At 38.3% G+C, this 230,969-nt stretch overlaps 23 protein-coding genes across 46 annotated transcripts; 9 read left to right on the top strand and 14 right to left on the bottom strand.

Annotated features, from left to right (window-relative positions):
• The first annotated feature begins 22,853 nt into the window (after positions 1-22,853).
• On the top strand, positions 22,854-26,532 carry LOC120771733 (26S proteasome non-ATPase regulatory subunit 1). Its single transcript, XM_040099897.1, has 4 exons — positions 22,854-22,991; positions 23,217-24,183; positions 24,241-25,548; positions 25,609-26,532. The coding sequence occupies exons 2-4, from the start codon at positions 23,232-23,234 to the stop codon at positions 26,400-26,402; spliced, it is 3,054 nt and encodes a 1,017-aa protein (XP_039955831.1). The 5' UTR covers positions 22,854-22,991; positions 23,217-23,231; the 3' UTR covers positions 26,403-26,532.
• LOC120771737 (UDP-N-acetylglucosamine transferase subunit ALG13 homolog) lies at positions 26,410-27,143 on the bottom strand. The gene has a single exon (XM_040099911.1). The coding sequence runs from the start codon at positions 27,067-27,069 to the stop codon at positions 26,557-26,559; it is 513 nt and encodes a 170-aa protein (XP_039955845.1). The 5' UTR covers positions 27,070-27,143; the 3' UTR covers positions 26,410-26,556.
• A 266-nt stretch (positions 27,144-27,409) lies between these two features.
• On the top strand, positions 27,410-30,217 carry LOC120766286 (GPALPP motifs-containing protein 1). Its single transcript, XM_040091688.1, has 4 exons — positions 27,410-27,508; positions 28,884-29,599; positions 29,665-29,890; positions 29,973-30,217. Exons 2-4 carry the CDS (start codon positions 28,923-28,925, stop codon positions 30,135-30,137), a joined length of 1,068 nt encoding a protein of 355 aa, XP_039947622.1. The 5' UTR covers positions 27,410-27,508; positions 28,884-28,922; the 3' UTR covers positions 30,138-30,217.
• On the top strand, positions 27,444-28,581 carry LOC120766287 (phosphatidate cytidylyltransferase, mitochondrial). The gene has a single exon (XM_040091689.1). The coding sequence runs from the start codon at positions 27,542-27,544 to the stop codon at positions 28,544-28,546; it is 1,005 nt and encodes a 334-aa protein (XP_039947623.1). The 5' UTR covers positions 27,444-27,541; the 3' UTR covers positions 28,547-28,581.
• Positions 30,139-31,365, bottom strand: LOC120766288 (cyclin-C). The gene is made up of 2 exons (XM_040091690.1): positions 30,556-31,365; positions 30,139-30,499 (listed from the first exon to the last, which is right to left on the bottom strand). The coding sequence occupies exons 1-2, from the start codon at positions 31,141-31,143 to the stop codon at positions 30,284-30,286; spliced, it is 804 nt and encodes a 267-aa protein (XP_039947624.1). The 5' UTR covers positions 31,144-31,365; the 3' UTR covers positions 30,139-30,283.
• A 98-nt stretch (positions 31,366-31,463) lies between these two features.
• On the top strand, positions 31,464-33,583 carry LOC120766284 (mitochondrial-processing peptidase subunit beta). Its single transcript, XM_040091686.1, has 6 exons — positions 31,464-31,639; positions 31,887-32,093; positions 32,164-32,492; positions 32,551-32,927; positions 32,986-33,077; positions 33,141-33,583. Exons 1-6 carry the CDS (start codon positions 31,571-31,573, stop codon positions 33,483-33,485), a joined length of 1,419 nt encoding a protein of 472 aa, XP_039947620.1. The 5' UTR covers positions 31,464-31,570; the 3' UTR covers positions 33,486-33,583.
• Positions 33,584-33,602: 19 nt separating this feature from the next.
• On the bottom strand, positions 33,603-35,589 carry LOC120766283 (2-(3-amino-3-carboxypropyl)histidine synthase subunit 2). The gene is made up of 5 exons (XM_040091685.1): positions 35,310-35,589; positions 35,105-35,254; positions 34,801-35,047; positions 34,592-34,747; positions 33,603-34,526 (listed from the first exon to the last, which is right to left on the bottom strand). The coding sequence occupies exons 1-5, from the start codon at positions 35,463-35,465 to the stop codon at positions 33,799-33,801; spliced, it is 1,437 nt and encodes a 478-aa protein (XP_039947619.1). The 5' UTR covers positions 35,466-35,589; the 3' UTR covers positions 33,603-33,798.
• A 483-nt stretch (positions 35,590-36,072) lies between these two features.
• LOC120766289 (dynein light chain Tctex-type) lies at positions 36,073-37,003 on the top strand. Its single transcript, XM_040091691.1, has one exon. The coding sequence runs from the start codon at positions 36,233-36,235 to the stop codon at positions 36,566-36,568; it is 336 nt and encodes a 111-aa protein (XP_039947625.1). The 5' UTR covers positions 36,073-36,232; the 3' UTR covers positions 36,569-37,003.
• An 817-nt stretch (positions 37,004-37,820) lies between these two features.
• LOC120766285 lies at positions 37,821-39,395 on the bottom strand. The gene is made up of 5 exons (XM_040091687.1): positions 39,247-39,395; positions 38,974-39,179; positions 38,502-38,911; positions 38,219-38,440; positions 37,821-38,153 (listed from the first exon to the last, which is right to left on the bottom strand). The coding sequence occupies exons 1-5, from the start codon at positions 39,311-39,313 to the stop codon at positions 37,904-37,906; spliced, it is 1,155 nt and encodes a 384-aa protein (XP_039947621.1). The 5' UTR covers positions 39,314-39,395; the 3' UTR covers positions 37,821-37,903.
• Positions 39,396-39,746: 351 nt separating this feature from the next.
• LOC120766202 lies at positions 39,747-40,924 on the bottom strand. Its single transcript, XM_040091566.1, has 3 exons — positions 40,327-40,924; positions 39,899-40,050; positions 39,747-39,833 (listed from the first exon to the last, which is right to left on the bottom strand). The coding sequence occupies exons 1-3, from the start codon at positions 40,922-40,924 to the stop codon at positions 39,747-39,749; spliced, it is 837 nt and encodes a 278-aa protein (XP_039947500.1).
• Positions 40,925-42,250: 1,326 nt separating this feature from the next.
• On the bottom strand, positions 42,251-69,884 carry LOC120766603 (serine/threonine-protein kinase D3). Of its 11 annotated transcripts, none has more exons than XM_040092211.1 (11): positions 69,443-69,884; positions 59,430-60,028; positions 50,518-51,174; positions 47,056-47,200; positions 46,829-46,966; positions 46,584-46,765; positions 44,946-46,029; positions 44,670-44,878; positions 43,986-44,331; positions 43,741-43,923; positions 42,251-43,673 (listed from the first exon to the last, which is right to left on the bottom strand). In XM_040092211.1, the coding sequence occupies exons 3-11, from the start codon at positions 50,641-50,643 to the stop codon at positions 43,480-43,482; spliced, it is 2,607 nt and encodes an 868-aa protein (XP_039948145.1). In that variant the 5' UTR covers positions 50,644-51,174; positions 59,430-60,028; positions 69,443-69,884; the 3' UTR covers positions 42,251-43,479. The 11 variants fall into 11 exon arrangements, with proteins under 11 accessions (XP_039948145.1, XP_039948153.1, XP_039948177.1 ...); XM_040092219.1 differs by having other exon boundaries at positions 59,430-60,003; XM_040092243.1 differs by having other exon boundaries at positions 59,430-59,994.
• Positions 53,966-54,775, bottom strand: LOC120766665. The gene has a single exon (XM_040092302.1). It carries the CDS (start codon positions 54,704-54,706, stop codon positions 54,098-54,100), a length of 609 nt encoding a protein of 202 aa, XP_039948236.1. The 5' UTR covers positions 54,707-54,775; the 3' UTR covers positions 53,966-54,097.
• A 4,918-nt stretch (positions 69,885-74,802) lies between the features above and the next one.
• LOC120768949 (retinol dehydrogenase 13) lies at positions 74,803-93,473 on the bottom strand. 4 transcript variants are annotated; one of them, XM_040095761.1, is made up of 5 exons: positions 93,334-93,473; positions 87,763-88,400; positions 87,163-87,226; positions 75,682-75,828; positions 74,803-75,192 (listed from the first exon to the last, which is right to left on the bottom strand). In XM_040095761.1, exons 2-5 carry the CDS (start codon positions 88,391-88,393, stop codon positions 74,952-74,954), a joined length of 1,083 nt encoding a protein of 360 aa, XP_039951695.1. In that variant the 5' UTR covers positions 88,394-88,400; positions 93,334-93,473; the 3' UTR covers positions 74,803-74,951. The 4 variants fall into 4 exon arrangements, with proteins under 4 accessions (XP_039951695.1, XP_039951689.1, XP_039951674.1 ...); XM_040095755.1 differs by lacking the exon at positions 93,334-93,473 and adding an exon at positions 93,130-93,320; XM_040095740.1 differs by lacking the exon at positions 93,334-93,473 and adding an exon at positions 92,215-92,865.
• Positions 93,474-101,123: 7,650 nt separating this feature from the next.
• LOC120768917 (patj homolog) lies at positions 101,124-139,448 on the bottom strand. Of its 5 annotated transcripts, none has more exons than XM_040095712.1 (3): positions 139,133-139,448; positions 130,677-134,603; positions 101,124-102,162 (listed from the first exon to the last, which is right to left on the bottom strand). In XM_040095712.1, the coding sequence occupies exon 2, from the start codon at positions 133,273-133,275 to the stop codon at positions 130,696-130,698; it is 2,580 nt and encodes an 859-aa protein (XP_039951646.1). In that variant the 5' UTR covers positions 133,276-134,603; positions 139,133-139,448; the 3' UTR covers positions 101,124-102,162; positions 130,677-130,695. The 5 variants fall into 5 exon arrangements, with proteins under 5 accessions (XP_039951646.1, XP_039951638.1, XP_039951629.1 ...); XM_040095704.1 differs by having other exon boundaries at positions 130,677-134,567; XM_040095695.1 differs by having other exon boundaries at positions 130,677-134,564.
• A 3,208-nt stretch (positions 139,449-142,656) lies between these two features.
• LOC120766393 (protein hemingway) lies at positions 142,657-144,502 on the top strand. 4 transcript variants are annotated; one of them, XM_040091837.1, is made up of 5 exons: positions 142,657-142,846; positions 143,118-143,260; positions 143,317-144,065; positions 144,121-144,259; positions 144,327-144,502. In XM_040091837.1, the coding sequence occupies exons 2-5, from the start codon at positions 143,123-143,125 to the stop codon at positions 144,474-144,476; spliced, it is 1,176 nt and encodes a 391-aa protein (XP_039947771.1). In that variant the 5' UTR covers positions 142,657-142,846; positions 143,118-143,122; the 3' UTR covers positions 144,477-144,502. The 4 variants fall into 4 exon arrangements, with proteins under 4 accessions (XP_039947771.1, XP_039947769.1, XP_039947770.1 ...); XM_040091835.1 differs by having other exon boundaries at positions 142,657-142,897; XM_040091836.1 differs by having other exon boundaries at positions 142,657-142,901.
• Positions 144,490-146,094, bottom strand: LOC120766394 (Werner Syndrome-like exonuclease). 2 transcript variants are annotated; one of them, XM_040091839.1, is made up of 6 exons: positions 145,983-146,091; positions 145,695-145,921; positions 145,402-145,629; positions 145,192-145,333; positions 145,011-145,112; positions 144,490-144,952 (listed from the first exon to the last, which is right to left on the bottom strand). In XM_040091839.1, the coding sequence occupies exons 1-6, from the start codon at positions 146,016-146,018 to the stop codon at positions 144,761-144,763; spliced, it is 927 nt and encodes a 308-aa protein (XP_039947773.1). In that variant the 5' UTR covers positions 146,019-146,091; the 3' UTR covers positions 144,490-144,760. The 2 variants fall into 2 exon arrangements, with proteins under 2 accessions (XP_039947773.1, XP_039947774.1); XM_040091840.1 differs by having other exon boundaries at positions 144,807-144,948; positions 145,983-146,094.
• Positions 146,095-146,451: 357 nt separating this feature from the next.
• LOC120766689 (nucleoporin Nup43) lies at positions 146,452-147,735 on the top strand. Its single transcript, XM_040092335.1, has 2 exons — positions 146,452-146,821; positions 146,878-147,735. Exons 1-2 carry the CDS (start codon positions 146,551-146,553, stop codon positions 147,684-147,686), a joined length of 1,080 nt encoding a protein of 359 aa, XP_039948269.1. The 5' UTR covers positions 146,452-146,550; the 3' UTR covers positions 147,687-147,735.
• Positions 147,736-148,704: 969 nt separating this feature from the next.
• On the bottom strand, positions 148,705-156,508 carry LOC120782322 (prolyl 4-hydroxylase subunit alpha-2). Its single transcript, XM_040114544.1, has 9 exons — positions 155,553-156,508; positions 150,617-150,771; positions 150,385-150,541; positions 150,097-150,278; positions 149,871-150,016; positions 149,344-149,793; positions 149,204-149,260; positions 148,978-149,143; positions 148,705-148,921 (listed from the first exon to the last, which is right to left on the bottom strand). Exons 1-9 carry the CDS (start codon positions 155,744-155,746, stop codon positions 148,821-148,823), a joined length of 1,608 nt encoding a protein of 535 aa, XP_039970478.1. The 5' UTR covers positions 155,747-156,508; the 3' UTR covers positions 148,705-148,820.
• A 9,666-nt stretch (positions 156,509-166,174) lies between these two features.
• On the bottom strand, positions 166,175-168,994 carry LOC120782325 (prolyl 4-hydroxylase subunit alpha-2). Its single transcript, XM_040114546.1, is given in 9 exon segments — positions 166,175-166,200; positions 166,275-166,440; positions 166,512-166,605; positions 166,607-166,935; positions 167,320-167,477; positions 167,639-167,880; positions 168,028-168,184; positions 168,397-168,551; positions 168,903-168,994. Coding segments are annotated over 9 exon segments (1,419 nt in total).
• Positions 168,995-172,921: 3,927 nt separating this feature from the next.
• Positions 172,922-177,629, bottom strand: LOC120779535 (prolyl 4-hydroxylase subunit alpha-2-like). The gene is made up of 9 exons (XM_040111896.1): positions 177,619-177,629; positions 175,168-175,419; positions 174,942-175,096; positions 174,512-174,880; positions 174,286-174,440; positions 173,777-174,223; positions 173,655-173,714; positions 173,409-173,574; positions 172,922-173,046 (listed from the first exon to the last, which is right to left on the bottom strand). The coding sequence occupies exons 1-9, from the start codon at positions 177,627-177,629 to the stop codon at positions 172,922-172,924; spliced, it is 1,740 nt and encodes a 579-aa protein (XP_039967830.1).
• Positions 177,630-177,830: 201 nt separating this feature from the next.
• Positions 177,831-181,296, top strand: LOC120782323 (prolyl 4-hydroxylase subunit alpha-2-like). The gene is made up of 9 exons (XM_040114545.1): positions 177,831-178,055; positions 179,223-179,374; positions 179,446-179,596; positions 179,816-180,003; positions 180,116-180,249; positions 180,310-180,765; positions 180,838-180,891; positions 180,962-181,127; positions 181,189-181,296. The coding sequence occupies exons 1-9, from the start codon at positions 177,865-177,867 to the stop codon at positions 181,248-181,250; spliced, it is 1,554 nt and encodes a 517-aa protein (XP_039970479.1). The 5' UTR covers positions 177,831-177,864; the 3' UTR covers positions 181,251-181,296.
• A 1,824-nt stretch (positions 181,297-183,120) lies between these two features.
• On the top strand, positions 183,121-186,749 carry LOC120779480 (prolyl 4-hydroxylase subunit alpha-2). The gene is made up of 8 exons (XM_040111798.1): positions 183,121-183,360; positions 184,882-185,033; positions 185,122-185,278; positions 185,338-185,689; positions 185,769-186,245; positions 186,323-186,379; positions 186,451-186,616; positions 186,676-186,749. The coding sequence occupies exons 1-8, from the start codon at positions 183,173-183,175 to the stop codon at positions 186,747-186,749; spliced, it is 1,623 nt and encodes a 540-aa protein (XP_039967732.1). The 5' UTR covers positions 183,121-183,172.
• Positions 186,750-188,272: 1,523 nt separating this feature from the next.
• LOC120773881 (J domain-containing protein) lies at positions 188,273-226,379 on the bottom strand. Of its 3 annotated transcripts, none has more exons than XM_040103054.1 (5): positions 226,199-226,379; positions 225,273-225,425; positions 201,546-201,647; positions 192,064-192,219; positions 188,273-189,180 (listed from the first exon to the last, which is right to left on the bottom strand). In XM_040103054.1, exons 2-5 carry the CDS (start codon positions 225,357-225,359, stop codon positions 188,953-188,955), a joined length of 573 nt encoding a protein of 190 aa, XP_039958988.1. In that variant the 5' UTR covers positions 225,360-225,425; positions 226,199-226,379; the 3' UTR covers positions 188,273-188,952. The 3 variants fall into 3 exon arrangements, with proteins under 3 accessions (XP_039958988.1, XP_039959002.1, XP_039958994.1); XM_040103068.1 differs by having other exon boundaries at positions 192,103-192,219; XM_040103060.1 differs by lacking the exon at positions 226,199-226,379 and adding an exon at positions 225,884-226,192.
• Between the last annotated feature and the right edge of the window lie 4,590 nt (positions 226,380-230,969).

The raw sequence follows: 230,969 nt of genomic DNA, 5'->3' as shown, positions 1-230,969 counted from the left end.
CATATGTGTGTGTATGACCCCATTGCATTACTAACACACACTCAGCCACTCATATATGCAAATAAAACACTAAATAACTGTATACTCTGCCTTTTCGCTGATAACAAATGCATCAACAGAAACACACATAACGGAGCATAAATATGAAGGAATGGCAAGAGAGAATGTGCACAAAAGAGAGAGGGAGAACGCAATGTAGTCGATACAAGTCAGTAAGGAAGCAGCAAAGTTTAGCGGAAACCGTGTTTGGTAAATAAAAAATAAACGGTGTGTCAGGTCTGAAAAGTACTTAGTTCGTCGGTCTAATTAAAAGTGAAAATAATAGTGAAGATACATAACTTTAAAACAATCTAAAATTGAGTGAATATATTAAAAACTTGATTAAGAATAATATACTAAAACTTACCTCATCGTTCGTAAGTATATGGAAAAAAATTCGATATATCGAAAAATAAATAAAAAATTTTCCTAGAAGCTACCATTTCGGAGTTATTTGAAATCTCATAAACATAAATACCCAACAAGAATCTCAAGTCTAATCGACTATAAGTCTCGTTATACTTTTTATAAAGTTCGAAATTCCTTGTACTCAAGTGCGCAGGTATTAAAAAGCCAGTAGATGAGCACCCACACAACCAAACATCACACATGTGAAGGAGCAGCGCTGCAACGAATGTGGGAAATGAGCGAATGTTTCGGTCAACAATCAAATGTAAATAAAATTAAAACATCAGCTTGGCGCAGCGGTGCACTGCCGCAGAGGCACAGAAGCCATTAGGATGCACAACAATTCAACACGTCTTGTGCTTTTGCGGCACACGAGAGCCGAAGGATCCAACAACCGTATGTGAGACACTTTTTTTCAAAAGCACAACGCCAAACATGCAGTCGAATGTGTGCAGTGAAGAGCTAGCTGAAGCTGTTGTTCTACATGTCGTTCGCACTCGAGGGAATTCACGAACTTTATTTATCCATTAAAATGTTGAAAATCACTGTAATCTAATTAGATCTCTGCGAACTTTGACACTTCAGTCGCATGTGCTACATACATATATATATATGTATATTATGTCTGTACATAAGGGTGATCCGCTATAGGTGTTACAAGAATATATATTCAAATCTATGTAAATAACTATTTTTTTATATAAGGAAAGTTTTAACTCAGCAAGTTTCGGATATATGACCGCATTTGTAATTTTTAATTTAGTGTAATCGGCTGTCATTATTTTAGACGCGTTTTTCTCGAAATTCTAATTGCAGAGTCAGTAGGAGAAATACCTCCGAAACGGTGAGACCTATCAACTTGAGGATTGCACATCCAAAGGAAAATATTTTGTTAGTTCTTTTTAGAGAGGTTGTTTGCTAAAAACATTACGGTTATTTAATAAAGAAAATGGATCTTTTAGACGTTTATAGTTATTTAAAATTGTAAGAAGATTTATTATTAACATAAACTTAATGGAATAAAATGAGGAAGTTTCCCACGCAAGCATTTAATTTCAATTATTCAGTTTGTATGGAAGCTATATGCTATAGTAATCCGATCTGAACAATTTTTTCGGAGATTTCGTTATTACCTTAAGCAGTAATCCATTCAAATTTCGTGAAGATACCACGTCAAATGCGAAAGTTTTCCATACAAGCCCTTGATTCCGACCGTTCGGTTTATATGGCAGCTGTACGCTATAGGGAGCCGATCTGAGCAATTTCTTCTGATATTACATTATTTCTATGAACAATAACTCATACCAAATTTCATGAAGATATATTGTCAAATGAGGAAGTTTCCCATGAAAGCATTTAATTCCGATCATTCAGTTTGTATGGCAGCTATATGATGTGGTTAACCAATCTGAATAATTTGTTCGGAGATTACATTGTTGCCTTAGAAAATAATCTATACCAAATTTCGTGAATATATCTTGTCAAATGCAAAAGTTTTCCTTACCAACACTAGATTCCGATCGTTCAGTTTGTAAGCCGATCTGAACAATTTCTTCATATATTTCGTTATTATCTTAGAAAATAACCTGTGCCAACTTTTGTGAAGAAACATTGTCAAGTGAGTTTCCATACAAGAACTTGATTCCGATCGTTCAGTTTCTATGGCAGATATATGTTATAGTGGTCCGATATCGGCAGTTCCGACAAATGAGCAGCTTCTTGAAGAGAAAATGACGTTTGCAAAATTTCAAAACGTTGTCTTAAAAACTGAGGGACTATGTAGTTCGTATATATACAGACAGACGGACAGATGGACATGTCTAAATCGACTCAGCTCAACATACCGACGCTTCTTCTGGGTGTTACAAACTTCATGGCGAACTTAATATACCCTGTTCAGGGTATGAAAAGTGTCTCAATGTCACATACATTTTTTGTGGAGATCCTCCTGGAGATCAGCTACGGGATCGAGGGAATCAAAAACTTTTTCAAAATTAATAACCGATTATTGAAATGCATTAAAATTGGTAAGTGCATTATTTTTATTTATTTCCTAAACGAAAGTTTTCTTCAAAAAAACTCGAGAAACTTTTTTTACTTGCAGGTGGATATAACCGCTTAAGAGCTACAATCGCATAATGAAAACTGGGATTGTTCGGAAAATAATAGGACTGATTTTCTTCTGCCACGACTTTACTTCGGAGCATGCGCACCGACTGGATTCGGTAGAGGGCGTTCCTAGCTAACGAACGAGTGGCTGGTCAGTTGTCTCCGAGCACCTGGAGAGTCAGGACAAACATTTTCGCGCAACGTTTTTCGGTGAATGGTACAAGCCGAAAATGCTGCGTTCGTTAGAGCAGAGGTACGCGATTAAATTCTATGTGAAACCCGGTATATCTGCGACGTTTGGTACGATCTAACATCAGGCCTTTCGGTCGATGATAAGCAAGCATTTTGAGACGGCAGAAGGGATTCAAGCAGCATGCATCTAGGTTCTCAAGGCTATTCCGGAGAATGCCTTCCATGACGATCCAATTCTTGGAAATCGCGCTTGCAGCGCTGCAAATCGACTCAGTCCTGTTACTTTCCGGACAAACCCTGTATATTTCGTTTGAAAATTGTCTTCCGCCTTATTGTAAGCTACGTAATTACTTTCTTATATACAAATATACATATATGTATGTATTTGTAATTGAGATTATAATATGAAAGCTTATATGTGTTTACATACTCAGGTTCATGAGGAGATCTCGTATATTAGCGATGTCAAAGGTGCGCGGTTGATGACTTTTGTAGTATACCATTAGAAAACTAATTGAAGTACACATTCACATTTACACATACTAGTATGCATCTCGGACTAACAAACCTACTTTAATTAATTTAATATTTAATAATCACTCGGCGATCCCAAGCATTATGCGCTGAAGATAATACATATGTAAGCACAGATACATATAAAGATATATACTCGTGCGGAACATCTTTCTTAAAAAAATAATAGTTTCCATATACATATAATACATACATACACGGAAATTGCTGGACAGGACAGGTCGTTAAGAGCAAAAAATCATTTTCTATGTTTTTATTCTGAGCTCTTAATTCCAAAACACTACTAAAATGCTTCAAAAGGAAGGAGCTTCAGAAATTTCAATTAGATGAGCACAACTTTCATAACAATAATTTGTGAAAGCTTCTTTCGGATCTTCCCCTATTTGTATTTGAATTTTGATTATAATTTAGCCAAATGCGATTGTCATGCTTTGTTTCTACATCGCTCCCTCTAAAGAGAAGTGTAAGGTATCAAAATCTGAACTTCATGATTGATATATGTTGTTCTAAGAGACTACTTGGTTGGGACAGTGGAGATATCTGGAGCGTTAAGCGTGCGTGTTAGAATCGTTCAAAGCTTACTTCATCTACTTCTTTGCTGATGGCATCTCTAAACGTATGCGCGCTTTCTGCTATTACATTTTCTGCGATGTGGTGTCTAAGTAGGTCTAGTTTAGTACTTCCTTAGTATCGTCTATGGCAGGAAGACAAGTGTGCGCAAAAGTATGTATGGAAATGTTTTTTCACAACAGGAACCAGACATTTCCTATCAAAACCTGCGACTGAAACCAATGTCACACTGGCTGCTTTAGCTCGTTGTTGCACTTAGTGCATGTGACAACAAACTCCACCATAAATGTAACATCTAACACGAGCGAAATGTTATCATAAATTAGCAAACAAATCCACAAAGTTGGCGACTGACAATGTTGATAAACTTAAATCAAGAGGCGACAACTCAAAAGTCATTGCCATAAACGCTGTATATAATGAGACTTCTCACTACAACGAAATAATTAAACAATTTTAAAACTCTACAGAAAACATACTGGAAATTTCAGCAGAAAAATAAGATAATTATAAGCGCACAACCTGTTCCCTTTCCACCTAAAACCCGTTCGCCAGACCCATGTACCTTATTGACACAGACAATTCGTGCCAAGTTAAAAGGTTTTCCCGCCTGTTTAGCTGCAACGAGTTGAGTGATGCGGCTTTTTACTCAACATTTAATTGAAACTATGTAACCACGATTTTCTTCGATACTCATACATACACATGCACTTACATATAGTACATTTGGTACATACTTTTTTATGTGTTTGGCGTATGCATTTATAGATTGTATTAAGCTGATTTCACTTACAAGGAAAAGTAATTAAGCATCACTTGAGATGCAAACTAGTTGGTTCACTCAATCATTGCAGCTGTCAGCATTTACATTTCCCCCATACAGACATCTATTAGCATTTTTATAATTATAATACTAGGTACTCCATACTCAGGAATTCTTTGAAATCAATATGCTTGCCTCAACTGTAGCTCGAGAGCGTCCAAATACAGTCAATTAACGTGATTGTTAAAATCTTTGTAAAATGCTTTCAAATTTATTTATAACCGCCATTCATAAAAAAAAGTATTATTTCAACCGCGAAAAGTATTTCCCCTCCAAATCGTCTGATTTTCCTACAGGCTCATATGAGCAAATGTCAAAATGTTGCGCTGAAGTAATAATTTACGTAAAGTCAAATGTTTATGACAGCTGAGATTAAAAAAATATTAACGGCTAATTGGTACAACCTCTAAAAATTGCAAGCAAACTCGTCTGCAACAATTAAAAAGACCACCGAAAGCGTTCAAAAGCGTTTACAAATAGCATTGTGGCGTAAAATAATTATGAAATTATGTTTTTATTAGACTGTAAAGTGTGGAATTATAGAGAAGCCAATAGCCTTGCAGACCTGCTCTACGTGGATAAGAAGTGTGTTCGTTGCAGAACGGCCAGTAACGAGTGGCAGCTGGGAAATTTCGAAAAAAATGTCAAAAATGCAAGAGAAATAAAGAGAGAGAGAACAAGAAAATCAACGGAAAGCTATTTAGTAAAAAACATCTGACGATATTTCCAATACCCTGCGATGAGCCAAACCTATTACAAAATCGAAGGATGGCGAAAAAATTACTCGAACTCAAATTCGATTTGTGGCACAAGATAATCCAACGAAGTGCCAATATTTCAAATTCCTACAATAACAATGTTCGGTTTCACACAAATTCAGCGCGTTCCCACTTACTTTCTTACAATCCCGCCATTGGCGACAAGCCGGGCCTTAATTTAAAAAGTCATGTCCTCTAAATTTTCTTCAAATCCAAATATTTGCAACAAATGCGGTAATTTTAAATGATGTTGTTATTATTATTTCTCTTATGACGGCATCCGCAGCCATAACCCGATTGTTAAGTGTAAATACGACTAGGATTAGATAAATTTGCAGACATGCAAGCACATACATACTTATATGCATGCTTATGATTGCCACTGGAGTGGTCACGTGCGTGCCCAATCGTTAATCGAGCAGTGCAGCACTTGTGGCACGCCGCATGCCATGCCCAAATCTGGAGAACTTGTATTTATTTGCCGATAATTGTGTGCAGCTGTGTGTGTGCGTTCATTTCGTACACAAACACAAGGTTGCCTGCGCGTATTTTTAGAGGATCGGCTGAGCCCAGCCGCCGTATATGCACATTTGTATGTCCGCATCTTCCGCAAGGAAAGTAGTTTAGTAACCAGTGGCAATAACCGTCAACATGCCAACAAAAACAACAACAACTAACAATTTAATGAGTCATGTTTGGAAGCAAGTGCGCATACCGCCACACATACTCCGTTGTGCACGTTCATGCGGCGGCGGCCAAGCAGTTTGCGCGACCACATTTTTGCAGCTAACACGACCGGATAAGCGGCATAAATCCATAATAGCCCAGTAGACAAGTGCTTAAGAGTCACTGGCGTACACAAATAAACAAATGCTTAGCTTAGTACATGTATGTATGTATGTGTGCGTGTGCGTGTGCGTTTGCGCCTTTTAATTGTACACAGCCATAAGGTCCGAGCCGTTAGGCGTCATGACGGCAGCAACAGCCACGAACACTTTGCTCTATGGGAACTGAAAGGTCTCTCACACACGCTGCTTTTCATTCACTATGCTCTTGATGAGATAAAACGGTAATAGTTTATTAACTGCTTTGTGTGACGGCGTCATATGGGAGAAATTAATCCACAAAGCGTTTTATCGCTGTTATCAGTTCTGTGTAGGCACACACTTATGTACATACATATGTACATGCATACGTGCGCAAGCTTGCCTGGCAGGAAAAGCGATTAAAGTGTTTTGGAATGAATTGTTGACTTGTGCTTAAGCCACAGTAGGTTAATATGGTTAATATTTTGAGGTTCCTACTTATTGAAAGAAAATACAAGAAACATCAAATTTTTATGAGCAATGTTTATTATCCTTCGAAAGAACATTCTTTGACATTTATTTTTTGGAGATTATCCCTATCAAATGTTGGCCGCGGCTACGTCTCAAATGGTCCTCCTTTTGAGTCCAATTTTCGATGACACGTTCGAGGATTAGTAACTGACGAATGACCTGAATCGAAGCGGAATTACCGCATGGATTTTAAACTTTACATATCCCACAGGAAAAGGTCTAACGGTGTGATATCACACCATCTGGTTTCCAATCGACCGACCCAAAATGTGAAATTGTCTGTTCAATAAATCCAATGATTGACGCGATGTATGGGAAGTGGACCCGTCTGGTTGAAACCAAATTTCGCAGAGAGCACGAGCTTCAATTTCAGTCATCAAATAAGCAGTTACCATCTTGCAATAAATATGGACCGATGATTCCACCGGTCCACAAACTACACCAAACCGTTGCTCTTTCTGGATGAAATAGCAACACTTGAAGTTTTTCATGATGCTTTTTACATTACCATTAAGCCAGAAATTGACCTCATCGCTGAACGAAATTTGGCAAAACGTCGGATCTTCTTGGAACTTTTTAAGAGCCCATAGAGCGAAGCGAGAAGTTTCAGTTCTTACACAAGCTGTATTTTATACGCTTTCAATTTATCGACTCTCCACGGTCTTCGTGTACACTCTCAGCTACGGCTGATATATTTTTACACATTTCCCAGTCTATTCGGCCCAATATTATCAGTATTCATTTTTGAGGCTCAAGATGGGTGATTCTCTTGCGAATAGTACGCTCAGTTGCCGATTATGTTGAACATAAGTTGAGAAAAGTGCGCGAAACACATTCTTTACAGAAAGTTAAATGATTTGTAAACTTTGTTCAGGAGTAACTCTTTCCACGATAAATTTCCAAACAATAGTGAACAAAAATAACATGACAGCTTGAACATTTATAGTTCAAATACTAAGAGTTGTGGTCTGAATACGTATACCAAGTTTCATTAGAGGGACGAGAACGCGTTGACGACACCCACGTCTAGGACGGCCATCAACATCAACTGATGATCAACACGTCAACAAAATAAAGGAATTGCTGCTTGAGAATCGACGATTAACGGTCAGAGAACTCATGGGCATCGTTGGAATATCGGCAGGATCAGTAAAACCCATTTTGAAAGATCATTTGGACTTAAGAAAAATAAAATCACGATTAGTCCCAAAATCACTCAATTTTATCAAAAAACAGTGTCGCGTTAACGTCATATTACTGGCTGTGAGTCTTGGATCTATGCTTACGGCCCGAAAAACAGAAATCAATCGACCGAATATCGTGGCAAAAGTGAGTCGAAGATTGTGTTGACAGTTTTCTTCAATTATCAAGTTGTGTGCACTCCGAATTCCTTCCGACCGGCCAAACTATCAACAAGGAATATTGTTTTAATGTTAAACGTCGTTTACGCGACCTATTCATAAAAAGAGGTGTATTTTATTATATACTATACATATTTTGAGGTTAACTTAGTTAAGAAATAAATGCTTAGCAGTTAATATAAAGCTATTCAATTATAATTTTTATTAAGTATTTTCACCAAAATTCGTTTAAGTGACAAAACCTGAATAATGGCTTCACACAGTGTCAAAATATGTCACCAGTTGTGCTCAACACCCAATTCGTTACCATTATTATAAATTGGGTGTGCTGTATTAGCAAGCATGCCTGCTCACAGGTACGTGTAACACTTATCGCTTTAACCCAATTTGACCCATTTCCGACAGTCATTTGTCAATGCGCCTCATTGCAGTTGGTTGTTGTTGGCGCGATAATTGAATGTGAAAATGGACGTTAATTCTCTTTACCGCTATCAGTGCGCCCACAGCAATGATTGAGTGTATCACATTTCGTTTAGATTGGCCGATAGAAAACTCTTTAAACTTAATGAGTAAATGGTGTGTGAAATTTCACCTATTTTCCCATTTAATAACAGCTTTTATTTCTGAAACCCACACACACACACACACTTACCAAGTGGCATGATACACCGTTAATTGAATTATGTGGCCGAAGCTGCCCTGTCACAGTGTCACGGATTCGTGTGCCATATTCCAGCTGCTGGCATCACAGATGAATTTCAGTTTTTTCTTCTCATACACACATACATACTCACGTACATATGTGTGTGTAGCAATGTGTGATGCATTTAACCGCGTTTTTGTGCCTTCTGCTTTTGTGCTTTCTACTTTGTCACTTAATGTGTACTTTACCCACTTTTTCAAATCATAATTATGTGCAACTAAAATACAATCTTCAAGCGAAATTATTTGCTATTTTTGTAATGTTAATGCAGGCCACAGATCGGTATGCGCAGACTTAAGTACGTAAGTGTGTGACATTTCAAGAAATTTTCTTCTGCTGTCAGCAAAACAGACTGGTCAATTGACAGAACTGATTTGCGAATTTAATAAAATCAACTGTTTTTTCTCCAAAACATGCATGTTCAAAGATGTTTTGCTTTCTAAAAGTCTTAGTCGAAAACTTAACATGTGTCGTTTTGAGTATCACGGACAACACCATCAATAAAAAACGACAAAAAAATACGTTGACTCAAAACTATATTTCGAGTGAACTAACAATCCTTCTCGGTTCCCTTATGAAGCTTATCTCTAAAAAAAACTATAGAAACTTAAGCACTTCTGCGCTGTTTAATAATTATGTATTACCGGAAATACGTTAAAGCTAATTATTATAATTTAAGAAAAATCCTTCAAAATTCGCTAAAGCTTTCTGGTCACCTTACTGGCGCACTTGTTGCATAATGGCCATCACCAACCAACACCTGGCAAAATACCAGTGTTCCTAATTCAAGCATTATTGTGCTTAATAACCAGAACACCTTATACCGTAATAGCGTTAATAATGCAAGCAAGAAGCTGGTCAAGTACATTTTTGAAGCACCAGCAACGTGTTGTGCATACATACATACATTCATACGTAATGGTTGTGATATATAATATTTATGTAGTCTACTGGGTAGCCGTTTGCAAAATTAAATTAAGTGTTAAATTGCTTGAGAAAATGTACTTAACCATAATTTCATTAGCAAAACTATTGAAGCGAAGCTTACACATACATACATATGGGCACAAATACACATGAATATATCATTTAGGCTTGGCTGGATGTTTGGAGCTCTTCTTCCTAAATTATCGGCAAATGGAAAGTGCTGCAAGACTCGTTTTCACGACCAGCAGAGTATTGTGGATCCCAGAGAGATAATAGAGAAATTTTTTCTATCATTTTGGATTAAAGTAAGATTTTAAATATTTATGCTCTTCTTTAAAAGTACATAACTGTAGAAACTTGATAATGACAACGTGTCCCTATGGAAAATAAAGCATTAGGGTCAAGGAGAAATTAAATGGATACGAATTGGTTAGAATGGTGACGACACAATTAAAATCTCTTTATAAAAAGCAATTGTATTAATGTACTATATTAAAGTCTGATCCTGTATAAAATTTTCACGAAGATATATTAAAAAAAAACCGGAAATGGCAAGAGCTATTCGAAAAAAATATAATTGGAATTTTTACAGTAGATAAAAATATCGAACAAAGAATTTGTCTAAAATTTTCGTATGCGAAATTGTTCCGAATGGTGAAAAAGGCTTATTGTGATTTAGTTTTATCTAAAGCACAAGTCTACGAGCGTTACAAAGCCTTCAAAGACGAGAGATCGTTGAAGACATGCCTCGTTTTGGACGACCTCTGCAATTGATGAAAATATTAAAAAAGTGAAGGATATGGTGCTTGAAAATCGTCACGCAAATGTAAGAGAAATGGAAAGAGAGCCCGCCATCTCTCGCGAGTCCGTTCGAATGATTTCAGTGGATATTTTGGATATCAAATCCTTGGACTTGCTTGATCGTTCAAAAATCAAGGTCATGACTATTTTTTTTTTTTCTTCTTTGATATTCGTAAGTTGGTGCATCAGGAATTTATTCCGGAGGGACGTACGATCAATAAGAAGTTGTATTAGGCCGTATTGAGGCATTTACGTGAGAACATGATTTTTTTTTGTTCCACTAACTGAAATTGCCGCTTTTCAGTCAATCAAAGAGATAAATTAAAATTCGCTGAAGCAGCTGAAAGTCATCTCAAAAAGTGCTTATGAAAATTGTTTCGAGGTCTGGAAAAATCGTTGCCACAAGTTTACATATTACATTTGGTGGTGATGATTTTGAAGGCGGCAAAATAAATATTGATGAGCAATTAAATATTTCGCGTTTTATTTACAATTTCCGGGTACTCTTTTGACACAACGGATATCTTAACATGTGTTCCATAATTTTTTCAAGCAGTTTACCAAAATAAAGGTTCCACATCGCGTATTTACCAAATAGGCTAATTAATTTTTATGGCGCTTGGAGTTCGCTGCAGCGCATTACTTCCGCTACGCTCTTACACTTCACACTTTTCACTTTCAAAGACAAAAGTAGGAAAGTGTAAGCTTGTGAAAATGCATACATGAAACAAAAGAATTGTAGCAGCAAAAGTGGCAACAACATTCAAAGCCACATTAACACCAACAACATTTTCCCAATTGCGCACCGCTGGGGAATTCTGACGCGGCAGTTGCATTAGTTGTTGCAACAAGTGTGGTAATTTCCTGCATTCAATTTGTACATTTTAAAGCGCTGCGCCAACTTGACTCTGCCTTATCGACTCAGCCAGTTCTGGGCACGGCACCGGAGGCCAAACGAATTTGCTTGTCTTTAAATAGACGCCTCGCCCCACATACATACTAATCACTTGCCTGCATTTATATGCGGATGTAACAAGCACACACACACAAACATGCATTGGTGTGTAGGTGAATAAGCAATCAATATGTGTCTGCCTGTGCACACACCACAAGTGGGTCTAGGTCGGTCGGCGCGCCGTTCAGCACCATCGGCAACGGAACACCCACGAGCAACATCGCCGCAATGGCACTGCTGCCAACAATTCACACATTCACGAACAGCAAATTTAATGCGATTTGTTGTAGTTGCTCGCACACTGCTGCCTGATTTGTTTTTAGTCATGTTAACCACTTTTGATTGCTCCACCACAAAACAACAAGCAACCGAATGTCTTGAATTGTTCGAAATGCGCATCCAGCGTGAAACTGTCGCGGCTGTGTGTCGATTACAGCGTTGACTATGGTCTGGGCGATGGCTCCGTCGCCCTGCCGCCGCCCGGCAAAGACACCCGAGCGGCCGACCGCAGCAGCAAATGCTGAGTGGCACACCACCACCACTCCCATTCGGTTGCACCAAATTGAGTCTTTAGGCTATGCGACGCCTCCTCTGTTGCACTGTGACGTCTGCGCGTTCATGCAGCGGTTGAAATTGAGGCATTAACCCGCAGTGGCCATTCGAGTGTGAGTAAATGTGCAGCCAACGAAGGCAAGAAACGAATATTGCAACAGAATTTTCGATAATTCGATTTTGCGGTTAGCTCTAGAAAGATGATTTCCATTAATACAAGTGAATTTGAATTTTTGTATTGTTAGCAATGGCATTAGCTGTGCGTCATTTTCATTCTAATTTTTTTGTACATTTCATTCGTCCAACTTAATTCAATTAAATTTTTTCCCATATTGAAAATACCAGTGGTGACCCGGAAACTTATAAAATGAATGTTATTCATTCATATCGTTCTTTTCGCGAATATTTGACTGAAATCTGAAGCAACTAAATATTGACTAGAAAATCTTTGTTAAAACTTTTGATTTATATCAATTAAGACAGAATTTCAATCGGAAATTAATGTTTTATGAAATGAAGAAAAGGCATATGTAGGCAACCGAGATAAAAATCAAATTTAAGCAGATATAAAATTTAAATATTTTTGAAGGAATATAAATGTTTCAAAATTCTAGACTTTATGGCTATAAAATGTATTTTTTTACATAAAAAATAGTTCTTTTGGCCCACTGTGCCAATTTCGAAAAGAAGAATCACAATAAAATAAGTTCAGTGAAAATGAAAATTGTTGCAAGCAATGTTGTAGTGTTGGTAGCGGGAAGGTGTCTGCCACTTGTAGGTAACTTAAGCACTTCAAAACATGTGGGCAAAAACTAAAGCAAATTGCCAGTCTTATACAACAAACAAATCTCACTTGCAACGGTATGCAATGAGGACGAACTTAATTTCAAGCTTCCATGGCATGAATTAACATAACGGGTGATCCAAGTAGAGGTACTTATCTCTACATCTTGAGACCCATCATTAATTATTGGAAAAAATTCGGCCGAATAGACCACGTGCAGCACGCAGTGAAAAAAATATAGCAGCCGCCTTGAAAACTTCCTAGAAGATCCGACGTTTTCGAGCCCCATTTCTGGCTCAATGAGTTTTAAACTAGCAAAATTGTCGCATTTGAGACGAAGAGCTACCTGAAGAAATTCAAGAGCTGCCATTTCATCCGGAAAAAACAAGGGTTTGATATGGTTTGTGGGCCGGTGGAATCATCGGTTCATATTTCTTGAAAAATGATCCCGGTGAGAGCCTAGCCGTCAATGGCGACCGTTATCGCGCCATGATAATCGGCTTTTTGATGCCTGAAATTGAAGCTCGTGATCTCGGCCACATTTTGTTTCAACCACTTGCTGGTCGATTGGCCAAGAAAATCGTGTAATATCACGCCCTTAAACTTTTTTCCTGTAGGGATATGTAAAATCTAAAGTCTATGAGGGTAATTCCGCTTCGGTTCTGGCCTTAGAGCAAAACATCACGCGTGACATTCGCCAGTTATCAGTTAAAATGCTCGAACGAGTTATAGAAAATTCGATTCCACGGATGAACCATCTGAGACGTTGCCGACATCAACATTTGAAAGAAATAATCTTCAGAAAAGAAATGCCAAAGGATGTCCTTTCGAATTAAAATAAACATTCCCAACTAAATTATATATTATATGCATGTATATTCCGAACAATAAACTTGAAAATTTGTGTTCCCTATGAGTCTTACTTGATATGTGCTTATTTATACATTTTTATTAAAACAAAAAAGTGTTAGCTTTGGCTGCACCGAAGCTTCATACCCTCCACAGACACACTTTTTATAGCATAAAACCGAGTTTTCTCGGCCTGTTTGTAAGGCAAAAGTTGGTTCGGGGATTCGATCGGGCAGATTGAATGGTAGTTGTACACTATAGTGGCCGTCATCGGCAGTTCCGACAGAGGAACATTTTCATGAAAAGCTCAAAAACTAATAGACTAGTTTAATAACAGTACTATCCCATATATACAGACAGACGAACATGATTAAATCGGCTAATCCCGTCAGGCGGATAATTTTTATATGTACTTTAAAGGGTTTCAGAAGAACCTTTCTGGAACAAACTTCGTTGCCAAATGTTCAGGGTATAACAAGTACTAGCGCCGCGAAGTGTCTTCAAGTAATATAGTGAGCCGAGAGAGCTCGGGCTGTAAATACTCATTAGAGATGTCACTTCAGCAAGTACATACAAAGAGCAAAATAGTAAATTTTCAAGATTTACTGCCGGCACTTAAATCTATGAATGCAAATAAGCGTGTGGGTGATGTAGACAAGTGTTTGTTTATAAGACTGTCTACTATAAATAGTGTGGTGAAAGCACAAAGATAATAATGAATGATAAGTGCGTCTGAAGAAAAGGTGGCACAATAAAAAAAACTCAGTAGCGGTTGAGGATTTATACATTTTCACTCATACATACACAAATGCAGTTATATGTGATTGCAGCGCTTAATATTGTACCCTACTGGAATGTTTGAGGACGGCGTTTTTCCGATCATTATGTGAGGCGGAAATAGTCGGAGACGATTTGGAAATGAAGAAACGATGGATATAATAGTTTCGAGACGGGGTTTAGTTGAGTTGAAAGTGCGTTGTAGTCTCGTGATTTTGTTTTTCTTCTCTTCTTTGTTGTTAATTCCAAGTTTAGCCTCCTTTCCACCGGAGTGAAGGTCTTGCTTTCCCTCGGCTTCCGCTTCGGGTACTGCGTCGAAGACTTTCAGAGCTGGAGTGTTTTCATCCATTCGGATGACACGACCTAGCCAACGTAGCCGCTGAACTATGTCAATGTAGTCGTATATCTCGTACAGCTCATCGTTATCCGAGGCTGTTTTCTTATTTTGGTAGTATTTTTACGTGGCGCGTCCCAAACCCAACACACAGCCTTCTGGAGGAATGTTTCGCCTTCTCACTTTAGCTCGCCTTCAAACGGATGTTTTTTGGCTACACAGAGGACACTTGGTCTAAGACCGGAAGTCATGAGCTGTTTGAGCCATATATAAAATAATCGTTTCTGGCCAATCCCAAGTGAATAGAGCTCAGAGAACTTTCTTCACTAGCGTGCACTTCCTCTTCTTCTTTGGCAGGCTTTCTGGCAAGATTATTGTGACATTATTATATTTGAAAGTTCGCCGTTGTAGGGGGAAAAAAGTCTCCTTAAACGTAAACTCGAAACTTGTGAGATATGTGTAAATAAATAATAGAACAATAATAATGGATTTCTCTCTAGCCGTAATTAAACTGAAAATGACAGTAAAATGTTGGAGAAGATTCAATTAAAAGAACATACTTATATCATATACATACATATATACATATGTACATACCAACACGTTAAGTTATAATAATGGGTTGAAGGTGAAATCCTGGTTAAAAGTAAAATCAACTCACCCAAATGCAATTTCCCCTTTGCCATTTTGCTTGGCATTCTTAGTGATCTGCAGCATTTTCCATTTCAATTACAGCATTTCTCGCTTCTTGCCGATTATAGAAGGTAATTTTAGCCGCTGATTCCAAAATGGATTCATCCGCATACAAAGCTGCCCATACATGTCGCTGCGATCAGTGGCAACATTTGTACACGAACACAGTTCTTCAACAATGTAGTCACCGTCAAGAAATCAGCAGAGATTTGTGACCGGCCGGCGCGCATGCGCCATACTTGCAGAGCGGTCATTGTCTGCTGCGCGCTCAGAATGCAATTACAGTAGTGCTTACATTTAAGCGAATAGGCAACAATAAAGTTGCCAGCAGGTCCGTCTGAAAGTCATTAGCTCATCCGACTAGATATTTTCTTGTGAACTTCAAAGATCTGCGCAGGTAATGCTCACTGCTGCACTGCAGCTGCAGCAATTACAACAATAATAGCAACAAAATTAAGTGCACCGCCGCTGCATGGCAGAGTCATAGAGATACTTGTAGTTTTCCGCTGTAACGCGCAATTGTAGCTGGTTTTTCGCATTTCGATTTCAACGCCTCGGGGAACCAGTTTCGTTTTTCTTCAGCACTGTAACGTGCCGAGATGCGGTCGGCGGCGCAAACAACGAAGAGTAATTTATGCCGGCGCTTCAGCGTCGCTGTTGCGATCGATGTCGCGTGAGAACTTTATGGTATTCCGGCGATTCTCGTGCAGATGCACATACTTAGTACGTATACATATGTATGTATGTACTCGCATATCGTTTGTGCATTATTGGGTAAACGTTTTCATAAATCAATAGGTTGACTATTGACCATTTTCTATTTTCTTAGCTTATTCAAATAAAATCATCACAAAGTGGTCGAAAGATTATTTCATTGAAAATGTTTAGCATAATTAAAAACTACATTTACCAGCTGATCAAATTTGAACCGGACTAGTCAGCTGTTTATTTACGATAGAAAAGGTTTGTCTGTGTTTGAGGGAGTCTACACAAGTCACAAGTATATGCGTGGTACTAATGTCGTGAAGTAATCGAAAACTTGGATCATGCGAGCCGTCCATCCACTTGATCTAATGATGATAAATATAAAAGAGTTAAAGAAACTTGCAAATCGTCGTGTTAGCACCCGAATCTCAACATCTCTTATAGATAGACTCAACTATTTTGTGTAATATGTTGGGTAAGTAGTGTGTCAACTCTTCAAAAGACTTGAATCTTAAAAAAAACGACGTCGAGTTGAGGTTGTAACAAAGATGCTGGACAACGTAGGTGAGGACCCTACATTCAACAAACTCGTCATTACTATTGACGAGACGTGGCTTTATGAATATGATATCGAAAATGTTTAACAATGGTGAATGAGTCGAAACCAAAAAAAACAAAATTTGCCAAAGGCCATCCCAACCGACTATTTGATACCTGAAATTGGAGCTCGTGATCTCGTCGACATTTGGTTTCAACGTGGCGGCGCCACTTCTAACAAATCGCATCGGTCAAAAGAGTTATTGAGAGAACACTTCGGTAAGCAGATAATTTCACATTTTGGGCCGGTCGATTGACCACTAAGATCGTGTGATAACACATCGTTAATCTTTTTACTGTGGGGACGTGTTATGTAAAGTCTGAAGTATATGCGGTCAATCTCGTTTCGACCAAAACGTCTTAACGGATGAACCATCTGAGACGTAGCCGCGGCCAACATTTGAAAGAGGTAATCTTCAAAAAATAAATGCCAAAGAATGTTCTTTGGAATAATAATAAACATACCCTACTAAACTTGAATTTTCAGTCTTTTTTCTTTAAAAAGTAGAGAACCTCCAAATGGATCATCATTTACTTGCTTTGTGGGACTATCCAGTTCTGTGATTCAAAAGACCATTACATTTTTGAACCCCACGAGGATATCATTTTTCTTCCTAATATCTCTGGTCTTCCAGATAACATCGCTCTCAACTTTAAGCAGACTTCAGATGATCATTAAATTATTAAAACATTAGTTATATGCACTTATAAATTAATGGTTGAGTAGACATATCTTTATTATTTTATTTACATATTTTTCACTCTGCGATCTGAGACGATGCATCGCAAGCAACGTTAATATGACATGTAAATGCCTACTATATTATTCATTGCATAGGAATTATAATATGTAAAAACAGTATGAATTACAAGCTTTTTTAACTAATCGTGTCTATTGTTTAAGTGCATGTAGCTATTTTCATATTTTTGTTATTGTTATTTTAGGTGTAATAATGAACGGTTGCTGCTCTGCTTGAGACTTGGCTGCGCTTCTCTTTCCCCTAACCTGTGGAAATACAAGTTTTAAGCCGACTCTGAATGCCTGCCGAGAGGGAGGGTGCTACTAGAATTTTTTTATACACACTGTGGACAAAATATAGTAAGGCTTTTTAATTTAAGTTTTGCGCGAAAAGCCATTCGTCGAAATATTTGTTTTTCTAGGTTAGTATGTTTGTCAGTGACATCTGTGCCAAATGTTACATCAATATAATCATTCGTTATTTGTATACGCTAGTCTTTCTGAAGTACATAAAGTGCAATCGGCAATTTTTACGATGAGTGAAATTATACAAAAAGCAAGTTCAATTAAATTTTGTGTGCGGAATCAACGTAGAGAATTTTAGAAAGACCTTCAACGACGGCCATCAACATCAACTGATGAACAACACTAAATAAAATAAAGGAATTGGTGCTTGAGAGGCGACGATTTACAGTCAGAGATCTTACTGGCATCGAGGATATATCGAAAGGATCAGTGGAAACGATTTTGAAAGATCACTTGGGCCTAAGGAAAGTGAAAGCACGATTGGTTCCAAAATCACTCAATTTGTTCGTGACAAAAGGTGAGCCGAAGCCGTAAATACCACATCAAAAATCAAGATTGTGTTGAAAGGTGCATTCCGACCGGCCAAACTGTCAACAAGGAATACTATTTGAGCGTTATGCGCCATTATGCGCGTAAAAAGAAGCCGGAATTATGGGTCGACTTTTCTTGGTTTTTGCATCAATCAGGCACATTAACATACCACATTGACTCTTTGTAAGTCTTTCTCCATATTTTCAACCAATATCGTAGCGCAACCATCGTATCCGCCTGATTTAGCTCCGTGTGACTTCTGGCTAATCAGCAAACTCAAACCACCGCTTCGGGGAAACCGTTTTGAGTAATTTGAAGACTTTAAACATCAATCGCTAGGCGCGTTGAAGACCAATACACTTTAATAACTTTTCCGCGGATTCGAAAAAACGTTGGCACAAGTGTATTGCGGCCAAGGGGGATTACTTTGAGGACGGCCGCATAGCTTTTGAAGAATAAATTAAAAAGTTTAAAATTATGAAGAAAGTCTTACTATTTCTTGCTCATAGTAGTACGTAGTTAGAATAATAAACAGAACAAAAATTTGTTTTCAACCCGCATCGAGAGCCGTTGTTCAAGCCACTAGTGAATGCTACTTGTAAAGATATCGTATTTAAATTATCAATTTATAATTAGGTCAACACCATTGACTGTTGCTTGAGCCAGGGTTAATTATTATTCTATCAGGTAATTGTGTTAGTAAGTATATATATAATTTTGTATGGCAATTTGTATGTAAGAGTAGCTTAAGTCGAGTTAAGAGAAAAACAAATTATTACACAAAATGTTTGTTTAAAAGCAATTTATTTCAAAATGTTATATTTAGCTCGTGTTTATTTATTTAAACAATATTATTATGTTTATGTCTTATGTTTATTCTTTCTTTTCATATTCACAAAAAACTGTCTAACTGTTAACATCTACCGCTAAGTCCTTACTCTAACTCGAACTCTAAAGCCACAGGTCTGCATTGCCGTATAGTGACTCGTTAGATCTTTTTTCGTCGTTCAGGAAGATTCCCAAATACTAGAGCAATATGGCTGACATAGGAATTTCACGAGAGCCATTTGGCAAAGGTGTCAGTGAACTCCCGAAAAAGAAACTACATTTGTACATACATATATGTATCCTGACCCGGCTAATTGTAAACGCAGAGCCCCATCGACGAAGCGACGAGTGACTCACTGAGTAATTTAAGTTAACGATAATTCAAAAGCGAAACTGTTGAAACCATATCAGTTGCCAAAGAATAATTAATTATAATAATCAAACGATTAATTTCAGTGCAAATTATACAAGTGCACATGTATGTTTGTATGCATGCTTGTGTGTGTTTGTAGAGGCGAATTTAACAAAAACAAAAACTACGCATAATAAATATTGCAACGGCTGACGCTTAGAGTTAGCGCTAAGCAAAGTCAATTAGTCACTACATTTTAGCATACATATGTATATACTTGTAAGCTCGTATCTGTATGTATTCATATATGTATGTATGTATGTGTTTCGTAAAATAATATGTGCGCAAGTGTGTCAAAGCATAAATCAAACGGAGTAGCTCTGACAAGTCTACGTGCGAACCCGTGCACTTATACAGGGTGATTTTTCAAGAGTATACACGTGTGTATACTTTATTTTATGTCAAGTAAATGGCCAACACTTGGGCGTTTTGGAATACTATGTTAGGCCTAGCCGCCGTTACTGTGTCGTATTAAGTCATCCTTACGGTTCTATTGAGCACCAATTTTCCATTCAAACCTTAACTTGCCAAAAATATTCACACTCTTACAATTCGATAATTAAATTTGCCGAATAGTTGTGAAATCAACTTTTTTCAATATTTCAACGACAATTTTCCAATGTCTAAAAAATTATCTACGTCTAAAAAACACCCTTTATAAATTCATGTGTTTATTAAACACTAAATTGCATATGTCTGTAAGCATGTGTGTGTTTACTTTGAGTAGGTAAATTTGTTTTCATTTTCGTATGTGAACAAGTAGTAGATTTGTGAAAATTGCCTATATGCATAAGTCAGGCACTATTGTGTTGACAGCAATAACAACGCGTGATATAAGCTCACCGCAGTTTCGAACGTCACGGCGGAAGTACTTAATTTTAAAGTGTTTAGATTTATACAAAGCTCTACAGTATGCGTTGGGTGAGTGAATGAATGAATTGATGGTTGAACGTAGAAGTTATGTTATGATGTTGCCCCATGCCACACCAGAACAGCTAGCTAATCATATAAACTCTATTGTGTAGCAACTTTTGAAGTGTTGTTTGGAAATACACCTACATATATGTATGTATATTTTTTGGTGTATATGTTATACATAACATATGTACATTCATGTGAATCTATATAGCTGACATGGTCCGAGTTTTGACAGACATTTTAGAAGCTGATTATAATTCACATCACAACGTTGCAAAATAAAAGTACATGTATAAGGGCACACACGTATGGAAATCAGTTATTTTAAAAGGTAAACATAAATATATAATTATGCCGTTAACATATCATGGAAGAAATCTGTAGGCCTCCCACAATGAATTAAACTGTGCAGGAGAACACTTGAACCTTAAGCTGGCATTCACTTACGTTGTGGAGGACTTCTCGGATATTAATATCCTCAACTTCAGGAATTTCTTTTGCAGTTCAGTTTTACTAAATCAAGCCGCAATAACTCGTCCTGGAGCAGTTAGCTTCAGCAACTGGTGTTGTGATGATATAAAAAAATAAATTTGTTCGCGGTATTAGTGGACTTATAACTTTAATTAAGTTGTTTTCATGAATAAATATGAATGTCGTAGTGAATAACTCACAAGAGTTTGTCTCTTCGATGTTCAATGACTTCACTGTGCTGCATTGCCGGATTTCTTTTGCACAAATATTGTAACAAAACATTTTTAATTGCAAATCAATACTCTGAACAACTTCAAAATTGCTTCATGCTATAACAACTCTCATCAAACACTTCCAGCGTGAGGCCACCCGAGCTCCTTTCTTTGAAGAAACATGGAACGGCAATAAATTTTCCCGCGTTGGCATCAACATTTCCATCTAAGTTAATTTCTATTCCGTGGATGTCGCTATCAACTGATTGCAGTAGGCATTGAACGTGACGCACTCACCTTGACAATGGACGCAATCAAGAGGTTTGACGTAATTAAAACCGTCTTGTAAAGTCTGCTCAAGTGAGCTATGACAAAAAGTTGATACAAACACGCACAAGTCGTTTATGTGTATGTATGTATGTATGTATATGTTCGCAAGCAGTGTTAGCAATTGGCAAACTATTACCTCGGCGGCACGCTGCCGGCCAGCCTTTCCGCGTGCACTCCGTAGCAGGCGACGGCCAATTTGGAGTTAAAATACGGAATGAGCACAGTTTTTTGACTAAACTGAAATATACACAAATACAAAAACATAAATATGTGCCCAAAGTATGTATGTATATGCGTCAAAACATGGAAAAAGTGGTGCAAACGGTGGCTGCTGAGACGGCGTGTCCGCAGAGCCGGTTTGGCTCGGCGACAGCATGACAAAATATTTAAGGCCCACAACTTACAGCTTTACGTTTCAGTTAGCTTACCTGAACAGGCAATATGCTGTGCATTGATAGCGGTGCCGCTGACGTTGATGACGCTGTTGGACAAGCCTCGCGCCGTTAATTGTAGCCGGTGTCAGTGCAATGAACTTGATTTTGATTTCTTGCTTTACATCGGCAGCTCTCGTGCAGCCAACGATGGAATATGTAAATGGCGTGTGCGTTGTTGCACCGAAAGTAGGTTAACTTGTTGCGACTTTTATCTTCCTTTTGAGCTTTGCTGCAAAAAGAATTCGCACGCCATCTTTTTTTCATTTTGGAAAGTGCGTGGCGAGTAAAACGCAATCTCAAGTAATTGTCTTTTTTTACCCGCTACCTAAGACTATAAGTAACTATGCATAAGTACTTCAATTAATTTCCGCTTCCTTCAGTGTTCCGTTATATATAGCGTTGCCATAAATACATACATACATAAATATATTTTTATATTTATTTAACAGTAATTGATTGAGAATTGATAATAATCGAATCTTCAGTGAAATTTTCTCAAAATTTAGAAGATATTTTCGAAATTAATATAGCTCGAGATATCGCTAAACAGATTTATACAACAGAGTCACTAGTAATACTAGAACGACTCACACTCACTATATCAGATTTCTAGCTTTACGTAGTTAGTTTATATAAGCTTCGAAGGTATAAACTTGACCTATGCATTTATGCGATGCCCAATTTTATTATATTCAAAAAAATTATAGTAACGAAGCAAAAATTTAAAGCAATTCTGTTTTTTGAAACAAAGGTAAGGAGCATCTCTAACTAAGGTATGGCAGCATCGAATACATAATGAAATGATTCACTGAACATACCCAAGCCTTAGATGACATGCAAGCAAACCAGTTTGACAGTAGTGATTTGCAATTTTGTCATTTGGTGTTAAATATTTTCAAACGAGTTGGAAAATATTAATTTGTGTGCGGAAGATATATAAATTTTAAGAAGTTTATTGGAAAATAACGTCTACGCAATATACTTATTGGAGGAACTGAAAAGGTGCGTAAATAAATCTATTTAAGGAAAAGAAAGTATTTCAAAAGTCTTAATTCTCTCAATGGATACACATTTTTCTGGTTAACTCAAAAATATTTGTGAAATTTCCACCCGTATAAAGAGTCTTTCATTAAAGTTTTGCATACAGAAATACAAAATATTTTATTGTTTCAATGAAATTACACTCTATAAACATAACCTTAATTATGTGTCGCTTGCCATTTTCAGTAACCAACAACTACAATGACGCTAACATCCGCCGCTGGTATCATCTCGCTATTGGATGAGCCAATGCCTGATTTGAAGGTATTTGCCCTGAAGAAGCTTGATAACATTGTAGACGAATTTTGGCCAGAGATTTCGGAATCAATAGAAAAAATTGAAATGCTCCATGAAGATCGTTCGTTTCCTGAAAACAAATTAGCAGGCATGGTAGCTTCTAAGGTATTCTATCATTTGGGATCATTCGAAGACGCATTAACCTACGCCTTAGGCGCTGGAGACTTGTTCGACGTAAATGCTCGCAATGAATATACCGAAACTATAATTGCCAAATGTATCGATTTTTACATTGCGCAAAGAATAGCATTCATTGAAAATCCTAAAGAAGCCAAGGCCGTTGATACACGCCTAGAAGCCATTGTCAACCGTATGATCCAACGATGCTTAGATGACGGTCAATATCGTCAAGCTTTGGGTATTGCATTGGAAACGCGTCGTATGGATATTTTTGAACAATCTATTATGAAGTCGGATGATGTTGCTGGCATGTTAGCTTATGCATACAATGTCACTATGTCTTTGATTCAGAATCGTGGATTCCGCAATGAAGTACTGCGTTGTTTAGTAGGCTTGTATCGTGATTTGGGTGTACCAGACTACGTAAATATGTGTCAGTGCTTGATATTTTTGGAAGATCCTCTGGCTGTCGCTGAAGTACTAGACAAACTAACTCGCTCCTCAGTGGAAGGAAATAATTTAATGGCATATCAAATTGCCTTCGATTTATACGAATCTGCAACACAAGAATTTTTAGGAAAAGTTCTGCAAGCACTAAAAGAAACAGCACCAATCCCAACGGCTTTGCCGTCCACATTTAAGCCACAGGGCACAAATTCTACAAACACTGAAGATTCAACTAAAACCGCCAGTGATGATAAACCAAAATCGGAAGATACCGCAGGTGATGCAGAAGGTAAAGTTATATTTTTCATAATTGTAATTAAAATTGATAAGGTTATTTCATTAACAGGTGATGCGAAAATCGAGAGGACAATTGAGTCTTTAAATGACTCTGAAAAGGCTCATCAGAAAAATATCGAGAAACTTATCTCCATTTTATCCGGAGAAGTCACTATTGATCTGCAATTACAATTTTTGATTCGCAGCAATCACGCCGATTTGCAAATCCTACGTGGCACAAAGGAAGCTGTCCGTGTCTCTATTTGTCACACTGCTACCGTTATCGCCAATGCATTCATGCATGCTGGTACAACATCGGACCAATTTTTGCGAGACAACTTAGATTGGTTGGCAAGAGCAACTAATTGGGCAAAGTTGACAGCCACAGCCTCTCTAGGTGTCATCCATCGCGGTCACGAAAAGGATTCTTTAGGCCTTATGCAGAGTTACTTGCCAAAAGAGACTGGTCCAAGCTCTGGATATTCCGAGGGCGGTGGTCTCTATGCCTTAGGCCTGATCCATGCCAATCATGGTGCAAACATCATCGACTACCTTTTGCAACAATTAAAAGATGCTCAAAATGAGAATGTACGTCATGGTGGCTGCTTGGGATTGGGTCTTGCAGCTATGGGCACCCATCGCCAAGATTTGTACGAGCAACTGAAATTTAATTTGTATCAAGACGATGCCGTTACTGGTGAGGCCGCAGGTATTGCCATGGGTATGGTAATGTTGGGCTCTAAGAACGCCCAAGCTATTGAGGATATGGTTTCATATGCTCAAGAAACTCAACACGAGAAGATTCTGCGTGGGTTGGCAGTTGGTATCTCATTGACTATGTTTGCTCGCTTAGAGGAGGCAGATCCCTTGGTAACCAGTTTATCCACTGATAAGGATCCTGTATTGCGTCGTTCCGGCATGTACACCATTGCGATGGCATATAATGGTACCGGCAGCAATAAAGCTATCCGACGACTATTGCATGTCGCAGTTTCTGATGTAAACGATGATGTCCGTCGTGCTGCGGTAACTGCAATCGGTTTTATTCTTTTCCGCACGCCAGAGCAATGTCCATCCGTTGTAAGTTTGCTCGCTGAATCATATAACCCACATGTCCGTTACGGTGCTGCTATGGCTTTGGGTATTGCTTGTGCAGGCACAGGATTACGTGAGGCAATCGGTCTTCTGGAACCTATGGTTAAATTCGATCCCGTTAACTTCGTTCGCCAAGGCGCCCTTATTGCATCAGCTATGATTCTAATACAGCATACCGACCAGACTTGCCCCAAGAATAGTTTCTTCCGTCAACTGTATGCCGAGGTGATCAGCAATAAGCACGAAGATGTTATGGCCAAGTTCGGTGCTATTTTAGCACAAGGTTTGTTATATTAAAAATTTCAATTTTATTTACGTATACAATAATAACCTCTATTTTTAGGCATTATTGATGGAGGTGGCCGCAATGCAACGCTGTCTTTGCAATCTCGCACTGGACATACCAATTTGCAAGCTGTTGTGGGAATGCTTGTTTTCACTCAATACTGGTACTGGTTCCCGTTGGCCCATTCTTTGTCTTTAGCCTTTACTCCTACATGCGTTATTGGCTTGAATTCGGACCTGAAAATGCCTAAAATGGAGTTCAAATCCGCTGCAAAACCATCTCTTTATGCCTATCCAGCACCATTGGAAGAGAAAAAATCGGAGGAGCGAGAAAAAGTGGCCACTGCTGTGCTCTCGATAGCTGCCCGTCAAAGACGTCGTGAAATTGCTGACAAAAAGGAGGAAGATAGCAAGATGGAGATCGACGAGGACAGCAAGGACTCAAAGAAGGACGATAAGAAAATGGATGTTGATGAGAAGGTAGAGAAAAAAGATGATAAGAAGAAAAAAGAAGAAAAGGAAAAGAAAAAGGAGGAAGAAAAGGATAAGGATGTTGGTGATAAAAAGAAAGACGAAAAAGAGAAGAAGGAAAAGAAAGAACCTGAACCGAACTTTGAGATACTACAGAATCCAGCTCGTGTTGTTCGTCAGCAGCTAAAAGTTATCAGCGTTGCCGAGTCACAATCCTATATACCCCTCAAAGATGTTACCATTGGCGGCATTATTGTACTGCAACACACCGGCAAATCAGCGGAGCAAGAACTGGTTGAACCAGTGGCTGCCTACGGACCGAAGAATGACGATGCCAAGGAACCAGAGCCACCAGAGCCATTCGAATATATAGAGGACTAAATGGGAATGCTCTTTATCATTTTGTAATTTTACTATAACGTTTAAAAATCATGCATACATGTATAAACAAATACTTATGTTCTGCGTTTCCCATTCAAAGTATAATAAAATCTATATATAATTTAACAAATCTACCCATGTACCACCATTACAACTATGCTGCCAGCATCTCGTTCAAATATCTTACAAAGCTTTTCATATTATTGCTCTTTTCGTATGCTTTTAGGTCTGCTAAATTAGCAAATTCCATTGTTTTAGCAAGTCCTTCTATGTTGGAATAATATAGGTATCCTTCATCACTCAATTGTTGCGCGAGTTCACTTTGATGATTGTCCATTAACTTTTCGTTAATAACAATAATCCCCGCCCGACCGTGATTTAGTATGTCCATGCAAGTTCCTGCTCCAGCGTGACCAATTATGAGGTCTGCATTCAAAATATCAGTCCTGGGCACTTCAAGCTTGAAATCATATTGTTCTATAGTTATACCATAATCATGAAGAATGTTTCTTGTATTCTTTACTGGGCTACCGTGACCATATTGGATGACCAACTTTTGACATCCTCGTCGCTGTAGAACGTTCAAAACGTTAGCAGATGTCACTGCCTCTATTAGTTCATCGAATCTAGTAGTGCCCACTGTGACATAAATTATTTTCCATTGCATTTTAATAACTCTACTAGTAATGGCTAATTGGAATAAACTTACAAGTGAATGAAATCAAACAAGAGAAGTTAAAATTGTCGATGTCATTACTTAAATATATTAAAACTTGGCCACTCTAAATGTGATGCCACTCTATATAAAATCTGGATTAGAATAAAGATATTTTAAAGATTAATTGTATTTAAAAAAATCAATCTAATAAATAATACTCTTGAAATTTTCCAACAATATTAATATTTTTCACATTTGATTCCTTATTTTTATTGGCTAAATTGATTAAAATGCATCTCTCACCGTACAGCTGTTGTCATGCTTCTTCTTAAATTAATAATTTTTTTTATCACACAACACCAGCACGTAAAGGACATAGTTCGTCGATCTGAAAGGAACCGAGTTTATAAACATATGGAGAGAATTCGTTTTTTAGCATTTTGCATTGGTAAAGAGTAAATCTTTTTATTAATATACTCAAATGGGGGTGTTCAAGGAAATTTTGGCGCGATTTCCTCGTGGCGGACTTTCGTATGTTTTCGCATATGGCAGCGGTGTCAAGCAGCAAGTTGGCTATGAAAAAATTTCCAAGCAAACAAATAACGTTATTGACCTGATATTCTGTGTACGTGATCCTCTTGGTTGGCATGCAGAAAATATTAATCGTCAGGAAAGTCACTACTCAATGCTGCACCTATTGGGTCCCCGTTTCATCATGAACTACCAGGAGCATTTAGGAGCTCGTGTATACTTCAACACGTTAGTGCCTTTGCCCGACATTGACGTAACTATTAAATATGGCGTTGTCTCAAGAGAGCACCTACTGGATGATTTATTGAATTGGCGATATTTGTACCTTGCCGGACGTCTTCAAAAGCCTGTAAGGGAATTGGTACCAACGAATGGTGACGACGAAATGAACGAAGCTTTGGCAAAAAACTTAATCAGCGCATTTCAAGTAGCATTACTATTACTACCAGAACAGTTTACTGCCTATCAACTATTCCACACAATTTCTAGTCTTAGTTATAAAGGTGATTTTCGAATGTTATTCGGTGAGAATAAGCAAAAGGTGCGGAATATTGTTCTGGCCCAAGAGAAAGATTTCTTGGATTTGTACTTTCCAGTAATGCAAAATTTAACGGACTATGTTGCAGTTGATTTCAATGCTAAAGAAATAGGCTCTGATAAAACCATTGTGCTGTTTGAACAGGACAAATCGCTATTAGCTAGAATACATCATCTACGCAATGCACCCAGTGAATTACAAAGGCGTATTGTGCAAAATTCAGCCTTTAGAGGGGATTATATGAAAATTGTGCCACACTTGGCAGAGTCTCACAATCTCCTCGAGCTGGTCCAAACTTCAGTAAATGACATAGTGTGGCGCAGCAGCATCACTCAGTCAATAAAGAACATCCCCAGTGCAGGTCTCTTTAAATCCCTTATTTATAGCTATCGTAAGGCGCTTAAAACTTTTTCCTAGTCGCTCAACGTACACAAATGAAACTATGCCAAAGTTATTAAAATGAAATTTAACTGCATTAATTTGCTTTAAATGCTCAAGTCTTTTATGCGAGGAGTTTGTTCTAATTTATAACAGAGACAATTCATGAATATGTTAAAGCATTTAATTATTTAAGAAAAAATTAGGATTTCAGCAATGTAAATCTATAAAATAGAAACTGGCTATGAGGTATATTTGTATATACAAGTATTTGTTAACTATTTTTTAGCTTTCTTAACATCTAGTGCAATAAAGTGCAAATAATTTACAACTTACAACATTAACGCAGTTTTAATTCTTTAATTTCATTTATTAGCTTGATACTGATAATATTCACGAAAATAACTTAAGTATAATGCCCAGCGACTCAGATTCTTCCGTATCATCAGAGGAACATTATAAGCAGATGAAAAATAAGAAACTCAAAAGGAAGTCGGAGAAAAAGAAGCATAAGAAAAAGGAAAGGAAGGAGAAGAGACACAAGGACAAGAAGCATTACCACAAGGAAAAACTCCGAGTTGAACCCAATTTACCGATTTCCGGTTTGGAGAAAAAAAATGAGACACTTGGTGGAAGTGAAGATGCCTTCGGCCCGGCCTTACCACCCCATTTACTTAAAGGAGATACAAAAACTGACAAAGCATTAATAGGCCCCACATTGCCAAATGAATTTTCAAATTTCATTGAGAGCGTACAAAGCAAGACTTCCGAAATGTCTGAGCACGATAACGCGGCTGCTTCAGTTAGTGAGGACGAAGTGGATGACATGAATTTCTCATATGGTCCTGTGCCTGTAAACAATGACTCTGATGGGTTAGCAAAAATGAGTTCAACACAAATGGAATTGGAGCAACGGGCATTGGAACTCAAATTGGCTGCCATTGAAGGAACTGGTAATACGACGGACGCAAAAGTACGTGAGGAATGGATGTTGGAATTGCCAGAAGTTGGGCTAAAGGGCGGCTTAGCAGCGCTTTCGAACATGAAGCGAACGTTTCATCAGGGGAAAGAAAGACCGGACTTTAGCGATCGGTGCGTATACACTTGTTTTATAAATAGTTAAAATATAAATCAGCATTTTTTTCATTTCTTAACAGTTCCTCTTGGACAAAAACTCCTCATGATGAAACCACGCCTTCAACGAGCACATCAAAGTCCAAAACGACGGCTGAGGCATTGAAACGAAGTGCGGAAGCCGCTTATGAAAAGCAACGTGATGAAGAGCAGGCACGTCTTGCAAAGAAGCACAAAAAGCAACACAAGCGAGATGAGTCTTTAGTGGAAATACACCAAAAGAAGTTACGAAAGGAGCAAAAGAAGAGAGTAAGTTCTTTACTCTTTACAAATATTATATTTACATATTAACAAATATAAGTTTGGCTAACTTTATGGCATATATTAATAGGAAAAGGAACTGGCCAGTGCAGGAGCTAAGCCCGAACGACGACCATTTAGTCGGGATGTAGATTTGAAATTAAACAAAATCGACAAAAACCAAACAAAACAGATCGTCGATAAAGCAAAAATACTTAATACCAAGTTCGCTAGTGGGAAAACAAAGTATCTTTGAGTATCTTCGTTTGAGTTCTTACCCAATATTAATGTTTAATATAAATAATTATAAAAATACATTTTTCACTTACAGAAATACGAATGATTTAAATGTATTATATTTAAAAAGTTAGGAGTGTAATTCATTACTTTTAAACTTAATACTTATCGTTGAGGCGCTGGTTTTGGCTTTGGAATTTTACTCAATAGCATTTGTATTTCATCTTTTTCTTTCCAATCCTTCCAAAGTTCGTAAAGATTTACAATTGCTCGTACTATTTCTTGAACTTTTTCCAAATCTACGTTGAGTTCGGCAAACCATGTTTTCATGGAATCTTTTTGCAGGATAACGCAGGCAATTTGCAAGCACGCGATTGCAATCTTGAATGGAAAAAGTTAATATTTATATATAAGCAAATTTAATTTGCAGTGCTTACCTGGTAAGGAGGATATAGCAAGCATACATCTGTCCGCAAAGAATCGTTAACTATACGCCAGCTTAGAGTTAGCAACTGTTCCTCTTGTCCCATATCCTGTACCAATTGAAGTAGAGGGCGATAAGGTTGGTAAACAATTAAACAGCAATCCAAGTTTTCAAGCAAATAGAATTCGCACTCTAAAACATGATTTGTGCGATAGGGAAACTCTTGTGTATAGGCGTAGCTGAATTTAGATTTAATCACCGACTGACAAATGGTGATTAATCTTGAATTTGAAATAACGCCAAATTCTTCCACCTTTGAAGCCAGCAATATGCAGGTAGGAGCAAGTAATAATGGATCTATGTTTTTTAGAGAGTTTCGAGCGTAGAATCGTTTGAAGTAAACAGTCGCAGTAGCAATGACCTGTTGCCGAAGTTTCAGTTGTTCACCCAGTACTTGTATGACATTCGCAAAGAAAATAAAAATCTTCTGATACTCGTCCTCACTGAGCACTTGTAGATCATATTGTCTTTCGCGTATCAAGTCCTGCCGATCAAGTATCCACTGTTGCGAGTGAGAACTTTGCCAGAAATTTCCAGCCATTTCAAGCAATCGTATTTGGTATAAAAGTTGAAACAAATTCCTTTTGTTAGAAACGTTTGCCTTTTTGAACTTTGTATTGAAATTTAAAATTTTTTGTTAAGCAAAATCTTTCAAAAGCTTCACCAATTACAAATTCTGTAAAATCGTTCAGCAAATTTTATTCGAGTCAACAACTGTCAGATTTGTTTTGTTGTCGTCGAAGAAAGTGACCAAAAAAAGTGGAAAACAATAATAACAAGGTATGACATTTGAACTGTTCTGACCAGCTCTGGCATTGATTTAACATACTCAATTTTGACAACTAAATTTTTGTACTAGAAGAGCAGCCAACTTTAAGCCCAATTGCCTGTCTGGTTCATGTAAGATCGTCGAGGGCGAATTGTTTAATAAAATTTAAGCAAATTCCTTTAAATAATTTATAGAAACGATGGCGTTGCGAGTGCTCTCTGTTTCACAAAATTTACGCCAGCTCTCTAAAGGAGCTGAGCTTTTAAAAGTAAGTGATTATTAAAAAATTGTGTGTAAAATAGGTTCTGTAGCATTACGTAATGTGAAAAAGTGATAAAACATTTGTAAGAATTGCGAAAAACTCTTCAATAACATTAAATACCATTGCAAATGTATTTGTGAGATAATACTTTCAATTTAAACGTTATTTAGCAATTTAGTGCAAATTAATATTTTGGTTTGAGGTTATGTGTCGTATATTGATTTTCATCGTTTATTGTCTAATTTCATGATAGCGCTACAAGGCAACAGCAAGCCTAAAGAAAACCCTCGTGAATATTCCAGCCACCCAGGTGACACGTTTGGATAACGGTCTACGTGTTGCTAGCGAAGATTCCGGAGCGGCGACTGCTACTGTTGGTCTGTGGATTGATGCAGGTTCTCGTTCTGAAACAGAAAAGAATAATGGAGTTGCCCACTTCTTGGAACATATGGCTTTTAAAGTAAAATCATATATAAATACTTAAAAAATTGCCTAATTAAAAGAATAATATATATTTTTTTTTATAATAGGGTACTGCTAAACGTTCCCAAACCGATTTGGAATTGGAAGTTGAGAATTTAGGAGCTCATTTGAATGCCTATACATCACGCGAGCAAACTGTGTTTTACGCTAAGTGTTTGTCGAAGGATGTGCCAAAAGCTGTCGAAATTTTGGCTGACATCATTCAAAACTCAAAATTAGGCGAAGCCGAAATCGAACGCGAACGATCTGTTATTCTACGTGAAATGCAAGAAGTCGAAAGTAACTTACAAGAAGTGGTGTTCGATCATTTGCATGCTACCGCATATCAAGGAACCCCATTAGGACAGACCATTCTTGGACCCACTAAGAATATTAAGTATGTAATTAATAAATTCAAATATGTTATCAGTTTTAACATGTTATTTATTGGTCAGGTGTATTGGAAAACAAGACCTTTGCGACTACATTTCAACTCATTACAAAGCTTCTCGTATTGTGCTCGCTGGTGCCGGCGGTGTTAAGCATGATGATTTAGTAAAATTGGCTCAGGAAAATCTGCGCGGTTTGGAAAATACTTATGATGGCAAACCACCAGTTGTCACACCATGCCGCTTCACCGGCTCTGAAGTCCGTGTTCGTGATGATTCATTGCCCCTCGCACATGTTGCCATTGCTGTGGAAGGTTGTGGCTGGACAGATCAAGATAACATCCCCTTGATGGTAGCTAACACTTTGATTGGAGCTTGGGACCGTTCTCAAGGTGGTGGCGTCAATAATGCTTCGAACTTGGCACGTGCTAGTGCTGAGGACAGTAAGTTTTAGAAGATCAATTCATAAACCTAAATGAAAATGTACGAACTTTTTTTCAGATTTATGTCACAGTTTCCAATCATTTAACACCTGTTACAAGGACACCGGATTGTGGGGTATCTATTTCGTTTGCGACCCATTGCAGTGCGAGGTAATAAAAGAAAAATAATGTATATATGTTTAAGACTTTTTGTTAACTATATGTGGTGTACAGGATATGCTATTTAATGTCCAAACTGAATGGATGCGTCTCTGCACCATGGTTACTGAGGCCGAAGTCGAACGCGCCAAGAATTTGTTGAAAACCAATATGCTGCTCCAACTTGATGGCACCACTCCTATCTGTGAAGATATTGGTCGTCAAATGCTCTGCTACAACCGCCGCATTCCTTTGCACGAATTAGAGCAACGCATTGACGCTGTAAATGTCAGCAATGTACGTGATGTCGCCATGAAATATATTTATGACAGATGCCCCGCAGTAGCTGCCGTCGGCCCCGTCGAGAACCTGCCTGAATATAACAGAATTCGCTCATCGATGTATTGGTTGAGAGTCTAATTAATTCATCATTTGAATAAACGAAAAAATGCTTCGAGCAAAGTAGTGTAATTGAAAGAAAATTTATTGAGAAATAAAACAATCTGAATGAAAATATACAGTAGTGAAAAACAAATGTAGTTTAAATCGATTTATATATTTTTCTTGTGAGCAATAAATCTTTGAATGTGCAGTTACACAACCCTTAATATATATTATACAGAAAAAATCTAATATTATTGAGAAGCCCTTTAACTTAATACAAATACCCGGAGCAAAAGTTTTTTAGAACACTAATAATAATTGTAAATATATATAAGTAAAAATAATGGAACTAGTCATGCGTATAATTGGTCGGAATACCACTAAGACCTTTTTCTATCTTGGCTGGCTCTGTGTTTCCTAATGCTGGATCAAGACCTTTCCAAGTACGGTCTTCAAAGGTGAGACCAGTATTGGTGGTCATGACTTCCATTTTTCCTATCCCAGTAAGCGACTGCTGCTGCTCACTTAGTGCAGCTGCTCCCTCCTCTGCAGTATCTTCGGTAATGCCTCGAACACGACCACTAATTAGGCTGACGTCTTGTTCCTGCTGGACTGCAGGATCAAAGGCCAAAAACTTTTCTCCTTCCGGTAGCAACTTTTTAAAATCGGTTACGTATGCCTCGGGATATTTCATATGCCATGCTGGATTGAGTGCCATTTCAGCTTCGAATACTGAAACAATGGGTTTGTAGTACTCTTTGGAATTATACAAGTTATTGAAGGGACATCCAATTAGCACGAAACAATCTATCTCTAAAAAGTTCGCTAATTTAGCGGGGTTAATCCGCCCCACTGAAATAATCTGAGTCTTTATTCCACGAGATTTAGCCATTTCCTGTAGTCTAGAAACAATTTTTAAATAACCTTCGGCTGTAAGGGTGGCCACAATTAGTCCTAGAGTTTGAGCATCTTTACATTTCTCTATATAGTGGTATCGTCGGCGGATGTATTGGGCAGTTAACGGATTTTTTTCGAACAAACCATTTTTATTTGGTTCGTAGATAAACCATTGTGAAGCTGCAAACAAAAAGGAAAATTAGAAAAGACCAATAAAAAATGTTTACACAGATTAACTAGAATACCTTGGGTTGTGATGGATAAGTTAGAAAATCTTGCGTTTTCGGAACCGACGAAAAGGCAGATGGGATCACTTGGATGCTTTTGCTCTACTGCGTCCTCTGCAGGGGGGTATGCCTCAATGAATAATTCCTTACATGGCAGTATTTCCTTTAATTTATCTACAACATATTTTATACAAACTCAATTAACAAAAGCGATATTTATTACATACAGCTTAACGAGTCTTCATCCGCTTCGTTAACACGTTTGTCTAGCAAATGATGATAACCTATATCAAGGTACATAAATAAGACTTTTCCATTGACAGTCTCATCTATTGAAGACAACTTTAGCGTAAAATCTTTTAAATCAAAAGGATATTGTGGATACATATACAGCACCGGAAGACGAGACACTCTACTACGACAAGCGTTGCCAAAATGAATCAAGCTATCTGCCTCAACATGGCCCGCAGCGATCTGTAATTTACTTTTTTAATGGGATTCAGGTTTAAGTTATTTCAAAGGACAATTTACCTCATCTACGCAACAGCTGCCATAAGAGGTATCGGCCAAGATAAAAAGTTTTATATCTGTCGACCCACTGTTGGGAGTGAACAAAGCCTTAAGGCTATCACTTATCTCGTCGCTATGCGGCAGGTAATGGTCAGGGAATTGAAGGCAGACCTAATAAAATATATTAATTTATGTTTTTTCATTTATGACTGACCAATAGTTTTACCCGTTTGTATCCATTTTGTCGAATCCATCCCCAACAAATTTTTAGTAGGGTGCCATTCCAAACCTGCTCAAGCGGAGGTGTGACTTCGTCTTTTTCCAGGTCAACTTCCCTTACAATTACTTCCTCCGCAGAGTTATAAAAGGCTGATGTGCTCATTGTAAATAATAAATGATATTTTGATATCTATAAAATTATTTAGAAGTAAAAGAATGTATAATACAATTTCTAACAATTGCAAGAGCCGTGTTTAGGGTTGCTGTGTTGTTTAAGACCAGTATTTAATTTTATGATACTTAAACTCAGATTTGTTCTATTAATGTTTTTGAATACAGAAATACTCTAAATAATAATTATGTTCAATATATTTATGTATTTTTTGCATTAAGTTTGTTATATTTTATTATTCGTTGTCGATTCGTAACAACGGGTATTTTTTCGATGCGGCATCACCAAAGGGAGAGTAGAAACTTTTGTCGATTATTAAAATGTGGCAAGATCGCTGAAGAACTGTCAAAATCTTTTGAGGTTGCCACAAGGTACCACTTTCTGTCATTTTGTTTATTATTTTTCCATGTGACATAGCATTTAATGATTATTGTAAATACTTAATATCATTGATACAAATTATATACTGATGTTTATTTTATAATGGTTCTTAATATTATAATAAAAAATGCTCAGGTAAAAAATATAAAAAGTTTTCGTTTAGTCAAAGAGCTGGCATCTCTGGAAACTTGAAGAAAAAAGAAAACGTCAATTTAGAGAAAGCAAAAGTAAAGAAACGCTATAATTTTTTCAAGCTACTAATTCCGGAATTTTCTAAAAATTGCAATAATTTACGCAATTTGCTTGAAAGTATATAGAAGTGAATTATTAAAACTAAATAATTTTAAGTTAGTTACAAAAAGAGAATACTCTACAACATGGATGAAGCGCGTGATGAAAGCCAGTTTATTGTGGACGACGTAAGCAAAATAATTAAGGATGCTATTGAGAACACGATCGGCGGCAACGCCTACCAACATGACAAAGTAAACAACTGGACGGGACAAGTTGTGGAGAACTGTCTTAGTGTGCTCACCAAGGAGCAGAAACCATACAAATACATTGTCACATCGATGATAATGCAAAAGAATGGCGCCGGTCTGCATACAGCCAGTTCATGCTATTGGAATAATGACACCGATGGCAGCTGCACTGTGCGTTGGGAAAATAAAACTATGTATTGTATTGTATCGGTGTTTGGCCTGGCTGTTTAAGAATTGATGAAAAAACTAAAGTAAGGGGACGCCAAAAGCGGCTGCAGCCAGGGGAGGGTATAGACTTTTTAGTTGTTTTCGGTGGACACAACAACAAAGTAAAACAGTAAATACTATAGAAACATACATATAACATTCTCAACCCAGATAAACGCTTATTACAGCCATTTGAATTCAATTATAAAATCGATTTATTACTCTAACCATAGAGCTTGTAACAAAAAAATGTGTTAAATCTTTTATAGCTGCATAAGTTGTTAAAACTACAAAATAAAATAAATTTTTTAGGGCCTTAAAATTTAATAAAAAATATAGTTGAGGTGGAGTGCGTATTGATTTTAAGAATGTTTAATATGTGCAGCAATTGACTATAAATTCGAATTAAAATCGCAGAAAATGTATTTTTATAGGGTACCGAAAAATGTATATGTATATGTAAGCGCGTGCTTTACTTGAAAATCTAATATATTTACTACTAGGAATTCCAATATTTTTAGTTTTCGATAAAACATTAAAATCTTAGTGGTTGATTTTGCCATTTATTTCCGAATAACCACGTACATATATGTATACATAAATATTTAAGGCTTTGCATCTAAAATTGATAATAAAATACTAATATTCTAATTAATATACTTCTTATTGGGCTGGGTGTAATTTTCTTATACGGACATCGCACACACATGCGTAAATATGTGTAATTATTTCTTTTATTGACACTTCAGGTTTGTGCTCATGAATCATGCAAAGGTATTTAAAATTCATAATTGTTGACCTTGGATTTTTTTCATTTATGTACGTATAGATATATCTGTAGGTCGACTAAATTCTGTTGCTTTACAAATAATTTTTCATTCTTCTTCTATGGTATGCCAAATATGCTTTCTGTGGACTCTCTTATGTTATCAATTGAGATTTTAAATAAGAAATATGATCCCCTTTTATTATGTCATTCTCGCGCACAACTTACTCTTTGTCCATTGGCTTTTCAATAATAGCACAAAAGAGAAATGAGAAAACCGCCAAAAAACTATCTGTGCTTAGATATTTTCTTTCCTCTAATTTTTAATTATGGGCGTAATGAAAAGGGAGAATAAGAAGTACTAATAAAAGTGATATTTTGTCACAATTAATGAAATTACAGACGGATAATTTTCACTATTTAAAAATAAACCTTTATCCGAATGTCCCATTTCATTTAATTTTATGCCTAAATATTCAAATATACAAGTGGCAAAAAGAAATGCACAAATTGGTATTTTTTAATATCTAATCGTCTATATTTAACAAATGACTAAGGCTCCAACTTTTGAAAAAACTAGGGAATGGGAGTGATTAATTTTTTGACTTCCTACTAAATCCCATTGGCAAAGCAGTCATTTTGCTTGGCAAACGTAAAGTCAGCAAATCGGTCTTCGAAGGTCGGACTGCATTCGCAATATGGGCAAACTTCACCAATTTAACTTTTGAAACACACAACTCCTGAGCCAACACATTCAAATCCACGGTAAAATTTTCGCTGATTATCAATGCAAGAACTATAAAATAGCACAAGGCCTTTTCCGATGTGTGCGAAGTTCGAGAACTAGAAAAGGTAAAGTGTTAGTTTTTAATATATTCTGTTCATTGGTTTAATATTAGTTAACTTACAAAGGTTTTGAATGAGGATCAGAGAAACGTGAACGAACATCGTTTTCCGCTTTTTCCGTAATGCCGGAAAGTTCAATTGTTTTGATTGAACGTGCACGACTTTTGATCAAATTTAGTAAACAGTCCATGTATATAATTAATTTCAAATGCAAAAATCCTTCTGGTGTTGGCGAATTATCCTGTATACTTTTTATACATTTGCATAAGTATTCCGACTGTATTCTGTAAAGCCATTAACATTACATAAAAAATTGGCTAAAATTAATATACCAACACTACTTACGGTAGCTTAGCAACTGGTGTTGAGTAGACCACTTTCGATTCCTCATCTAAACGGTCGAGCAGATCTGCAGGCACAATATCATGTACATCATACATTTCTTCCACCTTTTTAGCGTCTTTATTGAATTTAGGCCGCAAAATATCAAAGTTATGTTGCGTGTCGGGTTGTTCCTCGCCTTCTTTGCTGAACTCCGCTTCACGCACAGTGTTGTCCAAATCATTCTTTAATACTTCGACATTCACCTTATTATTTTCTTGATTAGCTGCAAAACGTGCAGCTTTTCGCCCACCAAATTGTTTCATTAGCACAGCTCTGGTGTGTTCGGCTGTCAAAGTTGGTAAAGGTTTTTGCTCAAGAGTATTGAAAATATGATTGCTGAGTGTAGCTTGTTCAATGGGAATAATACGAAGCTATTGGGATAAAGAAAGATTTTATAAAAATATCATTTAGAACTAAATTTTTCAACCAATACCTTATTTGTTATTTTATTGCGGACACAGATATAAGTGTCCGTAAGCGCTGCAGCCTCACCAACATCCATGATACCATGATAAATTTGGTCATTGGCAGTCACCATTGCAATATTGGCATTTGTCTCTTTACCACGCTTTTGCTGCAGACGAGTAAATTGTGTAGCATCCTTACTTACGGCTCCTAGCTGACCATTTTGGAATTTCACTGAAAACATTTTTATTCAAAACGTTGAATTGTTGATATTTGTTTTTGTGATCTATGAGAAACTTACACAGCGTAGGCATTGCGGCGTTGCGTTTACGAGGATACACCTTCACGATAGTTGCTTTTTCCTTCATTATTGTAATTTAATGAATTACAATTTATTTTTATTAAACTTAAATAATGAGAGTAGGAAAGTTTCCAAAACAACAATGAGACTACACGTGCAGAAAATGACATTAGTGATGTACGAACTGGTTGATATTTTGATGGATATTCATGTGAATACCAAGTAGTCGTGTTAATCAATGATCGAATTCTGTTCACATATTGCGTTTATAGAACAAAAATAAGAAATATACCTAATTTAATTGAGAAAGCATATTTTATAATTTGATTACTTTTAATATTTTAATTTTTTAATGTAAATTTATATGCACTAAAAAATATAAAGCAATTATCTCAAAATATTCTAAACTGACAGTTTATGCTAAAAAATTGTAAAATAATTAATATTAAAATCCATAGTATTTTGTTAAGTTAGACTGAAATATACTTCAAGTATTGTTCTCATGTAGTTTTAGTCATTGTATCGGCGGACGTAAAACCAAATCCGCTAAGTGTATAATGTTTACTTTTAATGATATGCACCACTTGCTGCATTGGGAAGACGAATGAACCGTTTAGTGAAAGTTTGTATGAAAATATTTTGAAATACTAACCATAATCAGTTTAATTAGAAAAACAGCAAAAGTCAAAAAGTTTATGCTAATTAAAGCCGTCTCTGGAGGGAAGTTAAGATTTGATTCTCCTAATATGCCGCGTCTGCGGCGCATGTGAACCTTGGGTGTCCAAATCATACTGAATTGATCTTCTGTTAGGATTAAAGAGAAAACATTACATGAAGATGATGATACTAAATTAAGTTAAAATCTCGAATTAGGTACTATATCGCTTGCTTACTGGTAGAGTGCCATAACTGAAAAATTCATGTGAAGAATGCAGAAACATTTCTATCAAAATCACATATACATACATAGGCTCTTGTCACTAGATCATTTAGTTAACTTTACAATTTGAATCTTTAAGGATCTTTTGTATTTTTGAATCAACGTCACTCTTCCATTAAGCAAACGACGTTTATTTTCACCTATCAAATGCATCATTTTATTTTTCAAACGCTTCAATTTATTAAGTTTCTGTTCGAATGTTAGTTTTGATTGTTTGACCCATCTGTTCCGCACAGTTTTTAGAAAGTTTATAAATCCTCGAAGCGTTGGATATTGTACACCTTTTATGACGTGGGATAACAAATTGGTATTTTCCACATTCGAACTTCTTTCATCGCTTTCGTCTGTATTGTCCTCTGCGAGCATTTCCTCGCTACGCTCACTTTCATTTGGTACTTGTTCAACCGTTGCTCCATATGTACTTTCTTCTTCTAGCTTTGCTGCTACTCGCTGTTTTGAGTTTTGAATACTTGGTATTCCTGTTGGGCCATCACGCAGGCCTTTAGTTTGTAACAATTTCGAAGCTGGATCAAGCATTTTTCTCAATGTTTCCACGTCTTTCGCATTACTGAAGCGTTCGCGTTGATATTCCAACCATTCTGGGCTGGGCGTCGTTGCAGGCTCAGCATGATGCGGTTCAAGATCCTTAGAGGATCCGTCCTTCGCGATTGCACTATGAAAGTAGTGATTTATTATGCAAAATAGAATCAAAAAACCACTCAAATGTAGATTTAGCATGTTGATTTCACCAAAGCTTTCGTACTTATGAGTGATGGGCTATGATTAGAATCTGAATCTGAAACTATTTGATGTTTGTGGCCGCCTTGAGCTCTTTTCACGCATTTTGAGTTTTATTATGTTACATGTTATTTTTAAGAATGTCAACCGTTGCATGCGAATGCACCACTAACGGTTCAGTTATTTAATTAAGAGACGCATATCTATGTACAGTATTGGCCATATATTAAGCAACTCATTTCTTATGTTTAAATTTTTACAACCTTCTAGCAGTTTCCGATCAAGATCTTCTAACAGGTACCTAACAGAAATTACTACTACTACTATTTAAAGGGTTATATGGGTTTCCTCGGGTAAAAAATAGCCTTTTTTCAAAAATTTTTTTCTCATATAAAAAATTAAATATTTTATTAGAATTAATTATGTTTGTAACATACACTATTAACATAAAAATGCTGAAATTTTTGTAAAAAAATATTTTAAACTCGGCCATTGCGACGCCATTTCCGGTGACCCCTCGGAAAAAGGATGCGCGCGCGTTGGCAAGATAACCCATTACAGGATCATCTAAAGTAAAAAAATGCATCTTTTAGTCAAAGCTTTAACTTAAACTTGGACGAAGGAAAAAAACTGAAAATTGGATTTGTTGCAGACATGTTTACAAAAAAATGAAAATTTCAGATTAAATTTCGGGAAAATTTTCTTTTTCATATAGTTGTCTTTAATAACACTGTGGAACATGTTTGGGATGAGCTTATTTGTAACATTTTGGCAAAAACGTAGTTTTTTTTTTGTTGCCAAAATGTTACAACTAAGCGAAAAAACATCAAGATAAGGAAAAAATTTAAAAGGTCATAAAAAAACCGACACATACGAACGCCAAACCCTTTGAGGGTTTTACTATACTGACCTAGTACCTTCACCTTGACTTGGAATTTCTCACTCCCCAGATTAGCTGTTGTACTTTGTAATTATATCTCAAAGACCTGTGCACAATTTCATGAAGATTGGTTGAGTAGATCTCGAGAAATCTTGGCAACCGACAGAACACTGTTTCGAGAAAACGAGTTTGAAGACGGTTAGCTTTGCCTAGCTAGCCTCGAACGCACAACTTCTCAAGGCTGTATCTCCGAAACTATTACTCGGATCAACTTGAAATTTTAGAACAATTTTTAGAGGTGTTGTAGATTTTTATAAGATAAAAAAAATACCGAAATTTTTTGAAACCTGTAAACTCGTGTAACAACTTAAGGCAAGTCTGCAAAGTAATATCTAAGCATTATACTTATTGAATCTCAGTAATTTTACTGCAAAAACGACAAACGATTACATTTTGCTTAATTGCAAATATCCAATATTTATTTCGAAAAATAAAGATGCGCATCATACTAATAACACATTATATCATAAGACCGATCTTAGCGATCGTAATAATTGTACATAGAGTATATAGCATAGAGTCTATGTTTTTTATGTTAATCTATTATGTTGGTATTATCTAACCCTTTATGGGATTGGTGTATAGAATTGTGGAGAAAAAATTTAGCACTATGGTTCAGTTGTTGTAAGCATTTGTAATTTATTTGCCGTTATTTGGCGTCACCATTAATATTTAAATGTATTTATTTATTTATAAGTGTAATTTAATTATTTTCCTTTTTTATTCTATATTAAGTAAAAGTCAATTACAATTCCATACGAAAATCGAGAAAGGTACGGTTTAGAGGAAAATTCTATATATATAATGTACATTTACAGTTACAGTGCATATGCTCCATTGCCGAAAATGTGTCTTAATCTAAGAAAGTAAAAACCAAGTGAGACAAATATTTTTAGAATCAAAGTTTACCGCTAACTAACGGTATTATGTATAATCAAGCTACGTAGAGTCCAGTTCTTGAGGTAAAAATAATAATATAATTGGCTTAGCACACTTAGTAATTCAGAATTAGAGCAATATGTCCTGTAAATACTCGCATAATTCGTTCATTCGACATTTTGTTCATTTGTTAGTTATAGATAAATTTGTAAAGAAACAAATTCGCCTATTGGGCACTTTAGAGAATTTTGTATATGCGTATTATGTATGTACGTGTACATATATGGAGAAGTAGTTAGTTTAGTAATTTCTATAAATATTCACTAAAAATTCTTTTGTTTTCATGGCTTTTTCTAAGGATTTTCAAATTGGATTTCATATTCATACACTTTTAATTTGTGTAACTACTTTGTTTGTTTGTGTATGTATGTGTGTTTGTATATAAATCTCATTTCACATTCCGACACAGATGACCGCGCATCCATTTGATGGCCTTATCGCCGATAGCTTCCACCTTTGGCGTGTTGGGTAAACTGCGGCAGCCACAAGCATCAGCGTCGATGTGCTGGTGTTGTTGTGGTTGTTGTTCTATGGATGACTTTTGACGTTGGCGTGGCCGTTGTTGCTCACCGACTGATAATTGTGAAAATTGCGGTTGGTGTTTCTCTTCTGGTTGCACTTTGTCTTCGTGGTTTGCTTCCTGCGTATCAGCATCATCGGTCGCTGCATCAACAGGTCACATGTCACCGCTGCTGGCCCACCGTATGTCGTCCGCCTCATGCGTTAGATAACGTGTGCCCACCTGACCCTCCAAATTGCGCAAGTCGCGATAGGTTTGCTTGTCTTGCAGCCAATAGTGCTGTAGACTTTTGTCGACCGTGTAGCGCTTCCGCTGCTTAACCTGCAGCAGGTTGTTGATGAGATCGATGGCTGAGAGATGAAGAAGGTATTAATATACATATATACATGATATTTGGAGAGAGCACTGTCTGCATACCATTAGAGGAGATCTCCTTCCATGGGTTTGGTGGATACATGAATGCGGCATTTTGGATCTGATCATTTATATCCTCCTCCTCGTTGAAGGGGAACGTGCCGCTCAAGCTGACATAAATTATAACACCAACACTCCACATATCCAGTGAGCGGTTGTATCCCTTGTTGCGCAACACCTCAGGCGCTGTTAAAATAACGAAAAACTCACATAAAACGACCGGCGATAATAACTCATATGTTACTCACCCAAGTAGGCTGGTGTTCCCACAACTGAGCGCCTAAATGATTTCTCCCCAATAATTCGGGCATAACCGAAATCACATAGTTTGACTTGTGGAAATTCGGCGTCGGAGGAGAGCAAGACATTTTCCGGCTTCAAGTCACAATGCACAATATTTTTGCTATGCAAGTGCTTTAGCGCTATGAGTATCTGTGTAATGAGGAATTTCGTCACTCGTTCACTGAGCCGTCCGCGCTCGTGCGAAAGAATCATCTCCAACATATCACCCTTAAGCTTTTCCATCACGACAAATATGCGTTCAGGCGTCTCGAACATGCGCTCCAAATTCACAACACCACAATGTGAGATGTTCTGCAAAAACAAATTCCTTATTATTCACAAATATTTAATAGAAAGGACTAAATTTACGTAAAAGACGTAAATACGTTCAGAAAAGAGAGGCCGGTTTTTTTAAAATATCGACTTTCGAATTAACGAAAATGAATGATAAGGTGTTGAAACTCCAAGTCCAAGGAACGGACCCGGATTCTTATAGCGACCAGGATTATCATTTAACACCATTAAGCACTCAGAATTTAATAAAGTGAACAGTTATGCACAACCTTGGCCTTTTTCGCACTCTTCTTTCGATGGAGACAAACTCTATGCTTACTTAAAACTTAATAGAAGTATTAATCTTCGTAACTAACCTGCAATATGGCAACTTCATTTTTGAGTTGTGCTTCCTGCTTGGTAGGGAACCGCAGCTTATCAATCACTTTAATGGCCACTTCGCGTTTGGTTTTTTTGTGAACACCACCGTAAACGACACCGAATTGACCCGAACCAAGCACTTCATCCGGGAATATTTGATACAGCTGTCCCATATCCTGCACGTTTTCTTCAGACTCGCAGCATTCTGTGGACAACCAAACTAAACCTTGTAGTAAATGCATAAAAGTTCTTGTCTGAGCGGTTGGACTTACGTGTATTTGTTACATGCATGTAGGCCTGTCTGATGATTGTCTCCCAGCTCTTGGCAATGTCGGAGCCGATTCCGCTGTCTGACGGTGGCAGTCTTACCGCTTGCTCTTCACGTATGCCCACCAATGGATCTTGGCCCACATAATAGCTGATCGTAGCGGTCTTAAGTTCGAAGCAATAGTTGTTGTCTACGCGCAAATCACGATTTGTGTCTATACCTTGGATTTCCGAGAGCGGTATGTCCTTGTGATATTTGCTACCCTGTTCCGAGAGGAATAGCGTCAGCGTTAGCGTCTTCGAATCCAAGCGCCAATAGTGTCGTTTCACTGTTTTATCTAAGCTAGTATAGTGAACTAGCCAACCCTCTTTGATGGCTTGGCCGCCACGTTTCTTTGTATGCTTCACAGATTGTACAATACGCATCAAAGGTATATTGGCACTGGGCGATGACGAGGAGCTCGATTGCTCCGATTGGCCATCAATTGACTGTCCTTCGCCGGCGCTACGTCCATCCGTGCTCCCAACCAGCCCATTAACCAGTTCCGGTGGCGAATTGTGTGCATTCGTTGTGGTCTTTGGCACCCCTGAACGCGCGGATTTTGCTCCAGCAGTCGCTGTGCCATACCTTTGAGCCGCGCTACCCATATAGCCACCGCTAGCACTTGGCGACGGATTGTCTTCGAAATCACTATCATCGAACTCTTCGCGAAAGAAGTTGTCACCCGCTTTCGCTGCATGCCCATGTGTGGGCGTGTTGTCCGCATAATCGTTGGCTTGTAACTGTCGCTCTCCGGTACAGTCGTGTGGCACTTTGTCTAAACACTTCTTGTGCGCATTGTATTGACAATCCTTACATTGCAGACCTTGCTTAAACAGACCCTTCAGCAGTTTCTTGCAGTATTGACAGACGGTCGGTATGCCATAAGTGTGCACCATGAAGGTGTGCGGTATGCGTATTTTTTCGGCGTAAGCAAACGTGGGTGTGTACATGGAAATGTTGGCGCCGAGGCAATGATTGCTGCCGTGGGTGCCATTTCGGCTACTTGAGGACGGAGAGCGACTGTGACTGCGATAATGCGGAACACTCTAAAGGTATCACAAAAGTGGTGGGAAATAAAGAATTGAAAGTAGATTAGAACAAGATCTTGCGTTTTTAAGCTTCACTAAGTGATCTGGCGTAGAGTATTTACGTTTGCAAAAATGAAACGATAAATCAAAAGGCAACAAATAAATTGAATGTTCATAACTTTATTGAGATTTTTTGCAAAGTTCGTATAAAATGTCTTTGTTTATATTATATAATATTGAATAATAAAAAGTATAAAATAATTATTTGTATAAATCTTTTGTAAATGCTCTAAACCAGATCGCAGTAGCGTAATCTTCATCTTTCTCGTGATATGTCATAGCTATGAGAGAGAGTATTCGATCGTATTATAAACTAACCCACACCAACTAGAAACTAAGTGTATAGTATATATTAAATTACAAATGAAACCATTTTACAATGTTAAAATAGTTTAGTCTTTAAGTGTTATTCTACTAAGCTTTCGACTGCTTTCTGTAGTTCTCTACTAGTGCTCTCAGCTAACAGTCTAATTCTTAATTATATCGCTCATCAGATCTGACATTCGCTTTACCAGTGAGCTGCCGCCATCGCTTCGCGCCTGGTCTTCGTTGGAGATTAGTGATTGTGTTGAGCCACCAGAAGGACTGCGTGGCGGCTGTAAGGCCGACGATCGTCTCGAGGTTGAATCGTTCGGGCGACTGCAATTGTTGGGTATTTTCACCACACAGCGTTTATGGTAGTTTTGGCCGCAACCTGTTGAGCAGCAGAAATAAATTGAAAGTTATTCTGTATTTTCTGTAAAAACAATAAGCTCACCATCACATTTGAGTCCTTGGCGCACCAAGCCAAACAACATTTCTCCGCAGAAATCACAAAATGTTGGCGCCTTGTACGAATGTACATTGAGCGTGTGTGGCTTTAGCGTTGGCATTTCCGATGTGGGATACAAAATGGCTATGTGAGTTGGGAAAAGGACACATGACAATCAATCGTTCGTTTCGCAAAAGCTGAAACTTCTAATCTATTCAAATAACTGTACTTACGGCTGGCTGTCAGTACAATTTCTACCAAAGTCTCGTCGACCACTTCCGAAGCCGAGTTGATAATGTGCAGGACATTTGGACTTTTGTAGTCATGACGGAAGAGTAGTACACGCTCTGGTAAATGTGTCAAACCACTGTCGGGTATCTGAAAAACAACAATTATGATAATAATCATGAATGAGAAATGTAAAATGAAGTTGTGTAGATTTAAGTTCGGCCCAGCCAAATATACGATATTTTGGGAAGAAATGCAACGATAAAACTAAATTTTTGGACCGAATCATGTTACGTGTAGCGTAAGTAATTTATTGCATTGAGATATTCCGCACTTTACCGATAAGTTCGGTAAAAACTTCATTTCATTCATTGGGACCACATATTTAGTTTACAGTCCACCGGAAATATGGAGAAAAACACTTTCTCAACTAGTTTTAAGGCTGATGCCATGCTGACAAAGCTTGGGTTCGTCCTGTTCCGTATATATGCTGTTGTTATAACGGTTATCTAGTCCTCATTCTTGTGGTAAGGTTCAGATAAGTTGTCATCGGGGTCATCCAACGGAAAGCCTAGGAAACGTGCAGTTTTGACAGGGTCGGACCATAGGGAGATGGATGTCAGATGTGTAGGGTTAGCTGGGCATGCAAAAACGTGGTTAGAATCATGCGTGGAATCGTTGCATGCTAGACACATATTTGGTATGTCGGGGTATATTCTGGATAAGTAGGAGTTTAACTTGTTACAGTATTCAGAAGGAGCTGCGGTAGGGTCACTCTCGATTCTCAAAATCGTCGTCTGCAATGGGTGGTGGTTTGACACCAAGTACGCCATTAACTGTGAGGGAGTCGGTGAATGTGTTTATGGTTAAGTCTGGTCGGCATATTGTCTTATGTCGTCTACGTAGTTACGGAAGGACCTCTTGAAGTTGCTAGGAGGCGGTTCCGCTTCAAGCAGGCAACTGCAAAGGTGGTTTCTACGAAATCACCCCAGTAGAAACTGCTTCCCCTTATAGTCCGGATTGCAGTGTTCTGGCATATCTGCATCCAAGCGAGTATATTGGAACGTGAAGGTTAAAGACTGGCCGGTCGATTGTCTTGTATGTTGCCAACAGCGTTTCTTTTCTTTTCCCCATGCGCTGCCGGCTAGCGACTTGAGGATTTTGTTGCGGCTCTGTACTTTGGCAATAACTGCGGTCATATGAGAAGTGAAGGAGCACAGGCTGTATAATTCTAATAATATTCACAGTCATAATTCTAATATATTGACAGAGTCGGACTAATTTTATATGAGAATCCAACCAAATGGTTTATTTTACTGAACACTAATGTATTTTCATCGCGTAAAGGCCGACAAACCGGAGCCATATTCCTATTACTTAATCAGTTAAAAAAAGAAATCATACAGGTAATTCGTCCGTTGTCACTTCTAAGAACATATGTATGTAGGTAAAATTAAGGGTGTTTTATAATTTGCAATGCGATGCACTTACTAAATAATTAATACAGCATATAAGTAAGTATGAATACCGTTAACAAATTGAGAGTATTACGGAGCCCAGTGACTACATTATCAGCCTTTAATTATCATAACGCATTATTAATAAGGGTCCTACGCAATGCTACCTAACAAAATGGGTGCATTTAACCCCTGTCCATTTATCGTTTATAATAATTTTCCACTGGAACTCACGCGTAAATAAATAAGCCTGCCCATTTGGATAAGTGCAACAATATTGCGAGTCCATCAGCATGTGACATTGCCACAAAAATCCCATGTCAGTTCTAATTATGATATTACTTTGATGATATGCAATATTCAGACCACATTCCACTTTTATCCGAATCGAAATTAATATTAAAAGCGAATGCTACTCCTACAAACACGTCCCAACATGCAGCGCTATTTTTGATAGCAGACTTCTATATACGTACATATGTATATACCATAAATTATGTATATGTATGTCAGACTCAAGTATTTATGTTTGTACGCATGTGTTGAATAAAAACCGAGCACCATATCCCATTATAAATAATTGAATGTGTAGCAAATCGAATTAAATAAGTACATTGTGGAAAGGTCAGCTGCGTATTGCGAAAGTCAGTGGTGGCGAAATGTTCGTTGACGTCCGGCAAATATGCTGTAATAAAATTAGTGCGTAGCAATTAATGTGCGGAGGGCACGTGACACTCGCGGTAAGACGGTCAAACTAGAGGGCGACGTCCAAAAGGGCTGGTCGGCCTGCTTGGAGTGTGACGAAGGAAAGACGGTCGTGCATGGGACAGCTATTTTCCTATTGAGATTTTACTGTGATCTATAGTAGGTATATAATATAAGATAGTATTCTCCTTAAATAGAAGTATATTTCAAAATCCGGGTTTATTATCTAAATATCAATAAGTTGTTTGTTTAACTGGAGACCTTATGTCACATTGTATCATTCATGTTACTCAAAGAGAGTTTGTCTAGAGATCGATTTTATTTTAGACGTGACTAATTTTCGTGGCGCATCTTTCTCATTGATTTATCCTTTTATACGAGTTCTGTGGAAAATCAACGATATAAAAGGATTATCAATCGTGTCTTAGAAGAGGAGATATTTACGAAAAAGTGCTTAATATTTTTTTTAATTCTCTTTTGCAGGCAAATTTAAGAGCGTAACATTTTTCCTTTCATACGAAGTCCGAGATATGTAAAAGCTGAGCTGAGGGATCTAAGTAATTTTCGAATCCAAAATTACTTGTGAAAATATTGCATTTAAGGTCTTAGGGCTTGTGATTTATAGGTCACAGGGAATATACGAGTACATACACACAGTACGCACAAAATATTTCTGTAAATATTTTATGTTCCTACGTGTTCGATTTATGGCAGTACATAAATGTAGCGCCAGCATGGGGAGATGAACACTCGTGTTGCGAAATTTATTTGCCACCCATAAACTTTATATACGAAGCTATGAAATATTTATGCTGCAACTGAGCTCGTCGAAAATTAAATGCTTTGTCAAACGCTGTTTCATCATCTTTTCAAGCGCAAATGATGACTTTGAGACATGTAAGGAGGTAAAATGGCAAATAATGGAGTATGAGAAGTGTGAAAATTAAAAATGTATACATGCACACGTGTACATTAAGAAGATAAGATAGGGCTTATCCTCATCTGCGCTCATAGCATTCAGCAATAACCTAATGAGTTTAATTAGAACATTACCACAGATATTAATAATCTATCAACAAAACTATAAGGACCTCAGTTGGCCGCCACGCACATCTCCTCAACATTCTCACACAAACACACAAACATATGTGTGTGGAAGGGGAAGTGGAAGTAGCAATTTAACCCGAAGGTGTGGTTTTTGAGACAAGTCAGATCGTAAACTTTATGCAAATTTTAACTCGACACAAATTACATGCTACGTATAGCCCACGGCCGCTTGGGCTAACGCCAGCGAAACGAACTCACCTTTGTATTGATAAATTCACATGCTAAGTCCTTAAGCGACTTCAGCGTCAAACTGCTGGCGGCCACAGAGACAGCATCGCGCAAACTGCCAAATTGAAAGAGGAAAGTCACCTCGGGGCCTTCCATAATAACGGGCACTCCAGCGCCCGCCCCAGCACCGACACCAAAACCACTACCGCCGGCAACGAAATTGGGGGCGTTGTTGTGGTTGTTGGTGCTATTGAAGTGTTGTCTGTAGTGCGCCAGTGCAACTGTGAACACTTTTCCTGTGGCACAACAATAATGTAGAAACTGAGATTAGCCTGATGCTTTGGCTCGACTGGTAAATGTACTTTCCCTGTTCTGCGTTCCTTTGTACTTGTGTCGGTGTGTATGTAAATGATTTTTCTTCTGGGGGTGGGCCTGTTGCGTAGCAAGTCTTTTTGGGTGTATAACCGTTCAGTATGACCGCTTTAAGTGGTTAAGTGGACGGCTTGTTTCAATGAATGACCCAAATATATAACTGTACTGGTCTGGACTGGTCGTTGTCTGTTGACAGATAATGCTTTGGCGGCGGCTCCACTTCTCTGAAGTTAGGTTGCGTAGTGCTGCTTATATATTTTGCTGTTGTTTACTGTTGCTTTCCAAATATTTACTTCGCTTGATTTATGAATTTCCCTAAAAGAAAAGAAATAAACGTATTTTCATATTAGTTACGCAGTTAAATGGTGTAGGGAGGTGGGATGTTGCTGTATACATACATATGTATGTATATGAGTATTTATGGTTATGAATATAATGAGTTATGGAATTATTTTTCTTGCTCAGTATCCTGATACACATTATGAAGCTATTATTCTCTGTATACATGTACTATATGTCTTATATTTGTAGGATGTTATCTTTAGGCACTTGAGAAGTAAACTCCTCTCCCGACCAACCAAACTCTACAAGGCACTTATCTGCTATTTGGTTCAGAGGAATGGACGATGATAACATCTGATGAGTCGGCGTTACGAGTTTTCGAGAGAAAATTTCAGCGAAAGATTAATGATCCTTTGCACATTGGTAACGGCGAATACCGCATTCGATGTTACGTTGAACTGTTCGAGATATGCGATGACGTTGACATAGTCCAGGAAATTAAGAGACAGCGGCTACCCTGGCTAGGTCATGACGTCCGAATGGATGAAAAAACTCCAGCTCTGCTTCCAAGTAGTACCCGCCGGGGGAGGCAGTGGAAGACCCCCACTCCATCGGAAAGACCAGGTGGTGAAGGACTTAAATACACTTGGAATCTTCAATTGATATTAAACAGCGAAAAGGAAAAACGACTGGCGCGCTGAAGCAAACTCGGCTAAAACCGCGTAAGCTGTGTCAACGTCAACAAAGAAGAAGAATGAAACTTTCTACATGTGTTCCTTGGCAAAAAACTAAGGATGAGTTCATGGGTGGGCGAAATCAGATTGAAATTCCATCTGATCCTTCATCAAGAAACATTCAATGTATCCGAATAAAGCTTTGCACAAATAGAACCCTCAAGATGTTTCATCTTACGGCCAAAAATTGTCGAAATCGAACTATAACTTTTCAAGAACCCAGATACCAAATATGTGGATCCCAGTCCATATCTGTAAGTATTTCAGCGGTGTAGTTTAGTGTATCTTTTAGTAAAATAAAAATATTTTTACATGATCTCTATATGTAATTAAAATCCCTCTGCTTTGTCCAACGAAATATCTTTAATTTAATTCTATCAAGTAGTATAATTTAATTTAATTTATTTTCAATTTAATCCATTTTGCCTATTGAATAACCGAAGCTAATAAACAATTTATAAAAATTTTCAATTTAGCTCGTTATAACGCTTTTGATGCGGGCAAGTTGATTTGGCAAATTTCATCATATACATGGATATGTGTATGAACATACATATGTATGTATTTAAGTAGCTTTAAGCTAGCGTTTATTGATCACATTCTCTTGCCATACTCTCGTTGCTATTTAAAAATTCCGTCAAACGAATAAAACAGGTAAATTCCAATCTCCGGCTTGATGACTAAGTCACTTGTAGCCGGTATACAAATTGAATACCAATGTGCTACTCATACACATACATATGTACATACATACGCAAACAATGAATGTACATTTATTTTTATTGATGCTCGACTTATGTATATAAGTATGTATGTACATATGTATAAAGTATCTACGTATAACACATTAATTTTCATATATGTAGATACATACATATGTATGTAATTACTTTTTAGAAAATTGTCAGTATCTCTTTCAACGGCTGGGAATATTTCAATTTTTGATCTATAAACCTCAGACGGCTCCCAGGCGAGCATGGCTTCTTTAACCACAGAACTAGTTATAAATATATAAACATACATACATATGCTGCAAAACCACAAGTATACATACTTATGTATGTATACAAGTTAGTTGTGTGCTTCGCAGACATCTTCTAAGGAATGATAAAAATTTACTAGAAACAAACTGAGTGACGGTATAAGAAACACAAAAGTGCGTATGAATAAAAATAAACATTTTTTAATCCGATTGTTTGCATGTATGTACATAGTACATATGTAAACTAGTCCCGATGGCACGAGTTCGAAAGTAAACGACTTTCTCTCCGATCTTTCTCGCTTCATCTCTGCAAGGAGCTTGACATTCTCCCCCACTAAATCCACAGCAACCATATTCACGAAATGAACGAAATAGTACAGATTGTATCTTAATAATATGGTCGGTGACGTTAAAATTCCGACTGCGAGTGACCCTTAAATTTTAGGTGTTTCATTCCGACTCCCTCTCAGTGAATGGCGTACTTGGAGTCAAACCAGCAGCCGTAGAGCTTGAGTTGGCACGAGAATCTAGAGTGACCTTTACGCAACTTCATTCTGGATACTGTAGGCGGTTAAATCTTTACTTATCTAGAACCTCTCCTCCTCTTTGCATGCCCGGCAAACCCCACTCCTCAAACACTCCTCTCTCAATGGTGCGATCGCGTTAAAAGAGCATGTTTCCTGGGCCCACTGTTAGATGGCTTCGATGACAACCAACCCGAACCTTACACCCGAACAGGGATTAGTTAACCATTACAACAGCAAGAACAGGGACGATCAAAATCAAGTCCTTGTGTGGAAAGCTTTTCATTTGATATCTTCACTTTGGTCTCTTTTATATTTATGAAGGGTATTATAGCTTCGGTGCAACCGAACTTAACGTTCTTTCTTGTTTTATGTAATTTTGTATTTCAGTATTTATAAATGGCAAAATGTTCTAAACCAAGGTTTGGTTTTAGAATAATTAACGAATTATTTCACAATTATGTGAAATTTAGAAAAAGTAAGGCACAACAAGAAGAATGCAATCTGCAATCATGTTTACCCTTACGTCGACATTTAAAATTAAAAATATGTAGTATTTAAATAATAAATCTATTGTATTTATTTATTTTTACAAATGATATTGGAGTTACATTTATTTTAATTAGCGGTATAACTTACTATCTTTAATTTAGGAAGCATTTTATTAAAACATTAAAATAATTCGGACATTACTTTACATTAGCGTCGGGAATATATTATTTGGGCTGGTAGTTGTTCCTGGATGAACTATTTGAATCAATGACATTTGGTATTTGGTTTTCTTTGTCAGTGTTCATTCTACTAATAAAATTCTTTTCGATAATATTACTCCGCATTGAATTAGTTCTGCGTATATTGCTTGCGTTCTTAGGAGGGGTATTTAGGAATACACCTTCAAATATTGTCTCGAGGCTATTACAACGGCTTAGGCTTTCTCTTCTTTCTTCATTATCAGCTGGTGGACTTATCAATGCGTTGATTTCGTGGAGAGCAACAAAATCCGTATTTTGGCAGGCATTAGGTGTAGAATCATCATCTACCTGCGGAAGACGCGTTGGTGTTTGTAAATCTTCTGCGTTGGTGTCTATCGGTGAAGGGGTACGGCCAAGCGGTGATATAAGCCTGATTTCAAATGCTGGAAGTTCGTCATCGATTAGAAGTGCATCTAAATCTCGCTCAATTGATAATGAGAATGACAGATCACTTTCACTTGACACTGAGGATTGAGAACACTGAAGGCGGGAAGTATTTATTTCGGATGCAGACAACTCCATGCTTCTGTCATTTGGCCTTGCATCATTTTCCGTGAGAGATTTTCTTATCATTTCAACTTTTACTTCTGTAAATATTTATAAAGTTATGTATCAACAGCTCTCCACAGGACTTAAACAAAAAACAAATACTTTGAAATTGAAATGTAGAACTGTCAAACATAATACTTTCGTTGTCACTGTATGATTACAGTGTTGCCATATCCACTGAATGCAAGTCTCTTTGAGTTAAGTACTCGTTCATATGTAAATACTTTGGTTGCGGCAATTCTCACTTTGATAGCGAACTGCCGACTAGCAAAGAAAAAAACTGCTCATGGCCGCTGTGTATTCTCTTCGTTACAGTCCTTTTATTATTTTGAAAATATTTGAATTGAATTTTTGGAATGTAATAAGCAAGCATGACGAATAAGGATACAAAATTAGCATTCTTCACTCGAATATATGAAGTTTTTAGAATTTTGAGAAAAGTGTGTGAAGAGGAATGGCAAAAACTTGCCCGTCCTGATATCAATTGTTCCATTTAAGTCGTATAGCGAGTTGACGATGAAGTTAAAACAGCTGATCACATAAGTAGTTTCAAAGAGGACATGCATTTGTGGAGAATTTTAATATTTCTTTGTATTCATGCATTGATATCCAAATGTAAATATATCATTCTATTACATTATTAATTTCGTGCAAAATTTTCCAAATTTTAACTGCTTCCATGACGACGATATCATGAAACTATTATTGGTTAAGGCTGTCAATTTAAATCAATTTTGACTAGTAGTTTGTGTTGAAAGCAAGTTCTAGATCGTGTAACTGCAGTGTTAAGGTAACAATTTCCTTCTAGCATGGCGCTACGGGAAATTCCCATATTTCTTAAGCATTCACACAATACATACTAAACATTGTAAAATTTTAAAGTTTATAGAAAATATAGTGTTTAGCACTAATAATGAAAATAATAATATTGAAAAAGGAGAGAAAAACTTACATTTTCCAAATATCTTTTGAAATCTGACGGGAAAATGCTTCGTTCTGTATTTGAAGTAGATGCCATATAGTGGTATTAAAGGTCATACCAAGTGTGAAATTAAAAATATAACTGTTTTTTCATATTTTCTTTAAATAAAATATACTAAGGGCGGATTTTTCAATGTCTGGTTACTATTACCCTTAACCGCTGGTAGCTTTACATGACATAACCCTTTTGACAAAGTTGTGGTTAGCTTACCTACAGATAGTTTGATTATTGTGAACGCTTAAGGTAAATAGTTGACAAAATTAGCATTGTGAACTCGCAAAATTGTTGATCCGTCATGAGCATTGTATGTGCATGTTCAGACGAGGACTATTTTTGCTGCTCAAACCGATTTTCTTAGCCGAGAGGGTGATGAGGACATAGAGACCGTGTCGATTTGTGTTATTTGCCGTAACAGCTTCCTGCTACGTAGTTTTTGAATATTTATTTTATGTTCGGAAATTTAAATGTTATTATCCCTTTTTGAGATGTAATTTGTTTATATTCAAATAAGTATAATAAATGTGCGAGAAAGTAATCCTCATCTGAGATCCATCTATGCTTACTTTATAACTGACAGCTGTCATTTCATGTTCTGGTTAGACGCTAACCCTTTTTTCGGTAAAATTTTCCAGACTTAACTGACAAATGGTTGCTAACCAGATATTGAGAAAACCATTTCTAATTCTTAAATCGCTATCTCAAATAGTTCTTGAGATTCATGCCTTCGTAACAAACCTATTGTTTGAATATTCTTATTATAGTTCTCCACAAAATGATCTAACAGTCGAAATAAAAACGACCAAAGATTTTGTAAAGTAAACTTGTTCTAAAACGCCGACAGTTTGTCAACTTTTGATTTGTTTTTCGACCGTTGGTCATCTTTTCATTGGGTGGTGGAAGGTGATCTGAACCTCTTCGTTCCTCTTTTCAGAATTGTTTTTGGCTTTTAAAAAGAGAACTTCAGCAAAGCTCTTCAAGTCTATCCGAATTTCTTTAATTATTTTTCTGAAAAGCCTTATATACATACATCTCCATTGTAAAGTGTTATTTGTATCCGCGAAACTACTCTTCATTAAGCTCCTCTCCATAAAAGTGTATGGTATCACCAGCAAGTGCCATTTAACCACTAAATCGACCTTGGCTTCAGAGCACTTGTGACCCGCGTTCAAACTTTGAAACTCTCAAACCAAAATGAAAAGGCAATGTCGTTCACGGCACCAAAGTCAACGCACAAAAGAATGCCCTAAATAAGGCAGTTAACAGCATACCACACAAAAGTAATTTAACTGGAAAAGTACAAAGAAAAAAAACATAAAATTGCTAAGCGGACAGTGCGCTAGACCATGAAACGGGCGGTTGAAGAGTCGAGCAGCCGCACTGAGAAGAACCTACAAAGAGCAAACCAAATGTAAGTAAACCAAAAAAATTATCACAAACAGCTTTCTAAATTTTTAAGTAGGTGTATCGATGGATAATGCGAGATTGTTGCTGTTGCTGTTTCTCTTGCGGCTGCTGGCGGTGACTGCTCTTGAAAGGTGAAACCAGAGCAACGAGACGCGCTGTGCTTGTAATTACACAGACAGTGCTTGAGTGTAAGTGCGGGGCTCAGTTTTCAATTGAATCACAGCTTTCCAGCCGCAAAGCAGAGCTGTGGTTTTCCGTTTGCGGATATAAAGCGCACGAGCTGATCGGCTGCTACTCGTAAGGGCAAGAGTTATACGACATGCGAAAGGTTTCAGACCACTCACACATACTTATACTTATGTATGGAACAAGTTGCTAGCGCTGCAAAAGGACGCAATGTTGACAGAAGCAGCAATTAAAATACCTTCTAGTGTTGCGTACAATGTTTCTCCGTGTCTGCGACGCTTCTCATTCGCATTCTGGTGTCCACTTTTGGCGTCTGGTGACTTAATGTGGAACGCAAAAAATGTCAGCCAACTCATGAACTGTGAAAAATTCGCACATAAATAGCGAAAAGTTGAGCGAAAAGAAGAGAAGTTGAAGCCAAAATTTATAAAAAAGTAGTATATAATACAAATACAATAAAGTTGGAGTAAAGAATTTTACATATACTATAAGTTGGATGATGTTATAGATGGCGAGTTTTGCGCCATAAAATTGAGCAGGACAAAAGAAAAAAAATAAATTATATACTCTCATAAAAATATATATTATATTCACTTATATCCCAATAGGACGAGATGAAGTCGATTTTTACTAAGCAAAATTATATAATACCATATATCAATAATCATTCTATGCCTAGACACAGAATAAAGGGGAAAAGGATGCGTAAGAACAAGTAGAACCAAACTCTACGGCCAACAAATATTTTCCTTCTTCTTAGGTTCTTTCTGAATATTCTTCTTAGGTAGTGCTTCGAGCCAATGTCAACACTATGTATATTTTATTTATAAGGAAGCAAGACAGTAAGCGACAAGGCGACTCTCTATGGTGCGACTTCTTCAATCTGCTGCTGTAGATAATAATTGGAGCAACATAACAGCTGCTGGCGTATGCCGATGATATTGATAACAATGGCCTCAACATCCGCGCCGTTAGTTCTGTTTTCCCCAAACTGGAGATGGAAGCGAAGCAAATGGGTCTGATAGTGAACGAGGGAAAGACGAAATATCTCCTGTCATCAAACAAACAGTCGTCCCACTCGTGACTTGTCTCCCACGTCATAACTTCGAAGTCATATGTAGATAATTGTGTCTATTAACACCAAAACAACGCCAGTCTCGAAATCCAACGTAGAATAAGTCTTGCCAACAGGTGCTATATCGGTCTGAGTAGGCAAATGAGAAGTACAGTCCACTCTCGACGAACAAATATCAAACTCTACAAGTCACTCATCATCGCCAACCTGCTATGTGGTGCAGAGGCATAGACGATGACTACATCTGATGATCCGGCGTTACGGGTTTTCGAGAGAAAGGTTGTGCGGAAGATTTATTGTCCTTTGCGCATTGGCAATGGCGAATATCGCAGTCGATGGAACAATGAGCAGTTCGAGACATGCGACGAAATTGACATAGTTCAGCGAATTAAAAGACAGCGGCTATAGTGGTTAGGTCGTGTCGGCCGAATGGATGAAAGTTCTTCAGGACCTCTACTCCGTTGGAAAGACCTGCTGGAGAAGGACCTGGCTACACATGGAATATACAATTGGCGCCAAACAGCGAGAAAGAAGAACGACTGGCGCGCTGTTGTTGACTCGGCTATTACCGCGTGGGCGTTGTCTATGGCAGTAAAGAAAAACAAGTTTTTTGTAAGTAAAGGTGAAAAATATGCCTGCAATTTGAGCACGTAGATATGTATACGACCGTCTTAACCTCACAATTGCCTAGAGCGAGTGACAAAGGCATCTGATTGTATTGTTCGAATACACCAATGTATTAAAAAATAAATATAAAAAGTTTTATTTGTCGAATTAGGAGATTTAATTTACAACAAAACTATAGACGTTGGCACTTCAAAAGACTGCTTGTATTTTATCTAACCCTGTCCTGCCGGGTATGTTTTAAGATTCATATCTAACCTCACAACACTTTTCAGCACTTACAATTTTAACGACAGATTCTGAGCGCCAATAAAACGCTTAGCATGAGACAATAACAATTGCTGTTACCCGAATCGATTTAAATATATTGGCAATGGCAACCAGCACAAGTTTTTACGAGTACAGGGGATTGGAGGAGTAGAGGTTTGGTCAGCAGACAAGCTAGCTGATTCTACTGGTAATTGCTCATTACTTACGTGCAATTGTTTTTGTGTTGCAGTCATTAAACGATGGATGGTCTTTCAGATGGATGAGTGTTGTTGTTTTTGTGGTCGCTGTTGTTGTTATTTTGGCCACAGTAAGCTGGTTCTATAGCGATAATGCGCTTGTTACCACCATTACTGATGCTGTTATCGCCGATTCTAACTGTTGTTTGGAATTGTTGGTGTTTTTGTTGTTATTGCTCTCATTTACTTATGCTTAGCATCACTTAGTTGCACTCAGTTTTTGTTTTACGGCCAATGGCTATATAGAACGATCTGCACGTGGCAGAATGGCTATAACTAACGGTACTTTTTTAATAATTCTGTTGCTCTTGGCCTTTTAGTGGTTTTTATTTTTTTTTTTAATTTTTGTTTCACTTTTTCTTTGCTATTTTAAGCTTTGTTTCTCTTTTTTGTTGTACTGTTCACTTGGCTCATTAAAACTACCGTTAAAGCACTTTTTATTAGCCCGATGTAAATATTTACATTATATTCCTGGCGTTGGCTGCGGTAAGTGCCGTTGGTAGCTGGCCGTGGCGTCTACAAGTGCATTCAAACACTGCAATGGCTGAGAATGCTCACACAAACACTTTCTACAGGCGACACAAAAATCTATATACATACATACATACATATGTATATATGAATATGTACGTGTGTATTTGATGGCTTGTGCAAGTATGTGTGCAAACGCTTTAATGCACAGTTATTTTCACAACTTTCTCGCTCTTCGAGGTTTTCACTTTATTTTTCACTCCGAATTTTCAGCAGAACTTTTATGTTTCTAGCAAAAGCAGCGCTTTAATGAAAGAAATTTAATAACTGCCAGGCATGTGCTATGAAATATTAAATGCCTCAACTCCCAAGCGCAGAATAAGCAACGACGGGCAATAGAAGCAGTGTTAAGCCAAGTTAAGTACAAAAGCGACCGCTCAGCTCAGTTCACGACGTACGAATGTATGACGAGCGCCTGGCTGCTTGGCCAGAAGTTTGCGCCAGCAGTCAACACCAATACGCGCTTAGATTGGTAAGCCGATGTGGCTGATGTATGCACATGAGAGAACCGGCCAAGGCGAGTTAAGAAAGCAAAACAAATAGCGAGACGCAAACTCACAGCTTGAAAACTCGTTTTACCGCAAAATAAAAAAATAAAAGAAAATAATAATATAAAGTATCGAAGACAACTAGTTAGTGTGGAAGCAAAATGTGAGCGCAAAGCAGCAGAAGCTGAAAGCGAGACACTGAAATCATACAATATATTGTATTTATTGTAGTGTCCGCATGTGATCTTGCCTACTGTTATGTATAAGATTTTGAAATTTTAAGATCAGATTGGTCTAACATTCAGGAAAACTTTAGCTAAATAGTTGGTGAAGGGAAGGAAAATGAAATAAGAATAGGATAAATTTAGTCATTGAGTTATCGGAGTCCGAGATTGGATTTTGAGCACTGCGGCTATTCTTATATTTAAAATGAAAGGAAATTTGTATTCAATTATATATTTCTAGAATTCTGCTTGAAGCTTAAATCATTGGACAAAATATGCTAGGCAAGTTTCAGCGCAACTAAAACTAGCGCTTCACTCACCAGATTAAAGCGCTTAATTTAGCGAGTTTAAATATATATACATATAAGATAGAACTTAGCAATAAAAACTTTGTGTTGCCACCTTTCGCGACGGAGTCTCTTACATCCGTTAATTGTTAGTAAATAAAAAGAGGGGGTGTGTGTATGTACACTTGCCATATTCTCATGTAAAACCAACGAAAGTTCATACATATGTATTCAATACGGCAGAGGCGCCCATCTACACTTACGCTGCACATACATACATATATGCAAATAAATATGTATGCATTTGAGTATATTCTTTGTACCAGTTTGGTAGGGAAGCGAAACGGGTGAGTTGCAATGACGCCAACAAAAATTCCTTCAAGCATTTGCTACTTGTGGCTTTCGTTTGGCATTGCATTCATTACCGCCGTTAACTCGCTTTCATGCTCAGCTTGCGTACGCTCGTAGGCAAGCGAGTGTGCAGCAGAACTTAAGCATTTGCTAAGTCGTTGTTAGATGTAAATTAAACCGCAATTCTGTCGGTTTCACATAACTTTGTTGCCTGGTCTACCGGTCGGCTGGCGCGCCGTACGCACACTCACACACTATGAACATATACATATTTACTTATGAATGTATGTATGTGTGTGTGTTGTTGGGGTTTTCAACTCTCTTCCGCTCTTGGCTACTGCCACAGTGCTCTTCTGCTAACTCAGTTAGTTGCGCCATAGTTGCAAGCTATAAACGGCGGCATGAGCAGTGTTGCCAACGTCGCAAATTGAAAACTTGGCGCTAAGTTTGAAAATGTTGTCTTCGCATGCTGTTGTTTGTGATTGAATGAGACAACAAATGCATTTTACTAAAATATAAAGACCCAAGCCATTTGCCTCCTGCTGGGCTACAAAACCGACAACAAATTGTTTACTTGCTTGTGAAGTCTTCTGCCGTTGGCTTCGACGAGGCAAGTGGTGAATGCAATTGTTCGCTGAAAACCATTGAAGGCATGATTGGAACAAATAACGGCATAAATTGTCCGATATAAAAATAAATTTCAATCACGTTCTGAATACAAAAGAGTTTGCAGTTTTGCATGCAAATATTGAGAATTAATTTTATCGATAAACTACTGATTTAATAGCTTTGCAGTATTCATTAAGCTATTACAAATACAATGTTGTCTCGCACTAAAAGTATCATTAAGGAACAATTGTAATATTTCTTCATTGTGGACATAACACAAATCGAAAGGGTAAGAGAAGGAGGAGAGCTCATTATCGCAATCAACAGAGAAATTGCGATTTAAAATAAGCTGCGGATTATGTCTTGAGCTTGAAGGAGGTAGGGTGTTGGAGCGATATGTAATATTAGGGTTAAGCTACAGTAAATTTCATTTTGTTAAGAATAACACTTCTTTCCTTCATTGGAAAAATTTGAAAAGAATACAACTAGAAAGATCTGGCCCAAATATGGTGAATTTGCCAAATAGGCTTAAAAAAAGCTAATGAAACTCAAAGCAAAAAAAGTAAATGAAGAAAAAATTAATTTGGTGCTTTTGGCGCCAATTGACGATACCAAGTGCAGCCAGGTCCAAGACCTTCAATACCTTCGGGTACTCTCGAATATTTTTAAAGCTAGAGTATTCTCAATTATCAGGACAACACGACCTAACTAGCGTACTCATAATCTCTTGATATGCTGAACTATGACAATGTCACCTCATATCTCGTACAACTCATCGTTCCAATGACTGCGGTAGTCGTCGTTTCATATGCACGAATCACCATAAATAATTCTCTCGAAAAACTTCTAACCCTGACTAATCAGATGTCATTGTGATAACTACGTATCATACATCAGGGAAGGAAATGATGAGGGACCTGTAAAATATACCCGTGGTAAGGCATGCCTGTCGTAAGAGGCGACTTAAGTCCACATGCACTGTGTCTGTTATTGTGGGCTTGTCTTGAAATGTCAGCATAGTCCATGTCATATATAGTGCAATAATACTCATCGTAAAAAATGTTTATTGTGCACTGTATTTTTTATTCCTGGTATGCAATGACATTGACATTTTGTTCCGAGAGAAATGTCACCAGTCATTTGAGTTCTCAGGGGCTCAACTGGCAGTAGCGAAAGCTACAAAGTCTCACCAGGGACTATAACCTGGTACCACGGGGAGCAGTTAAGCCCTATGAGTTTACTCCAATTTGCTCATTGGGCTTGGCCCTTTGTGGAGATTCGTGGTGGCTGTGGTTTAAACCTAAATGCAGGCAGGGCATTTTGTCCTATGTGGAGTCGCATTGCGGCGGTTTGCGGACCCAGAGTACGGAAGAGGGTTTAGGTCGGCCTCGTACCCGATCAAAGCGGCTAGGGTGTCTCTATCCACCCGAACCAATTGGAACCAAAGTATAAGAGCAGAATGCATTCATACTTTGGTTCTCCATTGTATTGATCTATGCGCTTCTAGAAAGAACCGTGAGGTTAGGCCTTCGCAGGCAGGTACTCACGTAAATCACAAGGGACTCTGTCAACAGTGACATTGGAGCGAAGTCGCGAATGCGATGATTTCGTTGGCTCTATATTCTGTTCTGATTGAAGAAGTCGTGCGATAAGACGTCAACTTGTCTGAAACCGCGTCGGTATCGAATGGCTAGGAGAGATCCTTTCTAATCCTGACAGAGCTCTTAGTGCTTATAGCGGTACATAACATTTCATTAGATGGATTCATGAAAAATGAGGAATATTAGCAGAAATTATAACTCTGATGCAAATTGCATTTCTTGGAATCAAGTTCGCCATTGGCGTGAGAGGACAGAGTCATGGAAATAATAGATTTATTTCTTCTAAGAGCTAATATATGTGCGTTCATGTCAATAAATAAAATGTTTATATATAAATAAATTTTAGTTAAGGCTATAGTGGGAGCAGCTATTTATAGGTGACCCTGTTCTGATGCGACGAGAATAGTTGAATTGAAAACTTACTGTATGTACGTGATGTAGGAAAAAAGTTCAGGGAGCCTGCGTTGGAAATAGTTTGTAAGAGTGTACACATGCGAGTAGCTGTAAATAGTTTTATGTGGAGAGTGCTGCGATTGGCAAAGGTCAATAGTAAGCTAAGGATTTGCTGCAGATTAAACGACAGTAGGCGTCGGTGTGATATTATATAGCGTATGAAAGTGCTGTTAGATTTAGGTATCAGGTAGACAGTAGATATTTCTACTTTATTTTATTTGCACAGTGAGGCAGTTAAGCGGAGAAGTATTTAGAAACGTAATGGAACGGGCGTTTAACACGAATATATCAGTTTGTTTAGTCATATTCGTCAGAGCACTATGAAATATAGCTGCCTTAGAAACTGCTGTATCAAAATAAAGTAATTGTATGGATTTTTTTCATTTGACTAAATATCTTTATAAGATATATCATAGATTATTGTTCAAGACAACGCAACAATTAGGGAACATATTGTTCAGAATATACCACTATGGGAGACAGCTGTCACGACAGTCGGGTCTACGTAACCGGAATGGACCCGGATTTTTATTGGACCGAGGACTGTCAACTCGGCAGATTTCTGCCGCTACAACAACAACAACAACAATTGCCAAACAATTTGTCTAATCGAACCAGATGAAGATCATAATAAAAGATCTTAGATTAAGTAACCTTACTTCGGCTAGGAAGAACTGGCAACACCTGCTGTAATGTGTCTCAATTCATTAAATTTTAGTGTAAGTTCATTTAGTGCCCTCGGCCTCGGAGATCGAACTCCATATTTCCCACCATTCTCAAAACGCTTGACATCTTTGGAATAGAATTACTTCTCGCTAAAATGCTGAAAGCAGAATACACGGCACGTACGTTCCCACTGGCAACATAACTCAATTGAACCGTATTCTTCTTATCCTTGTTGTGAAACTTAATTCTAAAATATTTGAGCCATTTGCAGCGTTATTTCACACGATTGCTCCTTGCATATTAAATGCGCAGCACAACAAAAGCGACAATAGCGACGGTGACATCGAACGAGGTCATTAGTTGAACCTACGTAAAAAAGCAGAAGCGTCTTAGTAGAAAGCTGCCCCACTACCCCACGCTAAGCGCACTGCGGCGAGACCTTCGAACAGAGCGAGTGCTGAAAGGAATGTCAGCCGTTGGCATTGCGCGTGGTTAGACACACATACGGACACACATACACATACATATGTATATTTGGTTTGTAGGTGCCTTGTTTCGCTTCACTTATGCTCTTATTTCCACTTTACTGTCTTTACGTTTGGATCATTACTTTGCGCCGTAACGCTATGTGTCACACGCTGCTTCTGTTTGCATGCACTTCTCTTATAGTAATTTGTTTTGTTTGCACTCACGCTCGCATTTTTATTGACGCACTCACATTCGCAGGCGCTGCTGCGTGCCACCGTTCGATCAGGAAGCTTTACATTAAGTATACGCCATGCCGGTCCGTGAAGTGACAAAATTTGCACACACACACACACACACGCAAATACATACATACATGTGGCCGTTTGTTTGCACTTATCTATTTGCTTTGGTTTTTAGCAGCGTTATCGATTGTTATTGTTGCTGTTGTTGCTGCAGTTCTTTCTATTGTCATATCTGCTTACTTGTTGTTATCGCCAGCGATTCGCTTTTTTATTCGAATCTATTCACTTTAGTCGTCTTCATACACAAACACTCACATATACATATGTATGTATGTATGTATGGATCGCTTTTATTGCTTTTGGCTGTGTTTGTGTGTTTGTTATTTTTGCGATTAGTTTAATGCTTTCACATTTGCTGTTAAGCTGCTTTTTGTTGTTATAGTTGCCATTAGTGCCATTCGGTGCTTTGTACACTCTCATAAAAATTTTCAGTAAATAAATGAAATAGATATATGTATATGTATGTATGTATGTTCATATATGTAAATAATATAGATATGTTGACTCATCTGTATGTGTAAGTCCAAGTATTGCGTATAAATGAGCAGAAGTCGCTTGAAGTAATAAAGGAATGACGTGCTTTTAATGACAATTGTGGGCAGGGTTGCTGTTTAGAATTTATTCGCTTTCAAAATTTGCGCTAACTTTCAATTCCAATATCTTTAGCGGATTCTCTCAGTTCGCGCACTTCAAAGTACTCCTTATTCTCTGTGAAATACTCAATATTAAAATAATTCATAAAAGATTCTGTCGGATGTGGCTGAGCTGAGTTTCACCAAAAGTCCATCAAACAATTAGAACGGGTCGAGCCCACTGTGCCGCACACAGTTGTACGCTCGCTTAGTTAGACAGTCCGCTCACACGCTGATAATCTGAAAATCATTTACAAATAAGCAGATAGATTAATGGATGATGCGCATTCCCTGCATACATATCTACACTGTGTGCGAGTGTGTTTGTGCACTTAGCGGAGCGGTTCACGGCTTAGCAAAGTCCCCACAAACATGTACATTCCAATCGTCGTGCAAAACACACGCGCAAACACTTCCATACACAATCAGCACATTTGCATACATACGTTTATATGTACATGCACACACTTAAACATGTACACATAACTACATCTGATAATATTCCAAAATCCATCGTATTTGGTGCGCGTATATTCGCCGCGTACAATTTTGCGTAATTTACATATGGAAGACTGCGTGTGGCGCGGCGCAGCTCATATCAGCGTGGCGCTAGTGGGGCTTTCAAATTAGACGCAGCAAACGCAGTTTATTGACTATATTATTTATTAATATTAAATTAGTTTGCGCTATTTTATTATTCACTGCTATCAGGGGTCAGACCTCTTGAAGCGGCTGAAGGCATGGTAATCCATCAATTGTGGGTTGGAGCGCGTCCAGTAGAGCTATTCGCTTACTTTTGAATATATCCCTGTATAGAATATCCATTTATCAAAAAAGGTGCAATATTTTTCATAGCGTTCACGCTTTTGACGCATTAGCATAAAGTATTTCATTAGTTTTACATTGGAGCCTTAACATTACCATGGAAATTTATCCCAGAAAGCCGAAAAATAATAAAAACCCCTTGCTGTTATCCACAGTTCTAGGAAGCGTGGTTCCCAAAAGACCATATGTAGCGCCGCCCAATTGCTGTCTAAGCTTTTTCTATCTTCCCAAAGGCAAATGTGGCGTTTTAACTCACTAATCCGTTACAACGACTTATGGTTATATGTTTTCATTCGCAAGCATATGCATATTCACATGAACTTATTTGCATACAAAATAAAGTTTATATGTAATTAAGCAGAATACTGGCTGCCAGACTTTATTCACTTGTAGAGCGTGTAGAGACACAAGTGTGCGTTCTAGTCACGCAATTGTATTTGTCTAGCTCTGCAAATACATACATATGTGTAGGTATAGAATATATGGACCTTGCAGGAAATTTTTGTGGTCACTGTGGCTTAAGCCTGCGGTACAAACTGACCAAAGTTAAAAAAAATGTAGTCTCTCCCTTTACAAATAAAAAAAGTGTAACGAAAAATAAGCAACTTGGAGAGAAAAGGTTTGCTCAAACCCTGAGAGACTAGTTTGCTTATAAGCAGACATACAGACGGGCATGGCTAAATCCACTTAGCTTCTCATGTTGATCATTTATAATGGGTGATCTAAGTAGAGGAAATTTTTTGAATGGCCTATTTTTGACAGATCAAGCAAAAGTCGTGTGAAGCTGTTATGTTATTTTTTGTTCAGCATGGAAAGATTTACGCCTGAACAAAGTTTACAAATCGTTCAACTTTATGACGATTCATGTCTGTAAAGAACGCTTTGCGAGGCTCCGCTCAACTTATGGTCAACATAATCGACCCACTGAGCATACTATTCGCAACACCATCACCCATCTTGAGACCCAGCATTCATTATTGGATATTATTCGACCGAATATACCACATCCAGCACGCGCTGTTGAAAATAGAACAGCCGTAGCTGAGAGTGTACACGAAGACCGTGGAGGGTCGGCGCCGTTCGCAGCAACTCGAACTGACGTATGGAACGACTTGGCGCATTTTACGTCGAGATCTTAAATTGAAAGCCTACAAAATACAGCTTGCGCAAGAAGTTTTCGTGTCAAATTTTGCTTAGTGAATAGGCCCATTTCTGGCTCAATGGGTACGTATACAAGCAAAATTGTCCCATTTAGGACGCAGAGCAACCTGAAGAGATTCAAGAGCTGCCATTTCATTCAGAAAAAGAACGGTTTTGTGTGGTTTGTGGGACGGTGAAATCAACGGACCATTTTTCTTCAAAAATTATGCCGGTGAGACTGTAACCGTCTATGTCGACCGTTATCTCGCCATGATAACCGACTATTTAATGACTGAAATTGAAGGTCACGATCTCGGCGACACTTGGTTGCAACAAGGTAGCGCCATTTCCCAACTGGATTTATTGAGAGAACACTTCTGTTAGCAGATAACATCACGTTTTGGGCCGGTGGATTGGCTGCCAAGATTGAGTGATATCACACCGTTAGACTTTTTCCTGAGGGTATATGTAAAGTCTTAAGTGTATGCGGATGATCCCGCTTCGATACAGGCCATGGAGCAAAACATTAACGAGTCTTTGGAAATTGGCTTCAACTGGTGGACCATCTGAGTAGTAGCCGCGGCCAACATCTGATAATAAATGCCAAAGAATGTATAATAATAATCAATTCCTGTTAAATTTGAAGTTTCCTCGAAACGGATCACCCTTTATATATTGTTTATAGAATCTCCAATGTTTCCTGCTGGGTGTTCGTGACAAATTTAATATACCCTGTTCAGGGAATAAAACACAATTCACCAGAAAAAAGTTAAAAGTTTTGGTAGGTTTTCAATTAAAATCTATTTGAAAATGAAATAAATATGTATTAAAAGTTTTCAAAAAATATAAACATATTTATGCATATGTTTTAAAGGCTGATTAAGAGTCTTAAAAAAATAATATTTCGATTTTTGGCGCTTTCGCAACTTTTTCGCTAGATGAAGATTGGGCAATTAGGCCACTTACTGCAGGGTCGTGGTCTTTCCACAACGGACCATTTAGCTGCTTCTGTTTATTTGTTTAGATTTATGTCTGCACTTCAGTTAAATTTTATTAGTTTGATTTGCTTTGTTTTGGTCTAGGCTTTTTACTATTTTCTCCCACAAACAGAATATTTATTCCATTATTTGTAGGAAGTGTTGGTAATTAAATAGTAAATAAACGGCACATCGCGTTTAAATATTTACTGCAAAGTTTTAGAAATGTAAGCATTTAAGTGAGTGTGTGTGTTTGTGTATACATCTGTATGTGTATATGTATGTGTCTCAGAACGTGCACACAAAAGGTGAAAATGAATTCACTTCATTGCGCCAAGTCGTTAGGTAATTGTCCAGCGCAAACATCTCTAAGATGCCTCTGCCAAGACACTTGGCTTCGTCAGCTGCGCGTTGTTGTAAATAACTCACTAATTTGTTGTACATTAACACGCTGCTTAATAATATTTTTTTGTTGGCACAATACTATTTCGCTTCGACGAGCATTAATTAATATAATTTACTTGTCTAATTGAAGTTTACTTTAATTACAGCGACCGCATAATGTCCGATAGTGGGGCTTATCAGATATCGGAAAATAAAATAAATTATAATAAATAGCACACGTCTTAGAAGTCACTACTTCAAGTTCACTTTGCGATTTTCGCCAAATTCGTCGCGGCGTACACGTTCGCACGTTTATTCGTTCGCCGGAATACTGAATTCACGAATTCGATTCAATCTCAAGTCCAAATTCAATTCGACTTCGCTATAGTAGACACACACGTACACACATAAGAACGATAGAAGCGTTTGTATGTATTTTCCGTGTGTTCGTAGAACGCGCTAGCCGCCAACCCAGCTGGCTGGCTCAACAGCACTTCGCCGTCTCAAAAATGCTAAGCGCAGAGAGACCGCAGAAAGTGGCAGCAACGGCACTCGACGAACGTACGCGCACTGCCCCAACACTCTCTTCGCTACCCCGTGGGTCCGATGCGTGAGCAGCAACAATTTATTTGGTCTGGCAGGAATACTGGCAACAAAAGGCTGCCAACAAAAGCAATTGCAGACCACAATTGTTGGTGCTTGGCACTTGAATGGCAGGCTCATACGCTCCATCAGCTCTCATTTGCTCATTTACGCAAAGCATGCAGACATACCCCGCCGCCATTCAACGCGGAACAATGTTGGGGATGCAGGCCGCTCAGTAAAGCTCATTTCAAACACACCTACAAATTCGTTTTTTCTCGTTCAACCCTGCTCACAACCCCGTCCGTTCTTCATATAAACCCACTCGTTTCCTGCCCGCTTGCGAACTTTACCTTCACTTCAATTATGTGTGCCACCGGCGGCGCTACTGACGTCGTCGCCACCACTTGCTGATTCTAATCATATGCACCAGTCTGCCAGCTTAATTGGCGGGTGGTTTCCTGTTTGTTTATGGTACTTGTTCTCTCTGCTTTCTCATTTATGGTGTGTGCGGAGCTTTTGCCCATTTCGCTGTTTATTTTGAATGCTGTGAGAGCATTTCAATATTTTCCCTGCCATTTGTGCTGCTCAAGTAAATGCAGTGGTTTTCATGACAATAAAAACAACAAACATTTTTCGTTTCGCTCACTTTAAATGAAATATTTCCTGTAAGCTCATGCCCGTCTGTGAAAACTTTAATATTTCTTTATAAACGACTTTTCAGTTCTCGGAGGTATTTTGGATTTTTTTTTGGAAGCATTATTCAGTTTTATCAAGTCCCCATCTGGCGTTCCTAATAATTTGGTCAAATCTGTCAAAAGTGCAAGAGTAGAGCTTTCAGCAGTACCATTGCCGGATTAGGGGTAGCTGTCTTGAATAACTCTCTGAAGAGATACCGTTCTAGTTTGTGAATGAATTATTAAGGGTATGCGTTGCCTAATACGTGGGTCCATTTAAAGTTAGACAAACTACAATTTTTTTAATAATGATAACTGTTTACTGACGCTTTATTAATATATATGGGAAAATTTGCTCAAATCGAACTTCTGTGCTTTGATCTACCGCGGACTGCAAGCTTACAGGAGGAAAGCGTTTAATTTGAAGACAATTTAATACCGTAACTGCCGATACGCAAAGAGTTTCTTCAGTCTCAAAATCCCAGCAGTACTAGAAGAAATAAGATAAATCTTATTGGGTATACCTTCTCTGAGATTCCCTAATATTCGATATATTTGACTTTACTAACATCGAGCAATTGCTTTTTTCCTTATAAAGGCCAAAAGTAAAATATTTTGCTTATGCACCAAACTTTGGTATTTATTTTGGAAGGTATTTCATATCTTATTGTACATATATTTTTAAGTAAGTACCCTCGATAAGGGTTAAATATTTTAGATGAACGAAAGCTCAAAAAGCTTTTGAAGCACGTGCGAATGTGCAAATAACATTCTCGTAGTTACTTTAAAAAGTTCTTGGCAAAAGCTTTCGAAATCAAGTTCCTACCAAACATACAGTGGAATATTTAGGGGAACTTGTGGGTTAAAATTAGTGTTCGATGAGTTAAATTACAGGTTTTTTATTTACAATAAATTGTACATTATTATCACCTTAATATTGTACTTTACTTTTGTTAGTGGCTTGATAGTAAAAGATGTTTTCCTTGGTGTAATGAGAATCTAAACTTTACTTTGTTGAAAAAGGGCGGCAAAAGCTCGTCATAACCCATTGAACTTGCACATATATACATACATATAAGTATGTTTATAGAAGGGAAAAAGCGCTTTAGCGTACCTCCTTCAGAGCTTTCGGTTATCCACGGGTTTCCGGGCGCATGATATGCTGCTTATTGACATAAACTGACCATTAAGGAAAGGATAGTGGTGGTGGCTGATGCCCTTACATTAAATGCAAGGAAACTTTTAAAAGGAACATGACATAATTTTATGATACCATGAAGGGAAATTGGAGCAACGGTTCTGCTTCACTGGGCAGACGGCCAAAAATCATAAAGCAAAACATATGTAACTCGTTTCATGGAAATGCGACGCGACCATTAAAACTTGGAAACAGATTTAAATTCAGAAATGTGGATGCAAAACATTCTAAGTGCCCACACACATATGAAGCCACACACACACACATACTTATAACTCACATTAGATTACTCGTTTATCCAGTTGTGTGTAAGTATGTACTTACTGTATGCCTAAGTGTGTTCGGAATAAGTGTATTACGCCTCCTTTGGCGTGACTTAAATAACTGTCACAGTTGCAAGAAGCAGCAAAGTGCCAAAGACAGCAACAGATTGGTGTTTTCACGTCGATTTTGACACACGAATTGCGAATTAATGGGCGACCGTGTAATTGGTTACTTAAATTCGTGGGTCCGGAAAATGGGTAACAAAAGGAAAATGAGAAACAAAATATATAAAAGCGGGTTATTTTCGGCAGGTAAAGTGATGAATCGAATTTTTCTTTGCAGAAGCAACTTGGGATGTGGTGAATAATCTTGTAGAGGTTTGAAATTAAGACAACTCAGTTCTTAGAAAGTAATAACATTACGATGTACTTAAGTATGCCATTCAGCTCATGCGGCTACTTTTATACGATTTTTTTTAGCAGTAGCGAACAGCTACCACGTTTCCCTGTGCATGAGTACTGGAAGAGAAAATTTTTTAGAACATCTTAATTTAAATTATCATAAAAGTTTTATCAACTGCTTATTTCATTTCGTTGCAATGGTTAATTTACAAAAAAAAACTTTAATTCATTTGGCTCGATTAAGTATTCATATAATATGTGGTGGAGTTTGAAAGGGATTGGTCTTAAAAGTGATGCTAAAACCTCTTAGAACATTTCGTTTCATTTACTTGTGGATTAGGAATCATAGCATGACAGCAATATAACTGCACATTCTCTTGTTAATATATACATATGTATCTCGGAGAGCCTTATACACAATTGAACAAATTGCCATAAACAGATGAAAATCTATAACCAAATGCAAGATACAACAAAATAATACTTACTAAATAAGTCCAGGAAAAGCGGTTACAGGGCATTAGCCATTTGAAATGTACGTAGCAAAAATGAGTCTGCTTTATAACAATATTTACCGCGCTTGCAACTAGAATAGAAATGGGAAACAGTTTTCTTCTTTATTTGCCAATGCCCAGCTCTATCACAAATCCGACATATATACTTGAAATCCATCAGGTTTTGTTTTTTGTTTGTTTCGAAGGGGGATTCTTTCATAGAAATCGTCAGTCCTATACCATGCCCAATATACATGATCATACCATGCTGAACTTGTGTAACAGTACTCCGACTTACTAAACCCTAACTCCGACTGTAGTTCACTGATCCTTCGGGACCACCGTTAAGTATTTCTTCCCAGGACCAAGGTCAGTAAAGATTGGCTCTTCATGGGCACCTTTCTGGACTACACTTCTCTAATTTTTCTTTTTTCGCAACTTCGTTGACTTTCATTTCATCTTGGTTCCTGGACAGGAGCCAATTCTTCACTTTATTCCACACGAGTTTGCATTGTGTATTGTATCTGGAATCACACGTTCTCTTTGCTGGCTTTGCTTCGAATTTCTGGCAGTAAAAGAAAATATACTGCGCCTTTTCGCTGCCATTACCGCAGAATGAACATTCTGTTCCATTATTGAGACCGTATTTAAGGAGATATTGTCGGAAGCATCCGTGACCGGTCAGGAATTGCGTCAGGTATTAATCAGTCTGCCCGTGCTTTCTCTCCACTTATGCTTGTACCTTTCCGATTAGTTTGTACAATGTCTTAGCGCCTCTGACACTTAGATATATGTACTTTTCTGCCTTCCTTCGTTTTGCGCTGCTATTGTAAGACTTCTTCCAATGCCTCTGGATTTTTCCTAAGCTCTTTTCAGCTCAAATGCCATTATATCCGGCGGCATGATACCCGCTATGACTCCAGATGAATCCTTATATAATTTAGTCGCGTCAGAGAGCTTGCATTCTTGACGTATGTCTTATCTGGAGCCAATTCCAAATGCTGAATGGCTGCTTACAAAAAGCATAACAGATATAGTAAGTTTTGAGAGAAAGATAAAACGAGATTTCAAAAATATAAAGGTGATGCGATAGTACATCAAAATGGCGCGTTAATTCAGCTCAGGAAAGCTGTAATCGTACCTACCTTCCTTTACATCGTATATGATTTAAATAGTTTAACTCTGGCTCTCTTTTTTTTAACCTTTTAAGTTCGATTTTGTGTAATCAGAGTCTATACAATAGTAATACCCTCCATAGGTGCATTATTTATAGCCAAAAAGGATATAAAAAGGTTTTTATTCTGATTTTGATCGGTCAGTTTTTAATGGCACCTATAGTAGTCTCATCCGAATAATTACGCTTAGCATTTATATTTTATAGGGTCTCCGACGTTTCCGTTTGGGTTTTACAAACGTCGTGACCAACTTAATGTACCCTGTTCAGGATGTAATAAATTTTAGGAGTTTGTCTTTGTAGGTATTTTTATATTCCAGATATAGATAATATGCTCATTTTTAAATAGATATACTCGTATTAGATGGAGATATCCAAAATCAATGTTGATACCTATTTTATAAATTTTTGTAAAGAAATCTAGTCATAGTTATTTTTTCCGGTAGATATAGATATTTAACGACCTTATTTTAACGAAATTGTTTGTAAGTTAAAAAGTTAAACTGAAAGCCTAAAACTCTACTCCAATTCCATGATCTACAGACGAACCGGTTACGTGAAATTAATAGCTTTTTGAAGTTCAGGAAATAAATAAATGAACACATCCATAAAGTATACATAAAGCACGTTAAATAATTATTTTATTTTTATTTTTATTTTTATTTTTATATTTTAGAAATATTATTCATAATCTCTAGTCTTTTAATGAATGCTTGTGGCATCCAGCGCGTTTCACGACACAAAATCGAAAATTCATCAGCAGGTTAATTTTTTTGCTTTTGTTTTCCTTGATGTTTCATTTTTGGCGCCTCCAGTGCTGGTTTACTGTGGTGACTCTCGTCTGCTGGATCGGCAGTTATTGCCAGAGGTAAAGTTTCGCCCTCAATATCCTTATCAATAGTTAATTTGGTGACCTTTTCCAATTCCTTGATTGTCTGCATGTATAATTTCTTTGCCAAAGCTATATCCCGGCCATGCAGTGACGATTGTGCTATCTCGCAATCGCTAAAACAACAAAAACAGTATTAAATTAAAGATTAAAGAAATGTACTTGATTGCGAGTTAAGACGAAACTGAGTATGTGAGGGCTTCTTGTAGCCTACGTTGGGGTAATAAAATATACATACATTGCACCTGCAGCGAGTATTTGTATGTAAAATTAGGAATATGGAGGGAACTACCGGCTTTCAAATGCAGTAGTTGGTCGAGCCTCAGCCGAAAAGCTTAAAGTTTAGAAAGATTCTATGCCAGCTGGAGTTGTTAAAATGACCGTCGGCTACTGTAATTATTTTAATATTTAACCAAACAGTGTGTCCGCAGCACTCCTAAAAGTTTTGCTGGTAAAGGCAGTGAATAGCATAAAAATAAAACTGAAAATTTGGTGATTTTAAAGCCTTCTGCTGCAGGTGCACGTATGCTGAACTCAAAGTATCGCACTGTGCAGAGCCGAGCTGGCGAGGGTGGTGTGCGCATTGGTGGGCCACAAATACTTACTTGAAATACTCGCCGCTTACGGTTTTGAGCTTCGGATCGGTGGCTAGACGTATGGCGCATTGTGCCCCCTCAAATGGGTTCTTCATGAACAGCCACATCCACGGGAAGGTCATCAATTTTACACTAATGGCGGACATTAGTGGCGAACTGAAACGAAACCAGAAGAAACGAAATGAATGAACCAAAAAGAAGCAAAAGCACAAACGAATGAAAATGGCGAGATTATACGTATGCTTTTTGTAGTTGCCTCGTGAACTTTGCTGAAATGTACATTTAAGCACGTCGATATACCTAAGCAGGCGCTTGGCACGTGTGAAATTTACTGCCATACGAAAACGGCAATACACTCTCTCAAACCGCCTTAAAGTTCTTTATGCTTGTGCATGAGAGTGTGTGTGAATGAGTGAGTACTTGCTGCATTAGACTTTGCACCGAACTTGGCCTAATTAAATTCTAGTTTTAGAAGAAAATCAAGTAGAGGTAATAACTTAAGTGTTTATCTTTGAAATTTCCTTGGCGCTTTTCACAATCACGTCTCATAAATATTCAGCCAACTTTGTAGACGGTGTGTAAATAAATCTTTGCACCCAAGCTGCCAGTAATAAATCAGTTCAAATAATCTACGAGCAATGTTAAAAGATAGGGTCAAGACAACCGATTGAAAAATTATGTCTCGGGGAAAAGACAAATGTTAGAATTATAAGAATTTGCGCAGACAAATTATTTTCTAATGTTAATTGGAGGTAAGATTTCAAATTATGTCCACGATCGTTATATTATCGGCTAGCTGACGAAATAACGCTAAAAATCTTCCTGTTCGATTCCGTTACTGCATTACGTTCATATGTAAATTTAGTAATGATAATATCTAACCGATTTATCACGCACCCTTAGGTAATCAGCCCTATATTTGTCACACTCTCTTCCTCTCTAATTGAACTCGAGAGTTCTTTTCTATATATCTAGATATTAATTACAACATTTAGCCAAACAAATTGCAGCAAAAGTGTCGCAACAACTAACTTAGAAACGTAAACAATGCAACGTAATGTCGAACATACATATATATTACAAGTTTGTACTTTTCGAAATGCACGAACAATGTGGTAAAAAATACTGCGATTGCAAAGCCTACTTTTGGAATTTTATGCGTGTGCCAGTAAGGAGCTGAAAGCAAAAAGGAGAAACCAAACAAACTAGGGCGACGAAAGGGAAACAGCCAAAAGTTGCAACACAAAGGCTATGAATAAATTAACTTGAGAAACATGCGGTCGAGGCTGAGGTGTGGCACAAGCAGACGGATCTGACCGGGGCAAAAGACGACAGGCCTAAGCAGCTACGGTGCAGCAACTCGGACAATGGGAAAAACAGTAAGCGTTAAGCAAAACTACTTTAAAATGCAGGAAAAGCAACGGAAATGCTGCAGAGAATCGAAATTAAATTTTAAAATGTGCAAAGTGACCTTTCGCCTACCGAACTTACAAATTCGGGTCTAAAATGGCAACGAAATTATAAATATATACGAGTACGCCCGAAATTCTAAAAAACTTTTATATTCAACATCCTAAAGTAAGTTGTGGTGAACTCTTGAAATTGGAAGAAGCAATATTGTATGTTTCAAAACACAAAATGTCATTCAAAGGCACTAATCTTAAAATGGGCAAAAATTGAATTTTTGACGACTTCAAGGACTCATGAACTTTTTTTCTGAGATTTCAGAAGGGATGAATATAGGAAGGGTATAGGTTAGACATTTTTTAAGGTTAGTTTTTGTCGAAGGAATGTACTTTTTTTGCACATGTTGTGTTGATCCTTGTAAGAGGCTTCTTTACTGATAAGTCTAAGACAAGTAAGAGGAATATTATTAAAAGGAGAAAGTCCGTCATTGAAATTAAGCTTATTTAAGAGGTTACATGAGTTTCATCGGGTAAAAAACAGCTCTTCTTTCAAAATTAGTTTTGTCATATAAAAATTAAATATTTTATTAGAATTTTTTTTTGTTAAAAAAAAATCCGGAAATTTTTGGAAAAACATATTTCAAACACGGCCATTGCGACGGCATTTCCATTGACCCCGTTTGACAAAAGATGAGCCTGCGTTGCAGTATAACTACTTATAATATCATCTAACGTGAGAAAATACGTGTTTTAGCTAAATTATTAACTTGGACGAAGGAAAAAAACTGAAAATTGGATTTTTGGCAGACATTTAAAAAATAAAATAAAATTTCAGGGAAAATTTCGCGATCTTTCTTTTCAAATACTTGTAATCGAAAAAAAGCCTTCGTTCAAGTCTTTAAGAACTATATTTCAAAGATCTGTGTAAAATTTCATGAAGATCGGTTGAGTAGTTCTCGAGAAATCTTGTTAACCGACTTCAAAAACACAGTTTCGAGAAAAACGCGTTTAAAGTCGACGCATTTAGGACAGCTAAACTCGAACGCACAAGTTCTCAAGGCTGTATCTCCGAATCTATTACTCGGAACAACTTCAAAGTTTAGGACAATATTCTAGAGGTGTTGTAAAATTTAATAATACAATAAAAATTCTATTTGCTTAAAACCGGTAAACCCACCTGAAAAGTACTGCGATCAGCAAAACTGAGATCTATTTATTTAAGCGAATAAAACTCAAAAAATAATACAAACATTTTCTTGTTATTTTTTTTTTTAGTTTTGAAAGTTTACATTTAATGGAACTGTCTTACAAATTTTTGTAAAAATTTCTTTTATATTCTGCGGAGCTGATTACATTTCCAAATATAATTTCCTGTAGCAAAACTAACTCGAACACAGAGAGAAAATGTGCTTTGCCAACATATTGCATATAAATATTTATAACAATGTAGCAAAAAGTTCTGTAACTCCATGACCTCCGGTTAAACACATTTAAATTTACTTCATAGAACAGAAGTGAGTGACAATAAGTAAAGCAAGCTCGGCTCTACACAAACCCACAAACCCACAACCGACATAGCAGACAGCAGACAACGCCGTCGCATAAATGTAATGCCACAGAATGCCTCAACATACCGCATACCACACGCCGCACGCCACATGCCCGACATCCCATTACTTGCAACAGCTGCTGTTGTCACTGCTGTTATTGTTGTCATTAGGACATGCGAGCATTGGCTTCAAAACACACACATAAAGACAGCCACAGATGCTTAGGCACGGCTAGAGGCAAATCTAAGGAGCTGCACTCATCCCCCCAAACGCATTAAAAGCATTCACTTCGGCACACAGCTGCGCACGAACCGGGCGAGGGTTCACCGACATTTCCACCATCCGCAAAATGTATAAATAAATAATACGTTTATCTCTTTTTCATTTGCGCTTTTCCGTGACAGTCATTTCAGCCGCTTTGTCTTGCATAAATACCCGCCCGGCAAACATGCGGCCACACACGAGCGGCCGAAACCCTTCGAGCAGCCGAGAGACCTGCTGCTTCCGCTCTTTTGTGACACGCGTTATGTGCTTGCTGTTATTACTGTTGTTTTTGTTTTTGTTCTTGTTTTCATTTTTCTACTAATAATAATCACCATAAAAAGCGCTAAGCTTTACAAATGTCGCCACTTTCCTTTCAATCTTAACCGCCTACCCCAGCCGCGCCCTCATAGCCCCCACTTGCCCGGTTTATATCACTCGCCTATTCATTACACGAGTGTTGCAGCTGTTGGCTTTTTATAATTTCGTGTTTGTTGTTGTTGTCGTTGTAGTTTTTGTGTTTGGTGTTGGGGCTAAGTAAAGTTCACGTAACTCAAGCGTGATGGCAGCTGCTGTCGCTTTATGCGCCAATGCGGTTGTGTATGTGGCTGCCTGCCTCCGCATTACACCCGCTAATAAAAACTCTAAGCTACAATATAGACGCATTCTGCAACAAGGAGGAAGGCATGCTTTCTAAGTTTGCGAAAACAAAGAGGATAATGAATGGATATATATGTAGTATATATTCTGTGTTTGCAGGCACCCAATAAGATCAGAGAAGAAGTAAGTCAACAAGACTGGGACAAAAGTGATGCGAAAGTATGGATTTGAGACTTGAGACACACATCTGCATATACAGTTATGTAAAAACAGCAGAATAAAGCTCGATGTGCTAATGCTCTTCGTTTACTGCATACATAAGTAGTTCCGGTTATAAATAAAGTAGAAGAGCCTCTGTTTAATACGAGAAACCACTTAAGATCTGTGGGATTGTGAGATGTCGAAGAGAAGTTCATGCGCAAATAGCTTTTAGAAAATATGCTGGCTGTCTGTTTTCAATATTTAAATGCATTTAATAAATTAGTTAGCTACTTTTTGTTCCATTTACCAGAGGACTGACACATCAGTGTAGTCAAATTTTCCACCGAAAAACCGCCACCAAGTAAGGTTTTCAACTTTTCCCTTACATTTTAAAAACGAGGTCATTGAAAAAATACGTGCTCAGGGTCGTCTATGGACTCAGTACACGTCGGACAGTACGGAATAAGGTCGTGATGGAATCGGAATAGATAGCTTCTAAAGCATCCATGGCAACTCAGTATTTGGGTTAGGTGGAAGGTCCCCATGTTGTCTTTTTTTTATAGTAGGGGGAAGCATCGAAAGCCGGAGTGCGGAACTTTCATCCGCTAAACCTAACCTACTCCCAACTCAAGAATCTCCCACGGAACCACCGGTTAAGTATTACTTCGTGGGAAGGACAAGACACTTAAGTCTTCTCTATTGCGCGGACTGACGGGCGCCTAGTCTCTTGAAAAGATCTCAGTTTGCTTCTAAATCATCCATGCCCACTAAGTATTTGGGTCAGATGGAAATTTAGGTCCCCATGTCGTCTGTCTATCCACGAGTGGATGTCCTGTATAAGTCGATTAGTCCAGCGCCCTTTGGATGAGGAATTGCACCGCTCCTGCCACATTTTAGTGTTCTTGTTTCTCTCCTCTGTCCTTGCCGATACTTTTTTAGGCGTTGATAACTGATATAAACGCTCGAGTTCGTCTCCCTGGATGTCAATGGGCGTCATACTAGCTACAACTTCACCAGCGTTGTTTGACGTTTTGTCTGAAAAGCTTGTATCGAATTAGTTGAAAATACCGCAAATAATTTCGATTTTTTAATGTCTGCCATGTGAAAAAGGATTTAATAATGAGCGAAGAATTTATGATAATTTCTAGCGAAAGATGTGTTGGACATTTTTTATTTATTTATTTTTTATCTATTTATTTCACTTTTATTTGAGTTTCTGGATATCACTGGGATGATACTGGGTGAGATCTTCAATTATTTCACATATAAACCATATTTAGATAGGAAACCTATTGTTCAAGACACGATATGCAATGAAGATTTGAGTACAATCTTTATCAATTAGAATGCCAAAAGATAATTGAAATCCCAGCTCTGTTACTAACTTTAACAAAGACATAATGAGCTGAAGGTATTCAAAACTTTCAGTTCTCGCTTAACAATCTCAATAAATGCCAGAGATTGATTTTATACTGAAAATTTTACTGCGAATCGGTTCATTCGCACTTCCAAATTGATGAAATAAAAGTTTAGTAAATCTTTTACAATACTCACAGGTGCTTAAAGGTTCTTTTCACTTGCTTATTCATTTCTCCTCATCCTAAATATCGGTAGCCGCTGTCATGATATATTCACAACAGATTCGTTCCTTCAATAGTTGGTGGCGACGAAAGGCAGATGTTGTATCTTAATGCAAATGTACTCATAAACACACACACAAATATATACATGTATAATATATATATATATATATATATGTAAATGTAATCGTACTGAAGGTTGGCAAACCAAACGGAAGCGAAGACGGCCTTCCATTTTACTTGTGTGTTTATGCGCGTGTGTGCGTGCGTTGTTAGGCTTGTCATGCGTTGCAAATTGTAATGACGCATGTTAACACTTTTCGTATTTTTTCCATGCAACATGATAAATTGCTGCTTGTGACGAACGACACGCTCGGATTGCAAATTTTAACTATCACTTAATCTTTTAGCGAGAATTTTTCGCCCAATTCTATAGAAATTTCTTCCTTTTTGCTACATATAAGAGATACAATTTCCGAAAACATTTATGGTAATAGCGATATGCATTTAAATGTAATGCAATTAAAATGAATATCTTGGAACTATGGGGCACACAGCAGCCTTGTGTTCTCCACAGCGTCGGAAGGTGTATGGCTGCGAAATTTGCAATCAGACTCAGAGAATCTGGGAAAAGAACACGTATCTGAACACACGGATACGCCGCACTTTGACTTCATACCGGATAACTTGGATCATGGAGTCATCAAACCGAACTCTGGTGGCTCCTTCTCTGTTCATATACCAAGGAGGAAGAAGCCGTTGGAGGAGAGGAGCAGCGAGTTGCATTATGGATGGATCAAAGCTTGGGGGAAAAGGTTGGTGGAGGGGCTTACTGTCAAGAACTCTCTATCAACTCCAGCTTCAGACTTCCTGAGTATTACGGTGTCTTTCAAGCCGAGATTGCAGCCATTAAGGTAGCAGTAGATCTATTGCTCCGGAGTGCTGCCTCCTTTAGAGGAGTGACCATTCACTCAGGTAACAGTGCGGCGATACTAGCCTTGAACTAACAGTACTAACAGCGCAATCTCGCTATCTATGGCTTCGAGTGTCTATATTGTGTATTGTGATAAGACTGGTGAGAGTGCCAGGCCATCGTAGGGAATTACAAAAAATATGAGGTAAAAATGAAAGGCACCCTAGAACCGCTATCGGTAGAATTGAATGTGCTCCCGTATCCTCTTGTGTTCTGCTAAAAGATAGCTCGGCTTTCCGGAAGATTGGCCAGCGCTCGGTCAACTTCGATACATCCGCTATCGCAAAAGCCTTTTGGCTCAAGATTGATCACAACAGATCTAGTGATCTTTTCGCCCTCGGTAAGGCTAGCCTTTTCCTAGTGTTGGGGCTTTTAACAGGCCCTTGACCTGTTGGCGTCCATGCTGTAAGGTTGGGAATCTTATCAGACGCCAACTGCAGAAGCTGTATGGAAGCAAATTGTTTGGAAAAAACTCAACACTTCCTTCTTGACCGCCCTGCGTTTGGCAGGTCAAGAGTTAAACACTTGGGAGCGCATACCCTCAGACATCCCTCCGAACTAACGGGAGTGGATATTAAACGCCTGTGCAAATTTATATAACGTTATAAAAGCACAACAATAAATTTTGGAGAGAGCATCATATTGTTTGGGCAACCCTGGTTTGAAACATATGCGAGCAAAATATGTAATAATAATTTATTTTAGAACATCGTACATTCAATAATAAATTTTAGCTTTATTTGGTTGCAAATCCTCATTGCTCTCCACTATATCATTATTTATTATATTTTTGTATTCAATAAATATTTTAGAACTAAAAATCGCATAAAAAGAGCGCTTAGAAAAACGCGTTATGTTGTTTATCGAGTATTTGCCCACTTTAATTTCAGACATACATATGTATGTATGTATGTATATAACGAAATCACTGTGAGCCAACCAGTTCTATCGTGTATGGAAGCGCAAATCCGAAGCGGATGCTCGTAAATTTTATTTCATACGCCTTGCCACTTTAAAATGTTCAATGAGTTTTCGAAGCGTTTTATTGCGTTCATATTTCAACTTCGCACACCCTAAACGTTAACACGGAATGATGAAATATTCACAAACATCTGGTTGGCAGCACATTTATTTGGTCAAAAAAGAGTTTGTTTTACTTTCAAGATATTTGCTTTATTTAATTGTAAAAGCTTGATATTCTTATGAAAGCAATAAAGAACGCCTTTCAAAATAATGTATTATTTAGTAGCATTAACATCGACTGGCAGCACTCGGGTTCAAATTTCTATTAATAAACAAAATGGTTTCTGATAAAGCGATGGCGACACAGAGCATTGCTTTCGAAAACGCCGCGCTCCTAACCAGCTTAAGCAGTAAAACCAGCAAGTGACTCCTATGAGCAACAGCAACGGTACTTACACGCGATAACCAAAAAGAACACATGTGCGAACCTCGCAAACGCACACACACATGGCACGTAAGAACTCACGTTGCAAATGCGAATTTTCGGCACGTTGCTCGGAATTTTAATTACTAGTCGTGCAGTTGTTGTGATCGAAATCGCGCACACTTTGTCGGAATGGCACAATAAGCAGCTCGTTGACGGACCGACAACACCACCGTAAACATGCACCGTCAACTGCAGCGACCGCGACGGAAGCGCCGAAAGCAATTTGCCGTTGCCTCGCTTGGCGCCCTAAGCTATGCTACAACCTCAGCAGGCACCCGCATGTGTCGGCACCGTCTGCTGGTTGGTGTGTTAGTGGATTGCTGTGTGTGTGTGCGTAAGGAAATGTTAAGAGCTTTGCTTGACGCAAATTGTTTACCATCCCGAAACTCGCGCCTTGAGCCTTCCGCCAGTTGACAAGTTGCGCCCCTCGCGTTGTCTTTGGGGTCCCTGTTTTGGCAAAGAGATTTATGCGCTGTCGGTTGTTTAATAAATATTCAGTTGACGGCGCAGCAACAGCGAACTGCCAGAGCATCAACAGCCAAAGCAACGACAAGCGTTAGAATGCATCCTTAGCAGAAGCTGCTCTTTGAAAGACTCAGGCGCACAGGCAATTAAGTGCAAATGCTCAGCTCACGCACGCACACAGACACACCAAGCACCCAAACACACACGTGCACTCCAACCTTACTTGCTCCTTTATTTAAGATACAATTGTTAATCCTTTTTGCTGTTTTGCGCACAATTTATGATTTTCACTGGCAAAGCGTGCCCTGCTTTCGGCTGCTTTGGCTGCTTTCGGCGTTCATTTTGAATTTACATAAAATCAAGAGATTGAAGTGCAAACTCATGGGGGTGTGAGAAATTGACTCGACAGTGAATGCGGAATGCCATTAAGGCGTTGCAAGCAAAGTATATACGCATGTGTGTTTGCAATTTCATGGCATAATTATTTTTGCTTGGTACAAGGATTAGTTTGTTTGCAAAAACTAAACTTTTTGTTGATATCTAATGGTTTTCAAAGTAGATTTTCAGTTAAATAGAGATCAATCTGAAAAAACCCTCGGAGGAATCTTATAGATCTTTGAATTCTCCTTATATGAACACAATGAGTTACAAAATTTGTGGAGATTCGGCTTCTCTGCCCAATTAAATGAATAACAAAGGGGCACTAATAGAATGAAATTTTGAACAGGTATTCCCTTCAGAAATAACAAACTTTAATTTTAAATTAAAATTTCAAATATTTTTTGAGTTACAACTTTCAAAAGTGTAGCCGCAGTCATGGGAGGAAAGGACTGGCTGTAGAAAAAGGGCCGTGGATTTTTGATGGATGGATAAAAACTTGCGGGTAGGGTAGGTGTTCCATTAGAATCTTGTGGTTCCTTACTGACTTGTTGGGTCTCAGTCGCAAGGTTCTTCTGACCCAGGATAAATCGTAAGAGGTCTAGGGAACTCTTCGCTTTCATCAAAGTCCATCTTTCAAAGATTGTAGGAGTTTTAACTGTCACAGTATTAGCTGTTTGAAAGCAGACAAACTAGGATCACTTCAATAACTGTTCCTGCCAGGCAAAAGCACATGGGATCTCATACTTTTAGATATGCAGGTGAAATAGCGGATATAGAAATAAAACACTCATGCAGATTTGTGGTAGTTTCAGAATGTCTTTGTCAATAGCTCATATCCACCAATAATTGGTTTTGGTATGACTTCACAAAGGTTAGTACTTAACAGTGTAAGTGTGATTCCCCTCGCTGAGGGATCAGCTATCTAACCTAGAGTGTAGCCGTTCGGTTCAATCAGCCCATCAGTTTATCTTTAAAAGAGTTTTTTTCGAGAAAACACTTTCCCCATTTGCTGCTGTGATTACTCGCGGACAAATGATCTGACCAATTAATCAAAAATCGAGTTTTGGCAGAATGAAAACGACTCTAACTTTAAGAAAAATTCATCTTTTTTAATCCTTTTGCCAATTTTTGATATTTTTCAACCGAATTGTATCACATTAAAATCACATTAACTCTCAAATTGATGCCAGTACTGAATTTCAAAGTTAATTTACTCTAATCAACAAATCTTATGATTCAATAGGGTAGGAAATTGAGCAGTAAAGGCTTCTATTGACTCACTAACTTAAGGGGTTACATGGCTTTACGAGTTTCAAACAATCTAATTTTTGTATTGTGTAATTAAATTTTACCACAACTCTAGAATATTGGCCTAAATTTTCAAGTTGATCCGAGTAATAGTTTCGGAGATACAGCCTTGAGAACTTCTGCGCTCGAGGCTAGCTAGGCTAAGTGCGCCGTTTTTAAACACGTTTTTCTAGACGCTGTGTTTTTGAAGTTGGCTGGCAAGATTTCTCAAAAACTACTCAAACGATCTTCATGAAATCACATTTCTTAACGACTTAGGCGAAGGATTTTTTTCGATTACAACTATTTAAAAAAAAAAATCGGAACATTTTCATTGAAATTTTAATTTTAACTTTTTTGTTTTTTTTTTTCTTTTGTCCAAGTTCAAAGTTAAGATTCCAACTAAAATACGTATTTTTCACTTTAAATGATCTTATAAGAAGTTATTCTGCCAACGCGGGCGCATCTTTTTTTTCGAAGAGTCACCGGAAATAGCGTCCCAATGACCGAGTTTAAAATATTTGTTTCTAAAAATGTCTGAATTTCTTTGCTAATACACTATTGTAATAATGAATAATTGTTAAAATATTTAATTTTTTATATGAGAAAAAAATTGTTGAAAAAATGCTGTTTTTACCCGAGGAAACCAATGTAACCCCTTAACGTCACATAGACTCAACATTCCCAATACTACATGGGCTGTTTTCAGAGATGAATCATGCCACAATCAAAAATCTCTTTGTTAACTAGAATACTGTCCTATCATTTCATCAAATCGGTTTCAAGTTATTGGTCTTAAAGTGACATTATCTCTGCTATTTTAGTAGACAATGGGAAAAATTGCATTTCATGTTTTGATAAAACTCTGACGATGGGAAAAGACCGCTGATACAAAGCAATGGCTTTTTGTAAGTATGATCGCCCAAGTATAACGGTCAAGTAGTGGTTTGCTGAATTTCGTCTATAAGGCCAGAAGAGAGGCAGAAGAGTACGGAAATTGCGGTTGGTGGCAGTTAATTGAAATTGATTGAGATATTCAAGCTTCAATGTTCACTAATGTCATTTCAGATACCTGCTTCGAGGAAAGGTTCTCTGGATTGAGTGTTTCTATAAAACGTTTTATAAAAAATTTATTTCCAGGATCAATAATAAGCTTAATTCCTCTTGTTAGCCAGATTGTACAAACTTGCTTAGCGCTTAAACTTCTTACTTCGTTATTAATTAAATTGCTTAATAAAAAAACATATTCCTAAAGCTCCGCGCTAAAAGTAAAATCAATTAGCTTTTAGCAAAATAATATAAAAAAGAATTATAATTAATTGGAGGCTCAACTTACTTGCGTAAATGGCCCGTGCTGCGCACAAGCCCAGGTGTGCAACAATTGACCGTCAATGGAGTGCCTGTGAATAGCGAAATAAAGCAAGTGAACAGCCACATAAACACAAAAGATGCAAAAAACAAGGCAGGCAAAGTGAAACGAAAATATGAAAAGCGCAAAAACGATTTAAACTCAATTAAAATCACTTTGGCAAAACGTGTTGAAGTTACCAGCAAGGGCAACAAACAACACGCCCCGCCGAAATAAAACAAGCAAACAAAGGCAATAAAGAACAGCACAGCAACTGCCACAAAGAAGGAACAAGCGCCGGCAAGAGCTAAGCCAACAAGGTAACCGACTATGCAAATAGGGTGGCGGCGCCACCAACCCCCCACCCCGCAAGAAATACAAAGGTTCGCGCTTTGCTGTTGTGGCGCAGGGCTGTGCGGCATTTTGCCAAACTTTTGCCCAACCGTACATACACACATACGTGTTAATAAGTATGTCAGGATAATGTACCCGTGAACCTTTTTGCTTGTAATACCGTTGTGTGCGCGGCCCCATCCTCTATGTTAACTATGTATGTATGTATGTATATGAGTATGTGTGTGCACTTACCTTTCATTTGGCGCGCCAGCCAACGCGTTGCCAGCATGACGGCCAGCTTGGAGTGAGCGAAAGCGTCACGTGCATGGAACTTCACCGACCAAGTGCCCACATTGAGCGGATCGTCGAAATCGATTTTGGCCGCGGCATGGGCATGTGCCGTCACATTTATCACGCGCCCGCCGCTGGGCGAGCGGCGCAAATGCGGCAGCAGCAGTTGTGTCAGCAGAAAGTGCGATAGATAGTTCACCTGCAGATGCTCCTCATAGCCGTCGATGGTGCGCCCGCCTAGTGAGCCGAATATAATGCCCGCATTGTTTATCAACACATCGATGCGCTCGAATTCGCCGGTGATGCGTCGCGCAAACCGATGCACACTTTCAAAGGAGCGCAAATCCAGATAGCGTGCCTCCACAAAGAACTCCCCCTCCACATCGGCGCCGATACGCTGGCACGCTAGCTCGCGCTTAATAACCCTTGCCATGCGTTCCCCTGCGGCCATGTTGCGGCAGGCCAACACAATGCGGCCGCCGCGCGCGGCCAGCGCTTTGGCAGTCTCCAGGCCGACGCCGCTATTCGCGCCCGTCACAATAACTATTTGATCGCGTATTTGATTGTCGTTGGGGCAGCGCTGGCCGCTCATCAGTGTGCTGCAAAGAAGAGTTGCGTTTTATTGAAATCTGCGTTAGGTGTGTGGGATAGAAAAGGGAAGGGGTATTTGCAAGGTTGTGTAAATGTGGTGAATAGTTGGATCAACAGCGCTTTAATTCGGTCGATGTGTTGTTGCAATAACACGGTTGTGCGGTTTGCCGCTGGAGTGCATTCTCTCTGGCTGCCATGCCACGCGCCTCTGCGCCGCTATAAATTGTCTACATGCGCACCGTTGCATGCACCAGTGGAGGTGGCACTGCGTGAAATCGCTAATTAATGAACAGTTTGAGCAAGCAACGTGACATTTAGACACACACACCCACACATGTCCGCATAGGCGTAATGGTGCCGCCTGCTCCGACCGCAGGCCTGCACACACGCACTGCAGTGCTGGCGTAAATGCAAGTTGCATGTCACATGTTGCGGCTTAGCAATTACATTGACATCCAGTCAGCCTTGTGTTTATTGTTTCAATTGTCCTTCGGTGTGTGCTTTCTTCTGTGGTGTTAAGCTCAATTAACCTTCAAAGCTATCAATTGGATTTTCTGCTCTCATCGTAATGCTGCATTGAATTGCTGAGTAATTCTGATTTATTTCACTAAAACAATCACATCTCCCAGTAATATATATACATATATAAATATTTTTTAAGCAGCTGCATAGAGCTTCGGCTTCGATTGAGAGCCAAAAGAGGGCGAAGCGGTTTAAATTAAGCAAAGGACATTAAAAATTTTGAGGAAGTATTTATCAGAAAACATTTTAGGTCATTATTTGAGTACATATATAATAATAATAAGGAATTGTTTATGGCTTATTAAATTTCTTCGATATCTTCAAAAATATTGCGTAGTCGAAAAAGCCCTTTCGTATTTCTAATCAAATTTCAACTTATTTTTTATATCTATACTAATAAATAAATATACAAATGTGTACCATTTTGGCCGACCACTTATTGCCATTTTATCGCTAGAGACATTATTCCATCAGTGTAAATCGAAATTTCGAGATTTCCAGAACGAAAGCGAGCGACCATTGTTGTGCTACACGAACTGATACACCGTCGTCTCCGCAAACTTTACAAATTTCATTGGTGGCTTGCGTGGCATTCTTCTCTTTTTTATACAAAAATTTAAAAACATAGCGAATTTCTTAATTATTTTCACTCATTTTTGTATATCTGTAACTTTTTTCAACTTGCTCGATTTTTTTTTTGGTTAAATGAAGCTTAAAATATCACCTTTCCAACAATACATGGTACAATATGATCAGTAGCACTGGAGATATATGACTGTAACGACATCTATTGACAAAATAGGAAAAGACTTTACCCAATATTACCCAATATATATGTTATTATGACGCCTCTAGTATATTATACAGGGTTTTCAAATAAGAGTGTTATGATTTCTTAAAAAAAACACTTATTGTTAAGGGAATTGAAATGTTTTTTATTTGGTGTGATTACAATTTATACAATTATGTTCTGAACATAACGTAATTCAAATGGCCTCCACGACTTCTTTCGCAGGAACGTATTCGACGAACCCAATTTGCGAGTACTTTTTCCACTAAATAAAGTCGTATGTCATGACTTCTAAAACTTGAAGAGAGTCTGGTGTATTGTTAAATACCAATGACTACAAATAACTCCACAAGAATTAGTCCAATGCCTCATTTTCTTAAAATAATCGAATCTCCAAACTCGTCTCGGAATAACTCGGCTGTTGCACGTGCTGTGTGGCAAGTGAACCCGTCTTGTTGGTACCAGATGTTGTCAAGATCGATTTGTTCCAATTGGGGTCATAAAAATTTGATTATCGTCGATCTATACCTCTCTCTATTGGTAGTAACTGTGTCACTCGTTTCGAAAGACGTACGGTCCGATGATTCCACCAAACAAAACCCACACCAAACTGTCAATTTAGGTGCATGTAATGGTTAATCATAAATAATTTGTGGATTTTATTTGTACCAGAATCGACAGTTTTATTTATTTACTGCAGACCTCAGATGAAATTGAGTTTCATCAGAGAAAATGAGTTTCTTAAAAAAACCACTAACGTTTTCAAGTTGTTCCAAGGCAAGATCAGCAAATTCACGATGTTTACGGTTGTAAAATGACTTCAGCTCTTGAGTGAGAACAATTTTATACGGATACAAGCCCATAACCTTTCTCAAAATTCGCCAGGTTGCGGTTTGAGATAGTCCTAATTGTTGTGAACGTCTTGGAATTGACAAATAGCGGTCTTCAGCATCACTCGCCCGAACGGCAGCAATATTTGCTTTACTTCGAGCGGTTCTTTTTCTTATTGGCACTTGCACATTATGCAAATAAATTGTTAACATTTCCAAATATAATGAAAAAAAACTACAGATCTTGATATATTAGAAATGTCCGAAACGACGTTTAGAAATCATATCATCCCTTTTAAAACCCTGTACCTTAGAGAATCCCAAAAATATCTTTTATGAAGCGAATAAATCCTTTTTGACTGATGTTATGGGAATAAAGTGTCTTCTTGCTTCGTACAAAAATCTTTTTATACCTTGAACAGGGTATATTAAGTTTGCCACGAAGTTTGTAACACCCAGAAGGAAGCGTCGGAGACCCCATAAAGTATATATTTAAATGATCAGTTTATTGAGCTCAGTCGATTTAGCCATGTCCGTCTGTCTGACTGTCCGTCTGTATATATACGAACTAGTCTCTCAGTTTTTAAGATATCATTTTGAAATTTTGCAAACATCATTTTTTCTTCAAGAAGCTGCTCATTTGTCGGAACTGACGATATCGGCCCACTATAACGTATAGCTGCCATATAAAGTTCTCGTATGGAAAAATTTCACATTTAACAATGTATCTTCACAAAAGTTGGCACAGGCTATTTTCTAAGATAATAATTTAATATACGAAAAAATTGTTCAGATCGGATTACTATAGCATATAGCCGCTATACAAACTGAACGAGCGGAATCTAGTGTTGGTATGGAAATCTGTTGCTTTTGACAAGATATATTCACGAAATTTGGTATAGATTATTTTCCAAGGCAACAATGTAATATCCGAAGAAATTATTCAGATCGGCTCACTATAGCATATAGCTTCAATTAATTATACCCTGAAAAGGGTCTGTCTGTCTGTATGTACGCGAACTAGTCCCTCAAGTTTAGCGATATCGTTCTTAAATTTTTGCACACGTCCTTTTTTCACCAAGAAGCAGCTCATTTATCGAAATCGCAGATATCGGAACACTGTAGCATTAAACTGACCAATCAAAATGGTATTAAGTGTTTTTTTTGTTTTTAAGAAAATTTTAACTATGAGAGAAATCAATAGCGGTTGGTCGTATAAATGCTTTTATGCTTTTAGATGTCTCTGAGATATGTCTGAAATTCGCTGATTTTGATATAAATGTAGTCAACAATTAGCGGTTAAGCCCTTTGTATATATTTTTCGCAGGACGTTGTATTAATATCCACAGTTTTTCAAACTTCATTTCCAACAGCTTCGTAGAAAATATTTTTCAAGGGTCATAGTCTACTGAATACATACGCATCTGAATGATTTTCTATTTTCGGGGAAATTGGTGAGTACGCGTAAATTTTTGTGGTATAAAAATGCACATAACTTCCAAGTTATTCAATTTATTCCACGCACACTGCACTCTCTCCTCCTCTTTCTCGATTTTAACTGAAAAAATTGTGTGAATTTTGCATATGAACATTGTTGGAAGTCATCGATGCAATTATTTATTTTGAATAGCTGCGAAAACTGTGTGCGCCCGTGGCACGGCTTCGATTTCACACACTTACCGCACCATTATAACGGCACCGAACACAACCGCGGCGATGGCCGGCCACCAGGTTTTGAATGGGTCAGCATTTTCGAAAAGGGACAGCAGTTTATCCATTTTTGCTGCCGCGGCACTTTTGCCGCGTTGTCGCTTTCACGAGTGTACACGTAGCTGGTAGAGAGCTGTACAGCGAAAACAAAAACAAAAGCAACAACTAAAATGCGTACACGTTTGAACGCGGCGTTATTGCGTTACTAAATCCTTGTGTTGCATAATACTCATTCCGTTTTATAGCACACTTGTGCGCCTGCTGGTAGGATGTGTCGCTGGCGACGCGCCCGCACGTATGTCGCACGCCCGCACGCACAAAAACGTTAAAATGCGCGGTTAATACCAGCGCTGGGTTTGACAGGATTGCGCCCGATAACGGCAGCGTACAATGAAATGTTATGAAATATTATTGTTTTATTGTTTTTGCTTTTGTTATGCGAATTGCTTTTCCGTTTTATTACTTGATCGATACGGTGCGCCTCGAATCACTCGCACGCAACGAATGCGAGCACAGAACTTCAGCCACCAACGCGCCACGCCGCCGATTACCAGGCTCTGTGCTTGTTAAATCGTGAGCTCCCCTCTGCTGGGGACATTCCCTATCCGCGCGCATTTTGTGGTTGAGTCAAATTTATGTGCGCGCTTACCATCGCCATCGCGCGCCACTCAGCTTGCCTAACCGCCAATGGTACAGTGAAATAGAAGGGGCGGTATGCCTGAAAAAGTAATGGAAAAGGGGTAAGGGGATTCTCAACTGCGAAGCAATATAGCTAAAGTGAAGCTACTGGCAATAAAGAGGTCAAATATTTTTCACTTCCTAGGTTTCAAGTGTGAATTAAACTTTTTTCAATCTAATCATGAGTGTAACACACTGTGCACTCACTTTAGTCGCTCGGATCACAGTCCACTCCGGTTAGTAGCGCAAGTGATATTCAAATTTACATCTACAATCACAACCAATCAATCCATATTTATGCATGTGCATTTCACTACTCTCCATGATTTTCCAATTTCTCGTCCGCATTACATTCTTTATTCGACAATTCACCACGCCAATCTGATTTTAAATTGACATTTCCAATACAACCTCAAAACCGAACTGCGCTACCAGAACCCCAAAGCGGGGGGCTAGCATGAGCGTGCGGGAATGCAGCAGCCAAAGCGCACAACTGGGGGAGCTTCCATGGACTGGTTTCACGCAATTGACATGGAGTAGTCAGTGCAAGAAGGCAGAAACGACTGGCAATTGAATTGAAATGGAGTGCTCAGCAAAGCGACCGGCAAAAGCCAGTCGGGCTGACATGTGAACACCGGAACGCCTAATGAAGGAGGCACGGGATTGGCAAGGCACTGCTACACGTAGCATCTATTGCCATGACACTCAATGCATTATTTCTGTGTAAGCTAAATTCAATGAGCTTCCATTGCGCCGTTCTTCACTCACATGAGTTTTTGTGGCTACCCAGTGAACAATATTGAAATACCGTTAACATAGACTTAAAATTAAAATTCCTAATCAGACCAAGCTACAAGAGGGAGCAGGGATTTTTTGTATTTATATTTTCATTGAATGGTTTGTTGATATATAAATGTTATCCTTATTTTTATTCAGTATGAAGATCATATTATTCTCTTGTTAAGCTTTCTTTAAACATCAGTATTTGCTTGTTGGTTCAGCAAGTTCTTAAGTTTAATGGGAACACACATATTACAGGGGCTCACATTGTGGCCATTTTTCATGCGACTTTCATCACAAATATTGCTGTCATCGGAGGAAACCAACTTGAATCTCTCTGTTTTCTCAGTTCGTAAAAATGTTTTCAAAAGTGGCATTTTTACATTGTTTTATATCAGTACAAGGCAACTTTACTTAACTGGGTGTTGCCGCATCCAAAACCATTGGAACAAACTTATGTTCAGACTTATGTCAACACATAATAGAGCTGCGCACTATCTTCCTCGCTGCTATGCACTTTCGTTCGATTCGTTTCTTTGTGATTCCTGTACGTTTTGCCAATCTTTTTTGCGTGTATTACATCATTACGAGTATTGAATAACCAACGCGTGATGCTGATATTGCCGTCACTGATACCTTTGCCTCTGCCTTTGTGAAGGGATCCATATGAAATGGCGCAGCAAATGGCGGTCCGAGTAATGGGTAACATGTTGTCACTTGAACACAAAGCCGCTGAAACGACAAAAACAGAAGAAAGAAAGAAATGCAGATGCATGTGAAACATAGACCTTGGAGCTGAAGCCAACCATTTTTTTGTTTGCAGCGCTATGATTTTTTATTAACTTCAGTTGCAGCCCTAGTTTTTCGGTGGAGCAATGTTTTAATATGATTAAAATATATTTGGTTTGTGGTGGCAACTCAGTTATATACTCGCATGATTAAATGTGCCCCATTACATTTAATTTTTACATCCGGTCTGACAATTGACTTAGATCTGCATCTATCGGCAGACAAAGCGTGTTCTAACGCTCAACGCATGAATGTGTGCATGCATGTGTATGTATGTATGGTTCTAGTGGTCTCGTAGCTGGCGTGGCGCCCTTTGGTTATATCTAAACATGTAATATATGCAGGTTGATGACTAAGTGTATAAATTGCCCGTATTTGAGAGAGATTTATAAATGTTAGCGGCTTAAGTGATTAATGAGAAGAGATTTATGACCTCAGAATAGACTATTGACACAGTAAACTCCCACAAATAATATTTAGTAGTTCGATGCCGTAACTTTTATATATTTTGTAAATTTGATTCCCTCAAGGAAAGTTATCTTTTATGGCATTTTCGTCCATATTACTTTGTAAATTTTTCTTCCACTTTCAAGTTCACATTATGTTGCTCTACAGGTTTAGAAAATTAAAGATTTTGATATTCCTTATTTATATATATATATTATATTCATCAATCGTCGCTGGCTTGTTGGCGTAGACCATGGACTTGACGTAACTCCATAGGAAATAATCTAACGGCGTCAAATCGCACGACCGAGGCGACCAATTGACTGGGCCATTTCGAAAAACAACACCAAACTTGGCTTTCAATAAATCGATTGTGACATTCGCTGTATGGCTTGTGGCGCCGTTCGGTTGGAACCACATATTGTCCAAGTCCATATCATCCAATTCGGGTCAAAAAAATTCGGTTACCATTGAGCGGTAGCGATGCCCATTCACAGTAACGTCCCGGTCTTGATCATCACGGAAGAAGTACGGCCCAATGCCGTCGGCGGCCAACAAACCGTACCTAACGGTAATTTTTTTCGAAATGCAATGGTAACTCATGGAATACGTGTGGATCGTGCCTCACCAATAACGCATATTTTGCTTATTGACGAAGCCGTTTAGCCAGAAATGATCCTCATCGCTGAAGATGATTTTTCGATGAAAATCCGGATCATTTTCAAGTTGTTGCTCAGCACAATTCACAAACATACGACGATTCTGATGGTCAAGTGGCTTCAGTTCTTGCGTCGATTTAATCTTGTAGGGATGTAGGCCAAAATCTTTTCGTAAAATTTGCCAAAACGACGTTACAGAGATGCCCAATGCTTGAGAACGACGTGCGAGAGATTTATTTGGGTATTCCTCAATTGGTGCGCTAGCGGCAGCAATATTCTCGACACTACGGGCATTTCTTTGTCTCACTAGCACGGGAAAATTTTGTACTGTGCCTGTGCATTAACATTTTTGCATCGTTTGCTGTCCCTATCGTTCTACTTTTGTAGCGTTCCTATTGAAAAACCCGAGATATATGGCTCAGGCAGCTCATAGTTCCTGTCCGATACCAAATATCCTCTGCGTAGTCAAAAAACATTCCTTTGAAGTTAAACTTAAACTGTCCCCACGTAAAAACAATGAAAAGAAGAAAACAGTCTCGGATGAGATATCCCACTTTTGATGACGATAATTGCAAACGTATTAAGAATAACGATTTAAGAGGATACACCTGGAATGTCCGGTACCTTCAATGGGAAGGTGTCGCTGGCCACCTGCTGGATGTCCACGTAAGAGTAAAAGCTATTTTATGCATTCTTTTTATTTTATTTTAACCAGATTCATGTGCTTTAATAACTTCATAAGGTTATGTATACCATATGTTTGCGTACATTTCCATGCCGTTCTTCTGAAATATATTACTTTCATCGGTTTCAATCAAAACCAATTAACTAAAGAACTAATCCACTACAGCGCCAAGCTTATTACTGTAATGTCAATTAAATTTTTCAGTAGTTTTTCGCATATTTTGTAATTTTCTGCTCATCTTGCATTAAGGGAAAAAATTAATGGAAAAACTGCGCGAATTGAATAATATGAGTGCACTTACAGCAAACAATTGTTTACACATACATATATTTGCATAATTTAATTAGTAATCAAGAAACGTGAACAAAAACATCTCTTAAATTTATTGTAAACAAATTTCATTGCACTAATTTTCACAAAGTTTCCATGAAAATTTTGAAATTATGAAATAACGACAACTCAATATGCAGAATAATGTTTTCGGACTTAATTTTTCATTTTTGTTTACGGGCACGTGCCATAAACAATTTCGAATATTTTTAATTAATTTTACTAATGGCAGCGAAAAATGCTTGCTTCTGCAATTTCAGCGCGTCAACAAGAGCATTGTAATATGACAGCATTTTTGGCAGCAGCAAACTAAAAAATAAACATTACAACATCTATGTATGCGTATACAAATATACATGTGCATGCGTCTGCATAATTACAGGCACATTAGGGCTGGGCTTTTGGCAAATTCGTAAATTTGTTATCGAAATTTCTATTAAAGAAATTGCTTCAGAAATATGGGTTAAGGGAATGCTGAGGTCGTTGTTTGTAGTCTTTTGCTGTGAGTTCACCAAGGTTCAATTAAATATCGACTGAAGCCTAAATCAAAGAGAAGTTTTGGTTATTTAGAAACATTGAAGCTGAAACTTTGAAAATATTGAATTCTGAAAATATTTATGGGTAGTCGAAAAAGTCTTTTCGTATTTTGTCCATAAGTGTCGTTGCAGTCGTATATCTCCATTACTACCAATCACATTGTGACAGTGTTGGAAAGATGAGGTTTTAAGCTTCATTAAAAAAATAAAAATAAAAAAAAATTCAGGAAAGTCGAAAAAAAGATACAACTGTTCAAAAATCAGTGAAAATAATGAAGAAATTCGCTATATTCTGAAATTTTTTTTAAAAAAGGGAAGAATGCCACGCGAGCCACCAATGAAATTTGTGAAGTTTACGGATACGATGCTGTATCAGTTCGTGTAGCACAACAATGGTTCGCTCGCTTCCGTCCTGTAAATTTCGAAATTTCGATTTCCACTAATGGAATAATGTCTGTTGTCTGTTTGTTTTGAAAAATTGCAAAAAGTGGTCGACCAAAAAAAAAAGTTAAAATGTGATTAGAAATACGAAAAGACTTTTTGAACTACCCAATACCATTGACGACTAATAAAAGTACATTAACTTAGCACAACTACCTTAGCACATGCTAAAAAATACTTACTGCGATTATATATAGTAACCCGATTTCTGGTAAATTGAACACATTGCTCTTCTTTTAAATGCTTATTTCTAGGAATAAAGCGGGCGTTTATACTTACAGTGCAGTTCTCTTGCAACAGTAAAATATTAGCACAGCTTCAGTTTCTGTTTTACTTGGGTGATAACTCGCCAATATTCCGTTTGGTATACCCTGCCTAAGCACCCTAATGTGCACGCTATGCGCGTATGTTGCATCCAATTCGCTTGTAAGCGCCGATGTGCTTCGCCAACGACAATTTAATTAACGAAAATTGTATTATTAAATTAAATCAGCAACAACAATAACAAAATTTAATTTTCATTTTACCAATTACTATTTATTTGAATTAGTTCTTCATAGGCTAACTGTAAGCTAATTTGTATATACGCGTGTTTGAATGTGTGAGTTTTCATGATGTGAGTGTGTGAGCGTGTGTGAGCGCTGAAACGCCTTTGAATCGCTTAATAAACCATTTTATAGTGTTGTTGTTTTCGCATTAATCAACTATTTTTATTTTTACTTTATAAATTAGTTTTCTTTTAATAAACCTTAGACATTTTAAAATTAGTATCACTATTAAGCTTCTCTTGCAACTCAGTTGTTTTTCAGATAGATATTTTACGTTTACTTGCCACCATAATCGGTTTCCTCAATTTTGTTTTTTGTTTTTAATTTTCGCTAGAGCTACCGTTATTTTCACGCGATGTTTGCAGAGTGAAATATTTTCATATGTTTCCCATAGAAGTTATTGGAGGAATGAATTAATTTAAGTTCATGTATGATGCATGCAAAGTGATTTAGCTGTGTTCGCTTTTCATTTTATTTTTATTTTTTATTTTTAATTTTCGTTTATGTATTTTTTTTTTAATTTTTATTTTTGTATTTATATTTTTTTTTTTCGTGGAATGAGCTTTTCGACTTGACTTAATCTTAATCTTCTCGTGTTGGCTACAGGTGATCTCATATTTACGCATTTAACAGTTAATCATAAGTTTTCTTTGTTTGTGCCTTTCACACTTGATTTGTTTGTGCTCTCCATTCATTTATCTACGATAATTAGTTACTAAAGTATTGCATTGGTTTCATGCAGTAATGATTAAATTATGCTATGCATTTCCGCTTCAATTTCGCTACTCCCTTACTTCGAATATGCAAATCATCGCTGTTTTTTATATTTTAATTCTATTTCCTTTTATATATACTCGTATATATATATATACTATATATATTTATGTATATACATACATACCTAGACTTTTTAATAATTCATAGCCGCTAGCCTGATTCAATTTGGTCTATATTACAATCGAATAGTTCTACTCAGTTGTTATCTACAAGGCAATGCAATTAGTTAGACTAAAATGTACATATGTATGTGTGTGTGTATGTGGTGTTTGTTAGAAAATTGTCTAAAGTTAGTGTATGAGTTTAGCTTCATTTTTAGTATTCTTTGATGATAAAAATAGCAATGCAAATAATTATAGTAAGTTTATAAAAGTCAACAACAACTATTTACAGTTATGTGTAAGATAGATTATGTTAGATCTGTAATACTATGCTTTGATATGCATACATATGTATGTAATAGTGTTCGGTAAATAGCATTTCATAAATTATAACGGTCACTTGAAGTTGCACTTTGCAAAGCTTTGACTTCAAGTTAATTTTGCTCGGTAAAATAGTTTGGAAATATAAAGAAGAAGAATTGTGCGCTGAAAATACATGCTTGAAAATATAGCTGAGGAAGTGGGAAATTAAACCCGATATTTCTCTTAGTTCGTCTTTACGTAGTTTCGAGTTTGTCTAAGGGCTTTTTGTAGCCCTGATGTAGTTCTGTCGGGTTTATCATTAAGAGACTGTTGAGGTGTTTTACTGATAGCTAAATATTTCATCTTTAAAGTCTGAGTGTAATAAAGAAATTATTAACTAAACTCTTCTTTGTCGACCAACATGTTCAAATAGCAAAACAAAATATGATTTTAAATTAGTACTACTCTCGGATTATTCTATCAGATTATTCCATGATGTCATGTGAGGAAGTTCATGCAAGAGAGGAAAGTTCTCTGAGCGCCATTCACCTGGGAGTAGCCAGAAACGTTGTTTTTATATATGGCTCAAGCAACTCACGACTTCCGGTCTTAAACCAAGTATCATCTGGGTAGCCGAAAAAAATTCGCTTGAAGGCTAGCTAAAGTGGGAAGACGAGTCGTCCCTGCCCAGGTTTGTGCGCTGGGTTTGGGACTCGCCACTTAAAACAACACCAACGAAAGGATTGGCTATAATCTCGTAAATGGTGTCTACGCCAATAAAGAAGAAGAAGAATTATTCTCATACAATAGTCACTTTTATTCCCCATGATTGAAGTATGGGCAAATATAGGAATAGGAATTAATACATTTTAATTAAATTAGGTTTCTAAAAGCTTGGTCTGTGACAGTGACAGCAAAGTGATAGCATTTTGTTAGTATAAATTTATAGTAGAATTGGCCAAGTCATTTATAACAGAATCTATTATTTCAGTCTGAGAACTTTAAAGCTTAAATATAAATACGGTTAATTATTGTGACAAATGGTCATCTAGTCGTCCCCGACTGGGCTTTGTAGATGTAAACTAACCTAGAACTTGGTAGCCTTGAAATTCAACTAACTTGCTATATTAAACTGGGTAATACTTGGTAGTCGAAAATGTTTTTTCGTATTTTGTCAATAGATGTCATTGCAGTCGTATATCTCCAATGCTACCAATCACATTGTGTCATACCAATAAAAGACGCTCGATGTTTGGGTACCACATGAATTGTCTGTGAGAAATTTAATGGACCGAATTAACATTTATGAAGCGAATGATAACAGGAGACGAAAACTGGTTCAATGCGTAAAAGATCAAGGTCCAAGCGTTGCCAAGCTCAACAAATGGTCGCAAAGCCAGGATTGACGCCTCGAAAGGTTATGTTGAGTGTTTGGTGGGATTGGAAAGGAATCATCCACTATGAACTCTGCTCCAGCCTGGTCGAACAATGGATTCTGCATTTTACTGGCAACAACTGATGAGATGTAAGCAGGGAATCGAAAAAAGAACGGCCAGAACTGATCAACAGCAATGGCGTCGATGGCTCGGCAAAAACTATTAGAACTTGGTTGAGAAGTTTTGATGCATCCACCATATAGCCCTAACCTTGCACCGTCGGACTACCATTTGTTTCGGTCAATGCAGAACTCCCTTAATGAAGTAAAGTTGGCTTCAAGAGAAGCCTGTGAAAATTACTTGTCGCAGTTTTTCGCCGAGAAACTAGAACAATTTTACACTGATGGAATAATGTCTCTAGCGAAAAATGGCAAAAAGTGGTCGACCAAAATGGTATAGATTTGGTTCATTACAGTTCATTATAAATATAAAAATAAATAACTTGAAGTTTGGTTAGAATAAGAAAGGACTTTTTCGACTATCAGTATTAAGATATAAACGCCTCATCTCTTCCTAACATAAAGCTCAGTATCGTGAAAAAGGACAATATCCGACAAGATGGCGCTTGTTCGGTGAAAGATTTTCTAAAACATTGGCTAGCTAAGATACATTGTTCCAATGGATAGCAAGTTTGCAGTTTTGAAAGCATAAAATACGGTCTTGAAGGAATATGAAAACTTTCTTTGCCGAAAGATCAAGTGGAAAAGGTGTTAGCCTCGAATTCAAAAATAGCATTGTAAACTTTTCCATTTCATTTATTGTTTTAAATTCCTTCCCCATTTAAAGAAACTTAATGAAGTAACAATTTAGCATGTGTAAGGCGGTTGAGAATTGGTGAAACTGATTAAACCAATAAAGCAACATAGTATTTTGACAGGGTTCGAAATCAAATTTCAGGATTTTTCTTAATTTTTGAGTAAAAGGAAAAGCTTATTTCCAAAGAGCGCGAAATGTTTTGATTAATTCATTGTCTTCGATGGCAACTGTGCTGATATTTCGACAACTGATGTATGATTTATGCACTCCTATCGCGAACTTATAGCATATTTATTACAATTTTTCTTATTTTTGTTCGCTAACAACTAATTACTTAGCACTAATTCTTACAAATACATACAGACTAATTTTGTTAAGTAATTTCTTTGGATAACAAAATATTTACAGCACTTCAGAGATTCGCGTCGTTCGTCAGCAGCAGCGGCAGCGGCAGCAGCAGCAACAACCCAAGTTGCCACCTCCAACCACATCCCATTGCACTGCAGCCCGCACACTGCCCCGGACCGTACCGCAGTCAGCAACGTAGCCACTTGAATGTGAGGTGCCTTCGTTCGTATAATCGCGATGTGAAGTGAACTCATCCGGGCGCTTGGCAGCGTCGTGACTTAAATTTGCGAAAATGCGATGAAATCTGCAAAACAAAAATAAACACACACATAAATAAGTGGCGGTGGCAAAGTGAAAAACAGAAACAAAATTAAAATAAAAACCGATAAGAATACAAAGTTGCAATTGACTGGGAGGAAGCATAAAAGGTGGCAGTGAAGCTCGAATATGCGACTGCAAGCAGGCAGAGAGCGCTGAGGAGGGTGGAGCGAGGATAAATGTGTGCGGTGAGAGATCTGGCAGGGGCGTACAGTTATTTTTTGTGACGCATCTGCATACCCACATACACATTCACAAACAGTTAAGTTGGGTAAGGCTTAGCCTTACTTTTCCCTTTTTTATCAGTTGGTAACAGCTGCGCGCGTGCGTCTGTCTGTCTGTCTGTATTGGGATCACAAATGTATAAATTGGCCGGCAGCCAAATATCGTCATCGGGCAATTTAGGTATACGAGCGAGTAAATCCAAAAAACATAAGCTGAATATTTGTATGTGGAGCATTTGACGTTTTTTGCGATTTCAATTCAGCCAGAGTTTAAAGTAACTATTTACCTTAAACGGTCTAGAAGTAAACATTCATAAAGTTAAACGATACAAGTTTTTGACAAGACACAGTTTTTACTTTGTGTCTCGGCACACATTTCTTTAAAATAACAGAGTTTTCTGCTGACATTTTCGCGCGAAATAAGACTGAATCCAAGTGTGGCAAATAAAAAGTAGCAGTTGTGGCAACAGGAACGTGGTGGGGGCAGAATTTTGGGCGAAAATGAATATTTGCTTATTATTAGATGGCTCCCTGACCAGCAAGCTTTGATTAATAATATTTTGTTAACTATATATAAAAGAAAATTTAAAGATTTTCAGTTGAGACGAGTATGTTTTAGATGAATAGATGGCTAGCCGTCAAGTTACTTGTCAAAATAAGAAATTGCATGCTCAACGAATTGTGTGCGAAAAAGGTTTGAGAACCGCTGAACAATACGTGCCGATTTACTTTCACCCGTCCGAAGTACTACCATATCCTTTGGTCTAGAATTGCCCAAGACTTTTTCGCTCATCTATCCGCATATTATAATATTACTTCTCTGCCTTCCCCCGAGGCATGCAACTCATTATACGCTTAAAGTGAGACAACAAAACACAATGGCAATGCTGTGTCGGCGTAAATCCCTTTCTCATATTTTCCTTTTCCTTTAGCTACGAATTTCATTCCATTTTTCTTGGTTGTTTTTTTGTGTTCACTTTTATTTGCTTTTCATTTGATTTGCTTTTTTATGACTGTTAATGTGGTTCTTAATGCCAGCGCAAGGACACCATTTTCCCTCTGTTCGTTCAGTGTTCAGTGTCGCAGCTGCTTTTACGGCGCTTGACTATTTGGCGTTGAAAATGAATTTTTCATTTCCGAAACATACCCTCACACACACACACACATGCACGACATATGCTTGTTTTGTGGAGGAAGCAGAAAAGTAGACTAAAACAATACATAGTTTGTAGATAAAACTGTGTAATAAGGCAGATGAAAGGAATTCGTACGTGCAATTATGCACCAACACATGTACTTATGTATGTATGAGTGTATGTGTGGGTATACAAGATATGTAAATATATGCATATAGCGTAACCACAGCCAACGCAAATATTTCATTTCCATACAAAACTATGTATATAAGAGTGTGAGTATCTACTTATGTCTGTGTGAGTGTGTGGCAATGGTTTTTCGGAAAGGCGGTAGGTGTGGAAAAGCACTGGCATATGTTGTTGGCCGAATGAAATTAAAATTTTAAATGGGCTACTCAAAAAATAAAGTAAGCACAGAGAAATTTATGCAGAAAATATAACGCACCGGCGAAAGCCAAACAATTGCCTACAAGAAATACATACATATATAAGTTATGTTTGTGGCTGCCCTGTAGGAAATTCTAAGTTATAGTCAGAGGGAAAATCATCAATCAATATACTATAGCTATTGGGTAGTCGAAAAAGTTTTTTCGTATTTTGTCAATGGATGTTGTCGCAGTCGAATATCTCCAGTGCTATCAATCACATTGTATCATACCAGAGGGAGATGATGCTGTATCAGTTTGTGTAGCACAACAATGGTCCTCACGCTCCGTTCTGGAAATTTCGATGGCAAAGATACAATTGGCTCGGGTTAATCTATCGTTGAAAAAGTCGATGAAATTATGGAAAATATTGACCAGGACCGTCACATAAACAGCCATGACATCGCTAAGGAATTTAACATTCATGAATTGTCTGTGAAAAGTTTAATAGACCGAATTAACACCTGCGATTCTTTGCTGAAACAAAATGAAATCGAACCATTTCTGAAGCGAATGATAAAAAATGGATCAAATACGACAATAATGTGTAAAAAAGATCATGGTTCAAGCGTGGTGAAGCAAAGTCAGGATTGACGCCTCGGAAGGTTATGCTGAGTGTTTGGTGGGATTGGAAAATAATCATCCACTATGAGCTGCTCCAGCCTGGTCGAACGATGAGATTGAAGCAAGCTATCGAAAAAACGGCCAAAACCGATCAACAGAAAGGGCTTTGTCTTTCATCAGGACAACGCCAGACCACACACATCTTTGATGACTCCACCATATAGCCTTGACCTTGCACCTTCGGACTACCATTTGTCTCGGCCAATGTAAAACTCCCTTAATGGAGTAAAGTTGATTTCAAGAGAAGCCTGTGAAAATTATTTGTCACAGTTTTTCGCCGAGAAACCAGAAAAGTTTTATACTGATGGAATAATGTCTCTAGCGGAAAAATTGCCAAAAGTGGCAAATATTTGGTGGATTAAAGTTCATTATAAATTTAAAAAATAGTTGAAGTTTGATTAAAAATTCAAAAGGACTTTTTCGACTGCCCAATACATATGTTAACCAAATAAATAATAAATGTCGCAGTAAAAACCTACTTTCTGACATTAAGTGGCATTCTCTTCAGAATAATAAATACTTTAATTTCGGTCGAAGCTATAATACCCTTTGCAGGTGCGTTTTCTTATAGAATAAAATAATATAAAAAGATCTTGAATTTGATTGGTCAGTTTGTATGTCAGCTAAACCCTACACTCGTCCTATATCCGCGCTTCTGACAAAGAAGCAGCTTCTTGAGGAGGGTATTTCGAAAACTGAGGGACTACTTTACAAACTTAATAGAATAAATGGTTCGAAATAATATAGTGTAAGAGTTTATTTATTGCTTGGGGGTTTAAATACTCGACCGCATATTTTGAAGAATAATAAGTGGGCTTTTTATACTGTTGATTATGAGTAAAGCCTTCGAATACATGCTGAAGCAAAAAAAGCCTTAGATACATATTTATGTTAAATATAATATTTTATATATAAATAAATACGAAAAATTATGATTATGTAATTTAATGCGTTATTAAAATTTGTTTTCCACGCTATCTTGCATTCTTGGGAAACCGCAGAAAAGGCAATTTCTTCTCTTGTTTTTAACTGTTTTATCTCTGCACACGAACAAACGCAGACCCAGACCAGAATGCAACCGGATATTAAAAGCCATGCTAATGAAGGTCTCAGCTCCAGCAAAAGGGTGAAGGGAAACAAGTATTGCATGCGGCAAGGCAGAGATTGAAGTTGAATAACAGGATATGAAAATGAAACTGCCACACAGTCGCACTCATTCATTTCAACACAACAAGTTGCCCAGAAGGTTGACAAACAAAGGATTTACCAAGCAAACAGAGAAAGTAAATTAATGTGTCAGCCGATAGCCGGCCATGGCGTGACTTAAGCGCTCTACAAACTTTTGCCAAACATTTTCACTTTTAGCCACTCAACTTTCGCCTTGCTCGGCAACCTTTCTGGCGCTTGTTGAGTGTTGCGATATTATTTCGGCCACAATCTTCAACATTAATCGCCAATTCGCCATTTCCCAAATCGATTTTGTCCCTCAAATTCAATACTTTTGGGCCAAATCGTTTTGTGAACTGATTGTGAGCCATAAATTAGCCGCCGTCAAGAGAACTGAGTGAGAATTGATTTTAGTGCCGTGTTATTTGGATTTTAATCAATTAGCTACGTTACTCTGCGGTCAATTAAATTCCAAGCAGCTCAAAAGTGGTTGCCTAATCGTGCGATTATATCGGATGTCTAATTTATCAGCGGCTTCATTAATAGTTTAAATTCGTTTATTGCCAGCAAACAAACCCTTCAGCTAGGAATCCGCCAACGCTTATTGTTGCGCCAATTAATGCAAATGCTCGCATTGAATTACCGTTCAGCGTTTTGCTTACCCACTGGTAATCCCCTTAATTACACACTCAAGTGGTTAGACAAGTATTTTCGTCATTCTTTCGTTCCATCGTTTCTCGCTTTTTGATGGGGAAATCGATAATATATTTCATCAATCACATAAATTATTACATAAGTAAATATTTCAATGGTTGCGGTTGAACAGCAATTAAGGCTGACTATGCGAGTTTCCGGACGTTGTTATTCGTTTTTCCGGTGAGCTGAAGTAGGTTATTTATTCAGGTTATGCTTTTTGCTACTCAAATATTCAATACATAGCTTGTCGAATAAATTTACTTTTTTTCTTAAGTGAACGTAACTAATTTATTAACCATTTATGATAAATGGCTTCTGAATAACACCATGGAAGATTCTAGTTTATAAGCCTGACATTTGATTAAAATCCACTGAAAATATTGCGATACATTTTTATAACTTATTGAGACCCACCGAAGTTCACTCAAGTGAGGAAAGTTCACTTGGGAGTGACCAGAAACGATGCTTTTACAAATGGCTCAAGCAGCTCACGACTTCCGGTCTTAGACCAAGTATCCTCTGGGTAACTAAAAAACATCCCTTCGAAGATAAAGTGAGAAAGTGAAACACCCCTTCAATAGGTTGAGTGCTGGGTTTGGGACCCGCCACGTAAACAAAACCCCTAACGAAAAGAAGAAAACAGCCTCTCCTTTTGATGAGAACCAATGCAAATGCATTAAGGACTTCGCCATGTCTGAATTTGGTTTCTCGGCAAAACTAATACGGATTTCTAAACTAACGTTGGGGACTACCACAATTTCCGTAAGGATCGGGAAGAATCTTTTCGAGCCGTCTGATACCAAACGAGGTTTCAGACAAGCCGACTCTCTTTCTTCAATCTGCTGCTGGAGAAAATAACACGAGCTGCAGAGCTAAATATCTCCTGTCGTCAAACAAACAATCGTCGCACTCGCAATTTGGCTCCCACGTCACTGTTGTTGTAATAAAAGGGTCTAAACTTCCCTTTTCCGATGCATATACCTAATAATCATTTATATATTATATATAAATATGGTATATATGAGTAATGCAGTTATAAAGCGTAAATATTTTATGGCTAAAGTTTCAATTTAATTCCACTTAAACGATCTAACTTTGCTTATTACAAATCCAAGCTAATGCAAATGTGTTTGTAATCACTTCATTAATAATAGCCTGACACTTTGGAATACACACAGCCTATTCTTGAATACGCCTGTGTATGTGTGTATGTAGATGTATACGTGTGAACGAGCGTAAGCTAATAAGGCCATTCTAATACTGAAATCAGATGCTGTTCGCCTTTTCACTGCCACCGACGCCCTCAACTCAACGGCGAAGCCAACCATAAGTAGCGCACAGGAGCAAGAGGAGAGTATAAACACAAACGAGAGGTTGCTGCTCTACAACGTTGAATATAATTAACAATTTATATACAGCGAATTGAGACAAAAGCATTCGCAGAATAGAGTAGGGAATTAAATTTATTTGCAATAATATCATAACAAGTGCTTATTACTAACTGAAGGCGCAAAACGTAGAACTCCATGAGAGGGTGAGCCAGCCCGAGCACATTGCGAGGCTGCCACACCGCACCGCAACACACGGCGCTGGTAAAAACTACACAAACGCGATTGCTAAGAGAAAACACCCTGTATTCGAAGCAGCAAGTATGCAAAAGGGTTTCCAAAGCGACAAATACGGCAAGTAAATCTGTCCCGAATGCGCACACACCTGCAGACGACAGATATTTAAAAGATTTTTCCAATTGACAAGGGTGTTGTCGTCTCCGGTTTTTCTCAACTAGTCACAAATACATTTCAAACAGCGGACCGCGCCTGATAAGCAAACTGTGCCACAAAGTATTGCTCTACTTTCGTTCGCGAGCCGAACGCCACATGCAGGAAAGGACTGGCTGCCAAGGATGCTTGAATGCTTGCCTCCGTGCGTGCAACATGTACCATATTAAAGAAAACTTTTTCCATACAAGCAAATAATATCTAAGAGCAAATAAAAATAATAAAGAAATGCGGAGAAAGGCAAAGAAATATTGCTGGCTTAGTAAACTTGGCCGGCGCAAGGCAACGTGGCAGGACTCAAGGATGTTGCGCGCTTAGTTCATGCATAAGAATGCACTGTTAGGGGAATCTGTGTGTAGTGATGGCCTCAAAACGCTTCACTCCTGTGGAAGTAAGCGCTTGCGGGGGTGATAGTGATGGAATCGTGCGTTAATAAAAACGTGTACTAGGGATGTGGAGTAAGTCTCCGCTTGCCGTATGACCGGGCATGGTTTCAATACTCTGTGAAGTTTGTTGCATGTCCTTGAATATTGCATTAGAACAAGTCGAATCAGAAGCGTTAATTCTCCGACGTGTGATAAAATACATAACTGTACATAATGCTTCGGGCAGATTGAGGAAAGCTCACATGCATACATCCATGCTGTTATGAGCACTTACACATGCGTTGTTTTTGCAACTTAAATCTAAATGTCTGTGTGTGTGGGTATAATAATATAAATATTTATGTTGCTAATGTACGAACTGCCGTTGCTGTCTGTAATATAACTGTCAATTCGTGGCTGCCGAGTTCAAAGATGGCAGACAGCGGACAGCTGCTTAGCCGATAACATGGAATGGATATAAATTGAACGTTTGCTGTTGATTGTGGCACCGCCATATGTTGAACCCAACGAACCCTTCATTGTGCCATTCAAATGGTGTCAGATTTCCTAATTACAAGCAATTAATATCAAAATCAAAATGTTTCTAAAGGACTTAAAGCATGTAACTATGAACTACAATATATACTATGAATGTAAAAATCACATAAAACGAATGAAACATGCAATTTGAAGCAAAGCACCCTCATCAAGAAAGTTCAAAGTCTCATGTTGTTGCAAAATGTTTATCATTTCTGATAATGTGGAATATTTCATCTCCCAACTGTCGCAGCCACATAACTTGAAATCAGGGCTAATAAGGAGACACAGTTTGAGACACTTGTTTAGTTATTTTTATGAACTAACTAACTAAACATTCTTGACATACATCCTCTGCCACATAAAACGAGTGCTGAACAGCGGTGTCCGAAATGTGTCATAATCATTAAACTTTTTCGACCTTTTGAGTACCAAAATGAAATCACACACCTCCTCACTTTTCCTGCCTCTTTCATTCTCCCGCTGCAGCCATTCTCCCTTACCGTGTTAATGCCGCTGCCCGCCGTGTACTTTCTTTATGAGCTACATTTTGTAAATAAAATTCGTTACTCATACGCACTGGTGTCCCAAAGCATCACAGTAATGCTGTCAATCGCTGTTGAGCAGAGCCAAATTTATGAGCTCGAACATGCTTAGCGACAACGCTAAGAGAGAAAAAAATTGATTGCGCATATTTTATTGTACACTCGTGGGTGGTCACACACACAGGTATATGTATGTATGTATTATAAGTTAGTAGGTATATAAATAATTCCACTTTACTTCAGTGCTGTCAGTGCCAAATACTTGCTTTGCCGGCTGTTGCTTCTTCCTTCCTCGTTTTCTTTTTGAATTTTTGGCTTGTCGCAGAATTTCTTCTCTTGGGCTTGGCTATTGCCTCGCATACGCAAGTAAATAAATTATTCTTACGCCACACGCCGACTTCAAAGCCCTCAGCCGTGGCTACATGTATGTACATGTGTTGGTGATTTTTAAGCAAATGCCCTTTTTTCTACGCAATTTCGTCGTGACACTGACCCCACTTGGCGCACATTTTGTGCTTCTGTCGTGTATTTGATAATACCACGCAAGCAATAAAAAGTTTATTCATATCTTCAATGACTTTGATTACTCCAAAGCCCATAAGCGTCGCTAAATGTGAGGAGGCTTCCTCAAAGTCGCAGTAAACGAAATACATATAGGCTCTCCTTTATCAGTGTTTCGTGCCAGTTTCTCATAAAATCTTGAATTTTTGTTTTGGTTTTCGTTTCTATTTTTGTTTTGTTATTTGAATTAGCATCGAGCTAAGCTTCTTGACTCACACATTGCCAGCTCTTCCTACTTGGTTCGGCTCTATACGGCTTAGACATGAATATCTTTGGCCATTATCTGAGCGATAAAATTTAATTTCAGTATCTCATTCATGTAACGGCATAACAATATGAGAACGCTTATTATGATGGCTATGAGTTGGCCATTGTTTATAACTTAAAATGTCTGACCACAAGATAATTTATGTGTAGTAGAGTATGTTAAAATGCCAGTTTGTTTTCATAATGTTTTCTATACATATGCTTAAAGTTAACTTATGTGGCAGATATTCACTTTTTGGTGTTTTATAAGTAGTGATTGAGTACAAAAAATTTGTAAAGTCGACTTACATTCTCGCAACGAATACTTTTGTCCGACGTCATCGTTTATTCAAGAGAAGGTTATATGAATTACCAAATCCCGCTAGATGGTGCCGTAATACTAATTATTACAAGCTTTGCTACCAATTCTACCGTGAATAAGCAAGAAAGAGGTTTTGACCTCACTTTGAAGGGTTGGCCATTTTTGAATTGAGCCTTTTACCATTTACACCCAAAAATGACCTGTTTTTGTTCAGATTCGCTCGAACTTGAGGCTTTTTATTTGCCATTACTTAATAAGCAACTCAGTTGTTGTTGAGAGAGAGTTTAAATATGAACTTATGGAACGAATAGTTATCTCCAAAAATGTAGCTAACTTTATCTTTATTCTTGAACAATGCTAGTCACAGAGTCTATAAACTCGAATTAAGCGCATTCATAGATTAAAATACCGAATAATAAATTAAGCTTTCGTAAAAAGTTAATTCCATAACAATAACAACCACGATATATAATAGAATCTTCCAAATTCTAATCTGGCATTGAAAAATTATTCAAACATTTAGTCCAATCATCTCTTATTACAATTGAAAAAGGTTAATAAACACATCCCATCAGCTTTCGGTTAAGTCAAAAGATGTAACATTTTGCCATGAATTACAAATACTTCTCTTGCATATCAACACTTAATTTCAGATATAGTTATTGGCCATAAATTAACTGTAAAAACATTATACACATAAATATTCACCAACAGAAGCTCAAAATTACAAACAATAACGGGACTCATAGTAGGATGTTTAATAAAATTGTTGTAACACAATAAAGCATTCGTGAGTGCAGAAGTTACGACTCTCCCACAACACTTCTGCAATCCCGTTCTGCTCTCTGTTTTGTGTCGGCACCCCATCGTAAACCGTCGAAAAGGTCAACACTGACCATTGGCATTTTAGTGTGTTATACATTTAATAAAAGTCCTCGGAAAACAATGAACAGCAAAATGACAGCGACAAGCGGTGAATGAGTGACTGATGATTTTATCTACTTGTGTCTGTGCCATTAATCCGCACACTAGAGTCAATTGCATGAACTAAAATATGTATGTTTTTGGTTGGTAAAACAGGTCATTCGCCTACGAACAGTGGAACCCGCTTGACTTTTCTCGATGTGAAAATATGCCAGTTGAAAACAGATTAGTATTAAAAAATCATTTTTGAAGATTATCTCTTTCAAATAATGGCCGTGGCTACGTCTCAGATGGTCCATTCGTTGGGTCCAATTTTCGATGACTACTTCGAGCATTTCGACTGGTAATTGGCGAATGGCATGCGTGATGTTTTGCTTCCAAACCTGAATCGAAACGGGATTGTCTGCATAGACTTTAGACTTAACATATTCCCAGAGGGAAAAGTCTAACGTTGTGATACACGATACACGACACACTATGTTGCCCAAAAAGTGAAATTATTTGCTCACCATAGTGTTCTCTCAATTAGTCCATTGATTAAAGCGATGTATGGTAATTGGCGCCGTCTTGTTGAAACCAAATATTGCCGAGATCCGGAGCGTCCCTTTTAAGCATCAAATAGTCGGTTATCATAGCGCAAAAACGGTCGCCATTAACGGTTACATTCTCACGTATAGAAAGGTATTATAGCTTCGATGCAACTGTAAAATATTCGATCCAATCAAGTGAAGTGAAGCTCAATGTGCATTAAGAGGCGATTTAGGCACGAAATTAATTATTTAATCGCCAGGGAAATCAGCACACCACAAACCGTTTTGTAGTCCATTTTACATGTTTTTGTAAGGCTAATTATGCGAAACAAACTGGAACCCCCATTGCATAGAAAATGAGACAATTGCGTTGTTCGAGAATGACAGGTGAATCGCAGAGAATACAAAAGGACAGTACCGAAGGTGTACAAAGCAAAATGGAATACATAAAAACAACAATAACTCCTCCCACTGCGCCGTGATGTGGTTTCTGCTTTGTCACAGACTTAGTTAGCCGAACATTGAGAAAGGTAACAATACACAATCACTGGACACAACACTACACGCAACAACACAGAGTACCACAATTCACACTACTCGCACAACAATAACAGCAACAAAGCAGCCAACATATAGAGCGCAGCAAAATCGAAAGCAGCGCGACGAATGAAATGAAATGGTTCAACACGGAGCAGAATAGAAAGAAGAATAGGTGAATGGCTGAACAATAGATTACAGGTACTTCGAGTGACACACCGCAGCCATGCCCAAGTGGACGAGCAAGCAGGACTCCAACATAAAATAGATAGGATGGATGAATGGATGAATGGCTGAGTGACAGAGCAGTGACGAGTGTTATGTTATGGAACGGAATTAACAACGAATGATTTCTACGCCACAGAATAGTGCTATCTTTGCTATGATTAAACATTGGCAATCGACTAAAAACGATTTCGTGCCATCCCGCACAACAAGGAGGAATGCGATAAATGGGTTACTCAATGCTCCAAAAGGTGGGGCAGAGGTTGGAAAGAATTGTAAAGAGGCCTGAGAAGTGCGCAAGCGAAGAACACGAGCAAACTAAAGGAGCAAAAAGCACAAAATACTTGGGAGCGCTGCGAATGTGCGCAATAAGCATGAACATGTCAGAAGCAAATGGTGAAAAGTGCTCCAAACCGATTTTAATTGCCATGAAATTATTTACTCCGAGTGGAGTGCTGCACCAAGTGTACTTGTATGTGTGTGTGCGCAAGTAATTTGCTTTATCAAACTGCGGCATTTGCCACTTGAAGTGCCAGTGGCACCACCAGTGCACAGGAAACATCATTAAAGCGGAAAGTGTATTGGCGGGTTTAAAAGGTGAGCACTCCATACACGGCTTGCCACTCGATCGCTCTGTGGCAATTAAGGGAACACGATTGCGGTCAATAAATCACCACCTTTTGTCCAAATGTTTGCACGAAAAATCGTAATTGAAAATGTCGAACAATTTAATGAGATTGGTGGGTGAGAACTGGATGTCTCGGGCATACCTGGAAACTTTCAATTGAAGAGTATGTCGATTGTATTTAATTTGGTTAAGGGAGTATTTAATATGTATTTAAGGAGCAAACTTAGACATTTTTTTCTAAAGTGTAGCCGCTTCCAATTCGCGATAGCAAGTGTAGCTAAGTCTTTCTGCACCGAAGTGGAGGCCTTCTTCTTCCTCTGCTTAAAACGGCGGGTACTGAATCGAAAACCTTCAAATCTGGAATGTTCTCTTCCATCCGGACGACTTAGCTAGTCAATGTCATCGTATATTTCGTAAAGCTAATCGTTCCATCGACTGCGTACTGTACTAGCCGTTGCCAATGCGCAAATAACCATAAATCTTCCGCAAAATTTTTCTTTCGAACTTTCCTAAAGCCGACTCATCAGATGATGTCATTGTCTATTTAGCTCTTTAGGTTGTATTATTTTCTCCAGAAATGTGTTGAATAAGTCATATCATAGGGAGTCTCATTCAGTATGGTTCGGTCTTGAAACCTTCTGTTAGTCGCTATATCTTTTCTTAAAATTTTCGAGTATTATCCCTGTTGACCAACTTCTCAAGCTCTTTATACTCACACATTTCGACCTCTTTCTTTTTTGTCTGAATATGCGTCTGCCTTCCCTCTTCAGCTCTCGGTATCTATCGCAACATTGCAAGGTCTGCTTTCTCTGCGCAGGTTTCGTTGCTGCTGTACGTAAGGTGCTTGAAATGTCGTACCACAGTACTCTTTTACCGGGTCGCTGATGCGTGCCCTTAGAGAGCAAGTCAAGTCGAGTAGAAAACCGTTCCGCTGCCGGTTGTGATAGTAGCTTCTCGACGTCGTCCCTTCCTTGTGTCTGTTGACGGGCTACATGATAGTGGTCTGTATGTCAAAAATTTTACTGATGAATCTTTGGACCTAAAATGGATAAAATTAGGCGAAAACTTAACCTAGCTTCCATATAACCAAACATTTAACAGCCGGGTGACTTTATTCCATGTGATTGGTGATGGTACCTTAATGAATCTCAGGCAACATTTTATTAACATGTGGCATACTCATGTTATGTGGTATTGGCAAAAATAGATAAAATCTATTACTTTGCACCTTAAGGTATTTCAATGGCTTCGTTCAAGTTACAAGAGTATAAAATTTTCGATTGCACCCAAACTCAGCCCTTCTTTACTTGTTCACATTTCCTCTATAAATCTTAAAACCTCAACTTTTTCCTTATTTCTGCGAATTATTGTTCCGTGTCCGCAGGCTTCGGATGGTCGGATGGAAGGCATAACGGAAGGACGTCACTCACGCGCGAGGCCATCAAATTTGGTGACATCAATCCGTCGGTTTGTCAGCGTGCATGCTGTGAAGTGCCCTCATTACAACCACACCCAAAGCCGTATTGATTGCGAAACGAATTGAAGCGCAAATGCGAAAAGACAGTAAGACAAATTGGAAATAATTTTCATCTTCGAGAATGGAGAATATAAATGGCTAGAGGACAATTAAAATTTGAGAAAGTTTCGGTTTAAATTAAAACATTTTCAGAAGTCAATGTTTTATGGGAAAGAGACTTTTCTCCAGGTTTTTTTTAGTATATAAAAGAACCTCTCAACTTCTATAACTTTTCTCCAGGTGATTTCTTACGATGACTTACACAAAATATCTTGAATTGAGCAATTCTTCCATCATAAAAGTTTGAATGTTTCAGTTTGAAAAGAATTGTGGAAATCAACAATATCTCCGTCTTATTTAGCTCAGTATTCTACCCAGTTGAGTGTTGACACCATATCGTAAGCTCTAGAGGATTTATTTTAATATAATAATATGTAAAGTATATTGGAATAAATTCATGTCCGGAACTACTCACAGTGAGTTACCCCCGAAAGCAGAATAACAAATCCCAACAACTTGCTTCGATTCATTAATAGTAAATTTTAAGATGAAACTTTCTACGCAACAGGTCCTGCTTCTTCTTATTACATATGCACAGGAATGTGCATGTATGTTCTGCATACAAAATATGTTCACGCTTGGCGCCTGGAATTATTCTCGTTCTTACTTGTCGTCACAGTCAGTTTAATGGCTTTTAATGAATTTTAAATGCCAACAACGAATTGTGGGCGAATGCATGACATTTCCCTATATAAAGGCTGCACACATGCGTACATATGTTTAAGCCAGTTGGCAGTCATACACGCTCACATGCCTCGTACTCGTACACAGAGCTATATGAAACACTGTTGTTTGAGAAGCTTGGTCCTCTCACTCCTTATAGCGCTTAGCTTGGAGCTTTTCAAAACTTCGCATTTAGGAAGGAGCATAAGCTAACTAAATTTATAGCTTGATAGTCACGTGGTGAGCAAAGATCGCCTTTAAAAAGTTTTATTCTTTAAATTTGTTTTGGCTTCCAAATAACCATTAACTACTTGCTACACACGAAGAAATCCATCGTACTATATCTTGTACATTTTCTGAAAAAAATACAAGTTCATGAGAATGAGGTTTATCGTCAAACATTTAATTCTTGAAATGGCGGGCTCTAAAATAATACTGCTCATATGACAAGCTTTTACATCAAACAAGTTTGACCAAAGTCTGAAAATATCGTTGCCCAACGCCTGATCAAGAGTCATCAGAATAATTTGTTATCCTAGTACAGCATAAGCAGGATTTATTTCATTTTATGAATCACAATAATTTATTAATCGCATATGACATTCGCAACTCATCCATTTTCTTTGTGATTGACAGTTTGATTGTTTTCTCACAGCTGCTTTATATTTGCTCATCAATATTTCCAACAGCTGTTAGTTTACTGGATAGAATAATATATACAACTTACATACATACATATATGCAGATATGTATATACTTATATGTGCACCTATTTGACTACGGGGTACGGGTTCCTTTGGCTTATATTTGTACTGTGATGACGTAAATATTTGGAATTCCTTATTTTACTCATTTCATTACTCAAAATACACCTCAAACTACCAACACACATAGTTGGGGGTAAAAATAGGCATTATTTGCCCGGCGCTGGAAAATAGCACGTGAAATAGAAATTATTTAAGCAAGTTGGCAGTCGATTTGTGGCCTCAATAAAATATTAGTGTGGCTCTCTATTTTTATGCGAGAAGAAATTACATGTTGGAGCGCATTGTGCTCCTTTACATATGTAGGTATAGAGGCATAACGGCATAAAGGAGTATGCTACATAGGAACATAAAAATTTTTGAATATAGAATGAATATAAATAATTACAATATTCTTATTGTTTTATAATGAATAGTAATGATATGATTAATCAGTTTTTAAAGATGAAACGAAAGAAATGTTTTCTTGTTACGAAAAATGATGAGTTTGTGGAACTTTGTGTTCTCTAAGTAGGTTTTTTCGAATTATAAAAAACTTTCTTCTTCATTATTGGCGTAGACACTGCTTACGCGGTTATAGCCGAGTTTAAAAAACTTTGCTTTACAAAATTATAATTTCTCAAAACTTAATTTCTTTAGCATTTCGAATGTTGAGTACAAGCCTTCCCTTAAGCAACTAAGTATATGACTTTTGCAAAGCTGCACACATTCCAAATATTTATGAAGGCAAACTGAAATGTGAGTCTGGCAAAACCAAATATTAATTTTGCAAATGACCTCAATAAGTTTGCAATATTGTATGCTTCGAAGAGCTGGCAATATATATAGGTACACACTACCGTATGTGCCGTTATATTGCGCCAGTGAAGCGTCACGCCAGTCAGGAAATGCCGAGTTTACAACGAGCCATACTTGCTTCAAAATAAGGTCGGCAGAAAACATCCCAGTTATAATGATTACAGTACAGTACAGTAAAGTGAATACAGTACTTATGGCAAAGCTCGAGTAACATTTCGATAAAACTGTTCAACTTGTGATGTATCCAAGAATCAAGACATGTTTCGATGTCGTCTTGTGAGTGAAACTGCTTCTGGGCCAGACCATGTGCCAACGAACGGAACAATTAAAAATCGGGCATTACAATATCTGTGAAATATAACCGGTGGAGTGGGACCACCGACTCAAGATTTTCCAGGCTGATTTTAGCGAGTTTGCCAGCGTGAGGTCGAGCGTTGTCATGCAGCAAAGTGTCTTTATCGTGTTTCTACTGGTATTGAGGTCAAAAGTAACCCAATTCTCTTATTTCTGAATCATTTTCAGCGCATGTAGTCGCTTGGAAACGGCTTGACGGGTAACGCCTAATGTTAAAACAAGCTCCTTTTGCTCATTGAGCAATGTCTCCAATTCACATCCCCAATTCACCGTTTTCGAAGGTTTTTGGCCTTACTTTACGCGGATGGTCGTTATAATCAAAATCGATGTCTTTGAAGCGACAAAACCAATAACGGCAGGAGAACATTAAATATTCTCCGAAATTGTTCTGACAAATAGTTTGGGTGACATGACGGATTTGCAAGATTTTTTCAAGTTAATGTATTCGGTTTCTTAAACTACCTATAAATGCGTTTTTCTCGAAACGCTGTTTCAAAGTCGCTCGGGAAAGTTTCTCCGAAGGTCTGAACCAATCTGCTTGAAATTTTCACACGACCTTCGTAGACATACTATTTTGGAGGTAATTTTCGAAGGAATAATGTTTTATAAAATAATTTAGATTTTTTAAGTGTCGAAACGTAAGTAAATTTTTTGACAATAAAATTGTGTCTAAATTAACAGATCTGCTCTTAAAAAATTAAAAAATCAATTTATAAATGTTTCCAATTGGGCTGTCAGCGTATCTAGACATATAATACTTTTATATATAAAACTGTCGATTGCTTATTCGCAGCACCGTGGGTTATTATTGGAATTGCTTATTATATTTTAGTAGACGCAACTTCCCTCCACTCAACTGACATTTTCAAAATGGCTTGTCAATGACAAAACGCAAAAGATCACTACAAATGACATGCATTAATGAGCTTTCACATTTGCATATAGTGTTATTAGTGTTTGTTGAAAGTTACTCAGCAAAAATCAGAAGTCCTTAATGGCTTTGCAAAATGAAGTTTTTTGACAAGGTGCAGCGGGGTTTAGTGCAGTTCAAAGTCCAAATGTTGATAACGATATTTGAAAGCAAATGCTTCTTAGAAATACTTTTACCCGAGAAAGACCATTTTTATAAATTTTCCAAATGCCATTGTCATTGGTATTACCACAAAGCAGGCCACAGCCATTTGCTGCCATACCTGTGCCAGGACAATTTCAATCAAAATCCGTACAATTCATTCAAACTAAAACTTATATAAATAGCTCTCGTGGCAATTATGTAATTTATGAGCTGCATGCATTTTTGCTACGAGTTTTCGATTGCCTAACAAGAGTGGCTTGCTCAGCACATTCAACGGCTTGCGAACAATTTGCAATTTATCTACGTTGTTATCATTTCATTTATACCGTTATTTACGAACACATTTGCAACCATATGCGCACACACATACACCCCACCATACAAACAAGGCCACATGGAAGATGATCTGGCAAATCCACTCGAAAAAAGTATAAACATGCTTCAGAAATGATTTAATGTATAGCTTTTGTGTGAGTGTGTGTATGGGTGTGTGTGTTGTGTTTCGCAGTTACATGCTTACAAAGCAAACATTGTTATTGTTGCATGTTTGCATATGCATAACTGATTGTATTTGTTGCTTTATGCATGCAGCTGCACAAGAGTGCCAATCTACATACGCACACACGCACACATACATGCAGACGCATACAAATAACTTTTATCCTGCGAACTGCACTTGAGCCCACACCCGTCTAATCTGTCGCCCAGCTGTGCTCTAGGCGTGTATGTGTGTGTAAAGGTAAGTGGATGTGATGGAAAATTTGTGTGTGTGTGTGTGTGTGTGTGCACTCTGTGCAAATTCATTGTAGTAATGAATCTATGCGGGGACACGAACGAGGCAGTGAACGCGTGGACGGGAGCACAGGTGGCTTGAGGTGCGACGCGGCGTATGAGTGCTCCGAATTTACATACTGATAACCATAGGCACACGTGTGTCTATGTATATATTTTATTTGTATTTGTATGTGTGTGCACTTTGGGTGCCGAACGCTTCGCAGGGCGGGAGTGGCAGCAGCTATTGTGAATGGGTTAAATGTTTGCAAATACAATTTTGATTGATGACATTGCATTGTTCGGCGCATAGAGAGCAATTTTTCATCGGCTTCCCACAGCGGCGGGGCGGGCAAATCAATTCAATTGTTTGGTTTTGCAATTTCGACAGTTGTATGTGTGTGTGATTTTCATAAATCAATATCACTTTTGTAGACACCATGAAAAAGATACTGTATTATATTTGCCTATTGTTACAAGCCATGCTTCCACGTGGTATTTATTAACTCACACACACACTGTTTTATTGTGGATGTAACTAAAATGGTTGCAGTTGTACGAGCAGTACCTAATTTGTGATACATATTAACGGCGGCCTAGGCTTCTATACATATACATATATAATTTAAATAGCTACAAGAGTTCAAAGAAGCGTAGATAAAGAGTGATCTTTTAGAGGTATTTTTTTGTGTTTCGCAATTTACGCGTCAGTCGTGTCAAGCTGTCAAGTTATTTTTGTTCAGTATTGCTTGGCCTTTCATCAAGGAAAACCTTACGCCTGAACAACGTTTACAAATCGTTCAACTTTATTATGAAAATTCACGTTTTGTAAGGAATGTGTTGCGCGCGCTTCGTTCAACTTATGGTCGGTCAACATAATCGGCCTGCTGAGCTTACTATTCGCAGCACCATTACCCATCTTGAGGCTCAGTATTCATTGTTGGATAATATTTGACCGATGGACCACGTCCAGCACGCAGTGAAAAAAAAAAAATCCTGATCTCAGGTAATTTAACGTTTTGGGCTGCTACAACGTCAGACTTTTTTCTGTGGAGATGTGTAAAATCTAAAGTCTATGCGAACAATCCCGCTTCGATTCAAGTCTTAGAGCAAAACATCACACGTGTCATTCACCAGTTACCAATAGAAATGCTGGCTATCTGAGACGTGGCCACAGCCAGCAATTGAAAGAGATAATCTTAAAAACATAAATGCCAAAGAATGTTCTTTCGAATGATAATAAACATTTGAAGTTGCTGTGTTTTTTCTTAAAAAAAATAGAGAATTCAAAATGGATGACTCTACAAGAATCCACAAAGGTTGAGAACTGATGTCTCAATGTGGAGACAGTGTCAATTTTACTAAATCGGCTTAGCAGTTTAGGAGTATACTCGGTACAAACAAGATACATATATAGACATCTTATACAAATTTTTAAAACGGCTTCAAAAGCTCAACTCGAGGGCATTTATGAGATGACTTTCACTTTGGCACGGAATGTATCACGGTTTAGGACTATATCATAACTGATATTATATGTATGACCTGGTCTACGAAAAGGGGGCTTAGGTGCGAAAATTAGTTTTCTGGGAACAGCTGTTAAAAATAATCGTCAGTTTCTTGTTATCTCATTAATTGTTCTCCTTTTTTTTGACACCTAAGCCCCCTCTTCGTAGACCAGGTCACATATGTATATGTAAATTTAACAACTAACGCTTGGACAGACTAACAGTGAGGCAAAGTCATTCCAGCAGATGAAAGTGGAAACTGGTGTAATACCATTGGCTCTTCTCCCAAGGTACAGCATTACCAAAAGGGTAAACTTCACCAAGAAAGTCAAGGTTACCATTAGCTGTAAGACTGAATGGAATGATTCCACTCTCGAGATACTTCCTAGGAACAGTTGAATAAAGTGGTACACCGACGGCATGAAAACTTCGGATGGAATTGGTGCTGGAGTCGCAGGGCCACGCACCAAACTCTCCATACCTATGGAATATTTTTTGTCTTAAGTCGGCCAATTAAGTCAATGAAAGTATAACCATGCTTAACGACAGTTAAGCGGCACTTAAAGCAATCTCTGCCTATGAGATCAAATCGCTGCTGGTGCAGGAGTATAGGGAACAGCTGAATAGTATAGCGGAACGTACCAAGTGTACCTCATCTGGGTGCCCGGTCACAAAGGTAAAGCCCAGAATGACTTGACTGATCAGTCGCCGGCTCCGTAGCATCCACTAACATGGTAAGACCTGAACCCTTCATCGCGGTGGGTCCTCATACTATAAAGGAGCTCCTCCAGAGAGAGATATTGGCAATAACTCCAAGGCATGTATCACGCCAAGTTGCTAATCGGGGGTTATATATGGTTTAAATATGTAATCAAGCCCCGGGACAAAGTCAGGCTCTTTATCGCATTACACACAGGCCACTCCAAGTTGAAGAGCCACTTATATTATATAATATGAGTCTAGGTTCCTGTGCAAATTGCCGGTTCTACGACAGGGAGCCTGAAACTTTAGAACACCTGCTAATTGACTGCTTGGCAATATGCAGACACAGGATAAAGGCCCTGGGATCCATGTTTCTAAAAAGGGTCCACACTTGCACCTAACAGTATATTGGACTTTATCAATAAGATGGGGCTAGGTGAGTCGTTGTGATTTAAGAGAGGGCACAATAGAACTAAAGTCGCAGTGCAACCAGAAAATCGCCTATTTTGTTATTTTATATAAGCTCTTGAACCTTTCTTGATGCTTCATAGCAAGGAATCCAACAAGCTTGCCTACGAAATCCTTGTAGACCCTTTTATCGATGAAAATTGCTCTTTATACCATGCTAACCACATATTTACTTTTTCAGTAAAACTTGTCATTGAAAAATGCCTTTGAACTTATCGATTATTATCTTTCATTAGATGGATGTGATGAAAACTCTGAACCACGACGTAATTTTTCGGTAGAGGGTAACAAAAGAACTAAATGGCAACTTTGAAATCTTATACCTTATTATATATATGTACTATCTGGAATAATTTCCTCCGTTTTATTGACTAAATTATCATAGCTTTCCCCAGACTTAAGAAAAAGTTATATATTTTGCAAAATATTCATTTTTATTGACATCACATTTATATTTTTGATGAACTCGGAGCCTAAGATATTATATAGGAAAAAATTAAGCGAAATTATTAGCAAATCCCTGCTTACATGCGGCAGCCTACGGTATTGAATATTGCCGTGAAGAAGAATATACACACGCCATAAGGCTAAATGTAATAATTTGTGAATATGTGAGCCATTAATGAGGATGCCACACATATGTGTAGGTGTACGAGTGTTTGTGAGTGTTTCGTGGCAATAGAGTGTGAAGGGCTCTTAAAATTATCTCACTCAAGTGGCTCAATATACTTGAAGAAATATAGAAACAATTCATGCACACCCTAAAAAGTGTGTATATGAATAGTCGGAAAAACAGACAAAATACACAAGCGATGTACGCCTAGTGACAAACACAGTTACTTAACCAACACACAATAAGCGAGTGTACACTCCTCACTTCTTGTCAACCACATCAGCCACATCGGCTTCATCGACAAAAACGCCTTCCCCCAACGCTCGGCTTGTAAGAATATGCTAATGGCCGCTTCGGCTGATGATGACGATAATGACAACGCTGTAATGTTGATAGGGATAATGGCGTTGTTTTTGTTTCTTCAGGGCATGCTAATGCGATTTGAACCATAATAATCATGATAATTGTGCTATAAAGTCGACACCAAGTCGTTAAAACAGGCGATGCCACCGCAGAGCTTTTCGCTCAAGACAAGCCATCCACTGCGCCGCCCGCTCTCCCGTTGCCAGGAACATAAATTTAGCTCGCTGTAGTATTCCTGTTTGGCACTTTGCGTCCACACCAGGCATAGGTAACTTGAACGCATACAAGCGCATCACAGAAGTGCGTATGCCTGTGTGTGGGTGTGTAAAAGGCATATGAGGTTGCCAGGTTGCACAAATTGCAGCAGCAGAGACCGCACGCTGCGTGCCCCCTGCATTCTTCAAGACTTTTATTAGAATTTGTGCATTGAACCTTTTAACGTACACACACATACACATACCTACATACACATGTATGAACCGAGGAGAGGAGAAGGAGGGTAAATGCTTTACTGCCTGCAGTGCCAAGAACACATGATCTCTGAATTTATGACGTGCATAATCAGCAACATTCCTCAGTGTTGGGTAAGTACTCAATTATAATCCATTGTTCAGTATTTTCGCATATTAAACCAGAAATTATTAAATAATAAGAATAATGTTTAATTTGAGTGCGTCTTTATTGCATAAAAGAGAAGATTTGAATAACCCTTATAATCTATTAAATTTTTACTTTTATTCAATTTTGGAAATAATTGCCATTTTATCGTATCGCATTGATATTATTATATTTACACCAAACATTGAATGAATTGCAATCATATTTGGCATCGTGCGAACTTATAATATACACAGATCATAGACTCACCAAGTTTCACTACTAGATTTAGCTACGTATTCGAAATATTTAAAAGAAAATCAAGTCCATTAACTCAAACGAGGTATATCTGATATATACTCAACCAAAAGAGCTAAATTTAATAACGGTATGTAAACAACCGAAATAGCCGCTTTTGGAACGAAGAGCAACCTGAGGAGATTCAAGAGCTGACATTGCATTCAGAAAAACCAGCGGTTTGGTGTGGTTCATCGGTCCATATTTCTTGAAAAATGTAGCAGGTGAGAAAGTGACCGTCAATGTCGACCGTTATCGGGCCATGATAATCGACTATTTGATGCCTTAAATTGAAGGTCGTGATCTCGGCGACACTTGGTTTCAACAAGATGGCGCCACTTCCCACACATCGCATTAATCAATGTATTTATTGAGAGAACACTTCGGCGAGCAGATAATTTCACGTTTTGAGATGACCGATTTGCCACCAAGATCGTGAGATATCACGCCGTTACACTTTTTACTGTGGAAATATATTAAGCTTTCGATTCAGGCCGTGTTCTTTCGAATGATAGTAAACATATCACATTAAATTTGAACTTTCGAAATGTGGAAAGGGTATACTGCCATCATAGGAAAATTCTCTTAAAATTTCGATGCTAGACCTCACAGATTTATCAATATTTTCCGCAAAAAATCAGGCAGAGGCACTGGGTTCTCCATATTCGATTTTGGCAATTTTACCAACCTCACCTGTCTGACACCCCTCTCCCCTCTCCCTCTCCGACCGCGTGGAAACAGCACGTTTCTTGGGCCTTTCGTTGGATGACGCCTACGACAAATTAGCTAATCCTTACCATCTTCACAGGGATTAGGTATTCGTTAAAACAACAACAACTACAACAAAAACTCTCTTGTGTTTGCAAGAAATATAGGTACCAAGTTTCCTCACACATCTATGTATGTAGTAACAATTTGCATGGACGGACATTTAATCACCCGGAATTAAACTCGATGTGCTATCTTGATAAATATAATTCTAATCTATTGCGAGTAATTTTAGGCGTTAGAAAAAGACCCTTAGCAGAATAAAACTAGAATACTCTGTAGCAACATAATTGGACTTAGTCTAATGAAATCTTTTTTCGAAGTCCTGAATGGTTGAGAGGGGCGAAAGCGGCCTTTCGCTAAACCAAAATATTGTATAAAATTTATTGCTCAGCCAAAACTTTTAAAAGAAAGTAAGTTTGAATATAGATAGGATTAGGCAAATCTTTCTGGTTCTACGTTTGTTATATATTAGAATATTTTAAGACTTTTTAATTAAAATTATAATAATAAAATAATAATGTGCGTTAATTAAGTATTATTTCAAACATTTGTGAGAATTCGTAAGCACGACCTTGAACGAGCACCAGCGTTAGTTTTGAAAGGACTCTGGAAAATCAGTGTATAAACGGACGAGTTATTATGACTTAAAATCAAATTATGTATGTTATGTTAAATTCAAGAACAAACGCAGTCAAACGTGAAATAACATGACAGCAAAGCTTTTAATTATTTATTTTATAAATATGCACCATGTGTGTACCAGTTATATACCTAATTTTGGTTGTTATTTAGACTCAATGAATTATTCTAGTGTTCGTGATGTGGAAGGTGTACAAGAGCTTATGTATGTGTGTGTGTACCATACATACAAATATTCACATAAATGCATGCAACAAACACGCACATTATAGCTGTGCAAAGCCATGCGGGGGATAATTTCATAAAACCGACAGAAAATAAAATTTTCCAGTTGTTGCACTTTATGGCTTTAACAAAGACGAAAACAAGCATTTAACGGGAAATTTGCAACATTTTTGTTTTACACAAAATCTAACAAAACATATTGAACACGGGAGATTTAATCGCCTTTGCATTTGCATTTGATTAGCATGCAAATTCGAATATGCTGCAAATAGAAAGTTCGACATTCATTGAACTCATTTTAAATGTAAAATCAGATTTCAAACAGAAATACTAAATTTCGGTAATTTGCTTTGCATTTGATTATCGAAAATTGTTGCAAGAATCATGTTCATATTTGTAAGCATCTGCCAAAGAGGAGTACGAAGTGCCACCACCGCGAATATTCTCATCAACAGACCATCATCTTCCGCGCTGCTCAGCCTCAACAGCCGACTTTTTGTTTTCGTATGCAAATTTTACACAAATTTCGCGTTCAAGTTTAGCAAATCCAAAGTGATATTTTATTCAGCATAATTTCGGCATTTTACAAGCCTCCCCGTCCACCAAGCGTCTTTTCAGCCACATCTGGCTTTGCGCTTGCTGCTTGACCAGCTGGCCGATTATTTGTCTGCGATGTAGGAAAATGCAAATCGCGACGCGTCGGTCCGTCATATCAAAATGTCCATAATTCGAGACGTGAAATTCAAATTCAAAAGGCAATCGTGAATGCCGAATTGCGAACAATTTCAATATTCGTTATGTAAACAACAGTCAGGCGCTAGCGACAGCAACAATAAACACAGCGCCACAGCGGCATCACGTCCATAAATTGGCGGCCAGCACCTAGTGGCGGCAAGTTGCCGTTTGGAGTGTTACCGTGGCCCACTCACAAACATACAGTTATAAAATAGGATGATCCAAGTGGAAGTACTTTTTTCAATAGCGTTTTTAGATCTGTCACGCTTGAGTCGTGTCAAGTTGTCATGTCATTTTGGTTCAGTATTTTTTGGCATTTCACCATGGAAAGACTTACGCTTGAACAACGTCTACAAATCGTTCAACTTTATTACTAAAATTCACTCTTCGCTCAACTTATTGTCAAAATAATCGGTCTACTGAGCATACTATTCGCAACACCATACCCATTTTGAGACCCAGCATTCATTATTGTACAATATTCGACTGAATAGAACACATCCAGCACACAGTGAAGAAAATATAGTAGCCGCAGCTGAGAGTGGGCACGAAGACCGTGGAGAGTCGATTCGGCGCCGTTCGCAGCAACTCGGACTGACATATGGAACGACTTGACGCATTTTACGTCCAGATCTTAAATTGAAAGCCTACAAAACACAACTTGTGCAAGAATTGAAGCCGCTCGACCTTCACAAGCGACATCGTTTTGCTCTATGGGCTCTCGAAAAGTGCCAAGAACATTCGACGTTTTGGAGCGAAAGAAGAGCAATCTGAAGAGATTCAAGTGCTGCTATTTTATGCAGAAAAAACAAGGTTTTGGTGTATTATTGAGAGAATACTTCGGTGAGCAGATAAATTCACGTTTTGGGTCGGTTGATTGGCAATCAAAATCGTGTGATATCACACCGTTAGACTTCTTCCTGTGGGAAAATGTAAAGTCTAAAGTCTATGCGAACAATCTCGCTTCGGTTTTGGCCTTGAAGCAAAACATTATGCGTGTTATTCGCCAGTCGAAATGCTCAAACATCGAAAATTAAACTCAACGGGTGGACCATCTAACACGTAACCGTGGCCAACATTTGAAAGAGAGAATCTCCAAAAAATAAATGTTTTTTTGAATGATAATAAACATTCCCCATTAAATTTAAAGTTTCTGTGTTTTGGTTATTTGTTTTAAAAAAGTAGGGAACCTCGAAATGGTTCACCCTTTAATTAGTGTTTATGTTACTATATGGTTTACTGTCTATATACTCGCATATGTACTATATTCTTTGGCAGACATTTGATTACCTCACTCAGAGAAAAACTTTTGTAATTTACATTAACTGGCGCTGCCGCTGGCGGTGGGTGGCTTGGACGCTTGGCACGCGAACACATTGCTAATTTATCACGCCCCAACTATTTCAGGGCTAATACGAGTATAGGCAATGTACACTTGGGTTGTGTTTACTTGCGGGTGTTTCTTGTTTCGAATTACCAAATTGCCAAAATTAAGATTTTGGGAAGACGTGTTATATACACAGAGAATGTTTGACAGAATCTGTGCGGATTCCCACACATTCCATCGCAAACTGGCTGTTGAAAATGAAAGCGTTGATATTTACTAAATTTGTGTGGAAAAGTGGAATTTAATTAAAATTAAAATGGAAAGGAGATGTTTACTATTAAATTGCCAATTGATTATAATTAATTATAATTACAAACGAGGAATTGGAATGCTCCCCTTCCCTTGCTTGCTGCTGCCATATTTTTGAGTTTTTATTTATTTTCTTGCGTATTGAAATCGCAGTTTGGTTTTGTTTGAATACAAAAATTTTTCGGTGAAATTAGCGTTTTTTGTGCATAAGCGAAAATAAATAAAGACTGTTTTTCTTCTTTAACTCTGCGGAGTATGTGTGTGTGTGCACTCAGCCACGTTGCTTTGTGTGTTGGTGTTCAATTTCGTTAATTTTGCGTTCGCAAATAAACATTTAATGGGCAATTAAAATGGGGCAAATGTTTACCTAAAAAAGAAGAAAGAGCACGGACGTATGCGTCCCAGGGAACACGTAGTGCGTTTCTGCACTAACTGCTCAAGTGCTTGGCCAAATATTTGGTTTAAATATAATTTTTTTACGAGAGTGAACTTGAAATACTACAAAGAAAAATGTAAATGAATTTTATACAGTGGTGGTCAAAACATATTCAATTGGGAGATTTTGCTTTTCAGGATATTTACAGTTAAATTTGGATTATTTTAAGGTAAATTTTTCTTCTTACATACACATTTTCTAACTCAATGGCAAAAATTTAGCGCTATTTTGAAAATGGTCTCTTTGTTAGATTAGGTTCAGTAGTATGATAGACAGGCATACGGAAATTCTTTTACCGGAAGCCATAACCGGTGCTTTAGGAACAACTCCAAGGGCGGTTCTTAAACTCGTACTACCCCTATAGACTTCTTCGAAAACTGCGCAGCAAAATCGGCGGAGCGGCTACTGGCTGCAGGAGCATTTACATACAAGTATAGAACCATCGGGCATAGCTCGGTGGGTAATAGCGATTGGGAAAACATCGACTACATGATCTTACTTTTCAACTGGGAAAGAAGGTTCAAAGTAAACATAGAAAATGATCGCAAACTTCTATAAGAATGGCTCGAAAATGGACGATAGAGTTGGTGCGGGATTATACTGCCCAGAGTTAGGCATAAGGCAACCTTTCAAGTTGCCAGACCACTGCAGTATATTTCAAGCTGATTTTTGCTTTTTTGAAAGCAGCGGAGGCGGCCTCTAATGCACCTGCAGGCAATTCCAGAGTCAACATCTACGTAGACAGCCAAGCAGTAATTAAGGCAGTAACCTCGTACCGCATATTGGCCAGAAGTGTCTTAGGAAGCAGGGCAGCATAGAAAAGTGTTGCCAGAAGCAAGCAACTTCACTTCTACTGGGTACCGGGGCACAAATGCATCGAGGGCAATGACCTAGCAACTGAACTACATCTGGCAATGCAAAGGACCACAACTGGCCCGTGCGTGGCTTCTTGGCCTACCAAAGTCTAACTTAGGTTAGGTTTAGGAAAATATCATAAGGGAAATTTTTGTACAAAATCTACGAAACGAGATAATAAGAAAAAAATAGAAAACTGTAAGACCGATGACATTCCTGTTACAATTAAGAGCTCATACTTCGATAGACTTTCTCTGAGTTGTATATAAAACAGTGTTTTTACTTCATTTCCCAATCAATCTTCATGAACCTCTCACACGTCAAACTTCAGAAGGTAATCTCAATCACTCACCTTACCAGACTCACAAATTCTCAGTTTCCAACTTTTACTGCACAAAAATCTTATCAGTTATGAGAAACCGTAAATATAAAAGTTGGATCTAATTTTTCTAATCTTTAATATGGCCTAAAGTCATAGTCACGGTCTTTTTTACAGTGAGTGGAGTTAAACAAAGTAAAATTCTGTCAACGAAAACAAAAGAATACTCTGCGAATGTTTACAATTCAAACCTGGAATTAATACAACAAATGAGATTGCGCTGAATTGAAATCAGTGAAAGCAAATAAAGTGGCACCCAAACTGATTCCTAACACCAGCTCTAACGGTTAGCTCAATGAGCGGGTGCAACACCCCAAGGGTATTAGGCACACTAGATGAGAAGCTCACACACTCATTTGTCGGTGCAAAGCTTTAACAAAAGCGGCAGACTTCCGTTGTCCCGGGTGAGCCGCGTGTGTGTGGAATTGGAATTGAGCATCACCCACACATTCCGAATTTGTAAATACATATATACACAAAAGATGCAAGCACGCATACAGCTGTTGCGCCCCGCTCTAAGGGATGCCGCATGCATGGGTGCCATGCTTGAGTACTGAACGTCTGTTGGTCTTATTGAAAGGAGGTCAAGAAAATCGTAGCATAAGACGAAGTGGAACACTTGCGTAAATCATTTTACAGCATTCGTCAATGACGCGCTGCTCAACTTTCATGACATGCAAGATATTGGAAATTCTGAGCAACGGAAGTTGAAAGTAGTGAAAGGTCATAAAGTTAAATGAAAACCTTGTATAAAGATAATGTTGCATTAGCGCAGTGTAAAAATATTGGCAAATCTTATACTCACAGTAAAAGTTCCTTAAAAACTATGTGCTTGGCGAGTCGGCCTCCTCCGCTGGCGACGCTATATTGCTGTCCGATGTTGAGAGTGGTCTGCAAATGCCCAATTTGGTTCTCCCCACTGGCATGCCTTTGAGTATCGCCACTGCCTCGTCCAAATCGAGTCCGTGCAGTGTGTGTTCGCCGACGCTGACCAATCGATCTCCGGGAAATATCTCATTAGTCGCTTCTGCTGCGCCACCACGTATAAGACCACGTATCACAATTACAGTACCTTCGGCATCCATCGGATCCTGGTAGTCAAGTATAGAGAAACCGAAACCTTGTTCGGTTTTTTCGATTTCGATGGTAGTGACGTCGCTGCTCCAAAGCGCCAAACCCGAAACGTTCTCCAATGATTTGGAACGTTGCTGGTCGGTCAGCGTGGCAGTGCTCGATGTGTATAGAGAACTCTCTGATTGTGCTTTGGTCAGCAGATTTTGCAGGCTCTGATGACCACCTGGTAGTAGAGAGCGTGTTTCGAAAGCCTCTGGATTTTGCGATGTGTTTATTACGGATGGTGCGGTGGGTCCCCGCGCACATACCAGCTTTACGTGTGTTGGCAGTTCTTTCAGTATCTTAACTACTTCCGTGTGCTTAAGTCCTTGCAATTTATATTCGTTTACTTGTAGTAGCTCGTCACCCGGTTTGAGTATGCCTTGTCGCCCCACAGGCCCATCTTCCAGTATAGAGCGTATGTAATGATGTGGACGCTTTTCAATGCCGCATTCGACATCCACGGTGCCCTCCAGGCTGATCCCTAGACCTGAAAGTTTATTTATTTCGGCTACAATAATTTCACTTTCAGGAAACTCACTTTTCCAGGTCAGCTTCAGCGTCTCCACATTGGGCGGGGCTAAAGTTGAAGCGGCGGGCTTGGCGGCTAACGTTGTTGCCGTTATCGTTGTCGTTGCTGCCACCGCAGGCACTGTTAATGTTGTAGTCACCGTCACCGCCGTTTTTGTTGTCGGTACCGCTGTAGTCGTTGCAGTCACTGAGCTTACAGATTTCTTACGGCCATCAATTGGCTGTTTCACCGATGGATCCGGCATTTGAACAGCCAGCGTTGCTGAGTCGTGATCATCGCTGTCATTGTCATTGCTTCCATTGATATGCGTTGCTTTGCCATTGGCTATGTGCGTAGCCGTGGGCGTTGTAGGCGTCTTTTGCCGTTTGGCACTGCTAATGCCGCTGTGATCGCTGCGATCGAGCATGTAAGACATATTAGAGTCGACAGTTTCACGTGATGGGAAGTCGGAAAACTCCAGCATAACAATACCGCCTTCAGTGGCCACAGAATCGGCATCGGAACGTGGTGGCAGCCAAGAAAGTGTTGCAATCGAAGGTGATGCAGGCAGTGAACTCTGTGATTGCGTGTCTCCTTTCAATTCCGTGAGTGCATTTTGCAAATGTTCATACTTGCGTCCACGCAAGAAGCGTTCCAGTGTCAGGTGGACTTCGATGTCAGTATTACGGAGTATCTCCACCGCTTGATGATTGGTAACGCCCGCAAGTGAACGGCCGTCTACAGCAACGATACGATCGTTGATCTGTATGCGCTCACTCACCTCTGCGGCACTGCCTTCTATGATACTTTTCACAAATATACCCGAAAGGTCCTCCTCTTCACAAACATAACCGGCTACAGTTATGCCAAGACCGTAGACATTCTTATGCAACTCTACCTCATACGCTTCTGTCTCGGGTGAATCGATGTAATTCGATGAAGCCGTGGAGCAGCGATCGGCGTCAATATGCGCTGCATCCGGTGCATTCGTTGAGGTGCCGGCATCTACGCCAGCTATCACAGTCTCAATTTGTTCCAACTGAGTGGTTTTTGAGTAATTTATGATGGTGCTGCTTGTGTTGGTGGTGGTAATGTCAAATTGCTGCTGGTGTAGTGAGCTCAATGTAACCGATGTGCCGAGTGTCGTTGCTATTGTGTTTGGCGGGGATGGTAGAGGCAAAAGGGGTGGCGGTGACGGTGATACAATCGAGAATGGTACGATGTCCAAGTCCTTGGGACATGCGCGCGCCGCTGCGGATGCAGATAATGTTAAATCAGTTGGTATGGGTGGCAGTGGCAAATCGGCTAGTTCAGTGTCCGGCGTTGGCAGGAAGCAGCTGCCGCCCATGCCGCTGCCGCCGCCAACTCCAACGCCTGTAGCACTAGTAGCAAAGCTGGGATTTTGAAAGAGATGCCGTGACAGTTCTTCTGGGTCGGAGAGGAGCTTAGTTGGAATAATTGGCGCATGACTGGCCAACGTTTGTAAATCGATGGCTGTCGGCTCCACCGGCCTCGCTACAATCAGTCGAACCTGAGCTCCAGTCTGACGAAGAACCGTTGCTACTTGCTCGGAACTGAAGCCACGCAAGTTCACATCGCCAATTTGCAACAAATGATCACCACATTGCAAACGACCATCACGTTCCGCAATGCCGCCGGGCGTCAACGCCTTTATTACAACACCAGTGCTGCGTCCACCGACCAATATGAAGCCCAAGCCATTACCATCATTTACCAGATCGATAACTTCCACCTGAGACCATTCTGTACTCAAGACCATTATGCTGTTATTAGAACTGTTAACTTCGTCTTGGTCTTGGTCGTCGTACTCGTCGGTTGTGTCGCAGAATCGGCAAGTTCTATTGGTGCCTGCTTGCTTGATGTAGAGCAACGACGGCGCCCTCTTATACGCGGACGCCTTTGTCGTTCCTGTTGATGTCGTTGCGAGCCGTGGGCAACGGCTGTTGCAGCTAACATGACTTGCGACTGGCGACACTGCCAGCGTCAGTGAGAAATTGTGCGGATACGGCTGCCACTGTGTTGGCGACGAACAACACTGCGACAACGACGATGAACGAAGTGGCGGCACTGGCGGGGGCGACGATGTACGTCCTAATACTACGGATTGCGTCGATGCTGACAACGGCGGAGGTGGCAGTGCCTTAAAGACGATAGTGCATTGGCTGCAAGACGTCGAAGGGGAACTATGGGAAGTGGAGGAGAAACAGGACGAGAGGTGCACGGGCGATACGGGTGTTAAGAGTGGCGACTTTTGCGAACCTACGATTACACAATTTTCTAGTTGCTGCTGTAGTTCACACCTCTTTAACAGCACGTTTGCCTCGGCGCTGTTCCTGGCTACACCGTCGACTCCGCTATCTCGGCTCCGGTAACTGTCTATTACTTGTCGCGTGCGTCAAATGCCGTTACTGTGCACAGCGTCGACGTCAGCGTCAACGTCGAAAAATCGATGCTTTTCTAGGTTATCAATCGCAAAGTGTGGGTGATTGTCGTTCCGCGGGCGATTGTGTAAGTGACAGCTGTGGCGCAGTATGCCCGCCGGATGTTGTGTATTGCAGCCGTCACTCGTCGTGTTGCAGCGTTTATTAATGTCGTTTGTGCTGCTATTTTTACAACAACTACCGTTGTTATTCTTCAGTTGGCTGCTTAAATGATTGTTCGCGCTATTTTTGCGCGTGTTGTCGCTGTCGATGCTGCTGTTGTTGCTTAAAGTTTGACACCCATCCCTTGCAGCATGTGTAACGTGCATAGTAACCACAACAATGCGAACCGACAAGCGTTGTTGGCGTCAATTGCCTCGCCTCGCTAACTGAACTGGGGCAACGGGCGCCTGCGACTTTTAAACTTTTAAATTACGTTACGAGTACCGCACGGGGTGCCGTTCGCGACGCTGCGCTTGTGGCCACTGTGCTCTTATATAAGTACTTATGTTATAATGGGCCAACACCAAATTGCGGCACTTTAACTCATTTGCACAAATGTTCGCGTTGACATCCTTGGCGGATCTTGCTCCGAACGTTGCGGTAAATGGCATTACCTCGAGTGCGACTGCTACGAAAAATGCACGAATTGATAGTCAACGATACTCTTCGTCGGTTTTTTATTGAGTTACGCCGTTACACAACGGCGGTGCGCGAGCTGGCTGGCTGAGTGGCTTCGTTGGTCGGCGTTTGTCGCGCCGCAACGAACTCATTACGCACAAAGGACACCTTCAGCTTCGCGTGAGCGCAACTACATAAATGCGTAACTGTCATGAAACCTTTCGAACGTGCAACGTGGTTAATTTCTTACGTGCGTCTATGAGCAGCACGGCATGCGTGTGCCAATGGGAGCGTAACGGTTATTGTGGTAAGTGAGTGCGGCGTGGCATATTTGCAAACAACGGCAATTGTGGTAAGAAGAGCTCGCGAAGTATCGTGGCGCCAAATCATTAAATTGCTATAGCTTGCAACACGCCGCAGAAAACCACGTTGCAGATGTGTGCCGCGCGTTTCAGCACGTTTCATTCGAGCGCCCTGATATTTGCCTATGTGGACCACGATAAACAGGCTTGTGGGTGCGCGTGTGTGTGTGCGGTTCGGAGTGAGAGTGCGCTAATTTGCTGGTATGTGCGTGTGTATTAGTGTCTGTTTTTTTCATTTCTACTGGCTGTCGTTAGTTGAGTGCAGACGGCGATGATGCTTGTTTAACTAATTTTCGTAGCTCATTTGATCATTATGCGCTTTAATGATGTGGTTAACAACTGGCTGTCTGCCGCCAGCATCATAGTCGGCTTGGGTCTTTTTGTCTGCCATAAGCGCATTGGCTGGCTGAGTGTGAGTATGAAATCGAATTAATTAAGGTCTCAGCTTGCACAAGAATCCGAGCGAGCTTTTCTCGCCAAGAGTTTTGTGAACTTATGGAAAAGAATCCACTGTCGGTAACTATACATCCGGACTAGCTCAGCGTCAGCAAGTATAGCTGGCGTTAAGAAAGCAGTAAATCTTTTAGAGATATTACCACTTACCCCGATAACTTCTGATAAGCTCCTCAGTATTGCTATCGGTAGACTGAGAACGGCTAGTAAGTCCGCAGGTTCGCAAGATCCCTTAAAGTAATTCGCAAGAGAGTTTGTGACCACTTCGACCTCAGCAAGGTTAACAGTTCCTCGTTTGTAGAGGTTTTAACTGGAATTTGCTTAATCGGCACTCTTCCGGTAAAGCTAAAGATTTAAACGGATATCAGTTATACAAGTTGGGGCAGTATCACATCAACTCTTCCTTACTGATTGGGGCAGCAGGCAGGGGGTATAATTTGCCCGCGGTAAGGTATACCTGACGTAACCGCAGACTGAAATCTGTTCGTCAGAAATAGTGCTATAATACTCAGCTTGAACTGATGTTATAGACTTTGAATGAGATTCCTTCTAATTAAAAGATATTTTAAGTTCAAGCGACAAGTATAACAAGTCATTGAGTCTCATGGGTGTTCAACTGGTAGTAGTAAAAGCTACAAGATCTAGCCGGAGACTTAAATCTGGTACTACGGGAAGCAGTTAGCTCTTAGAGGTCGCTCCAATCTGCTGTTGTTTTTGTAACGGGTACATATCCCCGTTTGGGTGGTAGGGATTAGATAAGTTGTCGTCAATGTCAATTAACGGTAGACCTAGGAAATGTGCTGTTTCGACTCCAAGTACGCCATTCAATGAGGGGGACTCGGTGAAGGTGTCGATGGCTCCACTGTGAATTGCGGTCAGTGCTCGTCAGAAGTTAGTTGCATCCGAAGTCTGATCGGCTTATTGTTTGATGTCGTCGACGTAGCTGAATAATGTTCACTTGATGTTCCTAGGAGGTGGTTCCGCTTCAAGCAGGAAGTGCTTGGAGAGGAGTTCATTATGCTCCTCCTCCACAATTCCCACAACAGCCGGTTCTACGCCCTGAAATTGACCCGGATTATATCCTACCAAGGACTGTTCTTTCGGAGATCTAACCTCGTCTGGATCGGTTAGACTTTGCTCCAATCTGGGGATTGGCTTTTTGGGTAGATTTGTGGTGGCTGTGGCTTAAACCAAAAACAGGTAAAATAGAAAATTTAGGTCAGTGTTGAGTCGCACTACTTAGGTCGGCTTCGAACCTGAACTGGGTGGAAAAGGTTTTCCTTCCACCTGACCATTTGGAACCAAATAATACTTGAAAAGAGCATGTATTATTTGGGGCGCGGATCAATGTGCTTTTAAGTACCGTGGGTTAGGCCATCGTCAGCAGGTACTCACGTAAAAATTCAATGACTCTTGTGCCGCCGTACACAAGGCTAGACATTCTGGCATCCAAATGAGCTGGCCGTAATATAACTAATCTGTAAACAGATTTGTGATGGGTGCAAGGCGAGATTTGCATATATGTAGGAGTTTTTCTGGCTATACAAAACATCATTTATAGCAATCTAAGTGTGATCCCATCTTGGTTAACATTCGTAGAAACTAACCTAACTCCGAGTAATGAGTAATCGGATTCTGCGCTTCGTGGTGGATTCGTGTTGCATGTTCACTTAGTCATGTCTACTAATCTGATTATGCCTTAGCACTTAACTGAATTTCGGGTGCATTATTTATGTGTAGAAAAGTGCATGGACATGAACGACGAAGTAAAAAACACTAAGCTTAAAAGGTTGCCACTTTTTCATAAAGTTTCTTTTGTAAGTTTGAGTCTTTATCCCATAACGCTTTTTCATATAAAAGTGTGTGCCTTACTACATATAGTACTTTCCAACTTTTACGCATCGCGGAACTCTTCACCCACAAATTGCAGCTAATTTAAAACTTCTCTTTGGTCTGCTGCACCCCTTTCCCCGCTTATCCAATTTAAACTTTAAATGAAAAAGGCTTCGTGCCACCGCGGCAGCCTGACATAAAAAGGCGTGCATTTATGAGCCGCATTTGTTATGCGCCATTGAGCACACAGACTGCCGACGCAGGATTAAGGTCATCTGCCGCACGAGCTGAGCGCACTTACTTCAAAAGCGGTAGACTAAAAAATGCTGGATAATTTTAGCAAAGCCATAATTCTTAGTTAAATGCAATTATAGTATGACAAAAAGCTACAGAAAAGCTGAGAATAAGTGTAGGTGTTCATCACATGGTTTTTATTAGGGAAATTATTTGAATATTCACTCTTAAATTATTTATGTTGGCAAAATATTCACTACAGATATTTGAAATGTGGTTTGGGTATTGATCGCTCTGGTAAACATCTTGCGAAGCAAATATTGGATATCAGCGAAGACAAGAAGATCTATCGAATTAAACGCATTACCATGCCATATTATCCAAACCATTTTATGCCCATAAATCGAATTTTTCAAATTCGCAGAAAATTACTAATTTCTATACGAGTATTATAAGGGTCTGTCTTCCCACTAGCATGCTAAGTATTGTTTTTACACTGTATTTTTGTCATCCTAACCTACATTTGCAATGCTAACACGCGCGAGTACCTGAAAGCCAGTGGGAAAACCACGAAAATCGATAGAGGCCGTAAGCAACAGTTAGCAAACACACAGACCGAATTTACTGTAGGAGTTTCTGCCAAAGCAACAGCTCAACTGGCAAACAAAGCCACATTCGGAGACCAGTACAAATGCGATCGAAGAATGGTACAATGGAAAATGCGAATATGCAAAAACCATGTGTTTTTGTGTTGCCGCTTTCGGGCTGTACTAATTTCTATCTTTTGCGGACGGCAGGAGGTCTCGCTTTAAACACATACATGCCTACATGTGTGTGTGTGTGTGTGTGTGCTTGTGTTACGGGTTGGGTGTATGTCGACTGTTGCCTTTCAGGCTTGGACTGCGACTTTTTTATGATCTGCAGTCGACACTGACTTTCGCTGACTCTCACTTTGGCCTCCGCATGCTACGGTCGCTCTTTGGTTGCTCATACGCCATGTTGTGCCAAATTAATATATTCTAGCACGCAGCGTTTTCTTTTCAATATTCCGACACTTCTGCTTGTTTTGCCTACAATATTGAAAATTTATGTGCCTACGTGTGTGTGTGTTTGTATGTGTATGCCTACTTTTTGTTACCAGCGCCCGCCACTCGCTGAATACATGAACTCTGTCTCGCGAATTATTCAAGTCTTGTGGGGCTTTGTGCAATATTATTGCGGTCACTTTCACTTTTCATTATGCCTGGACTTGTTTCTTTTGATAGTCGCATAGCCAAGCATATGGTACACCTACATGAATGCGCAAAATATGTGTGTGTGTGTGTTCATAAAGAGTTGAAAGTTGTCGCTGGCGCTGCCAATGACCGGGTACACACGTCCATACCAACAAATCGCACGAATTTGTTTGTGAATGCACAAAGTTCACGCACACGACCGCTCGCCTAGCAGTATGCAATTGTTTTGTGTGCGTGTGTGTGTATGTGTGTAGTTTAATTAGGCGCTGAAATAAAAAGTGTGTTGCTTCGCATTTGGCCTCTCAAGACTTCATGCGACAACTTCACCTCAATTGAATTATTATTTAGTTACGTCCAACACAACGCCACACCGCGCCACACAGCTCAGCTCAGCCCGATTCGCACCGCTTATATTGATTTAACAATTTAAGCTACGACATTTCGCACGAATCACTCACATTTTCACAAAAGCCATTTTTCACTTGGCGTACCGTATGAATTTCCACCAAACACTTAAAGATTTCCAGCACTTCTTCTTGAATCCTTTAAATAATTTTCTTTGGATTATTTTTCCTTTCCACTTTTTATGTAATTATTCACACGAATTTCTAAATACATGCTCGCACTTCGTTCGCCACAAGTTACTAAAGTACTACCGTTGTAAATATGTATATTTTCAGAAAGCAGAAAGTGTAACAAAAAATCTTCCTGTCTTTTCTTCTTATTTTTGGTGGTGAACGCGCGCGATTTCACCAGCAGCACCTTCACGCTACGAGTCTTCTCGGCCGATTGAAGTAACGCTCGCCTCCGTTGGCTGCTAGGCGCTGTCGCTCTCTTGTGTTCCACATACGCACTGTGTGCACTCAGCGCCAGTATTGTTAATGGCTTTGTTGTGTTCCTGCTTGTCGTTCGAGCGCTCTCCCAACAACCATCGCATTCGCCAAGAAACAGAGTCCAAGTCCATGTTTGCGCAAACTCCGATGGGAGCACACGCTCCCTTTCAAGTGTATAGTTTCCAACAGACAATATTTACACATGAAGTTGGCTGCGGTTGGGCAACAGCTAAAAACCGCTATTTCTTGCGAATTCGAAACCGTTTGAATATTACTCATTTTTATAGGAATTTTGTTAGTTGCGCTTAGTAAATTTAAGTGGTAAGTAGGGTAATCTTTTTTCAAAAATATTTTTTTTTGTTTTTGCATTTTCTTTTCCCTTATACCCTTAGAATTCATGTAGAAACCCACTTTACCTTTGGAAGGTTTCAAAAAAGTCCCAAAAATAATAATACCGCTCGACGTTCCTACTAGATTGAAAATTTTTTATAATTTATTGACAATGTTATGAAATTTATGTAAAAAAACTTGGGGGAAAAATTAAAAAAAAAATGTTTATTACTTTTTTATTTATCAATATTTTTCATGATTCTAGTAGGCACGATAACCATTCACGTATTTTTAAGAAGAAATTGCATTTTTGTGTTTCAGATGATCCAATGAATGAGAAATCGTGTCCGCCAGTCAAAAAACGCATCTCATTCACCCAGCCATTTCTCCGACAGATGTCATCGAAAAATTCCGAAAAAATTTGTTTATACACTTCACGATATACGTCATGATATGTGAAAAAAGTTCTATTGTAGAATAAAAATTTCTATGAAAAAAAAATGTCAAAAAAACATGCCAGATTACCCAACTGACCTCTTAAGCAAAACTCAATGATGCGTTTTATCGAAAATGGTCTGAGTATTGGGAGAAGTACGCTTCCGTCTTTCTTACACGATCTCACTACACGACTAGTAATTTAAGGCCACTTAATCCAATTATTTATACCACGCTGACAATACCAGCTAATCGCTTTTTAGTTAATGGAGAATATCAATCAAGTTGACAACCATTGCCCAAACAGTAATTTATTATCGAGTAAAGTGTTCCAAAAGAGCCAGTAGGACGTGTTAAGTACACTACTCAACAAATCTGAAGCAAAAATTAGCAATAGAGACCCAGCATTCATTATTGGATAATGGGTCCAATAGACCACGTCCAGCACGCAGTGAAGAAAATATAGCAGCCGTAGCTGAGAGAGTACGCGAAGACACTAGAGAGTCGATCCGACGCCGTTCGCAGCAATTCGGACTGACGTATGGAGTGACTTTGCTAATTACACGTCAAGATCTTGAATTGACAGCTTACACAATAAAGCTTGTGAGAAGACATTCAATTGCTGCCATTTTATTAAGAAAAAACAAAGATCTGGTGTGGTTTGTGGGCCGGTGGAATCATCGGTCCATTCTTCTTAAAAAATAATACCGATGAGAACACTATTGGGGGACCGTTATCGCGCTATCATAACCAACTATTTGATGCATGAAATTGCAGATCATGATTTCGGAGACATTTGGTTTCAACAAGACGGCGTCACTTACCACACATCGTAGATAATTTCACGTTCTGCGCCGGTCGATTGGTAACTAAAAAGTGTAATATCATACTGTTAGACTTTTTCCTGTGAGGAGAAAAGCATCACCCGTGTCATTCGGCAGTAACAGTCAAAATGCTCAAACAGCTAGACTCAACGGATGAACTGTCTGAGATGTCATCATTTTTATATATTGAAGAGGGAATATTTTTCACTCAAATGTGACGAAATTGGTGCTTGAAAGTATTTTTGGGGCCTAGGCGGCCAAAAAAGTTTGAAGTTGAGCAACTGGCTAAATTACACGATGAAGATTGTTACCAAAGACAAGAGGAACTCAAAGGATCTGTGGAAGTCACTCAGCGGCTATTTGTTTAAAATTGTTTAAAAGCAAACGGATACATTCATAAAGTAAGGGAACTGGGTACCATTATCAATTGAAGCCAAGGAACGTTGAAACTTAGTTTTGCAGCGGATTGTGATTGCTGATGAAAAAAAAACAATTCCACTACGACAATTTTAAACTAAAAAAAAATCATATATGAAACCTGGCCAATCGAACAAATCAATGGCAAAGCCAAACATCTATGCTCCGTATTGGTGACTTCAGAAGTTTGTGATGTATTATTAGCTTCTAAAGCAGGGTTAAATCATTAAGAGGGTACGCAACCGACAACTACTCATCAATTTAGGCCGATGGTTGCCGAAGAGCGCACGGAAATTGCGACTAGACTCAAGGCAATAATTGCCCATAATGAGAACGCTCGGCCTCGTGTTGCAAGACCAGTTGAAAACTATTTGGAAACAGCGGTTAGGAAGTTTTTGCCCCACTTGTCTTATGGCCCGGACTTTGTTCCTTCTAACTAATATTTGTTGCGGTCGATGCAGAACTCCTTCACTAGAATATGGTCCAGTTTTTTGGTATCCACAATTTCCAGAAAAATGGCAAATTGAAGAGGTTGCTGTTTCATATTTTGCAGAGAAAATATAAAATTATTAATAATTTTAGCTTAGTGTTAAAATTACACGTTATCGAAACCTTCTTGAGGCTTTAGTGATAGTGAATTGTTTTGAGACATTGTTTACTGTCCAATGCGCAAGTGCACAGCGTTGCCCAGACAACATGTGAACACATACATATGTTCATATACACGATACATATACTGTGTTGTTCAATATTTTGGTAAACATTAATTTATCAAAGTTGGTGTGATTTCTATATTTTCATGCACACGTGTGCACATTCATATATATGTAGATAAAAGGATGTACATATGTACATATGTATGTATAAACTTCTTGTATAAGTAATACTTGTATATAAATATGTATGTAAGTATGTATATACATAGATTCATACCATATACATAGTATGTGTACTTGCCCTTACTAATATTTATTGAGAGTCGTCGATACAAAATCGAACTACTGATGTGTGTATGTACATATATGTATAATATATATGTATAGGTATGTTAAAATGTATATGTACATACATATATAATAACTCCATTCTTTAGATTGTTTCGCTCAATCATATTTACCGTACCTCTTTTACCAATAAGTTTGTTGGTGGTGGCTGTACATGTGGTTGGAAAATAACAAAAAAGAACACCTGTTCTAACCACCACCAAACGGCAACGGACCTCAAAACTAAAATAAAGAACCATTATTATTACAAGTATTACGCTAACCTACATCACGCCTCCAAATATTCGCTAGTAACACCGTTAGTCGCCACTTACTTTTGGCAGCGACAGGTTCGAATGCTTTTATTTACACGTCGGCAACTTCAGTACACACATACATAAGTATGTAAGCATAGCAGCAAGTCTTTAAAAACCACTTTCCACAATGTAAAAATTGTCAAAATTATTATTAATAATCACAAAAAAAAGCCATTTGCACTTGTGTTCAAACGTTTTTCTAATTTGCCAGCAGCCGACACATCAAAGACTGACACTTTTTATTTACTTAATTTAAACAAATAAACAGCGAAAACATTGACAAATTGAGTATTTTTAAATTAAGGAACCATGTCTGATGAATTGAATTCAGATGAAGACCCATACGCGAACGAGTCTTTCGAAAATGACACGGATGAGATACCTGAAATATCTGAAACGGACAGTGAGAGTGAAATAGAACCCGAAATGGTGCCATCTAATAGCTCGGTAAGCTCAGAACGCTAGCACTTTATAACTTCAGCATGATACTTGAATTATTGCAGCTCTATGCTTACGCAAGAAGCCGTTTTAGTGGACGCAAGGGCTCGTTGCAAAATAAGAATTACATGCCCTACGATAGTTCCTCCGAAGACGATCAAGATGTTGTAATCAGTGAGACTATCGCCGAAATTAACACTGAACCCATGTGCATGGACGACGCTATCAAAACGCCAAAAATTTCTTTTAAGGCAGCACTGACTCGGCGCAGCTCCTCAGCGAGAATGATTGGAAACAAACGAATGCTTGTTGAACCGCTTTCTATTGTGGAAATCCCAAATACTGCTCCTACCGTAAGCGATGATGTGAGCAATGGCGAAATCTCCGACAATGTCGATGAAGATGCGACAGCTGAAGTGATTACGGAAAATGAAACCGAGGTACTTCACAAATTGAAAGAGTTAAGTTGTATTCAAGATGAGTCAAGTCAGGAAGAGGATGATGTATTGTTGGCGTGCAATACTCCGCAGCCGCATGAAGCACCCCCTGACCATGGTTCACACAAAGAGATAGATGTGCACATAAATTCGTTTGACATATCATCAGGAGAGAAATTGGGAGAAAATATGAATAATTTTGCGGATATTGCTAGCGTTACTGATGGTCCGCCAAAGGAAAATGATAATGAGCTTGTAGAATATGAGCCAAGTATTGATGTACATATTACTAGCGAAACACCTACTAGTTTTAATTCAGAGGAGTATGCCTTCCATTTGAACTTCTTGAAGACGTGTGGATCAAGTGATAAACTGAGGTTAGCAATTATAGATAGCACTCTTATAGTCATTTTCCTTACTTATGAATTGTAGAATGCGGTCCAATCCCCGCAAAAGCTGGAGCTTCTCTAACGATCGCATGCGGGAAATTGAGCGGCACAACCATATTTTGCTACGAAAAATACTCTCACAGAAGCCGACATACCATTTGGCCACACCAAAACCTACTAAAGTGAGTATTATATAGATTTTATATAGAGAAAATTAATAAATGCCTAGATTAACTGTGGAATCCTTAGTTCGCCACATTACCTCCAACGACGCGTATCACCAGCGCAGCGATAAATCGAAAGAAGAAGCAACGACAAATTGACCTGGATAATCAAGGACTCAAGCGCCGCATCGAAGCTATAACTCTTCGACGTCCCACGCTGCAACATTTAAATTAATAATAAATGTTAATTTTTAATTTTTTGAACATACAAATTTCATTTATTATTTGAGACTAAATGTTGATCAGTGTATACCAATAAATATATTTTGGCCATTTAAACATTTGTAAAACCACCTTTGTATTATTGAAGTCAATTGCATTAAAATTAAAAAAAAAAATACTAATTGAGCTATAACCGCGTAGGCGGTGTCCAATAAAAAAGAATTGAGATATAAAAGTATATAAAATTTAGTAAAAAGTGTTAATTGTAATACTTTAAAATATATTTCGGGGGACATGCTACTCTATTGTTTTAGCCACTTGCTTTCCCGAATCGGACAAGGCAATCTCTTCAGCCGTATTTAAAAAGGTTTCACCCAACGCCTTAATAGCTTTGAATGCTGCTTCGCCATTTTTCTCTTTGAATTCCACTTCGTTTTTGAGCTTTATCTGTTCACGTTTCTCCAATTCACGATAAATAACTTGTCCAATCTAAATAAAGGGTAAAATAAGTTTACAGAAGAATTGATATTTTACTCGGTTTACTTACGTAGACATCGATAGCTGCATACAGAAGTTGGGTTTCATCCAGTGGTATAACATGCCATTTACTCATACGTACTTTTTTGTTTTTGTCTACAGTTTTCTCAACCTGATTGCAGGAAAAAGTACATATTATGATATAAGCTATTTTATTAAGTATTGTTTGTTAGAAATTAAATATAACTTACAACATAATTCGCCAAGCGGTCTAAGCTCCAACGTCCACCAGTTTGACACACTTGGTTACACCAAACACCCAAGTCTACACACTTTTCAATAAGATGATCTGCATTTACTTCTGGGAAATCACGAGCCAGCTTGCGAAAATCACTGAAAGCAATATAATTGAAATGAGATGCCGAAATTGACACATAAATTTATAAAATATGATGTCATACTTTTTAATGTTTACACCATGTAGTCGAACTTTTGGATGCTTTAACAGTGCTACCAGCGCAGCAGGCAGGCGTTTCAAATTGGTCAATTGAAATATGTAACAGCAGTGCTCCTCGACACATATTTGTATAACGGCAGATTTACCCGGCCCAGTTTGAAAAGAAAATGGCCATTCCATGTCAAATGCCATAGGCACGAATTCCGTATGCACCTGCTTTTCTACCCACTGACTGCAAAATATATTTCATTAAAAATACTATAAGCAATAAATGCAGCATAGAACCCAATTGCTTACAATATTAGGTCTGACGCTTCAGCTATTTCATGTCCTTCTGTATGGTATTTAATAGCGCCTTTGTACTTTATAAATGGAAGCTTGCGCTTAATCTCTATTTCTTCCGGAATTACAATGTCATCTTCAGCCATTGAGCGTGTGTTACGCGTCAAGCGTGCACTCCGCCGCTTCGGTGGATTTTCATCTTGGTCTGTATTTTCTTTGTCCTTTGCTGGAAATGCCGCGTTCTGAAATTGTAAATCTACTTGTAAAAATTTTTTTTTCGTTTTAATATTAAATAACATTTACCTCTTCCGTACTTCTATTTCTACGCGGTCTTATCATTTTAGTAAATATGCTATAAAAATTAGGTACTTCGATTATTTATTTCCGTCTTATTGTGAAAATATTATTCCTGGTGAATATGAAACTGGGTATAAATGCTAACTTTTATATTGACAAACACAGCTGCTGATTGGATCTAGGCCATTTTCGCGCGCAAATTTGTTCAGTGCTGTCGATCCGTCAATATTTTCGTCCATCTTAACAACATTTAATAAATATAGTAATATATATACTTATATCAAAACGCCATACTATTCTTAAGCAAATTGAAATGGTTAATAATACAAATTCTAAAAATAGTTAAAATTGCTTAAAATTTATACCCGACTTTCTGCGTAATTTACAAGTTTGGCCATACCAGCAATGGGTACAGTTTCACAAAACAAAAGATTTGTGTCACCCTTTGTTCAAACAGCTGTTTTGCTGTCACCGATTTAACCTCAATCAAATTAAACCGGTCTGTCCAATTTGAGGAATATTATTTTAATAAGAAAGCCCATTTAAATTAACTTAATAATATATAAATATTGCAATGGACACAAGAATGAATACATTTTTTGTTTCGGAAAAAATATCCAAAACACGCTGGCTTCCAGATAATTTGCAAGCAAGCGAACGTTTCCTAACCGGCAGCTGGGATATGCCTTCAAATTTTGTGCGTTTGTGGCGTTTACAGCAGAATCAATATGCCGATGACTACAATGAATTTGTGCCGCGCTGTAGTGACAAACAATCTTTTGATAGTGACATTACGGGTATCGAATTCATTACTACCGATTTGGCTGTCGTCAGTAGCTCTGATGGTAAGTATATTTATATCTCACTATCTTCTTACCTCTTACAAAATTATTGCCTCCAGGTCGCATAACAATTTTGGAAATTAAGCGAGCGGTTGAAGATGATATTTTGCAACAAAACGCCCACAGTGAGGTCCTACACAAATTTAACGCAAGTGGAGATGCGGCGCCATGTACGGCCGTATCGGTATATGAAAGAGAGATAGCCACAGTGGGCGAAGATGGTCGATTGTATATTATCAGTGCTAATGATGTCAATCAAATACGGCGTACTCTTGAAGCTGACAGCATTGCACTAACAGCTGTTAAATATGTAAATCCGCATGAGGTGCTTACTGCAAATCGCATGGGTGTCATACGCATGTTCGATACAAGAGCAACTGATGAGGAGGTAGCTGTAACGGCTTTCATGACATCGTGCGAGGATGAGAGACGGCCTAACTATGTATCTGCACTCACCTCACATCCCACCCAACCGCATATCGTACTAGCCGGATCGGAGGAGGGCTCCATAACCGTATGGGATCTTCGTCAACCAGGCTATCCGGCATCGTACTTGAGTGCACACAAGAGCGCCATAACAGAAATCGGGTTTCATCATAGAGAACCTTCGAAGCTCTTCACAGCCTCAGAGTGTGGCGAATTATGGTTGTGGCAACAGCAATCTAATATGAGCATTACAAATATGGAAAAACCGGTGGCTGAAAATGTTAATCCCTGGTTAAATGGCGAGCGCGCAAAGAATCGTATTAATGTTACTTGTTTAATTTCCAATTTGCGCAAATCTATCAATACATTTGACGCAAGCGGCACGAAGCTAATCTGCGGCAGTGATAGTGAAGCAATTTATTTAATTGATAATATATACTAATTGTAGTCTTAGAGCTAACGTACGATATTAAATTGGTTATTTTTTTAAATTTTCTGTATTTCTATTATAAAATCATTGTGGTGATTTTAGCAAATTGTTCCATATATGTGTGGAAATTCTCAAAGTTTGGTTGTTGACTTCGCTTATTGAAGACCTCTACCCATAACATTTTCGCTGCAAACGGAAACCAAACCAAAAATTTGGTTACAGAGAACTTTTATGAAAAGCTTTTCTGTTGCAGATATGGTTTATAAATTTTAGCTCACGTGTGTTTTTTTATAATGTATTGTATTGCATGTTTGTTTTTGTTTTTTATTATACGGCTTACGAACATCCTGCTAAGTAAAACAATGTGTTTTACCTGAAAAATCATCTATCAGAAGATCCAGGAAACGGACTTTTGTACGAAGGCGTTATTTAGAAAGATAAGTATGTTTCTAGGGAAATGTGGTTAGTATCTTGTGAAAACTCCTTGCCTGCACGTCCTGCCTTGCATGGTGGACTTGAATTTGGCACCAGTTCTACGGCACCGCGTCATTATATGGCTCTGTGGTCAGTTTGGTCAATGACCAATAATTAAATCAGTAAATTACGACTGTGTGTATGTATATGTATGTAAGAATGTGTAATTAAATTACCGTCACATTAACGCAGCGTCATGAAAACCTTGATAATTCGTTTGTTTGCCAAAATTTTTTACATTTTATGAAAGGTTACATAAAAATAGCATTATTTTATTGCATCTGTGGGAAATACTATCCTCATTGTGATTATACATATAATTTGTAAGAATTAATTATATCTCAATAGTGATTATTTGAACCAACCGCAGCCCACTGAAAATGAAATGTGGCTCATCATTCTCACGTCAAAATATTTTTTTTTTTAATTCTGTTATTTTTTATATCCGACTATGATTTTTTTAATTTCATTAACTATCGACTCCGGTTTAATATTCATAGTGGCGTATTAGGCTTAGCATAACCGACAGAAGGACACTTAAAAGAAATGCAACTTGTAAGTTTATATAAAACGTTGTTTTCATTAATTTAGTGTATACAAAATATTTACAAATATACATAAATATATTCACAGCGACTAAAAATAGGAAATAAATATGGAAACTTTTAAGTTCTATACTATTGTGGAGTATGGTTTGGAAATGGCATCGTCCTTATGCAGCAGGCAGGGCCGGGTGAATGGCTGCGTTATGGCGTTGATCCAGACATTGCCGACTATAATTATCGCTTTGTAAAATATTAAACTACAAGTGTTATATTCTTATACTCACTCCACTTAGAGCCCTTCAACACCGGACAGGCTGCATGCCTCGTGCGGTAATCGCCCTCCAATGACCGGTGTAAATTGTACCAGAACAGCACATTGCCCTTCTTGGGCTTAATGGCGAAATTCAAATTGGGGAAGGCAGTAGCGCCACCCTGTTCGACTTCGGAGAGCTGGAGTTTAGTAAAAATAGTTTTATTTAAGAATTTATAGGGAATATTAAACAGGCTTACATAAAATATGGCGGTGGCAATGCGATTACCTAGTCCCTCAGGCAGACGTTCGGTGTCCTGAAAGCGCAGCGAAAATAAATAAAGAAACCCATAGATGTACTAATTAACTCAACTCAATATGGGCATGTGTGTGTGCTTACCAAATAAAAATCCCAGTGCGGCTCATAGTGGCCGCCCAGTCCGTAGTTGGCGACCTGTAACTTCTCGCAGCGCGTCACATCGAGGCCAGTGATGTCGTGCAAATCACGCAACATATCCTGCATGTAAGTGTGCTCCTGATAGGCCAGCCAAGCGTTCTTGCTGATGCGGAAGTCGGTAGCTTTGGACATAGTGACCACATCGCGTACGGTGGAGCGTTGCATGTAGGGCGTGGCCAAATATTTGATGGTTTCAATCTTGGTGTCGTCGATAAAATCGTGTAATGTCAACACGAGTGGATCCAGGCTGTGCTCCTCCACTTTGAAGGGGGCGATAAGGCGATAAGGATGATTATTGCTTTCGTAACGACAGCGCAGCGGACGCAATTGCGTGGGCGATGCAGTGATTTCGCCGCGACACACTTTCTTATACGTTTCAAATTCCTCGGTTTGCTAAGTGTAGGAAAGCGGAGAGCAGTTTGTGTGTTAAGCTGTAATCCATTAAATTGAATTAGAGTCGGACGACTTACGTGGTAGTACGAGAGACTTGTGGTTAGCGTTGGTTTCCGCTCGCCAACCGGACTGAGTATTGTGTTTCGCACATATGAAGCGGTTGCGCGTGTGGGATCAAGGCTCAACACGTCATCTGAGAGCTTGAGCGCAGTTTCTAAATCGCCTGCGAGGTATCAAAATTCATTAAACGAAATCAGAACACTTTTCCAGAAATGTAGAAAGAGTATGTTGGAAAAAGCTTACCTAAATTGAGTAAACTCTTCGCGACATCCTCCACATACTCGAGTGTGTGTGGGTCTTTGTAATATGGTTCGCGACTCAGTCGTTGCATGGATTCCTTTAACCACAATTTCGTATGATTGTATTCCTCCAAATGAAACAGTTGCTTACCCAGAACAAAACAGTCCTGCCAGGTCATACTTGTTCTGAAAAAAAGTAATAATAGACGAAACCGAAACAAATAAGAAAGTTGGAAAACTACTTCAGAAGTGGTCTAAGTAGTCTAAGGTCAAAAACCCTACCAACACTCACCCATATTTGACGCCATTTAAGAAACCGCCTGCTATTTGCGCCGTATCTAGGTGATATGTCTCCTGCAGACGCGCCAAAGCAGCCGCGGATGCTTTGAAGTCTTCTCCACTTGGGAAACTCAGTGTTTCCCGAAACTCAACCATTTGTCGCAGGAATGCTGGTAAACGAAAGTATGATTTCAGGATGAAGTTACACCTTTTCGAATGTTATGGACAAAATTTAGTTTACTTACTGCTCGCAGCCTCATCTGACTGCACGCGCTCCTCATAAATCGTCCAATCGGTGGTTAGGCGCTTCATTAAGCGGTAAACATTGACGGGATTGGTTAAATAATTTTCGGTATTACGGGCCGCCTGCGCATATTCCATTTCGATGCGATGCAGTTCACTGAAATGATATTCAAGTTCAAAACTTTTATAAGTTATCGAGACCTTAAACCTTTATTATGAAAAAAAGTGAAAAAATGAAGTGAACTTTGCTGCCAGCTTGATCCAGCGCCTGGCTAACGTTCCCAAGACAGTCGGGTCTACACAACCGGAAAGGACCCCGATATTCTCCTACCAAGGAGTGTCAACTCGGTAGAATTCTGCCGCTTCTACAACAACAGCACCATTAAACCATCCATCCGCTTAGGGGATGGACTAAAAAGGGTGCTTAAGTTGGGCTTCAATACTTTTAAAAAGGTTTGAAAGTTTGGGACATAGCTCGATATGCCAAGTCCTTTTTTAAGGGTGCTATGAAACAACTGCCCAAACGATGACGATGAAGCAGACGTTTCATTTCCCGACCAAGAAGAAGTTCGAATAGCAATCACCCGTCTGAAGAACAACAAAGGCGTGGGCCGAAGGATTGCCGCCAAGCTACTCAAACACGGTGGCGAAGAACTGATACGGAGCATGCATCAGCTTTCTTGTAGAATATGGTCGGGCGAAAGCATCTTCGACGATTTGAATTTAAGTGTGCTCTGAACAATCCACAAAAATGGAGATCCCACAATCTGTGCCAACTAACTCATGCCAACAGGTGCTACTTCGGCACCAATGACAACATAAGATAATATAACAAAGAGAGGCAGCGGAGAGTTGTCCATGGTAACGGAAAAAGTCCCAATGAATAAAAGGGGAAAACACGAACAAAATAAGTAATCGAAGTAAGCTATGACAAAAAGATCAAAGGCAACAATTTTTTTTTCAGTTGTAACAACCGTGTAACCGTGAATGTGCGAGAGAATTATTTTGACCTAAAAAATTTCTGGCTTATTCGGTGGTGGCTGCTGTGGAACATTTGAATATCCTGTGGGGTAGCAGTGCGAAAAATAATATAAGCCCTTGTTTCTCAGTTGAAGTTTTAGTTCGGTGTTCAATATCCAAGACTAAATTCTTTGCGCGTTTTGAAATGCTTCTAAAATGTTTTCGGGTTCAACATTTATGGTACATCCACGTATACTCTATCGTGTTGTTGTTGTTGTCGATAGAGTGTACGTGGATGCCCTATAAATATTCCTCCTACATACATTCGTGCGACCTTCAAAGCGGTGAAATGTCTTCTATGCAAAAGCAAATGGACGAAATGCGCGATGTGATTTCGGGACTTGCCAAGTCTGTGAGTGATCTTGTGGCAGTTCAGGTGAGGCATGCAAGTAAGTGGTTATAATATTCCATTTAATGACACAATCGTTGGTCAGGCGGCAATTTGTACGACTCCACAACATGAAATATAGGGTTACCACCATTGAGAACAACGACAAAACGTGAATGGAAGCGAAGTACAGTTTACGAAATCATTGAGTCATTACTTAATTTTGACTCATTAACATTAATTTTGGAACATTAACTTCGGTGCTATTTATAGAAACGTTAACGCAACTGCAACAGACATATGATTGGTATGGTGAAACTTTGTTAGCAGCTCAATCTAAGCTAAAAGGCTTTGTCGTCCGAATGTATGGAAACAGTCCGCCTCTGAGGATATTCGACGCAGTACCCGCCGGAGGAAGCAGAGGAAGAAGAAGACCTTCACTCGGTTGGTTGGAAAGCCCAAGTGGAGGAGGATCTGGCTACACTTGAAAACTCCAATTAGCGCCAAACAACGAAAAGGAAGAATGACTGGTGTTGTAAACTCCGCTATAACCGCGTAAGCCGTTTGCACGCCAAAAAAGAAGAAGTCTAAACAAAAAATTGCCTAGAGCATTACATTGGCGATTACATTCACTAATTTCCGTCCGTATATGTGAATTTCCATATATTTGTTCATTATAAATCTTGATGCCCTAATAAATCAAGCGTAGATTGTATTATATTATAGGCTTTCAGAAGAAGCTTTCCATAATCATTCAGTCAATGAACTAAACAAACATTTCCAGTGCTACTCAAACTGCCTATGCTTCTCATAGCAAAGCGGCTCTCTCCTCACGCTGTAAACTTGAACTATTGTATGTATATATTGTCGGCTTCACTTTTGTTATTCTTATCGATTAGCATCAACTTGCCTATCAGTGACTTCGGTATCAATCGTCTTACGACGTGTCCGCCGTGTAGGTAGGTGTGTTAATGAGATAGGCTTTTAAGGCATTCGCAAAACGTGCCGACGGCCGACCGCCAGTGTCTAACTTATTAAACATTCAAATTTTATTATTCAACGTAATAATTTGATGTTTAACGTCAGTGTTACCGGTTTGAAGAAATCTTCATTTGAAATTCAAACATTTCTCTGTTCGCCGTTTCATCGTTATTTATTTTCAGCTAGTTAGTTTCGCATTTGTATTATTATGCAGATGCGCAGTCGGTTCATCGTTTGTTCATGATCATTGCGAATTTCATCTCTGTTCATAGTACAAGGCCACGTGCGAGTAGAGGGATACGTAGTCGTGAGCTGTTTGCTCTTCAAATTAACGAATTTGCTTAGTGGAAACTAATCTCCTTTTTGGTACATTCAAATAATGTTTTTTTAAGAGCCTCTTGTCGTTTTATGACATTCCCACACTTCAGTTTTATTTTTTCTAATTTCAGTTCGGTCAAATGGTCAATCGAAACATGATCGAAATATTTAGTATTTCTGATTTGACAGACTGACTTATTCCTCAGTAAAGAATAGTTAAAATATAACCTATTATTGTGAAAGCATTATATATACATAGATACAGATATATGTATATTTACTTGAAATATCTATCTATTCTATCATGTGAAGCAACAAATAATTAAAAACTGAAATTTGTTTTTAAAAATATTCGATAAAGTTAAAACATTAGAGAAAAATTGACCCTGATGTTTGAGTAGCCTTCATTTTATGGCTGAATTTTGCAGTTTCTTGAGGTAACGACATTTGTACTAATCAGAAGTCTAACAATGTGTTATTTTTGAAATGACAACAAGGGTAGAAATCATGGCGACGAGGACGCGGTCTTTTAAAAAAAAATTATATCGATTTTGACAAGCTTTTGTGCAGAAGATGTTTATATTATATTTTTGTATGGAAGAGAGTGAGTGAAAATATTTTCAGTAAAGTGCGGTGTTCGATCTGCACTGTAGAGTATTTCCAACATGAAACTTTAGATCTTGTTGGACCCTCCATTTGTCGAATAAATCTGGAAATTATATACTATACTACCGTGGACAAAAAATAGTCGGAATATTGTTTTTTTTTCTAGGCTGGTATGTCTGTCAGTGACATCTGTGCCAAATGTCACCTCACAAAATAATCATTAGTGGTTAGTACTTGTCTTTCCGAAGGTACATAAAGTGCATTCGGTTTTGATGATGAGTGAAATTATTCAACAAAAAAGTTCCTTTCAATTTTGCGTGCGGAATCAGATTTCAGGTGTCGAAACGATTAGAATGTTAGAAAAGTGCTTCTCAATTCTTCTGGTTCGTGAACCACGCCCAGGACAAATGATCAACACGTCAATTGAGAATCGACGATTAACAGTCAGAGGTCTTACTGGCCTCGTTCGAATATCGGAAGGATCAATGAAAACCCTTTTTAAAGATCATTTGGGCTTAAGAAAAGTAAAAACACGGTTGGTCCCAAATCACTTTTTCGAAAAACAGCGTCGCATTAATGTCTGTGATACAATGCTTTGCGACTACCAGTATGTCATCAAACGTACCATTACTGGTAAAGAGTTTTGCATCTTTGCTTACGACCCGGAAACAAACGATCAGTCAGCCGAATGTCGTGGCAAAGATAAGCCGAAGCCGAAAAAACAACATCAAAGCAGATCAAAAATATAGTTACGTTGACAGTTTAAAAATAACCCGGAATTATGGGCCGCCAACTCTTGGTGTTTGCACCGGGATAATGCACCGTCGTATATTGCATTGATTCTTCGTGAGTTTTTCACCAAATTTTCAAGCAAAATTGTGCCGCAACCACCGTATTCGTCTAATTTAGCTCCGTGTGACTTCTGGCCATTTAGCAAACTCAAACGACCGCTTCGGGGAAAACGTCCGAACCGAGAGTCTGTTGAAGATATTAAATGGGAATCGCTAAGCGTATTGAAGGCTTTTCCGGAAATTTATATTAACAACTGTTTCGTGGAATGGAAAAAAAGGTTGGCACAAAGGTATTGGAGAGACATAGGGTTGAAAAAAAAGAAAATAAAAAATTTTAAAATTATGAACAAAGTCTCACTATTTTTTGTGCATAGTAGTATATTATAAATAATATTATACACGTATGAATATGGAAACCCCTTTGCACGAAATCGCCCATTCCCACTGGCCTGCTGATTATTTTCGAAGCTCAAACTTTCGATGCGTCCAAAAACCAGAAAAACACGCATAAAATTAAAAGCAAATTTAATAGTTATACAAATAATAAACATGGGACAAATAGATATTAGCACAACTCGAAAACTGCTTTGCTGTCTTTGTACAGTCGGTTGGGTTTTTGCGAGTGTTGCTCAGAACTCACTATTGCGTGAACACTTAACGAACTTGTCAAACTCGATGTTATACATACTTTATTGTCCATATTTCATAAAACATGATAAATCAGGATAATAAATTAGCGCTTATTTATTAGCAAGACTCAAGCGTCGTCGCTTGCACAGACACACTCTAACACACACACACACACACGTGCACACCGAGCCAGAAACTTTGGTTATTGCTTTTTAGCAATATGCTAATGCCAGAATTTTACACGCCCGGCCCGAAGCTGCTTACCTCTCCAGTGTCTGCAGTTGATGCTTGCTGGCGCGCACGTATTCTCGGAAGCTTTGCAGCAGATACTCCTCGGTGCGGAGCAAATTCTCTAAGCCGGAAATGGATGAGAAATAATCAATTTGAGCGCTGCAAGTGGACAGCAGGCTGACAACGACGAGCAGGAGCGTTGCACCTTTCCAACGCATTTTTGACATTTTGTGTAGCTTCAATGCTTGAAGTCTTTGTTTAAAATATTCAGATGCTTTTATACTTTTTTTCAGAATAATTTTGAGTTAACTTTATGTATTTATATTTTTTTTTATTAATTTTGAGGAATTGCACTTTTCTGTATCTTTTTTTGCGTTCCTCAGCGCTTGCTCTTTATTCACTGGAATGCTGAGCAGCTCATTCGAACATTCGCAGAATTTGCAATTTAGCACTTTTTGTTCACAGAGTTGATCTTGCCACTTGGGCCGTTACTCGTGCGCACCGAAAGCTGGGCGTGTACGATGGAAGTTCGGGCGCGTCGCAGAATTCGCTACTTGAGCTGCGCGATTTGTGTGAACTTGACGGCGTCGCGTTAGAAACACAACTAGTCCATTGTTGGCGAGATTTCAGCAAGGCTTTTGACGCGCTTCCACTGCCGCCGTGAGTAGCTCAACATCTTCATTTCAGTTGTGTATTTTGCATTTAGTTATTTCGTTTTTGTTTCATTTTTTATGCTAATTTTTTTTGCTAAAAGGCAATCGCGTTCGTCTGTCCGGCAGCAGCACTTATGATACAAATTAAATTATTCTGTTATATTCGCGTCGTTTAACCCGCCTGCGAGTCGCACAGCGCACAGTCACTCGCTTACATAATTAAATAGTATAAACCCAACGGTACTTCTTATGCTGCGTCGGGCGACCGAAAGCAGTGAACTAATTAAGCAAGCTCATGATAACTCGCTGGCTCCCGTTTGTATGCACCAAGAGCAGCTAAGAGCAGAACTCGACTAGGTCAATGTCGCAACTCGATACGAGCGCTTTGGTTTGCGGTCCATCAGTGCGGGCTTCCGCGTGACTTTGTAGCAATTCATTACTAGAGTGGCATATTATTGTAAATCTATTTCTAAAGGCATATACATACTCTGCATATTTTTATACCCGATACAATACCCGACTGGACATTTTGTGTTTTAAGGTCGGATAAATGCAAAAAACTGAAAACTGAAAGAGAAAGAGAAGAGAAAATGCATAATAGAACAGACCACAGTAAGCAAAATGTTTTCAAATCCTCTGATGAGCTTTATAAAGCGTGAAAGGAAGGACCTATATCTGAAAGCAAATGCAAGATGATTTGAACTTCCATTTTGGTCTCTATAGCGCACTCAGTTGCTAATGTATGATTTGAATCTGTAATCCCCGAAAGCGGTTTTTAGCTGCCGCCGAAAGTTTTGGACATCTTTCTATTTCAACAATGACAACTTCAGTAGTCAGCATCTCTCAAACGCGTGTTGGGTGTTATAAGCTATCTTCGCTCGTTTTTAGGCCCTTCCGATCTGCTCAGTTCGTTTCCATGCAACGAAATTCGTCTGAGCACTTGCGATCTCAATTATATTCCGATGCATTCTACATTTCTACACGTAAGTTGTGTGTATGTGTGTATGTCGGAATATTGATAAGCGTGTTTTACAATAGGGAAAATCAAGAATGCGCTGAGATATTTATATTATGAATATATGCGCTTTTAATTAAATGTCAACTACAATGGGAATGTCAGCAAGGCATTGAATCGCAAAAGCAATGGGCAAAGCGCTGCAAGGAGGGGTGTCAATTGCAATTTGCACGCGCACACGTGGCCATGTTTGTATAGTTTGCGGAGATATTTATATACATATATGAATGTAGAACAAATTATGTAAGTATGTATGTATACATCGATTTGAAAAATGCATTCGAACAGAAATGTGCTGATATTTATTGTGATGTTTTTATTTGATTTAAATTGTTCGCTGGCTTCTACAAAACATTATTTTTTATCAAGGCTCATTTGTGTTATATTTACCATCAAAGCGCGCCTTTTTGAAGGGAACTATATACAGCCTCATTAAGAATTCGACGGTTGGACGATTCTTACAATTTCTTATGGTACCAAATATACCTTTGTTTTCTTAATATTTTTTACTTCCTGAACTTTACGACTATCTTACCCCTTTAATGTAATTAAGTTCTTACTAACAACGTTGCTTGATATAAACAGCCTTCGAGTCGAATTAATGACGCTTAGTAAGGAAAAGAGATATTTCATTAAGATCTGTATCATCATTTTAATCGGTCAGTTTCCGGGGAATAAGCAGCATTTTGGAGAGAAAATTACATACATATGTAAAATTTCAGATCGATAAAAAGTGGCTTTTTCGCGTATGACAACATCTGATGAGTCGGCGTTACGAGTTTTCGAGAGAAAGGTTCAGCGGAAGATTTAGGTCTATTGCGTGTTGGCAACGGCGAATATCGCAATCGATGGAACAATGAGCTGTACGAGATATACTTCGACATTGACATAGTACAGTGAATTAAGAGACACAGCTAAGCTGGATAGGTCATGTCGTCGGTATAGATGAAAACACTCCAGCTCTGAAAGTATTCGACGTAGTACTCGACGGAGGAAGTAGAGGAAGAGGAAGAGGAAGACGTCCACCCTGTTGGAAAGACCAGATGGAGAAGGACCTGGTTACACTTGGAATGACGAAGAAGAAGTTCACGTACATACATATATACAGACTGACAGACAGACCTGGCTAAATCGACTCAGCTCGTCAGTTTCAGCGTATTTATAACTAAATGTACTTTTTAGGGTCTCCAAAGTTTTCTTTTTGGGTGTAACTTCCTGGCAAACTTAGTACATTCTTTTCAGGGTATGAAAATTATTAACAACAAGAAAAAATCTGCTATGATATGTCTCTCTATGGTTTGTGGTATGGCTATCATAAAATATAAATTTACAAATAATTCACCAAAATTAGTTTAACGTTGAAAAAAAGCATTAATTTAATTAAAAACAAATTAGTTTTTAGTTTAAATTAATAACTTAATTATCAACGCGCATTTTTCCCCACGCTCACAAAAGGTGCACAGTCAACTTTATTTGATAACACTTCTTCCTACGCACTTTGGCCCGCGTCACCACCGTAGGGTTAAGGCGTCTATTCAAGTTTCATTGAGCGTCAGTCAGTCTAATGAGTATGCGAAAGCGTTGACTTGGTGATAGTTGATGTATATCTATTGTTTACTCCGCTTTTGGCGGCAGTTTCGCAGGTTTAAAATAACACACGGTTATCAAGCAGGTGCCGGCTACGATCAGCTGTGTGTTTGTGCGCCAACTTCGAATGAGGTTTAAAAAATTCAGCTAACATTCGAATACACAAATCTCATACAATGACAGAAAGTAGAGAGAGGCCGCACAAGGTGACATGAAGGCGATTGATTGGCCATTAAAGCTGTGTTTTATTAACCTAAGCTAATTAATTAAAGCATAAATTAAAGTGACGCTTATATGGGAGAAGCTAACGGTAATGCGTTGATAACCTAAAAAACGCTCGTAAAGTGGCGTTTTCGGGCCATTATCAAGCGAGTAAAACATAGTTAATCGAATGAGACACAAACATACACATGTATATACAGATATACATTCATGACATACATATGTAGTGCTTGGTTCTTGAATTGAAAACAGTTATGCAGATGAGGCGTCAGCGCGTGTGCTCGAGTTTGAATTTTGTCCAAACTTGTTTCGTAGCATCATAAGTTATGAAAGCTTTTTGCCGAAAAACAATTCTTAATTATGGAAATATTGATATACATACATATATGTATATAGGTATGCGTATGTATGTAAAGTTGTATGTATATATGCATATATATTCGAAGGTAACCGCATTACATAATGTTGTGCTTCTGCTACCATTTTGATTGTACTAAAAGTAGAATGCAGTTAGAGGTGATACCATAAATAACGGTACAAAAGTTAATTGCGGAGAGAAATCTTGATTTTGACATCAACCAAATGCACAGATAAAAGTTAAAGTGGTCAAAAATTAGAGCATGACGACATTATTTTGAAATCAAATAAACTTGTTTGTATTAATGTTTTTAATTGGCCGATTAGCACGATATATATGGCCGAGAGTCGGAATCTAACCGAACGCTTTTTTGGCTAACGAGTTAACGAGGATTATATGTGAGTTGCTTTGATCCATTTCGACCGTCCCCTTTTTTTAAAGAAAGACCAATGGGAAATGTTTATTATCGAAAGAGCATTCTTGAAGATGTTGGCAGCGGCTACGTCTCAAATAGTCCATCTATTGAGTCCAATTTTCAATGACTCGTCCGGACTTTCGACTGATAACTCGCGAGATGTTTTGGTGAAAGGCCTAAATCGAAGCGGAATTGTCCGTATAGTCTTTAGACTTTACATATTCCCACAAGAAAAAGTCTAACGGTGTGATATCACACGATCTTGGTGGCCAATCGACCGGCTCAAAACTTGAAATTATCTGCTCAATAAATCCATTGATTGATGCGATGTGTGGGAAGTGGCGCCGTCTTGTTAAAACAGAATGTCGCCGAGCGCAATAACGGTCGCCATTGACGGTTACGTACTCATCGACATCATTTTTAAAGAAATTTGTTTTTTTAATGAGATGACAGCTGTTTTGCTTATTTACATACCCATCCCCCGGAAATGGAACTTTTCAAGATCCAAGCGATGTCGCTTGGGAAGGTCGAACGGCTTCAGTTCTTTCACAAGCTTTATTTTGTACGCTTTCAATTTAAGATCTCGACGTAACAATTTGTAAAGTTCTGCATATGATTTTTAAAGTGGATGGAGAGTTAGACCTTCACTTGGCCAAGTGATTAGATATTCTCTAACTTCTTCCTTTTCCTTCTTCCTTTTCGCTGTTTGGCGCTAATTAGAAATTCAAGTGGAGCCAGGTCCTATTCCACTTGGTCTTTCCAACGGAGTGAAGGTCTTCCCCTTCCTCTGCTTTCCCCTGCGGGTACTTGCTGTTGGTGTTAATGCTGGTACCAAGAAGGCAACCAGACCCCTAAGCTTCGCTTCCTTATCCAGTAGAACTAACGGCACGGTTGTTGAGGCCAATGATATCAACACCATCGCCATAAAGTATTGTACCTTCTCTATTCAGCTCTGCAGCTCGAATTATTTTCTCGATCAGTAGATGGAAGTAGTTCCCCGATAGGGAGTTGCCTTGTCTGAAGCCTAGTTTGGTATCGAACCGCTCGGAGAGGTCCTTCCCGATTCTGACAGACGTTTTGGTGTTGCTCAACGTCAATTTACCCAGCCGCATTAGTTTTGCGGGGATATTAAATTCAGACATCGCGTCATAGAGGCAGTTCCTTTTCGGCTGTCGAAGTCGGCTTTAAAATCTACAAAGAGGTGGTGTGTATCTTCCTTTCACGGGGCATGGTGGATCTGGTCGATAGTAGATTTTTCAAGTCTAATGTCACACTGATAAGGTCCAATCAGTTTGTTGGCGATGGGCTTCAGTCTTTCAGTCAGATTGTGGATTGGGCAGAGCACACTTAAATTCGAATCGTCGGCCATACTTTCGTTCGACCATAATCTACAAAGAAGCTGATGACTGGGCAATTTTCAATATCGTTTTATGGGAAATCTGCTTGCATAGATTTACTAAATTTTTTTATAACAAAAAAAAGCGATTAAGAAGAATCAAGAAAATAAACGGTTATAATTGAATCACAACAAATGAAACGTGTCTTACAAGAACTCACGTCGTTTTTAACCTCATTTCAACTAGGAAAGTCGAAAATTTTTCAATCAAATATTCAATTTGATTTTATTATCGATCATAAGGTTGCAAACATGCCGCTTATCAGCGACTTATCTGATAATCCGAGCAAAACACTTCCGAAATGTTGAAAAACCAGTGTGTGCCGCAGCGGCCGTAACTAATAAGTTGTTAAATTTCGCATTATGCCGTTTTTATGGCGCCAATTAGCGAGCTCAGCTAAACGCCACGATGCTCGCAGTCCAATGCATACATATTTATGTGCTGAAACAAGAGCGAACAGCAATAAAAATACGGTGCAAAAATGAAGCAAAAATATTCGCCCACGCAAAGCGGAAGCGAAGTTCAGACTTTGTTTGAATACATCGTCATTCAACAGCTGCCACCGCACGGCTGCTTTATTCCAACGAAATGTCGTTTCTGTCAACATTTCTCGCCGCTTATAATTAAGCGCAAATGCAATTAATATTTCCACATTCACACTTCGCGCTTCCCAGGTGGCTCGGCATGTGCGGGCTTTAAATTTGCTTCAATCACTTAAAAATCTGGATGTGGCCTTAATAGCGGTAATTATTGAGAAAAAGTAAGAGTTGAAGCATTTAGCTATGATTTGTGGTATAAATGGTTTTTTTTTTTTTTGGTTTTTGTATTTTGTGTTTTTGATTTACTAAACGATTTATTTATACCAAAAGCAGGTTCACAGAGACATTAAAAATGTGTTAAAATATAAACCGGAAATTATGCAAATAACATAATTCTAGATACATATTGGTTCTTCTCGAATCGAATTTTACTAGAAGCTCTACGATATAAAAATCGATAAATAGAAACTAATGAGAAACAAGTTCGTTGATGATGTGCATTAAGTTCAGTTTCTAACACACAAACATGTTTAATTATAAAATAGGAATTGTAATCTCAATTACTGTTTAAAGGAGGAATTCGTACATAATTTTCACCCGTTGTAATATAATAAATGTCTTCAAAACAACGTCAAAAAATGGTCCTCCGAAGCTATAACGCCATTCACAAATACTAAATATGAGTTACAAGAACTTGCTTCCGATCGTTCACTTTGCAGAACAGCTGCATACTTTAGTTATTCAATCTGTGACGTCGCTTCACTATATGGGTTCTTGAAAAGTTCCAAGAAGATCCCACGTTTTCGAGCCAAATTTTGTTCAGCGGTTAGGCTCATTTTTGACTTAATGGGTTTGTAAGTAACCAAAATTTCAGCATTTGGAACGACGGGCAACCTGAAGAGATTCAAGGGCTGCCAATTCATCCAGAAAAAACACGATTTCGTGTGTTGGCCGATGGAATCATCGGTCCATATTTTCTCAAAAATGATGTCGAAGAGAACGTAACCGTCAATGGCGAACCTTATCGCGCTATGATAACCGACTGTTTGATGCCAGGTGAGCACGACCCACGTTTTGGGTCGGTCGATTGGCCAACAAGATCATGTGTTCTTGTGCGAAAATGTAAAGTCTAAAGTCTATGCATAAAGCCAACCTTAAGGGTATAAGCGACTACTCACCATACAATTCTATACAGAGTAAAGGACCAGTTTCACTAAAATTTGGCATAAAACCGCAGGTATTCATATTTAGTTTTCGTATCAAAATTTCCATACGACAGGAGGATAAAATTCATTGCAAAGCCACACAGTCTGATGCCATTCAATACGCTGTTATATTGGAAGAGACAAGGCTATAGTTAATAAAGTGGGGTAAGACTTGACCTTACTCGTTTCTGAAATAATAAATTTCTTATTCGAAAGTTTTTGCTGAAAAATTTACACAAATTACGAATGTATTTTATGCAATTATTTCAATCACCCGTGCATTGACTTGGATACTTCTACTTTGTGCGAATACCCCGCAGAGAAATCAGTTATTTACAAACAGTCCTAAAATTAATAATCAAACAGGGAATATTATTATAATATGTCAATTGTCAGATTTTGGCTAATATCACTTTAAACTGAGAATCAGTATTTAAATTTACATATTTTATTTGTCACTACATTATAATCTTCGAATTTCAAGCTATAGTGGTACTCTCAGCCTAAATGTATGCAATCTTTCTATTTATATCTGTAAACTGATTCAAATAGTGAATATACTATTCAATAAGACACATAAAAAGTCAATTTTGGTATATCCAAAGAAAAATTTACTTTGAAAATCGCATACAATAAATTGATGCTCGCTTAGGTATAAATGACATTTCACAGTAAACAAATCGAATAGTTTTACAGGGTGCACCATATTTTGCGTCAGTATGTAAACATGGAGAAATGTGGAAAAAACGGTTTTTACAAGGTGCGGTCCAAAGTAAACAGGACTTTTTGAATCTAGCGCCAACTGGTGGCGCCATCTATATATCGACTGGTGCGTTAGAATCTGCTATCTTTATCGATTGTTATTGCGTTTTAAGTGTCAGTATGTTTGTGTTATCGGTGCGAAAATAAGCTTCGAACTAAGAGCCAACATTAAATTTTGTTTTAAAATTGGTAAAACTTTTACCGAAACGTTTCAATTGATGAAACATGTTTGTGGCGATGATTGCATATCCCATAGCAGAGTGCACGAGCGGTTTCAACGTTTTCAAAGTGGTCGTCAGGACATAAATGACGATCAACATTTCCGTGATCACCGGAAATTCCATCGAAACAGTGCGTGAATTCATCAAAAATCTGCCTAAATCAACATTGAAATTCATGAAAATGGAATTGAACAACTCCAAAACATCGATTTATCGCATTTTGACCGAACATTTGGGCTTACGAAAGGTGTGTGCACGGTTTGTTCCGCACAAATTGACTGACGACCAAAAATTGCTCAGAATCCAACATTCTAACGACGCTTGTGACCGATTATTTGACCAAAATCACCTTTTAACGATTAACCACTCCCCGTATTCACCTGATATGGCACGGTGCGACCTTTTTCTTTTCAGAAAAATGCATTTGCCCATGAAAGGGAAGCGTTATGTAGACGTAGAGGCCATTGGAAAGGCTTGCACCGGCATACTGGCGGCCATACCGGCCAACGAGCTAAAAAACTCGTTCGACATGCTTTTGGACCGTGCAAAAAGCAGTATTGAAGCAGAAGGAGACTATTTTGAATAAAATAAATTGATTTTGCCGAACAAACCACTTGTTTTTTTAAGTCCTGTTTACTTTGGAACGCACCTTGTATGTTTATTTTTATTTTATTTAGCCTAGCAATATATGTAATTGGGATTATTTTGAATAAAACATCTACCAAGAACCCGTCTTTATGGGTCACAGAATTAAAAAAAAAAACTGTTAAGTGGTTTCCATAATCTTTTCGCGCTTCTTGTGCTCGTCTATCTATACTTCGGAGATTGCTTTTGTATACTTTGCTCTTCATTGATAAATTCGAAGGGTCTTCAAATAACCCCACAAGAAGAAGTCGGGGGGATTTAAATCTGTAACTCTTTTTGAATCAGGCATGTATTATATTTCCGTAGCAAACTCTTCGAGTGACGTATTGCTGATCCAACATCTTTCAATAACGATTTTCATCAACTGTTTCGACTAATAATGGGTTTAACATAAATGCTGGTCAAAACGCCCACTTTGTGGTTAGGTAATGACGGTTTATGGATCTCGAACGAATTTTTTGCTTTCCAAATTTCGTAGGTAGTTTGTAATGAGAATCTGAGATATGCAGGTAGATTTAATATATATTAGGGTGATCTAACCTAACCTCGAAGGTTTCCTACTTTTTTAATGAAAAAACACATACAATTTCAAATGTTGGCCGCGGCTACCGACGTTAGCTCCAAGATCTGAATCGAAGCGTCATTGTCCCCATAGACTTTACATATTCTCACAGGAAAAAGTCGACCGGCCCAAAACGTGAACCGAAGGAAAAAGTATCACTACTTGGATCACTCGTTATAACCGAATGGCTTTATGAAAGGTAAAGCGTAACTATTTTTACGATTTTCTTCGATGAAAAGGGCACCTGTTAGAATAGTAGAAGTCGAAGTTATACAGTGTTATTATACCGATCTAAAAGATGACACACCCTGTATAAATACAGAAAATGTAAAGAACCGAGTGATGACAGTAATTGCTCAGCTTTGTGCAATACAGAGTATACAATTAAAATACAGTTAGTCTGAAGTGACATAAAATCAAGCTAACCAGGTCTTAAAACCAGTCGACAACAATACTTCGCGAGCGCACAGCATACATTAACTAAAGTGAGTAATCGAAGTGCATTTACATTGAAAAAATAGAGCTGGTAATGACTCCTCTCACGGTTCGCACAATTCTGATGGCGAGCATCTGCGCACCCTGTAAGGATGCTCGAGTCAATGGCTCCAGTGCAATTTTATAGTTAACGGCAATTTCGGAGATTTCCGATTCGCAGTGGTTTACAACTTTTAATGAAAGAAATGTTTATTCACTTTTTGTCTAAGTGAATAGAACCACAAGAACCACAGTAGCTTGTTGTGTTGGAATATTAGAAAATTAATTATTTTATTTCGAAATTTTTAATAACAAACTATTCTATAATCTATTTTAAACATATAAAATTAACCAAGATGGCTACTACCATGAAAGTACCCTCTACAAAGTCTGACTTTATACTGATGTACAGTTACTTTAAATATGAGGGTTTAGGATAATAAATAATTCGAATCATTCGAGTATCTTTTCGGTCTTGTCCTGGCCTTGCTTCTATCGATAACATTATGATATGCAAATTGAACTAGAACGGGATCAGTGCGGCACTATTGCGATTTGCTGCGGGACACAAACGAATGCAAGTACATACGGAAGTTTGGATCAGGCTTGAATGCTGGTATACGCCGCTGCAATGCAAATGGACAAACACAATCTTACACATGCAAAAGTTCAAGTGCTGCGGTATTTGGAATTCACTTACCGAGTTGTGTGCCGACAATCACCGGACAGACATGCTGCTTGCTGCGATAATCGTATTCATGGTACCCATTCAGCTGCGTCCAATAAAGCAAGGCATTCGTCGGCAGCGTGATGCCCAATTCCAACTGCGGAAAGACAATAGCGCCCCCCAACTTGGCTGTTTGCAGCTGCAAATGAGAATTGTAGAGCATAATTGATTTAGCCACATTTGATTCCCGCCCATCCATATGTCACTCACATTGAGCAGAACATTCGCCATGATTTCTGTTGTCGCTGGCAGCAGCGCGGCTGTGTGCACGTCATCTTCGAACGTCCAACGCTCCATTTGCCAATGTAGCCAATTGCAAGCGCTCCGTGGTGCTCTTGCGCTTTAGTAGCTTTGCTACAGCTGCCTCATCGCCGTCATCCGCATCGGCGATAATCTGCTGCAAGTCGCTGATTTCCTGTGCGCTCAACACGTTGTGATATATGGCGATGTAGGGATCCAGGCTTAGGAGCTCCACTTGGAGTGGTTGCAGCAGCAGCTCAGGCAGATTACCGTAAATCAGGCGACAATCTGGTGCGCTGCCGCTAAATGCGCCGCTGCTGCTGGCGGCGTCGATGTTTGTTGCCGCACGGCAAATCTCTCCAATCAGCAATTCTCCAACAGATTTGTCACTTTGCTTCAATGAAAGGAAAATATGTTCAAATTTTATGTATTATTCTTTGGCGAGAGATTTACTTGGAGTATTGAATAGAAAGTGGGAATGGAAGCGCTATTAGTACTTTCAAGTGGAAGAAAGCACTTAGGTTTGTTTTTTGAGCTAAAGTTCTTTGCTGAATGTAAATGTGAATGAAGATTAAGGTGGTTTTAGTTTCATGAAAAAGAGAGGTTAAGGAATTTTTTTAATCGGTATCGGAGAAAAATTGATATTGATTTGGTTCTACCTTTTAGACCAGAAATCTATCGATGGTTTGAGCTGAGTTTCTTTCTCCTAAAACCTGAATTCGAAAAGTTTCTCGGAATTATCCCGAAGTTCAGTAAATTCGATCGCCTATGCACTTACCGCTTTATTTCCTTTGCTCTGCCTCGACATTTTTTTGAATTTTTTCGTGGATTTTCTAAGTTTTTTTTCCACTCGTGTCTTGGTTTTAAGCAGGTTTTTATTTTTTGGATGTTTCTTCAATAGTGTGTTGATGATGTCGAGCGCGCTATCTAGATTACCTGAAATGAGAGAAAGAAGCTTTAAACACTTATTTGCATACTTTTTAATAGAATTGTAAGATCTAACTCATCAAGTCAGAATTCAATTTATATACTGTAGATCCAATAATAAATATTTAAGCAAAAATTTGCTTCACACACTTCCACCGGCATCTACTCACCCATATTGGACTCGATTATAGACAGCGCTTCCATAATCTGCAAGCGCGCACTCTCCAACTCCGCACTGCGCCACTCGGTTGAGGACATGCCTTCTGTGGCATTTGCCGCCGTCATTGACGCGCCAGCTACAGCAGGCAACTTCCCCAGCGCCACTTCCATCCAAAATTTCGCAATCATAAAGTCGCCATTTTGCACTGATTTACGACCAATTTCCAGACAATCGCTCCAGGACATGGCTGCGCTGCGGGGTAGAAGAAATGCGCTGCAAATACTTGTCTACTAATAACAGCAATCATTTTCAAAGAAATGCCGAAAGCGAATTGCTTTAAGATACCTTTTTATTGGTGTTGTTGTTACATGCACCAACGATTTGTAGGCGACGACTTACCCCAACTTTATGCCGTTCACCTCACCCACAGCCAAACGCTCTGGCTCCAGTTGGTAGGCACCCTGAATTCGCAGCAGGTTAAGGGCTGCCTCATCGAAATCACTTTCGCTCGGGAATTTCAACGACTTCCTGGTGAATGTCAGATTTTTAACGATTTCTGTTGGCATTAAACGGAGGAAAACAACGACATTTTTAGAATATTTGCAATAGCTGTGTGTATGTGTGAGTTGGATACTCGCAGAAACTGCGTTGACGGTGACAATGACAGAGGAATCTCCGTTCTGCATTAACATTGATTGACAATCGAAGTTCGTTCGAATTGTCGACGTGTCGGAATGCCAAACGGACAATGCAAGTGGAAGGACTCACCTGTTGTGCTGTCAATATTGTGAGCATATTGCCGCAGCATCTGCCAGTCGGATGTGAAGCGCTTCAGAATGGTCAACGCATTCAGGGGATTACTCACATATTTGTGCATGTCAGCGGCGGCCACATCGTTGATGGCTCTGATTTCATTTGTTTTGCTAAGCGAAAATGAAAAATATGAGAATGAGTGTGGGTGCGAGAAAAAGTGAGTAAAGTCTTTGGTCATTGAAATTAAGGGTAATTTCTATGAGTCTATCAAAAATATTGAATTGAGATCAACGTCAAAATAAGATCTATAAAATTCTTATTGTAGAATGTTTCTTTATCTTATCAATTGTTCCCGACTTCATGTCTCAAAAAGTTGGCAAAGTTTGGGGCGAGCAATAGAATCTGGGGCATTCGATCATTGTTACCCAAAGAATACTTCATAAAAACGTAATCATCGTGCTCAGCAGTTCTCAATCATTTGCTAGTTTTATCTCATACAATGAACCGGTGCCGTTACTCACCTCTTTATAACATCGACTTTCTGCTGCAGTGCTTCGATATACCGCCGGAGTGTGTCCGTTAATACCGCCTGTGTATTCAAATACTCAACCATTAGATATCGATCGTCCATCGTAGTTGTAGCGGTTTGCGTCGCCGCTGAGCCGAAAGCGAAGATCAACAAAGTTATTAGCATAACCAGCAACAACGCAAACGAAGAGGTTGGACTAACTGCTGTTGCTTTGAGGCGAACTGATTTCTGTGTTGGTGTGTTTGAGAGTTTACTAAAGGTCAATGACATCGCTGCAAGCTGCCGGCTTTTCATTGCTGTAACAAAGTTGTAAAGGCGGCCCAAGGTCTGTTGGTATGGTAATCTTAACTGGTCACTATGGAACTCTAGCTGCTTGGCTAAATGTAACATAAACAAATGTGTTCGGTCAATTTTGTATAAAAACGAGACTTGGTTTGCTTTGTTCTCCTCGTACACACTTTATAGATGATGGTCGTTTGAAAGCTTCTCACAAACTGAGCTGTAAATGCTTAAGAATGCTAGTTTAACTAAGATCCGTTGCGGTTTTAAAAGCTCTCGGAAGGCAATTAGCTGTGTTGTTTTTGTATTTTCTTTAAACACGGTTCATTTCAGGGCAGAATGAAATGAAAAAAATTGTTTGTTGATGGTGCAGGCGATTGAAGCGATGCTAAACGGTGATGAAGACCTAGTCAGCAGGCATCTTCCTTAATCATGTGTGATGCTTGCACTTTCGCATGTTTTAGCGATCTTCTCTGCTACAAACGGAGACTGCAGAGAAAACATACTCGATGTTATGTTTAAAGGTTAATAGGAGATTGTTGTTGGATTTTGGAAATTTCATTTAACTTCGAAAGAGTTCGTGAGATAAAAAACTAACTGAGAAGTATTGCCACCATTCGTTAACAGTTAGAAGAATTACGTACTTTTTAACGTTTTGAACAACTTTTTGGTGGAGAGTTATTCACTAATTAGAAAAGTCGTTGAGTCAGTTATTTCAAACAGAAAGTTTCACTCTTAAGTTTACGAATACGGATAGATTGGAATTTGCTGCTTGTGCTATTTAAAGGATACAATGTTTTTGAGGTTGCCGAAATCACTGATTTAAAAAATCATTCAAAAATTATTTGACTAAGATCTCACACTATATGTATATAGATCCAAGGCTTTTGAATTTGGCTAATAACCAAATAGAAATAGAGCTAACCGAACAATAACATCCATTGCTGTCGTATCTACATATTCTTGGTAAGTTCTGTATACATATATGTACATAAATGTGTATGTATGCGTCTAAAATATCGCGAGGAAGTAATTTTTCGATGTTTTCCTAAATTAATTTGGTGTACCTTTCAACAGCAAAAGTAATCAAAAATGTAATTTAATGATAACGAAGAGCAGCTCACTTGTGGTGTCTATAAATTTGGATCGGCATACACTAAGCTACAACGAAAAGTATATAATTACTTCGGGTGCAGAATTTTAGAATGTTATGCAAGCCCACTAAATATGCTCATAGCTTGGCACGAGCTATTATATGCCAAATAATTACCACAAAGTACTTATGTATATTAATTTGCGGATTACGACAATGCGAACGAGACATCTGGGAAGTATGTGCTATGGTGGTATCAGCAGATTACTGATTTGGCATGAAAATATTGAGCGGGCGCGATAAAAATCTACTAAAATGTATTTGTTATTGTCAGTACAAAGTGTATTTTGACATTTGCTGAAATTGCAAATATTGGGTAGTCGAAAAAGTATTTTCGTATTTTCTATAGATGTCGTTACGGTAGTATACTTCCAGTGCTACCAATCACATTGTGTTATACCATATAGTGTTAGAAAGATGAGATTAGCCTTCATTTAAGCAGAAAAGTCAAATTCGCGAAGTTAAAAAAAAGTTACAGGTGTTTAAAAATGAGTGAAAATAATGAAGAAATTCGCTATATTTTGAAAGTTTTTATAAAAAAGGAAAGAATGCCACGTAAACCACCAATGAAGTTTGTGAAGTTGTTGAAGCATAACAATGGTTCGCTCGCTTCCCTTCTCGAAATATCGATGTGAAAGATGCACTTTCCTTTGGTCGACCTATCGTTGAAAAAGTCGATGAAATTATGGAAAAAATTGACCAGGACCATCACATAAGCAGCTATGACCTAGCTAAGAAACTTTCACATTTATCAAAAGATTTTGAACCATTAAAAAAAGACTGGCTACAAAAAAAGCACGATGTTTGGGTACCACATGAATTGACTGTGAAAAATTTAATGAATCGAATCCACATCTGCAATTCTTTGATGAACAGGAAACGAAAAGGTTTTGTGGAGTGTTTGGTGGGTTTGGAAAGGAATCATCTACTATGAGCTGCTCCAGCCTGGTCGAACGACTGATTCTACATTTTGCTGTCAACAACTGATGAGATTGAAGCAAACAGTCGAAAATAAACGGATTTTCCATCAGGACAACGCTAGACCAAACACATCTTTAATGGCTCGGCAAAAAACTGGGAGAGCTTGACTGGGAAGTTTTGATGCATCCACCATATAGCCCTGACCTTGCACCATCGGATTACCATTTGTTTCGGTCAATGGAAAACTCCCTTAATGGAGTAAAGTTGGTTTCAAGAGAAGCCTGTGAAAATTACTTATCGCAGTTTTTCGTCGAGACACCAGAAAAGTTTTACACTGATGGAATAATGTCTTTAGCGGAAAAATGGCATGTGGTTGACCAAAATGGTGCATATATAGTTCATTAAAATTCATTATAAATATAAAAAAAGTAAGTTGAAATTTTATTAGAAATACGAAAAGACTTTTTCGATTACGCTATATATTGTTCATATTTGAAATCTTAATAATATTGAAATAAGAAACCCTCTTTTGTTTCCTTAATTTTTCTAATTACTAATTACTGAACAAATTAATCATATTTTGGCGTGCTAAACCTATTTCTTTAAATTGTAAAACAAGTTTTAAAACAATCTCTGGTGTTCTTTTATTGTTCACGCTTATTTATTTCTTCTTCATTAGCTCAGTCATTAGAATTATTTCCAGCAGAAAACTTTCTTTTGTCGCCTAGTGTTTTTTAGTGCTGCGTGTACATATCGACATGCTTTTAGACAAGCATATTACTTTTCACTTGTGCTGTGTCGGTGTCAGTAAAAAAAATTTGAATGTTGTTAGGCTCATTTACTATTTGTCTACGTGACTAAGAGTAGATAATTCTTAGTTTTTTTTGGTTTTTTCTGTGTTGTTTAAAGTTGTTTAATTATTACAAATACTCTAAATCAACTCGTGAGATGCAGTGCCCATACACACACATACAGAATTCGGGGATATTGATAAATATAACAAAAAATCTTTCTTTAGGTGACTTGTGGTTGGATGCCAGGCTATTGAAAACAGCTGTCAAATGCATTGGGTTCAAAAGGCAATGAGCCGAAAAAGAGCGCACATATGTATGTACATAACTGTATATATAAACAATGCAGCTGTGTAAATATTTTATAAAATACCTTCATTTATACACATACATATGTACATATAACATAATGGAATACATGCAATTTTTGTTTGTGGAAGTGTATCGTTACCTATAATAAAAAAAAAACGTATCATTAAAAAATTGAAATTGAGTTTTTTTACTACTATGCTAGTGCTTACGATGCACTACATCATATTACATATACATATATATGTAGCATAAAATTGTCAGCTTCCGCCGTCAGATATAACCAATATGTAACCAAAACTCAAATTTTGTTTCAATATGAGTGTTTTCTCTTATATCGATTTTCCTTCGCCTGTAATATTATGAAAAGTGTTGTTATGTTATTTTGCATTTTAGGTGAGGGTATGCTTGTTTTTAAATAAGAACACCGCAAAAAAGAGAAAAAACTTAATGAGAAACAATTTGTAAAATTTTTTCTTTTTAATTTTACCCAAACACACACGTACACACAATTTTTAGTTACAAACATTTTATTTTATTTGAAAAAAATCACTTAAATTATGCAATGCTCAGCTCTTCGTTTCTGTACAAATCCTTCCATTGTATCGATTTATGACCATCCTTCTTTTTACCACAAGGCCGGAGAAATTCCTGTCCAGTTGCGTGGAACCACTCGTTGCAGACTGGTGAAATAAGAAAAACATATTTTAAATTATAGGCTTTCTATATTTTTCTATATAGCTCTAGTCCCTTTAGTTAGACATATTTATTTCAAAGGCCCCATAAAATCATTTGAGCAAAGTTTGAAGACAATGAAGTTAATTTTATGGTACAAGGAAGCAATGCGACGACAAAAACTAATTGAGTTCAATGTAAAGATTATGTATGTTTTCGCTTTTTCTAATCCACATCACAAGTTTATATTTTCCAGGCTTCAAAATACTTTAAAATCACCTAATCTAACAAATTCATATTAACTACTTTCGTTCTTTCTGAACTTGGCTTTCTGTACCATGCTAACTTAAAATTATTAGTACATACTTACTCCACTTTGAGCCCACCATCACCGGACAACCGCCATGTTTCGTGCGATAATCCAGTTCCAGCGACTTGTGTAAATTGTACCAAACGATCATGCTGCCCCTAACGGGGGGCGCAGTTAAGCGCAGATAGGGGAAGGCGGTGGCACCACCCAGTTCCACATCGTTGATCTATATCGTATAAGGAGAGAAAGGAGAGTGCAATCATACATATTTAATATAATAATAATTCTTCGAAATTGAAAACTTACATAAAATAATGCGGTTGCTATGCGATTTCCTTGACCCCCATACTCATCTGTTTCTAACATCTAACAAGACAATTATTCAGCGTAAAGAAGATATGAATGATAACAAATTGTATAATAATCACCTCCGAGAAGTCATAGTGAGCGCCGTAATGTCCTCCAATGCCATAATTGGCTACTTGTAAATGCTCGCCGGATTCCAAAGACAGACCCGTTGCATCTCTTAAGCGTTGCGCGATGTTATTCAAAAATGGGTGTACCTTAAAGTCGAGCCAAGTATTTTGACTTGTACGCACGTCCGAGTAAGTTGAGTTCTCTAGATCGCCGACCATCGATCGCTCTACATAGTCTTCGGTTGCATTTAATATTCGTTCGATTTCTTTCTCAAATATGCTTTCATGGTAGTATGCAATTGATGGATCGAGGTTCAGCTCCTCCTTCTTGAAGGGCGCTATAAAACGGAAGGGCACATTGTTGTGCACATAACGGCAGCGTAGACGACGTTTTTCGCGCGGTGTTTGTTGCAGCTCACCATTGCATGTCTTGTCGAAGAGCACGTCGAGTTCGGTGCGCTGAGAGTGAGAGGCAATTGTGAGAAAACACACAAATCCAAAAACAAATTATATATTTATACCCGCAGATATTTTTTAGACTCGTCCTCATTTGAGATGGCATAACGCTCCTCAAGTGCCTTATTAGAGTAGATCGACCTATTGCGCAAACCATGCACATTGTTGGGATCTTGAGCCAAGAGTTCTTCATTGAAAAGCAAAGCCAGCTTGCTCTTACCTGTAAATATTCATAGACAAAGCGCTAGTTTTCTACTTAAATCAAATTTTCACTGTTGCACAACAATTCACCTAAGTAAAACATGGTAATCGATAGCTGCTCCAGTATCTGCACGTCGCTGATCTGTCCTATAAACTCCTGCGGTTCGTATGACTCTTGCATTTCCTCGGCCAAACGTATGCGCGCCTGTATAAGCCACTCAGCTGCGTACTTTAGCTCTCCTGCTGAATACAAGTTGCGGCCTAGCCAAAAGCACTCGCTCGCCGTAAAATTAGAAGACAAGTTCATTTCCATTAGGTCGCCCGCAGCCACATCAATGGTTTCTTGCTGGTAGGTGCGCTGTAAACGCGCCAAACCTTTGCTGGCACCCAACAAATCTTCATCGGTGGGAAGCTTAAATCCGTCCTTCTTTTCCAGTGCAGTGATATTTGCAATATATTCTATTCTCAAGGGATACAAAACTTATTGCTGATCTTCGCGTTGTGTAAAGCGTTGACTCACCTTGTGCGGGTTGCTCCGCAAGCACAGTCTTGTTTAAGTTCTGCCAATCGATCACAAAGCGACGAATAATCTTATACGCATTCAGTGGATTGGAGTAGTGTTCATAGAAGTCATCTTCAGCCTCTTGCGAAACCTGCTCCAACTCATTCAGTGTTCTATGAGAATAATGAAGGCATTTTACACGATCCATTGCCACGTTTTTGAATTTGCTTTATTTGCAACTTACTCATTGACTTGTCGACTAATTGCCTCCATTTTCTCCATATATGCTTCCAGATATGTAATCGCTTTCATTTCTAACTCCAGCAGATCGAATAGACTTATGACGGATGTATAGTAATCTCCACTCACATTGCAGCTAAAAACAGTGAGCAGAGCTAAAACTATGAACTGTTGAGGCTTCATTGTCAGAGACCAATCTTCAGCAATTGCCTCGTTGGCTTTAAAAATATAACTGAAATGGTATTCAACCAACTTACTGCATTTCGGTTTTCGTGGCCGAAAGTAGTTCGAAACACGAAAAGTCCCTGTTTACACAAGTGTTGAAAAACTGCCGGCCCAGCGAGTACGGAAGAGTAATGTATATTTTAACTTGCATAAGGAAAACAAGAAAACGTTCTTCATTAATATTTACTTAATTTTGACTCTTTTTATTAATATCTTTTATGACTCGTTGCAATGCAAAATATTCCAGCTTATTACTGAAGATTGTGTTTAATTATTTGAAGGAGGTGTCGGTATTTGCTCTGTAGATGGCGTCGTATATTAAACTGCAGCTGAATGAGCGAGCGAGGAACAGTTTCTTCGTTTATTGTTGGGTCGATATTCTTCTGCTGTTGTGGAACCTTCGTAACCGCCGAAAACTGAGTCATCCGACAATGCGAAATGATTTCGATAAAATTCAAGTGAAACCTGGGACATTTGTGCCAGCTAGTATTAACCGTGTTTGTATTCAGACCATTGACATGATAATGAAGTGGTGTTACTTGAAAATTCAAAAAGTGCAATGGCCGAATGCCAACGGAGCGGTGGTCTTCATCTTCAGCTGATTCCTCCGCGGCGGGTACTGCGTCGAATACTTTCAGAGCTGGACTGTTTTCATCCATACGAACGACATGACCTCTCATCGTTCTACCGAATGCGGTATTAGTCGCTGCCAGTGCGTAAAGAACCATAAGTCTTCCGCAGAATCTTTTTCTTGAAAACTCGTAATGTCGACTCATTAGATGTTGTCATCGTCCATGCCTCCACATCATATAGCAGGACGGAAATAATGAGACTTACAGAGTTTGATTTTTGTTCGTCTAGAGAGGACTTTACTTCTCAATTTCGAGGCTGACATTGTTGTTGGTGTTAATACTGGTTCAAGATAGGCGAAATTATCTACGACTTCCAAATTTTTTGTCTTGCCCTCGTTCACTACTACTACCTATATACTTCGCTTCCTTGTCTAGTCTGGAGAAAGCAGAACTAACGGCGCAGTTCTTGAGGCCAATGATATCAATATCATCAACGTACGGCAGCAGCTGTACAGAAGATGGTACCTTCTCTATTTAGTTCTGCAGGTCGATTTTTTTTTTCTCCAGCAATAGATTGAAGAAGTCACACGAAAGAAAGTCGTCTTGTATGAAACCTCGTTTGATATCGAACGGCTTGGGGAGGTTCTTCCCGATCCTGACGGAGCTTTTGGTGTTGCTCAACGTCAGTGTACACAATCGTAGGGTAAGCTTTCATCCGACCATATTCTAGATGGAAGCTGATGCACGCTAATTATCAGTTCTACGCTCGGCCGAAAATCCATTGGCTTTGTTGTTCCTCAGACTATACATATGCATAAGTATGTTTAAAACTAGGAAACCTTACAGTACTCGGTACAAAACCACAAACAACTCGATAAATTTAAAAATTTTAATGAAACAAATAAATTTTGGCCCATTCTCTTGCAGAGACTTCGAAGAAGAGTTTATAGTATTACTATGCTCCTGTGAAAGCTATATCTTCACATTTATTGATCCAAAAAAATTTGGACGTTTCAACTTTACAGATAACAATTGTAATTGTTGAGCTCAAAATCTGCATAAAAACTCATTATTTAATCATTATTTCAAAGTAAAAATGATAGAAGAATCTGCTTATAGACCGAAATCTGAACGAGAAGTGGTTAAGTAAAACCAACGATTTGTTTCTTATAAGTTATCAACAATACATACACACATATTCCATTTGGCATTCTAACGCTATAAATATAGAGAGGAGAAAAGTAATCGGGCCCATACGACTCTTTGTCAGCACTTCTTCAAAGGTTATGCCATCGGAGGCTAATCAATGTGCATTTTTGCACGCACCGGCACTACTTCGTACTTTTTGAACAAGCGGAACAGCAACAAGAAAAGAACATAATGATATTAAAGAGCAACACAACTCAGCTGATAAGCAAACTTTTATCAAAGCATAACCTCACTTCCACCTAAGGCCGCGGCATTGACGCAGAGGCGTTTCAAGAGATAAAATGACGAGTCAACTTATTTTGATGCTACACCCATATTATCATATCAGTTAATAGTGTTTGCTAGACAAACGCAATGTAATACCGGATGGCAGCAACGAGCAAGCGCCCACTCGGCACCCTGCTGAACCGTCAATGTGATCTTCCTCAACTTTAATTATTTTGATTTACCTGAGCAACATTTTGGTGATAAACAAACTGAAAAAGGGCACATTCAAGACATAGATAAAGCGGGAAGTCAGTTCAGCTATCTAAAATTGATATGAACCGCAGAAATATGGTTAATTACCACTTTGTGCAACAGTCTAAGTACTATTTAACCATTGCTCTAAGACTTTGACCAACTATCGTTTTCATTTAGTTGCCAACAATCGGGTGAATCACAGCGCTTACAGCCAGTGGCTGCTTAACGGAAATATGTTTTTTGTCTGGTTATTGCTTCTGCTCCTCGGCGCCGACTTTGGCGCAGCACAACACGCTCAAAATTTCGACAGTCTCACCACGTCCATAGCCGGTCTGGAACAACTGATCGACACGGAGGCATATTTGATAAATAATTTGGAAAACTACGCGAAAGAACTGGAAGAAAAGTTACTCGTCATTCGCAGGTGAAGTGTTGTTGTGATTTGTGTTGCTGCAAATAGTGTTATAGAAAATTATCTCATCGATTTTTTTCGAAATAATGTCATATAAACGATATTATTTGTATGGTGGCATTTGAATTTTGTAGTTCATGACATTCGTTCGATGGCCTGGATATATGATTCTAGCCATAAATGTAACGATGGTAACGGTCCAACAGCTATGGTGATAATGCAATATTACATATATTCTCAGAAAATACATTGGTTTATACGCGGACCTTTGACGCCTGAAAGAAGTAAACTCTATCAGACACGTCAGTATTGCCGTGAAGGGCAAGAATTTACTACAAATTCTAATATCTCGACGAAAAAATATCTATGACGACTCGCATACCGTAAAATTTCCAAAGTACCCCGTAACTTCGGCTGCTGTGAGGCCATGAAACCTTTCTCAAATAATGAGTGTTTTAGCTCGTTGGCCGGTATGGCCGCCAGTATGCCGGTGCAAGCCTTTCCAATGGCCTCTACGTCTACATAACGCTTTCCTTTCATGGCAAATGCATTTTTCTGAAAAGGAAAAGGTCGCACCGTGCCATATCAAGTGAATACGGGGAGTGGTTAATGGTTAAAAGGTGATTTTTGGTAAAATAATCGGTCACAAGCGTCGTTAGAATGTTGGATTCTGAGCAACTTTTGGTCGTTAGTCAATTTGTGCGGAACAAACCGAGCACACACCTTTCGTAAGCCCAAATGTTCGGTCAAAGTGCGATAAATCGATGTTTTGGAGTTGTTCAATTCCATTTTCATGAATTTCAATGATGATTTCGGCTGATTTTTGATGAATTCACGCACTGTTTCGATGGAATTTCCGGTGATCACGGATTTTGATTTGCTCACATGTTGATCGTCATTTATGTCCTCACGTCCAATAGATGAAATGTCATGAAATTCTCACTGGGCAATCGGTAAAGACAGCAGATTCTAACGCACCAGTCGACATATAGATGACGCCACCAGGGGCGCTAGATTCAAAAAGTCCTCTTTATTTTGGAACCCACGTATATTTAGCTTTTGCCTTTACATACATAAGTAATTTGTTTTTGGAAACATTTTTATTTCATCTGAAATCAAAAAGAACATTTTTATTTTAGTATATTAAACGACACATGTATTTCTATGTTTTTCCTAAAGCCTGATTGCTAACCTTCGGGCCGAGAATGACAAGGCACAGAAGAATACTGGCTATTACGTATCCATACCTACAAATGTATTATCTTTGGTACGCCGATTGCAGAAGGACTGGACTTATTTGGACATTTATATGAAACAAAGCGTTGGTCAAGGTAATTCTCTCCTAAATTTTCGTAATGAAGAGCATTGCAATAATAACGAAATATGTTTTGTATTCTTAAAGAGCAAACTAAAGCTCTACACGAGCATTGGTCCAATTTGCCTACGGAAAACGATTGGGTCGAAGCGGTAAACGCAATTAGCCGACTGCAAGACACATACGAACTTAAAACCGAAGACCTCGTCAATGGTATAATTAATGGCAAAAAGTATGAGTGAGTATCAACACATAAACTTAGGAAGACTGATGTGATGGTAATACTGTTGAAAATAAACCCGCCTGAGACGCGGGCCTTCGGTAAGCAACGGCAAATTATCGAGTGTATGGCTCAGCGAATCGGTTTAAGAGTATTAACAAAGAACATTTTAAATTTTGTGTTGCCGAGTTTCTAATGCTTAAAAACTGGAAATTTTAATAAAAATTCTTTTTGTAGCACAAAATTGTCGGCACTCGATTGCTACGCAATGGGTTTCGAGCTGTTCAGTAGGAAAGATTATATAGGCGCTGGATTTTGGCTTTATTCTGCAATCAGTTTGTACGAAGAAGATGCCTTGTTCAGGCTCCATGACTTGAGCAGGGAAAAAATTATGGAGCTGTATGCCGAAACTCTTCTGAAACAAAGTACCTATCAAACATACTTTTCATATAAAGATTTTTCTATATCTATAAAATATGAGTGCTGAGGCGTATATGCGTATATATTATATATTAATCGGTACATCACTACTTTCAGGTCGCTATCAGGATGCTTTGACAATGATGAATGTGGTATTGAGTTTACCTTTGTCGAAGCCTAATTCGGAGCTCCAGCGCCGGAAAAATGCCGTGGAATTGCACATTAAAACCAACGATCCACAGCCAGTAACGGTGAGTCGGTTCAATCTAGAGTTAAAATAATAATACAGTGACAAGCCCATTGATCTTTAGCACACGAAAAACCCACCAAGTGGTTACCAACTTGGCTGCCGTGGGGCATTTTCGAATCAGCTAACGAAGCTTTATTGTGTCTACAACACGACCACCACAGCTTTCCTTAAATTGGCTCCCTTGAAGATGGAAATCCTAAGCCTTGATCCATACTTGGTTATTTTCCACGACGTTATGAGTGACGAGGAAATCGCAACGCTTCAGCGTATGGCCCAACCGGTTTTGAGGCGTGCTACCGTGTATAGTGAAGAACGCAAACTGAGTGAGGTTGTTGCCGGTCGCACTTCCAAATTTGCCTGGTTCTACGACGGTACAAATGAGGTGACAACGCGCGTTAATAAACGTATTGAAGACATGACTGGATTTGAACTTGAAGGCTCGGAAATGTTACAAGTGATGAATTATGGACTTGGTGGACACTATGCTACACATTTCGACTTCTTCAATGTCTCCATGGTAAGCAAGTAGAGGGTGCTTAGTATGCGACATTACAGTAATAAATTCACAAATTCAATGCTTTTGTTTTAGACGGCTGATATTGTGGCGATGCAAGGTGACCGTAAAGCAACGGTACTTTTTTACGTAAGCAAATTATTTGTTTTCTTAAATATTGTAAAAGTTATATGTATGCATATTTTATGTGCGAAACTAGATGACTGATGTGGAGCAAGGCGGCGCGACCGTGTTTCCGAACATAAAAACTGCGGTCTTCCCCAAGAAAGGCACCGCTGTCGTGTGGTATAATCTCAACAATCGGTTCGAGGGCGATTCTAAAACGCTGCATGCCGGTTGTCCAGTGATAGTTGGCTCTAAGTGGGGTAAGTTTTGGAATAAGTATGTTTAGAAATATTCGAATAACCTTCAACTGAATCATTGCAGTGACCAACAAATGGATACGTGAACGAAACCAAATGTTCCGACTGCCCTGCTATAAAGAATAATTACATTAAAAATACTTCTACGATTAGTATATAGGTTTAGGCTCGAAAAAAACCCTTTTAATTTTTCTAAATTCAGTTAAATAAACAAATTCAAAAAATTGAGGTTTTAGTGTCTGTTTTCCAATAGATGTCTCTAGGGTCAAGCACTGGTTGATTAAATCGATTAAATCGTTTTATATCGATCTTGAACATTTGTGTCAACACTAACTCAACAAAATATTTGTAGAGATCTGTTTGCATCCAAAATTTATTCTCAACTGAGAATGTCACGTTTTGAGCCGAATTCTCGACATTTGCACGAAATTTTACTTTTCTTTTTTAATTCTAAGAAAAGTGCGGCTGAGGCTCATCGAATGCTTTCGGATACATACGGTGAGGCTGTCCTAAGTGAAAGAACATGTCGCGAATGGTTTCAAAATGGTTATTATGAAGTCGAAGACCGGCATGGTGGTGGAAGGGAGAAGATTTTCGAAGATGCTGAATTGGAAGCATTACTCGACCAAAATGCCTTTCAAACCCAAGAAGAATTTGCCGAATCGTTGTAAGTGACACAGCAAGCCCTAACAAAACGCCTAAAAGCCTTGGTGATGATTCAGAAATAAGGAAACTGGGTTCCTTACGACTTGAAACCAAGAAATGTCGAACGGCGCTTCTTTGCATGTGAACAGCTGCTTCAAAGGCACAACCGAAAGGGATTTTTACATCGCATTGTAACTGGCGACGAAAAATGCGTCCACTACGATAATCCTAAGCGAAGAAAGTCACGGGGAAAGCCCAAGTCATGGCGCCAAGGTTATGCTCGGCATTTGGTGGGACCAGCTAAGGGTGATATATTATGAGTTGCTAAAGCCAAGTGAAACCATCACAGGAGATCGATACCGAACGCGATTGATGCGTTTGAGCTGAGCACTAAAAGAAAAATGGCCACAGTACGAGGAAAGACACGATAAAGTCATTCTCCAGCATGATAATGCTCGGCCTCACGTCGCAAATTTGGAGACACTGAAATGGGAGATCTTACCCCACCCGCCGTATTCTCCAGACGATCTTGTTCCGATCGATGGTATACGAGCACTTCAGTTCTTATGAAGAAGTCAAAAATTGGATTGATACTTGGATCGTCTCGAAAGATGAGGAGTTCTTTTGTCACGGAATACGCATGCTGCCAGAAAGATGGTCAAAAGTAGTAGCTAGCGACGACCATATTTTGAATAACATTTTTGAAACCGTTTTTATACAATAAAGCCTTAAATTTACAAAGAAAAAACGGCGGAAGCAAAGTTGTAGACCTAATATTATTGTAAGTAGTAAGTCGGTTGGTAGTCAATTCTGCTTTCTTTGTCATGTAAGAAGGATGAAACTTCTTACCTCAATTTTGTCATTAAAAAATTCTGCGTTTTTAGTTTTTAAAAAATATGAAAGTCATGCAAAGCCAACGAGAACTTACTTACATACATATTTACTGCTTATATGTAAACATTTGTGTGGCAATTTGTCTACTGGCTTCTAAACAACAGCTTATTAACTATGTTGTTATGATCCGCCGGCTCATTGACCCGAAAGCTCTCCAGCTCTTCAGCTCAGCGGCACTACGTTTTGGTTACAAATATGTTAATTAGAAACCGGTTAACTAATCGCTTCACATTTGAGCCAGCGACCCATGAGCAGACTTGCTCAGAGCCTTTCTTTAACCTTTTCCCTCTATGAAAAGCCCACAGCCATACAGGTGTTCGTATGTTTTGTGAAATCGTTTTCACATGAAGCTGAGCGATAGTCGCCTTTGGTTACGTGACTTTCAGTTGGAATTTCGATTTTCGCTAGAACGGTTAGCGATTCATTACCGCGACACGCGCGGCTTGTGCTTTATTTTTTCTAATTTTATTTGCTGTGTTATTGTGATACTCGGTTTCTGCGCCGTGAAAATGCAGTTATTTTTCCTTGTAACCTGCGCGCTTTTGCTGCTCCATTCGGGAGCGGTAAATGCGTCCAAAATGGAGTTTTTCTCCTCGGTGCATCAAATGTCGAAATTAGTGCAAGTTGAAGGTGTTCTCTTGAAGCATATGCAAAAATATGTGGAGTTTAATGAAAATAAATTGGAGTTTCTGAAGGCGTAAGTTTTTCATGAGAAAGATTTTGGGTTTGGAGTTACGGTACCGAGAGTGAAAGTATTCAGTTTAGTAATACAATATATACATGTTCAAAATTGTGTTTTTGAAAATTTATTTGGACCAATATTGTTAATTCAGCGGTTACATGACAGAGCCTTTACTAGAAGTGCAATCGCCCGGTATTTTGAATATTTTTACGAATAACTAAAAATTGTTGGTTGCCACAAAAAACAGAAAATTTCATAGCGAAGAAATAAACCATTTTTTTTAAGTTGAGATTCCAGGTTTTCAGAGAAATGGTCCTATGTTGTGAATGGGATCATAAAACTAAAAAAGTAAACTTTTCCTGATCTTGAGCAACATTAACCAAAGGGTTTCAAACAAGGGGTTGAAAGTATCGCGTTTGGAAAATGTCTAGTATTCTAGATTTTAATTGGGCTTAGAATTATTTACAGCTTAGTGCAGATAAATCAAGTTCTTTCTGGAAGTTTGAAGGACATTCAAAATAGGTGATCGATGTGACATCGCTAAGCCATTCTGCTCCATCAAATGACGGCATGGGTGCGCTCGGTTCGACGTCCATTCTGTAGAAGAGGGCTTCCAATAGTTATTTTCACTATTTTCCATCGCTCTTGTGACAATGCCGCCCAACGCTGACTTATTGCAGCGATATGCTCCTCCAGGTGGTTAGCATAAGCTGGATCCGAAGCATTACACCAGTTTCGAGGGGCGAAGTGTGCCCGGCCGTTCTTTACCTCCTCTCTAGACTTGCCCTCGAGACGGTTGCTTATTCCGACCGCCGCCTTGTTCCATATCCCTTTCAACCCCTCCTTGCTTGGCTTCTTTCGGGGACCTCTCTTGTTGTCAGAGTTGGACCCTCGGTCGCCTGCACAGGAGAGCGAGGAAGTTCATCTTCCGTGTTAGGGCTTACAGCAATTTCTTGTTAGCAGCCTCATCTTCCAGCAACGTTTGGACTGATTCCTTTTTTGCCCTCCATATCTCTACTCCTAGCGTTTTATACCTACCGCCAAGTACATCATTATGAGTGGCCGTTGTATTACCCATACACCTACTTCAGAGGATGCATGTAGAGTAGTACAACATAAGGGGATGATTGGAAAGATACGTCAGCCTTCGCTAGGAGTCACCTGTCTGCAATGAAATGATTCTGACAGGAGCCAGCTTGATATCATGACATTGTAAGCAGCGACGCCCATTGCCCAGTTGACACCCGCGCGGAGAATACAGCTAAGAGGATTTTTGCCAACTTTGAGTGTAATTAGGTCATAAAATTATATTTACTCTTACTAGATCCATCCACTTTACTTCCTCTACTCATTCCGCCAATAAAGGTATCCATAAACATAATACAAAAATAAGTTGAAAAGAAGGTTTGATGAAAGAAACAAGAGACACTTTTCGTCGAAAACCGGTATTTTCATTTTTATATATCAAAACTTTTAAAGTACATATGTACGAATCGGATGACGTTGTTTTTTTAACCATAAAATATATTTTTGCAGTCGTTTGGCCGAATTGGAAAGTGATCGGTACGAAGCGCTACAGGAGGGCTTGGACTATTTTGATAGTCCTGTAAACAAATATTTATTAACGAAACGTTTAACTTTGGACTGGGAGCGTGTTGAAAATATTATGCAACATGAAGCGGGAAAAAGTAATTTAACTCATACATATATATTACTAAATTGGTTTGAATTCAACAAATGATAACATTACGATCATTTCTGTCCGATACTTAACAGAACCGCTCGCTAACTTAGAGTATTACGTTAACGCCCATCCATTCCCCGAAGTTTCCGAATTAGAAGGCGCTATTGCGGGGTTTTTGCGCATACAAGATGTCTACCGGTTGAAAGCCTCCGATATGGCTCAAGGTATTCTGGAGGGTGTGAAATACAAGTGAGTAGGGAATAGTGCAAGTTAACTACTCCAGTTTTATTAACTTATTTCATTAATAGCGTGGTAATAGATGCCCAACTCTGTTTGGATATCGCGAAATACGCTGAAAAGGAAAACCAAATGCGACTAGCGCATGCTTGGGCCTTGGAAGCACTGCAACGCTTGCACAAAGCCAAAGAGAACGGCAGCGAACAGAAGTCCGTGTCGGAGAAAACCGATAAAGCCGAAATTTTGGAATTATTGGCGAAGACTAAAAGACATTTGGGTGATTTGCAGGGCGCAAACCAAACCTTTGCTGAGCTGGTAGCATTACGACCGGATGTCGAGAACTATACGAATAGCTACTTAGATTTCCAGTTAGAAAACATATTTTCGGAATACTCGACTGTTGATCTCACCGAGGAGCATGAGGTGGGTAAGAATGTTTTTCAATAAGTGTAGGGCATTCATTTCCCTCTAATGTAAAGCTAATGTTTCAACGCTACCACAGCCACTGCCAGCGAACCTGCTCAGCACCGATGAGTTCACGCGCTACAAACACACCTGCAATGGCCTGCTTAAGCAAACTCCAAGCGAGGAGCGTAATTTGCGTTGCGGCTATCTCACCGAAACCCATCCATTCCTACTGATCGCACCCATTAAAGCCGAAGAGTTAAATCATGATCCGCTGCTCGTGGTTTATTACGATGTTTTGTCGGATGTGGAAATAGAGCAAATGAAGACTTTATCCAACGACTATATAGTGCGGGCAACAGTCATGGGTTACAACAAGGGCGAAGTCTCGCCGGTTCGCACAAGCCAATTTGTCTTCCTGCCGAAGCAGTCGCACCCACTGTTGACCGCGATTGATGTGCGAGCTGGGCATATGTCCGATTTGAATATGGATTTTGCTGAAGATCACCAGTTCCAGAATTATGGCATAGGCGGTCACTACGGCCAGCACTACGATGCGTTTGACGCGAAGTTGGTGAGAACAAGCTGTGCTGTTTGCATATAATTTTAGTAAACAATGCGCATTTCTGGTGCTATATTCTTTTTTTTTAGGAACACGTGATAAGTAGTCCTGAAATGGGCAATCGAATTGCAACTCTGCTCTTCTATGTGAGTAAATGCACCTTTCTTTATTACTAACTTGTTTACTACTAAAATAACGTCTATGTTTTTTCTTCAAGCTAACGGATGTTGAGCAGGGTGGCGGCACTGCCTTCCCCTACCTCAAGCGCCTGTTGATGCCCAAGAAGGGCGCCGCGGCGTTTTGGTACAATCTGCATGCCGACGGTGTGCGGGACGTCCGCACTCTCCATGGCGGCTGCCCGATTATTGTGGGCTCCAAGTGGGGTAAGTTGCAAGCGCTTACTTTCCATAAAAAATTTATGTTTTTCTCTGCCTCCCAACAGTGCTCAATCGTTGGATCCGCGAGTTTGTGCAGAGCGACCGGCGACCCTGCGAGTTACGGGTCGACAGTAGCTAATATCTTCAAAGACTTTTCAGGGCCATGGTGTATTTTAATGTTTAAGTATTATATTTATGAAATGGGTCTCCTAAACTGTTTATTTTAGTGCTGAAAAAATAAAATATTTCCTCTAAAATACTTACACGTTCGTGAAACCTCGTTTCTAAATCGAAATTTTTAAGCAAACAAAGTCGCAAATTAGTTTTAAGTGTTTCTTTTTATTTTTGTGTGTATTTTCTGCAGAATGTTCAGCAATAAAGTTAGGTCGTTTCACTATTCATTAAGTCTGCGTGGCAATGCCACCGAATATCTTATTTATTTGCCTGTGTTATTTCTTATTGAATTCTGTAAACAGCTAAGAAAATCGTTTTAATTGCTAAAAATAACTTTCATACCTTTTCTTTAATTTTTTTTCACTGCGATGCTGCACCTTATCGTTTATCAATATTAATTATGTGGACTTAAGAGCTTAAAGTATGCTTCCACAGGCGTGAGTACGTCATTCAAACAACACAAATGTCAACATTTATACATAAATATGTATTTCTTATGTTTTATTAGTAAGATTCTCTTTCTATATATATAGTTAAAATACAAGTGTTTTATGGAAATCGGAATTACTAATATTCTCAATGTTCTGTATTTGTCATATGTGCTTCAATTACGGCGCAACTTCACGCTACAAAATATCAAAAAAGAAGAAATATTATTTTTTTTTTTAGTTTTTGTATTTTCTTTGGTAGGTGGTTCATTTCACGTGAATTATCATAAGTAAACACTAAGTTGTTTGCGCTAGGTTTGCTAGTTGCGCTTTCGAGTCTCGACTTGCGACTTGCGTTTTGTCTTCATAACTACTTTGCGATTTTAATTGATCTTTTTTCAATTCTTAGTTTTGGAAAAGTGTCTGTATTTATTTTCGGAATATGTGTAGGTTTTGATTTCTTTGCATTTTGACAGTTGGCTTTGTGCGCAACATCAATACCGTTAGGCGTTTATTTTATTTTTCTTTTATTTTTTGCGTTTTCGCTATTCGCTAGTTGCTTAAATTTTTTAAATAATCTCTTTTTTTGTTTTTGTAAATCCTTTCTAATTATTTTGCTTTAAATTCGCTTCAGATTTGATTTTAGTTTACCGTAATGCTTGAAATATAAATTTTTCCGCCTCTCTCAGCTGTTTCATCTTCGTGCAATGTGTAGGAGGCTTGGACAAGCTGCTGGCTACTTGTTGGTGTATATAAATATAAGCATTCTTCTTGCTCTGCTCACATTGACAGTTAGTAAAGTTCTCAAAAACGGGGATTGTCATTGGGGGCACACATGTAACATCAATAGATATTTACTTCAACGCGTTTCTTAGCTTAATTAATACAGGTTTTATAAATATGTGTGTTTGTTCAACATCGTAAATTCATTCTGCTTCATAAATAAATACATTTAATGCTGCTAATTTCATAAGTTTTCATATAAATATTCATTAGTTTCATAATACCTCTTAATATTTGATTTATAATATTTGGTTTACACTTATTTTAAATAGTTTTCTTTTCTCATAATTTCTTTTATTTGTTTTTATTTTCATTTTTGTATTTTTTCTTTTGCTTAACTTCGTCTTCTCGTTAATTTTAGGCGTTTATTGAAATTACAGTTTCTTAGTTTCGTGTTTTTTTTCTAGTTTCTTCTTTTATTCGCTTTAATCAAATACATTTATATATATTTATGCATGTATGTGTGTATCATATAATACGAATGATAGCTTTACCTTGACTATGAATATATAATAAGTAACAACATGTACCTGGTCAAAACATTCAGTGTATACATTTAGATAAGTTCTGAAAATTTTTGGATATGATAAAAGTCATCAAAATTTTGCGCTTCGAAGCAGTGCTAACCGCCGGCAGCGCGCGGTTGCAAGCTGCATTCTCAGCCAGTTGTGTATGTGTGTGTGTATGTATACACATATATAATTCAATGAGTTTGTGTGCGCGTGTTGTTTTTGTTGTTTGTAAATGTCAGTGGTCAAAACTTCCGGTGTACTCCATGTGTGTACTCCATGTGATATTGTTGGTTGGTTCTGTGCTGAATCAGCACGCTCTTCGCGTTTACATACTCTCTTTTGTTGCAGTTGTTGTTGTTGTTGTTGTTGATACTGACTGCTGCGCGAGTATTCGACTACTTGTATATGTATATATTTTTGGTATTGTTGTTGCTGCTGTTGTTGTTTAAATTTCGTAGTTGCGAAACTTGTTGGCCACATCGGAGTTCTCGGTGCCCCATTCGGTTTTCCGGTTGCCGTAGTAGAGCGCAGCGCCACCCTCGGAGGCACGGCGATGGGCCGGGTTGGGTGAGGCCGCCGAGAGGCCGCCGCTGCCGCTACCGCCAGCGCCAGTGGCGGCGCCCGCCTCTGGCAGCATGCGGTCCTTGGTCTTTGGTGTGGCCCAGTGCATGGACTGTGAGTTGAAGAGATAATTATTGAATAAATAAATTCCGTGCACGTTTGTGTTGTGGTTGTGCGTGTGTGTGTGTGTGTGTGTGTGTATTCTACCATGCGAGTCTCATGTAGTCACGGTGAATTGTTTTCTCTCCATGTAATCGCCCCAATCGGGTGTTTTTTAATATACAAGTATGTAACATAAACGTGAGGGAAAATTGATTGCGATTGCCGAGTGAGGCTTAAACTCCACAATTTTGTTTATTTTGTTTGTGCTTGTTTTTCGAAAACAATTCATCGTTACTGTATATGGTTTCAGTTTCAACTATATAAAATGTCGTTGTGTAAATACAAAAGTATACATACACGAATGGATATGGAGTAGGGCAAATTCACAACATCAAGTATATTCATAAAAAAACGAAGCCATTGCTGGAAAACTAAATACAGTACGTTAATCATGCAAAATTTTAAAAATTGAAAACCTCGATCGGAGGAGACCAAATAAACTCGTCAGCTGTGTCAATTAACCTCCTTTTCTCAAAAGTCGCATCGAGAACTTTGAAAACTGTGTTTTTTCCAGAAAACATAATTTTTCTTTTTAGTATATTGTAATATGCCAGAATTACAGGTTTTATATTGAACCACACCAGATTGATATTAATGAAGAGTAAGGGTGCCTATATTAAAAGTCATATGACAGGTGAATTGAGAAATTCCCGGCCTACTATATCAAAGCATATTTTATGGACCATTTTTTTTATTTTTTTCCAAAATAGTGCCCTTCAAATACTATACACTGCTTGTAGCAACTCGCCAACTTTTCGATACTATTTGTTTGCTAGTACGATTTGTACTTTGCTTCGAAATAAGCCTCAGTTTTGACAATCACCACTTCATTCGTGGAAAATTTCTTCCTAGCGAGCACATTTTTGAGATACGAGAACAGTAAATAGTCGCTAACGCTCAGATCTGAATTCGGTTGATGAGGAGCAATTCGAACCCTCATTCATGGATTTTCCCCATCACTGTATTTCACTGACTTGTGACACGGTGCATTGTTTTTTCTACAAATGCGACCGTTTTTCGACGAATGCGTTCTTTAAACGGTCCAATAACGCTGTGTAATAGTCATTATTGATGGTCCTTCCTTTTTTAAGATAGTCAATAAAGTCCCGTTGGAACGGGTTCATCGTGTGCAGTCCACTCGGATGACGGTCGATTGGACTTTAGAGTAAAATGTTAGAGCCATGTTTCATTCCTGGCGCAGTACCCGGGAACTCGTCATCAAAAAAAAGTTTTTGCTTCAACTGCATTTTTTCCACTCAAAGAGGCATTATTTTATCAACACGCGAAATTCCTTTTTATCAAGTCAGGGACCTGTTAATTGGCTGTTGAGATTTTCAGTTGTAAGGAGTTGACTATGTTTTTCTACCCTTCTACGGTAGGGCTACAAAATTGCTAATATGGTAATGAATTCATACAGAAACATCCTTTACTTATTTTATAATATGTATTTAAGAAACGAAGTTTTAGAAATTTAAATAAATCCCTACATCACAACCTCTTCTTTTTTTTTTTCAAAGGTAAGTCTACAATACCGATGGACACAGTGCCAGTGCTGATGGTTCAGAAAGACAGAACTATTCTGCCTTGAAACTACCAAGCTAATTATGGACAAGAAAGTAAAGTAAAGTTCTAAGCAAACCCTATCAGCTAACTTAACCTAAGTGCTCACCTTAGCCAAAATATTGTTCTTTATAGTTTAAAATTTTAATTGTGGAAAAAATCCTTTTAAGCTTTTTTTGAATTGATTATTACTTTTTTCCCAGTTTTTTGATGTCGCCATCGAAAACGCCTACGAAAATTAAAAAAATGCTTCGATTTGCTCTTATTTATGTAAACTATAAGCTAAGGCTTTCCACTTTCATAGTGATTGCTTTCTTCGTGGGCACATTAAACGGGCAGACTTTTCTTAGTGCTGTGAGGAGTTTATCTTCGGCCGCCCCATCTTTTGAACAAAACACATTTTATTTTAAAATTCGATTAGCAATAACAGCAAATCACAGCAACAATATTTAAAATAGCATTCAAGTTCTTCCACTTTCCGCTTTCTATTTGCCATTTTAATTAACAAAATGAGTGTGTTTGCATAGCAATTTGTGCTCTTCATATGCACACTGTGGCCTCAGTGGCAAGAGAAATTATTATTTTCTGTATTTCATGCCAAGCGATTCGGTCCACGCGAAGGGAAGCGCATGAATCATGCAGATAGGTACATATCGATTACTCCGAGGACTAATATACACACTTATTAGGCATGTAGTTGTGTGCGTGTGTGTGCGCTTGTAAATGGCAGAGGCAAATTGAGATGTTCTATAAATTTATTGCATCACATTAAAATAGCTTATATATACATACATATATTCTGGGAAAACTCAGAGTAACGGCAACAAAATGCAATTCCTGCCGGAAAAGTGGCAGGATTGAAAATAAGTTTGCATGAAGGGAAGGAGGGGAAATTGCAATGACAACAGCAAAATGGCAAGACACAAAATGACCAACTGTCTGCCAATAGTGGAGTAGATGTTGCCACCCAACAAGAAGCTGCTATGGTTTGTGGACTTTTCGTAATATTTTAAAGCTTTCTTTTGCGACTATTTTCATTAGTAAATGTGCGGCGGCGGAGTTGTCTCAGTGAGTGTGCAGGGGGTCAGAAGCGTTTGGCGGAGAATGTTTTCATGGCGAAGCAGGGAGAGTGCAAGTCAGTATTTTTTGTAGTACGTTCTCGCACCAGTGCACAGGAGTGTTGGTTTGGGGTACACTAAATGCATTAATGGGGGCACGTCGAGAAAGGTTTCGTATCATTTTATACTCGCTGCGTTCGATTTGCCACTCGTACCTCCTTATCCACTTTCTCGGCGATTGTGTATCTTCTCACCTGTCCGACGTGCTCCTTCATACCCAGCCAGTTCTTGTAGCTCATTGCGATGCCACTGTTGCGCCATTTGTCGTAGTTGGCGCGCTTCTCCGGGTCGCAGAGCGTCTCCTTTGCCTCCTGCAAGTAGATAAATGTGTTTTGTCGTTATGAAAATGAAATTTGACAGATTTGTGCGGAATAATGATTTTTATGTGAAAAATATTCAAATATCAAAAGTAAAAGGTAGTGCTTTTTTTGACTCTGGCACAGCTTGTAATATAATTTTATAAAATGCTAAGGGATACGAAACTAAAATATCTTTATTAAAAATATATTCTGTTCAGATGTAATACACGTATGGCAATGATTTTTCTAGTTCTCGAAACACTTTTCATAAGCAGTTTTTGGGATGGCCTTCTGCTCCTTAAGCGAATTTTGTTTTATCTCTCGATCGACTGAAAAAAGGTTCGACGGAGCGGCAATTCAGTTTGATCTTACGGTGGTCGATCGATGGTACTCATTGCGTTTTTGGTATTAAATGCGGTCACAATCGAGGTTCGATGCGATGCTGCATCATCATCCTTTTGAAAAAAATTCAGCTTTATCGGAACGAGTCGACCAAGAACGCGTTTCATATCCCAAAATAACCACCAAAATCATCCGAGCGGACTCGCGAGAGATGTTGGGTTCTCTTGCCATCTCTCTAACACTTGCTTGACGATCTTCAAGCAACATATCCTTCATCAGTTGAAGTGGTCGAAGGTCGTCCAGAACGAGGCATGTCTTTAACGATCTCTCGACCGTCTTTGAAGACTTTGTTTCACTCGTAGGCTTGTGTTTTTGATAAAATTAATATTTGGTACAGTAACTAAGAACAGTCCTACCAACTTAGCAACATTTTTGAAATGTCATTTACCCGGGGAATTTAATAACAATTTCCGAGTGCTTTTTGTCACAACGTATTAGTAATATATTTGAACGAAACTGTTTTTCATTATAAGGGTGTGGTTGGAAATTTTACATTCGTTGGAACTTCAATAGGTTTCTGTGCCATATTACTGAATCGGCCACAAGTACCTGTTAAAAGGTGTTCTAGCTAAGCTGTCGTCCGTCCATTAACGCAAACATAAAAAATTTGCCAATTTAAAATGGATGTGTAAACATATTGTCAACAAATTAAGTAATATATTGAAATTGTAATTGCGTTTTAAAAACTCATTTGCAGCTATTCAAAAAAGATATTACAGGGTCCGGCACTCGAAGACCGTTCGCGCTGCTGTCGCACTGGAATCAGCTGTTTATAAATTTTCTGAATGACAGTTCGAAGTATTGTTCACAAGTGTACAAAAGCGTTTTGCCAAAAGTGAACGAAAAAATAGTGATCAGCGATGGAATTCAAAGGTAATAGTGTGATTGATTTACATATATTTAGTTGGAAAATCACAGCCAGCAATTGTTCGTGAGCTCAAACACCTTAATGTGAATAAAGATTTTGTTTATCGAACCATCACTCGTTACAATGATACTGGTAGCATCGCAAAACGCCATAGAGGTGGCCATCAAAACAATGCAACGTCACGTGAGATGGTTCGGAAAGTGAAGAAGCGACATGAGCGAAATCCACGACGAAGTGCCAATCAAATGGCTAAAGAACTGAAAATATCCGAACGCAGCATCCGACGCATATTGAAAAATGAGCTCAAGGCCCATAGGCCCATGACCTCGCACAGAAGCGGCAACAAGTAAGACTTGAGAGAGCGAAGCATTTGCTTCGCTTGGCCGAAAGCGGTCAAATTCCGAACATTGTGTTTTCTGATGAAAAAATGTTTCCAATTGAGCTATTCGTAAATTCTCACAACGATAGGGTTTACTTGACCGACCGTTCATACGAGAATCTAAGTCATCGGTTGGCCACCAGGAGGCAGCACCCGCCACAAATAATGGTTAAGGCCGCTGTCTCCGCGGATGGGCGCTCTCCAATTATTTTCATCGAGCCTGGCGTCAAAGTAAATGCGACATTTTATCGGGAAAATGTTCTGAAGGCTAGGCAAACAAACATTTCGGTCGCAAACCATGGACATTTCAACAAGGCACAGCACCATCTCACAAAGCGCGAGTGAACCAAGAATGCCTGAAAAACAACATTCCGAACTTCATTACGACCACACAATGGCTCTCGAATTCACCAGATGCGAATCCACTGGATTTGTCTCTGGGGCCATTTTGGATAGCAAGGTCTGAAGTAAATAATTCACCAGTCTCGAGATGCTGAATAAAGTCATTGTCCGTGAGGGGGCCAAAATACCGGCAAGTCACATTCGGGCAGCTTGCGATTCGTTTCTTGATCGTCTCAAGGCCATAGTTAAGGCAAAAGGTGGTCATATCGAGCAAAAGTGAATTGGTCCTGAGTTTATGATTATTTTCAGACATTTCGTACTTTAAAATAAATAAAAATAATTTTCCAACCGAATTTATGGCTTTTTTAATTGGTTACACTTCGAGTGCCCTGTAGTTTACAACCCAAAACAAATTAGTTATGCGCTGATAAGTTGATATTATGTGCAGCTCAAAGGCAAACGGAATATTTGCTTCCCTTCCAACTGCATTTTACCAAACCAAACCACGAAACCATTCATTCCACGCATCAATAATGGGAAAGGTAATTAATTTAACAATCCTTTCGCAGCAATATTTTATGACTTTTCTATAATTCATACTCTTTTGCTATTAATTAATTAATCAATTCAAAGAACATTTATTTACTGAATTATTTAGTTAAGCTAGATATACGCTCATATATGTATTTAGTTATGTATGTATTTATATAATCTGGTTTGCTTCTATGCTTTGCCAGCACTGTCAATAGGAGAGCAAGGAATTCACAGAATTTTATATGGAATCTGCTGTTAGTTTGCTTCAATGCATATTTCTGCATATTCAAAATTCCCCACATCATCAATTTTGCCACAATAGTTGTAAGAACAACAACAAAAACAACAGGAAACTCAGCCACAGCTCGCATTCAGCTATTTAAAGGCACCCGCCAAAGTGTTATTTGTGTTAATTATTGCTTTTGTGCTCATGTGCATTCACTTTCGAAAGAGGGCGGGGAGGAAATCGCTTGAAAACCATATAGAAGGGAAATTACTGAAAGCGATGAGCAAAAAAAGCAATATAAACCTAAATTGGAGTAGAAACTAAAGCGAAGTGAATGAAACTTCCATTTCACGTGAGCAAATGGAGCAGCGAACACCGGGCGCAGTCCATGTATATGTATGTATACACACACACACACATATGCATATGTGCCGAAGTGTGGGTGCTCTTTGTCCAGCGCTGACCTAAATATTCAGTGGGAAAGCGCTAATCGATTATTGCCTGCTGTCAACGGCAAATGGCAGCTCCCAGCACCAGCACACAAGCGCTCGTGTATGTGTGTGGGTATGCTGGTGCAAACGGTAGCACATTCTGGTGGATTGTAAAAGTAGACCGACAATGGCAAATGCTTTGCGCCGCGTTGTGTTTATACTCGTTTATGTGGCTGTGAGTGTACTTGTGGAGAGGTTGCGAGTAAGTGATATATCCTGACAGCGACAAATGTGTGGGCGGGTGTTGAGGCCGAAATTCGTTCACATGATTTGGCTGCTTTTAAAATTATATTATTTTAGAACGAAAAAAGGAAAAGAATAGACAAAGCAATTTACGCTTGATTGTTCTGTGCGAGGGGGGAGGGGTTGGTGGGTTATTGAGTATAAAATGTGTCCTTTTGGTTATTTTGTACATAAATACATATTTTTTGATATTCTTTCAAAAGCTGGCTGGCTCGCAGTTTGACGGAATATCTATAATAAGCATGACAGAAAAATTCGTGGATAGCAAATGCGAACAACTTCCATAGCTTATGAAAATGATTTACTCTGAACTTTCCAGAAAAAAATATGTCTTTTTAACAATCGTCCTGACTTGATCTCGACTATCTTCTCATTTGCCAAATAATTTTAGTTTGCGACGCAGCCAATTAATTTTCACTGATACATCATTCTAATGACATTACTCTTCAGCTCTTTTCAGGCAAGTGCCTAAAATAACTAATAAATTGAAGTCTGCACTTTGCATTATCTCTGAGCGATAAGCCGGCGTTGTGTCGCTCCATTTATTTGAGGGCCATCGAACGTTCACCTCATGGCATCACTCATCCCAGCCAACAACAGGCAGCAATCAAATTGGAAAAGCTTTCAGATTCGGTGGTTTCTCCGCCTGAGTGCTAAATGTTTTAGTGGCTGAGTGGTCAGTGATGTGGTTTGTATTTACCTTCACCGTACACACACATGAGGGTACATACATTCACTCCCCTCTTCATCATGCCATTTCCCGCGCTCTCTCTGCCATTGTCATTGACGATGTGTTATTCTACGAGCACATGCATTTGTAGTGACAACTTGACTACTCTTTGACGGCTATTGTTCTTCTTTATTGTGTATGTTTCAACCACTTTACATTGGAATTGTTGTTGTTGTTGTTAGTGATAAATGTTGTACGATTGTGCGCTTGTGGGCACAACATTAGTTATTCACAACGTGGGCGCAATTCAGTGTATGGATGTGCGTCTCTAATACCACTTCAATCGACGCCTGTTGAATACATTACCACACGTGACCTACATAAACACACATACACTTTTGAGTATCAGCGCCTACAAGTATGCAGGCAAAGTCGTCATTCATCCAGCTGACGGTCGCTTGTTGATTCTTTAGACGAATGTTATTGCTTTTACTCACTCAGGCACACATATACACATCTTACATTGAATAAAATATTATTATTCTCAAGAAAAAGCAAGGAAATTTCACTGCATAAAAATTTTGTAATCTATATATGTACATATATAAAAGAAAGTTGTGTTAGTTACACCATTTATAACTCACGAACGGCTGAACTGATTTGGCTGAAAATTGGTGGAGAGGTAGCTTAGAACCAGGGTTAGGACATAGGATACCCTTTATCTCTTTATGCCAAAATTTAATACAACTCATAAATACAAAATTTATGTTTGAAATAATAAGCATTTGTTCAAAATTCATGTTTGTAGGAATCATTTGAATATATGTATACGTACAATTTTAAACAGATTCTTCATAAAAATTAATACAATTACTAAGTATTTGGAACAGTAGAACACCACTTTTAACTGGCTCAGTAATCAGTCTCTGAGTATGTATTATACCACGTGCTTCCGAAAAGACTGATGTCTTAACCTTTCCATCCGACTTTTTCGTCTTTCCACGCCTGAGAACCGGTTCATCATGTGCAGTCCACTAGAATTACAGTCGATTGGACTCCAGTGGGAAATGATGGAGCTATGTTTCTATTGTCAGACACCGACGCAAAAATGCGCCAGCTTGTTCGTCAAAATGTAAAACGCGTAGATAATAGAAGAGATGTTCCCCGAAACGTGGAAGGTACAGCATTTGGTCAAAAAAGCCACCTGAAGAACATTCATCTTATCGACCTTTGTACATGCTGGACACCATTGGTAAAGTGTACGAAAGCATAGTAAGAAACCGCTAGTAGTCAGCGGTTCAAAGAGTTTGCAGATTATCAAAGAGACAATACGGTTTTATAAAAAAGAAGTCCACTATTGTCGCACTAAGAGAAGTCGTCAGAGCTATACTATCTCAGGTGGAGTACCGCGAAGCTCGGTCCTAAGCCCTCTAGTATGGAACTTGATGTACGACGGGGTGTTAAGAATACATCGATAAAAAAAAATGTGAAAATATCGCATATGCAGATGACCTCATAGTGGAAGCAATGGCTAAACATCTGGATAATCTCCGGCTCAAATGCAATGATAGCATAAATGCTCTGCATCAATGGTTTGCTACCAAGAGTTTAGAGTTCGCTAACCAGAAACCGGAAGTATCGCTCACAAGCACAAGTAAGGTGGCAGAAAGAGTATCACTCACCATAAGGGAATGCGACATTATTTCACAGCCGCAACTGAATTATTTGCGAATAATATTGGACTTCAAATTAAAATTTAAGGAACACCTGGCGCATACTTCGGATATTCCAAAAAAATATATAGTGCTCTATCAAGAATGATGGCCAATAGGTGCTGCCTTAATTCCAGCCGGCGAGCTTTAATAGCAAAAGCGAGGAGTTCCGTAACTTTCTACGCTAGATATAAAATCATATTCAAAACAAATAAACGCTGTGCATAGGCTCATTGCTATATGAGTAACAAGTGCGTTCCGAACGATATCAATCGACGCTGCTGAAGTTCTAGCTAGTATGCCACCCGCCCATTGACATCTAGGAAGACGAATTCGCGCGATTGGACCTGTTATTAGAGCCGTCTCTAATAGTAAAAAAAAAGAAGAGAGAACCAAAAGCATCACAATGTGGCAGCAACGGTGGCAAACCTCAGGCAAAGTACGGTGGAGCCACAGATTAATCCCGGGCATCTATTCGTGGATAGATAAACAACATGGGTACCTAGACTTCCACCTAACCCAAATAATAATTAGAAGCTATCTGTTCCGATTCCATAACGACCTTTATCTGTACTGTCCGACGTATACAGGGTGCATAGAAGACTCTAAGCAATGCCCTAGTTTTTCAAATGTAAGGTAAAACTTAAAAACTTCACTTGGCGGTAGTTTTCCGGTGGAAAATTTTAAAACTCATGTATCAGTCCTCTGGTAAATTGAAAGCTGTCTGCGCAGCCACAGTTCTAATTATGACAAAACTATGGAAAATACAGTATATAATGCGTTAGCCAGTCCACATGATAGATGAGACTTAAAGTCTTTCTGTCTCCCATGAAGTAATACTTAATCCGGTGGTTCCGTGGGAGAGATATGAGTATAGTAGGTAGTAGGAAGATTAAACTTTCGCACTCAGGCTTTCGATGCTTCCTCCTACTATAAAGAACGATTGATATCATACGTCTCCGCTTTCAATGCAGTGTGCATGAACCCAAATCGATTGAACACTAGAAAAAAATAATAATTTGCAATATTCAAAACTTCCGTATAAATCATATCAGGATCGGTTGTTATTTTAGTGCGGATTTTTTTCGACAACTTTAGTGAAGATTAAAATTGCCAATTGCAATGAAGAATAACAGCTCGAGCTGCCGATGAAGTATGACAAAAAAGTCGAATATTATTGTTTTGTATTTTGTATTCTAATAGAACTGCTCTGATTGCCCTTTTCGTTTTACAAATATGCAAATTAACTTCAAGTGGAAGAAAGAAACATTGCAAGTGGCAATTGACCTGAGTATAATTCTGCTGAAATTTAAGCTTATTTTAAAATATTGCATTTGTGTCTGTGACAACAAAGTAAAGGCTTTCAAACAATTCCATTATTTGATTTGATAAATTTTCATGAAATCGTTTTTGTGCTCATGTTTTTGGTGCTAAATGTGTTTTTCAGCACAACGTAAATGCTGCTGAGCCCGTAGTTATGAGTATATATGTACATATGTATGTGTGTATATAATAGTTGTACTAAAGGCCGCACTCCGCTAAGGTTCAAGGATACACAAATGCTGCCAAAACAACAAAAAGTCTAATAAAAGTAGAGAAGTTAATTACAGCAATTGCACAACCACAAGTGTTCGCCTAAATATTTATGGTGGCGTGCGGGCGGAGCAACATGTGGCACGGGCAACAAAACATACATGACACACATGACCTTAGAGTAACAATTAATTAGTGAGTGACAGCAACTGGATGCAACAGGTCTTCAGAGGATTTCCGTTCGCAGTTGTTCGGGGCTGTGTGTATTGTTGGTTTTGTAACGGAACTTTAGCCTATTTTATGTGCACAGGAAACCACTAACTTTCGCATCACTGGGCACGAAAATTTGTGAGCTCAACCGCAAATATTGCGTTTTTGTCCGAAAATAGTTTGTTGGAGCTTTCGCAATGAAGTCGGCCAATGATGCTTCAGGTGTGGGAGGACGAATCGGGAATGTGTATATGTTGTGGCTGGTATATATATAAAAGGTGGAGTGCATTGGTGATTAGTTTCCACATTAGCATATGTACACTCTTCAGAGTACTTTTTTTGAAGTGTCATTTTAAAATATGTGTGCTTTCGTGGTATTATCATAACAATTGCGGTACAAGTGGTGGCAAGAAATGAAATAAAATACTGAGCTGTTTGTCCACAGTGCCATGAGAGAAAAAAATCTGCTTGATGTGCACTGCAGATGGAGAATATGGTCGTCGTTAGACGAGAATACTAGTTAAATGCACTCGCTCGCTGCCAAAGCGCAATTGTTGCGTATACGCAGTGGTGGGATGGAGGACACCAACGCACATAATAAGCCTGTCAGGCATTGTTGTGCTTTGCGTAAGCGTCAAATTGTTGTAATAACAGCACGCAGGTGGCACTGAGTGCGTTAACGGTACCAAGTAATCCCACTGTCACATTCGTATGGGTAAACTAACACACACACGCACAATGAACGCAACTTTCCAGTTAAGGCAAACTTTCCTTAGATTCGTTATTTTGCTCTTGAACCAACACCAGCAACAACACATACTTGCAATTCTGTCACTTGTCTGGCTGGGTGTATGTGTGGTACAGCATTACCTGCCTGCGGCGCGATTTCAAAAGTAAGCATTTTGCATGAATCTTGCTCCCCAATCGCTCTTAGCTGACGAGGCGAAAAAACTGCTGGCGGAAACAAACGGCAGAAAGCAAGTAGCAGCTTACGTTTTAAGCGTAAATTCCACATTTGCTGTGTGAGTCTTGCATGGCTTGAAACTTTTGTCGCACACACACGAAAGCAGTCGGCAAAGCGCCTTTCGTTTTTAAGCTGCCACTAGCGTCTGTTGCATTTCATATCCCTGGCGCTTTATGAAACTTTTGCTTGGCGCACTCAGGCGTTGCAATAAATAAAATAACACTGTGTGGCTTAAAGCTGTCTACCAGTACTTAAGCGCGCTCACACCACCGCAAATTGGCGCTTGCCACATATGTGTGAGTGTGCCTGCTGCGTGTGTATTGGTGTGTCAATCAGGCTTCAGTGGTTGCTTTGTGCGAAGTTTTAAACGAGTTAGTGCCATGCCGACATCTGCTGCGCTCTGCCATGCTATCGCGTTGGCCGTCCGCCGCTCGCGTGCAGCGCGTGCGTGATTGACGCTCGCACATTGTTGCTTTCGCAGCAGTTACATGCGTTGGCAATTTATTTTTAGTGCATTGAGCGATGGTGGGCAGACATGCATGGCCATTGTGCGCAAGCACTCAGCCACCGTGAACCGATGTTGGTTTTAAGTGGCAACTATATGTATGTCACTCTGAGTTTCTAAATCAAATGCCGTGAATTATTCAGCAATTACACAGAAGTTTGATAAAGACAACTGCAAACAAATCATGTGAATGACGTAGAAAAGCTTTCTTTATTCCAGTTAAAAATTTATGGCATGAAATATAAAAGAAATTGTTTACCTTTAGCCGTTGGAACTTGGCTTCAGCATCCTTGTCGCCGTCGTTCTTATCCGGATGGTACTGAAGAGCCAAAACTTTGTACTCAGCCTGGATTTGTTCAACCTGAAAGCAAAAAGTTTATATGGAACAGTTATTCATTTATTTCTCAAATTAAAAATTTATTATTAAAAAACATTTTTTTGGGCGGTGCCTTCGGAAACCAGCTTCCAATGACTAAATTTCCGAAGATTAAAAAAAAAAATACAAAATATTATTCAAATGTTTTCTTTAATATACTCAAAAGTTCATAATTCATTTATTATATAAAAAAATTGGTTAAAGTAAGCACTTTTTCGGCCGTCGAAACCCACGTATCCCCTTAATTCAGCAATTTTATCTCTGGCAATGTTCTTTGTTTTAGACTTTTAAGTCGCGGTTGTTACTCAGAATGCACTCTAAGCCACTTACAAATCTTCTTTTATATTGTATTAGAAAAAGTAATTAAATTTCAGAGACAAATTCTTGTACGAACGAAACCTCCACAATAATTTCGAATAGATTGCAATTAAACAATTTCTAACTCGCATTAAAGAGTTTTTGAAGGAATTTCATCTATCTAGCTGGTAGAGAATGTTTAAATCGGTTTATAAAGGGTAACTCATTTCGAGGTTTCCTTCTTTTTTAAAGAAAAAACACAGAAACTTCAAATTTAATAGGGAATTTGTATTATCTTTCGAAAGAACATTCTTTGGCATTTATTATTTCTCTTTAAAATGTTGGGAGCGGCTATGTCTCATATGGTCCATCCGTTGAGTACAATTTTCTATGAATCGTCTGAGCATTTTGACTGGTAACTGCTCCAAGGCCTGAATAGAAGCGGGCTTGTCCACATAGACTTTAGTCATTACATATCCTCACAGGAAAAAGTCTAAAGGTGCGATATCACACGATTTTAGTGGCCAATCGACCGGCTCAAAATGTGAAATTACCTGCTTACCGAAGCGTTCTCCCAATAAATCCATTGATTTATGCGATGTTTGTGCCACTTCGTCTTCTTGAAACCAAATGTCTTGGTTATCATGGCGCAATAACGGTCGCCATTGACGGTTACGTTCTCATCGGCATCGTTTTAGAAGAAATATGAACTGAAGATTTTACTGGCCTACAAACCATACTAAACCGGTGTTTTTTCTGGATGAAATTAGGCTTGTTTACATACCCATTAAGTCAGAAATGGACCCGCTGAATAAAATCGAGCGGCTTTAGTTCCTGCACAAGCTGTATTCTGTATGAAATTGCGAATGGCGCCGAATCGACTCTTCGTGTCCACTCTTAGCTACATCTGCTATGTTCTCTTCACCGCGTGCTGCGTGCTAATCGATAGAATATTATCCAATTATGAATGCTGGGTCTCAAGTGATGGTGTTGCGAATAGTACGCTCAGTAGGGCGATCCTATTGACCATAAGTTGACCGAAGCGCGCAAAAGACATTCTTTACGAACGGGAATTTTCGCAACAACGTTGAACGAGTTGTAAACGTTGTTCAGGCGTAAGTCTTTTCATGATGAAATGTTAAGCAATACTGAACAAATATAATATGACAGCTTGACACAATTCACGCATGATTTTTCAAAAAAATGCTTTTGAAAAAGTGCTTCGACTTGGACTACCCGTTATTAAAATATTTTTAGTAAAAATCGATAGTGTTTTTCAACATTTTTGCCATCGAGAGCGATATTTGCTTCGAGTCTCTTTAGGCCTGCGACTGAAAAAATGCCAGATCCGTTGAATACGACGAATGTGGAAGATTCTGCTTTTGTTTTTAATGTTTTTAACGAGTCCAGTTCTAGTGACACCCTCACAAAGAAATTATAAGGGCGTTTCGGTTTGGTGTAATGAGAATTGTTAAAAAAAATATCGAAAAAATAATAAATAATATTAATAAATAATCACATAATATTGAAAAAATTCCTTTCTGAGGTAGTTACAATGTATGCAACTGTTTAAAGGTTTTAGGCCACAGCCTTATTAAAGTGAACCTTTATTGTTTTCTTAACATTCTTAAGCTAAAATATCAGAAGGAAATCGGTTTTAAAGAAAACATGTAACGCGTGGGTCAAAATAACAAGCGAAGAACTTCTAATCTGCTTCCGAGTAGAGATAGATCACTTAAGTAGAGAGATATCATAAGAAGAATAACATAGAATTCTTTCAGCGGCTTAAGCCAAGCAGAACCTACTGATAAAGAAGTAGTCGATCAGTTTATTGGAAGATGTTCACATTGCAGAATTTATGCCTTTATTGAGTTCTAGGGCATGCCAGCTTTGTTTGTCAATCCACTGACAGATATTAATGTTGGCCGCAGGTTATTATAATAGTATTATGCGCGACATCGTTGGAATCTGATAAGTTTTCACTTTGTAAGTTTTGGCAAGTTTACTAGTATATAACTACACTACATACGAACACAAGCACTTATACATACAAACACAGTTAATGTAATGCTATTTGGTATGTCATAGTCGAGAGCGTTGGAGTGAGCTCCACTTGGCCTAAGCTCCAAGCGATTGTATGTCAACTATTTGGTCCATATTTTGATTAGAACATAAGTGAGCAGCCACAACATACAACGTATCTTTCAAGAATTGCCACATGCCAACCAGTGACCATATGCGTATATACTTAGAGTATGTGTTTGTGTTTGATGCATCCTTAAACTCTTCACGTTGGTAGCTCAAGGGGACAGTTTATGATCAACTTTAAAGTCCTAAGTGCATAATTTTCGTTAAACTTCTGCTGTGCCAATGAAACGTGTTTGCCACACATCCACTTTGCACTCGCTCGGCTCCTGCTGTGCCTGGATAACCTATATACTTCGTGGGCTGGCCAACAAGTGCGCCCAACAAAGGCGTGGGAAGCACTAGCTGAAGCCGAACTCATGACGAACGCACACAGAAGCGAAAGCAGCTGATGTTTGTTGTTGTAGTATGCTTTGTTTTTGCGTGGGCTCACAGTTAACAACAGTTTGGCCTCTACTTTTTCCATACGCTCGGGGATAATGTATACTTTCATTGTTGTGGGTTGAAGCTTTCTGCAGAATTTCCATCGGAAGTGGCGAAGCACTGGCTTTACATGGCGAGCGCATTGTGTATTTCTTTCTCGTTTATTGTGCTAACTGTTGACAGGCGCTGGCTTTCTGCTTGCACACATTGGCTTTGTTTGTTCGCTTTTAGCTTTCCTTCAAGCCGGTGGCCTGGGTACACCTGTCTGGTCTGGCTTACACCATCACGCCTTAGCCGCTTAATTAAGTTTTGTGCGGCGCAACTCGGCTTGCAGACTACAAAGTTTAGTGATAGACATTTTGCTTGATTCTGACAGTCTGTTTAATTGAATCTGGCCGCAATTTGATTTGAGTTTTGCGTCTGTTCCCAGTCTTCATCGTCGATATATTTGCACTGAATTGATAAGAATTTGTAAGATTAGCATACCAATGACAATTCAATTATGACGGCTGTATTAAAGAGATTAATGGGATGCCTTATGGCAACTTGCTCTCTTTAGTGAAAGACTGTGTTTATTCTAGTAACTGGTTACTGTATAAAAGTGAAACACTGAAAAACTTCCAAAAATCGTTATATAGGACCAATGGCCGGTTAGGGAGATAAATATTTGATAATTATATTAATAATGTTTTTTTTTAATCAAAAGTATAAAAAAAAATAAAAAAACTTTAAGTTCAGTTGCACCAAAGCAACAATACCCTTCAGAAATACAAAAGATTCTTTGTAAGAATTTCGATCGGTGAGCTATAGTAATTCGATATGAACAATTAACAGTTTAAAAGCATTCAAAAATGCAAAAGATGAAGATATCGGCCGTTCCGACATATGAGCAGCTTCTAGGTGAGAAAAAGACGTGTGCAAAATTTCAGATCGATGTCTTAAAAACTGAGCGACTTGTCTAAATCGACTTAGCCCGAAGCGCTTCTCATTTATATCTATACTTTATAGGATCTTTGACGTTTCCTTTTGGGTTTACAAGCATTGAGGCAAACTTAATATACCTTGTTCAAGGTGTAAACATCCATTGGTGGTACTTTCATGGCATATGCTAGAGTGGTTCGACATCGGCGCTTCGGACAAATGAACAGCTTCTAGAAGACAGTCTCTTTTTCAATCACACCAATGTGTTTCTCATTAGTGATACATCAAAATGAGGTGAAAGGTTCAGAGAACATTTGAAATTTCCCCAAAGGGATCAATATATTTCTTTACAATTCGCAATACAAAAAATTTTTTAAATTTTCCTTGGGTGCCGAAAGGTGTTATCATACAGAACATAAATTCTTTTTGTCAGTTAAGGAAATTACAAAAAGCCTGAAGTATGAGCAAATTTCAACTACTTTTGTCTCACCAGACGATAGAGGGCGACCAATCGAACAAGCAACTGGTGTAAATGCAATAAATTGGCATATTTGCCAAATGATATCTTATATTAAATTTTAACTCACGGCTTCATAAGTATATTTTTCAGCAAGAGAGTACAAGAGATGCTTTACCTTTTTTGTTTAGTCATATGCTTTATTTATATTTGTCTAACTATGATATCAGCCAATTTGTGTCTACCAGAATAATGATGTGTCTGCTTTGTCAAGCGCTGACTGGGGGGTGGGTCTATGACAATTACATTTGCAATGGAAGATGATTTCTAGCTATGAACAAGCATGAAATATGTTTGAATGCATTATTACATTCTTTTTTTAAGACAGGACATTGGTAACCCAAACGGCGACAGACATTTTGATTACAACAAAAAAGAACTTTCTTATTCTTTCGTAGTTAACGGACCAATAAATAAAAATTTGCAACAATTGTGCTTGTAAAGCAGCTGTCAGATCTCGTCACAGCCGACAGCAACTTTGAATTCATTGCGTCCCAAAAGATTTCTACGAACATTGCCTTTTTTCAATTCATAGAGACTGGTGTGGGCTTGATGTACATACATACATATGACTGCTCGGCTTTCGTATGTCTGACAGAAAAACAATAAGAAACCGAAGCTCCTGCAGCAAGCAAAAGACACATGCTGTGCGAGTACTTATGCAGGATGTGCGGGAATGTTAAGTGTGTTTCTTGTTTATTATGCTCTCGCCCGCCCGTGTGCCCCTTTATTCCGGCTTTGAAATATCAATAACAGGGTGTTGTAGCAGAATGTGCTCGTAAAAGGGAACACCTGAATATAAAATATTTTTATTGCCCTTAACGGTCCGTGTGTGCTTGTACACACATATACACTTACACGCATATGTGCCATGCATGGCTTGAAAAAGCTAACGCCAGCGCAAATATATGGCTCGGGCGCATTACATGGAAGTTTTTCCCAGCTGAGTCATGACGGCTTTGAGTTGTGTGTCATGTGAACGCTTCACGACACACGCCCACAGGGCACACACACTTGTCCTATTTCTGCTTTCATTCCTCTCTTCTGCGTGAGTTTATTTTTCTAGAATTTCGCTTCTTCATTTGCCAGATTTTCTGCGTAAGAATTTCGCTTAAAACATTTTGCTTGATTTTTGTTTTCATGCCGTCTACCCTCATTTATGCGCTTCCAATCGCTCACTGCGCTTTAATGGCGCTCGCTAACAAAGTTGATATCCATTTGCTCATCGCATTCAATCACTTCGCTTTCCACTTCCCCGTCGCTCACTGACTTATGTGCGTCTCTATATGTGGGTGTGGGTGTTCGCGTATAAATTAATGTGAGTGAGCTCGTGATTTTCAATGGATATTTGCATACATGCACAGGCATTCGTGTGTGAGTGTGTGTGTGGCGGTTTGCAATTCCTTATTTAAAAATGTATGCGAGTTAAATTGCAGATTCTTGTTTTTCGCGTCGGTCGACATGCGCCACATTATTAATTTATATGAATTTAAAATATATTGCATTACGTATAATTAACGACCTGCCATTTATCAAGGCAAACATCGGAACGCTTTAACTTTTACTCTCTACTCAAAATTGGTTGGCGGACCTTGTGGTAAATTTATAAAAAATAAGATTTCGAATTTAATCGATATTTGAAAAAATATTCTTAAACGAGTTAGAAAACTGGAATTCCTAAGCTTGTGTTAAGAGTGTTGTGGTCAAAAAAGGCGCAAGTATACGTAGTTACGTAAACCTTAATTTAATTTGTGTCACATTTCGGAAAGTCCGCACCATGGGAAAGGTAAACAAATCACATATTTATACCCCACACAGGATATACTAAGCTTGCCACGATGTTTATAACATCTAAAGCAACCTAAGGCAACGGTAGAGACATATAAAGTACATATACATGATCGACGTATCGAGCTAAGTCGATTTAGTCTTGTTTTTCTGTTCATCCGTCTGTCTGTATATACGCAAACTAGTTCTACTGTTTGTGAGATATTGACTGATCGATTAATTGGTTTTGTATATGTCGTTTTCTACCCATGGTCGAGCCAAAATCGCCGATGACGGACTACATTGTTACAAAAACTGTAATTAAATTCTCCGTGTAAATGATATTTCAAAAAAATGTATTCTTTTAAGTTGGTAAAATTGTCCTTAAATACTATCCAAATATGAGCGCGATCTGTCAACCAGTTTGTTTACAGCAACTGCCTAAGTCGGCACACCTCAGTAATGCGTTGCGATATTTACCATGGATAAAAAACTCGAACAAAAAATTTGTCTAACATTTTGTATTTATAATCAAATTTCGTGTGCGGATGCGTTGCGTTCAGTTTTATCAAAAACACAAGCCTACAAATGGTACAAAGCCTTTAAAGACGGTCGAGAGATCGTTTAAGACATGCATCGTTCTGGACGACCTTCGACCTCTTTAACTGATGAAAATATTAAAAAAAAAATGAAGGGTTTGGTGCTCAAAAATCGTCAGACAAATGTTAGAGAGATGGCAGGAGAGCTCGATATATCTCCCGAGTCCGTTCAAATGAGTTTGGTGGATATTTAGGGTATAAAACGCGTTGTTGCTCGACTCCTGATAAAGCTGAGTTTTTTACAAAAAGAGTACCGTAAACAGGTCTCTTTGGACATTCTTGTTCGTGCGTTGTTTGCCACATACATGGAGAGCATTATATCTGAAGATGAGATATGAGCTTAAGAGTTTGACGTGCAAATCAACAATCATCGGAATGAAGGAGAAAAAACAGGCCAAAGCCGCTCAACAATCAAGGTGATGCTCTTTGTTTTATTCGATATTCGTGGTTTGGTGCATCATGAATTGTTCTTTAGGGACAGACGGTCAATAAGGAGTTCTATTTGGTGGTATTAAGGCGTTTACGTGAGAAAATCCGTCGAAAACGGGCTGAAATGTGGAAGAACAATTCATGGATTTTACACGATGATAATGCACCATTGCATCGAGCCACGATTTATAGCCAAAGAGGCAATGAAACAAAATTCGCTGAAGGAGTTGAAGGCCATCCCAAAAAGTGCTTATGAAAAGTGTTTCGAGAACTGAAAAATCGTTGGGGATTACTTTGAAGGCGACAAAATAAATATTGATGAATAATTAAATATTTATTTATTTACAATTTCCTTTGTACTTTTTGATCACAATATATAAATGCCATATAAACTGGGCGTTTGAAATAAAATTCTTGTAAGGAATTTTTTTTGTATTAGTGAGGGGCATCATAGCTTCGAAGCAACCGAATCTAACGTTAGTCTATTATTTTATTAATATCAGTGAATGAAAATATGTAAATGTGTGGCAAACTTTCTTAAAAATATTTACAACTTTTTAACTCTTTGGCTCCAAATCCAAATTTTCAAATGCCTGAAACTTTTTACAATAACCAGAAATCCTTTTTTACGCTCTAAGAGTAAGGGAAAAGCATGTCTTTAACTTAGATTTTAGAATAATAAGCTAAGTTCAGCTACGCACATGCCTGTATAATAAACATATACCTTTTTATCTCAAGGCCGGGCGCGCTACTAGAGCATAAAGCTAAGCAATTTGATCCAAAGCATTTGCAGGCTTACCGACGACCGTACAACAAAATCATACCCAAATCTGTACACGCTCAATGCTTGATGGGGAGAAAGCATAAGAAAGCCGTAACAATCTGCTAACCGATATTGAAAAGGCTGGGCGCTTCAGCTGGCTTGGAAGGAAAAAGATTCACTGCCCCAGGTAGGATAATCACATTCCAAATACCTTTTTTACTCACACCGCTTGCAAAGTATGCTTTTAAACGCTGTTTTGCCTTTCGCTCTTTTATTTCAACCTTTTCATGCGAGCCTGCTTTGATCCGCCAATTTGTCGGTGTCGCAACAACGCGTTCGGCATATTTTCTTAGTCAAATAAAAATTGAAAAGACGACGTTCGCTACATAGAGGAGATCGAGCGGAGCAAAAGCCAGCCGTCGAAAGTGTTGCGACGAGACAGCATTAGCCTTGGCTAATTGCCCGCGCATTTGAATCTGCGAGCAGCCACCGAGGCGTATGATTAATTAATGCGTAATTGCAGCAGCGCGTCCAATCTGAGCTGCGGAGTGTCTGCTCGACTGCCCAAGTGTGATGAGCTGAGGAAAGCGACGTGAAAGAAACCGCACTCATATTCAAAATTCTGGATACTGCACGCACATAAACAGGCAAGTGCGTGTGTATGCTTGTGCTAATTCGAATGCTTGCTTACTATTCACCCACACTCACACGCAGAGTTTGTTTGTATTTGGGGATATCCTGCCTTGGCGACCGCTACTCAAGATGATTGCAAACATTTTGTCTAACAGAATGCGCCTCAAGTAACTCGCCAGGCACGAACGCTTTCAAGGCGCGCCAATTTCGCCGTCGCGATACGCTTAGATAACTGCTAAAATTTGATTTAATGAGTTCACACACATATGTATTGTGCGTTTGTGTCGGAATGTCGGAAATGTGCGTTTCAAGGCGTGAAAATAGCGGCTAATGCTATGCAGAACAGCAATTTGCGGAATGAACGGAAAAAATTAACGCTTATAAGCTTCGAACTTTCCATGTATGCGTGCTTTAGGAAGCTCCTATTTTCTACGATGTTAAATTATTAAATATTTTTGGGTTGAATTGAACTAGATTTGTGGAGACAGCTCTTGAGATTTATTTGGAAAATGTTCTCAAACTTATTTTATTTGATTTCTCAATAATAAAATAATCAAGTAAGAAAGAGCTAAGTTCGGCTGTAATTGAACATTTTATACTCTTGCAACTCGCAAGAACCAAAGCACGGGAAACTTCTTCAGGTGGTGGCAAAACTACATATTAAAATATGTTGCGGAAGAACTAAGTTATATTTTAGCTCACTAAAGCTAATATTATGTAAAAATACCTTCAAATAGGACACATGTAGGTGAAATTAACTTGACCGAAGGCTAAATTTTATATTTTGAGTTAATGTGGCAAACGCCAACCAGAAGATCGAAATTCTTTACATTAGAGATATGAGGCTTAGACCAAGGTATAGACCAATTTCATTCCAATTCAGCACTAAACTCATTTTAATGAAAACTTATTCACTTTGTTTCATTAAAATATGTGCGATATTTGATTAACATGAACGGAAACTCATATGGAAAGACGGAAATCATTATATGTGATATATAGGAGGCAGAGAAAAAGATGGACTGATTGCATTACTTTTGATTATTCGAAAAACTTAATCTGTAGCAATTTTATATATAAATAATATTCACTGATCGACATATTCGGATTACAACTTGTTAGAGTAACGAAAATCCTGTTTGGGAGTCGTGGGTAGTATCGACCCGATTTTATCTATTTTTGCCAATACCACATACCATCAACATAATACATACTATTAGCAAAAAATCGAGTTTGAAGAATAAATTAAGAACTTTAAAATTATGATCACAGTCTTACTATTTTTTGCTCTTAGTAGTACCTGATATACCCCAATCACATGGAGTAAAGTCAGTCGGATTTTCTGAGGTTAGATTCATACATTTAATAAATTTTTCGCCAGATTTGATCCATTTTAGGCACAACGATACACTGTTATCATTTAAACATGCTCTCAAGTTTTCATTTAGATAACTCAAATTTTGCCCGATATACCTGGAAGCTCGAAAATCTTTGTATTAAGTACAAGTACAATCGAGATAAGAGACCTATTGACCCGATTCAACTCATTTTTGACATACGGACATACTGTTGTGAGGAAAGGATTATCCTTGAGTTTCAATTATATATCACACACATTGATCGATTTCGCCAAATTGTTTACTGTAATATAGGAATGTCACGTATCAAATTTGGTTGTTGGGCGGATGGGACTCGGGGATATGAGATTCATGTAAAAGTGGTGGTAAAATTTTAAGCTTCCTTTTTCAGATATAACCAATATATAACCATTTTTTAACCACATCCCAAATTTTGTTTCATATGAGTGGTTTCCATTATATACTTTTTACTTCGCCTGTAAACTTATAAAAAGTGATGTTATGTAATGTTATTTTGCATTTTATGTGACGCTATATTTCCTATTATCCCAATTTAGAGAAAATATATTATGTACAACTTCTATTTTAGTTACGTTTAGCTCTTATTTGTATCTCTGTATCTGTATAGTAAAAACCGCTTTGTATGTCATGCAAATGTCAGAAAAAATTCAGCACTTTCCTAAAGAATTTACATTAGCCTAGTATAAACACACTCATATATATAAAGGCATATGCATATATTATTAGTGTAAAAACGCAAAAGTATATGGGAGTATTCATAAATATTGCGTTGAAACCTCTTGAACCAAGCCCTTGACAGCAATATGCTAATAACTGACTTCTAAAGAAATTAAATTTGAAAGATGTAAGGAAGGCTGAACCGGTTGTCGAATGAATTTGAGTTGCTCTTGTTTACTGTAACCCTCGAGCAATGAACATCTGTGGCAACAAAAAACCAGATTTCTTTGAATGCATTTCTGTAATAAATTAATGAGTATTTTCAGCGCAAGAAACTCAATTCAAACTTAAATTCTTCTTTTCCCATTTTCCATTTCTCCCAAACAGAATCTTCTTTAACCATTTACGAGTAAACATATACTCCGTACTTAATTCATTTAATTTATGCTCTTGAAACCAAATGAGAAAAACAAATGTGGAAACTGTTTTGTCTGCTGCTTGTTGACCTCTCGTATAAACTGACAATAAACGCAGCTGAAAATGCAAATAGATGCAGAATGGATGAGAAGAATTTAATAATTCATGAAGCTGAATATAGAAGGCATATTGGTAGAATATTTGAAATTAAATAAGACATTAAAAGAAAAATAAAATTGCGTCCTCAGAACATTTAATATCTATTTATTAAATACTTAAGTATATAATTTTAAAATAGACCATTGGAAACACTTTAAGGGCTAACATTGGAAGCCACCTGCCTCACGTGTCCTCTTTCAGTCTACATGTGTGTCCTAATAAAACTAAACTATAAATAAATATTTGCACAAAATGAGCTTACTGCAGAGTTACGTTCACTCTCTGGCTTCATTGCTGCAGCCAAGCGAGAGCTCAGCCATCAATCCTTAGGCTAAACACTGCGCTAAATGCGAGCAAACTCTTGAATACCTTCCACCCATACCTTCATACATACATACATAGACTTAAGTGTGTTATGCAATCGCCTTGAAAATTACATAATACAATTTAATTAGCTCAATTAGAGCGGCTGCAGCGGCTCTGCACTCGCACTTGCGCTGCAATAGCCAAGCGTCTGAGAAGTGCAGATTGCATTAGGCTCAGCGGGCGGTGAAAGCGTTGGCGCGGTGCAGGCGGAGATGTTGATTTATCCGTTGCTCGTGCGTTGTTGTATTGCAATGCAAGCATTTGCAATCAATTCCCATTGAAAGTGCAATTGAAGTTGTTGCTGTTGGCGCTGGGATATTGAATGCATTAAAAGCTCATTCATTTTAATTTATTCAAAGCAGACGTTCTGGCTATTGATTGCACGGAATACCTAGTCCACTAGAATATATTTACGTCTATAAACAAATATTATCTGATCTAATAAAAATACTTGTAAGTATGTATGAGTGTTTGAGCGTTGCATAAAAAACTGAAAATTTGTTGATGAAGACAAGTCTTGGGAAATGCGAGTACGTTGCATTCCTCAAGGAAATGAGAAACCGAATTATAAATTTCCCTCATCAATTAAATGCTTGAGGAGCCATCTCACTCTTCGTTATTTATTTTTTGGCAGAATCTGAAAGTTTGAAAGCTTATGCATTGGAGGATGATTGATCAGTTGCTTTATTGCTCTGCTAAGGTCATGCTATTTAATGCTGAAGGATTAGGTTAGGTTTCAGGATTGTTCTCCAAAAAGTTCCTTTGACCCATTATAAATGTGCTAAGGCGTCGCAAAGTGGCACTGTCAAGAATGGAGTGTTGATATCTGTTTGCAAATAAAACGAGAATAGTTGCAAACCACAACCACTAAACAGTTAACTCATTGCTTTACATAATGCTGATATCATGTGCCATAGTGACCTCACGCCAGTAAGTGAATGCTCCACATATTTTACGGCGTGTTTAAGACAACAAAACAAACATGTGCTAATTGTATTTTACCTCTTGGCTGACTATTGTACATGTCCCTTTCTATATACATATATGTACCTATGAATATAGTATATGTGTATATATATATGCCATTCGTGAACAGTCCCATCGCTTTTTGCTAGGCTTTCTCCGCATTTCGCTGTCTGGAACCTAGAACTCCCTTCGTTTGCATATTCTATTAATCTTTTTACCTGGTTCGCCTTTTCGCTTTTCGCTGCTTCGCTAAGCGTGAATTTTTAAAATTCTAGAGGAAATAACTGTTACATTGTCGTCGTCGTTTTTCACTCTCACTCTCTCCCACTCTTCGTTGCCGCAGTTTGTCGTGCATGTTGTAAATATCAAAGCATTAAATTCCATTAATGCCAAAGTGAGTTAACTATGTTGCAATATTATTAAATATTGTGTGAAGCGAAAAATTAAAAGTATATGGAAATATGGAAAACATTTTAAACTTTTATCAGCGCTTTTTCACGGCTGTGTAATGCTTAGCAAAGTTGACATAATTAAATGGTAATGTTTTAAAATGCAAATTCGTTTGATTAAATTTGCGCTAAAAGTTTCACGATTGGGTGCCATTGCCGAGTACATATATTTTAAGCATGATGTGTGCAAAATATTGATACCAAGTATCTCAAAATCAGTCTGCGACTAACGCCAAAATGAGTTTTTCTAATGGTCCTCGAGGTTCACTAGAAAAAAGTAAGTCTTCGTTAGATTTTTTGTTATAAAGTGCTTCTCATATAAGCAATTAAACATTCGGATTTGGCTTAAAATTTAAGTTCCTAAATTCAGCCGAAGACGCCGCGGAGACAGCTCTTTCTGTAGCTGGTCTTTCCAACGGAGCACCATTCGGACGACATGACCTAGCTAGCTCTTAATTCGCTGAACTATGTCAATGTCGTCATATACATATCTCGTACAGAGGATGGAGCCATGTAGAAGTTCACGTAAGTGAGGAAAGTTCTCTGAGCGCCATTCACTAGGTAGTGGCCAAGAACGATTCTGGCTCAAGCAGATTGCGATTTCCGGTAAACTACCCTCTAGGTAGTCAAAAAACAATCGTTTGAAGGCGAGCTAAAATGAGAAGGCAAAACTTCCCTCTCCAGGGTTATTTGTTGGGTTTGGGACCCGCCACGTAAAAACACCCCCAATGAAAAGAAAAAAGTTCTTAGCTTAGGTTAGGTAAATAGGCTGATATTCGTGATATGAAGAATAATCCCACTTGGACTGTTAGAGACGCTTGTCCGTTGTGATGCCCTGAACTCCTAAGTACGGATCAAAAATACCATCGTATGTCTGCCATGCGCCTAGAGCAGCTATAAATTTAATGAGCCGACTCACCATATGAATCTAGTCAAAAAGTAGTGCCATGGACCTTTTTCATTCTAACATACTCTGTGCCAGAAGGCTTACCGAGTGCTCGCAAGGCCCACGAATACAGCGCCTGACTGAGCGAAGACAGCGAAATATTTGCTCGGTTGGTGGTAGGATTGTCCTTTCGAGCTCATCGGCTTTACAGTTTCCGCCGATTCCGCTGTACTCAGGGACTCAGGCACTCAGGCAAGTTTAATATGGAAATTAGCTTGATGACACAACCAGTGGCGTCGTATACTCCTTGACTAACTTTGAGCTCACTGTCGACGAGCTTAAGGCCTGTATAGCATCTTTGCAATCGGAGTGGACGCATACCTACCTAAAAGAAGCCGAACATCGTTGAAGTGCATCTGCTTATACTTGTGCTAGAAAGACACTATAGTGGCCAGATAGTCTGATACAAGAGTTGATTGAAGGCTCTCTTTTTAGGAGACTTCTCTTCCAACCTTATCCTTAAGCTTGGTTTTTTCGATCACTATTTACAAAGTTTAAACTGTAAGTTGAAATATTTTTCAAAAGAAATTCGCTCATATTTTCAATTCAAAACTTTCCTTCCATCCTATGACCGTTACACTACACTGTTATCTTACTTTGTCTCTTTTATTGCTCTCTGTTAACATTTTCGAAGTAGAAAAGCAAGATGGAACCTGTTGACTTCACCCTCGACCATTTACTATCATTTTTACTGCCATCCTTGACGTTCCCCAACTTATATATTATTAAAATCGCACTTACATTTCGAGACTAAAACTAAAATGTAAACAAAAAACAATAAAAACTATAATGCAATTTGAGTAAACCCAAAAACCAACTTTTGTAAGTGTCTGTGTGCAAGCGGATCCGCTTTAATATGGACACATTTAAACTTTCGTAGATACAATAACAGTAAATTCGTGAGGAAACTGAGCTGAGAGGAGTTGGGTGGGGGCGGTGTCCAGGTCTTCACTAAAACTTAAGTGTTTCGTTGTTTGCCGCTGCATTTGTATGCGTGAGCTCTCGAATTTGAAACAATGAGTTCCATGGAATTTTTCCTCACTTGAGAGTTGCTGGCCTTTCGTCTTCAACTGGCAAACGACAAAATCAGCATACAAAAGTACATTTGCACAAAGTATTAGAAACACTTGAAAGGCAACACTTACACACATACCCATTTCCATCAACTCCGAAGTGTGTGTGTATGTATATACTTACTCTTAGAGCTAATGTGAACTGCTTGCGTTGGGGGATGGGGCAGAGCAATTTGGGGAAATTAATGTGCTGCCATCAGTTTCACATTTCATAAATAATGTAGAAGTCAGTAATATTGCGCAATGACCAAATTAATTGACGATAACAGAGACACTGAGTTTGGGGACGAAAGGTGCATAAAACACTGCACAGTGGGATGGTTCATTATAGGCATTGTATAGTTTTCAGAAGCAGTGGGTGAAGACCAATCCTGTTATGTCCTTTTCTGAAACTTCTTAACCGTCTTATACCCAATCACTGCTGATGTTTCGAGGAAAACATCTTGCATATATGTATATTTTCGAGTTCCGAGTGTTTGTGTTGAACTTGTCTTACTTTGCAATTCCATAATTGGTAGTTCTTGGTTTCAAAAATATAGACTTTCAGGAATTACCGAAAATAATTTTTGAATAAATAAGAATCCTTTCCCAAATCGAATGTCTTCTAAAATTTCCTTCATCGCAACCTCACAGCTTTTTATTTGTCTTCAAAGCTGAAAACCCTACTGGTTGCCTCTTCACGAATATATTTCATTTTTTAAACTGAATTTCCGCCACTTTTCCCCACTATTCGCTTAACGTAATCATTGCGCTTCGTTCTCATGCCCCTCTTAGCGTTCGACATTCGATGTTTGACAACTTTGTCAGTAAGCCGTCAATGCTCTCAATTCATTTACATCAATGGTGGCTGTCCTCACGAAGGCCGCCCCATTCAAGGCAACGCCAATAAGTTGAAAAACGAATATAATACAATATTTCTGCAGTAATCAACTTACTTAACTCAAAGCTACTTAGTTTGCAAAATAGTCCATAATTGGAGAGTGTCTATCTCAATTATGAAGTGACGGCGACAGCGCAGCACAGGAAACAATACAATTCAATCGAAGCTGCCGGCGACGATACATAACCTCAAGTATTCGTAGAAGCTGATTTAGTAGGGGGGCTGTGTGGTTCGTGAGAATATCTGTCACAATTTGAGCTTATCGTCCCATAGTTTCGATTCTCATTTAGTACGTGCGAAGTAATCACTTAGTTGCTTACAACACACCCTTAAGTGGCCAAGTGTTTGGGTGTAGCAAACGAGCCGGCAAATACAATTATCACCGAGTCTCCAAATTGGTTGTCCACAAGTAATCACCGAGTGCACATTAATATTGATTACATCGAAAGCTCATTGTTATTACATACAAGGGGTATGCGTGTAAATAGCATTTAGAATGTTCGGACGGACGCAAGCTCAATGATGTGTGTAGTAAGTGTATGAAAGTGGGATTTGTCAATATCTGAGAGAAATCTGGTAGTACTTTATGACTTGCTTTTTTTAATATATTAGATGTACCGTTCATATTTGACTGCTAACAGATGTAGTGAACTCTTTCGACTTATTTTTTTAAGATTTATAAAAATTAACTCTCTTAATTTGATTATATTACATATCAAATTATCATGTAAAGCCTTAGCGAACCTATATACACACTTGACATCTTCGAATAATGTGGTATCATCTTGCGGTAGCTTCTGTTAACAAGAGTTATTCTGCGTTGGACTTCGAGGCTGACGTTGTTGTTGGTGTTAATGCTGTTTCCAAAATTGGCGAAATTATCTTCAACTTCGAACTTATGACTGTTAACAGTGACGTGGGAGCCAAGTCGCGAATGTGATGATTGTTTGTTTGATGACAGGAGGTATTTCGTCTTGCCCTCGTTCACTGTCAGATCCATTTTCTTTGCTTCCTTATGCACTAAACTAAACTAAAATGTTAATTTTTATAATAAATGCAATTTGATTTTCAAGAATTTTACCAAACAACAAAATTTGTCTCTGATAGGTTTCTCTTTTCATAAATTCGTCATGAGTTTGCTCTTTCTGTCATTCTTTCATATGCTTGATTTTAAATTTAGATTTATAAAAATATATTTAAGATTTAGATTCTCCTCTTACAGTCGCAGTGCGTCCAATCGCATGTTAAGTCGTGTGTTGTGAGGTTTTTAAGAGATCAATTGTAAGTAACTTCTCAACATTAAGTGCTAATTTAAATTTATTAAGCTATACTAATGAAGATTTAATTATACATATGTATGTTTATTGCCTCTCGAGGTTTAATGATGTTTGATTGCGATAGATTTCGCATTTTACTTCCTCTCCTCTGAGACCTAAACCATTATTGAATCTCTGAAGGTATTTATTTGGGTTAGTCCAGATAAACATCGCCGACCATAACGATTCGCATCGATTACAGTTAGCCGCAAGAGGATGCATAATTTACTTTTTCGTCTATTCGATTACTACAAACCCTAAGTGTAGTCAATAGCCCCAGATTTACTTTTATTCGTATATACTTAGATGTCTATTAGCAAAGCAATGCCGCAATTGTTGTGGTTTAGCTCTATAAATAACAGTAAATATGTGTATTTAGTAATCTGAGCTATTATGTGTGTATACGAGTACAAACCGAGCTGTCGCAACTTATTGAAAGCCTAGTTACCACTCCAAATTATGTTATAAAATTAATTATAGCCACAAATGTAATATATTTGCGTGTGTATTAGTCTACCACAATGAAAACTCATTGAGTGAGCCGAATGCAAAGTGGAGAAAACGATATTTGTTATATAACTGTTTAGTTTTTTTAATTTAATTAGGTTTTTTCCAATTTCTAATCGATCTATTAAATTTTCAATTGACACATAACAGAATTTATTAAATTTTTCTTTTAATATCAACTGTCAATAAATAAATAAATAAATAATAATAAAGCCTTCTTGATTAAGAATTCTGTCCAATGTTTTGAGGGCCAGTGTTCAGTGGACTACAGAACTATTAGAGCATTCGGGTAATTTCCTACTTTTTTAAAGAAAAAACACAGAAACTTCAAATTTAATGGATAATGTTTATTATCATTCGAGAGAATATTCTTTGGCATTTATTTATTTGAAGATTATCTCTTCGGCTACGGATACGTCTCAGATGGTCCTTCCGTTGAGTCCAATTTTCAATAACTCTGGAACGAATCGATCGGCCCAAAACGTGAAATTATCTGCTCACCGAAGTGTTCTCTCAATAAATTCATAGTTTGATGCGATTCATAGATTGATGGGATGTGTGGGACAGCGCCACGTCTTGTTGAAAGCACATGTCGCAAAGATCACGAACTTCAATTTCAAAAAGTCGGGTACGGTCTTAGCCGCATCAATTTTGAAGAAAACCGATGACCGATGATTCCACAGGCCTAAACCTCTTCTGGTTGCTTTTCGTCAAAAATGCAGCAATTTTGCTTGTCTGCACATCCGTTGAGCCAGAAATGGTCCTCATCGCTGAAAAACATTTGGCTAGAAAACGTCGGAACTTCTGGAACTTTTTGAGAGCCTATAGAGCGAAACGATGTCGCTTGCGAAGATCGAGCAGCTTCAGTTCTTGCACAAGCTGTTCAATTTAAGATCTCGACGTAAAATGCGCCAAGTCGTTCCATACGTCAGTCCGTGCGTGCTGGACGTGGTCTATTTGGCCGAATATTATCCAATAATAATTGCTGGGTCTCAAGATGGGTGATGGTGCTGCGAATAGTACAGTCAGCAGGCCGAATACGTCAATAAAGCGTGGAAAACACATTCTTTACAGAACGTGAATACAGTTGAACGATTTGTAAACGTTGTTCAAAAACTAGAAAAAATGTTAACTTCAGCTGCACCGAAACTAATATACCCTTCACAGGTTCTTTTCTTTTAGTAACTATGTATTTAAGTAAATCTAAAGACGTCACCAGCCAGTGGTTTTCATCCAAAGGAAAACGATTTACTGTTTTTTTTTTTAACCAAGGTTATTTAATAAAAACATGGATCTTTTAGACGTTATGTATGGCATTGTTATCCGACCTGCAAAATTTCTTCAACTATTGTAGAATTAGAAAATAAACCACGACCAATTTGCAGAATACATCTCGTTAACTGAAAAAGTCTCCAATGCAAGTATTTGACTCCGATCGTTCAGTTTGCATGGAGGCTATATGCTATAGTAATCCGATCTGAACAATGTTTTCGGAGATTATGTTATTACCTTAAGTAGTAATCATATTAAATTTCGTGAAGACACCACGTCAAATGCGAAAGTTTTCCATACAGAAGTTTTCCATACATATATGTGTCCGATATCGGCAGTTCCGACAAATGAGCAGCATTTGAAGAGAAAATAACGTTTGCAAAATTTCAAAACGATATCTTTAAAACTGAGGGACTAGTTCGTATAAATACTGACTGATAGACAGACAGACGGACATGGCTAAATCGACTCAGCTCAACATACTGATCATTTAAATATATACTTTATAGGGTCTCCGACTCTTCCTTCTGGGTATTACAAGCGTCGTGGCAAACTTTATAAACACCGTTCAGGGTATAATAACATGACAGCTTGACACCACTCACGCGTGATCTGTCAAAAATAGGCAATTGAAAAAAAAAAAACTAATTATCAACAATTATAATCGAGAAGTGCTTTTATTGTGCCGACTAACTAACACTAAAAGTGACTCACAACAGTCTAACCTCACTAATCGTCGGCACCTGTTTGCATTCGTATTCGCATTAACCGCATTCACGTATCTGTGGTATGGGTAACTGCGGCATCTTGAATCTTAATAGTTTTATTTTCTGTTTTTATTCTTTATAAATAGTTGTAAATTGTAGCTCACAAACTCGGATAGCCCAGCAATAACCATAAAAGTGCAACAATACTTGTAGAATTGGTCGTAAGTTACGCAGTTGCACTTTATTGCCAGAAGACACATGAAACAACACATGAACTTGTGTAGGTATCTCTCACATGGAGGTGCAATTAGTACGATTCTAAGAGTATAACTGTACATAAAATAAAATAAACAAATAAAACTTAAAGCGTAAATTACGATCGAGAACCATTAAAGCCGCCGTGATTAGTGGAATCTGCGAATTTAATTGTTCGCATGCTTACGATTTTGATATTTTAACGGAGGAGAGTTTTCGCTTGCGCCGCGCCTGTGAATCAGTGCTGTCTCCCGAAGCGAATTCGCGAAAGTACTCAGGCAAAATGCAGTAGCGGCCACAAACTAATAAAAACAATAAACATTGCAATAAGTTTCATAAATTTCATTAAGACAGTTGCCATTATTGTGTAATTAAAGAGAAGAAGCGGACTCACTATCCAGGGTTGCATTATTATACTTGCATTGATGGAGAATTTTTAAGTGTTTTGTTGAAAATTAATGAATTTTTCCATTGCTTGACTACTCTCCGTCTCCGGTATTACGGACATCACGATTAATTGTTTTCGTATTTGTTTTTAATTCCGCCGTCTGGCAAAGTGCGAGCTCACCATATTCGCGTATTGTTGCACAGACCCAAATCAAAGTGAGACAATGCCCGCAATTTTGCCAGCTGAAAGTGAATCACAAACAAGTTTTATTGTGACAAATTCGCCGCACCTGTGTTCCTGTAAATTGAATCGAGGCAAAAGCACGTTTTAAATATTAATACATACAAAGCAGAGTTGTCCAGACATACTCATAATATTTTATTTATGTCCATCTTAATTAATTTGTAAAATATTTGCGAGTTCAAAAATTTTTTTTGTTCCAATTGGATAAACTGGTTTGAGACCACTGCCTAAGACATCGTCCCATGTTCCTTGTGAAATTTTCTGCATTTATCACTAACCGTATGCTGGTATTTTTCAGGATAGGAATTCGTTTTTCCATTGAACGAACCCTTTTTCTCTCGCTGAACGCATTTCGCAGTTTTGCTTCGGAGCTTAGATACAATTATCAATTTATTGCTAATTTATTACTAATTGGGTTCCAATTTTACGACTTTATTTTTCATTACATTGGGTATACAATCGAGAAAAATTAGACTTACACTTTCTAAAATCTACAAATGGGCCAATTATTCTGTGTTTACACATTAAAACTTTTGCTGGACGAACTCGTAGTTTGTTCTAGAGGCTTTACGCGTGGTCTGGTTTGGTTTCAATTGAATATACAAATATGCACAATATAATGGAAATTTTTTAGAAAATCGTTAATAAGGATAAAAAATTTGTTTCTTCTTTATTGGCGTAAACACCGTCTACGCAGTTATAGCCGGTGTTTGGCCAGGTCCTCTCCACCTGGTCTTTCCAACGGATTGGAGGTTTTTCTCTTCCTCTGCCTCCCCCGGCGGATACTGCGTCGAGTACCTTCAGAGCTGTAGTGTTTTCGCCAATTCGGACGACATCACTTAGCCAGCGTAGCCGCTGTCTCTTAATTCGGTCAATGTCGTCACATATCTCATACAGCTCATCGTTCCATACGATATTTGCCGTTGTTAATGCGCAAAGTACCATAAATCTTCCACAGAATCTTTCTCTCGAAAACTCATAATGTCGACTCATTAGATGTTGTCAACACCAAAAAAGTTTCCGCGTATAAACTCAGAGTTAGTCTCTTGGTGATTATTGGTCGGTTAAAAACATGATATAAATGGGTGGTCAACGCCAGTAGACGAGTTAGGTGTGTTCCTGCACTCGTGAATAAGACTCATTGATACTAACGCTTACTTTAATTATTTTTAATAATCTAACCCACAATAGACCCAAGGTCGGGGCATACCTCAATTAAATACTAAATTCTATTACCTGAAAGCTTGATTACCTTCTTATGACCTTCATTATATTATTCATTATATTATACTAATTGTTTCCATTTAATATGTTAAGTTTTTATTTTTTCATTGAAAACTTTTGTTGTTGAATATATGTACCTTCCATACGTACTTAAGGCTTCGGGTTCATACTTGTAAAAGCCTTAGAAAATAAGCATTATATCTAATTAGTTATACTCGTAGTGGTCGTAATGACTTCACTTGAAAAAAGGCAGAAACACACTTGTATGTAACCGTGATTAGACGCTTTAAAGGTCATCTGCACCTGTTCAAATATGTGTGGGATTGCGAGAGTCCTCCATATTGAACTTTCTTATGTGTTCAGCATGCTTTCAATAATTTCCAATTATTTTATGGCATACTCGCATTTAATGGCTTCTTTGTACCCGCATATTCTCTGAAGCATTTAGTTCGGAAATTTTCCTTTCAACTTTTCGAAAATAATTTCTGGCTTTGATGAAATTTCGCCCTTAAGCTACTTGAAAACTTTTAAGCTTTCATCCTTCACTTGACCGTTCACTTTACTTCATTTAAAAATGCTTATTTCAATGCCATACCTTTAAGGTCTGCAGGAAAACTTTTTCACAGTGCGCTTACGGTAACTAATTGCAAATGTATGGCAGGAAATTCTTTTTGTATTAGATTTTGCTGGTATGAATTAGAAAGAAGCGGTGTGAAGATTTAAGTTTATCTCAATTATTGGTTGAAGGTTTCTGATATAAAAAGGGTTTCTGTAAAAGATAATTTGAGGTAAACACAATCGTTAAACTTACAGATTTCTAAGTATAAATCGAGTGAAAACTTTAGTTATTGCTAAACTCATGGATCTTTCACATCCTCGTGTAGAATTCCTGCTTTCCCAACCAAACAATAAAGCGTCAAATATCTGTGTTTAACAGGGTTGTAATCGTTCGGTCGTTAGTCATTATTGAGCGCAACTCGAGTGTGAAAAGGTTTTTTAGACCCGTAAAACAGCGAAACGGAGCACACAATACGCCTCCAGGAAACAAAAGCATTATAATTACTGAATAAATAAGTTATCTATATGCAAATCAGCAATTTCAAGTTCAAAGGGATTCATAATTATTTAATGAAATTCACGGCGCAACTAATTGTAAATCATTTTATGCGAGTTTTGGTTTTGGAATATGTGGTAAAATAGCTTCCACAAATTGTTTGAGATCACAGCTGAAAAAATGTTTTTTTTTCACTTAAAATCTTGTAAATGCTTGTGGACGTATCATCTCAGTATCACCACAGAATCAATAATTGCAAGATTTTCAGGAAGTCAATTATTTCTAAAGTTGATCTGCTGGATTTCATCTTTTATTCAAACCAGTCTTTACCAAATTGTATATAATTTAAATAAGAATTTAAAGGCAATCTTTTAGATAAACCTGTAATGCATCAGGTGAAAGAGTAGATACATATATGAATAGTAGTTATATGGGTGATATCTAGAAAGGGTGCTCCAAGAAGCTGCCTGCACATATTATTTATGAACACGGAGTCAAAAGCCAAATCAAGTTAATAGACGAATATTTATCCATTAAGATTATTTCTAGAAAAAACTTTAGAACTATTGGTCAGAGACTAGGCCTTAATAGCTCAATTTCCAGTTCAGAAGACTTACAATAGAAGAGAAATGGATTTTAAGTAAGAAAAAAGATATTGTTTCTCTTAAAAGCTTAAAATTTATTACTGACCAAATTCTCACCGGTTCATTTTGATTTTGACGATCCATTAACATGTCACCAGGGTTCAAACTGGGGCTGACAGTTATTAGTAATTATTATCAAATTCTTATTGATATTCTTATTTAAGCGCAGTCTAACTTTAGACTCGCAATAATAGTACAAAACCTAGAAACTTACCGACGAGTTCTCATCACAGTTGAGCATTCCGTAGAAGTCCTCGTCGGGGCTTCGTTTAAAGCTCAAGACCGCATCGACCGCACTCATATTGTCGCTGTTGAGGACCTGTTTTCAATCCTTCTCTTCGTAGATCGATTTAGATTCTATTAAACACTGTGGATTCAGGCAAGAAATAAGGTACACACAAAAACACAAATATTAATTTAGTGTTCAAAAATAAAGTAGAATAAATGCCGCTGCTTTGGAAAACAGGCTTGCGTATGAGTACTGAGTTGTTGGACCAAAAGAGTCAACAAAACTATAAAAATCTCAAAAACAAAAACAGCAAGTGTTTGTTTATCAATATTCGTTTTATGTATGTGTTTTTATGAGTTTTATATTTTTTCTAAGAAGCTTCTCTGGTCAAATGGCTTTCATGTATTAATAGTAAATACTCATACGTGCTTTCAAGTGCATATTTGTTCGTGGGAAAACACAAGTGTGAGTGCGTGCTTGAGTAGTGAGCAGATAATCCAATGCAAAATAAGTATATTATACTAGAAGTAAGGCACACAATGGCTGCGGAAGAGCGCAAAAATATTTTTTACTAAGGTAAGCAGAAATAAATTGACCTCTTCGACTTAAGAATAACAGTTTCGTCAAGATACTGAGATATTGAACAATGAAGCCAGTAGACCGGAAAAACTGTTGATTATCTGCGCTTGGAGGTAGTCTTTGTGTGTTGGGTCAAAGCGATAATCAAAATCTAGCTTAGATTGCGAAAACCCCAAGAACAAAACGCAAAAAACAACAAAAACAACAAGTCCACAACCGTCACTTTCACTTCAACGCGCGTTGCAACGCCAATAAACACAGTTACTTATGTACGTATATGAATTTAAGCACGAATTCAGTATCTGTTCGCTTTTGAGTCACAGAAAATTTACCAGAAATCGCGCGGCGGAAAGCTCCAAAAACAAGATTTTCGAATAAGTAAACGAATGCGCTTTGTTTTTGTTATAAACTCTAAGAAATATATTTAAAAAATTTTTTCCTAAATAAATTTGCCAACTGTTGTTGCCACACGCGCGCTGCGTTGTTATTAACAGCACGTCGATTTAGTAACTGCCACAGTCTCACCGCTACTCGCACGCTGCTCAGCGGCTGGTGCTTTGGTCGCCTTCACCTTCGCCAGTGTGCTCGCAAATCCCCATTGTTGTTGTTGCGTTCTTCGCTTCTGCTCTTGGCAACAGCGCGCTCACACACCTGCTAGAGTCGCCACTGGAAGTCAGCGAAAGCCCCAACACCGTCGCTCCACAGCTGAGCTGAGTAGAGCTGAAGTTCCCAGCGCGTTATTGAAAGTTGTTTGGCGAGCTTTGATTTACAGCTCATTATATGGTACTTTGGTATTCCCGTTTTGTATTGGTGCTTCTGTGGTTCACTTTTGAAAATAAATGCATATATACGGGTATTCAATTGCTCTGAGCTGAGCTCTCGCTGAAATGCGCTCCTCAGCTGATAAGCGAATATTTCTGTTTATATGTATATAACGCATGAAAAATTGATATTTTGGAGCATGAATTAAATTGTGTATACACCACGTACATGCTCATTTCAGTGTGTCAATATAGTATTCTTAATTATTCAATTATTAGTGTGGGTGATGAAGTGATGTTTCATCACATGATGCAGACGTAGTATCAAGGCGATGCAAAGTGCTGTTTAAGGGAATATGAACTATTTTTTTGAGTGCAGATGGAAGCTGGGAAATTCATATTAATAGAACTAGCTCTGAATCATTTTTATAACTTAAACCAGTGACTATGCTGCCGCTTACTTTCATTCAACAATTATGTATAATTATTAAACAATATTCAATAGTTCAGTGTTGCATTGCACGGTGGTTCCTCCCATACGACAAAAATAAAAAAAGTCTATGTTTATATATTGGGCTTGTAGCTAAATAAATAGTTGCATATGCCATCAAATTTATGTATTTTGAGTTTGTCTTGATTATTTCTAACGGGACTTCTTGAGTGAAAGCAACATATGTATGTACGGCCTTGCACAGAAGTAAATAGTTGACAAAAATAAAAGCGAAAGCAACGTGTACATTCAACTGCAAAAGTTTAATTTAAAAAAGTGTCTAAATAAAAATACTGAAAATGGAAATTAAAGTAGATGGTAATAGTATTATTTTTCAGTAATAAAAATTTTTAAATTGTGCTGTTGTTTTTAGAATAACAAATTTTAATGAAGTGTCTTTTTGATTCAGTTTTGTTGTTCTTTTTTAAATGTATTTGGAGATTTAGTAATTTTTGTCAACCGAATGCAGTGACCGGATTAGTGTGTAAATGTTGATACAAGTATATATGTAGTTTAAAATAATATTAAGTTCATGTACAGGGATTTGCAGGTTTCTAAATAAAGTTCATTAAAAATAACCTAACTTTTAGTTTTCAAGAGTGTATTTTGTACATCAAATGTGCGTGTTATAGCATTGGTTTTTGCAAGTAATGTCAATAAACAAATGTAGAATTAGTTGTTGTTGTCTCACTCTTTCTCTCTGAGATTTTTATTTTTTAAATTTCTTATCGTAGGAACGTCTCATCAATTCATATTTTCTCGCTCCTATATTTTTGAAATTTGATGCTCCAAAAATGGATCAAGTACGACGAAAGGTCAGGAAGTTTTTGAAGATATAGTCAGAAAAACAGGTTTTGAAGGTGACGAACACCCGTATGATGATATACTGAAATGTGTAGAATATTTATGCAGACGCATTGGGGTGATGTGGAAACAAAACCATCGCGTAAAGTCAGACGTTATAAGAAACTACTCGGATTGGCTCTCTTACAAAGAGGTTGTTACCTTAAGTCTCGAAACTCTATCTTTGCCATCTGAAAAAGAAGAAGCAAAAGCGAGTGAACTTGGTCGCCCAACTGCTGATTTCTCTGCATGCTCCTAACGGACTAAGCAACGTAGAATAGCAAAATTGGCAGAAATTGATAAAATGGCAAATTAGGTCGGCAGAAGATAAAACTCAATTCATGGAAAAAAAAATTCAGGTTAGAAATAAGTTGAGATCAGAAATGGGTTTAATAGTGGGCATGCCAAAAACAGGAGGTAGTGGGACGTCAAACGATGGCAACACGGCTAGACACTTTTTTAATAATGCTGCTTTGGCTTCTCAAATAACGGGCGTTGACGAAGAGCTCATACTAAGATGTGCAGCATTACTGCAAGCTATGTCATCAGGATATAAAATAAACGCGGACAAATTTAAGCAATTCGCACTTGAAACTGCTAAAGGGCTTGTAGAGAAGTACCCTTGGTTCTATCTTCCACCATCAGTTCACAAGATCCTAGTGCATGGTTCCGAAGTCATCGAGAGTGCAATAATATCCATTGGAGAACTATCAGAGGAAGCTGCGGAAGCCAAAAACAAGGATATTAAGAGGTATAGGCTTCAACATACGAGGAAAACTTCTCGAATTGCAACAAATACGGATTTACTAAATACATATGTTATTGTTGAGCTTAGATCCATTTATTACAGGTCAACGAAAATTGACATACAAAAAGAAAAGCGCATTATTAAAATCTACAATAAAATTGTTTCAAGACTAATTACGTAAAGGAATTTTTTATTGAGGTTTACAACGTCCTTATTTTTCTTCCAAATTAATAAAAATTTTATTTGAACTGTAAAAAATAAATTGTTTAATTTTATGAAATTAAATGGCACATCCGTTTTCCTTTCTATTTATTAATAATAAATCCGGGAATTGGAACAAAGTTTATCACATGCTCAGGTATTTTAACGTTAGAATTATATACATAAGTATGTAGAATATGAAAAGTGGGCGTTATACAATTGCGACTTTTTCAGAATATCGTACTTGCATGAACAGGAATATGCTGTGTATATTGCAGGTCAGTATCACTATTCTAACTAGTTTTGTCGCTATCCTCCATACAAATGGAACCACTGTGCATTGTATTATTGATTTTTGATTTGAAATGATGTTATGGACACTCATGTCCATTGCAAAAACGTGGTTTTTTGGAAAAACTACACATCCTCTGCAGTTTTCAGAAAATCTTAAACCCTCTTTAAGATATTTTTTAATCTTCTTTTCTTTTAATTTCTTTTTAATCTCAAACGCTTTTGAAAAATTGTTTATTGTTTTATTATATAATATAAAAAATGTCAAATAATTTTGAAATACATTTTTCTAACTTTTTTTGTTTTTTTTAATATTATTTATTAGTTCCAATAGCCTATACTTAAATTCAAAGTAATTTTAAAAAGTCTGAAACCAGACTATTTACCGAATTTAAAACAAAAATATAATATTTGAACAGCAATGATAAAAAATATAATATTTTTTCAACAGTTGAGTTTTCATAATTTGAATACTGTACCAGAAGTTATATCCTTTAACATTTCTCTCATATGGACTGATTCGCTCCAGGAAGTTACCTTACTTTCCAGTGCTATTTCCAATGGCCTTACTCTGGCCTGTTTACCTCAGCGAAAGCTTTACAGCTGTTTGTATGAATAGCATTTGCAAGACTTATGTTAATACTGGTGAGAAGTGTGCTTCTTATTAAAGCTTTATTAAAAAAGCTTAAGCATATACAAGCACCTTGTGAGTGGAAAAGCTTCAAAAGCTGGTATATCAAAGTTGCCAGATCATAACTACTAGTGAGAATGTTTGTTGAAATGCACCTTCTAAAAATTCTATATTAATTCATAAATTAAACTTTCGATCGTTTAGGGTGGTCAAGTAAAAATTAAAATCAGTTCGTGCAATTAGTTATGTATTTAAAAATAATCGTTTCGATTTTCGAATATTTTTGTAGACATACATATGTAAAGGTTGAGATTTATTTATCGTATAAGAAAATTTGTATTTAATATCATCCTTCAGAACGTAAGGGGACGCTTATTTTGAGTTTGCCTGGTGATTATCTTTGCCAGATTTGCGACTGATTTCTATAGTTCTCTCGAAACCGATTATGACCGATTTCGGTGCTTGAAACTGTTTTTGTTTTCTTTCGTTTAGCTTAAACTAACGGTTGCAATTTTTAAAAATCACCATTAAAGCGAATATATTAAGGGATTATTTGGGTTTCCTGGGGTAAAAACAGCCATTTTCAAAATTTTTTCTCATATAAAAAATTAAATATTTTATTAGTATTATTTATTATCACAAACATACACTATTAACAAAAAAATGCTGAAATTTTTGGAAAAAAATATTTTAAACTCGGCCATTAAGACGCCATTTCCGGTGACCCCTCAGTAAAAAGATGCGGTCGCGTTAGCAAGATAACTCTTTACAGGATCATCTAAAGTGAAAAATCCATGTTTTAGTTAAAACCTTAACTTATAACTTGGACTAAGGAAAAAAGTGAAAATTGTATTTTAGGCCAACATTTTTACAAAAAAATTAATATTTCAGTAAAAAATTTCGCAAAATTTTCTTTTTCAAATTGTTGTAATCGAAAAAAAATCCTTCGTCCAAGCCTTTAAGAATTGTAACTCAAGAACCTGTGAGAGGACCGGTTGAGTAGTTGTTGAGAAATCTTGCAACCGACTTCATGAACACTGTTTCGGGAAAAACGCGTTTAAGATCCTCGCATTTAGCCCAGCTAGACTCGAGCGCACAAGTTCTCAAGGCTGTATCTCCGAAACTATTACTTGGATCA

Source organism: Bactrocera tryoni, chromosome 1 (assembly GCF_016617805.1).
Source record: "Bactrocera tryoni isolate S06 chromosome 1, CSIRO_BtryS06_freeze2, whole genome shotgun sequence".
Taxonomy (NCBI): Eukaryota; Metazoa; Arthropoda; class Insecta; order Diptera; family Tephritidae; genus Bactrocera; species Bactrocera tryoni.
This window is presented reverse-complemented; position numbering and strand designations above follow the sequence as displayed.

Excerpts from the sequence above, each read along its gene's own strand:
- LOC120766603 (XM_040092211.1), bottom strand. The coding sequence starts at position 50,643 with ATGGAAGGCCCCGAGGTGACTTTCCTCTTTCAATTTGGCAGTTTGCGC. Across the intron at positions 46,030-46,583 it reads GCGATGGCGGCAGCTCACTG|AGTGTTCCGCATTATCGCAG; the intron begins GTAAAGCGAATG and ends TGATACCTTTAG. Across the intron at positions 44,332-44,669 it reads ATGAAGTTGCCATATTGCAG|AACATCTCACATTGTGGTGT; the intron begins GTTAGTTACGAA and ends TTGTTTTTGCAG.
- LOC120782322 (XM_040114544.1), bottom strand. The coding sequence starts at position 155,746 with ATGTCAAAAATGCGTTGGAAAGGTGCAACGCTCCTGCTCGTCGTTGTC. Across the intron at positions 150,772-155,552 it reads CAACTGCAGACACTGGAGAG|TGAACTGCATCGCATCGAAA; the intron begins GTAAGCAGCTTC and ends ATATCATTTCAG. Across the intron at positions 150,017-150,096 it reads GAAGAGTTTACTCAATTTAG|GCGATTTAGAAACTGCGCTC; the intron begins GTAAGCTTTTTC and ends GATACCTCGCAG.
- LOC120766287 (XM_040091689.1), top strand. The coding sequence starts at position 27,542 with ATGGGGGTGTTCAAGGAAATTTTGGCGCGATTTCCTCGTGGCGGACTT.
- LOC120766283 (XM_040091685.1), bottom strand. The coding sequence starts at position 35,465 with ATGAGCACATCAGCCTTTTATAACTCTGCGGAGGAAGTAATTGTAAGG. Across the intron at positions 34,748-34,800 it reads GGATGAAGACTCGTTAAGCT|ATAAATTAAAGGAAATACTG; the intron begins GTATGTAATAAA and ends AATATGTTGTAG. Across the intron at positions 34,527-34,591 it reads CTTATCCATCACAACCCAAG|CTTCACAATGGTTTATCTAC; the intron begins GTATTCTAGTTA and ends TTTTGTTTGCAG.
- LOC120766665 (XM_040092302.1), bottom strand. The coding sequence starts at position 54,706 with ATGATAAGAAAATCTCTCACGGAAAATGATGCAAGGCCAAATGACAGA.
- LOC120766284 (XM_040091686.1), top strand. The coding sequence starts at position 31,571 with ATGGCGTTGCGAGTGCTCTCTGTTTCACAAAATTTACGCCAGCTCTCT. Across the intron at positions 31,640-31,886 it reads AAGGAGCTGAGCTTTTAAAA|CGCTACAAGGCAACAGCAAG; the intron begins GTAAGTGATTAT and ends ATTTCATGATAG. Across the intron at positions 32,094-32,163 it reads TGGAACATATGGCTTTTAAA|GGTACTGCTAAACGTTCCCA; the intron begins GTAAAATCATAT and ends TTTTTATAATAG.
- LOC120773881 (XM_040103054.1), bottom strand. The coding sequence starts at position 225,359 with ATGAGTGCGGTCGATGCGGTCTTGAGCTTTAAACGAAGCCCCGACGAG. Across the intron at positions 201,648-225,272 it reads ACTGTGATGAGAACTCGTCG|GTTGAACAAATCCAGGCTGA; the intron begins GTAAGTTTCTAG and ends TTTTGCTTTCAG. Across the intron at positions 189,181-192,063 it reads CCGAGAAAGTGGATAAGGAG|TCCATGCACTGGGCCACACC; the intron begins GTACGAGTGGCA and ends TTCAACTCACAG.
- LOC120768917 (XM_040095712.1), bottom strand. The coding sequence starts at position 133,275 with ATGGTCTTGAGTACAGAATGGTCTCAGGTGGAAGTTATCGATCTGGTA.
- LOC120782323 (XM_040114545.1), top strand. The coding sequence starts at position 177,865 with ATGTTTTTTGTCTGGTTATTGCTTCTGCTCCTCGGCGCCGACTTTGGC. Across the intron at positions 179,597-179,815 it reads ATTAATGGCAAAAAGTATGA|CACAAAATTGTCGGCACTCG; the intron begins GTGAGTATCAAC and ends TTCTTTTTGTAG. Across the intron at positions 180,004-180,115 it reads CGAAACTCTTCTGAAACAAA|GTCGCTATCAGGATGCTTTG; the intron begins GTACCTATCAAA and ends CACTACTTTCAG.
- LOC120766394 (XM_040091839.1), bottom strand. The coding sequence starts at position 146,018 with ATGATAAGACCGCGTAGAAATAGAAGTACGGAAGAG. Across the intron at positions 145,630-145,694 it reads GAAGCGTCAGACCTAATATT|TCAGTGGGTAGAAAAGCAGG; the intron begins GTAAGCAATTGG and ends TATATTTTGCAG. Across the intron at positions 145,113-145,191 it reads ACCGCTTGGCGAATTATGTT|GTTGAGAAAACTGTAGACAA; the intron begins GTAAGTTATATT and ends TCCTGCAATCAG.
- LOC120779535 (XM_040111896.1), bottom strand. Across the intron at positions 174,224-174,285 it reads AGTCTAAAAAATATCTGCGG|CGCACCGAACTCGACGTGCT; the intron begins GTATAAATATAT and ends TCTCACTCTCAG. Across the intron at positions 173,575-173,654 it reads TAGCAACCGCATTATTTTAT|ATCAACGATGTGGAACTGGG; the intron begins GTAAGTTTTCAA and ends TATACGATATAG.
- LOC120768949 (XM_040095740.1), bottom strand. The coding sequence starts at position 92,312 with ATGGATAAACTGCTGTCCCTTTTCGAAAATGCTGACCCATTCAAAACC. Across the intron at positions 88,401-92,214 it reads GGTGCCGTTATAATGGTGCG|CACACTGATGAGCGGCCAGC; the intron begins GTAAGTGTGTGA and ends TCTTCTTTGCAG. Across the intron at positions 87,227-87,762 it reads GCTGGCGCGCCAAATGAAAG|GCACTCCATTGACGGTCAAT; the intron begins GTAAGTGCACAC and ends CGCTATTCACAG.
- LOC120766689 (XM_040092335.1), top strand. The coding sequence starts at position 146,551 with ATGGACACAAGAATGAATACATTTTTTGTTTCGGAAAAAATATCCAAA. Across the intron at positions 146,822-146,877 it reads TGTCGTCAGTAGCTCTGATG|GTCGCATAACAATTTTGGAA; the intron begins GTAAGTATATTT and ends TATTGCCTCCAG.
- LOC120766202 (XM_040091566.1), bottom strand. The coding sequence starts at position 40,924 with ATGCTAAATCTACATTTGAGTGGTTTTTTGATTCTATTTTGCATAATA. Across the intron at positions 40,051-40,326 it reads TAAAATGATGCATTTGATAG|AAGATCAATTCAGTATGATT; the intron begins GTGAAAATAAAC and ends TAATCCTAACAG. Across the intron at positions 39,834-39,898 it reads TTCTAATTAAACTGATTATG|CAAGTGGTGCATATCATTAA; the intron begins GTTAGTATTTCA and ends TTCCCAATGCAG.
- LOC120766288 (XM_040091690.1), bottom strand. The coding sequence starts at position 31,143 with ATGGCTGGAAATTTCTGGCAAAGTTCTCACTCGCAACAGTGGATACTT. Across the intron at positions 30,500-30,555 it reads TGCTATATCCTCCTTACCAG|ATTGCAATCGCGTGCTTGCA; the intron begins GTAAGCACTGCA and ends TTTCCATTCAAG.
- LOC120766393 (XM_040091837.1), top strand. The coding sequence starts at position 143,123 with ATGTCTGATGAATTGAATTCAGATGAAGACCCATACGCGAACGAGTCT. Across the intron at positions 143,261-143,316 it reads TGGTGCCATCTAATAGCTCG|CTCTATGCTTACGCAAGAAG; the intron begins GTAAGCTCAGAA and ends GAATTATTGCAG. Across the intron at positions 144,066-144,120 it reads GGATCAAGTGATAAACTGAG|AATGCGGTCCAATCCCCGCA; the intron begins GTTAGCAATTAT and ends TATGAATTGTAG.
- LOC120766286 (XM_040091688.1), top strand. The coding sequence starts at position 28,923 with ATGCCCAGCGACTCAGATTCTTCCGTATCATCAGAGGAACATTATAAG. Across the intron at positions 29,600-29,664 it reads AGACCGGACTTTAGCGATCG|TTCCTCTTGGACAAAAACTC; the intron begins GTGCGTATACAC and ends ATTTCTTAACAG. Across the intron at positions 29,891-29,972 it reads GAAAGGAGCAAAAGAAGAGA|GAAAAGGAACTGGCCAGTGC; the intron begins GTAAGTTCTTTA and ends ATATATTAATAG.
- LOC120771737 (XM_040099911.1), bottom strand. The coding sequence starts at position 27,069 with ATGCAATGGAAAATAATTTATGTCACAGTGGGCACTACTAGATTCGAT.
- LOC120779480 (XM_040111798.1), top strand. The coding sequence starts at position 183,173 with ATGCAGTTATTTTTCCTTGTAACCTGCGCGCTTTTGCTGCTCCATTCG. Across the intron at positions 183,361-184,881 it reads AAATTGGAGTTTCTGAAGGC|TCGTTTGGCCGAATTGGAAA; the intron begins GTAAGTTTTTCA and ends ATATTTTTGCAG. Across the intron at positions 186,617-186,675 it reads TATTGTGGGCTCCAAGTGGG|TGCTCAATCGTTGGATCCGC; the intron begins GTAAGTTGCAAG and ends GCCTCCCAACAG.
- LOC120766285 (XM_040091687.1), bottom strand. The coding sequence starts at position 39,313 with ATGAAGGAAAAAGCAACTATCGTGAAGGTGTATCCTCGTAAACGCAAC. Across the intron at positions 38,912-38,973 it reads GCAATAAAATAACAAATAAG|CTTCGTATTATTCCCATTGA; the intron begins GTATTGGTTGAA and ends TTATCCCAATAG. Across the intron at positions 38,441-38,501 it reads ACACCAGTTGCTAAGCTACC|AATACAGTCGGAATACTTAT; the intron begins GTAAGTAGTGTT and ends ATGGCTTTACAG.
- LOC120766289 (XM_040091691.1), top strand. The coding sequence starts at position 36,233 with ATGGATGAAGCGCGTGATGAAAGCCAGTTTATTGTGGACGACGTAAGC.
- LOC120771733 (XM_040099897.1), top strand. The coding sequence starts at position 23,232 with ATGACGCTAACATCCGCCGCTGGTATCATCTCGCTATTGGATGAGCCA. Across the intron at positions 24,184-24,240 it reads TACCGCAGGTGATGCAGAAG|GTGATGCGAAAATCGAGAGG; the intron begins GTAAAGTTATAT and ends TTTCATTAACAG. Across the intron at positions 25,549-25,608 it reads CGGTGCTATTTTAGCACAAG|GCATTATTGATGGAGGTGGC; the intron begins GTTTGTTATATT and ends CTCTATTTTTAG.